Source organism: Xenopus laevis, chromosome 1S (assembly GCF_017654675.1).
Source record: "Xenopus laevis strain J_2021 chromosome 1S, Xenopus_laevis_v10.1, whole genome shotgun sequence".
NCBI classification, from domain to species: domain Eukaryota; kingdom Metazoa; phylum Chordata; class Amphibia; order Anura; family Pipidae; genus Xenopus; species Xenopus laevis.
In genome coordinates this window covers 170,097,024-170,338,924 of record NC_054372.1, presented here as the reverse complement: position 1 = coordinate 170,338,924, position 241,901 = coordinate 170,097,024, and the positions used below count along the sequence as shown (strand labels likewise).

The following is a 241,901-nucleotide window of genomic DNA, read 5'->3' as shown; positions in this document are numbered from 1 at the left end:
TATTGGACAAACATAATATCCAAGGCTATAGTGATACTAAACTCTATAGTTAGTGTATGAGTATATATAGCTTGTGAGTGTATGGAGGGTCAGTGGCAGTGTGTGTATGTATGGATGTTGGGTTTCATTTGGAGGGGTTGAACTTGATGGACTTTGGTCTTTTTTTCAATCCAACCTAATTATGTAACTATATTCATTTATATTATAATGGGACTTATGTAAAGAGCGAATAATTCTTGTCTAGCTACAGTGTCTAGAGTAACCCCAGGAATAATGGTCGAGTTTGGTATTGGGGCATTATCTTCTAAGTTCCTTCCAGGTCAAGAACTTGTCAACACCTTTTCAGATTCAGATGCAGAAAGTTCTTCTCACAGAAAAAACAAATATTGCTGAGATCTTTGTGGTGTTTATACAAATGGCCTGTAGATGTCACTGTACACAATAGTTATACTGTGAATATACAATACTGTCTAGACTGCTTAAAAGTGAAAGGAAACTATTGTGTAATGCCTGCATGACTCTGCTAATAAAGCACTGTTATACTCTACTCATCCTCGGCTACCCAAAACATATCAGAGTAAATGTGGTTGCTGGAAGATATAAATTCCGCCAACGTGGAGAACGTAATGGCGAATCCACAGAACAATTTGTAGCAGCTTTGAGAGAGCTGGTTGTTACCTGTGAGTTTGGGACTCTAACAGATGAAATGCTAAGAGACCAAATAGTGGAAAAAACAAACTCACCTCGCATTAGAAAGAGACTGCTCCTAGAGCAGGATTTAACCCTTGCAGAGGCTATTACAGTTGCTAGCCAAATTGAAACAGCAGTGGCTAAAACTCTCAGTCAGGGAACTGCTGGGAATGTACAGATTGTGAATTCAGCACTGTGGCCTAATAATGCACAGTCACAGGCAAAATACAGTGCTAAGGAAAGGGATTCACCTACACTGCAAAACCGTGCAGCAAATACAAATAGAAAAGACTTATTTCACTGGTTCAACACAACACACTGCAAATCATGTTACATGTCCTGAAAAAGCGGTACGGTGCCGCAACTGCACAAAAGTAGGACATTTTGCTAAGATCTGCCGTAGTTCTGCTAAAGATGTTCATGAAGTCACTACTACAAATGTCACAGTAATAAGTGTGGATAAAGCTGGTACATTTATTCCAGACAAGTTTATATGCGCTGTCAGTGTCAGTACTGCTTCTGCTGACAAGGGACACTCCATTAACCTGATGCTTGATACTTTATTTATATATACTAGCAAAGGATATTTTCTTGAAATACTTTGCAAAAGATCTGCTTGTTGCACCTGCCCTGAAACTGGTCAGTTACTTAAAGTATCCAATCCCTGTGCTTGGTTGCTTGCCAGTGACTTTACAATTTAATCAAATCCTGCAAAATGTGACTTTTACATTGTGAATAAGGGTACTGCTATAATTTGAAGGGATCTCTTTGCTGCATTAAACCTACAATTAGTTGATGGTTTCATTTCTACAGCACCAGTGTCTGCCACACAGCCAGTGTCTAAAATTTAGCCACAAAGCAACACTTCACTGGGTTGTGCAAAGAACTTTGTAAACAAAGTTAAGTTGAGACCAGATGTAAAACCAGTACCATTTCCTGATGCAGCATGGGAAAAACTTGCTATTGGTATTGTCGGTCCTTTTACAGATGCTCCTATAGACTGTAGATTTGCTATAACCTTGATGGACTATAACAGTAAATGGCCTGAAATTGCATTTGTTTCTCATATAACATCAGCTACAGTAATAACATTTCTGTCTACAGTCTCAGCAGAGAAGGTAATCCAAAGGAGTTAATATCAGACAATGGACCACAGTCTTATATGAGTTTGAATCCTTTCTGAGAGAGAGGTATATTGTGCATAGGAAATCTTCAGTGTATTACCCACAAGCAAATGGAGAAATCGAGCGATTCAACAGAAGTCTGAAAGAAGCACTACAGACAGCAAATCTTACTGGGAAATCTTGGAAAGTATTTACAACAGAGTTCCTACATAACTACAGAACAACGTGCCATGCAATAACCCAATCATCTCCAGCTGAATTATTACATGGCAGACAAATGCGCACTAAGTTACATGTTGCAGACATAAAACTTCCACAAAACACTGTGCCTACAAAATCATCTACTGCTGACATTGTGAAACATCAACAAGCCAAATGCAAGGATAATACTGACAGAAAACATGGTGCCAGAGAAGTACACTTTCAGCCTGGTTCTTTAGTCAGAATTAAGAAACCAGGAATACTGAAACAAGGACAATCTAAATTTACTACAACAGTTGAACTGTCTGATGGACGCATATGAAATGCAAGTCGTCTTGCTCCTGTTAGATATGAAATTGGAGAAGCTCCATTTGATGAAGGACATTTTCCTGCTCCTGATGTCAACTGCAATAGGCCTGAAGAAAGTGAACCTATAAGGTGTACTGAGAGAATCAGAAAACTAACTGCATGGACCAAGGACTATGTGATGTAAGGAACGTATATTATTGCTTTAAGATGCATTGTTGCTGTTTAGTACATTTGCCAAAATGCTTTCCTACTATAAGGGGAAAATGTGGCGTTTATACAAATGGCCTGTAATTGTCACTGTACACAATAATACTGTGAATACATAATACTGTCTAGACTGCTTAAAAGTGAAAGTGAAAGGTTACTGTTTTTTAATGCCTGCATGACTCTGCTGATAAAGCACTGTTATACTCTACTCATCCTTGGCTACCCAAAACATAAGAATCGTTTTCTGGCTGTCCGAATAGTTCCAAAAAAAATGTTTAAACCCTTGTTTAAAATGAGAACAATGAATATGGCTTGTATTGAACTTAATTTTTTTTACAGTTTAAACCTCAAAAAATATTAACAGGGCAAACTGGAAAAATGAAGCTCCTCCATGTTTGGTCCTTGCAAGTTTAATAATTATGTTATTGCAGAACATTGCAGTCATGTTGAACAAGGGGTATATTGCCTCTCAGCAGCTTAGAGGGGCAGTAAGACATACACTAGCAATCTTTACATGGTGGAGGTATCATGGCTCAGTGTTTTGCTTCATTTCTGTGCCTGGGTCCTATCTGTAAAGGGGTTTGTATGATCTCCTTGGGCTCAGGTGGGTTTTTTGTCATTGCTTTTCTCCCACATTCTAAAAAAAAACATGGAATAACCTAATATAATGTACACTGAGGGACCTATTTATAGTATTTTGAAATGTAATTGAATTTTATTTTCACAGTTTTTACACAGTTCATTCTGTTTTGATGATGTTGTTTCAAATTTTGAATAAGTTGGAGCTAGGGATGGGCGAATATTTTCGTCTTGTTTCACCACGGAAATGACGACCATAGACTTGTATGGCGTTGCGTATTAAAAAAAATTATGCGCGTTAAAAAATTTTTGCCGGCGCCGGCAACATTTCAGCGGCGGCTAATTCTTGGCGAAAACGAAACAGGTCAAATTCGCCCAAGCCTAGTTGGAGCATTTGCTTTCTTTTTTCATTCATCCTGTCAATAGCTTATACTGAAAATTAGAACACATTTCAGCAGAATTTTGATAAATGGGCAGTCATTTTCAAAAAATTTTAAAATAAAATATTAATAAAATATTTTCAATTTTATGTTTTTTTTTCCCTAAAATTATACCAGAAGATACAGCATGTGCTCACAGGTCCTACATAGTAAAATAAAAGCAATATTTTTTGTAAACACATATTAGGTACAATAATATAGCCTTATGAATTTTGTGCTATATTGCACTTAATCATAGGCTAGAAATTGACTCTGCAGAATAGGCAGATAAAGGACCTGTCAAATTTAGGAATACTCTTTAAAATGAATGGTTGCTTCATTTTAAAGGGTAGGTTCAGCATATCTATAACAGGAATGATCCCGGCCTTTAAAGTTGTCACTTGACCTCCCCATTTAGCTGTTGAAAAGCAAATTTTAGGGGTTGTCGCAAATCATCAGACAGATAATGAGGTTTTCCCATCATAGAACCTGATTCCTCGCGGCTGTTATGCAGCATTTCTACTCTACATTTTTGTTAATCTTTAGTTCTCCTTTAAGAAGTGTGAGGGCACTGGTGTAACAGTAAGTATGGTTGGTGGAAAGGATGAATGTAATGCTGACACTTCTTAATCTGTTTCAAAGGAGAAGTTATTGAGGAACATTATGAAATATAGGGAAAATTATAAAAGTGGTGTAAGGGAAATATTTTTCTTGCTTTGATGAAGCTAGAAATATTGTAGTGCAGAAGCGACCAAAAGGTAAATTTTATGAGCAGATCTGGAGCTGTAGCTAACATCAGAAGTGTATTGTCAGCAAACTGCTTTATTCATTGAGAACTTGTCAATATTCAGCTTTTAAAATGGCTTGGAAAATGGGTGTTGTTCATTAAAATCAGGGGCGTAACTACAGAGGAAGCAGACACTGCGGCTGCAGGGGGGCCCAGGAGGTATAGGGGCCCCATGAGGCCCTAATTCATATACAATTTCAATAAATATTGGTAAAACAGGTCAACCTCTAGACATTTGGGGGCCTGAAAAATAATTTGCTGTAGGGCCCAGTAATATCTAGTTACGCCACTGATTAAAATACAGCAATATGTATTTGCTTCATTGTTAAAGCAAAGCAATTGTCATTATCCGTGGCAGTATTTTATTGGAGGTGATAGATGCTGATATGATAACTTCACCAGTGCTGAATTTTAATGTCTATGCTGCCTGGCCTGAAAACCAGGGGACAAAACATATTTAGTTTAGTTTAATTCGCTGGGGCGTACCTAACATTTTGGTGCTCCCCCCCAGTGAATTAGCCTTTCCTTGTTCTTTAAAGGTCAGGCTAAATAAGCAATGGCCTATAGCAAATGTGCCTGACTCAGAAAGATCACCTCATTGTTCAAAGTGCAAGGTACAACTAGTTTGTGAAGTGGGATAATTCTACTGGGGAATACTTTAAATATATGTGTTTATATCTCTCTATATATCTGTATACATACATTTTTATTTTGAGAGCATCTTACTTTTATACAACGTTTATTAGACAACCGTGCCAGGGAATCACAATACAAATAAAAACACTTAAAACCAATAAGTTAAGTAAAAGAAGGGGCCCTCCTATTTTAGTGAAGATGCCACATATGTTGTTTAACTCGGCACATGGATAAAGGGACATCATTTATGCTCCACACTGATTCACTGAGCAATAGCCACCGGGTTCATTACATACCGTGTGGCGGAACATTCACTGAGCTCACACGTTATGCTGCTGATACTGTTTTTACTAATCACCTATAACATCTAATGCTGTCCTCATGAGTACTTTTCAGTCGCCCCCTCATAGACTCTGTCCATCCTAACTTGGCACATTTGATCTTCCCTTGGGTCAGGAAACAGGATCATTACAAGGGATAAAGATATTTAGGCATTCCTAGGATTTTATAAATTAATTACAGGTTATTTTTTACAACCTAAACAACATGGGACACTAACTGCAGTTTGGACCTACGGATACATATGTTGAAATTTTGACACCTCAATTGACAACTTCATGGTCCTTATTAATTTTTTTCTGCATTATAGTACATGTTGATATGCGCATTACTTGAATTAAGCTCTATAGAGTGCTATAATTAAAATAGGAGGGCCCCTTCTTTTACTTAACAGCGTTAATTGGTTTTAAGTGTTTTTATTTGTATTGTGATTCCCTGGCACGGTTGTCTAATAAACATTGCCTTTTTATTCATACACATGTTGATATAAATATTTAAGTAGTACTCAGCTGGTTCTAAGAGTATAAATCCCTTTTCTTGTATATAACTTTTGGTTTGATATACCCTTGTGGTTGTGGAGATACTCTTTTGGCAATTTCCGGCACATATATTATTGGATTGTTGCTCAGTTTACTAATAGAATTTAGAATATTACGGTACTTTTATACAACCTTTAAATGTAAAATGTTATATTCGTATGTTGCAATCTGTGATTGTACTTGTTATGTAGAAATCGTATTCTTATGTTGCTTTCTTGCCTATGGCAAGAATCTATTGAAGAAAGCTACTTATCTAATTTTCAAGAAACAAACAAAAAATCAATAGTTCTTTAATGAAATCCAGTTGTTTTATCTTGTGGCGACTGGCGACTCTCTGCTGTGTGCGCATACAAAGGTCAGAACAGAATTCTACTGAACGTTACCGCTTTCGTCAGAGTTTCTTTGCCACCTCAGACCAGGCGAACTGAGAAGATGAAGCTACATCCTCCTCAATCTTATGTCAGTGACATCATATCCTGTCTGCCGGAATTGTTCAGTGTAAAAATAAAAACTGGGTAAAAAATATTTCTAATGTAGTAAGCTTGTTAGCCAAAAATGTAATGTATAAAGGCTGGAGTGACTGGATGTGTAACATAATAGCCAGAACACTACTTCCTGCTTTTCAGCTCTCTTGGTTTCCACTGAGTGGCTACCAGGCAGTAGCCAATCAGAGACTTGAGGGAGGACCACATGGGTCATAATTGTTGCTTCTGAATCTGAGCTGCATGCTGAGGATCAATTGCAAACTCCCTGAAAAGTTATGTCCTATGTGGCCCCCCTTAAAGTCGCTGACTAACTCAGAGTTAGAGAGCTGCAAAGCAGGAAGTAGTGTTCTGGTTATTATGTTAGACATCCAGTCACGCCAGCCTTAATACATTACATTTTTGACTAACTATATTAGAAACATTTTTTATTTTGCACAGCCCATCTATTTACACAGTTTTTATTTTTACGCTGAACTGTTCCTTTAAAGTTGTAAAAACGCTGGCGACTTGTCCTTTTTTTTTTAAGTGGGATTGCCTGCAAAAGTCCTAACTATTAAACTTTTTTGGGTTAACATTTTTCCCCAGACATTTGACAGGCTTGGAGCATTTGTTTTAGGGTGGGCTCATGTTTAGGGCATTATAGAATCTCTTTTGTCTTTATTCAGGTTCCTTGGACATTTGTAATAATAAGTGGCCACTTCAATCATTTGCACCAACATCTCTAATAAAGACGCCCATACGACTTTAATGTACCCACCCTATTCAAATTGACCTAAGCATAAGAGGATTAACGAAGTTTCGCTAGGCAGAATCGATTGCTCATTTCACTTTGAAACACTCGCACTGCCGAAGTAACGCTAGCAAAAACATGTTGTGTTTACCACTGCCTGGAATAAAAAGATGTTTGCTGGAAGTTCCTCTTCTTTCTCCTATACTTGGATCACTAGCAAAAAGTTGCTAGCATTCAGCGCCCAGGACCCAACTTCGCATTTTAGTGAATTAGCGTAGTGGTAACTTATTTTCGCCTGGCCTTTGTGGCAAAGCGTTCGCTGGTGACAATTTGCCCTTTAGTGAATATGCCCCCTTGTATGAACCATGGGTGTCAGGCTACTGCTGTCTTCTCCATGTTTCCCTTAACCACCAGGTTTGATTATAGTTATTTACTTTTGTATTCATGTCTTTGGATACATTCCATTAACATGCATATGTCTGAGTCTCCCTTCTAAAACGGAATTCATTTTATAATGTATATAGAGCAACTTAATTTTTGGGTGGTGTTGGTCAATATATCCCTCCCTCCCCCAACCCAAAAAAAACTGTGTAAGTCAGAGTTTCTGACTATTTAGTACTTATAATGGACATTTTGTAAATAGTGGATAACTAAGGATGAACTACATTTGCCATGGCCTGTACTATTAATGCCTTGAGTCATGGTCTGCAATATCTTGTACACCGTCTACATATATATCTGTAGAACACTTGGCCAGCTATTTCATATATGGACACCCTTTGTACCGGAGTAGGGGATAAAGATACTTTCTTTATTAACAACATTATTTTTGTGTTAGTCTGTAACTGATCCGATAGCCAGGTCATTTCCTCTACCTCCAGCCCAATTCTCTGATCAGATATGAGCGAAATCAACCAAGAAAAAAAAAACAGTTCATCCCAGGTTGTGTACAAGATGTGTTGGCTTTTTCTTTGCATTACAAATAGAATAGCACGGGCAGAGTTCTGAGGAGATTGTCAGCGTCTATGTGTAAGAACTTTATTGCAGCAGAAGAATTGTTAGTACAGTAGCAATTTCTTGCAAGATATACTGCCACTAAAGGACAAATACTCAGTTTAAAAGCTTTAGATCAGGTTTAACCTTTGTACTGCACAGATATCACTTTGGATAATGTATGTCTTCTTTCCAATGGGCAGGCATGGGACAGTAAAGGCTACATTAATAAAGATTATGGGCCTAACTGCTCTCTAAAGAGGATGCTGTGACATAAAACAAGCACAATACAGTAAGGTTAATGAGGCAAGTCCCCTGGCAGCCTTCAGCTGTTGGTAGTTGCAGTTCAAGTTTTCTCTGTTGTATGTACTTAAAGGGATGCTGTCATGGGGAAAAAAATGTTCAAAATGAATCTGTTAATAGTGCCGATCCAGCAGATTCTGCACTGAAATACATTTCTCAAAAGAGCAAACAGATTTCTTTTATATTCAATTTTGAAATCTGACATGGGGCTAGACATATTGTCAATTTCCCAGCTGCTCCAAGTCATGTGACTTGTGCTCTGATAAACGTCAGTCACTCTTTACTGCTGTATTGCAAGTTGGAGTGATATCAACCTCCTCCCTCCCCCCCCCAACAGCCAAACAAAAGAACAAGGGGAAGGTAACCAGATAGCAGCTCCCTAACACAAGATAACAGCTGCCTGGTAGATCTAAGAACAACACTCAATAGTAAAAACCTATGTCCCACTGAGACTCCTTCAGTTACATTGAGAAGGAAAAACAGCAGCCTGCCAGAAAGCATTTCTCCACTAAAGTGCAGGCACAAGTCACATGACATGGGGCAGCTGGGAAATTAACAAAAGGTCTAGCCCCATGTCAGATTTCATATATATAATCCGAATGCACACCTTTTGCCCATTTTTTGATATGTAAAGGCTTAATAAATCACTTTTTGACACATTTCAAACAAAAGGTGTGCATTTAGAATGATTTTTCTTGTATTGCTCCACTGACCCTTGTGTAAGGGAAGGGTCCTCTGGTTAAACACCCTGTACTTTCAACAAGTGCTAAACTTTTTGGGATCGGGTTGAGCTCTCCAATATTGTGCACTGCTACTTACCTTGCCTTATGGCTAAATCTACACTACCCACTATAAATTCCTGCATTACAGGTCAGGAAACCAGGTGATCCGTGCACCTTGCAAAGGCCAAAATAGCTTAGGACAACAAAAGAAATCATTATAAAATTCTGTCATCCAGGGTTGTTTGTGAGGGAGCCTATAGTTTAAAGGAAGCAGCACATAACTGAAAACTTCAATCTCCTTGATAGCGCAGGTAATTCAGTGACTAATTGATATGCAAGAGCTTGATAACTGCAAGAAAAAGTTGCTTTAGCTAATAATATCTTATAGATAGAATCGTAGTGATCGTAGCAAGGGTGCATATATATATGTGTGTGTGTGTGTGTATATATATATATATATATATATATATATATATATATATATATATATATATGTAGCACTATAATAAATTGTATGATCCTTCTTTGCTACAGTCCTACTTTCAGGACTCTTTCCTCTTTCACAGGAGTAGGTCCTTGCAACAGGGTGGAGGCAGGGTGTAGTGCAACTGTAACAACGTGCTATTTCACAAATATTGGGCGCCAGTGGTTCTTTATGCTTAACCAACGACTGAGTTTATTTAACAGAACAATCCACTTAGGAGTTTATCACATTTGATGTAACATAGACCAAAAACAGAATATTGTATACTCACAGTACTAGACACAGTTGTCCCTGAAGGCACAGGGAACACTTTACTTCTTTTCAGGGGACCAGAAAATAATGGTGTAAAATTGTAGTAAATTGAAAATTGGGAAAGGTATTGTGGATTATATATCTGTGGGGCCACCAAAAAGGGTGTAAAATGCTGGAAAATTTAAAATTAGAGTATGTAACGCTCTCTTGGGCCATCCAGGGTTAATTTACCAGCTAATGCACTAGAGCATTGGTTACACGTGACTCTAACACTTCAGGCTAGGGCCCCCACAGGCAACTGTGCAATAAAACAGGAAAAGAATGGGCGCCAGGAGGTTCTTGCAGTAAAACAGAACAAAAAGTTTTATTTAACATCCACAGGGCTTACTCACATCACAAGTGGTTAGAGAAAAAAGGCACAGACACATCACATGCAACTTTACACATGCTGACACTCCCTTAGTGCAGAGAAATCACGTGCACACTCAGGCCCTTCAAAAGAATACCACTGGTGCCCTAAGCCTAAGGGAGACGGCACTCCCATAGTCCAATATGAAGAAGCAAGAGGCTGGCACACGGAGCAAATTAAACCGGGTCCTAACCCTGGTGTGTTTATTGCGTCAAACAATGTCCTTAGAACAGACTTGCCAGGTATCCCACTTCACCTCTGCAACATATTCCGGTAGTGGTCTCTGAATCAACCTTAGGGCAAATCATCTCTCCTGATTCCCTCCACGCTGGGATCAGGCCCGGATTTGTGGAAAGGCCACCTAGGCCCGGGCCTAGGGCGGCAGGATTTTAGGGGGGCGGCATGCTGCCCAACCACACCCACATTGGTTCAAAAACACTGGGGATGCACTGGAGATACAATAATTCTTTTAATTTTCCATGCACCAATCCCCATTGCTCCTGTCCCCCTGGAGGGGACAGGAGCGACGAACGGTAGTGGGCCTAGGGGCGCCCACTATGTAAATCCGGCCCTGGCTGGGATCCCTATACTACAGGCAATATGGCCTGGGAGAGATACCTCCAATCTATCACTCCTATGTTGGAGCTCAGTACTGCTCTTATTTAGCTCAAACCTGACTATGTTACACTCCGCGTACTAGTACTGGGAGCTACACCTGCCACTTTCTATTCCTCATTCACGGGGCCCTGTACCCCGACTTTACTGGACCCATGCCCAGGCTTAGAACACACATCCACCCTGTTCCTCAGGTGGAAGGCACTATACCATGTGAGGCAGGACGTGGTCACAGTGCCTCCAGGCAAATAGCAGGGGAAATGCAAATCTTTAAACTAGGGACACATTTAACCCTATGGGTCCCTACAAGTATGTAAAACTGAGGTTTCACTGTAATTACATTTTGGAGTGCTTTAATAAAATAAGAAATATTGTTCGATCTGCAATACCTATATCCTATCCCTATATCCTATACTTAGGACCTGTTTCCTCTAGTGGGGAGTGATCCCCAACCAGTAGTGCCTCACATGCAACTTGTTGTTCACTACCCCCTAAGGCGTTGCTCTTTGTGGCCTCAAAGCAAGTGATTATTTTTGTTTTCCAGGCTTAAAGTCAAGCTTTAATTGCATAAAAACTAGGTGTATTGCCAAGTGGAGTCTCCCATATGCTGCCAGTCCACATAGGGACTACCAAATAGCAAATCACAGCCTTTATTCTGCACCCCCCAGGAACTTTTGTGGCTCACTTTAAAAAAGGTTGGGGACCCCTGACCTAGTGCATTGTAATATACAGTGCTGAGAAAACATCTACATTGGACTGCATTGAACTACAGGATTTTCTTACAAAACAAGGCTCCAGATTTTTAGGTGAGACTGTCACTTATTCTACGTGACTATGGGCTGCCAGCTTCTTCCTTTCTTTAGTACAATGGTGGAGTCCTATAAAATGATTGTACACTTGTTATCCCTGTTTCATACATTATTTTATATACAGATTTGTTTTAGGCAATTATAGAGGTGCATCGCCTCCCGCAGTTGGTGTTGCCATCACTATATACAGTCGACCACGGCAAAGAAGGGATAAGGGACATGTTGCTGCTAACCAGGCATCCAAATAGAATTATTAATTGAATGGAAGTTCTTCTTTATGTGACACATTCCATAAACTCATTATGTTACAAGGATAATTACAATCAACAAGGGTATAATGGTAAGATTTTTGTAATCGTAATTGTAAAACAACATATGTATTTTGATTTTCTAGCCAACTTTAGGTATGAAGATCCAAATTACAGAAAGCTCCGTTATCCGGAAAACTCCAGGTCCCGAACATTCTGGATAACAGGTAGGGATGCACCGAATCCCCGAATCCTTGGTGAAAGATTCGGCCGAATACCAAACTGAATCCGAATCCTAATTTGCATATGCAAATTAGGGTCAGCAAAGGAAAAAGTGGAAATAATTCTTATGTTACAAAAAGTCATGTGATTTCCCTACCTGCCCCTAATTTACATATGCAAATTAGGATTTGGTTCTTCCAGGCATAAGGATTTAGCCGAATCCGAATTCTGCTGAAAAAGGCAGAATCCTGGCCGAATCCCGAACCTAATCCTGGATTCGTTGCATCCCTAATAACAGGTCCCATACCTGAACTTACCTTTGAGAAAACATTGATATGGCAAATTATCTTTCTTTAAAATAGCATGGAGGGATATTACATTGATTGTACACATTCTAATCTACTTACTTTTATTGGCAAATAACTAGATCTATTTGTAAGTGAGATGTAAATGCTCTGCTCTCCATCTGACACCAAGTCAAGCTACATCTCACTGTTTCCCTTTCAACACGTTCCTCCTTAGTGTAATTAAAGCTGTGGTACAGCAGTTCTGCCTCTTGGTTAAAAAAATTCCTCATGATGGCTGAGAAAGTAAACATGAAACTGAGGGTTCGTTTTCAGTTAATTAAAGCCATTTAGAACAAGCAGCTTCCCCAGTTTGCATTAATATTTATCTGTGGAACAGAATTATGAAGCATTCAAGCTCAGCAAAGTTAAAGTCTAACCTTGTTGGATGAACGGCCAATGTGCAGTAAAAAGAAGTGATTTGCTCCATTTGTCAGGCACCGATTCTCTAGAGGATCCCATGGAACATTGCATCTGGATATGCAGCTGTGACTTTAGAGCAGTTTGGGGGGTTTTGGCTGAATTGTACCTTAGTAAATAGCCTCCAAGGTCTGTAAATGTCCTGGTGTATATTGCATAGATATTTCAGATGAACCTGTAAGGCACAAAAGTTATAATAGCAGCAATAAACCAAATGAGATCTGAGCAAACATTGGAGGTGGTTTCAGTATCTGTAAATTTGTGGATGTCTGCACACTGTAAGTAAAAATAATGCCATTTATGGGGCTCTTTATTTGTTCTTGTAGAAGAATATGAGCCACACATGATTGTACTGCAACAGGGAAATGATCCCATTTATTGAAATCACAAGTGTGCCATCAGTGTTTCTCTTGCTGTGTGTGGCTCCTAATTATCTAAATTGCTCTCCAATTTATGTTATGTAGTGGGCCAATTATTTTACATGCAGCATGTTGGAGGGTCAGATTATATATGATGATGTCATACAATAAAGTCTATGGAGACCTAAAGCAGACTGGGGGCCATAAAAATGCCACATCTGGCCCACGGCCCTTCATCTGGACAGACCTGCTCTAGATGATTGATCTTTATAACGACCTGGGGAGTATCCAACTTTACTGCAAATCACCACTATTTTAAAGAGTTGTATAGCAGAGTGAGGTGCTACTGACTGGCCAACTGAATCTGATTAGTCTCAGGTGGCAGTACTCCTTAAAACCCAGGCTGATCAGTCTCTGAGGAGCACTACCTGGGAGAGATATTGAGAGAGTGTCTGGAATCTTGACACTAAGGGGCAAATTTACTAAAGGGCGAAGTGACTAACGCTGGCGAAAATTCACCAGCATGACGTAATTTCGGGACTTTGCCGATTAACGGGCGCTGGCATAAATTTGCTAGTGAAGGAGATAGACTGTAGCGCTACTTCGCACTCTAACGCTCTTACGCAAATTCACTAAGATGCAGATTTTACTGAACGTTACCTCTTGTGCCAGACTTGTCATCACCACCTCAGACCAGGCAAAGTGCAATAGAGTAGACAGGAGTTCCTCAAAAAAAATTGAAAATTTTTCTAAGTCCCAAAAAACGCCATTACTATTTAATCCTTTTTTGTAGTTTGCAGCAGGGATAGGGATAGCAGACAAATACATGATGAAAGGAGATTGATGTACCCCTTTTTATTATCTAATAATATTTGCTTTGGCCTTGAATATCAACTAGTGTTTAACTAACTAACCAGGTAGTGGAAGTCAAGTAATGAAGACTAGTTGAAACATTGCTTAGAATGGTTCCATCTGTAACATACAGCACTATAAAGCTTTGCTGCTCTGACCCAGTTTATATTTTGCTCCTTACCAATACTCATTAAAATGAAAGACAACAAAAACTTCAGCTATTTCAAATAAAATGTAAATGCTTTTTAAGATTCAAAAATCGCCCTCAAGCATTCTCGGTTGGTTATTGACTCCCTGTCGGTGAGAAATGGAAATCTATAAATAAAAATGCACCATTGTTGCCATTGTAAGTTACATGCTAGATTTCCATGTGACCAATTGGATACAATTTTTCACTGCAGCGAGTCCCCTCTTAAGGAGCATATTTATTATGCTGTGTAAAATGAAATTCTTGGAAAAAACGGTGTAAAATAAATGGTGAAGGTATGTGTAATTTTACACCATGTGAACGCCATATGTGACGTTGTTGTTTTATGTTGTTTCCGGCGGAAGTCACGTAAGAAAAAATGATGAAAGTTTTACTCTACAAAACAAAACAAGATATATTTTCACATCCCATTCCTATGTGCATGTTAGAATTGTATATTCTCTATATTTTGTGTCTGGGTGACAGGTCCACTTTAAATCACTATTGTTCTCTGTTCAGTAGTGATCAAAAAGACCTGCTTGTCCTGAACCTAAAATTCTAAATCATCACTAAATAAATTACAATGATAAAGTCTGAGTTGTTTTTGTGGGCCATATAGAAATGAATGGAGAGAGGCAGAATTTCACTCTAAAGGACTAAAGGATAAATATACCCCAAAGTGTTTATTTGGAGTGCTTATACATGCAAGCCCCATCCAGATCACCAGGCAGCCATTTAGCACTGGCCTATACACAGAGCACTAGACTTTGCATGTTTTGCAGCATATCCTATAAAAAGCACTTCTGGTGCAAGTGTCATCTCCTGGAAATTAAACCATGAAAAATACATAGGAATGATTTTTTTAAATCTCTCGATTTGCATATTTTATATTATACACAGCCCTTATGGGCAGATCTATCAAAGGTCGAATTTATGTGACTTTTTTTTTTTTAATATACTCACTAGAATAGGTGGTTATTTAAGGAAAAATTCTAACATCAAATATTTGATCGAATAGTCCCGACCCGAAAATTTTAATCTAATTCGAATCGAGTTTTCCAAAAACGTAAATGTCTGGAAGGCAATTAACATGTTCAAATGGTTCAACTGACCTCTGCCATTGACTTGTAAATGAACTCGGCAGGTTTTAGGTGGTGAATTTTCAAATTAAAACTGGTTCCATGGTCGAGGAGTGATAAATCTCCCATTATATTCATATGTGTGATTTTTGACATACCAAAACAATTCGAAAATTTGAATTCAAATTTACTATTCGACCCTTAATAAATCTGCCCCTTAGTATTCCATACGTGATTGGAGCCTTTTCCATGTTCAGAAGTCTTACAGTAGAGTCCTGCAGCGGGTTGGTTACCAGCGGGTTACCCGCAAAAAAAGTGGGCATCCTGCAGAATGAGGTGAGGATCTTTAGGTGCAGGTATAGCCGCGGGTCTGCAGGTCCGCGGGTCGCGGGTCGGGTTGCGGGTCTCATCTTAGGGGCCGATTCACTAACTTCAAGTGAAGGATTCGAAGTAAAAAAACTTCGAATTTCGAAGTGTTTTTTGGGCTACTTCGACCATCGAATGGGCTACTTCGACCTTCGACTACGACTACGACTTCTGCTTCGAATCGAAGGATTCGAACTAAAAATCGTTAGACTATTCGACCATTCGATAGTCGAAGTACTGTCTCTTTAAAAAAACCTTCGCCCTAGTTCGCCATCTAAAACCTACCGAACTCAATGTTAGCCTATGGGGAAGGTCCTAAGCTTTCCTACGTTTTTTTGATCGAAGGATATTCCTTTGATCGTTGGATTAAAATCCTTCAAATCGAACGATTCGAAGGATTTAATCGTTCGATCGAAGGAATAATCCTTCGATCGTTCGATCGTACTATCTGCGCTAAATCCTTCGACTTCGATATTCGAAGGTTTTTAATTCCCAGTCGAATATCGAGGGTTAATTAACCCTCGATATTCGACCCTTAGTGAATCGGCCCCTCAATGTCTTATCTTATGTAATATTGTCTATATTTTACTCCTTTTAAAGTTTTACAAAACTTGTATCTTAAGGTCCCCATAGATGCAAAGATTTCTCTTGCTGAACGACCGATTTTAGTGAAGTCCGACCAATGCTCTGAAATTATCGTGCGGTTAGTGGGATTTGAACGATGGAACATCTTTCAGGAACATCTGATCGAACATCTGTCAGGAAATTGATCGGCCAGGTTAAAAAATCTTTGTCGGTCCCAGTGCAATTTATCTATGTTTGCAGGGCCAAGCAGGCAGCTCCCCTTTGTTTTCCTGGTAAATTGGTCTTTTTAGTTGATGGACAATTTGTATGATCGTTTCGAGTGGGTTACTAGTAACACAAGTAACACACTTAAGAACATTTATTAAATAACCCCCTAAAAGTCTGCAACTTTTGGGATTTGTATGATTTTATGTCAAAATTATTAGAGATTATTTTTTTCTTGTTTCAAAGCTTTTATTTTGCCTGAAACCTACCAAGAGGCCTTTGCATTTGCTTTCTCAAGAACTAAATATTATTACTGACAGTTATTGTGGGAATAACTCTTAACTTTTTCTCGTTATAGGAGCCGACAGCGTGCAACAACCTCAGTACGTAACCTTTTATACAAGATCTCATGGGGGATTGCTGATTGGAGCTACGGGTTAAATGTTGCTAAACTGGCAGATATCCCAGACAGTGTTGTAGCAAAGGCAACTTGTTAATCAAAAGCTCTTGAGGAGTTGGTGGAAATGAAAAGGAAGCCATTATATATAAATATATATTTTATTAGTGACAAAACTGTTTTAAAAACATCTCCGCTTTAAGGAGATCTCAGGATTTCCACAGATACATTATTGAGCCGAAGGGCAAATATAAATGATAAAACAATGCCCCTAAATACAAACCAAGAAACTAATGGAGTGTTATCAGAGCAGCAGCTCCATGTAAGCGCTGTATGGCTATTAAAGTGGTAAGTTTTTCCAGACTTTGTCATGTTATCACTGGTGCAAAATAAAGATGTAGCCTGGGAAATAATATAAATTAACTTTGCAGCCACCATCTATTTGGTCTGTTTGAACCACTTTGTGCCCATTAAATGCGCATGTTACTTTGTACCTGCCAAAAGACCTTTAAAAGGACCCGACCTTTATATTTGTGCAATGGGGACCATGCACAACACGTTCCATTCTTAACACCTAAGTCACAAATATTTTAGGTTGACACTGGGTCAATGCATCACATCAAGTATAAATAATGATGTACTTTCCTTACTGTACTAGTGATTTTTTTTTACCTAATTCTACTTGAGGACCCACAACAACAACAAAGAAGTGGAAGCAACAGGAACACCCACACAAAAACTGCTATAGTATTTAACACACTATGGGGCCTATTTACCAACTAACAAATTTATTTTTGTTTTGTTTTTTCACAAATCTTTTAAAATGTGTGGTTTTACTTAACTTAATATTTATTAAGTGTAAAAAACATAAAAAAAATTCAACAGGTAACAGGTTGTCGAGGTCCTAAAGAAGTCAGGGGGGTTGTGCTGATCCTTTTGGACCTTTTTTAATAATTTCAGGCTTTTATGGTTTTTCTCATATTATTTTGTTAGGAATTATCTGAAAAACACATTTTTAGAGTTATTTATATTTTTTTCGGATTGTTCAGTCGTTTTTTTTTGTGCTTTTTAAATTCGGATCTTTTAATAAACTCCATGGCATTCTTGGTTTTAGAGAAAGTGAGTTTAGTCGTGGTTTTGAAAACCTCTAAAACCACTTCAATTAGACTGTTGATAAAAAGGTATATTTAACAAGCTGGGTGGAAAAAATGGCATTAGAATACAATTTACTTCCCAATGTCACGGAACATTATGTAAAATCAGATGTATTTACAAGGCTGTATAATGACTATATGTAAATGTGTTGTTGAGTACAACATTCTGAGTGCCATGTAGATGATTGTTCACGGCTTATACTTCAGTTACTGTAACACACAGACTGCATTTGTGTGTAGTAAAAGCCCCTAACATTACGTTGCCCCCAGAAAACCAAATCAAATATCCCATTAAGTAATTGGCATCAATGGCTATTAAATGTTCACTTGTAATGGCACAGCCTCCCTGGAGGTAGGACACTCATAAAGCATTGTTGTTTTACCTCTGTCTCAAACCTTGATAGAAACAGATTTATTATGGGATTGCAACCAAGAATTGGGTTACATTTAGTGAAGTATTTTATTGCCATTGTCTGTTGTAAGAGCAATTCACTGTATTTAAAGGTATAAAGCATTGAATAGTGTGAACAATAATCCAAGTTTACTACTTCAAAACTAAAGAGGTAGATAGATAAACAGGTAGATAGATAATGTCTGTTCCCTGCTGGCTGCAGTTCTTACATAGAGTACCATGAGGGAAAAGAATAAAACCTAGTGATATTTTTTTTTTTTTTTTTTTTTTACAAATTTCTGTTGGGTTTGGCTACACGGGCAGATTCGGGGATATCAGTCGCCAGCCAACAAATCTCCTCTTTTTCGTGGCGACTAATCTCCCCGATCTGCCTTTCCCTGCCTTCTGCCGGGTTAATGAAAATTGCCTGGGGGCTTTGTTTTCCGAATGTTGCCCGTAATTGCCTCACGAGGAAACTTCAGGCAACTTCGGAAAGCTAATCGCAAGTGCCTGCCCCCAGGCGATTTTCAATTTAGCCGGCAGAAGGCAGGGGAAGGCAGATCAGGGAGATTAGTCGCAGCAAAGAAGAGATTTAAATTTGTTGCCTGGCGACTAATCTCACAGAATCTGCCTGTGTGGCCAGACTCTAATAGATAGGGGCTGCAATACATTTGCTAACTTCTACTCCAGTGCATGCATGTTTATTTCTATGTTTATTTCTATGTAAGCAACATGCAAACAGCAAACCCACTATACAGTGATGCTTCACTCAATAGAAAGTGTTAAGAAGATGTACATGAATCTAGGAATGTGTGTTTGTGTTGTTGCAATGCCCCATTCTGAGGTCCTATATTTGTTCAGACCTCCCACTTAGCTTATACAAAAGTTATAAATATGTATATATGTGTGAGTTATTCAGCCACAGATCTAAAAGTATCTAGGAGAGCTAATATTATTCTACCATAAAATGAATTGTGGTGAACCTACAAGCTTTAACCAGTATCTAAGAGAGCAAATTCTGTTTCTCCTAGGGTTGCCACCTGTCTGGTTTTCAATTCAATCATTAATTGAGGTTTGTTCAAAATAATAGCAATGTTCAAAATAATAATAGCTTATTCCAAATAATAGCAGTGTGGAGTTCAATTAGTGAGGTCATTCCTCCTGTGAAAAAACAGGTGTTAAAGTGGACCCGTCACCCAGACATAAAAATCTGTATAATAAAAGTCCTTAGGCATAGAGGCGGGGCAAGCAATTACTTTCACTTTCCATTCAGCACTTCCTAGATGTCACCGCTCTCCCTACATTCCCCCAGCTCTCTTAACGATTTAATTGTGTAACCAGGGCATGGGGATAGACATTGGGTCCCTGTCCCCTGGTGCACAAACAAGATTCTGAGATGATACAAGGCTTGTCTTAATAACAATGTCCACAAAATGGCTCCTTCCTGGTTGCTATAATTATGAGTTCCCAGACTGATGGAAACAAGATTCAAATAATTTATACAGTGTAATTAAAGTTCATTTTGCTTGACTAACATGATAAAATAGGATTTGGATAATTTTGTTTGGGTGACGGGTCCCCTTTAATAACGGCCCTTATTTAAGGAAGGAAGAAGCAAATGTTGTATATGCTGGTTATAGTGTATTTCTCTCTGAAAATCTGAGCAAAATGGCTTGTTCCAGACATTGTTCAGAAGACCAGTGTAATTTGATTAAAAAGTTGATATGGGAGGGGAAAATATATAAAGAAGTGCAGAAAATGATAGGTTACTCAGCTAAAATGATCTCAAATGCTTTAAATTAAAGACGTGAAAGAAAACAGAAAACTACCATTTGAATGGATAGAAGAATAGCCAAAATGGCAAAGACTCAGCCAACGATCAGCTCGAGGAAGATCAAAGAAGGTGTAAAGTTACCTGTGATACTGTTACAATTAGAAGACACCTATGTGAAGCCAAACTATCAGCAAGAAGCCCCCCGAAAAATCCCATTGTTGAAAAAAAGACGTGCTGAAGAGCTTACAATTTTGCAAAGAACAAAAAATACTTGAAGAATTCATGTTGCCTTATGCTGAAAAAGAAATGCCTTTGAAATGGGAGTTTCAAGAAAACAATGACAACAAACACACCAATAAACAAGCAACATCATAGTTCCAGACCAACAAGCTTGATGTTATGAAGTGGCCAGCCCAATCCCCCAGACATTAATCCAATAGAAAAACGTGTGAAATAAATAATGCTGTCTCTGAGGCAAAACCAATGAAGAAGAATTGTGGAAGGTTCCAGAAGTTGGTTGATTCCATGCAGCACAAATGTGCAGCAGTTCTCAGAAACAGTTCTCAGAAAGTGGTTATACAATTAAATTTTAGTTCACATTTTTCAGTTTATACAGTGAAAGTTTGAGTTTGTAAAGAAGAATGCAGACACTGCTATTTTTGCAACAGCTTAATATTAGCTTTTCTTCACTTTCTATAAAGGAATAAAATACTATAACCTTATTCAATATGTTGCTAGATGTAATTCTTCTTACAATTTGTTGGAAACAGAAATATGCAGTTAACTTGTATATTTCAGCAACAGAAAACATGCAGCATATTCATGCACATCGATGGTCTATCATGGAAACAGTTATAGGTATACTACAGCCGAGGAAGTGACAAGAGGGAGAAGTGAAAGTGCTGCAAATGCTTGTATATCCATTATCTTGCCAGCAATAGCAATGTTAAAGCATTATATAAGGAAAATCTTGTGTTATCATCCTTTCAGCCAATTTCCAGGGTCTAGCAGAGAATAGTGTTTTCGTTGTTTCAGCATTAGACCCTAGATCAGTGATCCCCAACCAGTAGCTCGTGAGCAACATGTTGCTCTCCAACCCTTTGGATGTTGCTCCCATTGGCCTCAAAGCAGGAGCTTATTTTTGAATTCCAGGCTTGGAGGCAAGTTTTGGTTGTATAAAAACCAGGTGCACTGCCAAACAGAGCCTCAATGTAGGTTGACAATCCTCATAGGGGCTACCAAATGGCCAATCACAGCACTTATTTGGCAGCCCAAGACCATTTTTCATATTTGTGTTGCTCCCCAACTGCTTTTACTTTTGAATGTTGCTCCCGGGTTCAAAAGGTTGGGGATTCCTGCCCTAGATATAAAGTAAAACATTGAGCATCAGAAACAAAAACACGTAGATCAAAATTCTAAGTTCAAGCTGTGGCAATTGTGCTTTATGCGGACCCTGCTTTAGCCATTGAAGATGACAGTGATCATCATAGTGATGATAGTGGTGGAAATGGTAATCCTACCAGTTGTGATGAGTTGTGATAAGAAAATATCACCAAAAGCATTTGTAATAATTTAAAGGAATTGTTTGGTAACAGCAATAATTGTCTAGAAATACTGTTAAAGAAGAAATAAATGCTTTCTATCTAGATCCTGTTGTTGATCGCTCAGAAGATTACACCTGTCCTGTACATGTGACTTCGCAAAAGTGACTATTTTCATATACAGGTATGGGACCTGTTATCCAGAATGCACTGGACCTGGGGTTTTCCAAATAAAAGGATCTTTCAGTAATTTGGATCTTCATACCTTAAGTCTACTAGAAAATAATGTAAACATTAAATAAACCCAATAGGCTGGTTTTGCTTCCAATAAGGATTAATTATATCTTAGTTGGGATCAAGTACAAGCTACTGTTTTATTATTACAGAGAAAAAGGAAATCATTTTTAAAGGGGTGGTTCGCCTTTGTTAACTTTTAGTATGTTTTAGAATGGCTAATTCTTAGCAACTTTTCAATTGGCCTTCATTTTTTCTTATTTATAATTTTGGAATTATTTGCCCTTTTCTTCTGACTCTTTCCAGCTTTCAAATGGGGGTCATCGACCCCTTCTAAAAAAACAAACGCTCTGTAAGGCTACAAATTTATTGTTATTGCTACTTTGTATTACACATCTTTCTATTCAGGTCATCTCCTATTCATATTCCAGTCTCTTATTCAAATCAACGCATGGTTGCTAGGGTAATTTGTATCCTAGCAACCAAATAACTGAAATGGCAAACTGGAAAGCTGCTGAATAAAAAGTGAAAGAACTCAAACACCACAAACCATAAAAAATAAAAAACAAATGCTGACCTATGATGAGCCTTTTCATGGGGACAGACAACAAGCAGTGGGTCTGTACGCTTTTAATTTTATTTCAGTATGTAATAATGTACATTCCCTTGTATTGTGCTACACTGAGATTGTATCATTTACTTTTATTGCTTTTTTAGAATGTCAACTAAGTAAGCAGTACGTACATAGATATATACAGTCTGTGAAGTTGTCTTACTTGTCTTGTTCTCACTTAAAAAATAAAAATTACTTAAAGACCAAGTTCAATATAAACCAGCAGTACCACACCAAATGTCTTTCTGTTTCTTTCATTTTAAAGACTATAAATGAAATGTCAGTTCCATTAGTCACATATACATCACTATTTTAGGAGAACTAACCCCCCCCCAATAAGAAAGCCCCTACCTATACCCTAGGTAGTCCCCCATCCCTGCTCCCCCCTTGTTCTTTATCCTTGAAATTGCCCATAAAAGTTTGCTCACGTATTGGTGCAGAGTAAGCACAGCGGAGCTCATAAGCGCCACCTTCCGGAACTCCCATCTTCTTCTGTAAGTGAGCGCCGTATTGGTGCATGCGCAGTTGGAGCAGTCTTCTGGAGATCCAGAAGATGGCACCCATGAGCTCCACTGCGCTTACTCTGCACCGATACGCGAGCAAACTCTTAGGGGCCCTTTCAGCGGGTAACAAACTATGCTGGGGGGAAGCAGGGAGGGGGACTACCTAGGGTAATAGGTAGGGGCTTTATTTACTGGGGGGGTTTATGTCTCCTTTAAGGCATACTTAAAGCTGTTGACCATGTTTTACAAACATTAAATGAGATCATTAAAGCAGGCATGTCCAAAGTCAGGCCCGGGGGCCAATTGCAGCCCGTTTTCAAATTTACACCGGCCCTCAGCCTCCATCATTAAATGAATAACATTGCGGGCCACCAGCATTGTGCGATCAGGAATTTCATAGCCGTAGCAGTAATATTTGGTGTGTGTAATAAGTGTTAGCAATAGACACATACTGGCACATAGTAATGCGCCGCTTTTGCATACTTCTTTAGGGCTGAAGGTGCAATAGACATTCTGACGTGCCAGTACAGTAAACTAAAGAAGTATGTGAGAGTGGCGTGTCACTATGTGCCAGTATGTGTCTATTACTAACACCTTCAGCACACAGGCAGCAGTATAGACCAAGTGGCAGATCATTTCACTAATGTGCCAAAATATTACTGCTACGGGCACGCAATTCTTGTATTTTAATGTTAATGGTTCAAAGAATGTCGGGCTGAATGGTCGGCCCCCACACATTTTCACCTCACCAAATCTGGCCCTCATTGCAATAAGTTTGGACACTCCTGCATTAAAGGTTTGTTATCTGTTATACCATAGCCCTCTACATACAGTATATTCCCAAATGCTTCTTTAGCTTTGGTAAATGTTTTACTATTTATTCAATAGGATTCAGTTTGTTTTTCGGGCGAACCCTTCATAAAAAATTCCGTATTTTGATGAATTCAAAAATGTTGGATTCAGTGCAACCAAGGAATTTCAACTGAGCATGTGAGAGATTTCAGAGCTGCAGTTGGCTGTGAAGATATAGGTAGGAGGAGCCAGTGAAATCCAAGATGTCTGCCTCAGCTAACTGCAGTGGAGATAGGGGAAATTTTGCAAAAGGTATAATGAGCTGATGATTTACATTATACAAACACTTCTAACTGTTGAACTTTCACATAGTGTCTTTACTTAGTAAATGATTTTAGTTATGACTGGTGCCCTTTAAATGAGAAGTGTAGTATAATCAACAAACTTCTCCTGCATGCACACTGCCTTGGAGAAAGAAGGAGGTGGGATGAAATTTAAAATGAGCGTTCTGAGTGTTTATTACAACAGATACCTTAAAACTATTAATATTTTAATTGGTTATAGGTTATTAAGTTTTATCCAAGTAAAGGGAACAGATTAGAACAGAAACGCAGAATAGGAAAGTGAGTTACAGTAAATGTCAATTTAAAACATAAAAGTCCAGACACGCATTGCTTGTGAATAAACAGACGCAAAGTAAATATAACAGATCTCATGTGAATAACAAATTACTGGCTAGCGTTATTATGTTTTAGATAGGAGCAGCAAGCAGTTCAGTTCCTTTCTAATTTATATATTACCATGGGATTTTGCGAAAGATTTCCAGCTGTTTAAATACAAAAAAGGTAGAATTTACTCAGTTGAACACTGGTGTATGTTAAAAGATTAAAAAGATTTCAGTTCAATTAGTTAATTAAATATCCACCTGGATTTTTTTCTTATCTTTGCGTAATAAAAGACAATTTCATTCTAAGCTACTTTCCTGTACTAATTTTAGAAATTGTAGTTGAAAGCTGTTACTGTCTGTCCGTTGTTATTACCTTCTCAGTTTGCCAGACAACAGACAGACAATAAAGGTCATTTATGGCCGCGAGTGCAGTGAGCAATGTACGATTTTAAGTGCAAGTTGCCATCCTTTTTACCCACAATGCAGTGTTTCCCATAATTCCAGTGTAATTGTGAGGGGGCAATTGCAACCATTATGGTTAAATAATATGCATACTTGCCCATGTGATTCCGTACTGAATATCAGTAGGATGCAGTTCTGCTGAGATTTGGAGGTGGAGGTAGGACAGACTGAGAACTATATGGATATGTAAAGAGCACCTTTTGGCACAAATATGTTTAACGGAGAAGGAAAGTGTTGTTACACTAGGGGGTGCCAAAAGTTAGGCACCCCAAGTGATTGTATTTACTTACCTGACACCCAGGGCCCATGCTCTTATCAGCAGAAGCCTGCAATGGCCAGGGGTTCTTACATAGAGCACCGTAGAGCAATTGCCTTCCCGTTTCTTCTTAATGTTAATGGTTCAGAGAATGTCGGGCTGAATGGTCGGCCCCCACACATTTTCACCTCACCAAAACTGGCCCTCGTTGCAAAAAGTTTGGACACTCCTGCATTAAAGGTTAGTTATCTGTTATACCATAGCCCTCTACATACAGTATATTCCCAATTGCTTCTTTAGCTTTGGTAAATGTTTTACTATTTATTCAATAGGATTCCATTTGTTTTTCGGGCGAATCCTTCATAAAAAATTCCGTATTTTGACGAATTCAAAAATGTTGGATTCAGTGCAACCAAGGAATTTCAACTGAGCCTGTGAGAGATTTCAGAACTGCAGTTGGCTGTGAAGATATAGGTAGGAGGAGCCAGTGAAATCCAAGATGACTGCCTCAGCTAACTGCAGTGGAGATATGGGAGATTTTGTATACTTGCGCATGTGATTCAGTACTGAATGTCAGTAGGATGCAGTTCTGCTGAGATTTGGAGCAGGAGGTAGGACAGACTGAGCGAACTATATGGATGTGCAAAGAGCACCTTTTGGCACAAATATGTTTAACGGAGAAGGAAAGTGTTGTTACACTAGGGGATGCCAAAAGTTAGGCACCCCAAGTGATTGTATTTACTTACCTGACACCCAGGGCCCATGCTCCGGACGATCGTTCCGTGATGCCGGTTGACAGAACCCTAGGCTGGTGCAGGTTTCTGATATTACTTCTCTTTTAAGGAATGGGATTTTTTTTGCTCAACAAATTGCACAAATTGCAAGTTAAATGGACGTCTATGTTGCAGTAAGTACATTACACTACACAAGCCCTGGAAACCTTAATAAAATAATGTTATTATATCGCCCTACACATGAGCCCAGTGTATAGTTTATGTGCCATATGTTAGGAAATGTAGGGGGGGGGTTGTCACTTCGCCCTTTAGCAAATCTTCAACCTTCAAATCTTCAAATCTTAGGGTTGAACTCCACGGTGCGTCTTCATCAGATCTGGCACAATGAGAGGAAGCGGATGCAAGGAGACAGATGCAGCGAATATAAGGTAAGTAATAGAAATGTCGGACCTTGTCGCTGCGTGCATCCGACATAACAGATTGTGGGATGAAGATGCAACTTGTCATGACGGATGTATGCAGCAACAAGGGCTTATATTCGCCGCATCCTTCTCCTCGCATTCCACTTCCTCTCATCGTGTTGGATCTGATGAAGACACGCTGTGGAGTTCAGCCCTTAAGTGGGGAGAGCAGACTAATTATACAGAGTTGTAATAGGAAAGTCAGGGAAAGGAGAGAAGAATTGTAAGAGACAGACAGGAACTTGCCTTCAATTACATTGACAAATAACCTTAAAATATATATTGAAAATACATTATCTTTCAATAACCAACTGAAAACTTGAAGAAAAACTAAGTAATATGCGGAATGTCAGGTGTCCTGCCATGTAATGAAAATACAGTACTACTTTTACTGTAATGTTAGTATTAAACAGTCCAACCCTGCTTTAAAATGCCATAACACCCTCATAAACTCAATTTCCCTTGAAAGAGATATAAATCAGTGAAATATAAATCCCAATAAACCAAATAACCCTAAATAAAATACATGATATGTGAGAAGTAAGAATATGATTTTATACAGAGAAGTCTATTGTTGCACTGCTTTTATAATAAACTAGCAGCTGTGCAACTCATAAGAATATATTCAGAGACCTTGGACTGTGGAAATACTTTCAATATAATCAACTTTACAGCAAAACATATTCTGTTCATTTAGCAGCTAAATATGCTGCGAAGGACTGATTAATTTATTTATTTTCTTTATTCTCGGTGGGGAAAAAATTGTCTTCTGCAAATTAAAATTTTCTCTGTCAGTTTTTCTTGTGTATTCTCACTGGTGTTTTTTTTTTTTATAAATATAGAAACCCAGATCTGCCAAGATGTATTTAAACCGATGGGCGTGGCAGTGTTTATTTGAATAAAATAGCATCACCCATTTACTCGCAAATTCTCAACAGTTGTCAAGAATACGCAAGTTGCTTACCATTAAAGGATAGGTAAACTTTTTAAATACGTGAATGTAAAATTGATGAGGGTGCTATTCTAAGAACTTTTGCAAAGTACATTCATTATTTATTTATTTTTTAATTCTAAGATATTAAAGGAAACATGTACTGTTAACAGAACACTCGATTGGAGCCTGTGTCATGGAGCCTGTGTAATTCCCACTGTTTCCTTCACTATAGAATTTATGACTGCAGCACAGGAACCAGGGAATTACTGCAGATTGCTTCTTATTGATAGCAATTATAGCACTTCCCATTGAAAGAGATTCACAGCAGACATACCTCCCAACTGTCCAATTTTTCCTGGGACAGTCCCGATTTTGACAGCTCAACCCGTAGTCTCGGATTTCTCTTTTATCTCCTGTACTGAACAGCCAGAAAAAGATACAAAGTTTCTAAAACTTATTTGGTTTTGGCAGAGAGCCCAGAATAGTGGCATGTGCACTTAGATACATTTGTTACAATTTAAGATAAGCTAAGAAACAATTGTAACTATATACGATATGCAGGTCTCTTGGGGAAACTGTGACTTGCAGCTTAAAGGGCAATTCACTTTAATTGGCAAAACTGTAAAAACACATAAAACCTGACTCTAAACCCCCCCAGAAATGTGTTTACACTTTCCATAGCCTGCCAAATTTTGTAAAATGGACATGGTGTGGCTGTAATAAAGACGTGGTCAATGGAAGACAAACCCAAAGCACTATAAAAGTCAAATCAACTGGTTTTGCTTTACTACAGCTGATTTTACTTTACTATTGTAGAAATACCATGATCTGGATATATAGGAACCTTCAAAGACCAAGGTTTTAAAATATGCCATTAATTACCCAGTCTGTAAGAACAGATGTAATGCAATGTATTGTTTTACAAGGCCTCTTGCTGTTTAGTTATGTGCGGGTCGGGATTTACCTGACCCTCACCTGACCCTAACCCGCCCTCCCTTGGCCCGCACCTCCCTTGGGTTGCTTTTATAGACCCGCCCCGTTGATGACATCACAATAGGGTCGGGTCGAGCAGGTGCAGCGTCTATAAAAGATGAACCTGGAAGTCGGAAGCCGGCATTTGACGGTGGCAGCGGGGAGAGCAGGAGAAGATCTCAACCCACACCCGCCTGCCACCAGTAAAGAAACGTGCGGGTCCCGTGGCTATCGGGTTGGCCCACACATCACTATTGCTGTTGTATAAATAAAGTGCTACTGATGAACACATATTTCACACCAATTTTTATAGCAATACTTTGTAGCAATTTTAAAATGTATAGCTTACATATTGTAAATTGCAGACTTGTTATATATACAGTAAGTTATTATATATATATATATATATATAATAAATGACGGCTCCTTTATAGGTTACTCACAGATAATACTAACACCACACACTCTATGCATAGTGGTCCACACAACTGATTTTATTAGATATGCTCAGAAAGTGAGCTATACCTGGAACTATTCTCACACTGACAAAGTCCTCATTCAGGGGGTCTCTTTCCTTGATTTCTATTGAGGTGCTCTCCTAATATTAGGGCAGAGGGCAACTGCATTAGTTTCCTTTCTAAGGTTACTTCAAAAAAATGGGTCCTAAAAAATGGTCATTCAGTATTCTCTGTGTAGGGACCTATAGGATCTGCTAGGCTCCTATATCTTTAAATCCCTACCCTTCCTTATTCCCTAGTTACTAGGCAAAAGTCCATGTATCTAGTTTAAGTATCAGTCATTGGCCAAAGGGTGTATGACCACTTCCTGCCACACTTCCATATAGTGTTGGAAAGGAATGGCCTTTTCCTCTTTGGCTGCTGGTGTCCTATCCTACTGGTTGTGCTCATTGAGCCTGGGTACACCAAGGCCCAGTAAAGCCACTGCCCTAAAGGGACCTGTACCTTTAGCGACTAAGTTGGGAACCAGGAAATCCCGTGAATGAGGTTAGCAAGCACAGGTAATACTTTAAATAGATTCTCTAGGAGAGTAAGATAGACAGATTATATAGAAAGAGCAGTTGTGTGCTCCATCAAGGATAATAGCAGGGAGTAGCCTTCCACACGGATAGGGTGTTAGGCTAGACTTCTTCTCCCTAACCACTCAACTGAATGGGATCTGGACCACTTAAAGGTGTATTGCCTGAGGGAATTGATGTACGCTTGACTATTTGACTTATGGGAGTGACATCTGTAATTGCTGTATCATCCTCCTCTATCTACCCTCCTCTGTGACTTGTTACACCTGCCTCATACGTGAGTAAGCCTGTGGTCAATATTGTTGCTCTTGTAAATAAATCCATCTGTTATTTCACTATCAAGAACCTCCTGGTGTCTAATTTATCTATTTTTGCATATAATAGCCTGAGAGGTGTAGTTCTACTACCTCTTAAAGAAAGCTTCCACTTGGAAGGCCCTGATCCTGATGTGTGAGTCCAATGTAACCCATGCTCATTATCATTTAGCTGGACATTAACTATCTGTGGTCTTTATAGCCCAGATTAGCGTTACATCTGTATAATGCAAATCACTGCAGTCGGGACTGTACAACAGTAAATCAAAGTATAATGACCAGTGATTCCTAGGCATCATTTAAATAATTTATTGAAATTGTTGGTTGCTCATATATAATGAGTATATACCTTTATGAAGCATTTCTGAATGCTTTCTGAATTTCCGAATGCTTTCTGAATTCTGAATCTAAGTATCACAAGTATAAAATCTATATTACATTAGAAAGCAAAGCTTGTAAATCCTGACAGCAAGCTTGCCCTTCTGATTCCCTGGGTAAACAAAGTCAACAGATTAAACATGTAGAGAAACGATTTAAAGGTTAAAAAGACTGACCTTATGCCAAAATGAAAAATGGCTTTTCATAAAGTAAGATACAGTATATTCTATTTACGTGTTTATAATTATATTTTTTATAAATATTCACAAAAAAAATCTGAAATAGGCCCTTTTCCTGCAGAGTCGTTTATTTCGGTCAATTCAATAAGTCTGCGTGGGCTAGTCTTGCATACAGGGTAAACCAATCATTTATCACTCATTAATTTACAATCTAGGTTATTAAAGCCTAAGGCACAGGGATGTTAAGTGGCCCAAAGCCAAAAGTCAATGACAAATAAAAAAGTGATTACCACAAACTAACATCATTTATAATGCTAAAAGGTAGGTTTTACATTACATTACACTTCAACAAGAAACAGTATATTTGTACTGTATATAAAACTAACCTAAGCCATTTATTTTAAGAATATTCCTTATTCATGAGCAAGGTGTTCTTTCATTGTGTTTCCTTCACCCCAAAGAACTAAAATGTAATTTTATTCTTTCTAATATACATTCATAAAAAATGTTAATTGAGTTTAAATGTATTTATAAATATAATTGCAATACATGTATTAAACTAAAAACAGTATTTGTGTATCCCTCTCTGTTCTCTGAGTCTCACTTTGAAATGTCTCCTCCAAGTCTGGTATTCAGACAGCTTAGAACAGGGGTGTCCAAACTTTTTCCAACGAGGGCCAGATTTGGTGAGGTGAAAATGCGTGTGGACCGACCATTCAGCCCGACAGTCTTTGAACCATTAACATTAAATTACAAGAATCGCGTAGCCGTAGCAGTAATATTTGATCTGCCACTTGGTCTATACTGCTGCCTGTGTGCTGAAGGTGTTATCAATAGACACGTCCTGGCACATAGTGACGCGCCGCTCTCGATACTTCTTTAGTTTAAAGTACTGGCACGTCAGAATGTCTATTAACAGCTTCAGCCCTAAAGAAGTAGGTGAGAGCGGCGCATCACTATGTGCCAGTATGTGTCTATTGCTAACACTTAACACCAAATATTGCTGCTACGGCTATGCGATTCCTGGTCACACGATGCTGGCGGGCCGCAATATTATTCATTTCATGATGGAGGCTGAGGGCCGGTGTAAATTTGAAAACGGGCCGCAATTGGCCCCCGGGCCTGACTTTGAACATACCTGGTTTAGAACATTGTTTCAGGAGTCATAGCCAGCAGTGCGGAGAATGTAAGCAGAGAGATTTTAATATCAATTAAATTAACAAATAAATTAAAAAAATGTTTCATGAATGTATATTGGAAAGTATCTTAGAATTATTTTTTTCACTATGCAAAAACATTTTTGGACCAAGGAACCTTTAAGTGTAAGGATGGTCTATTAAATGCAAGATGTGCTTTATGATAGTGATAAGTACTTTACCTGCTCTGCTATTTATGGATTGATATATATAGTCCCTACCATTTACTTTAACACATAAGCACCCATATGTGGTCTGTTCCATTTTGTAATCCATTGCCATATTCCTTTTCTACCCAAACAGCATTTTATACCTATTGGGACAGACACAAGTTCAGCAATGCTTTTTCTTGTCTAAATCCTTCCTGTAAATGTTACATCACATTCATGATTAAAGTGAATTTCTCATGCAGATTAACCCATTATATGAGAAAATGGAATAATATCACTATTTGCCTTTCTAAGCTTTACCTTTGTATATTGAATCATCTCCTTTGTCAGATGCTGCTCTAATCCCCTTGAGGCATTTTGGCTGCAAAAAGATGTCTTGCTGTAGTGTAGAAAAGAGTAAATAGTAACCTTAATTTCCTTTTGCCTGAAGACTTTTATAAGAATTAGAAAGACTGGCAATCTGACTTATATACAAAAGGACAGAATCTGGGACATGGACTCATCACGCTTAATTAAAAGAAAACACAAAATCTAGGAGGAACACTAAAATAAGACAGCAAGACAACATGAGATGTGCTCTACAGCCATAAATAAATAAAATAGCTCAACTGTGCCTTATTGTAACTAATGTGAAATCTTTATTTTATTTTGAAAATGTCACCTGAGTGGCCCACGCATTAGGCAATAGTCTGGCATATAGACTGTGATTGTCCAAGCTACTTACTATGTGCACCAAAACAAGACAATACATGCAAAACAGAACCCTACATCAGAAGTAGGGCTCACTTTACCTCCTGTATGTTTCATGTATACACCTTTCACTTGCACAGCTCCATGAAATATGATGGCACTTAATTGTTTTTTAATAATAACTTGAAAAGATTGCCATGGCCTAAAATGTAGCTTAGAAATAGTTTATAACATCAATACAAATACATCTTGACCATAAACCTGTCACTGCCAAATCTCTCACATACAATCAGGAGGAGTCAACCAAGTACCTATCCCCTACTCACATCCCAATGAGGTTTGACATAAGTCAGTGCTGCACAATATGTTGGCACTCTTTTAAACATTTTTATTCATTTTCTTTGACATGAATTTTCAAGAAGGAAATGGCACTTATTTGACTGTATATCAATAGTGAATGCATATATTTATTTAGTGCATCATATAAGTCATTTACTATTAAGCTGTCTTTTTCCATTGGTTGCTAAAATTATCTTTTGTCAGCTGTGCCTTGGTAAGGGGAGGGGGGGTCAGAAGAGGGGAGAGTAACATCTTGGTTGGAAATCAGAGGTATAGAAGGGGGACTGGGGGAGAGTAATAGTCGAGGAAAAGTAAAGGAAGGAAGGAGAGAAAAGCGAAAAGATGCTTTTCCGCTTACTACGTACATCAGCTGAGGAATTAAGTTGCTTTCGAGTTCTGTGTATGGTATTAGCCCCTGCTGCAGGTGATCCAGGTGCTGGGCCCACACATACAACTCCAGTTCCCCCTCATAGCTTCTGTACAGTAGTGTGTCTCTGGTTCCATAGCTCTGGTCCAATTCACCTTAGTAATCAATGTTTGCTTTCCTGGGATTTGTGCTTTTTTCCAATTTGTTGCTAGTAGGGATCTTCCTGCTGTTAGGATGTGTGTGACTAGTTTATGTGAGCTCTGAGAGATTATTGCTCTGATTCTCATGCCTAAGAGGAATGTCTGGGGAGCTGTTTGTATGTTGCATTGGAGAACCTCGGAGTGCAGAGTCACAACTATCCTCCAGATTTCCCGGGCTACCCTACATGTCCACCATGTGTGTATGAAGAGATTCATTTAGTCTCCAGCTTCCCCTCCCCCCTCAATTCGTCCCATTTGGTATAGGTGGTTTCCACCATACCGTGGTCTGACCAGGTGATATTGTGGATTTTGGCGGAGTGAAGCAGTATAGAAGTTTGGCTTTTGTGAAAATAAAGTCAATACGGGAGTAAGTAGCATGCACGTTGGGAGTAATGAGTAGTCTCTATCAAGCATGTCTGCGGGTAGTGTTTTGATAAATATTTGGTGTGAATTTCTTGCTAAAGTGTGTCTCCTGCAACAGCAAGATGTCTACACTGCGTCTGAAATAATCAGCAAATGCCATTGTGCGCTTTTGAGGTGTGAAGCCATTAACATTGTGAAAGCCTACCTTTAGGTCGAATAAAACACTTAGTTGATACATTTAGTTGATACATTTCTCAGCAGCATCTGTGGAATATTAGCAACAATTGTATGAATTCTAACAGCTGCCTTTAATGAAACTCAGAGGGGTATATTTATCAAAGAGTGAAGTTAGAGTTCGCCACAGTCAGCTAAATTAAGATTCCACCACTCTCCATTCATTTCTATAGGATTTTTAAAAGGGTATTAATCAATGGGTGAAAGTGAAAGTTCACCCTTCGATAAATATGCCTTAAAATCTCATAGAAATAAATGGAGGGTGGCGGAATTTCACTTTAGCAGAATGTGGCGATCTCTAACTTCACTCTTTGATAAATATACCCCAGAGATTCTGCTTAGCAGGGGCAAATATAATAAATTTATGAACTAAATGTATCGATTTAGAACAGTTAGGGGCCGATTCACAAAGGGCGAATATCGAGGGTTAATTAACCCTCGATATTCGACTGGGAAATAGATTCCTTCAACTTCGAATATCGAAGTTGAAGGATTTTAGCGCAAATAGTGCGATCGAACGATCGAAGGATTATTCCTTCGATCGAAAGTATTTTAATCCAACGATCGAAGGAATATCCTTCGATCAAAAGAACTTAGGAAAGCCTATGGGGACCTTCCCCATAGGCTAACATTGAGTTCGGTAGCTTTTAGATGGCGAACTAGGGGGTCGAAGTTTTTTCTTAAAGAGACAGTACTTCGACTATCAAATGGTCCAATGGTCGAACGATTTTTAGTTCGAATAGTTCGATTCGAAGTCGTAGTCGTAGCCGAAGGTCGTAGTAGCCCATTCGATGGTCGAAGTAGCCCAAAAAACACTTCGCAATTCGAAGTTTTTTTACTTCGAATCCTTCACTCAAAGTTAGTGAATTGGCCCCTTAAAGTGTCTGCAACCCCCCCCCCCAGCTGCTTTATAGGTGAAGAATGAAACCTCACAAATAGAAAATGGAAAGTAGTTGGAAAAATAATTTATTTCTAGTGAACTATCTGAAAACAACTGAACTGAAAAAAGTTTTGAAGGTGCACAACCCCTTTAATGGAGAAAATGTTAAACGTTGCCTTTCAGCTTTGAAATAAAGTAACATAGTCTGTGAGTTAAACCATGGGACTCTGCCCATATTGTGGCTATAGCTTTCAATAGTTGCATACATTAGTTGGAGTTTGTTACCTATATTTAGTATTTGCATGTACTAGGAATAATCAATTTATCTGAATCTCTTAATAATAATAATTATTATTATTTTTATTTATTTACAGTATATAGCGCCAACATATTTCGAAGCAATACACACGAAGGTAGAAGATTATAAATATAAATCTACCATAACTAGGTAATTTAGAAAATATAATCAGATTGTATGCAATTGAAATTTTCTTGAATTTCAGGCTCTGTGGTTGTGCTTCTTAATAATATTGCTGATATACACACATACAAGTGCATAATTTATAGTAAACTACAACTAACAGTACTAATGGCAGTGCTCTATAGATGTTATTGTGAATTGCTGGAGAACCTGAAAAATATTTCTAACCTATAAATTGTTTTTAAAGGGGAAAAACACATGCAAAATAGGAAAATTTGTCAAATGAACAATTCTTGACTAGGATGGTGCAGGTAACAAAAGGATAACAGTGATGTGAAGAAAGGGAGTAATGCAGTTAAATGTTATTGTCTGTATGCACTTTCAAATTATAAGATTAACTTTGCAGTTATGAGGGATTCACTGATTGCAACTATAGTCTGGATGCTTTCCTAGCAAGGAAACATTTGTAGTTATGATTACTAGATACAAATCAATAGAGACTGACCCACAGTTTTCCTTGTTTGTCTGTTCATCCCTCCCTCTCTCAATAAACACACTAACCTACTGGTATTGAAATAGATGCTCCACAGATTAATGTTAAGCTTCTTAGCTATGTTCCATGACCTTCTTAAGAGTCTGCTCTGTAGTACAAAATCAGACAATATTATGGTTGTTTGCTCTAAACATGTTTAAAATCTGTTATTAAAGGGGTTGTTCACCTTCCAAACACTTTTTTCAATTCAGTTGTTTTTAGATTTTTCCCCAGAAATAAAGACTTATTTCAATTACTTTCCATTATTTATTTTATACTGTTTTTACAAAATCCAAGTTTAAAGGTGAATGTTCGTGTCTCTGGTGTTTGAGTCTGGCAACTCAGTAATTCAGCGCAGACTCTAAACTGTTACAATTTTGCAACATTTAGTTGATACATTTCTCAGCAGCATCTCTGGAGTATTAGCAACAATTGTATCAATTCTAACAGCTGCCTGTAATGAAACCCAGAGATTCTGCTCAGCAGGGACAAAGATAAGAAATGTATCAACTAAATGTATCCATTTAGAACAGTTTACAGGATCGGCGACCCCCCCTCCCAGAGCTGCTTCAGAAGGAGAGAAATGACAATTTACACTTCAATATTAGAAAAACCGTCACACATAGAAAATAGAAAGTCATTGGAAAAAGTCGTTATTTCTGGTGATCTATCTGAAACCAACTAGTTGTTTGAAGGTGAACAACCCCTTTAAAATAAACAAATGAAAACACACAAATATAGATATATATACTTATATATATTGTAGATTTCTCCCATGATGTTAGCATTTAAAAGCTAAGAGGTGCCTCTTTTTCAGCATCAGTCTTTGCATTCTCTAGGCTTTAAACTGTCCAGCTACTGTGCAACTATATAATTTTATCCCTACTCTAAGCACCATAAGATGCTCTGGTGCGGAATAATAAATAGAGCAAAATCGTGCAAAAAGGATGTTTTCATGCACAGGAAATTACTGGTATAGTCTCTGGTGCCAAATGGCCAGTTTATTCCCAGCCCTGGCACCTGTTAACTGCACATTATGGGGCAGATTTAACAAGGGTCAAATTCAAAATTCGATTTTCGAGTTTTTTTTATGGTGAAAACTGTCAAATTTGACTAGAGAGTTATTAAAATGTGATTCAAGTTTTTTTTAAAAAAATTTAATTTGATTTATCATACTCTGGCCCTTTAAGAACTCAAATTACACTATTTGCCACCTAAAACCTGCCGAATTGCTGTTTAGGTCAATGGGAAAGGTCCGGGGATCAATTTTGAGTTGTTTGCTGCCTTCCTGACAAAATGTTTTTTAAATTCTAATCGAATTCGATCGATTCTCGGTCGATTCTATTCATCTAAAGGTGGCCATAGACACACAGATCCGATCGTACGAATCGAGGATTCGTACGATTTTCGGATCATGTGTGGCGTGTGCCGACATCTTTCGCCCGGCGGAGATCGGTCGTTTGGTCGATCGGTCAGGTTTGATTTTGACCCGACCGATCCCGCCGGAGCTCATGGCACATCGTCGTAATCTGTTCGTTCGGCCATACGGCCGAACAATCAGATTACCCCCGATATAGCCATGCCTGTTAATGGCATATCGGGGAAAGATCGTTGGCAACATCGTCAAACGAGCGGATCTTTGCATCTATGGCCACCTTAAGTTCTAGAAATGTGATTTTATTAATACATTTCGATTGGTCAAATTTCGAGTTCATGGGAGTTTATGGGAGTTTTAAAATCACATGAATTCGAAATTCGACCTTTGATAAATGTGCCTCTATATGTTCTCACACCACTATGACCTGTTTCTGGTTGATGTTATTGGTTTCTGTTTTGTTCTTTGTTACCACTATGTGTTTAAGTCTTGCCCCTGTTTTGGCTCCTGTTTTGCTTTATTCTAGTCCTTTTCCTGGTCCCCCTTCTGTCCTTGGTTCCTAGTTATATTCAGTTTTAGCTCATAGTCCTGTTCCTAGCCCCCCTTCTGTCTCTGGCTCCTAGTTATATTCAGTTTCAGCTCCTAGTCCTGTTCCTGGTCCCCCTTCTGTCCATGGCTCCTAGTTATATTCAGTTTCAGCTCCTAGCCCTGTTTCTGTCTGACTGATTCCCCTTCTGTCCCTGGCTCTTAGTTATATTCAGTTTCGGCTCCTGGGCCTGTTTCTAGTCCCCCTTCTGTCCCTGGCTCCTAGTTATATTCAGTTTCAGCTCCTAGTCCTGTTTCTTGTCCCCCTTCTGTCCCTGACTCCTAGTTATATTCAGCCTCAGCTCCTTGTCCTGTTTCTGGTCCCCCTTCTGTCCCTGGCTCCTAGTTAAATTCAGTTTCAGCTCCTATTCCTGTTTCTGGTTCCCCTTTCTGTCCCTGGCTCCTAGCTATATTCAGTTTCAGCTCTTAGTCCTGTTTCTGATTCCCCTTCTGTCCCTGACTCCTTTTATATTGAGGTTCAGCAGCTCCTAGTCCTGTTTCTGACTGACTGATTCCCCTTCTGTCCCTGGCTCTTAGTTATATTCAGTTTCGGCTCCTGGGCCTGTTCCTGGCCCTCCTTCTGTCCCTGGCTCCTAGTTATATTCAGTTGCAGCTGCTAGTCCTGTTCCTGGTCCCCATTCTGTCCATGGCTTCTATTTATATTCAGTTGCAGCTCCTAGTCCTGTTCCCCATTCTGTCCCTGGCTTCTATTTATATTCAGTTTCAGCTCCTAGTCCTGTTCCTGATCCCCCTTCTGTCCCTTTCTCCTAGTTCTATTCAGTTTCACCTCCTAGTCCTGTTTCTGGTCCCCTTTCTGTACCTGGCTCCTAGATATATTCAGCTTCAGCTCCTAGTCCTGTTTCTGGTCCCCCTTATGTTCCTAGCTCCTAGTTATATTCAGTTTCAGCTCCTAGTCCTGTTTCTTGTCCCCCTTCTGTCCCTGGCTCCTAGTTATATTCTGCCTCAGCTCCTTGTCCTGTTTCTGGTCCTCCTTCTGTCCCTGACTCCTAGTTATATTCAGTTTCAACTCTTAGTTCTGTTTTTGATTCCCCTTATGTCCCTGACTCCTTGTTATATTCAGTTTCAGCTCCTGGTCCTGTTTCTGGCTGACTGGTTCCCTTTCTGTCCCTGGCTCTTAGTTATATTAAGTTTCTGCTACTGGGCCTGTTCCTGGCCCTCCTTCTGTCCTTGGCTCCTAGTTATATGCAGTATCAGCTCCTAGTCCTGTTCCTGGTCCCCCTTCTGGCCCTGGCTTCTAGTTATATTCAGTTTCAGCTCCTAGTCCTGTTTGTGGTTCCCCTTCTGTCCCTGGCTCCTCATTCCATTCAGTTTCAGCCCCTTGTCCTGTTTCTTGTCCCCCTTCTGTCCCTGGCTCCTAGTTATATTCAGCCTCAGCTCCTTGTCCTGTTTTTGGTTCCCCTTCTGTCCCTGGCTCCTAGTTATATTCAGTTTCAGCTCTTAGTTCTGTTTCTGATTCCCCGTCTGTCCCTGGCTCCTCGTTCCATTCAGTTTCAGCCCCTTGTCCTGTTTCTTGTCCCCCTTCTGTCCCTGGCTCCTAGTTATATTCAGCCTCAGCTACTTGTCCTGTTTCTGGTCCCCCTTCTGTCCCTGGCTCCTAGTTATATTCAGTTTCAGCTCCTAGTCCTGTTTCTGGTTCCCCTTCTGTCCCTTGCTCCTAGTTATATTCAGTGTCAGCTCTTAGTCCTGTTTCTGATTACCCTTCTGTTCCTGACTCCTAGTACTATTCAGTAGGGATGTAGCGAACGTCGGAAAAAAAGTTCGCGAACATATTCGCGAACTTGCGCAAAAACGCGAGCGGTTCGCGAACGGTTCGCAAACCCCATAGACTTCAATGGGAAGGCGAACATCTAGAAAAGACATTTCTGGCCAGAAAAATGATTTTAAAGTTGTTTAAAGGGTGCAACGACCTGGACAGTGGCATGCCAGAGGGGGATCAAGGGCAAAAATGTATCTGAAAAATCTGCCTGTGTGTGCTTGGAAGAGATAGTGTAGGGGGAGAGCTGTTAGTGATTTCAGGGACAGATGATAGTAAGTTTGCTGGCTAGTAATCTGCTTGATACTGCTCTGTATTGGAGGGACAGAAGTCTGCAGGGATTTGAGGGACATTTTAGCTTAGGTAGCTTTGCTGGCTAGTAATCTACTGTTCTCTTTAAACAACTGCCATACGTTGACCTTGTAGACATTGTTTGCCCAGTTTTTTTGGTTGCAGCCACTGAAGCACAGTTGCCAGAAAAAATATGCCATATAAATGCTGAAAATAGTCATTTTTTGCCATACGTTGACCTTGTAGGCATTGTTTGCCCAGTTTTTTGGTCGCAGCCACTGAAGCACAGTTGCCAGAAAAAATATGCCATATAAATGCTGAAAATAGTCATTTTTTGCCATATACGTTGAGTCAACGTATGGCAAAAAATGACTATTTTCAGCATTTATATGGCATATTTTTTCTGGCCTCTGTGCTTCAGTGGCTGCGGCCAAAAAAACTGGGCAAACAATGCCTACAAGGTCAACGTATACACTACTACAGCGGTGGATACGGATTACGTAAAATATATTATGGCTGCTTGAAAAAAGCCACTCCGGTGTTTTTTCTGGAGACGGTAATATTATGGATATTTAGACAGAATGTGAACAAGGTCACACAGCTAGATGGCGGGTTGAAGAAAACACTGTGCAAATAATGCCTACAGGGCAAATAATGCCTAAAAGGTCAACTTATACACTACTACAGCGGTAGTAAAATAAAAAAAAGTAAAATAAAAAAAAAATGAATATTAAAAAAAAAAAATTAAAGTTGGTGCTGCTGAACTACTAGGAGCAGCAGATTAGCACACCAGTCCCACTCCCCAACACTGCTAGACTAATAGCACTGGGCTCTTATAGTAGTAGTAGTAGTAGTAGTAAAACAACAAAAAAATAAATAAAAGCAGTCCTTACAAGGACTACTGTTATTGCAGCAGTCAGCAGATGAGATCAGAAGCAGGACAGCTGCCCACTGCAGCTACATACAGAGCACTGCAGTAGAAGGTAGATTACTAGCCAGCAAAGCTACCTAAGCTAAAATGTCCCTGAAACCCCTGCAGACTTCTGTCCCTCCAATAACAGAGCAGTATCAAAACGATTACTAGCCAGCAAACTTTCAACTGTCCCTGAAATCACTAACAGGCAGCAGCTCTCTCCCTACACTATCTCTTCAGCACACACAGGCAGAGTGAAAAAACGCTGCAGGGCTTCGGTTTTTATAGGGAAGGGGAGTGGTCCAGGGGAGAGCTTCCTGATTGGCTGCCATGTACCTGCTGGTCTGGGGTGAGAGGGCAAAAAAAAGCGCCAACAATGGCGAACCCAAAATGGCGAACGTCGCGCGACGTTCGCGAACTTCCGGCGAGCGCGAACACCCGATGTTCGCGCGAACAAGTTCGCCGGCGAACAGTTCGCGACATCTCTACTATTCAGTTTCAGATCCTAGTCCTGTTTCTGGTTCCCCTTCTGTCCCTTGCTCCTAGTAATATTCAGTTTTAGTCCTGTTTCTGGCTGACTGGTTCCCCTTCTGTCCCTAGCTCTTAGTGATATTCAGTTTCTGCTCCTGGGCCTGTTCCTGGCCCTCCTTCTGTCCCTGGCTCCTAGTTATATTCAGTTTCAGTTCCTGTTTCTGGTCCCCTTTCTGTCCCTGGCTTCTAGTTATATTCAGTTTCAGCTCCTAGTCCTGTTTGTGGTTCCCCTTCTGTCCCTGGCTCCTCGTTCCATTCAGTTTCAGTCCCTTAGCCCATTTTAGCTTTACTGTTTGTTCCAAATGCCAGTCTTCCTTTTCCTTATGTTCTGCATCCAATGGGTGTAGCCAGTGGGATCCTCCAAAGGAAAAAAAATCTGAGTTTATAGGCAGAAAAGATGCATATGAAAATATTTTATGTGTGGTATTGCATTTTTGCTGTCAGAAACACTGGGAATTTCATTATTAAAGCATAATGTTTATAACCTCCCTAAACTGAGCATCTCGTATACTGCAGGAATATCTACTCAAACACACATTAAGCAGAAACCCAAACAACACGGTTATTTGTAGGTTATCGTCTTTAACAACAGCTCATCAGTCATTTGTGATGGACTTATCTGAGATGATTTTTCAAGACCATTATCATCTCAAAAAGAAAAAACTCCATTTGCAATAGTTCTCTGAATGAAATGACTAGTGATATTTAGTACTTCTGAGCATCTCCTTAGTATTTCCTAGAATTGGTATCTATGTAAAAAAACATAAGTTCTCTGCATGGTAGGCATAGTATTAAGTAAGAGATAATCAGGCAGATTTAACCACAGCCTGAAAATGTGACCCACTCTGTGATTCTATCAGTAACAGCCAGCATGGACAACATTTTTACTGTGTGCCATCAATACTTAGTAACAGCTCCTTTGGCAGAAATTATTTACAGCCTTCAAATATCTCTTATAGTCAGCTTACAGCCTTTCCATTCTTTCTTTAGCATTTTTCTTCCCACTCTTGCATGCTGAATATTTCTATATTCTTAGGGCATCTTGTGAGTGCTGCATGCCGGAGATCAACAAATAGTTTCAAGAATATTGAATGCCATTCCAAAACCATTATCTTTTGTTTGTTTTTTTAACAGGTCCTTGTTGGTTTTATGTTATGCGTAATATCCAGCCTCTTTTGTTCCTGTGGGATATTAGCTTTCAGTATTAGTATATATTTCTTATAATCAATTCTAATTTCTACCCTGCACTCCACAAGAGTTCATCTAGCACTGACTGACATATAACAAAAATTATAATAAATTCACTCCATGCTTTGGCCACATGTTCATTTCTTCATGATTCCTCTTTTTTTTTAACAAATGTACCCTTCTGTATACAAAGAGTAGACATGTTTTAAAACAACTCCAGTTCATATTAGGGTCTGGCCACACGGGCAGATTCGGGATGATTAGTCGCCAGGCGACAAATCTCCTCTTCTTCGCGGCGACTAATTTCCCCGATCTGCCTTTCCCTGCCTTCCGCCGGCTAAAACGTAAATCGCCTGGGGGCAGGCACACGGAACGCATTTTCTGAATCTGCCCATCCCGAATCTGCCCATGTCGCCAGACCCTAAATGTTGTGATGCAGACTGTAGAGGTTAACTTTTAGCATCAGAAAACAGATAAGATTCCCTTCTAATGATGCTTCCATGCAGATAAGGTTTGTGCAATCGCTGCTGCACAATGGACTGGTACACTTGTTCTAATGACAACTACATTTTCTTGCCGGTCCTTTGCACCTTGAGGTTGATGTGACCATAGGTGGCAGGTGATTTTTGTATGTGTGAGGGCTAATTAAAGGCATTTTCTACATAGATCAATTACAATTATTTTAGGGTTAATTCAACATATTATCACCCCCAGAACACTTAAAGGGATACATGTTTTTTTCAAAATGCATCAGTTAATAGTGCTGCTCCAGCAGAATTCTGCACTGAAATCCATTTTTTAAAAGAGCAAACAGATTTTTTTTTATATTCAGTTTTGAAATTTGAATTTTTTATATTCAGTTTTGAAATCTCCCCACATTCCACCAGTTCTCTTTAATTGCCCAGTTAATTCCCCCAGTACATTTAATTATGTAATCAGTGCATGGGGAGGGACATCAAGTCTCCCATTCTGCTGCACAAACAAGATTCTGAGATGATGCAAGACTTACCTTAATAACAGTGTGTAATGGAATCCGAGAACAGTTCCCAAAATGGTGGCCAAGATGGCATCCAAGATGGTGGCTCCCTGGTTCCTCACGGACGCAGCCGGATGATGCCTGCTTCTTCCCGCACTCTGATTGGTCGCCGGCGACGGAACGGACGTCGGCGTCAATAATGTGCGCCGGCGTCGGTCGCTGACGCCAGCGCGTCCGCGCACACGTCATGACGCCGATGCGTCCAAAATTGGCGCCAAATCTAGGCCTATATTAAGGAGCTCTGGAAATTCATCAGTGCCCAATTATAGGTTTTAGCTTGCTACTCCTGGGTGTGATCTTGTGAAACTTTGCTATTGTGTACCGACCTTTTGCCTGAATTCCTCGACCTTGAACCTCTTCTGCCTGGACTGATCTTGTTGCCTGTTTGACCATTCTCTCGTCTCATCCTAATCTGTACTGCGAACTTGGACATTGCTACCTCCTCCTCTGGTCCTCACTACTCCTGAAGCCTTTTGTGGGTGTCCACAAAATGGCTCCTGCTTGCTGTAATTATGAATTCCCAGACTGATGGAAACAAAATTCAAATAATTTATACAGTGTAATTAAAGTTAATTTGGCTTAACTAACATGATAAAGAAGGATTTGGAATAATCTTTTTGGGTGACGGGTCCCCTTTAAGGTGAACAATTTGAAAATAACCGAACTGAAAAAAGTGTTTTGAAGGTCAACATCCCATTTAATGTTGCCACAAAGAAAGTCATGTCACGGCCACAAGTAGATTTTAATAAAGGCTAAGCATTCCCCAAACAAAAACCCATTACATTTCCTACAACAAACAGGGCGGAGGTATTGTCCATGAAGTTGGCTCTAGATGTATGCCTGCCATGTGTTCTGAAGTTATTACACATGAAATTGCCTGTATGTCAGGCCGTGCATTCGGAGGTATTTTTCATGAGCTTTGAACTGTATTTATACTAGGGATGCGCCAAATCCACTATTTTGGATTGGGCCGAACCCGCGAATCCTTCGTGAAAGATTCGGGCGAATACCGAACCGAATCCGAATTTGCATGTGCAAATTATGGTTGGCAAGGGCAAAACATACTGCGGGAAGTTACATTTCAATGGACGTATATGTTGCAGCAAATACATTACATTACATAAGCCCAGGGAACCTTAATAAAATAAAACAGAGTTGTTATAATGCCCTACACATGTGCCATATGTAAGGAAATGTAGGGGGGAAGCTGGGTACCCTAAAAAAAATTAACGATCTTTTGCAGCCTATCACCCTGAAACATTTTCACATTTTTTTTTGAGGAACTCCTATCTACTCTATTGCACTTCAACTGGTCTGAGGTGGCGAAGGCAAGTCTGGCGCAAGAGGTAACGCTCAGTAAAATCCGCATCTTTAGTGAATTTGCTCAGTAATGTCCATTCGCCAGAGCGAAAATTCGCCAGGCGTTAGAGTGCGAAGTAGCGCTAGAGTCTATCTCCTTCGTTAGCGAATTTACGCCAGCGCACGTTAGTAAATCAGCCATGTCCCGAAATGACGAATTTTGCGTCAGTCACTTTGCCCTTTAGTAAATTTGCCCCTAGGAGTGTCAGGTCAGACATCTGTCAGGTCAGACATCTGTAAGGCGTGGCCTCCCTCCCTGGTTACGCATCCTAACCACGCCCCCATGTCAGTATTTAAGTTTCCTCATGGCTGGGTCACTGTAATAGTCATTCATCCTCATAACTCCGTGTGTGAAATAATGTGCCTAATGTACTACACTCTCGAGCGCCGGCTGGTCATTAACAGACCGCCACTGTTGAGCAGACACTGAGAAACACTAGAGCAGGGGAGCTGTGCGCTCATACACAATATACGAAAGCCTATTCGACGGTCACTCTCCCACGTGACCCTAGAGCAACTTTTCTTCCCTGCTGAGACCGCGGACTTGTGACCGGGAGCTTGGCTGTGGGGGGGGGCGGGGCGCAGTGAGTGTGGCCGGCACGTGTGCAGAAGGGAGGGCAGCGCTACAGTAGGACAGTACAGGCTGTTATTAGCGGAGATGCCGTGCCACTTACTGTACTCTGGTATCATAGCAGTATAGAGTGGTGTAATTGAGTCTCAGTGCTGAGGGTGACGGAGAGGCAGCCCCTGTTATGTATGACTACATCGCTGTGATTGCGCACACAGGGACAGAGCAGTGGGAAGAGGCGCTCAGTTGAATGGTCGCAGATCGCTCGTATCGCACAGACAAGTGTCGGACTGGACTCTGGTTTAATGTTTGCGATCCAGCGTGATTATTAGCGCAGTATTAGCGTGTGTGTAACTAGCAGAACCCGTGAAACTGCCCCCTTGCCCCTGGCTGTGCTGTTTTGCCCCGTGTCCTTCCCGGGGGATGATTGGCAGTATGCCCTGAGGCGCACCATGCAGAAGAGTTTGCGCCTGAACGAAGGACACGCTCTGTACCTGGCGCTACTGGCCCGCAAGGAGGGCAACCAGAGGGGCTTCCTCAGCAAGAAGGCCACGGAGACCAGCAGGTGGCACGACAAGTGGTTTGCCCTGTACCAGAATGTCCTCTTCTACTTCGACTCGGAGCAGAGCGGGAGACCCTCGGGGGTTTATTTGCTGGAGGGCTGCAGCTGTGAGAGGGTCATAGCACCCCTAGTGGCCAGCGGGGGCAAAGACACCATGGAGAAGCAGGTACATCGGGCGCTAATTCTTGCGTGTTGTGTGTGTGAGTGTAAAATTTTCTATAGCAGCACCAAACCTGAATGAAGGCGATCTGTTTCACAAATGTAAATTGGTAACAAAATCCCATCTGCCCTCCAGCAGCTTCCACATTGACTGTTCTCTCATCTGTTCCCTTGTGCTTCCTTTATTGTTATGGCTCCATCTGTTGCCTAGAGGTTCAGCTGAACAGCCGCAGAGCTACAGGTGTGAAAAGATCCCTCTCAACAGGTGCAAGTTGATTCACATGTTTTAAGGAACAGTAACATCAAAAACTGAAAGTGTTTCAATGCAATGAAAATATCTTTTAGTGTTGCCCTGCACTGGTAAAACGGCTGCGTTTGCTTCAGAAACACTACTATTGTTTATATAAATAAGCTGCTGTGTAGCAATGGGGGCAGCCATTCAAAGGAGAAAAGGCTCAGGTTACTCTCTGTAGAACTTAATGTTATCTGTTATCCACTATTTATCCTGTGTCATATAGGTTTTTTAAATTTCCGCCATTGCTACTCAGCAGCTTGTTTATATAAACTATAGTAGTGTTTCTAAAGCAAACACATCAGTTTTACCAGTGCATGGAAACACTATATGATATTGTCATTACTTTAAAACACTTTCTTTTTTTGTGTTACTGTTCTTTTAAGTCGGTCTCCTTTTATCCCAGTGTAGATTATACCCGTGGTGCCACAGATCAGTATGTTCATCTGAAAATATTAAGTGTTCCCTCATATGGCTGCATCCTATTCTTGTGTTGCCTGACTTTGGCTTTGGTTTAAAATACAAGTTGAGCTACATTTGCCCCTGAAGCTGGGGAACAACAAATTTGCAGAAGAAAATGATTGTACATTTTATTAAGAAGATGAGTGTCATGAAAACCTACCATCATGTACAGAGGCTCATTCGGGGCTCATTATGATGTGGTTTGTTGGGTACTGAATGTTGATGGAATTCTTTTGATAGTGAGCAAAAAACTGTCAAAGTATCATTTTCTTTGTCCAGCACAGGTACCCGCAGTTAATTGTGGCAGTATTCAGAGTATTCCATCGCCACTAATTATTGGATAATAATAAGCACTACATGTTGGCTATGGGTTTGGACTCTAACCTGTGCTTGTCCTGGCTGATGTCTCACAGAATGATATGTAGTTGCTACTTGTAGCTCCATACGTATGTATTGCAGTTAACTCCCCTAGCAAACAATGACATTCATTGACAGTTACAAGCAGCACATTGGTAGAAGGAAAAACACATGTTCAGATGTGACAAAGACCTTAAAGGGTTGTTCACTTTGTTAACTCTTAGGGGGTTATTTACTAAACTCTGAATGCAAAAACCACGAAAAATGTGTGATATTCTTTTTTTTATAAAATCTGACTTTTAAAAAATCACGAATTTTTCATAATTTATTAAACCCTGAGGAAGAAAAGTCCAAATCAGAGGTCAGAGAACCTGTCGAGGTTGCATTTAAGTGAATGGGAGAAGACCCAATGATTTTTTGATGTGCGCTGGGTTTTGTGAAATCCCCTGAAGTTTTCGGGTGAAAAATCTGAAAAAATCATGAAATTCGGATAAAAAATCTGAAAAAATCGTGAAAATCTGATAGAGATTCCAAAAAAATCATGAAAATCTGTTTTTTTTTCCTGGAAAGCAAATTTTTTGGAAAATTTAATAAATAAGCGTAAAAAAATCGTAAAAAAAAAAGTGTATTTGAATGGAGTTTGTAGCAGAAAATATTGAGATAAATTCGAACTTTGATAAATAACCCCCTTAGTATGGTGTAGAGAAGGATATTCTGGGACAATTTGCAATTGGTTTTAATTTGGTATCATTAATCTTTTTTATTCAGCAGCTCTCCAGTTTACAATTTCAGCAATCTGGTTGTTAGCGTTCACATCACCCTAGCAACAATGCATTGATTTGAATAAGGGACTGCAATATGAATAAGAGATGACCTGAATAGGAAGAGGAGTAATAAAAAGTAGCAGCAATAACAATACATTTGTAGCCTTACAGGACATTTCATTAGATGGGGTCAGTGGCCCCTATTTAAAAGCTGAATAGAGTCAGAAGAAAAAGGAACTAATTAAACAACTATAAAAATAGATAATGAAGACCAATTGAAAAGTCGCATAGAATTTGGCATTCTATAACATACTAAATGATTACTCTGGTGAACAACCCCTTTAACACTGATTGTGGTTACTGCCAATAGGGACCAGATGTCAGACTGTGCATCACATGTGCCACTAGTGCTGGAGCAAAGGTGCAGGCAGGTAACAGAGTTGTAGTTGACACACAAGCTAGGGAATACTGTACGTTGAGTTACACAATTTTTTTGTCACCCAGAGTACATTGAATTGTAGTTGTCTGTTGCTGTCCTATGGCTTTCTCTGGATCTCAAACAAATGAGTGATAAACTACAGGAAATGGATCCATCATCCGAATAACTACAAATTATGGGAAGGCCAGCCCCCATAAATAAATAATCACATTTTTAAAACTGATTCAGTTTTTCTCTGTAATAATAAAACAGTGCCCTGTACTTGATTCCAACTAAGATATCCTTATTGGAAAACAGTCCTATTGGGTTCAATTAATGCTTAATGGAGATCCAAATTTCAGGAAGATCCCTTATTTGGAAAACCCCAGTTTGCAAGAATTCTGTATTAAAGGTCAAATACCTGTACACTACAATGTGTCAGCGAGCTTCCGTTTTGGCATGCCACCGCTACTCACCTGCTCTCTGTAAGGGATGTTTACCATGTTGTCCTCCATCCATTGTTGCATTACTAGTTCCTTTTTCTACTTTATGCGTATAGACTTCATATATTCAAACAAAGAATTTTGCTGTAGTTATTTTCTGACACAAGTCATGTTTTATTACTAGGAAAGAGATAGGAACAATTTCTTTTAGACAATGTGACATTCATAACTACAGATCGTTCATAGAGATGCTTGCAGCGTATATTACTTTCATTCACAAATCTCACCAGGCCTAGGCAGGTATGAATGTCAAGCTGCGCACATTCCGTGGAGAAATACTTAAAATTGTGAATGTGATTGTTGGAGGCAGGGGGCACAGAGACTCCAAACAATTTCTGCAGCTCATGCAGCACTGCTTTCAGATATTCTTTTCAATTGCTTATTTATTTGCCCACTTTTGATGCTGGTTTGGTGCTGAACTAATGAATCTACTGTATGCTGGGATTAGCATTTTAATATCTCTGGGGATATTGTTTTTCAGCTTCAAAGAACTACAAAAGAGATTCATATTTTATGGGCCAGGACCCAAAAGTGGGCCCCCAATTGCTGTTTAAGATGGGTCACCATGATCCTATTTAACATAGTAAAATATCCTTTGCTATAAAAAACTGTAATTAAAATTAGGTGTGTACCTAATTCTAAGTCAATTCCCTGCTTTAATGTTGCTTCCCTGAAAATAGGAAGCACAAAAATAGGCTTTCAAACACCAGACAGAACAACGTTTTTATAATTTAAGTGCATCTGATTATTATTCCTTTTCCTTGCCTTCTTTCATTTTCTTACTCTTTCATTGCTAAGTCAGCTATATGCACAGTATTCCAAGCAACAGTGTAGTGGATGTTAAATGGGACTAAACCAAAAATTATATTGATGTACACTTACATTTATTTTCAATTATAACTGTTTCTGAGATATTTGCACTTTTAGACTGCTAATAGAAGGCTTTTGGAATATACTTAATTAAGAAGGGAGATACTTTGAGTGAAAAACAAGGCTGTATAAGTTTATTATAATAAAATATATTATAATATTTTAAATATACAGTAGAAGGTGTGCTTAAAAAAGTCTTGTTTCAGGCTGATTTATTGAATATTTCTGCAAAAAACCCTACTGATCCTGCCCATCTCCTTCACTTCCCACTGCCTCCTTTCCCAGGCTGTGCAGGGGAGCTGGTGGCACTCAGCACACTGCACTGTAGGATAGCAACCAATCAGCAGCTAGGCTGACCTGATAGGGAACTGAAGCCTGCCTTTGCTTGTGTGACTGCAGGGCTGTGATTGGCGGTCCCCTCCTACTGGACATGCCCACTCTTCATTTGAAACTTGGACAGGGACCATAGCAAATCTAAAGGGAGCTCCAATAAAGGGGGGGGGGTTGAAGATAATATTAATTTTTTTAAAAAAACTAGCACTTTGTATTGTTCATTATTGTCTAATGATGTATTTACAAAATTGTCTACAAAATTTATGGATTACATATCCTATAAAATGTAAAATAGATCTTTTCTGTTGTGCCAGAAAGGAAAAAGGAATAGTCAGATGAGTAGAAGGATTCCCCCATGCAAGTGGCAAAAACCTTTCAAGCAGCAAAGGAGACATATGAACATGATTGTTATGGCTATGAAGGTTATGCACCCACCCCGCAGTCCCCCGCAGGAACAGGCCAATCTCTTTGCACCTGAATTAAAGTTAACCTATGCCAGCCAAAAGCATTAAGGTAGTGCCCAAATATCCTCTGAAAGGGTCAGTAATGAACCATGGTAGGGCTGTGGAATAGCAAAGGCACACTCAAAATATAAAACTTCTGTTGCCGTCTCTTGTAAAGTAAGCATCCCCCCCAAAACACATTGTTTTCAGTGAATAGTTAACAGTTGACAAAAACACTCCTTTAAAGTTAATGTCACACACAGCACTTTTTTCACTCTCTTGAATAAAAAATGCAGCGACGTGCAGGCAATAAAAATAGCAGGGTTACATCAAATCTACTATTTTGGGATTTGGTAGAGTCCTGAATATTTGGCCAGGCAATTGGATTTTGCCAAACCCTGCTCTAAAAGACCAAATTCCAAACCAAAGTCTGGATTTGGTGCATCCCTTCTTAATAAAATAGAACCTGGATAACACTGAACTGGGAACTAGCACTTATATGACAGTGTAAGAAACTGTAACCTGCAGCACTTAAATACCCCTCTGAATTGTGTCTGTATGTTTTCCTTCCATTTAGACTGTAAGCCCGATGGGGTAGGGTCCTCTAGCCTTTTGTCTCCTTGACACTGAGCACTTAAGCTGTATTGTAATTATATTTTATATTTACGTGAGTTGTATTTCTAGTAATGCACTTATTGTTACTTTTTATTTCAATGACGCCTTGTTGTTACTAGTAATTTATGTTTTGCTGTACAGTGCTTTGCCCTCTAGAAGCACTATACAAATAAAAATATACATACATACATACAATAGAAAGTCTAATTTGTAATTATCCAATACAAAGGCAAATAGCACTCGATACAGGTTCAGCAGTGCTATAAGATCTCACAAACAATGCACTTTTAAATATAGAAAGGAAAGGAAAAGAAAAAACACTACATCTGTATTAAAGGACTACAACTATGTGTCTCATTAATACATCGAGTAAAGCAATTATGTTTCATTTAATTATATAGTATCATTCCTCATTAAGCATCAAAGATAATTGTGTTTACTGAATTGTGCTTAATACACAGGCACATCTGACAAAGTCAAAGTAAACTTTATTGTCATCTCAGCAGTATACGTATACACAGTGTATCTGTATAGTAACTTTACATTTCTTGCCTTGAGCCACCATTTCGTGATGGTCTGTGTACTGCCTCAGAGATCACCTGACCAGAAATACTGCAGCTCTAACTGTAACAGGAAGAAGTGTGGAACATACCGAACATATGCTTTGTTTGTTTGGTTTGTGTCCACTGTGAATCGTAGTATTCCAGGGGATGGCTCTTAGTTCTTCTATTTATGATTACCAAATGGCACATACTACTAGGGATGGGTGAATTTGACCCGTTTCGCCAAAAATTTGCCGCTAGCGAAATGTTGCCGACGACCATAAAAGTCTATGGGCGTCAAAAAATTTTACTCACATGGCAAAATTTTTTTGAAGGCACATCTTATATTTTTGGAACTCACGAATGCATACAAGTCTATGGGCGTCATTTTTGTGGCAAAACAAGGCGAAAAAATGTGCCCATCCCTACATACTACTAAAAAAGTATATTATTATATAAGTGGTTTATTTACATGAAGCAGGGTGTTTTAAGCAATATATTTTTAAAGAGACCTACATTGTTCAGGGGTATAGTTTTTCTTTAAACATGTTTTCACAGCTCCTCAATACAGATTTTTAGACATAGCATAGTTTTACATTTCTGGATAAAAATGTTTAGTTTTTTTATCTCTATGATCAATATAGGAAGATTAAATCAGACACAATGATTGTGACCTGTGACATATGGCTGCCTTATTTTATTTCAGTGCTTAATATTTCAAGCACCAACCTTTGCATTTATTACATAACAAAGCGGAAATACGTTTTTGTGCTCTCATGTGTGACTGTATCTGTTTCATACACTTTGGGGGCCAAAACACTGCAGAAGAGCAATCTGTTACTGGATTCCCAGTAAAATTATTTATTCTCCTTATATTCTGTTTCAGTGTTCCTAACTTCAGTCACAGAGTCTTCATCAGTTAATGAACAGTGTCCATAAACCAGGGATAACATTCATCTCCTGAAATCTAGCACCCTTGTTGTGAAATACAGATGTACAAAACACACGATAGTGATTAATTATGTGACTTACATGCAAATAAGTGTTGCTAGACACTGTGATGCATATAGGGCTGCTTCAGTCTTCATATAGGTAGGCATCCAAAGCACTTCTAACGGCGACTTCCCATAGTGTCAGTCATATTATCACTAGTGATGGGCGAATTTAATCGTCAGGCATGGATTCACAGTTGATTTCCATTAAAAAAAATTGTTGCACGTCAAAACTTCCACATGGATTATTATTCGGATGCCCATTGACTTTAATACATTTGGACAAAATCACGCTTATAAAAATTTTGCATCTATAAAATTTGTCGCTCTTGTCAAAATAATTTTGACTTCAAAGCATTTCACAAATTTATTACTTCTTTTCAAATTTTTCAGTGTGTCGCAATTTTTTTTACATGTATTCTCTATCAATAACTGATAGAAGAGGCATAATGAAATGAGAGATTATTGAGTATATCCTCAGATACATATAATAATTATGTTAAAATTTGGTCTCCTTGGATTGCATATATCAGTATCCAACATTGATAGGCTAAAAGGGCTGTTCAATATCTTTATACATAAAAGGAAATATAGGGCGAACCGAGTATTTCCCTAAAATAATGAGGGAGCTTTGAGACCTTGACATTATAAATATATTTTCTTTTAAGAAACCCTAAGAAAATGAAAATTGTTATCTTGAGAGAAAACAATGACTAAATACAAAGGAAAACAAGGAGATAGACAATATGGTTTAAATGTTACATTTTTATTGCAAAATAAATAATAATCTTGTACTCTATTGTTAGTTGTATAAACATAATATGGAACATTGTACAAATATTTTGTGCATATACAGTGTATCTGTTTGTACTGAAAACGCTCTCCTCTGAGTAGGTGGGCATATATCTGAAAGAAAAAGTAAATTTATGTGTGATTAGAAATAATTACTGTATGTATGATCAATAAAAAGTTTGAAAAGAAGAGGCATAATGATATTTCCTTGTATTCTTATTGTTTTAGAAATTCACAGAATTGATATTACAGATGGAATGTTCATATTTCAGTTATAAAAGAATGTTATGTCAATATATTGAGTGCCTTTGCACTGCTGAGCTAGGAGTAGCAGAACATTCATGACATCCTTGTCAGGGAGCCAAAGAAAATGTTGTGTGAAAGACTGGAAATGTATTTTTGGTTGCACTTTGCGGTGTACCAGAGAGATATTCTTGTACATTTTACAGGTAGTGACAAAAAGACACAAGTGAACATGCTGTTTTCATAAACAACATCGGATTGTTTTATGAACTATCCAATTGTGCAGTTTGTTGTGTTGATTTAGAAATCACATGCTTTTCATTAACTGAAACAATCATTTTATTTCAGACCAAAGCAACCAACAAAGTTAGTTTTATAGAAAGGTCAAAACCTAAATGCCAGTCAGTTTTTGCTTATTTTTCCTGCTGAAAGGTTGAATAACATTAAGAAGGTGAATGTGCAACATAGTTTTATGCATTATGTACAACAGGGGTTTTGAGCACCTAGTGTGTCTGTAACAGCTGGGGATAAAGGGATAAAGGTTTGCCTTTCCTGATACAAATTATATGATCTCAGATAAAAGGAACCGTCTTCTAGCCTCACATTTCTGTACAGTGTGACTATGAGTACCTCTTTTTGTTTGTAACCTTCTTTGTACTGATGTGGGTGCACATCTGTGCATTCAAGTGTTTCATATAAAGACATTAGCTATAGACATTAGAGGGGCCATCAATCAAATTCTTTGCATCATGTGCTATAGCACTAAGAGGTGTGGAATTGTTACTCTTGATGACTATTTATAGAGCACTTGCATTCCTGGATGTGAGAGCACCTTGCTTGAAATGGACGGCAATGTAGTCACAAGCCCTATACATACACCTCCAATATGGCAGGTTTTAAGTACAGGGCTCAGTTGTATCCTGTGACCACCAGCTAGTTGGGCTGCAGGTACTCTTTGGGTTGTGGGTTGTATTTTCAAGTGCGGGTATAGATTCTGGTCTGTGGGTCGCTGGTTGGTTGGGTCTTATAGATATTTCTTGATATGTTATCTATATTATTTATATTTTACACATTTAAACTTTTTTAAAAATGTTTTCTGCCCCAACCCATGTCTGATGATGTTGCTTGCAGCAACAGCACTTCCTATTTAATGGTAGTCAGCGGGTTGCGGATTGGGATGCAGATAAGGCAGTTGCAGGTTTGGGTTGGGTCCGGGTTTCAAAAATTGGTTCTACGAAGGACTCCACCATCATTCCCTAACTTGCCTGTGACTGATGCATAGGTTAGGGGACAGGATTGGGTACGTTTATGTTTTATGTTTATGTGTTGCGCCAAGCTGCGTTTCATGATAAACGTTTTGCTGAAAGCAGGTAGCAATGTATTCATGTGAGAGGAACAAGTGCAGGGCAGGGTGTAAAATGGTAAAAGTATGACGACATTGGGTAAATTAGGTAGGAGAGCTTTTGCAGGTACACAAAGTTGGTTACAGAAGTAACACATTTACTATTATCATTGTAAAATTGATGAAATTACTCACTTTGAAGTCAAAGTAATGTGCTTAGGAAATGAAAAGCGCTTAGAAATTATTATTATTAAAGGAAAAAATATTTATTCTTATTATAAATATATACAGATAATATTGTGTATGTATATACAGTATATATATATATATATATATATATATATATATATATATATATATATATATATATATATCAGTTGTTCAGGCTGATAAATTAGATAGCTTTAAGAAGGGGTTGGATTGCTTTTTAGCAAGTGAGGGAATACAGGGTTATGGAAGATAGCTCATAGTACAAGTTGATCCAGGGACTGGTCTGATTGTCATCTTGGAGTCAGGAAGGAATTTTTCCCCCCTCTGAGGCAAATTGGAGAGGCTTCAGATGGGTTTTTTGCCTTCCTCTGGATCAACTGGCAGTTAGGCAGGTTGGAGTTAAAAGGTTGAACTTGATGGACGTGTGACTTTTTTTCAACCAAACTTACTATGTTACTTTGTTACTATGTTAGATGAAAGTATTCTTGTTCCAATAAATCAGATTTTTTTATAGATCGAACTGGCGAACTAGAAGGTTTGCAGAAGTTTGATCTGCTGTATTTTGCTTTGTATTAAAACCAGACAGTCAGTACTGTTATTAAAGAACCAGTAACATAATTTTTTTTTTTTAAAAATTGTTTCTACGTTAAATTCGCAAAGTCTTTATTAAGAAATAACTTACCGATTCTCTGCTTGCGCTCCTCTTCAGAAACAGCAACAGGGCGACGATCCATTGTGGGGCGCTCAATCGAATTGGACTGCAAATTTAAAGTTTAAAGTGTCTTGGTGTTTTTTGTTTGTTAAGTAGAAGCAATTTTTAAAAAAATTTTTTTATGTTGCTGATCCTTTAACAAATATACGTAATTATCAAAGCTGATACCTGCAAGCTGTTGAATGCCATTGTGCCCTATAAAGTGGTATCACTCAATAGCACTGAGCACTATTATCTGTCTGTTTTTTGCTATTCACTACAAGTTGGAAATGATTATTGAGTGAGGGAGGAAAGCAGAGCTCCCTGAAAAGCTCAAACAAACATGGAAAACATATAAGGTCTCATTTACAATGCCCCGCTCAATGTACAAAGTGCAAAATAAGCTTGCTTTGCATGTGGCATGTGAGGGATGAGCTCAGGCCTCTGCAATCCTTTTAAAACCACATAGAGCTGTGGCATGTCTTGAGGATGGAGCACTGACTGCATTAGTTAGCACTCCAGCAGCACCAGTGCCACCAGTGTTCTGTAAGTGAGCGCTAAGGGGTGTACTCTTTCACTCGTTAGTGCTGTTGTACTTGTGCCCCCAATGGAAGTAAATGACCCCTATACATTTGTTGCAGGAGCTGCCACAGGGCATAGGACCCCACTTTTAAAAGGCAGTCGTGCAATTTTGTTTTCCCTTGTATGGCTGTTTACCTGTGTCTCCCCGTGTATTTGCACAAACAGTATAAAGGTCCCCATAGAAGCAAAGATTTTTCTTTGGTGAACGACCAATTTTAGTGCAATCCAACTAATCCGTAAAAGTATAGTGAGGTTAGTGGGAATCGAATGATCGCACATCTAACGATTTTTCGTCCAACATCTGTCAGAAAATTGATTGGCCAGGTTAAAAAATTTTCATTCATCGGTCACAGTGAAATATTTATGTTTGCAAGGCCAAGCAGGTAGCTACCCTCAGTGTTCCTGGCTTCAACTAGACAACATTGCTTGAAATTGATTTTTTAGTTGATGGACAAATCGTACATTTAAATGATCGTTTCAAGATAAGCTTGGTCTAACGATAACGAAAGATCTTTTAAAAATCTTTACATCTATGGCCAGCTTTAGTCTTGCTTGTAATTGCTCTTATTTATACTTGCTGCTTCCACTTATTCTTTTGGTGTTCAGCCCTTAATATTTCTCTAAAGCTGGCCATAGACGCAAAGATCTGATCGTACGAATCAACGTACGATCGGACTTTCCCATCTCCCGACCTTCCACTAACCATTCAGATCAAAGTCTTTACCATTCCGATCAAATAAGAACAGATCACCCAATGTTCTGCCCCTGACAGCAATCGTACGATACTTATGTCTGACAACACTAGTGACAGTCTCCCTCTGAAAATCGTACGATCGGCAATACACGCAGAGATATTATCGGCAGGCGACAGAAATTTTCTAACCTGTCCGATCGACCAAACGACCGATCTCCGACGGACGAAAAATGTCGGGACTCTCCACACACGGTCCGAAAATCGTACGAATCCACGATTCGTACGATCGGATCTTTGCGTCTATGGCCAGCTTTAGATGAATAAAAAGGATGTGTAGTTAAGCACTGTCCCTTGTTCTGGAAAACTGTCCTACCTACAACACCCAGGTAATTGCTGATGTGTAGAGACTGAGTTAGGTGGACTAGATTCACAGATGTATTAGAATAGCATTGTCCTGCAGAATATCCAGTATTTAGTTTAGATAAGCACAGAGTTCCATAGAAGCAGATTAAAGACTTGTGATACAGCATCAGTGCTGCTTAAATCTCAGAGGCCAGCAATCTGTCACAACCTGAGGATTATATCACAGGGATATGGTTAGCATTTACTAGGTTTACAGTAAAGGCAGAGCATGGGATCAGCCACAAACACTCCCTTCTAACGAGGACAAAATATATTTACAGCTGTAGAAATCATACTTTGTATATCATTTGAATATTTCCTTCCTCATTTTGACAACTTGCAAACAAACTCTAAGTGAGGGTGAATACAGCTGCTTGTGCATTAAGACTTGCTTAGGATTGCTGGGCTATAAAAGTATAGCATCTAGCAAAGACAACGCTTTATTGCTGAACACTGGCTAACTACTATTAAAAGGAATAACAAAAGAAAACGCCAAAGAATAGAAGATCCAAAGTATTTCACATGCTACATTTTGGAGTACTATGACTTTATTTATATAAAAAGGCACTAAGTTTGCCCAGGAGCAGTAACTCATAGCAACCAATCAGCAGGCAGCATTTACAGGTCACGTTTTTAAAAACAAACTTCATTCGTTTCTATGGGTTACTGCACCTGGGCAAATCTAGTGCCTTTTATTAAGTATGGATCTAGAATATTATCTGATCCATTCTTGGCACTTTAGGGCCAATGCCCAAACCTTTGTACATTTTTACATTCTATTTTTTCCTGTATGTTATCCACAAATTTAGATTGTAATCTCTATAGACCTATCTATTTTATCTTTTACCACATGTTACTTAATATATACAGTACTTTTTTATTATTTGTTATAAGGCTTGTACTCCCAGTCCCAATGTGTACTTTTTTATAACATAAAATTTGATAGTGCTGTGTATCCTACTAGTGCTATATATATATAATATATATATATATAATAGTATAGTAGAACCGGCACTCACCCTCAAAACATCAAGCCCCGGGTGCTACTTCAAGGGTTTGCATATTGGATCATTTAAGAGCACTCACGGGTGTTGTGATAAATACTTTTTTATTGGAGTGTTACAATCTACCCCACATCAACGCGTTTCGGTTCTCTCTGAACTGACGACGGTTCAGAGAGAACCGAAACGCGTTGATGTGGGGTAGATTGTAACACTCCAATAAAAAAGTATTTATCACAACACCCGTGAGTGCTCTTAAATGATCCAATATATATATATATATATATATATATATATATATATATATATATATATATATATATATATACATATTTTTTAGCAAATAAAACACAGAGGGAGATTTATCCTTTAATATAACAAGACAAACTAAAAGGTTAATGAACATGAGTGGGGAAGTCAAAGATGTATAAAAACACATTGCTTCACCACTGCCTCTCCATGTAAAGAATACACCTCCCAGGACAACCCACCCGGAATACATATTAAGAGCAGTTCTTAGTTCATACTCATGTCTATGTAGCGTTAATGGGAGGAGGTCAACCTGCTTTGACTGTAGAGTCTCATCATAATATGAGCCTCCAGCCATGACAGCTAGTAAAGTCTGCCTGGCTATTTTTTACATTTTCCAACATTTGCAATTTCCTTGTCATTATACAATTTAATATAAACCTGTCATTGGAAGACAATAATAAAGACTGATGTTCACATTATCTGTGCACTCTGAAGAATGCAGAAACAATGAGGAGGAGAAAGATGAATGTTAGGTTATTTCATTTATCTTTAGAAAAAATTCCACTGTGATTAATTAAAGATTGTCCTGCTGGGATACTGATGACAGACATCGGACAAACCTTTATGTCCGTCACAGGCCAGATACCGAATACTGAAATACAAATGTCAGGGTAACTGTGATAACATTATATTGAATGTCTCTATTTGCATATTTTTAAGAGAATAGGACCACTAAATAGCGAGTTTGTCATTTTTTATCTTTAAGCTCTCCATACGTAGTATTGGAGATCACCAGTCAGTTACAGGAGGTTTTCTTTGCATGCTGCAGAAAATAAAATTTTATGGTCATTATGCATGTGTTATAATTTGTAAGAGTGAAACCAGAAATGTATTTTCTTTATTTGAAGAAAGGTTAGAAAGTATTCCTATACAATAATTTAAAAATGCTTATTTTCAGTTATGAAAGGGACAGTATATCCCCTTGTTCAACATCAGTTCAGTTAATAGAATTTGCTCAAAATATGCTTTTTGTCTGCTTTTTTAATTACATTTTACCTGCATTTTTTAATTAAATGAGTGGTTTTTGGTATTTCTTGCAATAAAAAGGGCAAAGCATGAAATGAAAACAACTTAGTTTTTTGTCCTTGTGAGGAAGATAATTACACCAATGGTAAAATAAAATTTGCAGTGGAAAAAACCCTCCTCCGCTGCTGCCTCCAGATATTTGCTAATTATTTCTGGTTTCAGATGGGGGTGGGAGATGGGGTACCCAAATGTTGGTGCGTGCACAGTATGGCACCCGGGGAAGCTCTGTATAAAACAACATCCCTTTACTAAATGTTTTGTGACTATGGGGAATAATCTGTACACTAGTAATCTAAGTATCCACCTTGCAAGGACTAAACATAGAGTAGCTACAGTTACACTGTTTGCCCTGTTTAGTGACTATAGGCAAAAGCTATGTGTTAAACAAGAGTGTATACTGCCTCTTTAAGCGTTACAAATTACCTTTCCATAATTAATTGCCATTATCTATATGATTTACTAGTCAGACTTACAAGGGCTCTTTTAAAACCATGTTCACTAAAGGTAAAATAGCAAAAAGTGTCTCTTTCACTCCTTAAGTGGCTCTTTCAATCCTTATTTCCTTCTGTTGAGTGCTGCTGTGCCCATTGACGTAGGGGCACCCTGGGGTTACTTCCAACTCCAGACCATGTGGTAGCTCCAGGGTTCCCTCAGCGCCCTGCCCCAATTGCTGCAGTTCAGTTATGATGAAAGAATAGGGCGCATACATCATTTGCACTGCAAACACCAGAAATTATGCAAGAGAACACTGGTAATTGCACCAGGCAGACTTAGTAAAAAAACCAATGCAACTGGACAGTGGGGTGAAAAGGGCCCAAACTAGGGGTAGATGGTAGACAAGGTATGTGCCTAGTACCCCACCTCTTGGTAGCGCCCCGGGACTCTTCTGCCTACCCTTAGTTCCGGCTCTGCCATTTTGGATCTGGCTACATCACAGGTTCCCCTAGCTTGTGCCTTCTACGCATGCGCACAACATTCTTACTTTCTGACGTCACCATGTCTTGAGCTGTGCAATGCTGCCACATTGCAGAACATATGGTAGGTGTAATCTGGGGTGTTTATTCATTCCACAGATATTAAAATTTAAAGACTTGTTAACATTTGTTTAATTCTGTGAGCTGCCCACTATATACAAACTAATACTAAATAGCAGAAGAGCAGCTGATCCACACATTACTTGGTTTGCCTTGGTTACTTAGACTTATCCAATGGGTGGAATGATTTCAGATGGTGGGCATTCCTGGGTCATTGATGCTCGTCAACGGAAGCTACTAAGTACTAGTATTCATAGAAAAGGTTCAGACTATATTTATGGTGCCTGTTTGAATGATAAAATGTTGTGTCTGGGACTTTTCTCATCTTTCAATGGGACATTAATTGATTCTGTTACTTTTAGATGGTCACAGGCAAATACAATTTTTCATATTTCAGTTGGAGTATACAAAACATCAGCATAATGCACGTGTAATTATGTTTTCAGTTACAGTAGACTCAGTTTAACAAAACCTGTTGTTTATAACCTGCCTGTGTACAGAGCTTAGGGATGACAGCATTATTATAGTCTCACAATGTTGATTTATGATCCTTAAATTACACCAGTTTGAGTATATTTTTGTATGTTCATAGTAAACATATGAAAGGGACAGTATATCCCCTTGTTCAACATCAGTTCAGTTAATAGAATTTGCTCAAAATATGCTTTTTGTCTGCTTTTTTAATTACATTTTACCTGCATTTTTTAATTAAATGAGTGGTTTTTGGTATTTCTTGCAATAAAAAGGGCAAAGCATGAAATGAAAACAACTTAGTTTTTTGTCCTTGTGAGGAAGATAATTACACCAATGGTAAAATAAAATTTGCAGTGGAAAAAACCCTCCTCCGCTGCTGCCTCCAGATATTTGCTAATTATTTCTGGTTTCAGATGGGGGTGGGAGATGGGGTACCCAAATGTTGGTGCGTGCACAGTATGGCACCCGGGGAAGCTCTGTATAAAACAACATCCCTTTACTAAATGTTTTGTGACTATGGGGAATAATCTGTACACTAGTAATCTAAGTATCCACCTTGCAAGGACTAAACATAGAGTAGCTACAGTTACACTGTTTGCCCTGTTTAGTGACTATAGGCAAAAGCTATGTGTTAAACAAGAGTGTATACTGCCTCTTTAAGCGTTACAAATTACCTTTCCATAATTAATTGCCATTATCTATATGATTTACTAGTCAGACTTACAAGGGCTCTTTTAAAACCATGTTCACTAAAGGTAAAATAGCAAAAAGTGTCTCTTTCACTCCTTAAGTGGCTCTTTCAATCCTTATTTCCTTCTGTTGAGTGCTGCTGTGCCCATTGACGTAGGGGCACCCTGGGGTTACTTCCAACTCCAGACCATGTGGTAGCTCCAGGGTTCCCTCAGCGCCCTGCCCCAATTGCTGCAGTTCAGTTATGATGAAAGAATAGGGCGCATACATCATTTGCACTGCAAACACCAGAAATTATGCAAGAGAACACTGGTAATTGCACCAGGCAGACTTAGTAAAAAACCAATGCAACTGGACAGTGGGGTGAAAAGGGCCCAAACTAGGGGTAGATGGTAGACAAGGTATGTGCCTAGTACCCCACCTCTTGGTAGCGCCCCGGGACTCTTCTGCCTACCCTTAGTTCCGGCTCTGCCATTTTGGATCTGGCTACATCACAGGTTCCCCTAGCTTGTGCCTTCTACGCATGCGCACAACATTCTTACTTTCTGACGTCACCATGTCTTGAGCTGTGCAATGCTGCCACATTGCAGAACATATGGTAGGTGTAATCTGGGGTGTTTATTCATTCCACAGATATTAAAATTTAAAGACTTGTTAACATTTGTTTAATTCTGTGAGCTGCCCACTATATACAAACTAATACTAAATAGCAGAAGAGCAGCTGATCCACACATTACTTGGTTTGCCTTGGTTACTTAGACTTATCCAATGGGTGGAATGATTTCAGATGGTGGGCATTCCTGGGTCATTGATGCTCGTCAACGGAAGCTACTAAGTACTAGTATTCATAGAAAAGGTTCAGACTATATTTATGGTGCCTGTTTGAATGATAAAATGTTGTGTCTGGGACTTTTCTCATCTTTCAATGGGACATTAATTGATTCTGTTACTTTTAGATGGTCACAGGCAAATACAATTTTTCATATTTCAGTTGGAGTATACAAAACATCAGCATAATGCACGTGTAATTATGTTTTCAGTTACAGTAGACTCAGTTTAACAAAACCTGTTGTTTATAACCTGCCTGTGTACAGAGCTTAGGGATGACAGCATTATTATAGTCTCACAATGTTGATTTATGATCCTTAAATTACACCAGTTTGAGTATATTTTTGTATGTTCATAGTAAACAGGCAAAATAAGTGGTTATTCCAATGGTTATTCATCTTTACAAAAAAGGTTAATTCAGGACACAAACTTGTACAGGTTAATTTGTATATGAATGTGTGTTTGGGTTTTGCAGAATTGGTTTTTATGGGGTTTTATGTTTTGGCTCAATTGATGTTTAGCTTACCTGATATTAGTACATCACAAGTTAATATTAGGGATTACTGTTTTCCTATAGTTTATTGGGAACCAATGTTCCTTCTCATCTGTGTGCTCATGTGCGCGCATGCAAATTTTGAGGGTGCGCACAAAGAATTATGTGTGAAAACACAACATTTTTTATTCCCCTTCCACCATTTTTAAAAATACGCACACGCGTTTAAAATGTGCACACAAAAGCTATTGTATGTACTGTATTTTACTTCCTCTTAAATGAATATGCTTTCCATGTACAGGAGATTTGCTCTGTAAAGGCTCAAAGCCACAATTTTTTGGACATTAGACTCATCAGATCCACTAAGAAGAAAAGAAGCAGGAGGAGTGAAAGCCGTTGGCTTTAGAAGAGGTAATGAAAGGAAACAGGAATGTGCAGACAGGGAGGTAAATTCAGCATAAAAGCTACTGGTCTTACAACTTGGAGAATTGTAAATCAACAACTTCAAAAAAGTAGTCTAATTAAGCTTGAAATTCTATATTGTAGACAAATCAGACCTATAGCAGTGAAGATCTGAGTGACCCTAGTAATTCCACCAGAGTTTAGGGACTGATTTAAAAGATGTTCTATATACAATACAAAATGTTTTGAAATTACTATCAATAATTTTTACTAATCAAGAAACTTCCTAGTGCATTAAACAAGAATAAAACATAAAAAATAAAACTATGTAATTTCAATGATTGGTTTAACACAGTAGCAGTTCTCTTATGGACACAGAATCTGGAGATATACACATGGTAGGTTGTTGAAAGCATCATGAGGAATTTGCCACAGATCCACTGCACTCAATGAATTTGGGAGTGATGACACAAGAGTTTGGACGGCACATATGGAACCATCTGTCTACAGTAAAATTTCTGCTTTAATGAGATCTTGGTGTTGCTGGATGACTACCTGGTATCTATGCTATACTCACTTTTACATTGCGCTCTATAATAGTAATAATCCAAAATTGTCACAGAAAAGAAAAGGAGAAAAGACAAAGTATACACAGAAGATAACAGATAAGCTCTGTAATAAACAATGGGATTCAACAGTGTGTATCAGCTATCTACTGTGAATCCTGTGCTTGAATGGCTGCCCCATGGCTAAACAGGAGCTTGTTTATATAAACAATAGTTGGATTTCTAAAGCAAACATGAAAGTTTTCCAGTGCAGGGCAACAGTACCTTATATTGTCATTCCTTTAAAAAAACTTAAATTTTTGTTGGCGTTACTGATCCTTTAAGCTTTAGTTCCTCTTTGCTAATTCATGTTACAGAAAGGCCCCCTATCTGACTCCAAGTATTCCAGATTCCCCATTCCTATATTAAAAAAGAGGACTTTTCCCCATTAAATATCAAACTTCTTAATAATCTTACTTAGTTAGACAGACTGTATTGATGCAACTACACATCGATTTTCATCAATCACCCTTTTGCATTACAATTATTTTCAGTCTTTCATATTTTCCATAAAATGTATTCTCTAATAACCATTGCCATGGAAACAAAAATGTCAGATATAATGAAAAGTTGATTTCTGACTTAAATACAAAGTGTTCAGTAATTCTCATATGACGTGCCCATTTGGATTCTAAAAAGAGTCATTGTACTGGGTAAAATTTAATGGTGTTTGAGAAATACCATACAAAAATACAATGGGTCAGATTTATCAAAGGTCCAGTTGTTTTCCTTGCTAAAATTTTGCATTTTCCACAAAAACTATTTGAATTATTTTTACATTTAGGAAAACTTTTCATGTTCTCACCCATCCCCCCAAAAAAAACAATAAAGGGAATTTTTTTCTCAGCCATTGTAGTAACCAGACACTCCTTATATCACATAAAACACTTAGGGGCAGATTTATCAAGGGTCGCATTTCGAATTGAAAAAAACTTTGAAATTCGACCATCGAATAGGCTAGTCCGACATTCGAAGTCGAAGTCAAATGATTTTTAAGATCGCACAATCGTACTACGATCATACTTCGAATCGAACGATTCGAATGATTTAATCGTACAAAAAATCCTTTGACTTCTCAAAACTTAGCAAAATACTAGCTATAGGTTCTAGGAGGTCCCAATAGGCTAACATAGCAAACATAGCAATTCGGCAGGTTTAAGATGGTCAAAGGACCCAAAAATTACTTCGAAATTCAAAGTTTTTCAATTCTAAAATTCACTTCAACCCTTAGTAAATGTGCCCTTTAGGGGCAGATTTATCAAAGTGTGAATTTAGAACTCACCCCAATAAAACTCACCCATATTCTATGCAATCCTATGGAATTTTTAGAATTGTATTTATTATTTTTTTTATATCCGAGGATTGAATAGAAATGAGTGTGTTTTATTGTGGTGAGTTCTAAATTCACACTTTGATAATTCTGCCCCTTAATCTTCAAGTTTCTGGAAGCAACATTAGCACAAGAGCTGTTCACATGGGGTATGTTTTCTGGAGGGAGGAGCCTAACATCTAGGGTTGCCACCTTTTGTAACTTACAATACCAATGAGGGCAGGTGATTGACTGACTTAAGGGGGTAATGATACAAATGGAACAGAGCTATGGTGTCACTGGCCAGATTGAAAGGCAATCTTGTGAGTTGAGCATAGTCTGTGGGGTAGAGGGGGAGTTCAGAGAAGAGGTTTGGGCACGTTGCGGCAGATTGGAGGCATGCCTTAGGTAGAGGCGTGCCGTAGGTAGGTACCTGCCTGTAAGTATGGTACTGTTGAGTAGAAATAATGGACTGGCATGTTTTTATTGCTTTAGCAAGGGCCCCTGGTTCTAGTAAAAAGGGAACCTAGAAGTGTGAAATCAAATTCTTGAAAATAGTATAAGGAAAGCCTTTTCTTGTCACTAGTAAACTCTGTACACAATTCATTTCTAGGATTGCAATGAAAAAACTTGACTGACCTGAGCAGCAACCTTTACAAACCTCACTGATGCTCTTGTTGGACACAGTTCCCGCTACCAATATCACAGCATCTAATTTAAAACTCAAAACCCAGAAGAGTAGAGACCTCTGTAGCTGCAGAGGTCAGATCAACCTCATATTAATACTCTTGGCTTCTGAATGAAATGTTGGACAGGCAGGTGCTATCATGGATGACCTAGATCAGGTGTCCCCAACCTTTTTAAACCGTGAGCCACATTCAAATGTAAAAAGAGTTGGGGAGCAACACAAGCATGAAAAAGTCCATTGGGGTGCCAAATAAGGGCTGTGATTGGCTATTTGGTAGCCCCTATGTGGAGTGGTAGCCTACAAGAGGCTCTACTTGTCACTATACTTCGTTTTTATGCAATTAAAACTTGCTTTCGAGCTTGGAATTCAAAAATAAGCAACTGCTTTGAGGACCCTGAGAGCAACATCCAAGGGTTTGTAGAGCAACATGTTGCTCACGAGCTACTGGTTGGGGATCCCTGACCTAGATAATTCCCCATAGGAGAATTTTGGGGGTCTACCATGTAGGTGTAATAAAGCGTTTTCCTATTATTGTCTGTTTTGGAAAGCAGTGCTGTTATTGCTAATGATATCTTGCCAATACTTCAGTTGCAGAGAGTTTTAGTATTGTGTTGTTTACACTTGCCTTCATTTTCTTCTTACATAGAAGGTCACTCAGTAGTAATTTGGTTTAGCTTATACTGTATATTTGAACCTTAAATATATATATAAAAGAAAGGACATATTAGAATTATAGTAGTGAGCATTTTTAGGTTTTGTAGGAAATAAGAAAATATATATTATATTGTTAGTTCTGTTGCATAATCAGGTAATAAAGTAATATTTTGGGTCACCGGGGTGTCACTAGGTATTAATTGATGCAACAGAGGAACGTACTGTACATAAATGGATAATAATTGTGTAATAATTTTGTCAGTGCAACAGATCTCCCACCAGACCAGCACTACACTGGACTGTACAGTAGAACATTGCTTCTCATTCAACAAGATTTACAGAGACTTCTCTAGCCCACTAAGCTCTAAAGTGTCGGCATATTGTTCAGCAAAACATAACAATATGTAACTCAAGACCTTATTATTCAGCCTCTTTTACTTCTGGGGAACAAAGTCGTTAATAAACGCTTAAAACCCATGCACAGAGTAGAGGAACATAGGTGGGGAAGTACCAGAAATGCATAATGCCATATGACCCTTGCCTACAGTATGTACTCACATTTCTTAAAAAAAATAATATAATAAAAGGAAGGATAGGCCTTTTACTACAAATAAATACAAAGAAGTATAATATAAAAATGTTTACATAATTCTTAAAATTATGTCTAGGCTAATCTTCATTCTTCATTATTATTACAGAGAAAAGGGAAATGTTTAATTTGGATTATTTGGATACAATGGAGTCTATGGGAGATAGCCTTTCTGTAATTCAGAACTTTCTGGATAACGGGTTTCCGAATAACAGATCCCATACCTATATATTGCTAAAGGAATCTAGCCATAGAGAAATTAAGTCTAAAATAGCATATATTATTCTGTGTACAGGATATCAGTTTGATTGCTACACTAAAATATATGTTTTTTTAGTTTTGTTTTTTAAAGTTTTTATTGGTGATAATCAGTTACGTTGCAAGACTTAGTGGTAAAGACAGGATCTTGCACTTTTCTACATAAGCATAATAATAAACATACATTGATTTAAATATTTTCTATGTCTAATGTTTCATTTTTAAGCTAGGAAATGTAAAATTGGAATGGAAGCAGTAGCAGCCAGGGTCTCTTTCAGATGTCTGGCCTGCAATTTGCATGGTTTCTAGTCTGAGACTGTGTTACATTACCAAAGGGAGCATTCTGTGGTAATTGAAGATAAGAATTTTCCCAGTTGTGCATTGTTTGTTTGCTCCGTTAGATCAGAAAACCATTGAAGTAGGATGCAAGATCATTAGAAAAGAAACATTTCAAAATCAGATCTTAATTATTATAACAAACATAACAAACATAACAAACATTCAATGTAGTGCCTCCTTTAATTGCTCTCCGGTTCACAGGGTTTCCTTAACCTATAGGGAGACAGGAAAGAGAACCTCTCTATAACATTAATTGTTGTTCTTCCAATGGTTTTTGGAACCTTCCATATTTATTCATTTAAATGGGGAGGATAGTCTAGGTATTATATTTTACCCATGGGTCCCATATTTTTTGGAACTGACTTTGTCATTCAGTATGCTAGTCAATTTCTCATTGATCAGAATCCAGTTCAGTTTATTTTTAAGTAGTCGTATGGGCAATAATGGGGACTTCCACGATCTGGCTATAGTTAATTTAGCCGCTGTGAAGATATGGGTAATCAAAGTTCTCAAGCTTTTGTTTATAGTCGGTATTTTATTCCCCAGTAGAGCTTGATCTGGTAATTTATGGAGGTTAATCCCAGTAACAGAATATATCATTTCAAATACCCATGTCCAAAATCTTTGTACCTTAGGGCATTGCAACCATATATGGTAAACTGTGCCCTCTCCTCCACATCTTCTGAAGCATCGGGGATCATAGTGATTGTTTACCTTGTGTAGTCTGTTTGGGACTAAGTACCAGCGTAGTAAAACTTTATACCCTGCTCAAGTAGGGAGGTGTTGATTGAACTGTGGGCTACTGAGTCCCATATTTTAAGACATTCTTGCTTCTCTATTGGTCTGCCCAGTCGCCCTCCCAGGCTCGAGCATATGGTAGTTGTGGTGGGGTATTGGCCTCTTTCAGTATTTGGTATAAGCGGGATAATACCCCTCTAGAATATGGGTAGGTAGTGCATATCGTTTCTAGGTACAATGAGGGAGGAGTATTCGTTCCGCTGTCCTTAGTTGTCATGTAATGCTGTATTTGTAGGAAGTGGAACCGTTCCTCTGGTGATGGAGAGTGTAGTTGCTGTATTCTTTCCCATTGTAACGGTCCAGTCAGACCATAAAACTGTTTTAGAACTGTAAGTATTCTAACTGGCATAGAGGAGTGGCAGACAATATTTGATTGACAGCTGAGATTTTTAAATGAGCTTACACCAGTTATGAATGCTTTAATAAAAAATAGAAATTGGATTTCATGTTTAGTTTGAAATGGACTTTTATTATACAGATTTTTGTGTCTGGGTGACAGGTCCACTTTAAAATGAAAGTGTTCTAGAAATGTGCATGCAAATGATTAATTGCTTTGAGATATACTGAATGTCATATACCATGATAATTTATGGCCCTTTTCAAATTAAGTAGATTACAACAAGCATCAGTTTATCTTCCTAGATCCATCAATCAGCTCTAACATTTACTGTACCCTTTCTACATCACGGTTAACTGCTGTCACCTCTCACATTAGTACATGATGCCCCAGTTTCTAGACAACTGCTGACTTCTTTGTTTAATGAAGTTCTTCAGTATTTTGACCTTAAAAGCCAATAATGTCCTAATGATAAAAATAGCCAGTGCCCTATGCCTTTATTTCACAGTGTGATTAAATGAAATGTAACATGCTTAGATATTTGTATTACACATTGCATCTAACACTCTGAGCTCAATTGCAAAGCTCTGAAAGAAAGTTTAAGGGGAATATATCATGCATAAAATACAGGGTTTATCTTCTATTTGTTTTTCAGCAAATACACAGCAAATATAGCAGTGATAGGATTTTAACCTTTCACAAACAATGGCTTCAAGTGCTCACATCAACCAGTTATAACCTACTTGAAACATTACTATCAATTTGTAAATGCAATTTAGTACATAAAAAATATTTTTTACACCCCCCATAAGACAGAATCATAATTCTATTTTTTACGTAGGATCTAGCAAGCAGTTGTTAAATGTTGGCTAGCAAAATGCACCTATATCTATATTGTAGAAATCTGGGATCATAAATATATTTAATCTTAAGCATTACAGTACATTTTAGGGGCACTATAATTTAGGTACTTGATTTACACATATATTATATTATTTAAAAAAAATTGATTTATGTATCATTATTATTTAGCACTATTACCATCAGGTTCTGTGTTATGTTTTTACTGACCTGCTGTTCTTATAGTTCATGGCAAAATCTGATAGTTTTAGCCAAGTATAAGGCTCTGAATAGCTAAAGTTAGGAAACTTGCAATAGTTATGTTGCCCTTTGTGATGTATTATTGCTTACCGTATATACTCGAGTATAAGCCGATCCGAGTATAAGCCGAGGTACCTAATTTTACCTACGAAAACTGGGAAAACTTATTGACTCTAGTATAAGCCTAGACACAACTACAGCCCTGTCTCCCAGCAGCGCACCTTCCGCCAAAGAGACTCCCCCAGCGATCGACCGGACTTCTTTGCAAAGTTGATGGTGACAGAGAATTGTGCAGAGAGTGCTGTGTGTCATAAAACCATCACTGATCTTTCGTATAACCAACAGATGGCGCTGTGTGATATTGCCATCACTGTTAATCCTTTATTCAACCAACAGATGGCGCTGTGTGATATTGCCATCACTGTTAATCCTTTATTCAACCAACAGATGGCGCTGTGTGATATTGCAGTTACTGTTATTCTTTGATATAACCAACAGATGGTGCTGTGTGATATTGCAGTCACTGTTATTCTTTGATACAACCAACAGATGGTGCTGTGTGATATTGCAGTTACTGTTATTCTTTGATATAACCAACAGATGGCACTGTGTGATATTGCAGTCACTGTTATTCTTTGATACAACCAACAGATGGCGCTGTGTGATATTGCAGTCACTGTTATTCTTTGATACAACCAACAGATGGCGCTGTGTGATATTGCAGTTAGTTATTCTTTGATACAACCAACAGATGGCGCTGTGTGATATTGCAGTCACTGTTATTCTTTGATACAACCAACAGATGGCGCTGTGTGATATTGCAGTCACTGTTATTCTTTGATATAACCAACAGAGGGCGCACTGTTATTCTTTCATAAAACCAACAGAGGGCATTGTGGGATATTGCAGTCTCTCCCTAAGTGTACTGTTGGTATAGAAATGATTAAAAGTGACTGCAATCTCGGCTGCTGCCCGCTGACCCGAGTATAAGCCGAGGTAGACTTTTTCAGCACATTTTGGATGCTGAAAAACTCGGCTTATACTCGAGTATATACGGTATATCAATAGAAAGTCCAAGTCCAATGCCTTTTGGACACTACTGAATATAACAACATTTACTCCTTACCACTGAAGCTAAAGGGAGGCACTGGTGGTAGCTTTGACTTGTGAGTATTGCTCCCCATTGAAAATGATATCTACTGTCCTGGCTTGTTCCCAGCATTCTCTTTTGATCTCCATAGGAATAAAACAGTGTTGTAGAGAATTATTATTTGTACAAACTGCAGAGAAGAAGGAAATCAACATACAGACGGAACCTTCCTGTACAGGAAGTGTGGACTTTGTATCTAGGCTATCTGTCCAAAGTCACTGATAAGGTTTCCCATTCATATTTCTAGTGTTATGTGTTCATTTTCCCAGGCTGCTGGCTGGTTGATACGTTGATTGGTTGATCATTTGTGTGTAGTACACTGTAAACCAAAATCAGGGACAAAGTTATTTGTTGAGAAATAAGCAGAAACCAAATTGTTCATAGTTTTACATAGTGCCCCCCCCATCTCTTAAAATGGCCAAGGATAACATGCAAATAAATTATAAACTCATTTAAGTGTGGCTTGCTCCACTGATGACCAAACTCTACTTTCATAAGTGATCTAGGTTAGTATGAGAACTTCTGGAATAGCTGTGCATGAGCTTGAACAGTATATCAGGGCTAACTAAGACCTGTAATTTTATCTGCAGATCTGCCTAGTTAAAACCAGTGCAGATAGAAAGTCTGCCATTTCCATAGAGTATTGTTTAAGGATAGAAAAATGGAAAATGGGAGAAGGACAAATATAAGTACAGAGTTTGACCGCTTTATCTAATATAGCAATATAAAGAACCTCGATTTTCCCCTTTGTATGTGTGTAATGGAAATACTAAGATGCTCAAAAATAACTTTTTCTTCGGTATGTCTTACTTGCAGGTCTTATCTTACCTTAAGTTGCCAATGTTTTATGCAAGTTTTTAAGTGGTGGGGATGCTATACCTGTACCCATTACCCTCAGTGTGCACTGGATCCTACCCCAACCTTCCACTTCAGCTACATCCAGGGTTCATCCTGCCGCCCCAAGCTGGTACTCAACTACACTTCTCAATATACTTAGACAAAACTCACTACATGCTTTGCCTGTCTGAGAACTATAGAAGATAAAAGGGAAAATGTAAGCCATCCCATGTTTGGTCCTTGCAAGGGAGATAATTAGATTCTCATTTTTTTCTTTGTTGTCAGTGTTTTCAAAGTAGCAGTCTATCATGCCACTAGCCAGAGGTGAAGACATTCCATTCCATGGCATTTTGTTAATTTACTGCTAGGTATTAATAGAGGGTCATCATTAAAACTTTTTTTCTCACCAACCTGCTCAGATAATGAATTATAGAGTGCTAGCTATAAGGGACCTCATTGCAAGTAATTACTCTTTCTTCAATGACATGCTCTGGGTTTACGAGACAGCATCAAATGTCTTGGCAAGTAAGGGGGTTAAGTAGCCTCCCCAAACACAAAAGTCACCCTCCACCATGGTCACAATTTTACTTATAGCCTTTCAAAGGGCCACACCTAAAGGGCTATGATCAGGAGAGACCTCAAGGCGTGGCTGTCCAAAAGCGGGAGTAGCCTCTGCATTTTTTCATAACCTTTACAGAAATGAAACATAAAAATATATTTGCATTGCCTTTACTAAACCAAAAGGGAAATGTAAAGGGACAGTGACTTCTAAAAGAACTAAGACAACAATAGCCTCCTATAATCCTATGCAAAGTGTGTATGTCATAGGCAAATTGAGATGTCTTGCATTGTAAAACTTGTCTTACTATTCAGACAAGGAAAGCCTGTGGAAGTGAGTCTTTAAAAACAACTACTCTAATTTTAGTAAAATGGAAGGTTCTCAAATGATATATTATTATATAATACAGCATATGGTCACAATGATTGTAGTACATCGGTGAAGTGGGTATTCATGTTGCTATGCTAGGGTTGCTACCTGCCTGGTATCCATTCCCCTCCAGTTCAGAAGGTATCAACCCTAAACATGCGCCCTATAGCCCCATTCATTCTAAATGGCTGCTAACATGGCTAAAGGGTGCTCATTTATATTAACCACAGTAGTATTTCTGAAGTAAGCACACATTTTTCCTCACTGCAAGGCATTACATTATGTTTATATGCCCATAAATCCCTTTAATTATTTAGTGACACTAGACCTTCAAAGCCCAAATGGCTTCAAGGCCATAGGGAACATCTGTCAGACTTTCTGGGTGACTTTCTGGATTCTGAATGAATTTATGGCACATCTAAATTCAAATGATTATAATTTACAGTATACAGAAGCATTGTCCACTGTTTTTGTACCTTTGTTTTGACATGAGACAACTGTGAAAATGATGTATTCATTTGATATCACGACTATGCTTTATTACACGGATAATGTGTAATGTATAATGTGAAAAACTAATAAACTTTCTAAATAAAGAAATCACAGTTTACTAGTGAGTCAGACCCAATATCCATTAATTATTTGCACTTGGTCTTCATGTCTAAATACAACCTAAAAGTGACTGACTTCTATAGGAAACCAACAGACCACAATTCACTATTACACTCGAAAAGAGATTATGACAGAAAGTGGATTCAAAATGGTCCCATATAATATCCCATTTGAACAGTTTTTCAGGGCTATTAGAAACTGCTCAAGAACAAGTGAACCTATTGAGGTCCCGCTATCTAGAGAAAGAATACCGTCCAGTTGTGATATCTATAGCTGTAGAAAAAGCCAATAAGATACACTGTTACAAACAAAACAGAAACCATCTGCACAAAACAAAATGTAACTAAGGTTCCATTTGTTATTAAATTTAATATATTGTCAAATAAGATTAGTGACATTATACAGACCCACTGCCATGTTGTTTTGACTGATCTGGTATTGAAGGCTTAACTGGAACATCTTTTATATATATATATATATATATATATATATATATATATATATATATATATATATATATATTTACAGTATATGCTGTGAAAGTCAAATCACATCAGGAAATTCCTTTAGACACCCCCACACTGGAAAGGAAATACGCATTCGCATTACATGCACAACAACCCACGTAATTTACATCATGCCCTTGCGGCTTAACATATGTTGGGAAGACCCAAAACACTTTACTTGAGAGAATGGGTAACCATAGATCTTCAATTAAAAAGGCCATAGAAACCGGTAAATCCGATCTACCATTACCTAAACATTTCATATTAAAGGGACACGGTCATCCTACCTTAAAATTTATGGGCATAGATTTGGTACCTGAACCCAATAGGGGAGGTGACTGGGACTGGTTGCTACTTCAAAAAGAGGTTTATTGGATTAGAACATTAGATACTGTAGCTCCACGTGGTTTAAACGAATATTGTTCCTTTTCCCCTTTTTTGGATAAGAGATAAGAGATTCAGGTTTAACTTGAATATTAATAAGATTCAGTATTAAATATTTTCTGCATTCAGTTCATTACCATTCTTTGTTTTTATATTTAACATAAAAAAACTTTTTTAACTGAATTTTTATGAGGTTTTAATATATATTATTCAGCACTTTCTGCATATTTATACGTTATAACCTTTTAGCACTTAGGGTATTATACATTTTGTCTTTCAGATTGCATCTGGTATGAAATCTAGCCACACTCAAGAAAATGTTCACTAATTGATTATTTAGTCCACCTGCATTGTGGGTGCGTTTGGGTGGTGGGTGTTAGCTGGGTGAGTCTTTCAATAGCTTTCACTTGTGTAAGTTTGTATCTTGATAAAGGCTCCATGCAAGGGCCGAAACGTTGATGTAATAAAAGCTTTATCTTTTTGAAGAAAATTCTGGTGTGCTTCAGCTTTTTCTGCCTATATATATATATATATATATATATATATATATATATATATATATATATATATATATACAATCGAACTTCAATTTTACATCCCCTGATTTTAAGTTTCCCCTCATTTTACATTGTTGTTTTGTGGTCCCATCTATATATTATGCAGAATACATTTGACTAATTTTACAGTTTCCTGGATTTTACACCATTTTTTTCTGGTCTACGTAGTATGTTGTCACCTTCTACCACTTTTAAATGTTTTAACAAACGTTATAAATCATGTTAGTATGTCATTTCACAAAATTTTGTATATGACAAATTTGGAATACCTCCCCCACAATCATTTTTTAACTGTAGCACTGTTACTGATATATATGGGCTTACATGCAGTTGAGACTTATTATATATATATATATATATATATATATATATATAGTGAATAAAGTACCCCCTCTTGTAAAATATAAGGATATTATAAGTTACCGAGGAGTTTCATAACCATATAAAAACACGAGGCTGAAGGCCGAGTGTTTATATACAGGTCACGGAACTCCGAGGTAACTTCTAATATCCTAATATTTTACAACTGGGGGTACTTTATTTATTATAATACACAAATTTTAGTGAGTCATGTGACAGAAATGACATCACTACTCACCGTTTATAACTGATGACATCACTACTCACCGTTTATAAGGATATAATTTACAGGATATTCATGGCTTTTGTGTATTATATATATATATATAGGACACACTAATAGAGCTTTAGAGACACGTATATTGGAAGATGTTAATAATATCCTTAATATCCTGAATTTATCTCAATATCGGATGCTACAAACTCCGATCCAAGCTGCTCAGGTTTTTAATGCTTATTTATTATTAAATTTTTCCGAAAATTACCTTTGCGGGAAAAGCTCACGTTTTCACGATTTTTTCATGAATTTTCACCCAAAAGCTCAGAAAACATCGTAAAAATTGTCGAAACCCCCTGACACAACTAAAAATCAACGGGACTGTTCCCATTTACTTTTATGCAGCCTCAACCGGTTTGAGATGCCAGATGAACAGTCATTATTCCGCAAATTCATCAAAAGTGCAAACTTTACAATACGTTACCCTTTTCAACAGAGTCTGTTATAATTCTCACACCAAAGGATGTTCACTGACAAAAGTACGCTAGCATTCGTTCGCTGAGGCGTAGTTACATATTTTCGTGAATAAGTGTAGTTGTAGTGAATTTGCGTCTGACGAAGTTGCGCAAAGTATGGCGAAGTGTTCCATAGCGAAAATATGACCCATCCTAATGTATCTCTACAAGTTATCTCTATCTGTCAGTAACTTCCTAATTTATTGCCCACGAATATTTTCAATGATCTAACAGTATATATAGTATATGTGCATTTTCAGCTTTTATTTGTATTTTGCCTGACAAAGTGTTCGTGGTGTTCCAAAAGCTTGCAATGTATTTTTGTTGCTAGCCAATATATGTATCACTTCTACAATACTTTTGTGTTTGTTTTTTTATTTGTTATAATTGTGCTTGTGTAAGTTAATAGTACTGACAATTTTTTTTTAAGAGACGTTGTAAGATGTTTTAATTGGTATAAGTTTTAATGGTTGCTATGGTAAAAATTACTGTTTTCATTTGTGTGAATTAACAAAAGCTTCAGATTATTGCATGAAACGCATTGCAGATCTGGATATCTTCAGGACTTCTCCCATTGACTTGGCAGGTCTAAGATTTTAGACTTTTTTCATCCTCGGGGTATAATAAATCCCGAAAAAGTGTGAGTTTTTTTCCCCACTAAAAATTCAGATTTTATAGGGAATTTTTTTTTTTTTTACAATTTTTGGCATTTGGACTTTAATAAATAACCCCCTATATGTGCACTTTTTCCTATTACAGATCAGCCTTTCTACCCTGAATGAGATCTGATTTCTAGGGCTTGGTCATTGATAACTAAAGAAACATGGATCTCCCAAAGGTACATCTTGAGCCCCCAGTGCATTTCTAAACACGGCTGCAACAATCCACTTTTTGAATACTTGAAAAGAACTATGTTGCAATCTAACCACTGAAGATCATGTTTTTAAAACCAAATGCAGCCAAATATATGCTTGAACAAAGTGATTACATCAGAGAACCAGAACAGCGTATTACTGTGGATTTTATTTCGGAATTTATTAAACCCCGAGGGCTAAAAACACTGCATCTCAAACCGATCGAGGTTGCATAAAAGTCAATGGGAACAGTCCTATTGATTTTTGGTTGTGTCGGGGGTTTTGGGCAATTCCACAATGTTTTCGGAGCTTTCGGTTTAAAACTCCAAAAAATTCTGAGTTTTCAGGGCAAATTTCCTGAAAAAATTGTGAAAATCTGAGCTTTTCCCACAAAAATAATTTTCGGCAAAATTTTATAATAAATAAGCATTAAAAACCCGAGCAGCTTAGATCGGAGTTTGTAGCAGCCCATATTGAGAAAAAATTATAAATAACCCCCTTGGTGTTTATTTAAAGACCTGCTTGGTGATATTTTTTGCCACAAAATAAAATTTTCCATTCAGACATTTTGTCATATATACACTGCAGATTGGTGCTGTATGTGGGGAATGAGTTATAATTTTTGCAGGTATTCCAAATTCATAAAGGAAGGATTTTTGTACAAAAGATATATTGTTTACATTTGTATATTATTTTCAATTAAACACTTGTATTACATTCCTCTTATATTATCAACGTTAGATCAAATTGATGAATATTTAGTGAAGAGGACCAAGGAATAACTCACCATCGCTAACTGCAAGGCTTTAAATGTAAAAAAAAATATGGTGACAATTTTTATTGTATTGATTCCTGATTAATAATAAATGGGGTTGGTGGGCATAGTGAATACCAATAATAATACCAATAGTAAATACCAATCTCCACACCTAAAATGCAGTGCACAATTTTAAAATGGATATGCAAATTTTCAGTCGAATATAGTCGAATATAGTTCAGTTATTTCTAGATTTTCCACCTAAATTGAGAGAACGTGTTCTGTTTAGTATTTTAAGACATGGCTGCATGTACAGTATGGGGCACATTTACTTAGGGTCGAATATCGAGGGTTAATTAACCCTCGATATTTGACCGTCGAAGTTAAATCCTTCGACTTCGAATATCGAAGTCGAAGGATTTAGTGCTATTCGTTCGATCGAATGATCAAAGGAATAATAAAGGATTTTAATCCATCGATTTTCCTTTGATCACAAATTGGCTAGAAAGCCTATGGGAACTTAGTTTTAGGTGGTCGAAGTTTTTTTTAAAGAGACAGTACTTCGACAATCGAATAGTCGAACGATTTTTTGTTCGAATCGTTCAAGTCGTAGTCGAAGGTCAATGTAGCCAATTCAATGTTCGAAGTAGCCAAAAAAATACTTGGAAGTATTTTTTATTCTAATCCTTCACTCGAGCTAAGTAAATGTGCCCCTATGTGTCTATCCCAATTTCCTTGGATGGAGGTATTTTAGATGTTTCACCATTGCTCCAAATTACCTCTATGTACTTAGTTCTGCCAATTCTGACCCTTATGGCCTTATTGTGGTTCATTAAGGTTCAAATGTATAGCCCAGTCATCCTGGCATTATAATTGGATAACAGGCATTTCAGTGCTATTTTCATAGAGGCAGATTTACTAAAGGGCGAAGTGGCCGTCGCTAGCGAAAATTTGGCAGAAATACTATCCGCAGGGACATCGGCAATTTACTAACAGGCATAGAGGACAATTCGCTAATGAGAGAGAGGCTGCCGCTGGAGCAGTTTCACACCCTTTCGCCAGGCGAATTTTCAGCTGGGGCGAATGATTGTACAAATTTTACAGAAACTTCGCTAGCATTCGCAATGAGATGCAACTTCACATTTTATTTAATTAGCGTAGTGGTAGCAAATTTGCACCTGGCGAAGTGTGGTGAAGCCTTTGCAGGCGAAAATTTGCCCTTTAGAGAATTTGCACCATTGACAACAATTTTTTCATGGAAAGAAACCCTCAAATTTTTCAAGATTTATTATACTCCAAGGCCAAATGAAAAATAATCCATCTCAAACATGCCGAGGTCATGTAGAAGTCAATGGCAGATGTCACTTTTACAATTGGAAGATATCATGATCTGCGCTGGGTCTCACACGATAATCTGAAAAATTTGTGGTTTTTGGTCGATAATCCAAGAAAGTTTGAGTTTTCAAGTGTCAAATCCAAAAAAAATCGTATAATTATAATTTTTCAAACTATTACTATAATTTTGTAAGGAAAAGATATTGCAAAGATAGCCATTTTAGCATTCATTCAACACTGGCAGGAGCCCCCCAAACATTTTGGTGCATGACCTTCATGTTCCTAAAAATATGATCAAATTTCCTGGCACCCATTCTCAGATGTGAGGTAAAACCAGTAAAGCAAATTGAAAGCTCTCCTTTTATTGGTTGAAGGTCTCCTCAGATCTCCTCTAAGATCTGAGGAGACCTCCAACTCATGTGCTGACTTGCAGTATAGTTTCTATTAATATACTGTTAGGGGCAGATTTACTAAGGTTCAAATGGTAAATTCAAATTTTCTAAAGTTTTTTTTTTTTTATCAAAACTCACCATTTCAAATTTAAAACCACCAACTTGAATTTGAATTAGAATGTGAGATTTATCACACCTCGACCCTGGAAACAGTTCTAATTCGATACTTCGCCACCTAAAACCTGCCGAGTTCATGTAGAAGTTGAACGATATGAAGATGTTAAAAGCCTTCCTGTCATTTTGTGGAGGAAAACTTGATTCAAATTTTCGGGTCATTCCTATTCGATTGATAATAGAGTGTGAGTTTTGTACCTTTTTAGTTTCATTTAATGGGGCAATTCACATTACCTTGTAATATGGTTGTATGATAAGACTTGCAGTTGGACTTTATTTTTTGTGGTTTATAAAATACCTTTTTTGTATTGTATTGATTCTCTCCAGCCTGAAACTGAAAATGCTACCTGGTTGCCAGGATCATTGGCCTGTCAGCAAGAAAACAGGTGTTTAATGTTATTAACGTGTTTATTTCACCACTTATCGGTGCCTTCTATTCATCTTCCAGACCGCCATTCAAATCTTAGCAACCAGATAACATGATAAATTCCAAACTGCAGAGCTACAGAACAATAAATATATTCAAAATGGAAGTAGGAAAGCAAAGGGTAATGATAGACTGGGAGATTTATTGCCCATGGTTAAATCTTTGCTATTGCAAGCAACATATCTTCTAAAAATGCTTTCCCACCAGCAATAATGTAAATCGTCAGTGGGAATGCAATTCTTTGTTCTTCAATGTCACCCAAAGTTTCCTTGTGAAGGAACTTTGGAAAGCCAAAACAACTTGTAAGAAGAAAAAAGAAAATAAAAGACTTTGCTGCTATGCTCATACACAGCACTATGTATGTCTGGAATTTAGAGGTGTAGACCTCTAGATGTGTATCAAGTACATACCCAAAATTGCTTCTGACTCCACAGCTCTGCTAAAATGGATGAGCATTGTTCTATTTAAAATATTTCACATCGTTCTGTCAAAATTTCTTTATGAGTTTGTTGTGTGCAGGATATGGAGAGTATAACACAGATGTGCTACGAACAATAATGGTGTACATTTTTGTTTTTTTTACCCATAGCATTTCCAACTACAAATGGATAGGATTTCCAGTGGGTTGTGACAAAATCCCATGTGTGAGACCTACCTGTGTTTCATCACAATGTTGATAAATAGTGCATTCTGTGCACATTGGTGTGACCTGCATTTGATGATTCAGTAGCATAATTTTCTTAGACAGAAGGGTTTTACTGTATCATAGCGTAATTTGATCACACACATATATGGATGTCACTAGAGTGCTTCCACTTTACCAAGGTCAGTGACCTCTGATTTGGCTGACTGAGAGCATCAGCAAATAGATTATTCGTTTTAGAGTTGATAGGGCACCTGCCTCTATTTTTGGAATAGATTGGGGAGCAATTCCAGTAAATGCTTATTGCGGTTTTTGTTGCCAAACCTAGTTAATAGAAAACAGTGCCATATACAGTTAGGTCCATAAATCTTTGGACGGAGACAACTTTTTTTTCTAATTTTGGTTCTGTACATTACCACAATGAATTTTAAATGAAGCAACTCAGATGCAGTTGAACTGCAGACTTTCAGCTTTAATTCAGTGGGTTGAACATAAAGATTGCATAAAAATGTGAGGAACTAAAGCCTGAAGGCTTATTTACTGAAGGTTGAATTGTCGTGGTTTTAGAAACCACAACTAAACTCACAAACTATAAAACAACAAGGGGCAGATATATCAAGGGTCGAATTGAAAATTCGAATTTTTTAATAAATTTCGATTGGTAGTTGTTTTTCGAATTTCCGAGTTTAAGGGAGTTTTTAGAAACTCCCATAAACTCGAAATTTCAACCCTTGATAATTCTGCCCCTAAATGTCATTGAATTTATTTAAAGATTTGAAAATAAAAAGTGTGACCGAAAAAAGAACAAGGTGCCCTAAAAAAATACAAATATCCCTAAAATCTGTAAAAATGTTCGTTTTTTGGACAATTCCTAGTGAAATTGATTAAAAGCAGTCCAATAGGATCAGTGCAGCTTCCGCTGACTTCTATAGAACCTGAGAACTTTGTATTAGAGGTTTGTGTGTTTTTTTTACACTTACTAGATTTCAAGCTTTTAGAGCTTTTAAGAAATATAGGAAAAAAAATTAATTTGATTGTTAGTAAATAGGCCCCAAATGGGCATATATATATAGCAAAATTCATGCAATCTATGAAAAATATATTGTGCACGTATGTATAATAAAACTTAATTACAAATTGTGGCATAAAATGCAAATCACACATTGACTGAAAGCGTGTTGAGTGAAAGAAAGGAATACAGTTGAAACTAGGATTTACGTACCCAGCCAGATATTACATTTTCCCAGAAACACAGAATTACAGGAAGGCCGTCTCCCATAGACTCTATTTTATTCAAATAATTTTAAAAATGTAAAATTATTTCCTTTTTTTCTTTAAAAAATAAAACAGTACCTTGTACTTGTACATGTATTGTGATCCAAATTATGGAAAGATCCTGAAAACCCCAGATCCCAAGCATACTGGATAACAGGTCCCACACCTATATTGTGTGTATATTTGAATTATTTTTGAATTAAATTATTGTCAAAAAATTATTTCAAAATATGTAATTTGGCCAGGAGTGCCCAAAGTTTTTCCTTTATTCAAATTTTTCATGGTATGTAAGTACAGTGATGGAACAATTAAACTGAGCAGGTTAATGGTTTAATATGTTAAATTAAATTTAAAAATGTAAGACTTTTTATTTGGTAGATATTTGCATATTTAATGGCAGGGGATCATAAAAGTCAAGGGGAAAGAGAAATGAGAGGTCAGTTTGTTTTTCATATTTAATAACTGTTAGAAAAATCAAAGAGAAATATCAATGCAGAAGAATTTTCATTTCATAAGAATACATTCTCTAATTTTTTGTAATGGTTTTTGTTAATTATACTTACTTTGCAGAGCAATATAACAATGCCACGGCTGCCTGGATAGTTGCCGCAGTGCAGATAGTCTGTCAGAAAATAAATATAAGAAGAGATTGCAGCTTTTCTTGCGGATTCATAAATAAACTGCAATCATAGTAATTAACTTACAATCATTTTCCAGTTGATACCAAGCCTTATATGCTCTGATGGGTATGATCTAATGACTGGTTTCAAAGTACTTCTATGGCTGACATCCTAGATATTCCCAGACACAGGAACCAGAAGAATGCACATAGGAGTCAGGGAAACCAAGGCTTACCCATCACATGGAGATGAATATCCAGAACAGTTGAGGGATTTATATATGTAGCAGTAGATGAACAGCAGTATAATCAAGCGTTATTCCATATAAATATAAAGAGGCTAAGCTGTTCATGTAATCAACAGATAATGTATAATAAAGATTCTAGGAAAGCTTTGTAGGACAATGTCATTGGCATTCCACAAAAGTGTGTACAAGTAGATGACTGAGATGTTTGCAGCTTCACTATAGCACATTAATGGATTTGATTCTACCCTTGGGCATTTAATTTTCAAGGTTAGACATGATAAAGAGTTTTTAATATATGTATGCCAGTTGCACAAATTAAATGAGTTTTCCTCCTTAGCATATTCAAAACACATTTCAAAACCAATAAATGGCTTTAAACAGATGCAGCATAAAGCTTGACTGGTAGGTTATAGTGGATTATAGTGGGTTTGGGAATGGTGAAAGATGGGACATTACGGAGGTTTGTAGTGGAAGATATATAGTACAGGTAAAGGATCTCTTATCTGGAAACCCGATATCCAGAAAGCTCCGAATTACGGAATGTCTCCCATAGACTCCATTTTATCCAAATAATACAAATTTTTTAAAATGATTTCCTTTTTCTGTGTAATAATAAAACAGTAGCTTGTACTTGATCCCAACTAAGATATAATTAATCCTTATTGGAAGGAAAACCAGCCTATTGGCTTTATTTAATGTTTAAATTAATTTCTAGTAGACTTAAGGCATGAAGACCCAAATTACAGAAAGATCCGTTATCCGGAAAACCCCAGGTCCCGAGCATTCTGGATAACAAGTCCCATACCTGTAGTTTGATTGTGTCGGTGTTTAACAAGCTTAAGCTTGATAATGAAGTCAAGCATGAACACACACTTTTTGGTGGGAGAACATTAACTTAACAGGATTTTTATTGCTGATAGTAGGACAACAGTCGTAGTTGGTTAGACTTTGTCTAAAGACAGCCATAGACTTTTGGAGATAGTAGAATAGATCCAATACCTGTTAGCTTATTGGAAAATTGGATGCAAATTGTAGCCCACACTAATTAGCATGGCACTACAGTTACACTAAAGTTTTAATTATAAACATTCATAAATAAACCTTTTGTCATTGTGTGTATACTGATCTCTGATTAGTAATGATTGATTGTAAAGACCAGTAATGTAATTAGCATTGATAAATGAGTATGAAGACCTCTAAATGTATAAGTATACCTCAACTGCATTGATATGTGTGTTATTATTGTCTCCAATGTAACTGCAGGGAATTTCAGTTCAAAGAGAGAAACAAAGGCGGTTTAGGTTAGCCTATAAAACAGTTGCTTGAGGAAGAAAAGTATTACATTGATTTTGACAGAAGAATAGTGGTATGATAAAAAGTTGCAAAACTCATTCTGTTGTCACTATATATAGTGAATAAAGTACCCCCTCTTGTAAAATATAAGGATATTATTAGTTACCGAGGAGTTTCATGACCATATAAAAACACGAGGCCGAAGGCCGAGTGTTTTTATACAGGTCATGGAACTCCGAGGTAACTTCTAATATCCTCATATTTTACAACTGGGGGTACTTTATTTATTATAATACACAAATTTTAGTGAGTCATGTGACAGAAATGACATCACTACTCACCGTTTATAACTGATGACATCACTACTCACCGTTTATAAGGATATAATTTACAAGATATTCATGGCTTTTGTGTATTATAAATAACTAATGTTAGAGTCAGTTAATAGTGTTTCTTTTGTATAACGTAAATGCATATAGTTTTGCTTATTAAAAAAAAATGATATTTCAGCAATTGCTGTTAAAGTTGCATGTTTAGATGGATATTTTTGTGACTTGCAGTGTGTGTCAGCCTTGATTTGCGGATGTTAAAAAAGAAACTTTACATCAGCTTCACCAGTTCCTACAAGTGATGCTTTTTCCCCTGCAATCATTTTTTACAGATGCAGTACATCTGCTTGTGTTACAATGCTGACAATCTTGGTTAGTAAGTAAGCTTTCATCAGCCAATATGCATTACTTGAATTGCCCATTGTGAAGCTGTAATGTTGCCTAGTATCCATTCATAATTGTGATAAAAATGGGAGCCTAAGTACTTATCTGAAATCACAGATGGTTTCTATAGATACATTCAGATGTAGCTGTACTCTACAATTAGTCTCTAATGAGGACGCCTTCCAAATAGGAACAGTACAGTACAGAATGCTGGCTAAGATAAAACCACGCCTGAAAACTTGACCAGATTACAAACAGAAATTGTAAGCAACCATTTGCCAAGACATCAACTAATAGTATATACATATATAATCTACAGTCTGGTCATTTCCCTATGGGACCAGACTGTAAATTATATCCTTATAAATGGTGAGTTCTGACGTCAGAACGCGCCGTTTATAACAGGGGTCCCCGGCCACCGAATTTGACGCCGCGCATCCAAATTGGATGCCGGCTCATTCAAATTAAATCCCGGCGCGCCCAAATTGGACACCGGCGACCAGAATTGGATGGCAACCCTCTCCACTCCCCTCCCAACATTTCACACAAAATGTAGATTATAATGCATAATGTACCCCCTACTGAAATTTATAAAGATATTAGAAGTCACTTCGGAGTTATGTGACCTGTATAAAAGCACTCGGCCTTCGGCCTCGTGCATTTATATGATCACATAACTCCTCTGTGACATAATATCTTTATAAATTACAGGAGGGCGTACATTATCCACTATATAAACATATATATTCATAGTTTGTCCTGATAACAAATGGTCATGAGTGTATCAACCACAAGATTGTGTAGGGAAGAAGCACACCAACTTTTTCTGGCAAATGCCTTTCATTTATCTATTTTTATTGCATTTGCATTTATTTTATCAGCCATAAGTACACTAGGTGGACAAAAGTATCTGGGCACCCCTTATTGGGATTGGCCATGCTCATCTTTGCTAACAGAAATGCTACTATATAAATCACATTCTTGAGAATTCCGTGCTTAATAGTTTATGGCAAAAGTTTGTAGAAGTTTGGGAAAGGCCCTTTTTTCAGCAGAATAATAACTCAATGCACAAAGTAATGTCCATTGAATGGGCTTGCTGAGATGGGAATGGAAGAACTTGACCTGCACAGATTCCTGATTTCAACCCAACTAAATACCTATGGGATCAATTGGAACACTCTTGTGAACCATGTCTGGTTGCCCAACTGCACTTCTTACATATAAAATTAAGCATATCCCATAAGCAATATTCAAACATTCAAAAAGCAGCAAAGAAAGGACCAGCTTCATAGTAATACCCTTGATTTGGGAATGAGATTTGGATAAGCAGGCATCTGAAACATTTTGGTCATAGGGTGCAAACAGAGCTCACAAGATATAAAAAATATTGTCTAGCCTAAATTTATCCTGCAGTGTGTTCTAGGGTTATTTTGGCATTTTGGAAGCATTATTCGTTATTCTGGGGGCATTATTATCACAATTCACTAAAGTAAATTAATCAGTGTAAGGCCTGTCCATGTTCTGTCCACTGTAGATAAAAATAGCAATAAATAGACATAAATAATTGTATAAATTATTCCTGAACTTGTTTACTCCTGCAAGTGCAAGTACGATCCCTGCAATTTCCCTGCAGTCAGTTGTAAATAAAACCACTCTCGTCATGTGCTTCTTGCATGTCTGTATTGTTGTGCTCCGTGCAGTTCAGTCCTTTGTGCCTTCTGTTCCAAAGTGAGCACTGCTGCACCTATTGACACAAGGGAATCCTGGAGCTACCCCCTTTTCCTGACCAGGCGATCGCTTCAGAGTTCCCTTCACACCCAGTGTCAATAGGTGCAGCATAATTGCACCTAAAGAATTATATATTTCCAAAGTAGGGGCACTCACACAAAAATATTTTGTCGTCCTGGGTGCTGATACAAATGCAGTATATTGCTTTTAAAAAGGTCACAGTCGGTGATTGCTTTTGATTGCACCTGAGCTTTACTTTACAGGACATTAAGTTCTGGATTTGTTTGTTTAGTTTTAAATGAATTATTATACTGTAATTCAGATTATATTTTTATTATGCTTTATGTTATATACAGTATTGGATTTCATATCTGCAGTTAGAAAGGACATTGCATACCCAATACAATAAATCGGCAATCTGTCTAAGAATTAGTTTGTGCACCGATTCACTAACGGGCGAATTTTCACCGTCAGCCTCCCACCCTTGGCACTACTTCGTCAGGCGCAAATGCGCTACAAATACACTAATTCACTAAAAAGCAAACCTTCGCCCCAGGCATTGAACGTTGGCGACTTTTTGCTAGCGTTACTTTGGCTGTGCGAGCTTTTTATAGCGAAGATGTGCTAGTGTTCATTTTTGCCTAGCGAAAATTCGCTAGTGATCTTGCACTTAGGTCAATTTGCATACGCCAGGTAATTTAAAGTTGTATGGACTTCTTTATTATAAATGTTTTTGCAAATGCTTGAAGTTACCTCTTTTTCTTGTCCAGGGAACCTTAATAAAGACAAGAGAGTTAAATGAATGAATGTTCCATATGTTAGGAAATGTCTGGAAAAAAACAGTTACCCAAAACTAGTTTAAGTCAGCCAAAAAAAGTTCAAGACAGGACTTTTGCAGGCAATTCTGCTTCAAAAAAGGAAAAGTCACCAGCTTTTTTGGAACTTTAATGCATTTTCGCCACAGAGGATATGATGTAAGTGACAGAAGATTGAGGAAGATCTTGCTTCTTTTAAGCACTTCGCCTGGTCTGAGGTAGTGAAGTCAACTCTGGTGAGAGAGGTAACGTTCAGTAAAATCTGCACTAGTTAATTTGCGTAGTAACGTTCGTTTGCCAGAGCGAAAAGTCGCCTGGCAAATTCCTGTATAAAATAAAACCATACTGGCACAAATGGAGCAAGGTTAAAAATCCATTGCCCATTCTTAAAAATATATTTAAGCACATTTTCACTGCAAACATTAATTATATGGATGGTGCTGAACATACAGTAGGTGTGTATTATCATTTGAACAGCTGTTCAGATTTAATTTCAATGTTTAACCAAGATTCCCTTGGAGCCAAAGCTTGTCCACAATGCTGAGGGTATAATTGCAGATGAAGGCTGAAGATGTGCTGAAAAGAACCAGGACTGGCACTGTTATGTGTTTTCATTTTAAAGTCAGTAAGAAGGGACAGGGAGCAATACCAAGAATTTTTCCTCTGGTTATATGCGCCCCATGCACATCAGCCTAAGGCCTGTGACAGACAGGGACTTCTGACCACTGCAAAGCAGTTAAAATGCAATTGTCAATCAATCATATTTATATAAACATATATATTGAGTCTGTACTGAAGACAAGATGTGACATGGATGTAATTGTCATTTATTGCAGTCATTCAGAAGTTTGTTATTGGAAGATATTGGAAGGTAACCGTATGCACTATGATCACAAAAGATTAATAAATATCCCTGGGCACCCATTTTATTACACACACTTACACTTTCAGCATTCATTACTTATGTTCAGAAGCAAATTCTTTTCTGCAATATTTAATATCCTCTGGGAAATTATAGTGTTTCTTGGAAGGTTTGCATAGAAAAAAAATGAGCTGTATAACACAGAAGCTAGTCTCCCTATCCTTAGGATATTGCTGTGCAAATAGACAAGTAAATGAAATTATAGAACCACACAAATGAAATACAGATAGCTTTGTTGCTGTATGTGTGTGTATATATTATTTGTTAACTAATAAATGAAGTCTAAATGTTCAATGCCAGAGTTGGTACTGTAGAATTTAAAGGGGTCCTCCACCCTTTGACCTTGCACTGTGAAATAAAATGTAATTCTGTCATTTTGGTATACTTTTTCAGGTATTTTTGGGTTTCGGGTTTCCCAACCCCCAGTGAATATAGTCAATTACCTGGGTTGGTGTGGTAGCAGCCCCAGAAATGCCCATGCTCATTCGGCTCAATCTCCTTCTGCTCGTGTCTTCTTTCCTCTGGGCCTGGGTTACTGGGAGTTATTTATTAAAAACTGAATTTTTCTGATTTTTTTTTTAAATAAAAAAAGTCCAACCAAACTAGAATCCAAGATCGGTTGTCGGTTCGGTCAAAAACTCGATAAAACCAAGTAAAAACCCTGAATCGTATGATTTTATGGGAGTTGTTTCTGAATCGCTCTTTTTTTTTTCAGGCTTTTTTTTCTGATTTGACGTTTGGGCTAATTCCAGCGCAGACCACAGAAGCGTCAAAATAGGATAGGGACCTCTGCCATTGACTTATATACAGGTCTGGATTCAGGCTTTTTGATGCACCAGGCTTTAATAAATCTCCAAAAATTCGAGTTTAAAAAAAGTTTGAGTTTTGTCTCAAAAAGCCAAACCGGAGTTTAGTACAGTAAATAACCCACACTGTGTATGTACCTGCCTGGTCCAAAACAAAGAAAGGACAGAAGAAGCCTAGAACATGGTGACGAGGAACTTTTACAGAAATACCCTGGGCCAGTGTTGTTTTTAACAAGCAGAAGCACCAGCTTGGGGTATCAGGTAAGCGATTATAATCACTGAGGGGTGCCTAATATTTTGGCATTTTGTTCTCTTTTACTTAAACATTTTAATGGTTTAATCCAATTGCTATTTAAAGCAATGTCTAACTTTTTACTTTCTCTGCAATCCTGGCCTGACTCCTAAAACCATGTTGCCGGCCAGTCAAATTAATGGTCATTAAAAACGTAGAGGAGAACCTGCTCCTGTTACACTATTTTGAGTCAGTCCAAGAGAACAAACAAATACTCCTTTCTGAAAACCTCAGAAGCAACTTTTAGCTGGCAAATGGCATTGACAATGGCAATTAACTGATGACTTTGCATTTCATTATTGCACTTTGCACCCTCATTTTAAATGACTGCTCTATTGACATTTAACATTCATTTATTTTCATTTTCATTTTTTTGCAGGTCATTACTTCAGCTGCAAACATGGTATTGCTACAAAACAGACTGTTTTTAGAAAAGATTTCTAACTAGAGACTAATGAGCAGATTGTCTGTCATATTTTAAAATCTAATGGTTTCTATAATCATGAAAAAAAGTCAATAATATGTGATTGTTTTTGAGAAAACTCATTAGAGCACTTTTAAATATTGTGACAAGTACTGAACGGGTGCAGTCAGCCGTACTCAAGTAGCTCAGTATTGTCTATCGGGAGTAGAGATGTGTGAATAATTTTTTATCTGTACATAAAAGAATATTGAATAATGATACAACTGGAAAATTTACATTTTGGAAATGAAGACATTTCAATACAATAACCTACCCCCCACAATGTTTAGGGGTGGTTTTAATTTCTAGTGTCACTGGTTAGATTTGGGCTTAGACTGCATGACTCAACATGGCTTGGATATATTTTGAGTACAAGTATATGATCCCTTGGATCTCTTATCTGGAAGTTTTTTATTAAGAAAATTCCAAATTACAAGAAGGCCATCTCTTGTTTTAAGCAAATAATTCAAATTTTTAAAAAACATTTTTTATCTCTATAATAATAAAACGGTACCTTGTACTTGATGTTAAATAAGCTGCATTGATCCACATTGGTGACAAAACAATCCTGTTCATATTTAAATTATTCTAAGCAGACTTAAGTATGGAGATCCAAATTACCCAAAGATTGTTGTAAGGTATATTGTAATTTTGTAACTACCAATGTATATAATAATAAGTATAGTTATAGGTCTAATCTACTTCCATAGTCATCATCACCCAGATAGTTTACTTCCCTGCTTTTATCTCCTCTAGTCCAACTTTTTGTTCTTCCAGCCCTCCTACTTGCTTTCTATTTATCTTTCAGTCTGTTTTCCAGTTAGAAGTGGAAACCTGCACCAGCTGCTCCTGGATGGAAGTCTCAGCAGTACATTAGTAGTACATCTCCAGCAGGATTCCCCAACCTTTTTTTTTTACCCGTGGGCCACATTCAAATGTATAAAAGTTGCAGAGCAACATAATCATACAAAAAGTTCCTGGGCTGTGATTGACTATTGGTAGCTCCTATGTGGACTGAGAGCTTTCTGGATAATGGGTTTCCAAACAACTGATCCCATTCCCATACGTGTACTTTTCTCCAGTCCAGTTGTATAGCTACAACAGGCTTGTGCTGTTTTATTTTTTCCTTTAAAGGATAACTAAACCCTAAAAAATGAATATGGTTAGAAATGCCATATTTAATATACAGTACTTAATGTACCAGCCAAAGGTTTCAGCTTCTCAATAGCAACAATAATTCAGGACTTCAAACTTGTCACAGAGGATCACCATCTTGGTGCTATAGGGCTGTGTAGCAATTACAGGTAGTTGGACCCTGGTCTCACTGGGGAATAGACATTTGTGTACCTTTCCAGACACTCCAAAACAGGGGCACAGACAATTCAGTTCAGCACAAATGGTCTTTTGACAGTTTATTGGAAGCTTTTCAGTGAGACAAAATACAGAAAACAAAAAAAACCTAAGCGTGTCTGGCTATAACTAATACACAGGTACTTCCGTGACTAACCCAGGACAAGGGCCTTGTGCCCCAATCCCTTACAAAGTAACATGCACAAAATAAGTTTTTCCACACTTACATGGCAGATAGCACACGGAACAGCAGCCCCTGCTTTCCCAGAGGTTCTCTCTCTCTCTCTGAAAAACCCCAGCTTCTTTTCATAGGGAGCCAACCCCTGTGCAGCTGCAGCCTAATCACCATGCAGCTACCTGTCTGGGAACCAAATTCACCTGGAGCGGCCTACTGGACTGGAGGATTCACCCACCTTTGTCCATTGACTCCAGGGCTTCTTAAGACAGCTTTTACTTAAGCTGAACAAAAGTAAAATAAAACATTTTATTTTTCCCCATTGCAAAACAGACATTTGCTGAGGTTACCATACATAAGACAGGAATCTAGGGGAAACATACACTGCATCCCCAGTGCTTCTCTTACAGCTGACTATTAAATTCTGTGCTGCCATGTAGTATTTATCTAATCAGCCTGATATTGTGACATTTCTATGTGTACATATATTGTGAGGTGGCCCCTAAGCTCAGTAAGTGACAGCAGCACAGAGCATGTGCAGTGAATCAGCAGAAAATTAGATGGGGAGCTACTCGGGCATCTTCAGAAGCATATATCTTTACTGCTAAAGGGCTGTGGTTGCCTTGGGCTGGTACAGAATACAAACAGTTTCTGGAAACTAGTCCACCCAAATATGCACGGACTACACCCCCCCCCATATATCAATACATTTTCACAAATTTTTATTATGCGGAAAAAGTCACAATAAAATCATTAAAAAATAAATCCTACAATGTTTTTGGATTTTGTGCTCAAAATTTCTTTTGCAAAAGCTTGTTTTTTTTTTGGAAACCCAGCACAAATCTTCCAGTTGTTAACGGGAAATCTGCCATTAACTTCTACATGTTCTTGGTGTGACAACTCACCCTGGTAGTCTAGTGGGGGGACGGCAGGGACGCCTGCCGCCCCCTCTGCGGGGACGCCCGCCGCGTCAATCTTCAGTGCTGCAGGCTCCGGTTCCTTAGGGCGCGCGCACACGCCTCCTTATGATTTAAAGGCGCTGGCTTGATGACGCCAGCGAGCAATGGCACGAAATTTAAAAGGTATTAAAGGTATTAAACTTAGCTTTTGCTATTCTGATCCTGAAACCTGTTATTGACTACCTGTTGTGACCCCTGCCTGTTCTTGACGATTCTACTTTCTTTATCCTGACCCCCCGCCTGATATCCGACGCCGATTCTGCCTTATCCCTCTGATTGACTTCCTGGTTTGACCCATGCCTGCCTGACTTTGTTTGTTCTCTGCCTGCCCCGACCCAGCCTGATCAGATTACAATTTTATCTCACGACCTTGTACTGTGACCTTCAGCCCAAAGACTCTTGCCTTACAGTTGTGCCCCTCTGCTTGTCTAGAACCCCTCACATTGCTCCTCTCGTTTTAAGACCTGGCGGCATCTGAGTAGCTGAGGGCTCCTCCCGAAGCCAAAGGCAGCTGCTACAGACAGAAGCACGAGCAGAGACCAGGGTGCTTGGCATCGGTTCTAGTATTAGGGTGCCAACCGTTACACTTGGCTGGTCTGAGTTGGAGTACTATTTTCATCTGACTTTTAACACCACCAGACTTTAATAAATCCTGCAAAAATGTAGTTGTATTTTTTCCTCCAACCAGAAAAATTTGGAGCTTAATATATAACCCCCCCCCCATAATGTACAACATTTCTAGCCTACTTTTATAGTTACTCTTTAGTTCTCCTTTAAAGGAGAAAGTGAACATTTAAATCACTGGGGAGGGGGTGTCATACACGCACTAAGAAGTAAGTAATCAGGTAAGTGATTATAATTACTGCGTGGTGCATAACATTTGGCTCCCCAAGTGATTTAAAATTACTTCTCCTTTAAATGCACAGCATGTTCTTTTTACTATAAATTAAAACATGCCAATGTTGTTTTCACCAATAATATCAAAGGACTAAGCATCACACACTATAATTAAATAAATGTTTTATGTATCTGTAGTAGATTACATTCCAATAAAAATAAACTATCTAAAATACATTTGGCCACCCTGAGTGATGTGTTTACCACTGGTTATGACTTAAAAGCTAATATTGGGAATAATAAAATTATGCAAAGTGCAATCTAGAAGGGGAATACTGGTAATAGAGCAAATATGCGCAGCTTTGGGAGTCTTTTGTTCTTCTGTGTAATTTTAAGTGGTTTATTTTCTGTAAACAGTTGTCTTTTTCTGTGTAGTAATTATCTAAATATAATTAATGTACAGACATAATTGCCTTCAAAATAGTTTGCATTTGTCCCTAGGGGTATGATGCAATAACGAGCAAAAATGCTGTAAAATGGTGGCAAGCTCAGACGGCATTGGTGCTTTGTCTTGGGCTACTAATGTACATCAAAGTTCTACGTTGACGAGGAGTGCTGCTTAGGCCGCCACGGTGACACTCCCCATGTTAAGTAACAGTTATGGGTACAGGCTCACCCAGGTTTGGGGGGTGGATAGGGTGGGGTTTTTATTTCTGTTAACATACTGGCATTTGTTTCATCGTACTTCATTGAATTGTCTAGGCTACTGGGGTGACTCCCTTGGAGTCGCATACTGTGAATATGCAGTGACTGTTCTTTTCAAAACTTTTTATTAGACAGCAAAACAGTATATACTTTCCACATAACAAAGGTTTTTATGCATTCTTACATGTAGAAAGTGTATATCCTCCTACGCAGAGGGGATTATCTTCATAACATTCAAATGTAGTGAGAGCGAAGGAAAAACATTGGTTTCAGACACTCCACATAATTACACATCGGAAAACAATATGTATCGGCAATAAAGACTATGTATTCAAGAAAATAAAAGAAAAAGAAAAACTGAACAGTAAACTCAAGCAACCGTGTCCGTGGTTATTATACTATTGTCAGCTAGCTCTTGATTCAGAATTTGAAGCTACCTTAAATTCCATCATATAGGTTTCAATTCAGTACGAATCAACAAGCAAACCAGGTATTGAGTGATACAGGGGAATTGTAAAATTGTAAAGCATGCACTAGACAAAAATTAGCGTAGTCTGGCGTAATGCAGCCAGGGGTTCCAGACCTTAGTAAAGTTAGAATGGGTATCAGTAGATATACTCAATACTCTTTCATTTACCATGATCCAGTTCATTTTCATACGAAACATAACCATGGGAATAGAACTTTTCTTCCAAGAGGCGGCAATAGTTTGTTTCGCCGCTATAAAAATAAACTGTATCAATTTGCGATGATATTTGTCTGAAATCGGAATAGCAGTATTGAGCAAGGCTAGCATGCAGTGACTGTTCTAATGCTTTATAATGTAATCAACAATGGGGATAGTTAAATTGTTGTCCTGGAATGTACGAGGACTTAACTCCAAGTTTAAGAGAGCTTTAATTCTCAACCATGTCCATAAATTTAAACCTGATATTGTACTGCTTCAGGAGACCCATTTAACAGGTCAGAAGCTATTAGCCTTAAAGAAATTCTGGGTTGGCCATGTATATCATGCACCGTTCTCATGTTACTCTAGGGGGGTATCTGTCTTGGTCAAAAAATCACTGGCATTTGAATTGATACAGGTCCACATTGACTTTTATGGCCGTTATGTAATAATGCATTGTCTTATCAATAACCAAGCGTTGATTTTGGTACATGTGTATATTCCACCTCCATTCTCTATAGAAGTTTTACACACCATTTTTCAAAAGATAGCTGCATTCCCTCCTGATCCACTGTGTATGATGGGGGATTTTAACGCCACTACCAATCCTACACTGGATAGAACTTCAGCAGTAGATCCAGCAGCCCCGCAGCTAGTTAGATGGATGGAGGCAGTGGGCCTTTCTGACATGTGGAGAGAGAGACACCCCCAGGAAAAGCAATTTTCTTGCTATTCCTCCAGTTATGCAACTTTATCAAGAATAGACCTGGTGTTAGGCTCAGCAGACCTGGCTCATTTGGTCCACAATATTTCCTATCTCCCTAGGACACATTCTGACCACTCCCCAGTGTGGGTGGAACTCCAGTTAGGTTTACCCTCTGGTAGGAAGTTATGGCGCCTCTCCCCGTTATGGCTTTCAGAACAAGCAGTAGCAGAGGCCTGTGTGAAAGACTTTGTAGAGTACTGGGAAACTAATCAAAATTCAGCCTCACCTTTAGTACTGTGGGATGCTGCCAAGGCAGTATCTAGGGGTACATTAATTGCTGCCATACCATCCATACAACAAGAGAGGCTAAAAAGGCTGACATCAAAGCAGCAGAAAAAACATTACAGGAGGCAGAGCAGTCCTATTGTCATACCAAAACCAAAGAAAATCATGATACACTATCCAGGGCTCAAAGGGAACTAGACCTCCTTGTATCAGACAACACAAGGAATAAACTATTATATACCAGACAAAGAGGGTTTGATCTTGGGGATAAAAACAGTAAAACGCTTGCATATATGGCGAAGCTAACGGACCAGATTACAGTTATACCTGGGATTAGGAACCACAGAGGGGACCTAGTTAAGGAACCATTAGCTATGGCCAACGTGTTTGCAGACTACTTTAAGCAGATTTACTTTCCTCAACCAAGTAGCCAGGATACAAATGTTGACCGGTTCTGGGAGGGCATTGAGCTTCCGAAACTATCACCAGACGAAAGACAATTCCTTGATAACCCACTAACAAAGACAGATATCACATCAGCGATCTCAGATCTCCCAGCGAATAAAACACCCGGCCCAGATGGCTTACCGGCGGCTTGGTATAGACTACTAAACAATCAATTATCCCCCAGGCTGCTACATAGATACATTCACCCAAGCAACTCTGAACAGGGAACTTCCCCCCTCGTGTTACGGGGCAATAATAACTCTGATACTTAAAGGGATACTGTCATGGGAAAAAAACATTTTTTCAAAATGAATCAGTTAATAGTGCTGCTCCAGCAGAATTCTGCACTGAAATCCATTTCTCAAAAGAGCAAACAGATTTTTTTATATTAAATTTTGAAATCTGACATGGAGCTAGACATTTTGTCAATATCCCAGCTGCCCCTGGTCATGTGAGAATCGTAAGGACCCATACTCCTGTGAATCATACAGGCCTATATCTCTGATCAATACCGATGCCAAAATACTGGCAAAAATACTGACTAACAGACTAGGAAAAGTCATTACGTCCCTTATACATCCGGACCAAACAGGCTTTATGCCCAATAAAACAACTGCCATTAACCTACGACGTTTGCACACCCACATTCAATTGGCCAGGCAATATCAAAGTACTGGGGTAGTGGCATCATTGGATATTACCAAAGCATTTGACTTTGTCAATTGGTCCTATCTGTGGCAGGTTCTGTAGAAATTTGGTTGTGGTCCCAACTTCATTGCCTGGATCAAATTACTGTATAAAAAACCCACTGCCCAAATCCGGGTTAATACTAGTAGCCTTTTAACTAGGGAAGGGGACCAGACAAGGCTGTCCCTTATCGCCGCTTTTATTTGCCCCTTCTATTTGCTTTAGCATTGAAGCTCTAGCAGCAAAGCTAAGACAGACACCATTAGTCAAGGGAATCACATTAGGCAATATTGAAGAAAAGGTAGCCTTTTATGCAGACGATGTTTTACTTTTCTTGGAAAATACAGGTTCATCACTCTGTGCCGCGTTAGATATACTTGAGAGATTTGGGGGGCTTAGCGGCCTTTTGATCAATAAAACAAAATCAATATTATTTCCTTTAGGAAAGACCAATCTGACAGAAAGGAGCCTTGCTCTCACCCCGGTGAATAGTTTCCGCTATCTAGGCATAATAATTAGTGCAGACCCAACAGCATATATAGCTGAGAACCTAGACCCAATTTTAGTAAAGTTTAAAAACGCAATTCCACATTGGGTTAAACTCCTGCTGACACTATGGGGTAGAGTTAATCTCTTTAAAATGCTATATCTCCCTAGGTTTCTTTACCCACTCTGGAACGCACCGGTTTACATAACCGTCCCATTCTTTAAGAAAGTTAACAGCGAATTACTTTCATTTATTTGGGCCAATAAAGCACCTAGACTATCATGGCTCACACTTACTGCATCTAGGGATAAAGGGGGACTTGCCCTTCCACACTTGCAGAATTATTACTATTCGTCCCAACTATCTTATATTCATAACTGGTTTAACCCAGAAGACAGCAACTCACTAACAAATTTGCATGCAACAATTATGGGTTCTCCGGAAGCTATTCGTAATGCCCCGTATAGAAGGGGGGGGACCGACCTTCACTGCCGGGAGTACTTGCCACTCCTATTAAAGTGTGGACAAAGGTACAAGCTAATAGCGCTATCTCTTATTCTAAATTATCAGAGAAAACACCACTGTGGAGAAATTTGAATCTGCCACACTTGCAACAACTGCCGGATTTTCATTACTGGTCAATTATAGGGATCAGACACTTGGAAGACCTGTTAGTAGGTGGTTTCCTTCCCCTCACTGGAACAGCTAAAAACTAAATTTAACCGGCAGGACATACAACTATTCCGATATTTTCAATTGAGACATGCTTTCTATGCCCAATTCCAAACATACCAGATTTCACCAACGCAGCAGGCGTGGGAGGCCTGACTTTTGGATCCAGCCCCAGCCAAACTGGTATCACAGTTATACAGTATAATCCAGGCCTCCCAACCTGTGCCTTTTGACAAAGCCAAAAGGAAATGGTTGGTTACACTTCCCTCCCTAGATGAGGAACATTGGGAGAAGACTATAGACAACCTTTACTCGTTTTTAATTTCCTTAAGGGATAAAATGATCCAATTTAAGATGCTTCACCAAATATATATCACGCCCCAGAGACTTAAGGTTATGGGTAGAATAGAAGGGGCTAAATGTCCTAAATGCGGCAGAGGCAGGTTTCCTACACTAAATCTGGGACTGTCCCAAAGTAATAACATATTGGAGGGAGATGACTCGATATAGCAATGAACACCTGTCTCTCCCTGGAATCTGTACTCCTGAAGTCTGTATACTAGGTATAATTGATGAAGTGGTACCTTTACAAAAAACTAGAACATTACTATGCTCCATAGTATTTTATGCAAAAAAAACAATTATTATGAAATGGATGAGTCCTAATGCCCCCGCACTCCAGCAGTGGATTGATTTAATAAATGCCACCCTTCCCCTAATCAAGATGACCTATATTGCTCGGGGAACTCCTAACAAATTTGGGAAAATATGGACCCCTTGGTTGGATGTCAATCCCCAGGCTTCATTATCAGATTGCTAAACTCTGACTGCAAGTTGTGCTATTATGTGTTTGTGATGTGTCAGTCACTGTGTTATGATATCACTTGTACCCAGTCTACTCTATAAATGTCAAGTACGATGATTATTATTACTGTTTGTTTTTTTGATTTTCTTTTGTGTTTAAAATGCAAAAATAAAAAACCTTTTAAAAAAAATGGTGGCAAGCAAAAAGATGGTGGCAAGCTATAATGCTTTAAGTTATAGGATGTGACACAGCAAACCTTAACGGAGAATTAACCCCCCCACCCTGAGATTCAACAGCCCCCCTTCAACTGCCCTCAATCTGCCCTTTACCTCTCCCTCCCCGCACATTGCATAATGTAGAAAGATGCCCGTGCCCTGTTCAAAACGCAGAGTAGCGCAGCAGAGTTCCTCTGCATCATTTTCTGCCCACTCTTCTCTTTCACCAATACGGAGCCTGCAGGCGCATGCACAGTTGGGGCTAATCAGGAATCCGCTTCAACTGAGCACGCTCCTCCTTTGGATTAGGAATAAAGTTACCGTATATACTCGAGTATAAGCGGAGTTTTTCAGCATCCAAAATGTGCTGAAAAAGTCTACCTCGGCTTATACTCGAGTCAGTGGGCAGTAGCTGAGATTGCAGTCACCATTAATCATTCCTATACCAACAGTTCGCTTGGGGAGAGACTGCAATATCACACAGCGCCCTCTGTTGGTTATATGAAAGAATAACAGTGCGCCCTCTGTTGGTTATATGAAAGAATAAAAGTGACTGCAATATCACACAGCACCCTCTGTTGGTTATATGAAAGAATAACAGTGCACACTCTGTTGGTTATATGAAAGAATAACAGTGACTGCAATATCATCATCATCATTTATTTATTTATATAGCGCTGTCCAGATACGCAGTGCTTAATGTTGGTTATATGAAAGAATAACAGTGCACCCTCTGTTGGTTATATGAAAGAATAACAGTGACTGCAATATAACACAGTGCCCTCTGTTGGTTATATGAAGGATTAACAGTGATGGCAATATCACACAGCGCCCTCTGTTGGTTATACGAAAGATTAACAGTGATGGCAATATCACACAGCACCCTCTGCACATGGTATTGGGACAGTGGGACAATGCACACAGTAATCTGTGTCACCATCAACTTTGCAAAGAAGTCCGGTTGATCGCTGGGGGGTCGCTTTGGCGGAATGTGCGCTGCTGGGAGACAGGGCTGTAGTTGTGTCTAGGCTTATACTCGAGTTAATACGTTTTCCCAGTTTTCGTAGGTAAAATTAGGTACCTCGGCTTATACTCGGGTCGGCTTATACGGTAGATATGTATGAAAAAAAAAAATTATATATATATATATATATATATATATATATATATATATATATATATATATATATATATATATATATATATATGGTTAACAACATTTAAACAGGGAAGAACTGCTTAGCTATTCAGAACACTTAGAAGACCTTTGCAGTGTGAGACTGGTCTACCAGGATACCAGGAAAAGTTCTGGTGGGCCTCCCTATTCATGGTCATTCCTTTGTTGTACATGGGAACAAAGAGGAGAAATAGATAGAAATAGATAGAAGGATATATTAGTAGTAAACAAAAGAGACTAGAAGAATAGTTGAATTATTTTAATATTTGATCCAATATTGGTCTGATATTCTGACACAACTACAAAAGTTTCAGGCAAAAAATTGAAATAAACCCAAATTAAGTCAAAAATGTCTATATTCCATTTTGAAAAAAAAAAAAAAAACAACTCAAAACGCTGCATTAAAAAAACAAACTGCCACTCTCAGGTGTCCAGGTCTTTAAAGTCACATCATTAGGGGTTTGGGTTGGGTTTAGCCAAAAAAAAAGAAAAAGTTTTGGCCAAATATCAAAAAGATACCTTGATTCAGTGCATACCTATTTGTAATCTGACAAAATGAATTGGGAGTGGAAAAGTAAGACAATGTACTTGGTCTATAGTAAAACAGTGCTTTAGCTATCCTGATAGAAATATGAAAAGGAGTTCTAATTTAGTGATCTCCCTAAACAGGATGTTTTTGTGTCTTTATCCTTGTTACAAAGTTGCTTACTTGCATCCACTCTTCCTTTGGTACTTGGACGCACTTGCTCTACATGTGGTTTGTATGTGTGCATATCCCAGGGGGCGGCCCTTATTTTTTAAAATGGCAATTTTCTATTTATGATCTTTTAATAGAGACCTACATTGTTTGGGTGGTATAGTTTTCCTTTAAATATGAATAAACTCCAGCATTTCGTCTATTTTTATGACTTTTCGGCATACAGGATATGATGTCACTGACATAAGATTGTTGAGGATGTAGCTTCATCTTATCTATTTGGCAGGTATAACCTGATGAAGCTGTGTAATGCACTTCGATGAATTTGCGGAGTAACGTTCATTCACCTGAGCGAAAATTTACCTGGCGAAAGGACGGAAAACGTTGTTATCACTGAGCTCTTTTGCTAGTGAATAGCCCTCTACGTCTGTTAGTAAATTGCCAATGTCCCTGCCAATTGTCGTTTTCACAAATTTTCGCTAGCGACGGCCACTTCGCCCTTTAGTAAATCTGCCCCATAGAGTAATGCATTAGCGTTCCTTTGTGCTAAACCTTTTCTTTAATCCAGCAAGCAGTTTTTCATGTTTGTATTCATTACCTTTTGGCTATTACTGGTGTCCTAACAGTCCCTTTCTGTCTTGAACATGCCAGGTTGTATACCTAGGCACCTATTTGAATACACTGGAAAACAGGATGGATTTCTTACTAGAGATATAGCATTGAATGTTAGATGCTAGAATGGTTTTCTTAAAGCAGTTTTAATGGCAAATTAAAGTCAGGATTTCACAAAAAAATTGCTCACTCAAATCCCGTTGAACTGAGGCCAGCCTGGTTTCCTACTGTGCAGTTTAATGGCCCTTCACATCACAATGATCGCACATCACTTTAACAAGAAAATAATCAACAGAGATTGATTGCACTTGTTTTTTCATTTGTAAAATCCCAGTCTTGCTTAAACATTTGCCAGCAGGTTAAAAATAAAAATCAATTATCTTCGAATTTTGTGATGTCTTTGGCTTTTATATTTTCAGAAACTGACATGTGAAATCATCCAGCAGTGTTCCAATTCAGTAGGATATTGACGTGAAATAATTATTTATTATTAGATATACAAAAAGTGAAACACTACGGGGCACATTTACTTAGCTCGAGTGAAGGAATAGAATAAAAAATACTTCGAATTTCGAAGTATTTTTTTGGCTACTTCAACCATCGAATTGGCTACTTCGACCTTCAACTACGACTTCGACTTTGAATCGAACGATTCGAACTAAAAATCATTCGACTATTCGACCATTCGATAGTCGAAGTACTGTCTCTTTAAAAAAAAACTTGACTTCTAAAAACGTAGCCAAATACTCGCTATAGGCTCTAGGAGGTCCCCATAGGCTAACATAGCAATTCGGCAGGTTTAAGGTGGCGAAGTGTCGAAGACGAAGTTTTTTAAAGAGACAGTACTTCGATTTTCAAATGGTCGAATATACTTCAACCATGGAATAGGACACTACGACTTAGAATTTACTTCGACTTCCATTAGAAGTAAAAATAGTTAGAATATTCGACCATTCGATAATCTAAGTACTGTCTCTTTAAAAAACTTTGACTTCAATACTTTGCCAAATTAAACCTGCAGAAGTGCTATGTTAGCCTATGGGGACCTTCTACAACCATTTTCTAAGTTTTTGAAGTCGAAGTAAAAATCATTTGATTGTACGATAAAATTGTTTGAATTGTTCGAAGGATTTAATCCTTTGATCATTCGATTTTACTTCGACTGCAGAATAGCCACATTAGAGGTGTATTAATTTGTTCCTAAGTTTTTGTAATATCATTGGGAAGTTGAAATGGGGAGCCAACAAAAGTCATGTGAAATGTTGCTGGAGGCAATTGAGCAGGACATAGTATTGAAAGGATATCTTAGTGGTGTCCTGGGTGCATGGTAGAAAAGTATTGGTTTCTGTTTGTAATTTACTAAGGGGATTATTTATCAAAGTCCAAACTTATCTCAATATTTTCTGCTACAAACTCAGATCAAATCCACTTGGTTTCTTACACTTATTTATTATAAAATTCCCGGGAAAATTTGCTTTGTGGGAAAAAAATCAGATTTTCAAGATTTTTTCATCTAATTTTCACGAACCTCACGATTTTTTCGGAATTTTCAACCGAAAACCTCTGGGTGATTTTTGCATTCAGAGTTAAGTAAATAAACCCCTATGTATAAATAATATTTTAGGGATTTGCATGTGTTTCTTATCAGAAATCTAAGCAAAAGGACCATGACATTATTGCTATTAGATGCTCAGCCTGGTACACATTGGGCTCAAATGTGCTTATAAGCTCCAGCAAATTCCACAGCACTATACAATTGGGAAGAACCCAAACCGTATGACAGAGAAGCAAAAAAAGAGGGCCTCGTTCATGAAAGCTTACCTTTCAGTGAATTTCAGGTTCTACTAGTGGTTATTTGGGCTAATATCCGTGCCTTATTTTTAAAGTGCTTGATACATATTAAGCTTCAAGATTTTGTTAATGAATTTTGTGGTTTCCAAATCATAATTTCAGATGTCACACAATCAAATTTTAATTAAAGTCATTACTGAATTTAATTTTTTTCTAGAATTGTAAACTCTTTCATTCTTTTTTGGACAATATCCAGGAAAGCCGCTAACCATTTTGTTCTTTATTATTCCTCCAGCATTACTTCACTGTTAACTTTGGCCATGAAGGGCAGAAACCTCTGGAACTACGCTGTGAAGAGGAATCTGACCAAGATGAATGGGTAGAAGCCATACACCAAGCAAGGTCAGCAGCGGAAATGCACATTTAATTCTCCTTTGCTTTAGCAATTATACAAATGTATGTATGTATATATATTTTTATTTGTAAAGCGCTCCTTGAGGGCAAAGCACTGTACAACAAAACAATAAATTAGTAGTAACAAACAAGGGGTCATTGGAATAAAAAGTAACAATAAGTGCATTATTAGAATACAATTCACATAAATATAAAATATAATTACAATGCAGATTAAGTGCTCAGTGTCAAGGAAACAAAAGGCTAGAGGACCCTACCCCATAGAGCTTACAGTCTAAATAATACTGAATTTCTAAATTGTCTCTTATGTTCAAAGCGGGAGATTGTAGGTTTTTGCTCATTACTCAATAACTCAAAAATGGCAATAAGTCACTGTTACAGTCCTCCTTTCCTTTCAAAACTATGGTTGTAGAATTTATATAAATGTTTTGGCACATCTCTCTCTTTTGACGTTAATTCGATGTACCTTGGAGAAACCTGTATTTTTTTTAGCCTCTAAAGCCCACAGGTCAGCCTGCTCTCACTAGGTGTGTTATTCTTAAAATCTCAGGTCAGTAACCTCCCCCCAGAACGTAGCAGCTTGTCGTTCAACATGTAATCACTGCATATATCTAGTTAGCCGAATTGACTTAGGATGACAAGTGTCACAAAATGGTTTGTCAGATAATTTCATCTGATGTCACTTTAGTTCATACACAGCATACTTGGCTTTGCAGAGCGGTCTTTTCCTTTGTATGCAGCATACAGTACATATTTTGGTGGACTGTATGTACTCATATTGGAAAAGTTACACATGGCAAAAAAATCAGTGAAAATTAGATATTATTTATAGCAAAGTTATTGTTGTATTAAGTAATTGTTTTACCTACTTGTTACTAGTTAACACTATACCGGGCAGCTGAATTTACAAAGACTTATAAAGAAGTGATGTTTTTTTTTATCCTCTTTGCTACAGTATATGAGCCCTGTATTATTGTCACCTTTGGTATCCCGAAACCCAGAACAGACTCCAAGGTTCCGGTCACGGCTCACACTTCTGCCTGTAACAGCCACCTTTCGCTTCAGGAGGCGATTTTTCTTTTTAGGTGTATAGGGTGTTCGGAAAATAGTTAAGTAAAGCAGTTTCCTAATGCTTTAAAAACTCAAGTGTATATCGTTTAGGATCACAGTTATTATTCCATGGAGACCATATTTCTATATGTTTGTCAGTCTGGTTGGTTAATAAAGCAGTTAAAAACAAAAGATTCTGCATTGTACTTATTCTTTCTAATATTCTGCGGTTTGTGATAGAATTTTGTAACCATTGTTTTGCTAAATTAATTCTAGCCTTTGCTAAGGTTTGGGGCATCAATCTATTTTGTGGTTTGTTTGTAGGAAGGCCTAATATAGCTAAGCAAATATCATTCTGTATGGTTTTGTCAAGTATCCTATGTATGTTATAAACATCTTTCCAATATGCATTTGGCATTGGGTATGTCCACCAGGTGTGTAGGAAGCCTCCAACCTCTATGCAGCCCCAAAAACAAGTTTAAATGGATGGAGGAGTCTATTTTATGCTTCCTTTCAGGAGTGATATACCATCTTGTCATCACCATATAAGTTGATTCTTTAATAGCTGTGTTAGGGGATATCCTCAATATAGTGTCCCATATTTGATTCAAACACTTTAGCTATACAAAAAATGGGATCCAATTCCATTGTTTAATGGCTGTTAGAGCCTGCATGCTGCTCACCATCAGACACTTTTGGTCCGGGTGCCTCCCACCCCGGACCCCTCGTTTGAACCTTAGAGTCAGTATAATCCACCTGATCTCCCCACACAGGACATGTATCTAAATAAATACAATACAAGTCTTACCCCAACGTCCTTGTGACCCGGGTGCCACTGCCCCGAGTCACTAAGAAGAACACAATCAGCGCATCAATTGTTTCAGCAGCGCACTCCGGAACCACTTTGAAGAACCCCATACTATATTTGATTCAATTCATTTTGTGGAATCTTTTTTCCCAAATCTCTTTCCCAGTCCACCATGTATTTTAGGGGGGTGTCAGAGTTTTGAGAAAGTAGTAATTTATACAAAAGTGAGCGGCTCTGCCTGCTTGTTGCCAGCACATTTCCAATACAGAAAGTGGATGGTTTTTAAAAGAATGGTTGATTGAGAAAATGGTGCAACCGAGAGAAACTAAAAATTTCCCATCTGGCATATTCTCAAATTGAATGTACTGGATAGATTTAATTCCAGCGGAAAGAAGGAGATCACCTATTTGGGTAATGTTATTTTATACTTTGTTGCATAGTCAATTGGTTATAAGACTATTATGCCATGTATAGATAGTATGAGCTAGCACTGAGTTAGTGGGAGATAGAGATTTTAGTTGTGTCTTATCCATCCACAGATAAACTTTTAAATCTGTTGGATGTGCTAGCAGAATTTTGAAATTGACCCAACTTCCCAACAAATGTTTATGCTTACATGTCTAATACTGTTCGGCTATATGGTTGGGTACAACTAGCTGTTCCACTATTTCTCCACTTCGTACAGCGTTTTGTTTCATCTCAAAGTGAGGATAGATTTTGTCAGCCTCAGAAAATTCCACATTTAACACAAATAATTTTTTTAAACATCTTTAAAAAATCTTTATTTGATCCTTTTATGCAAGTTCATACAGGTTCCCTTCAGTCATTGAAATAGTCTGTACAGAACACACAGGATTTGCAAATAATGAAAGCGGCCTGGCAACTTCACACTCCTTAGGTTCATTGGTTATGGATTTCTCTTTAATCTGAAAGGCACATTTACTTCCACAACACTGCTGTCTGTGAAGGACTGTTAATATTTTAGCTCTGGTGAATTGTAAATTTACTGATTTATTTTAAAGGTAAAATTTATGACAGTACCCTTTTAAATTTGTATGGTTAACCTGATATGAATTGTTTCTGTCTGTAAGGACTAGAGCATAATAATAATACAGATGTGTCTTTTTCTAGTTACTCTGATGTCCTAATCGAGAGAGAAGTATTGATGCAGAAGTATATTCATTTGGTGCAAATTGTAGAAACAGAAAAAATTGCTGCCAATCAACTTCGACAACAGCTTGAAGATCAAGATACTGAAATAGAAAGGCTTAAATCTGAGGTATTTCCAGATTTGTATTATGATTGTGGCTTTACTAATCAAAAGATAAACCATCTGTTTATTTGCCTTCACTGAGAATGCTATGGATGAATCCAAGAAAAATAAAGCTGCAATTTCCTTAAAGGAATTGTTCATTATAAAAATAAAAACTGGGTAAATAGATAGGGTGTGTAAAATAAAAACTGTTTTTAATATAATTAGTTAGCCAAAAATGTAATCTATAAAGGCTGGAGTGACTGGATGTCTAACATAATAGAACATTACTTCCTGCTATGCAGCTTCTTGGTTTTCACTGATTGGTTACCAGGCAGTAAAAAATCTGTGATTTTAGGGGTGGACATGGATAACTGTTTGCTTTTGAATTTGAGCTGCATGCTGATGATCAATTGCAAACTCAGAGTTATGTCCCATGTGCCCCCCCCTTAATGTCGCTGACTAACTCAGAGTTAGAGAGCTGAAAAGCAGGAAGTAGTGTTCTGTTCTTTAATGTTACACATCCGCTCACTCCAGCCTTTATACATTACATTTTTGGCTAACTAACTATATTAGAAACATTTTTTATTTTGCACAGCCTATTTATCAAGTTTTTATTTTTACACTGAACTGTTCCTTTAAATAGGATTGTGTAAGAATTATATTGATTAGGTGCTACTTATAAGCTTTATTTTCTTTATGGAGTTGGTGATCTAAAATACCCAAAACCTATTTTTTTTTCAGGGGTTGATGCTGGTATTATTACAAGCAGTCTTTTCTTGTTACAGGTTATATACAGTAATATGAAAAAGTTTGGGAACCCCTCTCAGCCTGAATAATAATTTATTCCACTTTCAACAAAAAAGATAACAGTGGTATGTCTTTTATTTCCAAGGAACATCTGAGTACTGGGGTGTTTTCTGAACAAAGATTTTTAGTGAAGCAGTATTCAGTTGTATGTAGTTAAATCAAATGTGAAAAACTGGCTGTGCAAAAATGTGGGCACCCTTTTAAGTTTGCTAATTTGAATGCATGTAACTGCTCAATAAGCCTTGCACTTCATAGGCAGGTGTGTCCAATCATGAGAAAAGGAATTTAAGGTGGCCAATTGCAAGTTGTGCTTCTGCTTGACTCTCCTCTGAAGAGTGACAGCATGGGACCCTCAAAGCAACTCTCAAAAGATCTGAAAACAAAGATTGTTCCGTTTTAAACTCAGTTTCCACTGTAAGGAATGTAATCAGGAAATGGAAGGCCACAGGCACAGTTGCTGTAAAACCCAGGTCTGGCAGGCCAAGAAAAATACAGGAGCTGCATATGCGCTATGAGGATTGTGAGAATGGTTAAAGACAACTCAAAGATCACCTGAAAGAACATCTTGCTGCAGATGGTGTATCTGAACATCGTTCTACACTTCAGTGCAATTTGGACAATGACATCTGTATGGCAGGGTGATGAGAAAGAAGCCCTTTCTGCACTCACGCCACAAATAGTCACTTGTTGTATGCAAAGGCTCATTTAGACAAACCACAGTCATTTTGGACAGTTGAGACAAAAATGTAGTTATCTGGTCATAACAAAAAGCGCTTTGCATGGTGGAAGAAGAACACATCATGCTGTGGGGCTGTGTGGCTAGTTTAGGGACTGGGGCCCTTGTTAAAGTCGAGGGTCGGATGAATTCAACCCAATATCAACAAATTCTTCAGGATAATGTTCAAGCATCAGTCACAAAGTTGAAGTTACACAGGGGTTGGAAATTCCAACAAGACAATGACAATAAACACACTTTGAAATCTACAAAGGCATTTATGCAGAGGGAGAAGTACAATATTCTGGAATGGCCGTCACAGTCCCCCGACTTGAATATCATGGAAAAACTATGGGATGATTTGAAGCAGACTGTCCATGCTCGGCAGCCATCAAATTTAACTGAACTGGAGAGATTTTGTATGAACGAATGGTCAAAAAAACGCCATCCAGACACTCGTCAAAGGCTATAGGAGGCGTCTAGAGGCTGATACATTTGCAAAAGGAGGCTCAACTAAGTATTGATGTAATATCTCTGTTGGGGTGCCCAAATTTATGCACCTGCTACATTTTGTTATGCATATTGCATATTTTCTGTTAATCCAATAAACTTTATGTCACTGCTGAAATAGTTTCTGTAAGGCATATTATATATTGAAAGGAAGTTGCTACTTTCAAAGCTCGCCCAAAGATAAACAAATAGATTTAGACCATAGGAAGCATGAATTCTTTGAGGGGGACACGCTTACCGCTTTCCACTGTGGGTCCGTGTGCTCATGCCCCAGACCTTTAGCAAAGGGGAGCAACATACGAAACTTGAATAGTGGGCAGGCACCACTCTGGAAGACCAAAATCAATCACTGATTGATTTTTCACTGATTGATTTTGGTGTTCCGGAGTGGTGCCTGCCCACTATTCAAGTTTCGTGCAATGATAAACAAAACTCCAAAGAATTAAGAGGGGTTCCCAAACTTTTTCATATGACTGTACGTGCTATCCCATAGAGGAGAAAATGTTCTGTCTATAGGATAAGATATTTTTATCCTAGGCGCATTTACATAAAACTTGGTTTTCTGTTGTGATCTTATCTAGATAACTATGATGGATTAAAGAAGTGCTAAGTTTCCTTTTGCAAGGACGAATTGGCATTTATAACTTGAACATAAGTATATATTTATTCAGAATATTACATAACAGTTTAAGGAATCTGATTAGATGTCTCTTGACCTGTGCATTTGGCCTCTCTTTGACCTTAGTAGCCACTAACAGGAATTCTTATTGAAGGCTATTTGCTCAGAATGGAGATATTAACAGATGAAATATTATTCTTTGTGCGAAATGCAAATGAATCTGCCTAGCCAAAGATTTCCACTGTAACTCCAGAACTGCCAGGCACTGGAAAATAGTAATAATTGGTACATAGCCTTCTGTTCATGAATGGCAAGATTAATATGAGCATTTTAAAATATTATTAATGAATTATGATTATTATTATTGTTAATTTTAACAATAATAATAATGTATACATAGACATTTATTCTTTATAGACTTCAAAATGATTTTGTAGGATTTCTAGAAGCTTATCTCTTGGCATTTGCAGTAGGGATGCACTGAATCCAGGATTCAGTTCGGAATTAGGCCAAGATTCAACCTTGACTGAATCCAAGGAGGTTATTTACTAAACTCCAAATGCAAAAATCTTTTAATTTATTAAACCCAGAGGATGAATCAGAAAATCCGGCATCTCAGACCTGTCGAGGTTGCATATACTGTAAGTGAATGGGAGAAGTCCCAATGATTATTTGATGTGCGCTGGGTTTTGTACAAGCATAAGAAATCTGATTTTTCACCCAAAATCTTTGATATCTTATGCTTTTTTGCCCGAAAACTGTGAAAATCTGATCTTTTCCCGCAAAGCAAATTTTCGGGAAAATGTAATAATAAATAAGCGTAAAAAACCTGAGCGGATTTGATCGAAGTTTGTAGCAGAAAATGTTGGACTTTGATAAATAACCCCCAAAGTGTCTGGCCGACTTTTCATCACATAAACATGGAAGTAAAAAATGTTTTACTTTCACCCTCATACAGTATCCCTGATTGCATATGCAAATTAGGATTCGGTTCAGTATTTGTCGAATCTTTCACAAAGTATTCGGGGATTCAGCCAAATCCTAATATAATGGATTCAGTGCATCCATAGCTTGCAGTCAGTTTTTAGCTCCTTCAAACTTAACTCATGTTCCAGATGGTAATGTTGTCTAGTATGTTTTCTGCACCAGATTGTAGCCCTCAATAAAACAAAGGACAGAATGCGTCCCTATCAAATGAATCAAGAGGATGAGGATCCAGACATTAAGAAGATAAAAAAGGTAATTCAAAAGAATCTGAAGGCATGTTTGAAAGTGCACTAATGTACAGTGCACCTGCTTGCAAATAGAAGCACCTGCTGACTGAAGGATTATTTTATCCTGATTTGCTTTATTAGAGGTAAAGTTTTATGCTCCTACCCTATCCAAACCCCTACCCAAACCCCCATCCAAAACCTTCATGACCCATTTACTTATGGAAGCACAATTAATGCAAAAGTCCCATAGGGGCTTCAGATTGTGCCAATAATAGCTTATAGATGCCCATGGGTTGCCCATATTCCTCCTCTTACAAGGTGGGTACAACTCGTGCCCAGATAACCAATATTCAGTACAAATATTTTCTTTCACACAATTGGGAACAAAAATGTGTTGAATGAGACATAAAGCATCAAGGGCAAAAAAGGTAACATTTTAATAAATGAGTCCTTATAGGTACTGTACCTCTATGAATTTAGAAAACAAGATAAATGTATGATGTCATAAACATAAATAATATATGTTCCTCAAAACAAGGTGTTGTATTGAGTTAAGATTAGTGCTGTGGTTTAAACAGTTTTTATCATCTAGAAATTGTATTTTCTTGTAGCTGGAGACTTCATTAATTCTGTTAAAAACAGCCATTTTTTTTGCATCATTACATAACAGTATTGGATCTGTTATCCAAAAAACTCCATATCACAGGAGGGTAATTCCCATAGAATCCATTTTAATCAAATAATTCCAAAACATTTCCCTTTTCCTTGTAAAAAATAGTATCTTGTACCTGATACCGACTACGATATAATTAATCCTTATTGGAGGCAAAACAATCCTATTAATTGAATGTTTAAATGACTTATAGTAGACTTATCTGAAACCCCCAGGTCCCAAGCATTCTGGGTAACAGGCCCCATACCTGTACAGGTAAACAATCTAATGAGTGCTGTCTAAAATACAAGGTACTGTTTTATTACAGAGAAAAGACAAATCTGTCAAAATATTTGGGCAATAGGGGGGATATAAAATGAAGCAAAAAAGTAACATTCAAAGTCTAAATTCTTTACCTATACAGTAATTTAAAAATATGAGATAAGACCAAGATGGGGCATTTTGCATATAGCACCTACTGACTGGTAAAATGGGAGTCTGACTGGTAAAATGGGAGAGCTGGAGCTGCTGGTGATGGAAGGAAAATATGATGTGATTGGTGTGGCAGAAACATGGCTGAATGAGTCGCATGACTGGGCAGTAAATATCAGTGGCTATACTTTGTTTCGGAGGGACAGAGGCAATAGAAAAGGAGGAGGGGTATGTCTGTATGTTAGGCAGGATTTAAAAGCTCATATAAAGGAGGAGGTTATGTTAGAAAATGAGGGGCCAGAAGTCGTATGGGTGGAGTTCTTCACCAATTGTAAAGAATCCAGCAAATTAATTGTAGGAGTATGCTATAGTCCCCCTAATGTAAGTGAGGAGGAAGAGACAAAGCTCCTAATGCAAATAGAAAAGGCTGCTAGTTTAGGTAAAGTAATGATAATGGGGGATTTTAATTACCCAGATATTGACTGGAGCAACGGTACTGCTAGATCAGTTAATGGGAACAAGTTTATAAACTTATTGCACGACAATTTTTTAGCACAGGTTGTTGAGGAGCCTACCAGAAAAAATGCTATTCTTGATTTAGTGATCTCAAATGACCCAGAACTTATAGCAAATGTGCAAGTCATTGAACCCCTGGGTAATAGTGACCATAATGTTTTTTAATGTCTGGTGCAAAAAACAAAAATATACTGGGGCAACAAAAACCATGAATTTTGCCAAAGCTAATTTTAGTGCCTTGAGGGCTGCCCTACAGAGCATTGATTGGGGCATTAGGTTTTCAGCTAAAAACACAGAACAGAAATGGTTGTCCTTTAAAATGATATTAAATCATTACTGTTCTCAATTTATTCCCTTAAGGACTAAACGTAGAAGCTCTAAGAATCATCCTGTGTGGCTTAATACAGAGGTAAAGATGTTAATGGGAAAGAAGAGAAAGGCATTTAAAAACTACAAATCTGTAGGGACAGAAGCTGCATTTAATGAATATAAACACTGTAATAAATGTTGTAAATCAGCAATCCGGAAGGCAAAGAAAGGAAATGAAGAGTTAATTGCGGTGGAGGTGAAAACTAACCCTAAAAAGTTTTTTAAATATATTAATAGTAAAAAGATGCAGGTTGAGAGTGTTGCTCCATTAAATAATGGTACCAGTATGGTTGTAACAGATACAGATAAGGCAAATGTGTTAAATCAGTTCTTTTCTTCAGTGTATACAATAGAGGAGTCTGGGTTCACAGGCTTCAGCTCAATCTAGTCAGTGGCTGACTCAGGATATGATTCAAAAAGCTTTAATACAAATTAATGTAAACAAGGCTCCAGGGCCTGATGGCATACACCCCCGGGTTCTAAGAGAGCTTAGTTCAGTTTTAGACCAGCCCTTATTTCTGATTTTCTCAGATTCATCTGGTATGGTGCCTATGGATTGGAGAAAAGCTGATGTTATTCCAATATTTAAAAAGGGATTACGATCTCAGCCTGGCAATTATAGGCCAGTAAGCTTGACATCTGTGGTGGGCAAATTATTTGAAGGCTTGTTAAGGGATCACATTCAAAATGTTGTCCTAATGAATGGCATTATGAGCAACAATCAGCATGGCTTTATGAAGGATAGGTCATGTCAGACGAATTTGATTACATTTTATGATGTGGTAAGTAAGATTCTGGATAGTGGGGGGGCAGTAGATGTGATCTATTTGGATTTTGCCAAAGCGTTTGATACTGTGCCCCACAAACGACTGCTTTCTAAACTAAGGTCTGTTGGGCTTAATGAAGTCGTTTGCACATGGATAGGAAACTGGCTACAGGATCGGGTACAGAGGGTGGTTGTTAATGGGACATTCTCTACTTGGAGTAAGGTTCTTAGTGGGGTCCCCCAGGGCTCAGTATTGGGTCCACTTTTATTTAACTTGTTCATTAATGACTTAGGGGAGGGTGTTGTAAGTAATGTATCAGTGTTTGCAGATGACACAAAATTATCCAGCCCAATTAATTCCATCCAGGATGTGGCATCCTTGCAACAGGATCTTGACAAACTGGCAATCTGGGCAGCTAAGTGGCAAATGAGATTCAATGTTGATAAATGTAAAGTCATGCACCTGGGATGTAAAAATATCCAAGCCACTTATACCCTTAATGGGACTGCACTAGGCAAATCCATTATGGAAAAGGACCTTGGAGTCCTTGTAGATGATAAACTTGGCTGTAGCAAGCAATGCCAGTCAGCAGCATCAAGGGCAAATAAGGTCTTGAGCTGTATTAAAAGGGGCATAGAGTCACGGGAGGAGGGGGTCATTCTTCCACTGTATAGAGCACTTGTAAGGCCCCATCTAGAATATGCCGTACAGTTTTGGTCTCCATCACTCAAACAGGACATTATTGTATTAGAGAGGGTACAGAGAAGGGCAACTAAGCTGGTAAAAGGTATTGAAAATCTTAGCTATGAGGAAAGACTGGCCAAATTGGGGATGTTCACGCTGGAGAAGAGGCGCTTAAGGGGTGATATGATGACTATGTATAAATATATAAGGGGATCATATAACAATCTCTCTAATGCTTTATTTACCAGTAGGTCTTTCCAGCTGACACAAGGTCACCCATTCCGATTAGAAGAAAAGAGGTTCCGCCTAAATATTCGGAAGGGGTTTTTTACAGTGAGAGCTGTGAAGATGTGGAATTCTCTCCCTGAATCAGTTGTACAGGCTGATACATTAGATAGCTTTAAGAAGGGGTTGGATGGCTTTTTAGCAAGTAAGGGAATACAGGGTTATGGGAAATAGCTCATAGTCCAAGTTGATCCAGGGACTAGTCCGATTGCCATTTTGGAGTCAGGAAGGAATTTTTCCCGCTCTAAGGCAAATTGGAGAGGCTTCAGATGGGTTTTTTGCCTTCCTCTGGATCAACTGGCAGATAGGTAGTTAATAAACAAAAAAAAAAAAAAAGGTTGAACTCGATGGACATGTGTCTTTTTTCAACCTTACTTACTATGTTACTATGTTACTATGTTAAGATACAAAATGCCCTAATATAATATATTATTGGATAAATAAATAAGATAATATTTGAAGTTGTTTCCCCACCCCACTCAAGGGAGCTGTAAGGCCTTGTGTCTTTGCCACTGTTATTATCTACCTTTAGTGGATTCATTATATTGATCATCATGTCATATACTGTATGCTTATTGATAACGGGCTACTCCTTTTTTTTAAGTTGAAGTTAAAGAACACTGAAAGATTAGAAATACATTTATAAACTTAACATGTCATTTTCAAATAAATACTATTTATGTCTAAGATATTATATATGTACAGTACATAAGATGTATTTTAAATTTTGCTTTTCAGGTTCAGAGTTTTATGCGTGGATGGCTTTGCAGGAGAAAATGGAAGACAATTGTACAGGACTATATCTGTTCCCCCCATGCTGAAAGCATGAGAAAGCGGAACCAGATTGTTTTTAACATGGTGGAAGCAGAGGCAGAATATGTGCACCAGCTTTATATACTTATCAACTGCTTCCTCAGGCCCCTCAGAATGGCAGCAAGCTCCAAGAAACCACCAATCAGCCATGATGATGTTAGCAGCATCTTCCTAAACAGGTAATATCTACTTAAAATTGTAGAAAAGTATAGAACACTTTAGCCATTAAAGGGGACCCGTCACCCAAGAAAAATATTCCAAATCCTATTTTATCATGTTAGTCAAGCAAAATTAACTTTAATTACACTGTATACATTATTTGAATCTTGTTTCCATAAGTCTGAGAACTCATAATTATAGCAAGCAGGCAGGAGCCATTTTTTGGACACTGTTATTAGGGAAAGCTTTGCATCAGCTCAGAATCTTGTTTGTGCACCAGAATGGGGAACCATATGTCCAACCCCATGCACTGGCTACACAATTAAACGGTGAAGAGAACCGGGGAATGTGGGGAGAGCAGTGACATCTAGAAAGTGCTGAATGGAAAGTGAAAGTAATTGCTTACCTCTATGCATAGAGGAGGGGCAGCCAATATTTGATTGACTGCTGAGATTTTTAAATGAGTTTACAACAGCTATGAACGCTTTAATAAAAAAAAAAGTATTTGGATTTCATTTTTAATTTGAAAAGGACTTTTATTATACATTATTTAGTGTCTGGGTGACAGGTCCACTTTAAATAGCTATTCCCCATCATCAATGCATCATGCAACCAAGAATTACAGGTCTGTAGGCAGAAGGGGAGAATGTAATAACAAGTGCAAAATTTCCTCCTGTTCTATTAATCCATAGCGATCCATTAGCTCATTAACATGATTTGGAGAATTATGGATAACGGGTTTCTGGATAATGGATCCCATATATGAAATTGGATGGTAGGGCTTACAAATATTTTTACACGTTTCACTTTTCTTGTAACATTTACTTTTGAGCTCATTAAAACTAATTTACAGGAAATCTACCACTGTTATTTCAGATGTCATGCTGGACATGTTCCATCGTTGTCTGGAGAGACTGAAAACCATAGCGCTGGATTTAAAGGGGGGTGCAAGCCTCTGTGCTCTGTTTTGGAGCACAGAGACCTGTGGCAGTATTTCAAGGTGTAGGGCAGGGTACAAAAAATATGGCAGATTGCACCCTTTCAAGGCAGCTTGCTTAGGCAACTGATCCATTGCAGAGATGATTTGTCAATTCACCTAAGGAATGTAGCACCTTTTTATTTTACTCATTTGTCTTTATGATTATTAACTGTTATGTAATAAAATGCCTGTATTCACTCCTGTGTTATTTGGATGTATTTGTGAATTTGCACTGGAGATAGTTAGTTAGTAGATAGATAGTTAGTTTTAGCAATAAGTTTTGAAATCCACCAATGGTTTTAAGATAGGACTTAGGCAGCATTGCTCAAAAACAAAATGCAAATTAGTTTCATATAAACAGGGTTAAGATCAGCTCCTACGATAACTGCATAAAGAGTTGGCAAAATGAATGTGCATTGTCCTATCAGCTGGTGTCTGATGCATAGTTTTCCAGAACGTCACGGACAGCTCTGATGATTACAAATGATAATAGCAGCTGCCTCTGCTTGATTAAATTATACTCTCGTCATTTGAGTTAAGCAGATTTCCAGCTCTGGGAAATTGCCTTGTTAATTAATGAAGCAGCAATGTTGTGTGCTGTCCATATACAGTTGTTAGCTGTCCCTGCTATTGCAAAACTAATCACAATTTCCTAAATTTAAGTTTAAGCTGTTTTCAACATGCTGCCATTAAGAGGGATTGATGCTAGATGCAAGTATTTTTACATTTGAATCCACTGATACACATTCTATTGACATGTGTAGGTAGAAATCACTTTAACAGAACAGTGGGCGTTTTATGCTCATACCTCCAAACATTTTGTAAATGGAAAGAGGGACAAAAAGATTAATTTTAACCACGCCCCTTTTTGCAGCCACACCCCCTAATTACCATGCCCATTTTACAAAATTTGCCAGAAGTGCTTTGAACAACCAGCAATCCTAAATTGCAAAGTTTGTAGCAACAATCTTCAGGGTCCAATATATTCATTTTGCTCAAATGTACATAAATTTTAAGTGCAGAGTCAATTCTTGATGATTTGGATAATATCTATTAACCCAACTAAAAAGGTGTGAATCCATACTCTCAACTGAAGTAAACAGTGGCCTAGAATGTAAGAAGCAATGTGTGTATTGGAGATATAGATGAAGGATGCATAGGAGCAGGCATTGGAAGAGGTACTGGCACAGCTACAAGCAAAGAAAAGACTATGGTCTAGGTGTTTCTCTACCTCAGTAAATAAGCATCTAATGTTAAATTTTTTTAATAGACTTATGGAATGGTGACCAAAATTATGGAAACCCTTGTCTGGAAAAACCCAGGTCCCAGGCAGTCCTGATAACAGATCCCATTCTCATACATGTTTTGGATTTAGGTGCTTGACCACTTTGACAAGTTTATTTTACTAGATGTTGCACAATGACCATCCTTACCACACCTATTCATTTTGTTTATTGTTAATGTAGCCATACTCAGTGCGGTTGACAGATGCGAGGATCTGAGCCAGATTTAGCCAATCACATTCTATGCCCAGATTTGGGGCCTTCAGAGACCGGCTAGAAGAGGACTGCATCAACACACTGATGCCCTGCTTGTCTGACAGAATTTTCCAACCTGCTTGTTTAATTTTTGCCAGATATCATTCGGGCAGAACTGTTGTAGGACCCATACATGGCAGATAGGCTGGCAACTTGGTCTGAAGAGGCCCAATTGGAAGCTTCTATCTGCTTTTGTATTGACATCTCTCAACAGACTTAAAAATGCAAATAATCCTCTTTAGTTTGCCAATGTAAACACATCATTGGCAGCTGTTTCTGTTTTCCAGCCTCTCTGAGATACAATTATACATAAATGAAAAGAAAAGAAAGTAGATGTGAAGTTGGCAAGTTTTAATATTTATCTGTTTTTTATTTTGGTCTGCACAGTGAATATCCTGTTATTTAACAAAAAAACTCACAGCCTAAGGAGGGACCATAGGCTCTCCACAAAAACCCTTGCATTGGACTTTTATGAAAGGTTATAGCTACATTATAGTCATTAGAAGCAATCTGTGATTTGGTATGGCCTTAAAGCAGTGATCCCCAACCAGTAGCTTGCGAGCAACAAGTTACTCACCAACTCCTTGGATGTTGCTCCCAGTGGCCTCAAAGGAGGTGCTTATTTTTGAATTCCCAACTTGGAGGCAAAGTTTTAATTGCATAAAAACCAGGCTAGGCTACCAGTTCACATGGGGCTACCAAATAGCCAATCACAGCCCTTATTTGGCACCAACAAGAACTTTTTTCATGCTTGTGTTGCTCCCCAACTCTTTTTACATTTGAATGTGGCTCATGGTTAAAAAAGGTTGGGGATCCCTGCCTTAAAGAGATCTGGGGGCAGGGGCGATTCTTCACCACACTCTGCCTTCCCAATGCCATCCTCCTGCACTTTAATTTTCTGCTGGGGAAGATGGAGAGCTGCTTTTGCTAGTGCAGAGAGCACAATTGCTCTATATCTAGTACACCACTAGAAGATCTGACATTAAAAACATTCTTTCAAGTTACCAGGGGCAGCTTTATGCATGATTCTGACCTGAGGCAATTTTTTACTTTCCCTTATGACTGGAGTGGCCCTGTCTGAGAGGCAACTGTGGACCAGTTGTTGTGTGTAGGCAGTCAGACGTAACAAATGTCCCGAAATACAGGAATATAGTTACTTGCTTGCAAAATCCTTTGACTTTGCTTCCAAATTTCTCTTCTATTTCTCACATGCCTTTGTAATCTGCGATAGTCTTACATTATAAATCGTATTTACAATTGCAAGTGAAACATGCAAAGTGTGCAGTGTGTTATGTTAACATGGGATTCATGAGGTGCAGTTCCTTTAGGCTCAACACACTAAAGGAACTTGGAATGTTTATCATGCACCCATCGCAACTTGTGTAGATGGAGCAGATGCATTGGGGCTACAATGAGTTGTAAGGAGTGTGTATAGGAGCTGAATAGCTTTGTTAAATGCATCCAAGTGCACAGGTTTGCATATTTTTTTGGCACTTTAGTTATTTATAAATTAGAAATGCATGCTAAAAAAATCTTTTTACATATAAATGTACAAAATAAGAAAATAAAATATTTATAATGCCATTTATTTTAAAATCTGCCAATTATTTGAAACATTTCCACATCATAATACAGACATTCATCCATTCACCTCCTGATTAATTTTTAAAAGTCGCAAGCTGTTCTTGATTTAGTGAAAGGAGACTAATTAATCCTAACCTTTTTGAATAGTAACCTTTGGGTGGACCTCCTCTTTCATTCATGTATTGTTTATGAGTTTCCTCATTTATTCCTTCAAATCCCATGCATTATCTCATACTAAATGAACAATAAAATTAGTCTATTTATTTGATATGAGAATTCAGTAATGATGATTTTTATTTTAATTGGATCTATAAATTAGCTGGGATAGATATGTATCATTAACTGTGTTATCTTGTATAACCTTTGTTTCCTCTAGCGAAACCATAATGTTTCTTCATGAAATATTCCACCAGGGATTGAAAGCAAGAATTAATAATTGGCCTACTTTGATTTTAGGTATGTATATCTTATTTCTATTAAGGTTTTATATATGAGGACTGTCAGATAGAAGGTTATTATAGAAATGGTGGAAATGTGCAGTAGAGATGCTCCATTATGTCTTGTGCCAGCCAGATCATTGAAAATACTGTTGCTCCATTTTTTTTTAGTCAGTATTATCATATATATATAATATATATATATATATATATATATATATATATATATATATATATATATATATATATATATAAAGCACTGCGTATCTTGACAGCGCTATATAAATAAATGATGATGATATATATAATAATGTGGTTCATATGTAATACACAAAAGCCATGAATATCTTGTAAATTATATCCTTATAAAAAGTAAGTTCTAATGTCATCAGTTATAAATGGTGAGTTCTGATGTCATTTCTGTCACATGACTCACTGAAACGTGTGTATTATAATAAATAAAGTACCCCCAGTTGCAAAATATGAGGATATTAGAAGTTACCTCATAGTTCCATGAACTGTATAAAAGCACTCGGCCTTCGGCCTCGTGTTTTTATATGGTCATGAAACTCCTCGGTAACTTATAATATCCTTATAATTTACAAGAGGGGGTATTTTATTCACTATATATATTTTATGTTAGGGGTTATTATTTGCAACTGTATGGGGCATATTTCTCAAAGGTCGAAGTTAAAAAAACTTCGAACTTCGAATTCAAAAAGACCAACCGAATGGTGGTCAAAGTTTTTTGGGGTCAAAGTGGGCTGAATTCGGCCTACTTTGAATCGTACGATCGTACTTCGATTGTACTACGATCTACTTCGATTCAAAGTTTTTTTAACTACGACCTTTGATCTCCCAAACTCCCCCAATTGCCTCCATACAGGTTCTAGGAGGTAGGCTAAAACAGCACTTCGGCAGCTTTTAGGTGGCAAATGTTCGAAGTCGAAGTTTTACAGAGACAGTACTTCAAAAAAATTCGACCTTCGAATTTCGAAGTTTTTTTAAATTCAAATCGAAGTATTCCCTAGTCGAAGTACACAAAAATTAGCTTGAAATTCGAAGTTTTTCAATTTGAAACTTCACCTCGACCTTTGATAAATCTGCCCCTAAAAGTTGTAATCAGGTGTAACCAGAAAGTCTATTAAAGGGGACCCGACACCTGAAAAATGTATTCCATATCCTATTTTATCATGTTAGTCAAGCAAAATGAAATTGAATTGCACTGTATAAATTATTTTAATTTTGAAACATGCAAATAATTCCCCCCCCCCCGAAGCACAACTTTAAATGGGTTTTGTTTCACCAACTCTGGTTTTGCTGGGAAGCTTTCTTTTGGATAAAATATTGCACTTAAATGATGTGGGCTTTTTTTTCAACCGCATCTACTGTGTAGTAAATATTGTTCTGTTTCAGGCATATATGGTGCAAGAGCTGCAAAATACATTACAAGTTTTATCTCCACAGGGTAAACTTGCGCCAATACTATGCGGCCGATATACTAACAATCAAACTGTGATTTTTTTTCCCATGAATCTCGAAAAAGTTGTGGTTTTACTGTAGCTCTAAAATTTTTTAGATTTTATGTGTAAAAACCTCAAAATGCAAAAATTCTCCAAGTAAAAGTTGTGGAGGTCCTATAGAAGTCAATGGGCACTGCTCTGATCTTATTGGACTACTATTAATCAATTTTAGAGGTTTTCAGATTTTTTTTGTTATAGAAATTGACATTCGTACTTTTTGTATTTGGATCTTTCAATAAATTCCATGACTTTCGTAGATTTAGAGAATGTGAGTTTAGTCGTGGTTTCAAAAACATCTAAAACCACAAATGATAATGTTGATAAGCAAGACTATATCGTCCATTCCATTTTTAAATAAGTAAGACCTATGACAGAAATGCTTCCTTACAATGGGATGGACAATGAAAGTATATAATATGTGTCAATAATTAAAGAAATTAAGAACAACTGCAGATTTACAAATGTAATCAATACAATGTGGTTATGTAATGTTAAAGTTAATAAATTAATCACACAAACCAAACATTCTTGTGGATTTTGAATTTATCCAAAAAGAGCTTTAAAATACAAAAGGGTGGAATATTTTATCAGATACATGAAAGGTGCAGTTTGAGGTTCTTGATTGTTCCAGCCTGTATCTAAGGTGTTACAATGGAGAGAGATTTTTTTCACTTGTATGAATGCTTCCAGTCCCGTGATTTAATGCTCCCACAAAGGAAACATTGATAGCAGTCTGAAGTGCCTGACAGATAATCAAAGCCTCACATCAAAGGAAATCTTATTTCAGATTAAAAAAACCATTGATTGTTATGTGGTTTCTCTAGTATTGTCAGTTTTCAATTACTCTTGGATCTAATGTTTATTTTCTGTTTTGTTTGGAAAATGTAAGTATACGACAGTGTTCCTTACAGGAGAACTAAACACGAAAAATGGATATGGCTAAAGATGCCATATTTTATATACTGAACTTATAGAACTAGCCTAAAAGTGCAGCATCTCTATAGTAGTAATGATCCAGGCCTTCAAAGTTGTCCCAGGATTGTCCCATTTTGGATTTATTTAGGAGTGTCAGTGACACGCACATGCTCAGTTTGTTTTGAGCAGGTGTTGAGAAGATAAGTTTAGGGGTTTTTGCAAATCATCAAGCAGAAAACGAGGTGTGCCTGTCATATAACATGAAGCTACAGGACTGATTATTAAATTCTGCTAATTGTGTTGTTTTCTGAGCTGCCATGTACCAATAATCTGCATTATTTACTAATTAGCCTTATATTGTGACATTTATATTATATTTATTCATTATATTGTGCACCAGTCCCTAGTCTCAGTAAGTGACAGCAGCACAAAGCATGTGCAGTGAATTAGCACAAAATAAGATGGGGTAACTTTGGAGACACATCTTCACTGCTAAGCAGCAGTGTTTCACTTGGGCTGGTAAAGAAGGCAACACATAGGGGGTTAGTGATCAAAGTCCGAATTTATCTAATTTTTTTATGAGCAAATCCGCACAGGTTTTTTTGGCTTATTTATTAATACACTTTCCCGAATATTTTGTTTGCAGGAAAAAATCGGGGTATTGCACGAAACCCAGCGCACATTAAAAAAAACCATTGGGACTTCTCCCATTGACTACTTATATGCAACCTTGACAGGTCTGAGATGTCGCATTTTCTGATTCTGACTTTTCCATCCTCTTGGTTTAATAAAGTGATTTTGTTTTTTCACCAAAAATTCAGATTTTATACTAAAAAAAAAACCCTACACATTTTTCGGGTTTTTGGGCAACACACGGGATGGGGGGAGGGTTTTTGCACCGACTAGGTTTCCTTCTCCTTTAAGGGTCATGATGTATATGTTTAATAAGCTCAGTTTGTGGCAAATATACAAAACTAGGGTATAAGCCTCTTGTATGAACAGTTATTTTACTGATTTTGCTATTATATGTATTTCTCAATGATAAACATTTTGTAAAAAGTTTTAATGTCTTTAAATACACAATATTTTTAAACTAGCATAATCATTAATAACTTTTTCTTTTTATAAGGTCCAAAAAATACATTGGCAGGCACCTGGAAAAAGTTGTATTGCAATGCTAATGTCCTGCCATGTTCCATAACCTTTACTCTAGCAAAGGAAAGCCCTCAAACAGGAGTATCATTGCACATTCATATATTCATATTTCCGATAGACCAAGTAGGTAGCAAAAAACAACTAAAACCTTCACTCCTATCTCCCATTTACTGGAAAGAAAAATATATAACAGCATTGGTACTCTTCATCCAGAAAACACAAATTACTGTAGATCATTTTTTTGCTGAAGAACGCCATTTCCAGCATTGTTCTGTTCAAGTGTATGAATGTTAGAGATCGTGGTTTTCTGGCTAAAATCTGCCATTGAAGAATACATTCCTATTTGTATTGTTGGTACCACAAGCATTCCAACTAAAAACTAAGATTTTCAGAAATGGTGAAACAGTATCCCTACTCGCTGTGCTTTGAAATGCAGAATTCTTTTTTTTTAAATAAAATTAAAGGTTTGTCAAGCCGCTTGCAAACTGCTTGCTTGAAAGGTCAAGGGCAATGGGATGGACTGCTTAGTCTGATCTGAAACTAACGTTTTTACACAAAAATGTAACCCCTCCAGTTTGTGCAACAGTTTATATTTTCCATTCATGTGGAATTAAATATTGTGTTGGTGATTGTGTCCAGGCTTTTTTTTTTCTTTTTTTTTACACTTCTTAAACCTTAGCTCTTCTTGGGTTTTTGTCTCTCTATACAGACTTGTGAGAGAGGGAAATAGTTTAAGTTTTAACTACCGTATGCTTTAAGATGGTCGTAATTATACAAAACATATTATGCTGTTAGCCTTTCTCACACTTTCACCCCAGGTTATAAATGATCTGTTAAGTGTTTCTTAAAATACTAGAACGTATATTTACTAACCTACTTACCCTTCTTGACTTGTACTATGAAAGATCACCAGAAATATAATCTTTTGTTACATTTACACAGCTGACTTATTTGATATCCTGCTTCCAATGTTGAACATCTACCAAGAGTTTGTTCGGAACCACCAATACAGCCTGCAAGTGCTGGCGAACTGTAAGCAAAACAGAGATTTTGACAAACTTTTGAAGCAATATGAAACCAATCCAGCTTGTGAAGGGAGAATGCTCGAGACATTCCTTACCTATCCCATGTTTCAGGTATTTCTTTCTATCTCTGTTATATAAATGATGATGATGATGATGATGATTTCCATTGAGCAGTACTTTGCTGTTGAACTAGGGTATACAGTCTGTGTTCTTCCAGTGATTACTGGAAATCCCTGTTGTAAAGATTCATTGGAAACACATGTAGGGATATTCAAAAACATGAAGGGGTCTCAGGAGGTGACTCACCAAGTGTAGGAGGAGGTTCAGGTGCACTGCCCTGAACCTTCAGCTAAGGGAGCGGATCAAAACGGTATATGTAGTTGAGCCGACACTCAAGGACCAATCCTCCACACAGAGGTTGTAGATAAAACAAGGTATTTTATTCAGTATGCATGACATCGCCATACAGGGATACTGTCATTCAAATTACTCATCTGCATAGTAAATCTAAGCTACATGTATTGTCTAAAGTAAGTGGACTCTAGCATCTCATTCCCAGACCAATTAAGTTGGCCCTCTCTTTACTGCTAAAAAAAAGTTTACACTCTTCTAGAAAGAATTTCCACTAGATATTGGAGCATTGTTTGTATTTGCTGCCATTCATACTGTATATAAAAGTTTGGGCAGTTCCAGTGTATCCCACAGATGTTCATATGAGTAGAGTTCATAGTTCTGTGCTGGCCAGTCAAGCTCTCCGACTCCCATCTCTCTAAACCAATTCTTTATGCACCTTACATTGTGTACAGGGTTATTATCAGTAAGGTTATTTCCCAAACATTTGGGAGGTAAAAATGCATAATTAATATAATGTTTCTCTTCCTAAAGATCCCTCGGTACATTATAACTCTCCATGAACTTTTGGCCCACACACCTCATGAGCATATTGAGAGAAAAAGCTTAGACTTTGCACAATCAAAACTGGAAGAGCTGTCTAGGTAAGACTTTCAACAAAATCTAAGTGTTATGCCCATATTTTGTCTACCCCCCCCACCATTTATAGTGAATGGGGATGACTGTGGATGATGAGGATGAGAATTGTGCCTTGTTCTGTCTAGTGCCAAGTGCATATCTCAATACACACTTCAATTGTATGCTTTATTTAAAGGGATAATTTATAGATTATTGTCCCCCTCCCACAAAGTGCCTACCGTATATACTCGAGTATAAGCCGACCCGAGTATAAGCCTCGGTACCTAATTTTACCTATGAAAACTGGGAAAACTTATTGACTCTAGTATAAGCCTAGACACAACTACAGCCCTGTCTCCCAGCAGCACACATTCTGCCAAAGTGACCCCCCAGCGATCAACCGGACTTCTTTGCAAATCTGATGGTGACAGAGAATTGCCAAACGGATTACTGTGTGCATTGTCCCACTGTCCCACTACCATGTGCAGAGGGTGCTGTTTGATATTGCCATCACTGTTAATCTTTCGTATAACCAACAGAGGGCGCTGTGTGATATTGCAGTCACTGTTATTCTTTCATATAACCAACAGAGGGCGCTGTGTGATATTGCAGTCACTGTTAATCTTTCATATAACCAACAGAGGGCACTGTGTGATATTGCAGTCACTGTTATTCTTCCATATAACCAACAGATGGCGCTGTGTGATATTGCAGTCACTGTTATTCTTTCATATAACCAACAGAGGGTGCTGTGTGATATTGCAGTCACTGTTATTCTTTCCTATAACCAACAGAGGGTCGCACTGTTATTCTTTCATATAACCAACAGAGGGTGCTGTGTGATATTGCAGTCCCTGTTATTCTTTAATATAACCAACAGAGGGCGCACTGTTATTCTTTCATACAACCAACAGATGGCGCTGTGTGATATTGCAGTCACTGTTATTCTTTCATACAACCAACAGATGGCGCTGTGTGATATTGCAGTCACTGTTAATCTTTCATATAACCAACAGAGGGCGCACTGTTATTCTTTCATAACCAACTGAGGGCATTGTGGGATATTGCAGTCTCTCCCCAAGTGAACTGTTGGTATAGGAATGATTAAAAGTGACTGCAATCTCAGCTACTCGGGTCGGGTACCGCTGACCCGAGTATAAGCCGAGGTAGACTTTTTCAGCACATTTTGGATGCTGAAAAACTCGGGTATATACGGTAAATACTTGTGCGACTACATTTCCCTTATGCACCATTACCCTTAGAGGCACTAAATGCAAACATTGGCATGCTGAATTTACACAAACCTTGGGGGTTATTTATCAAATTCAGCAGTTGTGCAACATAATGATCATATGTGTGTTTATAGCACTGAATACAAGTGTCTGTGATGATAAATTCAAGCATTCATTGTTTTAGCTTTTAATTATTTTACTTGTAATCAGAATTAGTATTCCTTGTTACAAATCATCCATTGTTCTTTCTAAAAGTGGATAGTAGAACACAATGTGCTGTGATTGGATGAGTCAATAGTAGGAGTAAAGGTGGCCATACACAGGCAGATAAAGCTGCCGATATCGGTCATTTGGACCGATTTGACAGTTTATCTGCCCATATATGGGGGCTTCCGACGGGTCTTCCCGATCGATATCTGCCCATGATATAGATCGGGAAGGTTGGATTTTTAACCGACCGACCCGTCGGAGCCCCTTGGCGCACCGTAATTCGATCGTTCGGCCATACGGCCGAACGTTCGAATTACCCCCGATATAGCCATGCCGTTAGTGGCATATCGGGTAAAGATCCACTCGTTTGGCGATGTCGCCAAACTAGCGGATCTTTGAGTCTATGGCCACCTTAAGGCAGGGAAATTGGAAGAATATTGATAGGGAAACAGAATGTAGATGACGGAGAAATAAATGCAGATACATGTATAAATGTGTAGAGTAATTGAGGGATTTTATATTTAAAATGATATCATGAGTGCCCTTTTGTAATTAAAGGAAAATGATGTCCTCAGAATAAATATTTAAACAACAGATACTCAATATCATTTCAAATGGCCTATTAACCAATCTTACCAAATTGAAATATAGATAGCAGTAAATATTGGACTTTTACATATTCTGCCTTGAGCCCCATTTTATGATATTCTCTGTGTTCCCTTTGAGATCACCTGACCAGAAATACTGCAGCTCTAACTGTAACAGGAAGAAGTGTGGGGACAAGAGACAAAATGTTGCCCATTGATTGGCTTATGTGACCTAACATGTATCTGTGCTTTTGATTTTTTTTTTTGTGTGTGCACCTTGAATCGCATGGTCCCAGGAGGCAGCCCTTAGTTCTTAAAATTTTCTATTTATGATTACCCAATGGCACATACTAGTATAAAAGTATATTTTTATGCAAATGGTTTATTTAGATGAAGCAGGGTTTTATATATGGGTTGTACTCTGTGCAGATTAAACCAGTGTCAGACTTCATTTGGGCGGTCTCCATGGGATTAGCACCTCAGCAATAATTAGGGAGTGCACCCTCCAAATTATAGTCATATTGATTTGAATAAGAAACTGGAATATGAATAGGAGAGGACCTTACTAGAAAGATGAACAATAAAAAGTAGCAGTAATAATAAGGGGCCCATTTACTTAGTGCGAGTGAAGGAATAAAGGAAAAAAAGTTTGAATTTTGAATGGTCGAATATGGCTACTTCGACCATCGAATGGGCTACCTCGACCTTCAACTACGACCTTCGACTTCGAATCGAACGGTTCGAACTAAAAATCGTTCGACTATTCGACCATTCGATAGTCTCAAAAAAGTTTGAATTTTGAATGGTCGAATATGGCTACTTCGACCATCGAATGGGCTACCTCGACCTTCAACTTCGAATCGAACGGTTCGAACTAAAAATCGTTCGACTATTCGACCATTCGATAGTCTCTTTAAAAAATACTTCGACCCCCTAGTTCGCCACCTAAAACCTACCAAGGCCAATGTTAGAATGTCCCCATAGGCTTCCTAACAATTTCCTGATCGAAGGAATATCCTTTGATCGATGGATTAAAATCTTTCGAATCGTTCGATTCGAAGGATTTAATCGTTCGATCGAGCGATTATTCCTTCAATCGTTCGATCGTAGGAATAGCGCAAAATCCTTAGACTTCGATATTCGAAGTCGAAGGATTTTACTCTGACGGTCGAATATCGAGGGTTAATTAACCCTCGATATTCGACCCTTGGTAAATGTGCCCCTAAGTGTGTAAGAAGAATTTCACCGGCACACAGGAGTTGCAGTAGCAGGGCAAGCCCTTGCAATTTTATTATGCAGTAGTGCAACGTTTCGGGGTCACGCCCCTTTGTCAAGCATAGTGTGGACAAGTGCAGACATGATTTAAAGGGTGTTCAATTAACAAATTAGCATATTTAACAAGCTTTGCTGTGAAAAAAGTTTTTTGCATTGAAAAAGATTTTTACATATCAAAATGCCATTTAAAATGCAATGTTAAAGTGAAAGAATATGCATCCAAGTACCAATTAACAATATACTGCTGTAAAGGTTCATAGTGAAAAATACAGTTAAAAAGGATAATGTTAAAAGTTATTGCAGTAAAAACCTGTTTAGTAGAAAAATTTAGTGAAAATATTTTTATCAAAAATGCCCATAAAAAAGAGCATAATATAAGATCCGTTAAAGTCCATAAATATTTGTCCTTTATTTTGACTTCACGTAGTGCTGGAAGTGATGAAATATAGAGGTGAATATCTAAGAGAAAAAAATAAAACAATATGGCAACAAAATGGCCATGAAAAAAGGTTAAAACTGTAACAGCTAGACAAATTCCATTAAAAAAGTAACAAATACTTAAGATAAGTTAACCCTGCATCCTAAAGGGATGGGGGGAAAAAAGGACACTTTACCTGTCCCTGAAGGGATCTCATAACAAAGTTTTTATCTGAAAGGAGAAGGAATAACATTGGTATATATTTCTACCATTCCATAATTTTATAAATAACACAACATATTGTACTCCTCGTTAAGCCCCTTCGGGGCCCTGCTTTGCAATGCCCAGATCCAATAACACTCCCTTTGTAAAGGTGGCCATACACGGGCCGATAAAAGCTGCCGACAGACTGTGTCGGCAGCTTATTGGCCCGTGTATGGGGGCCCCCGACGGGCTTCCCCGATCGAGATCTGGCAGAAAGTCGGCCAGATCTCGATCGGATGGGACAGAAAATCCCGTCGGATCGCGGCCGCATCTGTTCATTGATGCGGTCCCGCGATCCGACCGCCCGTTTGCCGAATGCTAGGATCCGATCGTTGGGCCCTAGGGCCCACGATCGGATCTGCCCGATATTGCCCACCTCAAGGTGGGCATATCGGAGGGAGATCCGCTCGTTTGGCGACATCGCCAAACGAGCGGATCTATCCATGTATGGCCACCTTAAGAGAGATCTTTTGATATCTTGGCCCTGTTTACACATAACTCTTTCCAACACCTGCCAACGGAGCTGCGCCACCCTGTGGCCATGTGTGAAAAAGTGTTTGGCTAGAAGGGTTTCTCGTTTAGTTTTAACCAACTCCTTTTCTTTATCCCTAGTAGCTGCTTGTGTCCCTAAAGTGGTTTGACCAACGGCAGGTGGTTGATAATTCCTGATTGTGGATTTATGTTCATATAATCTTGTTTTAATAAAGATGTTAGTACGATGTTAATTAAGTATTGGGGACTTCTTGGCACTGATCCGAGGTATGGTAAGCTATTTCAGGCTCCACCGCTGTTCTCTTACCGGCGGGGGAAAAATGTGGGTGATTTGGTGAAAACGAAACCTAACTGTAACCTAAACAACCAACAGCCTATGAGATCACACGGCACTTTTCCCTGCAGAAATTGCGGACACTGCAGTGGGATTATCCCTGGGGAGTATGTCACACATCCTTTGCAAGGTTCTAAACATTCGATTAAAGGTTTTTTCACCTGTGACACCAGCAATGTTATCTATTGCCTGAAATGCCCCTGTGGTCTGGCCTATGTGGGCCAGACATCCAGATCTATTAAAACAAGATTATATGAACATAAGTCCACAATCAGGAATTATCAACCACCTGCCGTTGGTCAAACCACTTTAGGGACACAAGCAGCTACTAGGGATAAAGAAAAGGAGTTGGTTAAAACTAAACGAGAAACCCTTCTAGCCAAACACTTTTTCACACATGGCCACAGGGTGGCGCAGCTCCATTGGCAGGTGTTAGAAAGAGTTATGTGTAAACAGGGCCAAAAAGATCTCTCTAAAAAAGGGAGTGTTATTGGATCTGGGCATTGCAAAGCAGGGCCCCGAAGGGGCTTAACGAGGAGTACAATATGTTGTGTTATTTATAAAATTATGGAATGGTAGAAATATATACTAATGTTATTCCTTCTCCTTTCAGATAAAAACTTTGTTATGAGATCCCTTCAGGGACAGGTAAAGTGTCCTTTTTTCCCCCCATCCCTTTAGGATGCAGGGTTATCATATCTTAAGTATTTGTTACTTTTTTAATGGAATTTGTCTAGCTGTTACAGTTTTAACCTTTTTTCATGGCCATTTTGTTGCCATATTGTTTTATTTTTTTCTCTTAGATATTCACCTCTATATTTCATCACTTCCAGCACTACGTGAAGTCAAAATAAAGGACTAATATTTATGGACTTTAACGGATCTTATATTATGCTCTTTTTTATGGGCATTTTTGATAAAAATATTTTCACTAAATTTTTCTACTAAACAGGTTTTTACTGCAATAACTTTTAACATTATCCTTTTTAACTGTATTTTTCACTATGAACCTTTACAGCAGTGTATTGTTAATTGGTACTTGGATGCATATTCTTTCACTTTAACATTGCATTTTAAATGGCATTTTGATATGTAAAAATCTTTTTCAATGCAAAAAACTTTTTTCACAGCAAAGCTTGTTAAATATGCTAATTTGTTAATTGAACACCCTTTAAATCATGTCTGCACTTGTCCACACTATGCTTGACAAAGGGGCGTGACCCCGAAATGTTGCACTACTGCATAATAAAATTGCAAGGGCTTGCCCTGCTACTGCAACTCCTGTGTGCCGGTGAAATTCTTCTTACGCTTGTTGTGAGGCGGCCGATTCCTCTGTCACTGGGCACCAGGATAAGAACCTTTTAGGAGTGTGTGGTGTGCGGCTTCTCCAAAGTTTACTTCCCCTAAGTGTGTAGCCTTACAGAGCATTTGCTTTTAGATGAGTTCAGCGACGCCCATCTGAAAGCTGGAAAGAGTCAGAAGAAAAAGGCATATAATTATAAGACCAATGGAAAAGTTGCTTAGAATTGACCATTCTAATAATACTAAATGTTACTTAAAGGTGAACCACCCCTTTAAATGGAATGGGAAATCATGACATTTTAAGGGGCAGATTTATTAAGTTTCTCATGGTGAATTAAATTTTTTAAATTAAACTCACAAATTTTAATTTTAAACCACCAACTCTAATTTTATTGTGAGATTTATAATACCTTGACCCTGGAAACAGTTCTAATTCGAATATTGCAAAGTTCATGTAGAAGTCAATAACAGAACCATTTGAATATGTTAATTACCTTCCTGACATTTCTGAATGTTAGTGTAGGACTCCACAAGCGATTTTGTCGCGATCCGACGTGCTGCTACAAAACGCATACAACAAAAAATAAGGTAGGAGATAGAATTGTTGCATGGTGTCGCAGCGTTGATCCAGCACGACTGTCGGATGCATCGGACAGTTGTGTCGCGTCGGATCAACGCTGGACACCATGCGTCAATTCTATCTCCTACCTTATTTTTGATCATGACAAAATCGCTTGTGGAGTCCTAACGTTAGACTTTCAAGTTTTTTCTTAAATAGCCTCCCATTTGAGTTGTGAGTACATTTTGAATTTAGTAAGAGTAAAAAAAATTCACATAACTTCGAAATTCAACCTTTGATAAATCTGACCCTAAATGTAAATCTGGTCTTTTCAAATAGTAGAGAATCTGAATAGAAAGGGGGGAATATTAAAAATAAGAATACTAAAATGAAAGCTGCATAGAAGGTTTTCCATCAGCAAACAGTGATTAAGTGACTATGGGTTAAGCCTCACACTATGAGGGGGCATTCACCATATTAATGTTAATAGCATTGGTGGAATTTGCAGAATCCACTGGTGTTGCATAGCATGCCTGGCAGGCCACACATATAACATGATTACATTAATATCTAGGAAATGTAGAATGTTCCTGTAAACTGAATTTATCTTTCTTCTTTAGAAGCATTTTAAAAATTACTGAAAAGCATACACAGGAATGATGAATAGATGCATTATTTTAACTATTTAAATATGACATTCACCTTGTTATTCATTAAATGATTTAATTAAAAAAAATGAGATGCACAAATTAATCATTTTAATGGAATTAGAATACTATAGGAGGTGCTGTATGTCATAATGCATGTACACACAGCATGTGGTAGCACTGGGGGCATGCAACAGTTAACCTAGTCATAAATATGGTAAAGTGTAAAAATACTAGGTACAAAGAAGTACATTTTGTGCCTTGACGTGCTGTCTTCCACTAGGGATCACTGGATGTAAGTAGTAGGGGCAGATTTACCAAAGGTCAAATTGAAAATTTGAATTCTAATTTTCACAATTTTTTATAGTCAAATCTGTCAACTTCGACTAGGGAGTTATTCAAATTATATATATATATATATAAGGGAAAATTTAACTACAATACTTACCGAAATTTTCCTTTCCTGGTTACTATGGGCAGCCTTCACACCTATGAGATTCCCCGCCCTCTTATCAGTGATAGGACAGAATTCACCAATGTAAATCCACCTACCTATATAGTATAACACCTCCCTTTATGCTATGTCTTTGAGTCCGAGCCTAACATAACACATTTTTTCTTAGGGAGGGAAATGGTGTGAAGGCTGCCCATAGTAACCAGGAAAGGAAAATTTCGGTAAGTATTGTAGTTAAATTTTCCCTTTTCCCTGGTCACTATGGCAGCCTCCACACCTATGAAATCATACCCAAGTAATCAGAATGGGTGGGTCCCCTTAAAAGAAAACCAATATAGTCAATTCTGCTACACACAAAAAGCTTTTATTCCTATTATTATTTTATTATTTAGGCAATGCCGCCATTAATACTTTATTTCCAAACTCCTCATGAGATATGGGTTGCACTCCCACATGATAGTGCCTTAAGAACGTTCTTGTTGAACTCCATGATGCTGCCTTGCAAATTCTTTCCATTGGAACTTCTGCCTGCAATGCCCATGAAGTACTCAACGCCCTTGTGGAGTGTGCCTTTACCCCTTTAGGAAATTGTCTTCCTTTGTTCTGATAGGCAATGCGTATACAATTTACTATCCATCTGCTGATGGTAGATACTGAGGCCGCTTGCCCCTTCCTACTGCCACTTGGTATAATGAAAAGTCTATCCGACTTTCTCCAAGTCTCTGTTCTCTTTAGATACACTGATATGCATCTGACTAAATCCAACCTATGACACTTCCTCTTTTCTGAAGTGTCCTCTTGATATATCGCTGGAAAGACTGTTTCCCAGTTTAGATGCTGTAACCTTACCACCTTTGGCAGGTATTCTGGCACTGTCCTCAGCGTTATTTTATTCTCTTGAATAACAGTAAATGGCGGTTTTGATGAGAGGGCTTGTAAGTCACTCACCCTTCTGGCCGATACCACTGCCGTTAAAAAAACCGCTTTCAAGGTAAGTAACATGTCAGTTATGTCTCTAAGAGGTTCGAATGGCTCACCTGTGAGAGCCTGTAGCACCAATGACAAATCCCATACAGCTGAGAGTGTCCTGCTTGGTGGCCTAAGGTGCATTACCCCTGTTACGAATTTTATTACCTTGGAATTTCTTGCCCATTGTTCTCCTGTTAAAGCTGAAATAGCAGAAATCTGCAGCTTTAAAGTTCTCAGGCTTAATCCCTTATCGAAACCCGCCTGCAAGAAGTCCAGAACTTGTGTCACTGACAGTTCTTCAATTGTCAATTCCTTATGCAATAACCAAGGAATAAAAACCTTCCACACTCTTTCATAGGTCTTGTTCGTAGAACTCTTCCTGGCTGCCACAATTGTATCTATTACAGGTTCCGAGAGCCCCTCCTGTCTTAACCTTCGCCTCTCAATCTCCAAGCCTTTAGAGATAACCCCCGCGGGTTTGGATGCAACACTGGTCCCTGACATAACAGGTCCCTCCTGTCTGGTAGACTCCACGGTCTGTCTATCACCAATGACTTGAGAAGTGGGTACCAATGCCTTCTTGGCCAGTCTGGAAGAATTGCGATAACTTCCGCTCTTTCCACCTTTATCTTCCTTAGGACCCTGGAAATTAACGGTATCGGGGGAAATATGTACATCAATTCTCCCTTCCAACTCTGTCTCAATGCATCCGTTGCCATTGCCTCCTGGCATGGAACTCTCGAGCAGAATCTCTTGATTTTGTGATTGTTGAGAGATGCCATTAAGTCTATGTGTGGCCAACCCCACATCTCTACTATCTGAGAAAAGACCTCCTGACATAATTCCCATTCGTGATCCATCACTGTTACTCTGCTTAGGAAATCCGCCCTGACATTCCAAATCCCCGGAAGATGTATCGCTGACAATTGATGGAGATGGGTTTGTGCCCATTGCATAATTGGCTGAAGTTCCTGCATCAAACTCCAACTGCGCGTACCTCCCTGCTTTCGTATGTAGGCCACCGCCGCCAAATTGTCCATCTCCACCATCAGGGAAGTTCCCTTTATCTGATACTTGAATAACTGAATCGCCTTCCAAACTGCTCTTAATTCCAGAACATTCGCTGACAGGCAACTCTCCTCCTGAGACCATCTGCCCTGAACATAATTTTCTCCCACATGGGCTCCCCAACCTCTGGGGCTGGAGTCCGTTGTAAGAATCGTCCACTGTACCTCGGCCAGCTTCTGACCCCTGGACAGATTGGAATTGGACATCCACCACTTCATTCGTGCTTTCACCGCTTGAGGTATTACGATCTTTTGATTCCAATCTTGCCTGTCTCTTTTCCACTGATCCAAAAAACACCATTGCAGTGGTCTTGTGTGCCATCTTGCCCACATCACCATTGGTGCTGTTGAATTTAACAGGCCTAAAATACTGCTTACTTCTCTTGCCCTCATATTCTTCTTTTTCCGTAAGCTGAGAATTGCCACTACTATCTTTCTCTTTTTCTCCTCTGGCAAGGTGACTACTCCCTGCTCCGTCAGAAATCTTGCACCCAAATGAATCAAATCCTGTGTTGGTATTAACTGGCTCTTTTGCAGATTCAATACCCAACCATGCTGACTTAGAAATCTGACTACCAACTCTCTGTGACAAATGAGAATTTCCTTGTTCCTTGCTTTGAGCAGGATATCGTCCAAATAGTGATATATCTGTATATCCTTTTTCCTTAGTTCCGCTATCAGCACTTGCAGTATCTTTGTAAATACCCTTGGTGAGGTTGCTAGGCCAAAGAGCAGACATGTGAACTGATAATGCATGTCTTCTGCTACTGCAAACCTTAGAAACCTTTGATGGGACTCTGCTATGGGTACATGTAGATATGCGTCCTTCAGGTCTATTGACAAAAGCCAATCCCCTGGTTGAATTTCCTTGATTATCGTGAATATCGATTCCATCTTGAAGCTTTTTATTTGCAAAAATGAATTTATTACCCTCAGATCCAAAACCGGACGAAAATCTCCCGTTTTTTTCTTTAACATAAATAGGGTTGAATAGACGCCCCTTCTCCAAAATTCTTGAGGTACTGGTTTTATTGCTCCCTCTACCAGAAGCTGTTGAACATAAGATGCTAAAATCTTCCTTTTCTCCCTCTGCTGAGGAACTTGAGAAAGAATAAAGAGATTCTTTGCCGGCTTCTCCCTGAACTCCAAATAGTATCCTCTTTCTATCGTGTCTAATACCCAATGATCTGTAATGGACCTTGCCCAAACTTCCAAAAACGTTTGAAGTCGCCTGGGTATCATTGAAGTCTGAGCTGCCACACCTTCATAATGACTTCTTTGTGAATCTACAATTCTCTTGTTTAGGCTTTTGCGTTTTAACAAATGTTGACTGACCTCCTCTCCATTGTGGCTGTACACCTTGTCCCGATGCTCTGGACTTCTGCTCACGAAAAAACGGCTTGCCCCGAAAAGGCCTTCTATTCTGAGATGTTCCCGATACTCCTTCAGACCTTCTTTCTTGAGGTAGGAACACGCTTTTACCTCCAGTGACTCTCTTGATGATCTCATCGAGTTTTGGTCCGAAAAGCATCTGGCCTTCAAACGGTAAATTGCACAAATTCATTTTTGAAGCCTTGTCTGCGTTCCATGCTCGCAGCCATAATGCCCTTCTTGCTGACACCGACAACGCCATTGCCCTGGAAGATGATCTTACCAAATCCACTGAAGACTCTGTAATAAAATCCACTGCTAATTTAATCTCTGCGAAGGAATCTAAAATACTCCTTCTACCTACACCCCTCTTTAAGGCTGACTCCATGTTTTGCAACCACATCTGCATCGCTCTAGATACCGAAGTAAGAGCTAATGCCGGTCTACATGTTGCTCCTAATGCAAGGTAAGACTTTTTAAGCGACGCCTCCATCTTCCTATCCATAGGATTCAAGAAGGACACCACATCATCGACTGGCAATAATGTCCGTCTTGACAATCTGGCCACTGCAGCATCCACCCTTGGTGGCTTGTTCCAAATTTGTTCTTCCTCCTCCGGAAATGGATACCCTCTCTGTACCTTTGATGGAATTGGAAACTTTGCATCCGTTTTCTCCCATTCCTTGACAATGATCTCCTTAATTACGTCATGTAATGGAAATGTAGACTTTTCCTTCCTAAGGAATTTAAAGGGGTTAGAGGATGATTGCTGTGTATGAACTTTCTCAGGTAGATCTAGCTGCGCTCTTACAGCCTTAATTAATGGTTCCACCAGTGAAACTTCAAAAGTAGAGAAACTTTCCTCCTCTACTGTTTCCTCCTCAGAAACTTCTATGTCTTCACCCCTTGATGATCCTGTCCTAGACCCATGTCCAGGGCTATCTACCATTTCTTCTCTAGACCTCTTTGCAGACTTCAGTCCCTCTGTCACTGCTTCCTTTATCCAGCGCATGACATCTGCTGTATCTGCCGCAGCATCTCCAGATAATCTTCTTGTGCACCTTTGACACAATTTAGAGTGTTTCATTGCTGGACTGTCACAAGCCACACAATTCTTATGTTTCTCCTTGCTACTCCGTTTTCTAGGGGGAGACACACTGAGGAGAAAAAGAAATCACCTTTAGCACTCTTTTGCCTGCCTAACCACACTACAAAACTTACCATAACTGTGGCTCACCTCCTATTTTCATTTGCAGCATTATCTGGGCTACTAGGCACTTGATCCACAATGTCTACCTAAATAGAAAATAACGCTGTGAGAATAAAAGAAACCACAGCCAAAACTATTTTAAAAGGCAGAAACTTACTGCTCTAGAAGAGGAAAAACGCTCCATTTGCGATACCGTCTCAGCACGCCAGCATACACTCGGTCGCGGAAAAATGACGTCACGGCTCACAACGCCCTCAGCATCAGAAGACCCAGGACGCAGAGCGCAAGAGGGAGCGAACGCGTAAAGACGCCTCTCTCCAGCTGCCTGCTCACGTGACGCGGAAGTAGCTGACACGCATAGGTGGAACGCAACCGCCTTACCTCTCTGCCTAAGTGCCGCCCAATTTACCGGTCTAAGACACGGCATTACCAAAGAGTCCCTGCACTGTAGAAACAGTTATGCTGGGTGGTAAGAAGTGACCCCCGGGCTGCTAATAACGGGGGTCCGACCTGCTGACCTCCTCTAAGAGGAAGTACCCCTGCCAGGCCCTACCAGGGAGAGAGGCTGAACTCCCCGGGTCTGGGATCCCAAACATGGGTCCTTGTGAGCCACAAAAGAAAATACAGAGCTTGAAAAAAACTCCCAAAAATGTTCCCACTGCGAGGACAGAAAAAAAGACATAGCATAAAGGGAGGTGTTATACTATATAGGTAGGTGGATTTACATTGGTGAATTCTGTCCTATCACTGATAAGAGGGCGGGGAATCTCATAGGTGTGGAGGCTGCCATAGTGACCAGGGAAATATATATATATATATATATATATATATATATATATATATACCTATTTATATATAAAAATTAGATTTTATTAATAAATTTCGATTGGCCGAATTTCTAATTCATGGGAGTTTATGGGAGTCTTAAAAAAAACACATGAATTCGAAATTCGACCCTTGATAAATCTGCCCCTTAGGGGCCGATTCACAAAGGGTCGAATATCGAGGGTTAATTAACCCTCGATATTCGATTGGGAATTAAAATCCTTCGACTTCGAATATCGAAGTCGAAGGATTTTAGCGCAAATAGTGCGATCGAACGATCGAAGGATTTTTTTTTTTAGTTCGAATAGTTCGTTTCGAAGTCGTAGTCGAAGGTCGTAGTAGCCCATTCGATGGTCGAAGTAGCCCAAAAAACACTTTGAAATTCGAAGTTTTTTTTACTTCGAATCCTTCACTTGAAGTTAGTGAATCGGCCCCTTAGTGTTGCAAAAAAAGGAGAATAGTTTAAGGCCGAATACTATATAATTGTATTTACAGTATATATTTAAAATATACATTGTGTACTATAGGCGTTAGACCTTATTGGTTGCTGCAAGATTTAAAGGAAAACTATACCTCAAAATGAATACATTTAAGTAAATATTGCACTTCTACATCCCTTGAGCCCCAATTTTATGTTATTCTCTGTGCTTCCATAGAAATCACCTGACCAGAAATACTGCAGCTCTAATTGTAACAGGAAGAAGTGAGCAAAAGACAGAACTCTGTGAATCAATTGGCTCATGTGACCTAACATGTATGTGTGCCTTTGGTTTGTTTGTGTGCACCACGTTGTAGGATCCCAGGGGGCGGCCCTTAGTTCTTAAAATGGCAATTTTCTATTTAGGATTACCCAATGGCACATACAACATATGAGCACTTTTATTTCTTATAGAGACCTTTAACTCCCCCTGAATTATTAAGCCTCAAGTCAATGAGCATTGTGTTAAAATTAATGCAGTACATGTTAAAGGGCAATACCAATTTGAAAAGGTTATTTTCTGTCCTGCAAGGAATAATGGCAGTGCAGAAAAGAGCTTTATGAAAGTAAAGTTATATGTATTTTTTGGCTACTGCTCTCAAGATATAAGAGGTTTGCTGTCTGCGCCAAAAATTATTTTTTCCCATTCAGATTGGCTACATGGCTACAGCTTAAGACGTGTGTACGTTACATTCCACTCAGAGATAATTGGCTAACATGTCACTACCAGCTGGTTACTCTATGACCCACTGAATCACTGTTATATGAATATCATTCAGGTATAGTGATGGGCAGATTTATTTGGCAGGCGCGAATTTGCAGCAAATTTACTTGTTTTGCTGGCGCCAAATGAATTTGTGAATTTTCCACAACAATTCGCCGGTGAAAATTCAGATGCTGGCGACAATTAAACTCACGCCCATTGACTTTAATATGCGTCAAATTGTCGCCGGTGTCAATACGCGTTTCGTTTAGTTTTTTTGCCATTTTGCGGGAAATTAGCAAAACAGGGCACATTCACTATTCAGGAATGTTGGCATCTTGTTCTTGAGCAATACTGTCTTAATGGCATATTTGTTTTTCCAGTGAGAAACCATTTACCATTCAGTAGAAAGAGAGGTACAGTAGAACCCCCATTTTACATCCCCTGATTTTAAGTTTTCCCTCATTTTACATTGTTGTTGTGTGGTCCCACCTATATATTATGCATAGTACATTTCCCTGATTTTACATTTTTCTGGATTTTACACCATTTTTTATGGTCCCCTGAAAATGTGGAAGCAGGGTGTAGTGCAACTGTAACTGGATTCAGGGTGCAAATAATTGGGTGCCAGTGGTTCTTAGAACTTAACGATAGAACAGATTTATTGAACATACAATCCTCATTGGAGTGTACATAAAGAGAACATTTCAGGATCATATATTACAATGGATAGGCAATACTCACAGCACCTTTGGTCAATATAAGTTCCCTCAGGAATGAGAACAATGAATGCAGCCTTGAGGAGGTACACCCAGCTTCCAGCCTTTTCCCTAAGTGGAACCTGAGGGGAATACTCTACCCTAGGTCTGTACACTTAGGGGCACATTTACTATGGGTCGAATATCGAGGGTTAATTAACCCTCGATATTCGACCATCAAAGTTAAATCCTTCGACTTGGAATATCTAAGTCGAATGACTTACCGCAATTCCTCGAACGAACAAATTCGATCGAACGATTAAATCCTTCAAATCTAACGATTCGAAGGATTTTAATCCATCGATCGAACGATTTTCCTTCAATCACAAATTGATAGGAAAGCCTATGGGGACCTTCCCCATAGGCTAACATTGGTGCTCGGTAGGTTTTAGGTGGCGAAGTAGGTGGTCGAAGTTTTTTTTTAAAGAGATAGTACTTCGACTATCGAATGGTCGAATAGTTGACAGATTTTTAGTTTGAATCATTCGATCCGAAGACGAAGGTCGAAGTAGCCAAAAAAAACTTCGAAATTCAAAGTATTTTTCCTTCTAATCCTTCACTTGAGCTAAGTAAATGTGCCCCTTAGTCCCTACTTCTGGGCAATTAGTACCCAGGATCTTTATCCCACTCACAATCCTGGGAAGAACCTCAAGCTGCTCAGCTAAATATCCTGACTGTCTGTCACTCCTAGAGTGACCTTTAAAGGTGAATAGCCTATACTTACTAGACCTGACCTGTCTAGGTTCCACTCGAGCTCTGCCTTCCTGCTCAGGCTAGAGCCAGCACAAGATGGACACTGAAGGCATGGCTTCAGAGCCTTTTGTACTCTAGCACAATGCCATCTACTGGTCACTGTGAGAAACAACAAGGGGCATAGCTTAAAGCAGGAATAGGAAACAGTTACCCCTCCTAACTGTATTTTAGAACCCAGTTAGGTGTCTATAACACTAGGGGACTGCCTGCTAAATAATACTGGGGATGGCTATTTTACACATCCCTACACGTAAAATGGGGGTTCTATTGTAGTTTATGCCGGGATATGGTGTGTTGATTGGAATGGTTATACCTGAGGGCCAGAATGCCAACAGTCATTACAAAGTTTTCTTCCTTGACTGACAAAGGGAAGAGAGCAGCTTGGACTAGTAAAGAAAGAATATGGCTTTGTTTATGAGTTTAATAATATCTATGATATGGTCAGTAAATGACTACGCCCTGAATATAAAGCTAACTTGGCGTGTTTCTACATCATTTATGTAGGATTATGCATGATGAAGTCAGTGACACAGAGAACATCCGCAAGAACCTGTCTATCGAGAGAATGATTGTGGAAGGTTGTGATATTTTATTAGATACAAGCCAGACATTTGTACGCCAAGGTAAGCTTGTTTCTTTGTAGTACTCATGATATTGATGAACTGTTTGATAATGTAGATGCTATTACCCAGGCATATAAAAGAGTGCTCCCTTGCTACATTTGTATATATAAAGAATTATATAAATTACCTTACATGTACTAAAACAGTGGGAACTGAAGGCCACAATAACAATTGACATACTTCGATTATAATTTTATCTACTGTCGTTTCTATTGACGACACAGTGAGATACGTGATGAATAAACAATTATCCTAAGTATATTTTGTATGTTTTCTACAACTTTGCATACATTTCAACACTTTTGGTTGAATCTTCAGTCTTAACCAAGAAAAACAATACAAGTTTGGCTTAACCCTGTACTTCACAGTACTCCTTTTCCCAAAAGTGTTCAGCCTCCTGACTTCCCCCACTTTCCCAACCAGACTCTTGGTCACAATCACTGTCACTGTCATGGGCTCCCTCTGCTTCGTGCAACTGCAGGCACCACCCCCAGCTCCTCTGGGAGTTTCTCACACAGCCAGGCCTCCTACCTGCTATGCCCTGCTCAGAGACCCCTTCCAACATTCTAATTAACTTTAAATACCCTTTCCACGGGACAGGTTTTCTGTGGAAGGTGAGCTCCAATGACCACAGTGGTTTCAGGGAATGGAGTGTCTGGTCACTACAATGCAGAGAATGCATTCATTGTTTATAATTTCCATTCCTGGAGCATATCTCAATACCTGGGGAGAAATCAAAGGCCAAACATACCTTTTTATCGATTTCTGTGGTCACTCAGAATATATATACATATTCACAACCTTTCCCCGCTCTGGGGTTCTCCCCATATAGGGTAGCTTCCACACTCTGGAATATGCTGGGCTTCTCACTAAGCCCTGCTGACTCTCCCCTCTATGGATACTAATTCACCAGCCTCTGTCTCACCTTTTGGCTTTCCTCGGTCACTTTAGACTTTCAGTCACCTGATGACGTCTCTCTGCAGTGGCAAAATGTACCCCCAGTTCCTAACACAGACAATTAACCTTCTTGTTCTTTGCCCTGCTCTGAGAGACCTTCCTAACACTCTTGCTACGATTAAATACAATTCCACAGGACCGTCTTCTTTTGGAAAGTAAGCTGCAACAAGTGAACTGGACCACTGGAATGGATTGTCTGTTCCTTCCTAAGAGGGCCAAACAGAGAAATAATTATCTGTTTAGTAACATCTTCCTTGAAGCTTACATCTACTATTGGGGAGAAATTAAAGGCAAAACACCCTTTTACATATTTCCTTGGGACATATTGTCCAAAGGGACATAAAGGAGTGATTTGCATGTCTCTGCCCATGATGCCTTATGGGAGAATTAAAAAACTCTCATTTTGGATATTTAGGCAGTGCTATGTGTATTGCATGAGACAAGTAAATACCTTCTGATTTCAGAACTCTTCACTTTGCATGTAAATGCGTGGGAAGGGCTTTTTGGCTTCTTTTAGCCCATCTCACCCTAACCAGGTTTGGGTTTTTATTTCGCTACTCTCCAAGTCCTACCCCCTCAGATGCTATGTTCTGATATTTTGCACTGATGAGATCTAACAAGAATGAAACAGGCTGTCTGCAAGTTTGGATATATGGCTCTGAACCACTAGATGCATAGTTGGCCAAAGGGTTGCCAGGGTTAATGAATGAATGCATGAGCTTCAGGTGACTTATTTAGTTTGCTGCACAATTATTTTCACAAACTGTTTTGTGTCCAGGTACTCTCATTCAAGTTCCTTCTGTGGAGAGGGGGAAACTTAGCAAAGTCCGCCTGGGCCCATTGTCTTTGAAAAGAGAAGGGGAGAGACAATGCTTTTTATTCACAAAGCATTTTTTAATTTGCACTAGAAGCTCAGGGGGAAAACTGCATTTACTCAAGGTAAGAAACACGTGTATCAGGAAAAACTGAGTAACAAAACTAGTTAGTGGTCATTTTGACAAACACCCGCAAAACAAGTATATAAAAGGCTCTGGCTTTGCAGTGGGAGCAGCATGACTGATTTCAGGAGATGTAATGATGCTCTAAAGCAGTTCAGAGACCCATCTCACCATGAAAAAGAGCTTCAGAGTCATTTACTGTAGAGCTTCTGCTGTAGTTCACACCACCTGTGGCTCACCAAAAAGGTACAGCAATAAAAATTACAACCTACATCACAAATAACAAAGACTGAGGGAAACTAACATCAGCCATGACAAGGGCAGGGACAAATACCTGACTTTACGTCCCCTTTAAACTAAGTCCTAGAAATAAAAAATCATACACATTTAGTTCCGCTGGAAAATGTTTTGTCACAGCTTTATTAAATAAACTGTAATACAGATTTCTGTAACTCCAAAAGCCTTAGAACATTATAACAATCATTGTTCATTAACATTAACACTTATTAACGAGTAATCCCTATGTCCCTGGCAATGGTCCCAAGTAGGTGTTCATGTAACCGTACCAGCCGCCAGCCGCTTGACCTCCTCCAGCATGGTGGGTACACTGGGTTTCCATGCCCAATCCTAAATAAAGAACTACACCACCTTCCAGATCCCTTTGCTCTTAGAGAGTACTTCTAGCAAGCAGGTACCAGACATCATGTCACCATATCGAACTCTTGCCTTCCGAAGCACTGACTCCATTGCCAGGGACCTGCCAACTCTGCCGTGACAAAATATTCTGAAGTCATCCATATGATCCGATCCAAACTCACCAACAAAGAACTTACCTGTCATGTAACCTGGCCACAATAGTGACAACTAACATCCACTGAGCAAGGTAAAAATAAGGGAAAGTCGGGTGGGACTTGCTCTCTCCTCAAAGCGTATTCTGCCAATCTCCCTCTAGCTCCTCCCCCTTACTTACGCCACCAAACCTCTCTAACTTCTCCTCATTCAAGCCACAATTGTCCCACCTTGTCATGCCCCCTTTTCGCCGTAGCCACTGCTCCAGGGTAACCTTTTCCTATTATACTTGCTTCCTTGACATAAAATGCTTCCTAATATATCCCATGCCCACTCTACGACCCCTAGGGGCGTATTTATCAACACTGGAGAAAAACAACACAGGTAATGTTGCCCATAGCAACCAATCAGATTTTTTCTTTTGTTTTCTAATTTGTAGGTGACTATTCAAAAATAATTACTGTGGGCAACATAACCGATGTCTCCAATTTTAATAAATAAACTCCCTATTGTAATTGGACTGCAACTCCTACCAACTCACTGGTAACTGCATTCTATCAAGGGCTGGGCATGTGGGGGCATATTAAATAAAGTATTATTATAGTTTAATTTTATTTACATATAGGGTAGGACATATGTATGAAGTTTGTTATTCTCTCTGCAATACATTTTGAATGAAATAAAATATCTTTGCCAATGGTACATTATTTTCAATATTTCCATACAAGGAAACTATGAAAAAGCCCCCTATCAAACCATTGGTATAATTTCATGCCCTGATGTAATTATCTCAACCCTTCCTATAAAACATAAAAAAGACTTGTTATTTATTATAGGAAGGGAGTAGTTAAATTCAGTTTTGCCATTATTATTAAAACAACTAGAAATCGGCTAGCCATCTGCTTCACTAGTTTACTACAGCAGATTATCCGCCCCTCTGACGACTCTCAGTGGTGAAGCCTGTTATTAACGCTTGACAGAAAAATTAACAGAAATTAATTAGATCGCACTTCAGGGGAATTTTCATTTATAGACAGTTTACTGTATATGTTGCAGCAGTTTTTCTCTTACTGTTTTTATGCTATCTGGGCTTACATAATTTTGGCTGAGTTTTGGACTACATATGTATATTTGGTTACTGTGCAGAAAAAAATGTCTATCCCATTCCATATAACATGCCTCCCAGGTATTTCTCCCCACCTCTGTACTGCTCTTGGCACTATGCTTGGGGCGATATATGGTTTACAACACTGACCCCAAGCATTTTACAAGATAATTTGATTTCATGGGACATCAACAAATAAGCAGTTGAAAGAAATATGCATAATACACAGTAGCTTATTACATGTGCAGTGGGTAATATTGCTTTATATGTATGAAGTTTGTCTTTTTTTCTGTACAGACAGGGGGAGTCCTGTCGTTGATAGAATGCACATTAATTGAAGAACCAGATATAGGTGAAGATGAATGTAAGTATCTGTTTTTTTCCATAGAGATATACAGTCAGACCACTAACCCCGGGTGTACTAGACACCTAACCTGTTGCCCTGTTATAAGCTGGCAGGCAGCAGACACTTTGAAGGCTATGTAGTAGCATGGCTAAAGTTTTCTTAGATACATAAGTTGGGTAAACATCAACAAATAACCCCTTTTTCGGTATGATGCAGTTAGCAATACTACTCCAATAAATGGGCAAAGAAGGCATTTGCCCAATTGCTACCAGCACAAGGGTGTCTGACATTAATGGGTTTATATAATATAAGGCACTGAGTTTGCCCAGGTGCAGTAACACATAGCAACCAGTCAGCAACTGTTTAAAAGCAAACTTAATCTTATTGGTTGCTATGGGTTACTGCTCCTGGGCAGACTTAGTGCCTTTTATTACATATAGGGGTAATTCAATAACGTTTAAGATTGTAAACTTTTGTTGACAGGGCCCTCTGTTTGGGTTTACTCCGTAATCCTTGTTTGTCAAATTATTGTAGGAGCCCTGTTTGTTATAAACCAATGTAAGGCTCTGCACAATTTGCTGGAGCTATATCAACAAATGATGATAACAACTATGATGATAAAATTAGGGAGAATCTGGAATAACAAACTCTTGATCAAGTATTTATTATTAACATGTATTTATATAGCGCCAGCATATTGCGTAGCACTGTGTAGAAATGTATTGTAAGTTCAGGAGACTACTACATTAATGCAGTGTATATAGAGTGTGCTGGATCCAAGGATCACTGAGTAGAAAGTCGTAAAGGGCAAACTATTATTAAATAAAAACTGATAGACAGCTCCTTTAACAGAAATACAGGCCATCTTTGGGATGCAAATGCAGATCATGGCACCCTTCGAACAAGAAGCCTTGGTGGAGCATTTGTAATTTTTTAATTGCATAAATACACCCTGGAGACTCTGTAGCACCATTCATGAACATGAATTTCTGTGCTTTGACTTGTTTTCCTCATGTCTTATGGCAGTGGGACATTTCATGTACTTTGCCCACCGCATGGACCATTGTGCAAATAGACGCAGCCTGTAGGTACAGATTGCATTCTGAATCAAACACTGCCTGTGTTAGGTCAAACCCTATTCAAAAGGGACAGGCAGGTGGTACCTAAGTGCCACCTCCTGCCTATACCCATCATTCTGAGGCACAAGGTAAGAGCAGCAGGACTTGCAACCCTCATAAGGGCCATATCTTATCTCCTACTGCAAGGCAGGTGGTAAGGAAATGGCTAGCATCCTTATTCTGTGATCATCATGGAGGGCTGGAGTGCAGCACACAAGGGGTGCAAGTGCCTTCCTGAATGAGCAGTAAAGTATTAGCTTTTGTGCCCCTCCCAAATCCGAGAGTGTTTAGGTATTGGAATTGCAGTGAATCTAACAGAATGAGACTAGAATAAAGCTTCTAATAGAAGTAAAATAGAAAAAAGGTGGCCATAGACATAGCAATTACGATCTTTCTTGGAAAATATCTTTCCAAGAAAGATCGTTCGTTTCAACACACGTGTATATCTGAATCATCAGATATACAGGTAGATATACAGGTAGAAACAATAGAATTCTACCTGTATCTGACGATTCAGCACTAATAATGGCCGATGTTTGGGTGTCTTCAAAGGAACCCGATCATAATTTTCTGTCCAGCCCAATCGACGAGCTGATATCCAAGTCTTCTGACGATATCGGTCTGCTCTTTTCCCACCATACACGCACCAAATATCTTACAAAAATTTGTTTCGTACGATATTATCTGTGCATCCATGGCCATCTTAAGAGTAGCAAGGTATAAGGGATTTGGTGGCGGCAAGACATTTTCCATACAAGTATCCAGGTCCGGACTGAGAATTAAAATAGGCCCTGGCATTTCAGGTACACAGAGGCCCAATCAGCCCACATAGAGGCCCAAACAGCCCTCACCAGCCCACTAAATACTGACTTTCTATGGGATCTTATAGCAGCCCCTCTGGCATTTGACAGAACCCACAGTTTGCCAGTCCGGGCCTGCAAGTATCAGTTTTTTGCCTCACATCTACAAAAAAAATGTATTTACGTTATCATTTATGTTTAGGCACTTGCTACAGCTATTGTCACGTTTAACAGACAGAAAGTGCACCTTGCTGCGCAGTCTGCAGTTGCCATTGTTTTTAGTTGAAGTTGGCAAACAAATGATCTATAAAAGCCATGCTGTTTGTCTGTATTTCAGCAGCATTTAATGAGGCTTGTCTGATTTCCCCCATGCCTTATTGGCTGCACTGCACTGAGAATTATGTGGGTATCAGTATAATACAAAGCCCAGTACCTAATTTGTCAGTGCCACTCCATTACTTAGTCAGCAGGAGTTAACTTGACATTTTGCTGTTGCTGTTTTACTTTTTTATGATTTCTTTATTAAAGGGGACTTGTCACCCTAAGAAATAATTCCAAATTATTTTCTCATGTTAGTTGAGCAAAATAAAATTTACGTACACTATATTTATTATTTACGTATGAAAAGTCTCACTTGGGTGAGAGAATTTAGTATGGATCGTTCACTGCAATGAAAATTCGCATGGAAGGGCGAAAGGGCGCAAAACTTCTTTAGCGATGTACTCTTTCGAAAGCAAATTGTCCTCTACACCTGTTAGTAAATTGGCCTGTTGGTAAATTGCAGATTAGATTTCTGGCCACTTCACCCCTTTAATAAATCAATCACAGCAAGCAGGCAGCAGCCATTTTGTGGATACTGTTATCAAGAAAAAAATGTTATCGCTCCAAAATCTTGTGCATGCACCAGAATGGGGGCCTAATGCCCATGCGCAGTGCCCTACACAATTATAGAGCTGAATGGAAAGTGAATGGTTTTGGGTCAGGTAATATATGATTGACAGCTCAGATATTTGAACAGGTATGGATGTTTTAATAAAAATAAGAATTTGACTTCCATGTTTAATTTGCAAACAACTTTTATTAGATAGCTTTTAAAGTGTAGGTGACAGTTCCGCTTCAAAGGAAAGCTAATACATAAAGTGGAACACAATTCTTTGGCTGTACTTATCTGTTAAGTTCTTTATGCTAGGTTACATAAAGGGGCAGATTTACAAAGCTCGAGTGAATAGTTTAAATAAAAAAATATTCGAATATCGAAGTATTTTTTTGGTACTTCGACCATCGAATTGGTCAAATTCGATCTAATCGAATGATTCGAACGATTCGAAGTAAAAATCGTTCGACCATTCGATAATCGAAGTACTGTCTCTTTAAAAAAAAACTTTGACTTCATACTTCGCCAGATTAAAGCTACCGAAGTTCAATGTTAGCCTATGGGGACCTTCCCCATCATTCGATCGAACGATTTTTATTCGATCGCTCGATCGAAGCTTTTGCGCTAAAATCCTTCGAATTCGAAGGATTTTACTTCGAGGGTCGAATTCGAGGGTTTTTTAACCCTCGAAATTCGACCCTTGATAAATCTGCCCTAAAGTGGTTTGTCTCTTGAAGACACTTTCCAGTGTGTTATTGTGTCAGGATACTCACAGATAAAAGACTCACGGCAGTCTGAAACGTTGCTGATTTTTTTTGGGTCAGAGCCCATGTCCTAATAAAGGCGTTTTAATCCAAGAATCTTGTGGCTGGTGCTGTTTGTGAGTATGCTGATCTGAGAGAACAGTGTAAAGTGGACATTGGATGACTTGCACCAGATTAAAGCCAATTCTTGGAGCGTGCTGACTAAACCACTTATTGTACCAGATGTGGCCAGTGCCAGTTACCCTTGAACTTATCGATGGATCACTGTATATTGGAACCCTTCGAACCATGTGACACAAATGCTGGTGGGTTTCATAGATGTCTCTACACTCTTGTCCCTGCTTACAGGTGGTAAGACTTACCAAAGACGGGTCTAATAAATGGTGTACCTGCAAATGGCAGGGTTTTCCTAAGAGAAGTAACTTTTTTACAAGGAAAAATTAAAATAGTACATAACATAACATTTGTATAAGAAGAATATATTTTAATACAATATAGACTGTGAGTCAGTTTATAGTTGGTCTCATTTTTTTAAAAAATTTTTGCTGTCCGAACTACATCTAGGTTGCTAGGCTAAGTAGGACCGTAGCAACAAGATTACAGCTTAAACTCTGAACTAAAAAGCTGCAGAACAAAAGCATATCATTTAAAAATCACAAAGGCCAAATGCAGGCTGTCTCAGAATAGCACTGTTTACATCATTCTAAAATGAATTTCCGTGTTCCCCTTTTAGGCTAGAACTCCACAACGCGTCTAGAGCGCTGCGTTTTCATCCGACAGTCGGATAAATGTAATTCTTACCTGCGATTTCTCCTTTACTACTTCTTCCTTTTCTTTAGAACATCCGACACATCACCTGCGTTTTGTCGCATATCGATGTGTCGGCTTCAGTAGTTCTAGCCATAGTGAGTTAATGATTTTTGTTACTGTACTTGCAGTAATGCCTTCCTCTCTTTTTTTTAGCAAAGGGCACAGGGTATGTTTTTGGACATTTGGATTTCAAGATTGTTGTAGAATCAGTTGATTCCCCTCCATTTACTGTGGTTCTTCTTGCACCTTCACGTCAAGAAAAAGCTGCTTGGACAAGTGATATCAGCCAGGTACATTGCCATGTGGCTTCCCTATAAGATACATTTAGGGGCAGATTTATCAAAAATCAAATGTGATTTTTTCCACGATTCAAATTTTTGCTGCTCCCAAACTAACACATTCGAGTTAAATTTTCAAAAACAATAAGAACAAAAGAAAACAAATGTGAAAATTTGACTGTTAAATTTTTTTTAAAAAACTTGAACTCGATCATTAGAGTTTTCTTCCCAATGCATTTCATTAGACATTCAGATTTTTTCCATATACACGCAAACATTTAAAATTCGAGTTAGGTAGAAAAACCCTCACACAACTCACAATTAGATTCTTGAAAAATATGCCCTGTTATGTGCTGCCATTAAAATAAATAAGTACAAATGTATTTTACAAAAAATCACCCCAAACTTATTGCCTTCCCATTACATTTTCCTGTTAACTCATATACTAGTGAAGTAAGTATATGGTGGATTTTTAAGAAACCTGTTCTAAATGGCAGTTTGTGTCAAAAAGCTTGCAATTATTTCTAAATTCCTCGCTTATATCGGGTTATGCCACTATGCATTTGCTATTCTCCGAATGGAGCTGCAATATTGCTTAAGTTTATAAGCCTTAATAATACACGTTAGAAATATTACTTAGGTTTAGTAATTAGTTGAAAAAAGGCATGGCGTTAGAGATATGAAGAAAATCCCATATTTGCCCATTATTATAGCTAAAGGTTATGTCAGTGGTCCCCAACCAGTGGCTCATGAGCAACATGTTGCTCACCAATCCCTTGGATGTTGCTCCCAGTGGCCTCGAAGTAGGTGCTTCTTTTTTAATTCCTGACTTGGAGACATTTTTTGTCTCATAAAAAAACAGATTTATGGCCAAACTGAACATCTTGGAGGCTGCCAGTCCCCATAGGGCAACCAAATAGCCAAGCATGGCCTTTATTTAGCACCCACTGGAACTTACTTCATGCTTGTGTTGCTCCCCAACTCTTTTTACATATGAATGTGGCTCACGGGTAAAAACGTTGATCACCCAAGAATTATGTAATAAAAGATTTAACGTTTGCCACAGTTCTAGTCGACTAGGTTAGTAGTAAACATTACGCTTTCCATAAGAGGAAAATTCCTTGCATATCATGGCCAAGTGATCAAATCAAAAAAAGTACAGGTATAGGATCTGTTATCTGGAAACCCGTTATACAGAAAGCTCAGAATTACGGGAAGGCCACCTCCTATGGACACCCATTATATAAAATAATTAAATGTTTATAAATGATTTCCTTTTTCACTGTAATAATAAAACAGTACTTAATCCCAACTAAAATATAATTAATTATTTTAGAAGGCAAAACAATCCTATTAGGTTTATTTAATATTTAACGTATTTTATAGTTGACTTTAAGTAAGGTGATTCAAATTATGGAAAGACCCCATATCTGGAAAACCCAAGGTCCCAAGCATACCCATTACAAAAGGGCCACTATCCACATTTGGTAATAGGTTATATAGTCCATCTGTAAATGTTCATTTTATGCAAATGCATACATATTTCTCCATACTAACATAGCATTTACATTTTACACATGCTGTGTAGCTATAGAATGTTGATTTTACTCCTAGTTTGCAGTTTATTCCATTACTATTCTGACTTTTTCTCTAGTGTGTAGAGAACATAAGGTGCAATGGCTTGATGAGCAATGTATTTGAGGAGAACTCCAAAGTTACAGTCCCACACATGATCAGGTAAGTACTGTACTGCACATTTCCTAAGCAAAGATGAGAAGAGAGAGAAGGAAGCTCTAAAAAGGCCCACTCCCATTTTACAAAACAGACAATATCCATTAGTTAGTTAGGGATAACAGCTCAGATTAAAGTTTTAATTATTTTTCATTTCAAGCACAGATTGATTATGGTTTTATGTCAGCCATCATTGTTCACACATATTAAAGGGGAACTATAGCGAAAATGAAAATGTAATATAAGCTTCATCACACTGAAATAAGATAAAAAATACAATCAATTAAATATTTTGCATAGTTTCTGAAAAAATCAAGTTAATATTCACCATCCCTTTTTCTTCATTGTCTCTTCATGCAGCAGTTGGGTGTCAGATAGTCAGTGACAGTTAGATCCAATATATCTTATAAGGAGGCTCCCTTTCCTAGCAGATGTATTAGAGCTCAAATAACTGATTCCAGTACCAACATAATCTAACAAAATAACTGCCTTTTGCACAAATCCTGCATTTAGAGAGACATGATGTCTGGTGATTTTAATAGAGTGAGCTCTAATTTATCTTCTAGGCAAAAGGAGCCCCTCTATAAGATATATTGGATCTAACTGTCAATGAATATATGACACCCAACTCCATGAAGACAGAAAAAAGAGAAACAGATGCTGAGATAGGGATAGTGAAGATAAACTTGATTATTTCAGAAATGATGCAGAATATTTAATTGATTGTATTTAGAAAACTTCTTATTTCAGTATACTGAAGCTTATAAGAAATTTACATTTTCTCAATAGTTCCCCTTTAAATATAAATAATGATCTAGTAGTTATTATGTGTCTGATATTATTCAAGAGGTTTATGTAGGAGAGGCAATTAGACTAAATAATGTCTTCTCATTCCATACTTGCTCTGAAGTTGTAGAGGTGCAGGATTCCATGCAAAACTATTCTTTAACTATATTTTTGTGTATAATTTAGTATACAGGTATACAATCTGTTATCAGGAATCTCGTTATCCAGAAAACTCCTAATTACGGAAAGGCCGTCTCCCATAGACTCAATTTAATCCAACTAATCCAAATTTTTAAAAATGATTTCCTTTTTCTCTGTAATAATAAAACTGTACATTGTACTTGATCCAAACTTAGATATAATTAATCCTTATTGGAAGCAAAACCATTATATTGGTTTAATGTTTACATAATTTTCTTGTAGACTTACAGTATGGAGATCCAAATTATGGAAAGGTCTGTTATCTGAAAAACACCAAGTCCCAAGCATTCTGGAAACAGGTCTAATACCTGTATTTGATACTAAACCCAGCTCTGTATATTACTCCTTTAAAACATGCATATACCTTAAAAGGTAAAGCTGTTTTTTTATCTATAAAAATAGGATTCACTTTGTAACTGGCAGGATAAAATAAGCCATGTTTTTATGGAGCCGACTTAGTGAAAACGGTCTGCATGTATTTTAGATCAGATGCCCGATTACATAAAGATGATGTGGATATCTGCTTTAGTAGAACACTGAACTCATGCAAAGTCCCTCAGATCCGCTATGCAAGTGTGGAACGCCTGTTGGAGAGACTAACTGACTTGCGCTTCCTTAGCATTGATTTTCTCAATACATTCCTGCACACCTATCGTATATTTACTACTGCATTTGTGGTGCTTGAGAAGCTTGCTGATATTTACAAAAGACCCGTCACTTCAATTCCTTTAAGGTAAATAATTTTTTCCATTTTGTGTCCCAAGCACATTAGTGTATATAAGTTGACCCTAGGCATTCCTGGCACTAGCGCTTGGGTATGCTCCTAAGTAAGTGTTACTCTTTCTTGGCCCAAAATGTACTTTACCAGCAAATGAAAGTAGAACATGCATCACCTTCAGTGGAGATGTTCAGGGAGTAATTACTAAACCTGAATATTGTTTGCACTGTGGTCCCTTCACTTTAAACCAGTTATGCCTAAGGGAGAGCTACCTCCAGCTATCAATCCTTATGTGGAGCACAAGTCTGCTCTGTCTAGCTATGCCTTACTTTCCTATAATCAAGAGCATACCCATACATAACCTGACTTTCTCTACAAAATGTTGTCCCTCGACGGCAGAACTCTTATCTGGGCCTTGTTGACACCAGGATCCCCAGCACACGTTCACCTGGTTTACAAGATGGAGGCCAAAGAGGAAAAACTACCCCTTTCCAAACACCATATCAAAGCGTGACAGGAAGTGGTCACTATCTCTATGGCCCATTAATATAGATATATTAATAATATGGCATGGATACTAAGGTGTCTGCCTAGAAACTTGGTAAATAGCACATGTAGGGGATTTCATCAGTCATAAGGACTGTTATCCCTGTGGGTCCCTATATGTATTTTACATATAAACTCACTTTGCCATGCATACACGAGGAACTTTATTTTAATTAGTGTCTTAACAAAATGTAAAATGTCTCACCTTGGTCTTTATAAGCCAATTTACAGGGCAGACTATGAGGCCCATCATTAATATATGGCCTGTAGCCTAATATGTTTAAGTGCAAACATGTACTGCATAAAACAAAGTTTCATTGATGCGAGTCAAACAATTATTATTAAATGATTAAAAAATCTATTAAAGCCTTCCATGTATAGTTTGACAATTTTCTTCTTTCTAAGATCCCTGGAACTGTTTTTTGCTACAACCCAAAACATCAGTGATGGGAAGTCACCACATCTCTGTCGCAAGTTATCCTCACCTCCACCCATGTCTCTTTCAAGAACCTCTTCTCCAATCAGGGCCAGGAAACTATCACTTAATTCTCCACTGAACTTAAGAATTGGAGCTTTGGATTTATCCACTTCATCTAGTACAAGCAGCCCTACCTCTGTATTCAGCCCTGCCACTTCTCCACCTCCCACAACTGCTAAAGTACCTCTTGATCTTAGTAAAGGACTCTCCTCTCCAGAGCAAAGTCCCGGATCCATTGATGAGAATTCTGAAAACCCACGCATTGATTTGTGTAACAAATTGAGAAGAAGTATTCGAAGAGGTATTCAGCTTAAAGTGTTACTAGTAATCCTAAGTAATATAATAAAACAAAATTTATACTCTAAAATAATCTAAAGGGGCATTAGCCCAGGGCCTATCATGACAGGGAGTCTGTTATCAAAAGGTGTAACTTTTTAATGAGGCATGCCCCAGAAATCACAGATCTCTGTTTAAGAACATCTAAATTAATATTATGAGTTATATGTGTAAATTTGCTCAGTGCAAGTCTGGTTTCCTGTGTGGGTACAAGAAAGAGAGAGTAGTGTTTATTGTGGCCGTAAAACATTGCCATATGACTTTGCCCCTATTATTAAAGGTGTCCACCTGGCCCCTAATTAAAGGAGAAGGAAAGCTACGGAGGCATTTTATTGCCAAAAGATAAGCTGCAATAGTGCAAGCTAGAATGCTATATTTATTCTGTAGAATGTTTTACCATACCTGAGTAAAAAGCTCTAGAAGCTCTCTGTTTGTTTAGGATAGCAGTTGCAGTATTAGCTTGGTGTGACATCACTTCCTGCCTGAGTCTCTCCCTGCTCACTTATAGCTCTGGGCTCAGATTACTGCAGAGAAGGGAGGGGGGGGGGGTGAAGAGGAGCAAACTGAGCATGCTCATGCCTGGGGCAAGGAGGTTTAAAGGAAATGTAACACTAAAACATTTTTTATTAAAAAATCCATTCTACCCACACTAATAATAGATCTACCCTGCATAAAGTTTATTAATAGCAATGCTTTATTAAAAAAATACTGTTAGAAAACACTGCTTCCTGTCTACTGGAAAACGGCGATATGGCGACTCACTCTGCAGCTCTGCACTCCGCATCTTCAACGACCAACAATGGGAGGCACAAATCCTTTCTGAGATTCCATCGTGAGGCCGAGCTGTACAGGGAAATCCTAGAGAGTCACGGAGATCTGCTCCTCTTGCTCACTTCTCTTCTGGAGGGGGGTCGGGGGATGATTGGATCCCCCCAGGGAGGACAGATGAGCTGCTGCCCAAGGAGATAATGGGTCAGACAGGGGCTTTAGGCTGCGAGGATCTCACCTATGTAACTGGCCTCAAGTATGTGGGCTCCGGATTCACTTGTCCACAAGGGAACTTTGCGTAACAGGAAGGAGATCGCACTCAAATCTTTGCACAATGAGGGCAACGATGTGACTCGATGCATGCAGCGCTATGGTAACCTCACTGGCTGCCGCACTCTCGCCACTTACAAACTTCACAAGGAGGTCACTCTGCTCCGGACATTGCGCTACTCAGGCATTGTTACGGTAAGAGCATATCAGTTATTTAAAGAGACATTACCAAAGCTGTCACAACAAGAAACTGGCCATTGCCAGATTTAAGGGAAACCGGCATGCCGCAGCTGCATCGCTCATAACTTCCAGTTTTGGCAGAAGTCGGGTTAGGGAGAAGATGCGGAGTGCAGAGCTGCAGAGTGAGTCGCTATATCGCCGTTTTCCAGTAGACAGGAAGCAGTGTTTTCTAACAGTATTTTTTTAATATTTTTTTTTTAGTTTCTATTAATAAACTTTATGCAGGGTAGATCTATTATTAGTGTGGGTAGAATGGATTTTTTAATAAAAAATATTTTTGTGTTACAGTTCCTTTAAGCTGAAGGCAGGAGGTCTGATACCGAAGCCCATTTGTAAACAATAGAAGGAAAGAAATGACAGAGGACTCAGAGCAACATTACTTTGAGGGTTTACTAGTATATTTAGGTGGGCCTATCTGATAAGTCTTACTTAGTTTTAACCTTTCCTTCTCCTTTAAAGTTGTGGTGCAGGGAGAGAAATAGACAGAGCTAGTGGTGTAGCTTTTGTTCCTTACAGAATATGTGAATAATTCTTTGTTCCATAACTGGAGGTATATAAGTTTTTGGTGCTGGTCTAAATCCTCATTCATAGGTGAGACTCCATAGACATTCCTGGATTAGGTAGTGTTGGAGATGTTAATGCTAGTCAGGGCAGGAACTAGGGGTAGGCAGAAGAGGCATGTGCCTTGGGTGCAAAGGTTTGTGTGTGTGGGGGGGTGGGGTTGGGGTTGTGCTAGGCATTTACCTCTTTCATCGCTTACCCCTAGTCCCGACCCTTGTTACGGTGGATGCCCACTCTTCCCGTAGCATGGTTGATATTTGATGGTCGATGTTTGATATCTTCCTCGCTATTCCTTCAGTTTCTCTGCCTTTCCCATGTCTCCTTTCTGCACCTTGTGGTGACACCTATTTAAAGACAAATGAATTTTGTGGTGCACAATGGTATTTTTTTGGTCTCCATAACATTACAATGTACCTTTTTCAATTACAGCTGCGGTTTTAGAATCTGTTTCACTGGATAGGACAATTATTGAGAGCAGCCAGTCTACAGATACAGCAGAAAATTCTCCATCCAGGTCCCCCTCAACTCCTAGACATCTCCGATACCGCCCAACAGGAGGTAGGAAAGTTACAGGATGCAACTTCTGATAGAGTACATGGCAGAAGGAAATGCTCAGAGGTTAATGGGGGAATGTAATATTGGTCGCTAACTCAAAAATTGTTCACAATGCAAAGTGAACAATTTGGGTTTTGCGTACACCTCTCGCGCGACAGTACGATATCGATTGCTAATTTTATCATTTGCGATAGTGTTCAGTGTATGTAATAAAACTTGTTATTGAAAAAGTTGTTACGTTTGCTCCAAAAGTTTACACCTCCTTCAAGCAAGTGTGCAATGTGCAATTAAGATTCACAATGGCATAAAAGCCTAATGAAGAATATTACATTGCAACATGCACATTTTATTCCCAAATTTGTTCTCTTTGTGATTTTTATTACATTTCCCACTAAGCTAGAAACTGAGTTGATCTGATGTTGTTTAATTTATTTAGCCATTTATTAATTTATTTCTACAAGTGCTGCTTCTCGTTAACAGGAAATATACCCCCCTCTTTTGACATGAGCTCAGTCAGGTGGGTTATTTAGAAAAGGCACATAAGAACTATCTGGAATTCTAGATATAAATGTACTGATGATTCTACAGACTGAAGGAAACCAAGGACATCTGCTCATCTTACCCCCACCTGCTAGGCACCAGCCCCACCCTGCAAAACCCTCCACATAGTTGATCCGCTTGCCACCACACCAGTCCTTCTCTTCCTATTCTCCCACCCAATGCACTGTGCTCTCTCAATAGCTCCACAGTTACGGTTGCCACCTGGCCGGTATTTTACAGGCCTGGCCGGTAAAAATGATGGCTGATCCCAATGTTATTAATAGGGGAAAAAGATTAATATATAGGAAGGCTGGTATTTTTTTTCCAGAAAAGGTTGCAACCCTATCCACAGTTTGTGCTGGGTGCACATTACATCCAGGTCCTGAGAAGGCAACAGAGGCATGTGTTTAAGTCCACAACTTCCCCTCGTAGTTTGCCCATTGACACATGCCTTTTTCTCCGTACCACTAGTTCAAGTTCTGAAGCTGTTTCCCAAAATCCCTTATGCTGAGAACATAATGCAATTCTCTCCCTCATCTTGTTCCACGGTGAAGTGATCATTTCTGGGAGTTGCTTTCTGAATTGTATGGTGCACAGATTCTCTGGAAGTCCCAGAACACTCCACTTCACAAGGTAAGGAGCAGTTGCATTATTAGAGTGGGGGGGGGCATGGAACTAGAAAACATACACAGACATGGTTTCCTTTCAATCCGTCGAATTAGGTGTGTAAAAAAACATTATATATTTATTTTTGGAAGCTCAGAGAGTGTTTATGCACATTTTCTACATAAGCCTGACTGAATGAGCTCCTGTCAAAAAGGGGAGTATATTTTCCAGTAAACTTATTTTGATCAAAAAACAATCCATCCACCAGGATTGCAAGTTATCTGTCAATACATCCCCCTTACATGCCCATATGTTTGAGCGGTTTTATTGAAATCTCTAATCTCCCCTAATTCAAGCCTGTGCCGCTAACATCATTTTCATCATCATTGTCAGTCCTACTATACTCACAGCCAAGGAACAAGCTCAATTGTTTCATCAACTAAGGCTACAGCCAGGTGGTAAAAGTATTACATAACGCCCCAGGCAAACAAGAAAACATTTTAACAAGCCCTATTATTCTTATAATAAGTGTTGCACTAACATCATTTAGAGAAGCGGGAGGAGGGCACTGAACAGACACCAACACTCTTCACGTAATGACAACCACTGGTCTTTAAAATAAGTAATATCATCACCAAGCAACTTGCATTAAATGGTACTCTACATGGGGAAACAGAATTTTATCGAATATAACTCATTAGTTAACAGTACCTTCTCCTCCTAAGAACTTATGGCAGCCATATTGTTGCACCCTCTAAAGGACAATTTGTATAAACACACTAAAAAAATACACTAAAAGCTGTCAGCATTGGACTCAGGGCAATAAACAAATATTGACACGTTTCGTGCCCCATTTCCAGGCACTTCCTCAGAGTATTACACAATATTCACAGTACACAGACACAGTAGCAATGTCTGACTATAGTAGACTAGAGATGTTCTCTAATACTATAGATCAGTGATCCCCAACCAGTAGCTTGTGAGCAAAATGTCCAACCCCTTGATTGTTGCTCCCAGTGGCGTCAAAGCAGGAGCTTATTTTTGAATTCCTGGCTTGGAGGCAAGTTTTGGTTGTATAAAAACCAGATGTACTGCCAAACAGAGGCTCAATGTAGGATGACAAGCCACATAGGGGTTACCAAATGGCCAATCACAGCACTTATCTGGCACCCAAGAACATTTTTCATGCTAGTGTTAATCCTCAACTCCTTTTACTTCTGAATGTTGCTCACAGGTTCAAAAGGTTGGGGATCCCTGATCTAGATACTTGATAGTCGTTTTTTGGGCAAAGCAAAACATAAAGAGGGATCTTATTACCTAAATGTTTTGTGAAGTGTTGTTATTGTGATTATTTGCAGGGGCGATTTTGGGGCTGCTGCCGTCTGAGGCAGCAGCCCCTATGCCGCCTCTCTCCTGCTCCATGCTTAAAAAGCAGTATCAGAGGGGCAGCATCTAGCTGAGCATAACTTTCAGGTTAAAACCGGGGAATTTGGCTCTTAAAGTTACAAGAGGTGGCTTTTTGCCGCCCCTTGTAACAGGCCGCTTGCTGCCGCCTGAGGCAAAGTACTCACCTTGCCTCATGGCAGGAGCGGCCCTGATTATTTGTGAATATTGTGTATATATTAAGAGTGTGCATATTTTTAAAGGAATCTTTAGGGGTTATTTAATAAAAAGCACTAAGTTTGCCCAGGTGCAGTAACTTATATCAACCAATCAGCAGGTAGCATTTACTGGTCACCTGTTTAAAAGCAAACATCTTATTGGTGGCAATGGGTTATTGCTCCTGGGCAAACATGGTGCCTTTTATCACATTTAGGGGTCTATGTCTTATGTCTAAACTATTATTAATTGCCCGGTTGCAACTTTTTACTGCTAGAAATTAAAAATGGTAGGGGTGCAGGTTTGAATTTGAATTAGGTGGTCATTTACGGTGGTCTAAACTGGCCAATCGATCTTCCCAAATCTAGGCATGTATGGCCAGCTTTAATCACTACAGAACAGGTAGTCATGGTACATAACCGTCAGAGCAGTGTTACTTGTAATAACTGTAATGGTATAGAGAGAGAATCATTTTAATGGCAATTGCAATGTCTGTGTCTGGTCATATGTAATGCAAGCTTTGTACCCTACTAATGTGTAGCAGGCTGGGACCAAATGCACAGCGCCCACAACTGGAATGACAAAATACAGGTGGATGTGACTTATAAGCATTTAGAACACTGACATTGATAATCTTGTGAACTTCTGTTATGCTATTATACCTCCCAACTGTCCTGTTTTTCATGGGACAGTCCCGATTTTGACAGTTCAACCTGAAGTCCCAGATTGTTAATGATGTCCCGAATTTCTCTTTGATCTCCTGCACTAAACAGCCAGAAAAAGTTTCTAAAGATGAATCGGCTTTTGGCAGAGAGCCCAGAATACGTGGCTGGTGCACTTAGATATATTTGTAACAATTTAAGATAAGCAATAAACAATTGTAACAATTTAAGATAAGCAGGTCTCTTGGGGAAACTGGGACTTGCAGCTTAAAGGACAATTCACTTTCATTAGCAAAATTGTAATAACACATAAAACCCTGACCCTAAAACCCCAGAAATGTGTTCAAACTTTCCATAACCTGCCAAATTTTGTATGGTATTGAAATGGTAATTAGGGGGCGCAGGCAAAATATTTTGCCACGCTGAATGCACCAAATCTTTTTGTCCCTCTTTCTATTTTCAAAATGTTGGGAGGTATGTAATAAGGAAGGATGTGGGAATATATGCAGGTAAATAGTAAACACTCGCACAGGATATAGAACTTCCTTTACAGCTCCATGGTAACTGCAATTCAAGGTGAAAAAAATCCATTCCATCAAATGACTGATAATGAAGCTTATGAGTGTTTCCATGGTAATGTTCAACTGACGATATTGTGCATACAGATATGGCCATGAAAGAGAGAGGAAAAAAAAACCATGTGACATTAGTTATGGCTGTGTCCTATTTAACGTACAGACTTCATGTCTTTCTTGTGTGACAGGTCAACATACTGTATAGTGGTTAACCTTTAGGGAGAGTTAGGCATTTTAACCAGTTGCAGAGGTGGGTAAAGCAGTTGGTATCTGTTTTAGATACCATTAAAGGTGGCCAAACGAGCTGATTTCTCCCCAATATGCCCACATTGAAGTGGGCGATATCGGGCTGATCCGATCGTGGGCCCTAGGGCCGATACGGGTGGTTGGATCGCGGGACCGAATACACACATAGATGTGGCCGCAATCCAAAGGGATTTTCGGCCAGATATCGATCAGGGAAGCCCGTCGGATAGCCCCACACACAGGCCAATAAGATGCTGACTTTTTTTTCTTACTTTAAAGGACTGATATGACATTGTCCACAGTAATTGTAGAAGAGACCTTGCAAAGAGTGGCTTCCTTCTCCTGGATAATTACACTGCCCCCTCGCATATGGCGCCATATCTTTTGTTTCATGTAAAATCTGCATTGTAATTTGTATGGTATATAGCAAACTAGAAGCGTCAAACTAGAGAAGCAACTGGAACTCTCTCCAGAAGGGAATTTATTAAAAAAAAAATAAAAGAATTAGCTTGAAATTGGAGTAAGAGGAAAATGAATCTGTCTGAACAACCATTATAAATATAAAACATTCACTTTTGCATCTCATTATCTACATCACCTCCCCCATGCTAATATTCCACATATGTGATATCTGTCATTCTCTAGAACATTAACCCCATTACAATTTTATGGAAAAAATACACATTGGCTCATTTATAAACACCGGGCAAATTTGCCCCCGGGCAGTAATTCATGGAAACCAATCACATTTTTATTGTCACTGCTCAATGTGCAGCTGGCTGAAAAAAGACAGTCACTGATAGGTTGCTATGGGTTACTGCCCATGTACAAATTTGCCCCAATGTTTATAAATAGGCCAAAGAAGAAAAGAACAGGTCTGTCCTGCACTCAAACAGATCCACAGGACCAGAAAAGTTTTAAGTTAAAAAATATATCTTTATTTTGCAAAGTTAAAAATGTATACTTGCATCTCCATCCGCCCTACGCATTTCGAAACACGTAGGGCGGATGGACATGCAAGTATTAATTTTTAACTTTGTAAAATAAAGATATATTTTTTAACTTAAATTTATTCTGGTCCTGTGGATCCGTTTGAGTGCCGGACAGCCCTGTTCTTTCTTTGATTTTTCTGGCGTGTCGCTCCCTAAAGCTAGGAGTCTGGGGCTGGTGCACCCGGACCACATCTACTAGTCGGTGAGATATTTACAATATATTCTGGGGCACCTTGTCTCTCTAAACTTTATAAATAGGCCCCCACTGAATTTTTGCCAAGACAAAATTCACCACATTTCTCTCGCAGCAGTGATATGTGTTGTGAAATTACACTTGACAAATTGAAGTGAACTTTAGGTCTGGAGAAAATTGACAAATCATATGCACTAAATATACACTATGTACTACATACACTTATCAAAATCCAAATTAATTAATAAAAAAAAATCTGACCAAACTAGAATCCACGATTTATCATTAAAGTAAGGGAAAAAATCAGTCAAAAAACGCAACTTTTTCGGATTGTCGCACAAATAATCCAAAATTTTCTGATTTGACGGGCCGGAAAGTCAAGTTTTTTTGTGAAATCGGTCAAAAAGCCTAAAATGTTCGGATTATCGTACGAAACCCAGCGCAGACAATAACATCCTCAAATTGCAAATAGGACCTCTGCCATTGACTTCTACAGGACCTCAACAGTTCGAAGATGGAGTATTTTCTGATTCTAACTTTTTGCAACCTTGGGGTATAACAAATCTGGAAAAACATATTTTATTTTCTCTATTAAAAGAGTTTTTGGCATTCTGACTTTAATAAATAACCCCCTAAATATGCCCCATTGAGTAATGTGTAATAGTGTAAAGTAGTTTCCTCATTTAGAAAGTTATTTTTGTGCTTGAACAAGATAACTATAATCGAAGTGTTATCTATCCCTGTTCGGTCATGTCTTTATGGCATAACAAAGCGGTCAGAGATTATTGGTCATGATCTCAAGCACACTGTTAACATCCCTGCAGAATACAGAGCCCTTACAAGGATTCATTAAAGATGAGTGACTGGCATAAGAAAGTGTAGAGGTGCACCAGAACCATCTTGCAGATAAAAGTGTCAAGCACTATTTGGAAGCATAAGAAACATGAAACAATAAGTGGAAAATTAGGGGTAAAAGTATCCCTTTGATGTCTTTAGATTCAGTGGCATAACTAGATATCACTATCATGCCCCTGTGTAGATTTATTTCCCATCCCGAGAGCATGGGTGTAAGAGTGTAGGCATGTGTGTATTATTATAAGCAATCTGACATCCAGAATTGCCCCAGCCTTCAAAGATTTGGAACCCAGAAGCATGGCAACTGTGCAAGACTGACTGGTGTAGGTAAAACTACAAATCTATAAAGCCTAAATGTTAAAAAAAAATCCCCATACAGTGCTGGACAGATGTTGAGTGCAGGACTTTCCAGCACCGTACAGCTTCAGCACTGCCTAGCCTGGGATCCCTTACAAGATATGCCCACACAATGCCCACGTACTGGCCCCTCTGCAGCCAGAACTACATACAGAGCAAGGCAACTCTTTGTAAAAACTATTAGAAGCTCATGTCTGTAACATATGCAAAGAAAAAAATGGCACGGAGCGTCAAGCATGGAATTCATGGTTATTATTACTTCCTTTATTGGCTATTTCACCTTTGTGTTAATGCTCATTGCTACTGCTTGTTGGCTGGCCATATGGGGATTTTATTTGCCTTTGCCTAGATAAATATTCTGAAGGGTTGGACAAATGTTTGCATTGTTCTAAACATATTACTATGTACATATGATCAGCAGTGTTAACTCTAGCATTTATCTTATGGTTACAGTGCAGGCATCTGACAACCAGCGTGGCTGTTCTGTGTCACCAGCCTCTGCCTTTGCCATTGCTACAGCTGGAGCTGGTCATGGAAGTCCCCCAGGTGAGGGAAATAAAATCCATCAATGCCTATATCATTAGAAATACATGTGACATTTATGGGCGTAATCACATAATTTGTGTTGTGTATAGTTAGTTGCCACTACTGTAGTCCTGTAACTCAAGAATCTTGTACGACAGATGGCAATTCATAACATTTGTGTTGAAGTCCATTATTTGGAAAGACTGACTGCCCAGCCCACTGTATTTGAGATTACTTTTTCTGAAGTGCCTCCTGCTTTTTATCCTGTAGAATAGGAAATGAATTATGATTTGGAATCTGTAAGTGGCAACTTCTAGCAACAGAAGTTCACCTGGTGAGGCCACTAGCTCCAAAGAGATAAAAGGAGTCACTCAGTCTGCAGAACCGGGCTGCTACTTTTTATTTGAAAGTATTATTTAAAATGACTGATCCATTCAAAAGTAATGTGTGTCTCACATAAAACTATTTTGATAAATCTTGCATAGAGCCTGGATTCATTATGTTATGATCAGTGCATGGATCTTGTTCCTGACTATTGAACTACAACCTTTCAGGTCATTGCTGATACTGAACTATAACTCTCTGCATGTTAAGTTTCTCTCTATTACCCCTTTGGTTATCATCAATTGTTTATTTCAATTAACCATTTATTGTTAACCATGCTTTCTCACTTAAGGAGTTATGTAATAAAAGGCACTAAGTTTGTCCAGGAGCAGTTACCCATAGCAGCCAATTGGCAGGTAGGATTTACTGGTCACCTGTTCAAAAGCAAACATCTTATTGGGTGCGATGGCTTTCTGCTCCTGAACAAAATTAGTGGCCTTTATTATTACATATGGGAGTCAGTATTTGGACGTGGAACTGTTATGCTATCATGGTTGATTTTCAAGTACTTAAGTGAACTGTAGTGAAAGTCTTTGTGCCACCACTGAGTCTTCTGTAAGATAATGTTCTCCCTAGTTTGCTTCTGCTGGCTTAAAGGGGAACTCCGCACCAACATAACTTAAGCTTTTTGTAAAGTAAACATAATTTAAAGCAACTTTGCATTATACATCAATTAAAAAAATATGCAGAATTTTCAAGATATTTAATGGTTTGGAACAGTTCCCTAAGCCTAGACCCCTGCTCTCCTGCTGATCTGTCTGACTACTTTGCTGAGCTGGCTGATTACTGTTACTTTGTATCAACAGCCATCTGTCCTCAACCTGCATCCTCCAAACCCCACAATTCCCTGCACATGTGATTTTAATAAGGAAAGGAACATCACAGTGCAATGCATTGTGGGTTATGTAGTTCCTGCATGCTGTCTGTAAGCTGTGGAGTAGTTGTTACAATTTGTAACATCAGTGTTTAGTCCCTCCTTCCCTGCCACGATTTCAAATGATGCAGAAAGAGAAGAACTGTTAAACAGCTGGATTTCAGCATAGAAAATGGCATTTATTCATACTTTTTGAAGAAACAGGTAACTGTGATGGTATATTAGGGGTTTCTGTGTTATGTGGGCCTCTTTATCAAATTTTGGTTTGAAAGAGTTCCCCTTTAATGATTGCTGGGATTTTGTACCTGCCTTTTATTTTTGGTCTTCAAACAAGGATTGGCACACCAAAGATCCCTGGCGGGGGTCTTTTCTTGGATATTGACCACTTTTGTTATCTTTCCACCAACTTGAGTGCATGTTATGTGGAGGTGGTGGTTCAATCTCTATTGGCATGCCATAACAATTACACAAATACTATAATCTGCCTGATTATGTCCTGCATGGACACGGCACCCATACTTGAGACACCTTTGCACTCTGCCACATACCCTCGTATTGAAGGTTTGTGCCTTGTTTATCTAGGGGCTAATAAAGTGCTCAGACTGCTATGCCAATAGTAATGATGACTACCAGTCTTTATGTATCTTTCTGTCTAGGCGCTCCAAGTATACTTAAAGCTGTACTGTTCAGTGCTGCCCACACTATATATTCGAGTGGCCTGCGACAATAGAGCCATGTGCATATTAAGGGGCAGATTTATCAAGAGTCTATTCAAATTAGACTACGGAGTTATTCAAATTCTATTCGAGTTTGTAAAAAAAAAAAAACGATTTTGGACATTTATCATACTCTGGCCCTTTAAGAGAGGTCCAGGGATCAATTTGGAGACATTTTTGGGTCGTTTCATTTCGTCCTAGTTTAAAAGATTCTATTTCAATGATAGTTGAGGTACTGGGTAAATAGGCTTTGCAAAAGAAAAAATGTTTCTTATATTGTTAGTTAGGTAAAAATGTAATGTATAAAGGCTGGATGTCTAACATAACAGAACAGAACACTACTAGTTAGTCAGTGACTTTAAGAGGGGCCACATGGGACATAACTGTTCAGTGAGTTTGCAATTGATCCTCAGCATTCAGCTCAGATTCAAAAGTAACAGTTATGTCCCATGTGCCCCCCTCCTCCCTCAAGTCACTGATTGGTTACTGCCTGGTAACCAATCAGTGAAAACCAAGAAGCTACAAAGCAGGAAGTAGTGTTCTGGCTATTATGTTAGACATCCAGTCACTCCAGCCTTTATATATTACATTTTTACCCAGTTTTTATTTTTATACTGAACATTTCCTTTAAGCACATTGAACAGGCAGAATAATGGCAACTGGCCCATTATATAGAGCAGTAAATATTAGTTTCCCATCACATTATACAGGTACAACAGCAGTTAGGAAGCAGATTTATTAGCTGAGTGCAGGCATCGGGCCATAGTGAGTGCTTTATATCAATATACTTTGTGAAGCTTCCATAGGACTACACCATAACAGCATTATGGACTTCCATTGCTTTTTTTGTAGTTGTTTGTCTTCTTTAGGACATTGCTATTGTCTTGTGATTTCTCTTTCTGGAACCCACAGCCGTGGCAACAGATCCGTGTGTTTGCAGCAGTTGCATATACAATAGAGCACTGGTGATTTTGTAGAGGAACCGCTATAGAAATGTCATCATAATTACATAGCAGAGCTACAGAAATATAATTGTGCCTGCATCGTCCTACACTGCAATTAAGAGAATTGCAGGGGAAATGCAGACATACATTGTCAGGGATTTGTTTATATACACTTCTTCAAAAGAGTAACATTGTAAAGTAGCAGTCATTAAATATGCTCAGGTGAAAGGATGCATAATCTCTGTCAGCCTCTGGCAAAGGTGATAACATCATGCGTGGCCACATAATTGCAGCTTCCATTGCAGCATCGCTGTCTAATTTACATTTCAGAAGTTGCATTTGTGTTCAGTTTTGAACTTAAATCATTGTTGCAGATACAGTATCACTGACTCTCGGAGTATATTATGTTAATGATTTTTTTTTTGTTTGAGACCATGGCTGGATGCTTACATTTGGATACTCTAGGGCAGTGATCCCCAACCAGTAGCTCACGAGCAACCTGTTGCTCTCCAACCCCTTGGATGTTGCTCCCAGTGGCCTCAAAGCAGGTGATTATTTTTGAATTCCAGGCTTGGGGGTATAAAAACCAGGTGTACTGCCAAACAGAGCCTCAATGTAGGTTGATAATCCACATAGGGGCTACTAAATGGCCAATCACAGCCCTTATTTGGCACCCCAAGACATTTTTCATGCTAGTGTTGCTCCCCAGCTCGTTTTACTTCTGAATGTTGCTCACAGGTTCAAAAGGTTGGAGATCCCTGCTCTAGGGGGTATCAGTTTCTAAACCTCAGGGGGTTGAAGGATAAACCCTTCTGTAATATATGAGTATATAATGCTTCTGTTCCTGGTTGTTTTACAAGAAAGCCATACTAAACACCCCTTATACACTATGTACTACTGTATATGTATATAAAGTGCATGCGGAACGCATATCCATACGTCCTATAGAAATAAATATAAATGCAAAAACGGCATCACACCAAGGAATTTTTGTAACAAGGTTTTGTGTCAAGCAAAAAAGAGTTCTGTTTTCCCTGATGAAAGTTCCAGTATGGAACTGAGAATGTCAGAATTAATAAACCTCTTTTTTGCTTGACACAAAACCTTGTTAAAAAAATTCCTTGGTGTGCCGCTGTTTTTGCATATATATATATATATTTGTTGCAAAGACCCACACACCAATGTTCATTTCATCAAAACAGTGATTTTATTCAGTACATTAACGAATAAAATCACTGTTTTGATGAAATGAACATTGGTGTGCAGGTCTTTGCAACAAATCTATATATGAACATTCTGACCCTGCACCCACAAACACTGGGAAAAGTCCGGTCTCCAGAGTGCGGTCGCTTGCTACAGATTATATTTATATATATATATATATATATATATATATATATATATATATATATATATATATATATATATATATAGAGCAACAATGGAATATTGGCACTCTCGAAAAACAAAGTCCTTGAACGCCTGGGTGCTGGTTTCAGAAAAATTCAAATTGCAGATCGAGGAAAAAAACGCACTGCTCAGGGCTTATAAAAATTAAATAGATATTTATTGGCACATACTGATGTTACGGGTACTACTGCAGCCTTTCTCAAGGGCATGGTGGATGCATTTGCTTTTTGTTCTTTGTGAAAGGCTGCAGTAGTACCCGAAACATCAGTATGTGCCAATAAATATCTATTTAATTTTTATAAGTCCTGAGCAGTGCAGTTTTTTCCTCAATCTACTATATATATATATATATATATATATATATATATATATATATATATATATATATATATATATATATATATATATATATATATATAGAAAGGCATAGGGAGCGCACAACCACGTGTCCATATTCGCCCTGGGTGCCAGTCAAGGTATATGTAATAAGAATTGCAGCAAGCGACGGCACTCCTAGGAATTTCACCAAAACAACTGTGATATGAATCAAAAGTGAGGTTTAATAAATCCTACGTTTCGGTTCCTAACCGGAACCTTCGTCAGGGAAACAAAAGCCGTCGCTTGCTGCAATTCTTATATATATATATATATATATATGTGTGTGTGTGTGTGTGTATAATACACAACAGCCATGAATATCTTAAAATATATCCTTATAAACGGTGACTAGTGATGTCATCAGTTATAAACGATGAGTAGTGATGTAATTTTTGTCACATGACTGACTAAAACTTGTGTATTATAATAAATAAAGTACCCCTTGTTGGAAAATATGAGGATATTAGAAGTAACCTCGGAGTTGCATGACCTGTATAAAAGCACTCGGCCTCTGAGTTCCATGACCTGTATAAAAGCACTCGATCTTGAGCCTCGTGCTTTTATATGGTCATGGAACTCCTCTGTGACTTATAATATCCTTTTATTTTACAATATGGGGTACTTTATTCACTACATATATAGGTATTGCGAAAAATTCAGTGCCAATAGGGACCTTTCTCAGGATTTAGCATCATGTGGAATATGTGTGTGTGTGTGTGTTTGTTTGTGTATCTTGGAGGGGCAAAAGAAGAAAGAGGGAATATTTGATTGTGATATTAACCCTTGTGTCTTTTGAGTTTGAACTGAGTAGTATAAGAAATATATAACCTTGATAGCATGACTAATTTTATTTCCTGCACAGAATGTATTAGCACTAAAACCACTTCCTTCCTGTGTGATTTTTTTTTACCCCACAAAGGCTTTAATAACATGGAGCGATTGTGCGACAAGGAGTTTATAATCCGCAGAGCTGCAACAAACCGAGTATTGAATGTTCTTCGTCACTGGGTCTCTAAGCACGCACAGGTATTTATGAAATGTCACGGCCAGATCTCTGTCATTCGTTTATCAAGTTGCTGAATGCCATAAGAGAGACATATCCCTGCAGAAGGTGGTCACTCACAATGTGCTTCCTATATAGACTCTATGTAAGCATTTTATGGAAAGATACTTCAGATATTAGAGAAAGTGTTGCTTTCACATGAAAAAGGGACACATAGTTGCTCCAAAACACCAGCTATTCAATACAATGGTTTACTTTCAAACAATATATAAAATCCTAAAGTGTCCTGGAATTTTTGCAAGGTTGGATGCATGAGATTTATGAGATCTTAGTCCATTGAGCACCAGATCATATTGTTTGTTTGAGTGCAAGCACATGGGGATCTTATAGCACAATGGTGCCAGTACACAATTTCATGTGACAGTTGTGGCTTCTAAGCTATTCGTGGAGCTTTCTTTGACCAGTACGAAGTGATCCTCCTGTGGTTTGGTCACCATTATCCATAGCATCATCGTTTAACTCTTAGGGCCTAATTTAGGAATGGAAGCCAAGGTATTTGAAGGAAGAAACCACGCGAGAGTTTAGAAACTCTTGCATGGTTTTTGTACCTGAAGGCTCTAGCATTCTTAAATTGGGCCCTGTTTATGATAACCATCAGTTTTCTTAAAAGGAACACTACAAAATGTAGCTCAGTCTTTAACATGGGGTAAATTTTCACCTGTAGAGTAACCCATGGCAACCAATGTACTTTTTTGCTTTAATTTTTTTACTTGCAGCTTCAAGCACTGAGTAATGAAAAAAGGAGTATCTTCCAGCTCGCTACTTTTGTTGTGTATCAATCCCAATTAAATGCGTACTACTCACCTCGAATAAGCTGCCATAGATTGTAGAAAGGAGAGCACTTGATCAAGCAGAAAACTGCTAAAGTGAGGTTTATTTCAGACTTGCTTAGACAACATGTTTCAGGCCCAGAGCGGTGCCCTTTCTCAAGTGTGCCCTTCAGAAACTGCACCGCTCTGGGCCTGGAGCATTTTGTGTCAGCAAATCTGAAATAAACCTCTCCTTTCTACAATCTATGACAACCACTGAGTAGTAGTTGCATTGTTTTTTTGAAGGAAATTTGGTACATGTTATTACATTATCCCTTTTGTTCTAGTACTTGGATGCAATGGAGGGAATGGGAAAAGAAAGGAGAATAGTTGTAAAGCAAGTAATCCGAAATACTGCAAATTAACAATTCAGATCTGCTGTCTCATGAGAAAAGATACATCCGTGTTCTATTATTAAATCAATATATTCAATAATACAATGTTATAAAATTCACTTTAAGGAGAACTAAAGCCTAAAAATGTATATTGCTAAAAATTACATATTTTATATACTGAACTTATTGCAATAGCCTAAAGTTTCAGAATCTCAATATCAGCAATGTTCCAGGACGTCAAACTTGTCACAGTGTGTCACAATCTTGGAAAGTTAGACACGTGTTCAGTGGGCTCTGTTGTCCTGTAATATAAGCTGATGCTACAGGGTTGATTGTTAAATTCTGATGCTAATTGCACTGGTTTCTGTGCTGCCATGCAATAATTATCTGTATTAATTACTAATCAGCCTTATATTGTGACATTTATATTCTATGTGTACTGTATATTGTGAGTGGGTCCCCAAGCTCAGTAAGTGACAGCAGCACAGAGCATGTGCAGTGAATCAGCAGAAAAGAAGATGGAGAGCTACTGGGGCATCTTTGGAGACACAGATCTTTGCTGCTAAAGGGCTGTGGTTGCCTTGGGCTGGTACAGAAGCCCAAAAGATGTTTAGCCTACTTCTTTAGTTAAGCTTAATTAAGTTTAAGGGGTTGGTCACTGTATGTTGTAGATAGCAGCGGAATTACAGGACACTTTTGTTTATCTTCATTTTTATGGACATTTTTAATTATTTATTTATATAGAATTATCAAATTTGATGTAAAACTGAACTCCACCTGAAAAAAACTGCAAACAGAAGTACCCAGACAAGGTAGCCCAGGTATGATGCATTTATGTACAGTAATTTGCAGTCAGTTTGCCTAAAGGCAAAGTACAGCAACTCTGTACATTTGTTGTACAGGGATGTGACCTGTTAACCAGAATACTCAGGACCTGGGATTTTCCAGATAACGGATATTTCGTAATTTGGATCTTCGTACCTTAAGACTACTAGAAAATTCTGTAAACCTTAAATAAACCCAATAGGTTGGTTTTGCTTCCAATAAAAAATAGTACAAGGTACTGTTTTATTACTACAGGGAAAAAGGAAACCTTTTTAAAAATGTGTATTATTTGAACAAAATGGAGTCTATAGGAGAAGGCCTTTCCATAATTCAGACCTTTGTGGATTACAGAACCGATATCTGTATACATTTATACAGCATTAACAGTTCACATTCAGCACCCTAATTCCAGAATCAGTGCTAGGCTCCCTGGTCTCGGCTCTTGCTTCTGCCTAAAACAGCCGCATTTCACTTGGGAGGAGCCCTTCGCTAATTGGATGCCGCCAGGTCTTAATAAGAGAGGAGCAAAGCAAAAGGTCAAGGGCACAATTGTTTTACCAAGGATACTGGATGGAAGACAATGCAGCTCAGAAGACAGGCCAGACAGACAAGCGTGATCAGACAGACTGGGCCAGCGCAAGCAGAAAACAAGAATAGTCAGACAGGCCGGGTTGGTGCAGGCAGAGTACAAGGAATGGTCAGACAGGCTGGGTACTGGATTGGAGAGCGTAGAGTAGTCAGACGGGCACGGGTCAGTTTGGAGAAGACAGAGTAGTAAACAACTGGCAGGCAAGGGTCAAACCAGGATAATCAGAAAGGATTCACTAGAAATATGCAGGCAGAAACCAACCCAGTTGAACCTAACAACGGGCAATGTCTACTAGCCCGAATCTCCTTTTTATACTTTTGAATTTCGCGTGGCAGTGCGCACCATAGGAGAACCGGCGCCAAAGGAACAGAGAGGAACCACGCGGCGGGCGTCCCTGCCGGAGGCACTAGACCTCCAGGGTAAGGGATCGTTACACAGTGCAACTGTGTTTTATTCTAAAAGTTGGCCTGAGCTAAGATGATTCATAATGCAGAGAATCACCATTGATTTTATTGGCTTGTTGTTATGTTTTGGAATCTAGCACTAACAATGAGCAGGGTTCCACAGCCATCAGTGTTAGGGAGATATGGGCCTAGTTGGTAACCCAGAACTGTGCTCGATAATTTAGCTTTTGAACATTTAGATAAAAGACCACCCTATGTTCTGTTATTTAAGTAAATAAGAAAAAGTTCTCTCTCTTTTGAAGTTGGCTATTATTCTGGAATTTTGTTTTTCCATGTGGTTTAAAAAAAACAGCCTTATATGTGCCATGCTCTGAGCTAATGTTTGTGTCCTCAAGGTGTCGGTGTTGTGTATGTTTGGAGCTGTCTCTTCTGTGCCAAGGAAAGTCTTTCCTCCACTAATCTGTTTTCAAGCCCAGGGGCAAAGTAATACATTTACTGGTTAAACAATCTGAAACACTTATTGCATGCTGAGAAAAATATACATTGAATGGGCAAAGTAGGTAATTTTTAAATTAGCAACCCATAGTATTATCTTTTCTGTTGTTTAAAAAAACTTACAAAGCAGTATATTATTGTAGCAACAAGATCACATAGGCTTATCCATTGGTAACAAACTCTGTGTGATAAATCCTGGTTTTGTTAGTTATTTTATATCTATTTATTGCTTAAGCTGATGTAGATATTCACAATTTGACCAAAATAGTTAATGAAACTATAAGGGCTGAAGTATGGCAGAAGAGGCTCCAGCATTGAAGGCAATGCCTTCCAATCTGCCCTAATCTGCAGTTAACAGTACAAACCCTTACAGAACCATCAGATGGTTGTGATAACCACCAATTACACATCATTCTTGCAAAAGTTAAAAAAAAAATAGTTTGAATTCAAGACCAAGCATGGATTACCACTTTTCACAAAATGTAATTATTAGAGATGTCGCGAACTGTTCGCCGGCGAACTTGTTCGCGCGAACATCGGGTGTTCGCGCTCGCCGGAAGTTCGCGAACGTCGCGCGACGTTCGCCATTTTGGGTTCGCCATTGTTGGCGCTTTTTTTTGCCCTCTCACCCCAGACCAGCAGGTACATGGCAGCCAATCAGGAAGCTCTCCCCTGGACCACTCCCCTTCCCTATAAAAACCGAAGCCCTGCAGCGTTTTTTCACTCTGCCTGTGTGTGCTGAAGAGATAGTGTAGGGAGAGAGCTGCTGCCTGTTAGTGATTTCAGGGACAGTTGAAAGTTTGCTGGCTAGTAATCGTTTTGATACTGCTCTGTTATTGGAGGGACAGAAGTCTGCAGGGGTTTGAGGGACATTTAAGCTTAGGTAGCTTTGCTGGCTAGTAATCTACCTTCTACTGCAGTGCTCTGTATGTAGCTGCAGTGGGCAGCTGTCCTGCTTCTGATCTCATCTGCTGACTGCTGCAATAACAGTAGTCCTTGTAAGGACTGCTTTTATTTATTTTTTTGTTGTTTTACTACTACTACTACTACTACTACTATAAGAGCCCAGTGCTATTAGTCTAGCAGTGTTGGGGAGTGGGACTGGTGTGCTAATCTGCTGCTCCTAGTAGTTCAGCAGCACCAACTTTAATTTTTTTTTTTTAATATTCATTTTTTTTTTATTTTACTTTTTTTTATTTTACTACCGCTGTAGTAGTGTATAAGTTGACCTTTTAGGCATTATTTGCCCTGTAGGCATTATTTGCACACTGTTTTCTTCAACCCGCCATCGAGCTGTGTGACCTTGTTCCCATTCTGTCTAAATATCCATAATATTACCGTCTCCAGAAAAAACACCGGAGTCACTTTTTTCAAGCAGCCATAATATATTTTACGTAATGGCGAAAAATGACTATTTTCAGCATTTATATGGCATATTTTTTCTGGCAACTGTGCTTCAGTGGCTGCGTCCAAAAAAACTGGGCAAACAATGCCTACAAGGTCAACGTATGGCAGTTGTTTAAAGAGAACAGTAGATTACTAGCCAGCAAAGCTACCTAAGCTAAAATGTCCCTCAAATCCCTGCAGACTTCTGTCCCTCCAATACAGAGCAGTATCAAGCAGATTACTAGCCAGCAAACTTACTATCATCTGTCCCTGAAATCACTAACAGCTCTCCCCCTACACTATCTCTTCCAAGCACACACAGGCAGATTTTTCAGATACATTTTTGCCCTTGATCCCCCTCTGGCATGCCACTGTCCAGGTCGTTGCACCCTTTAAACAACTTTAAAATCATTTTTCTGGCCAGAAATGTCTTTTCTAGATGTTAAAGTTCGCCTTCCCATTGAAGTCTATGGGGTTCGCGAACCGTTCGCGAACCGCTCGCGTTTTTGCGCAAGTTCGCGAATATGTTCGCGAACTTTTTTTCCGACGTTCGCTACATCCCTAGTAATTATGATGTATATCAGCTTGTGCCTCTATGCAGGAGCAAGTACATATATGAACACTAGTAAATACATATAGCTACCATTTTTTTCCACGGATGTAACCCATTAGCACCAAGTGATTAGAGCACCTGGGCTGCGATGTGCATTGGCTCTCCAAAAGTGGCACAATGTTCCAAAAGGTTGCTAAACTGCAGAAAAAAATGCACAGGTATTTATGAAATGCCATAGCCAGATCTCTTTCATCCGTTTATCAAGTTGCTGAATGCCATAAGAGAGACATATTCCTGCAGAAGGGCACTCACATGGATACATGAGATTGATGAGATCTTAGTCCATTGAGCACCAGCTCATGTTGATTGTTTCAGCTGAGTGCCGTGCTTCTACAAGCTAATGGGGATCTTAGCACAATGGTGCCAGTGGAAATGCTTTTGTGTAATGACCCGTGGGAGGTACTCAGCACAGAGAGACCAGAAAACAATCCTGAGGATTGGGATAGAAGAAACAGACAAGCTAAAGCAGTTATAAGCCTACTGGTGGAAGATGATCAACTGATTCACATCAAGAAAGAATCTACAGCAAAAGGTATGTGGAATGCACTGCAGGCACTCCATGAAAGATCAAACTTAAACAGTAAACTGTACCTGCTGCGTAAGCTATACAGCATGAGACTGCAGAAAAATCAGGAAATGCAGGAACATTTAAATGCAACTTTAGAAATTGCAGCTCAGCTCAGAGGAATTGGAGAGGGAATTAAAGGGGTTGTTCACCTTCAAACAACTAGTTGTTATCAGATAGATCACCAGAAATAACGACTTTTTCCAATGACTTTCGATTTTCTATGTGTCACGGTTTTTCTAATATTGAAGTATAAAGTGTCATTTCTCTCCTTCTGAAGCAGCTGTGGGAGGGGGGGTCGCCGATCCTGTAAACTGTTCTAAATTGATACATTTAGTTGATACATTTCTTATCTTTGTCCCTGCTGAGCAGAATCTCTGGGTTTCATTACAGGCAGCTGTTAGAATTGATACAATAGTTGCTAATACTCCAGAGATGCTGCTGAGAAATGGATCAACTAAATGTTGCAAAATTGTAACAGTTCAGAATCTGCACCTGGATTACTGAGCTGCCAGACTCAAACACCAGAGACAGGAACATTCAACTTTAAACTTAGATTTTGGAAAAAACGTAAAAAATAAATAATGGAAAGTAATTGGAAAAAGTCATTATTTCTAGGGAACAATCTAAAAACAACTAAATTGAAAAAAGTGTTTGGAAGGTGAACAACCCCTTTAAAGACAGGCATTTAGCAGCTCTCCTTCTATGCAGCCTTCCTGAATCATATAGCCCTCTTATAAATGCCATTGCAGTCAGAGTCGGAAATAACTCTAGAATATGCCAAAGGCAAGTTAATTGATAAATAGAATCGCAGAAAGGAAAACAGAGCTGTGAAATAAACGATAGCACCAGAAACAGCTCTTAAAGCTGGAATAATTGCAAAAGGAGATGCACAGAGCAAAGTGTGTTTTCTCTGTAAAAAGCCAGGCCATTTAAATAAAGACTGCTTTATATGGAAAAATGAACAAAAACATGCAATGGCAAAGACAGCAAAAGAAATTGCAAAGGGTGTTGTACATAAAAGTCCAGATAGTATAGATACACAGTGGATTGGATGTTTCAAGCTTACTCAAGATAACTGCTCATCAAACTGGTGTATTGTGAGCAACGAGTCACATGACAAGTGATAAGCATTTCTTTGATCAAATAGACTGTGATACAAAAGAGAAAGTGTTCCTTGCAAATGGGGACAATATCACTGTGAAAGGAATAGGTCAAGGCTATGAACTGTGTCACAAGCACAGGACAAAAACATAATATACTTGTGAAGGATGTACTGTATGTTCCAGAATTAGAGGGGAGCCTCCTATCAGTGCAATATTTAACAAATGCAGGGTGCTCTGTTCATTTTAAAGGTAAAGTATGCATAATTCAGAATGGTTCCGAAATTATAGCTGAGGGAACAGCAGACACCTGCATGAGGTCAAATGTGGAGAAAACAAGGCTAAAATTGCCACTCAATGGCCTCATCAGAAATGCATTCCTACATGGCACAAATGTCTGGAACACCGACATGCAGATGCAATACATGAACTGTTAAACAAAAATATGACTTCTGATATGGATATCTCACCTTGCAATACAATCATGAAATGCATTTGCTGTATCAAAGCAAAGGCAGCAAGGTTACCACTACCAAAAACAAGTCAGAGCAGGGCAAGTCAACTCTAAAGGTGGCCATAGACTCAAAGATCCACTCGTTTGGCGACATCGCCAAACGAGCGGATCTTTCCCCGATATATTTCACTAAACTGCGTGGCTATATCGGGGGTATTCGAGCGTTCGGCCGTATGGCCGAACGATCGAATTACGATGCGCCAAGCGGCTCCGACGGGTCGGTCGGGTAAAAATCCAACCTTCCCGATCGTTATCGTGCCCAGATATTGATCGGGAAGACCCGTCGGAAGCCCCCATACACGGGCAGATAAGCTGTCATATCAGTCCAAACGACCGATATCAGCAGCTTTATCTGCCCGTGTATGGCCACCTTTAGAGTTGATCCACAGTGATGTGTGTGGACCAATAAGACCACAGACCCCAGCTGGAAACAAGTATTTTGTGACTTTCATAGATGATTACTCCAGATACACAAAAGTATATCTAATGAAGCGCAAAAGTGAAACACTGGATAAACTCAAGGAGTATATAGCAGAATCCACAAACAGATTCCAGTGCAATCCTGTGACACTACGATCTGACAATGGAGGGGAGTACACAAGCATGAAGCTAAAGCATATCTAAAGGAACAAGGCATTCAATATCAAACAAGTGCTCCATACACTCCAGAACAGAATGGTGTAGCAGAAAGAAAGAATTGCACACTTGTAGAGATGACAAGGTTACATAGTTAAATCGGGTTGAAAAAAGACAAAGTCCATCAAGTTCAACCCCTCCAAATGAAAACTCAGCATCCATACATACACCCCTCCCTACTTTTAATTAAATTCTATATACCCATATCTATACTAACTATAGAGCTTAGTATCACAATAGCCTTTGATATTATGTCTGTCCAAGAAATCATCCAAGTCATTCTTAAAGGCATTAACTGAATCAGCATCACAACATCACCCGGCAGTGCATCCCACAACCTCACTGTCCTGACCGTGAAGAACCCCCTACGTTGCTTTAAATGAAAGTTCTTTTCTTCTAGTCTAAAGGGGTGGCCTCTGGTACGGTGATCCTCTTTATGGGTAAAAAGGTCCCCTGCTATTTGTCTATAATGTCCTCTAATGTACTTGTAAAGTGTAATCATGTCCCCTCGCAAGCGCCTTTTTTCCAGAGAAAACGACCCCAACCTTGACAGTCTACCCTCATAATTTAAGTCTTCCATCCCTCTAACCAGTTTAGTTGCACTTAGTCTCTGCACTCTCTCCAGCTCATTTATATCCCTCTTAAGAACTGGAGTCCAAAACTGCACTGCATACTCCAGATGAGGCCTTACCAGGGACCTATAAAGAGGTGTATGCTAAATGATGCCAACATCCCGAACAAATTCTGAGGAGAAGCAATAACCACAGCAACATACCTACAAAACCGTCTACCAATAAAATCTATAGCAGCTGCCCCTTACGAGCTGTGGAGTGGTAAGAAACCTAGTGTAAATCACATGCGAACATTTGGTTTCAAGGCATATGTGCACATTACAAGTGAAAAATGCCACAAACTGGGAGACAGAGCTACAGAAGGTGTATTGGTTGGATACAGTGAGCAAAGTAAAGTTTATAGAGTTCTAAATCCTAAAACCTGCAAAGTGACAGTAAGCCACAGCGTATCTTTTGACGAGTCTTCCTTATCAAAAACCATGATACCTGAATCCTCTGAAGAGACAACAACAGTGTCTGTGACAGGAGGGGTAGAAACACTTGCTAAAACAGGTGACTCTATGAAGCACATGATGGAAAAGTACACCTCAACAACCAAATGTCACAGAGGAAACTAAACTGCGAAGGTCAAGCCGCCCCACAAAAGGGATACCAGCTCCCAGATACTCTTACAAAGCTTACACACAAGAAATGTTTGAACCAAACTCCTGGGAAGAGATCAACCAGCTACCAAAAAGTGAAGCGAAAAAATGGCAAGTTTCAGAACAAGAGGAAATTGATTCCTTGAACAAAAATGAAACATGGACTTTTACTCAGTTACCTCAGGGTCGCAAAGCAATAGGTTGTAAGTGGATATTTAAAGTGAAATACAATGCAATGAGCGTTACAAGGCAAGATTAGTCGCCAAATTTGGTCAGGACTATGATGAAACTTCTGCTCCAGTAGTGAAACATATAACTTATGTATGGCAGCCAGCAAAGGTATGCAAGTAAGACACCTAGAGGTGAAAACTGCATTTCTTTATGGTGAAATTGATGAAGACCTATACATGGAAAAACCACCTGGTTTTGTGAATCCAGAAACCATAGATTTGGTATGCAATCTTCAGAAGGGCCTATATGGACTTAAACAAGCTGCCAGAGCCTTGGATGAGAAAATAAATCAAATCCTTTTACATGGAAGATTTTCCAGAAGCAAGGCAGATCCATGTCTTTACAGTAAGAAAGAAACCAACAGATGTTTATAAGTATTGATCTATGTGGATGATGTACTAGTCTGTTATGAGCAAGAAGGGGACAGTGATGATATTGTTCAAAGACTAAAGGCAAACTTTTAAATGAAGGATTTGGGAAATGTCACATATTACCTTGGAATACAAATTGAGAGAGATGAGGATGGAAGTTTCCTACTTAATCAGAAAAATAGAATTCAAGAACTGATAACCTATTGTGGAATGGAGGAAGCAAGGAAAGTTAAAACGCCAATGGAAGTTAAATATCTGAAAGGAGAGAATGGTGAGTGATTGTTGACAGACAACCACCAATATAGAAAAGTTATTGGCAAATTGTTGTTTATAGCGACAGTGACAAGACCAGATATTGCAGCAGCAGTAGGAATACTTTGCAGAAAGGTTTCAGCTCCATCACATTGTGATTGGAATGCGGTAAAGCGTATATAGTGAATAAAGTACCCCCTTTTGTAAAATATAAGGATATTATAAGTTACCGAGGAGTTTCATGACCATATAAAAACACGAGGCCGAAGGCCGAGTGTTTTTATACAGGTCATGGAACTCCGAGGTAACTTCTAATATCCTCATATTTTACAACTGGGGGTACTTTATTTATTATAATACACAAATTTCAATGAGTCATGTGACAGAAATGACATCACTACTCACCGTTTATAACTGATGACATCAGAACTCACCGTTTATAAGGATATAATTTACAGGATATTCATGGCTTTTGTGTATTATAATAAAATACCTGAAAGGGACTATCAATAAGAAGTTGAAATTGCCAGCAGTACACATAGCAAAGTTAACTGGTTATGTAGACGCAGACTGGAAAGGTGATGTAAAATATCGCAAGTCAACGACAGGATTTTTGTTTCAACTTGGAAAAGGCACCATATGTTTGACCAGTAGAAAACAAGCCACAGTAGCCTTATCATCAACAGAAGAAAATGTTGCCACAGCACAAGCTTGTCAAGAGGTTATCAACTCTTGATGGACTTGGGCATGGACATAAATGAACCAACCCTACTATTGGAAGACAACCAAGGATGTATTAAATTGTCACAAACAGAAAAGGCGAACCAGCGTACTAAACACATTGATGTGAAATATCAACTTTTGAGGGACTCTGAAGATCAGGGCATCAGAGACTATGGTAGACACATTCACCAAAGCATTACCCAAGGATCATTTTGAGAAGCTGATTGAAAGAATGAATCTTGTGAAATAATCGTCATACTTTTGAGAAGGGGTGTTGGAAAACATCAGACAGAGATTGTTCCAGTGCATTTTACTTCATGCAGGGAGGATCTATTGTTGCTTAGCAATGTGGTTTGACCTGTAACCCTGTGTGATTTTCTTCTTCCTGTGTATGCTCTCTATGAAAAGTTCCTGTTGTCGACATGTTATGCTGAAGTGTTTATGCTGAGTTCTATAAAGCAACCAAGTTACAGAAGTTGTTGTGTCTGTCCTCACTTACAGAGAAGCTGCACATGCAATGATCCAGGATGACTCGCAAATTATCAAGCAGAAAATTATTTTTTTCTGTAATATAAACTGATGCTACAGGACTTTTATTAAATTAAATTCTGATGCTAGTTGCCCTGGTTTCTGTGCTGCCATGTAGTAATTATCTGTATTAATTACGAATCAGCCTTATATTGTGACATTTCTATTCTATGTGTACTGTATATTGTGAGTGGGTCCCTAAGCTTAGTAAGTGACAGCAGCACAGAGCATGTGCAGTGAATCAGCAGAAAAGAAGATGGGGAGCTACTGGGGCATCTTTAGAGACACAGATCTTTACTGCTAAAGGGCTGTGGTTGCCTACTTCTTTAGTTAAGCTTTAGTTCTTCTTTAAGGGTTGGTCACTGGATGTTGTAGATTTTTATGGATGTTTTTAATTATTTACATATATAAAATTATCAAATTTGATGTAAAACTGAACTTCCCCTGAAAAAACTACTTTTTGGAGAAGTATGCAGACGAGTGGAATATTAGTGAGTGTGTTTAGCCCAGGTATGATGCATTTATGTACAATATTTTGCAACTCTGTACATTTGTTGTACAGGGATGTGACATGTTAACCAGAATGCTCAGAGCCTGGGTTTTTCCTGATAAATGATATTTCTGTAATTTGGATCTTCATACCTTAAGTCTACTAGAAAATTCTGTAAACCTTAAATAAACCCAATAGGCTGATTTTGCTTCCAAAAAAAATTTATTTACTACAGGTTAAAAGGAAATCCTTTTTAAAAATTTGGATTATTTGGATAAAATGGTGAAGGCTTTTCCGTAATTCAGAGCTTTCTGGATAACAGATCCCATATCTGTATATATTTATACAGCACTAATAATGTGCAACTGTGTTTTCTTCTAAAAGTTGGCCTACGCTTAGATGATTCATGATGCAGAGAATCACCATTGATTTCATTGTGATGTTTTGGAATCTAGCATTAAGGATAGGGAGGACCACATGTCATATGTTCAATATGGTGCCAGTATTAAATGTATGTTTGCAAATGCAAGAAGTCTGACTGGTAAAATGGGAGAGCTGGAGCTGCTGGTGATGGAAGGAAAATATGATGTGATTGGTGTGGCCGAAACATGGCTGAATGAGTCGCATGACTGGGCAGTAAATATCAGTGGCTATTCTTTGTTTCGGAGGGACAGAGGCAATAGAAAAGGAGGAGGGGTATGTCTGTTTGTTAGGCAGGATTTAAAAGCTCATATAAAGGAGGAGGTTATGTTAGAAAATGAGGGGCCAGAAGTCGTATGGGTGGAGTTCTTCACCAATTGTAAAGAATCCAGCAAATTAATTGTAGGAGTATGCTATAGACCCCCTAATGTAAGTGAGGAGGAAGAGACAAAGCTCCTAATGCAAATAGAAAAGGCTGCTAGTTTAGGTAAAGTAATGATAATGGGGGATTTTAATTACCCAGATATTGACTGGAGCAACAGTACTGCCAGATCAGTTAATGGGAACAAGTTTATAAACTTATTGCACTACAGTTTTTTAGCACAGGTTGTTGAGGAGCCTACCAGAAAAAATGCTATTCTTGATTTAGTGACCCAGAACTTATAGCAAATGTGCAAGTCATTGAACCCCTGGGTAATAGTGACCATAATGTTATATCATTTAATGTCTGGTGCAAAAAACAAAAATATACTGGGGCAACAAAAACCATGAATTTTGCAAAAGCTAATTTTAGTGCCTTGAGGGCTGCCCTACAGAGCATTGATTGGGGCATTAGTGGTTGTCCTTTAAAATGATATTAAATCATTACTGTTCTCAATTTATTCCCTTAAGGACTAAACGTAGAAGCTCTAAGAATCATCCTGTGTGGCTTAATACAGAAGTAAAGAAGTTAATGGGAAAGAAGAGAAAGGCATTTAAAAACTACAAATCTGTAGGGACAGAAGCTGCATTTAATGAATATAAACACTGTAATAAATGTTGTAAATCAGCAATCCGGAAGGCTAAGAAAATAAATGAAGAGTTAATTGCGGTGGAGGTGAAAACTAACCCTAAAAAGTTTTTTAAATATATTAATAGTAAAAAGATGCAGGTTGAGAGTGTTGCTCCATTAAATAATGGTACCAGTATGGTTGTAACAGATACAGATAAGGCAAATGTGTTAAATCAGTTCTTTTCTTCAGTGTATACAATAGAGGAGTCTGGGTTCACAGGCTCACTTAATAACTGCACGAATGGTTCAGCTCAATCTAGTCTGTGGCTGACTCAGGATATGATTCAAAAAGCTTTAATACAAATTAATGTAAACAAGGCTCCAGGGCCTGATGGCATACACCCCCGGGTTCTAAGAGAGCTTAGTTCAGTTTTAGACCAGCCCTTATTTCTGATTTTCTCAGATTCACTGTCATCTGGTATGGTGCCTATGGATTGGAGAAAAGATGATGTTATTCCAATATTTAAAAAGGGATTACGATCTCAGCCTGGCAATTATAGGCCAGTAAGCTTGACATCTGTGGTGGGCAAATTATTTGAAGGCTTGTTAAGGGATCACAAAATTTTGTCCTAATGAATGGCATTATGAGCAACAATCAGCATGGCTTTATGAAGGATAGGTCATGTCAGACGAATTTGATTGCATTTTATGGTGTGGTAAGTAAGATTCTGGATAGTGGGGGGGCAGTAGATGTCTATTTGGATTTTGCCAAAGCGTTTGATACTGTGCCCCACAAACGACTGCTTTCTAAACTAAGGTCTGTTGGGCTTAATGAAGTCGTTTGCACGTGGATAGGAAACTGGCTACAGGATCGGGTACAGAGGGTGGTTGTTAATGGGACATTCTCTACTTGGAGTAAGGTTCTTAGTGGGGGCCCCCAGGGCTCAGTATTGGGTCCACTTTTATTTAACTTGTTCATTAAAGGAGAAGGAAAGGTTAAAACTAAGTAAGCTTTATCAGAAAGGTCCATCTAAATATACCAGTAAACCCCCAAAGTAATGTTGCTCTGAGTCCCCTGTGAAAAGAAATACTGCATTTCTTTCCTTCTATGGTGTACACATGGGCTTCTGTATCAGACTTCCTGCTTTCAGCTTAAACCTCATTGCCCTGGGCAAGAGCATGCTCAGTTTGCTCCTCTCCCCCACCCCTCCCTTCTCTACTGTAATCTGAGCCCAGAGCAGGGAGAGACTCAGGCAGGAAGTGATGTCACACCACATTAATACTGCAGCTCCTATTCTAAACAAACAGAGAGTTTCTAGAGCTTTTTACTCAGGTATGGTGAAACATTCTACAGAATAAATATAGCATTCTAGCTTTCACAATTGCAGCTAATCTATTGGCAATAAAATGCCTCCGTAGCTTTCCTTCTCCTTTAATGACTTAGGGGAGGGTGTTGTAAGTAATGTATCAGTGTTTGCAGATGACACAAAATTATCCAGCCCAATTAATTCCATCCAGGATGTGGCATCCTTGTAACAGGATCTTAACAAACTGGTAATCTGGGCAGCTAAGTGGCAAATGAGATTCAATGTTGATAAATGTAAAGTCATGCACCTGGGATGTAAAAATATCCAAGCCACTTATACCCTTAATGGGACTGCACTAGGCAAATCCATTATGGAAAAGGACCTTGGAGTCCTTGTAGATGATAAACTTGGCTGTAGCAAGCAATGCCAGTCAGCAGCATCAAGGGCAAATAAGGTCTTGAGCTGTATTAAAAGGGGCATAGAGTCACGGGAGGAGAGGGTCATTCTTCCACTGTATAGAGCACTTGTAAGGCCCCATCTAGAATATGCCGTACAGTTTTGGTCTCCATCACTCAAACAGGACATTATTGTATTAGAGAGGGTACAGAGAAGGGCAACTAAGCTGGTAAAAGGTATTGAAAATCTTAGCTATGAGGAAAGACTGGCCAAATTGGAGATGTTCACGCCGGAGAAGAGGCGTTTAAGGGGTGATATGATGACTATGTATAAATATATAAGGGGATCATATAATAATCTCTCTAATGCTTTATTTACCAGTAGGTCTTTCCAGCTGACACGAGGTCACCCATTCCAATTAGAAGAAAAGAGGTTCCGCCTAAATATTCGGAAGGGGTTTTTTACAGTGAGAGCTGTGAAGATGTGGAATTCTCTCCCTGAATCAGTTGTACAGGCTGATACATTAGATAGCTTTAAGAAGGGGTTGGATGGTGTTTAGCAAGTAAGGGAATACAGGGTTATGGGAGATAGCTCAAAGTCCAAGTTGATCCAGGGACTAGTCCGATTGCCATTTTGGAGTCAGGAAGGAATTTTTCCCCCTCTAAGGCAAATTGGAGAGGCTTCAGATGGGTTTTTTTGCCTTCCTCTGGATCAACTGGCAGATAGGTAGTTAATAAAAAAAAAAGAAAAAATTGAACTCGATGGACATGTGTCTTTTTTCAACCTTACTTACTATGTATTAACAATGAGCAGGGTTTCACAGCCATCAATTTTAGGGAGATATGGGCCTAATTGGTGACCCAGAACTGTGCTGGATTATCTAGCTTTTGGCTCTTGAACATTTAGATAAAAGACCATTGGCACTCTAGAATGCTCTGTTATTTGAGTAATTAAGACAAAGTTCTCTCTCTTTTGAGAGAAGTTGGCTATTATTCTGGAATTTTGTTTTTCCATGTGATTTACAAAAAACAGCCTTATATGTGCCAAGCCCTGAGCTAATGTTTTGTTCCCCTTGAGCTGTCTGTGTTGTGTATGTTAGGAAGTGTCTCTTCACTGCCAAGGGAAGTCTTTCTTCCACTAATGTGTTTTCAAGACCATGTGCAGATTTTCTGGTTACACAATCTCAAACACTTATTACATGCTGAGAAAAATATACATTCAATGGGCATTTCTAAATTAGCAACCCATAGAATTTCATGTTCTGTTGTTTAAAACAATTACAAAGCAGTTCATTTTTTGTAGCAACAAGATCACAGCATCTTATCCATTGGTAACAGAAACTCTGTGTGATAAATCCTGGTTTTGTTAGTTATTTTATATCTATTTATTGCTTAAGCTGGTGGATATGTTCACAAATTTACCAAAATAGTTAATGAAACTATAAGGTCTGGAACTATGGAAGAAGAGGCTCCAGGCAATGAAGGCAATGCCTTCCACTCTGCCCATTGTAACCCATTAGCACCAAGTGATCAGAGTGCATGGGCTGCCATGTGCGTTCGCTCTCCAAAAATGACACAATCCACAGTGTTTTAAAAGGTTGCTGTAGCTTAGCCCAGTTTCCTCAAATTGCTAAACCGCAGACAAAATCTTGCATTGTTGGTAAAAACAAGGCAGCCAAAAAGTTCATATTGCACTTCTTTCCTACAGTGTAGGACTGTTGAGCAATAATAGGTACTGTCGGGATTAGTGCTATACTAATACTGAACTATTGTTCACCACTTTTAAGAAGCATGTCCACTCACTACTGGTGGCTGTGGAATATTGAGGAATGTGACTATAGAATATCGATTAATGTGAACTCACAATACAATACAAATGCTTTTCTGATATTTGTATATATATATATATATTGTGAAGTTTGGGGGGATCACAGCGGGATTGTTAGCATAAATGCAGGCCACTCCAAGGTGAAAAGAAAAACAGTCCGTTTATTTTGAAAACAAAGAGCTTCCAGCAGCAGTAAAAATGTAACAGAAAGAAAACAGCTTCATTCAGCAACACAAAGTCCAGCAATAAACAAAATAGCTTACTTCAGCGTTTTTAAGTTTCCAGTACCCCCAAGGTACTATCCAGCCTTGGTCTGTGGGGAAAACACCAGGAAAATATCCACCTGGCTATCAGGCCCCACAGGTCTCTGAAAATACAGCCATTCCAACCCAACAGCCCAGCCCTCCTGTGCAGCTCCTTCTCTCACACCCTGCACACCTGCTGCTGATTCCCTTAAACACCCCTTGGCTGTCCAGCCCACCTTCTGGCTGCTTAACCCTCTGGTGTTTCTTAAAGGGAACATTCTTAAATGGATGGCTCAGAACCTAAAAACCGGGGATACATATCTGCCATCCACTATAAATCCCGTCCGGCTTGTACATATCCCCCCCCTCTGCCTCAACCCAGGGGAGGTGGAGGCACTAGTAGAGCCTAGACAATGGACTCGGGACAGAGCATCCGCATTCATATGCTGTTTCCCGGGTCTGTGCTCTACAGTATATTTGAACTCCTGGAGTGCCAGGAACCATCGGGTTACCCTGGCGTTTGCCCCTTTCTTCTGTTTCATCCAGGTGAGTGGGGCATGATCAGAGATCAGACGGAATCTCCTACCTAAAAGGTAATAACGGAGGGAGTCCAAGGCCCATTTAATGGCTAGGCATTCTCGCTCAACTATTGCATAGTTTTTCTCCGCTGCAGTCAGCTTTCTACTGAGAAACACTACGGGATGCTCTTCCCCATTAATGACCTGTGATAGGACAGCTCCCAGACCTACGTCTGAAGCATCCGTCTGAACAATAAATTCCTTTGAGAAATCTGGTGCCACCAAAATGGGGTGCTGACAAAGAGCGGACTTGAGTTCGAGGAATGCCTTTTCAGCATCCATGTTCCACTCAACTATGACTGACTTTCGACCTTTGGTCAGGTCAGTCAATGGGGTTGCTACTGTGGCAAAGTTGGGGACAAACCTACGGTAGTACCCAATCATTCCCAGGAATGCTCGTACCTGTTTCTTTGTTTTAGGGCGGGGCCAGTTCTGGACAGCATCTACCTTATTTAGCTGGGGTTTTACTAGCCCTCTACCTACAATGTACCCAAGGTATCTTGCCTCTTCCATCCCTATGGCACACTTTTCAGGATTCACTGTGAACCCACCATTTCTCAGGGAGTCAAGAACTGCCTGGACTTTAGGTAAATGGGACTCCCAGTCCCTACTAAAGATGACAATGTCATCCAGGTAAACGGATGTGTACCTCTGATGGGACCTCAAAAGCTTGTCCATTGCCCTTTGAAACGTAGCTGGGGCAGTTTGTAAACCAAAGGGCATTCTTTTATATTGAAAATGGCCATCTGGAGTGGAGAATGCTGTTTTCTCTTTTGCCGTCTGGGTTAGGGGTATTTGCCAGTACCCCTTGGTGAGGTCTAAAGTGGTAATATAACGGGCAGGACCTAACCTCTCTATAAGTTCATCTACCCGGGGCATAGGATAGGCATCAAATTTGGAAATTTCATTGAGTTTTCTGAAATCATTGCAGAATCGCAGAGTACCGTTGGGCTTGGGTACCAACACAATGGGGCTTGACCATTCACTCTGTGATTCTTCAATAACCCCTAACTCCAGCATTTTTTTTACCTCCTCTGAGACAGCCTTCCGGCGAGCTTCTGGAATGCGGTAAGGTTTGAGACACACCTTTACTCCCGGCTCTGTAATTACGTCATGCTCTATGACATTAGCGATCCCAGGCAAATCAGAGAAAATATCTTTGTTTCTCTGCAGAAACTCCCTAACTTGCTGGGTCTGGGCTTTTGACAATGCTGTAGCTACCAGGACATTGTCAGCACCTACCTGAGACTCAAGTTTCCCACTAGCCAGTGCTGAAACTGGTTCTCTATCCTTCCAATGCTTTAACAAATTGATGTGATAGATTTGGTAGGGCTTTCTCTTACCAGGTTGGTGAACCTTATAGTTTACCTCACTCACTTTTTCTACAATTTCAAATGGGCCCTGCCATCTGGCCAAGAATTTGCTCTCTACAGTGGGGATTAACACTGCTACTCTATCTCCCACCTGAAATTGCCTCACCTTAGCGGACCGGTTGTATACCCGGCGCTGAGCTTCTTGGGCACTTTGCAAGTGTTCCTTAACCAGTGGCATCACTCCAGCGATCCTTTCCCTCATTTTAGAGATATACTCCAAAACACTTTTGTGGGGTGTAGCTTCACTCTACCAAGCCTCCTTTACAGTATCAAGCAGTCCCCTTGGCCTGCGCCCGTACACTAACTCAAAGGGAGAGAACCCTGTGGATGCCTGAGGCACCTCCCGAATTGCGAATAAAAGAGCAGGTAACAGACAATCCCAATCCTTACCATCTTTTTGTACCACTCGCTTAAGCATGGTTTTTAAGGTCTTATTAAACCGTTCCACTAAGCCATCTGTCTGAGGATGGTAGACAGACGTACGTAACTGCTTTATCTGGAACAATTTGCACACACCTGACATCACCTTTGACATAAATGGGGTACCCTGGTCAGTAAGTATCTCCTTGGGAAACCCTGTCCTTGAAAACATCAGAAACAGCTCATGGGCAATGGCTTTAGATGTGGCATTCCTTAAGGGAATAGCTTCCGGGTATCGGGTGGCATAATCAAGGATTACCAAGATATACTGATGCCCTCGGGAAGATTTTACCAGGGGGCCTACCAAGTCCATTGCTATACGTTCGAATGGTACTTCAATAATGGGTAAAGGCACCAAGGGGCTGCGAAAATGAGAAGCCGGAGCCGTTAACTGGCAGGTGGGACAGGATGCACAGTAAGTTTTTACCTCGGATTTTAAACCTGGCCAGAAAAAACGGTCTGTGATTCTTGCTTCGGTCTTCTCTGCCCCCAAGTGTCCACCCAGTGCATCATCATGCGCCAGGTCAAGTACCATTCGTCTGTATGGCTTTGGAACTAACAGTTGTTCCACCACCTCCTCACGGACCTTGGTGACTCTATAGAGTAGATCGCCATTTACAGCGAAGTGCGGCCAACGCTTCTCTGCACCTGGTTCTTGGGAAACCCCATTTATCACAACCACTTGTTCTCGGGCATTAACCAAGGTAGGATCCTGCATCTGGGCAGTGCTAAAGGCTCCCCTTGACACATCTATATCAGGAGATACGGGGCTTAATGAATCATCCTCATCATCCTCCCCAAGCATTACCTGTAATGGGAAGAAATCCCCCCCCTCAGAGGACGGCTCGGGCCTCTGGCCAGGATCCTCAATTACCTTATTACCCTTTTCCAGAGTTTGGGGCTGTGACACAATATCATTTTTACATTCATGCATTATATCATTTTCAGAACCCCTTGGGTTTTGGGAACCCACCCTCAAGTCAGTGGTTTTCTTCTCCATACTGTCCCATAATTCCCAGAACTTTGGAAAGTCACGCCCCACAATAACGGGGTGTAGCAGTTTACTCACCACTGCCACCTCATGCACCACGGATTCCCCATCAACAGTGATGGTCACTGGGACTAGCGGGTAAGACCGGGTATCTCCGTGAATGCAAATTACCCGGAGTGACTTGGACACTGGTTCAAATTTGCCAATAACACTGTCCAATACCAGGGTCACCATGCTCCCCGAATCCAAGAGAGCCTTGACTGGAACCTGATTAATGTAGACAGTGCACTCAAACTGCCCCTCAACTGAGTCAGGGCATGCAGTGCAAACTTTGTGGGCATAACAGGACAGTTGCTGGAGAGCCCCACACTCCATGGGCTCATCCTTCAATGGGCATTGTGCTCTAGTGTGGCCCCAGGTTTGACACCTCCAACATTGCACATTCCCCCCCTTCCAGGGTGAAGAGGTATCTGTGGGTACCCCTTGTCGGGCAGGGGGTGAAACGTCTCCACTTTCTTTCACACTGAGCCCAGGACTCTGCGGGGAACTTTTCCGGGCTGGCGTAGATTTCTCTGGACGTGAGCTGGTGAACGGTCGATGACCGGTGGGAGCAAGTAGTTCCTCGGTAGCCGTGTACCTCTCAACCATTTTGACCAGCTGATCCGCAGTTATGGGGTCCCCATGACTCACCCAACGCTGCAGGTCAACAGGGAGGGACCGAAGATAACGATCTGTCACAACCCGCTCCACAATTTGGGGTCCATTCAGATCCTCGGGTTGCAGCCACTTGGTAACCAAATGGATAAGGTCATGCATCTGTGATCTAGGCGGTAGTTTAGTTTGATACTTCCACTTGTGTACCCTCTGAGCTCTTACTGCAGTGGTTACCCCTAGGCGGGCCAGGATCTCTGCTTTTAGCCGATCATAATTCATGGCGTCATCTGGGTTAAGATCGTAATACGCCTTTTGTGGATCGCCAGACAGAAATGGAGCTATTAGGCCGGCCCATTTATCTCGGGGCCACCCTTCTCGCTCTGCAGTCCTCTCAAAGGTGGTAAGAAAGGCCTCCACATCATCCGTGGGACTCAGCTTTTGGAGAAAATGACTTGCCCGGGTGGTTACCGGGTTCCCCTGGGCCATGACAATGGACTCCCGTCCAGGAGCAAACTGCTGGACAGCCTCAGCCAACACCTTGGCTTGATTAATTGTAGCCTCTTGTAAGGCAGTTGCCTGTGAAGTTGCAGACTCTCGCAACGCCAATAATTGAGCATCTGTGGAGTGCTGGTGGTTAATGGTAGCTTCGTGTAAGGCAGTTACTTGTAAATTTACAGACTCTCGCAAAGCCAATACTTGAGCCTCCAGGCTCTTTTGCTGGGCCTCTATAGCCTGCTGCTACACCTCTGTAGCCTGTTGCTGCACCTCTGTAGCCTGTTGCTGCACGACCATGCTCTGCTGAAGCTGCACTGTAGCGCGAGACATTTGCTGCAACAGTTCCTCCATCTTTAGCAAAAATAGGTTACTGTCTCTTTAAATGTCAGTTTTCAGAAAAAAAAACGTTTCCTTTTTTTTTTTTTCTTTGGTAGTGCCTGCCCGCATCCGAGCACCAGTTGTGAAGTTTGGGGGGATCACAGCGGGATTGTTAGCATAAATGCAGGCCACTCCAAGGTGAAAAGAAAAACAGTCCGTTTATTTTGAAAACAAAGAGCTTCCAGCAGCAGTAAAAATGTAACAGAAAGAAAACAGCTTCATTCAGCAACACAAAGTCCAGCAATAAACAAAATAGCTTACTTCAGCGTTTTTAAGTTTCCAGTACCCCCAAGGTACTATCCAGCCTTGGTCTGTGGGGAAAACACCAGGAAAATATCCACCTGGCTATCAGGCCCCACAGGTCTCTGAAAATACAGCCATTCCAACCCAACAGCCCAGCCCTCCTGTGCAGCTCCTTCTCTCACACCCTGCACACCTGCTGCTGATTCCCTTAAACACCCCTTGGCTGTCCAGCCCACCTTCTGGCTGCTTAACCCTCTGGTGTTTCTTAAAGGGAACATTCTTAAATGGATGGCTCAGAACCTAAAAACCGGGGATACATATCTGCCATCCACTATAAATCCCGTCCGGCTTGTACAATATATATATATATATATATATATATAGATGTAGATATATGTAGCTATAGATGTAGATATATGTAGATATAGATGTAGATATATGTAGATATAGATATATGGATATAGATGTAGATATATATAGAGATAGAGAGAGATATAGATATATATAGATCTATTCTTGAAAATGCTTAAGGCTAGCTTGACAACCCCCGAAGCTGCTGTAGAAAAAACCACAAGGTTATATTTACTACAGACCGTTATAACAGCTATTCCTGCTTAATCTTCTGTCACCATATATGTCTATGTTTCAGTGTCATATGTTTGTGTTAGGATATATAAACCCTTTGGGGGAGACAATAAAGCTGAAGCAAGTGTGACCTGTAACTGTTACTGTGTCCTTATTGCTTCCCGAGATCTTGTTTCCTGGCTAAAGTGCTCCCATTTATTCCACACTCAGACACCAGCAGTGCGGTCAGAACCCCTGACTGTTCTTACTGTGGCATTACTGATGCATCACTATTGTAGCATTTCTCAAACTGTCAGGACAATTCCTGTATTTTATGCACTGAAATGAGACACATCTCCTCCCCCACCATTATATCTATAATGCAACACTAATCTCCGGCCACTTTTTGTTGTGATCTCCTCTTTATGAATGAACTGCTTTGTGTGGATTCACATATGCTGACCATAAAGCATGAGGTACACAGATGAATAAATCATAGCAAAAACATTGCATTCTCATGTAGAACAACACTAACATCACAGACGAAAAATAACAGTTCAGAATCTCTGCTTTTTCTCTGTTCTCATTAACCAGCTGACCCCCCTCTGATATTAAGGAGGAGGAACTAAGGTAAAAAAGGCAATGCTGCATATTTATGTTTAATTTTAGGCTGGCACAAAGCAGACTTCACTCCAAAATATGATGCAGATAAAAAGTAGTTTGTTTAACAAAAAAGAACATCTAAAAAAATAGCTTTATGTGTTTTGTGGGCTTGTAATGACAGGCAAAGGGTATTTTGTACAGACAGTGATATTTAAATGGAAGCAAACCATCCAGAAACGTGCTTTGGACAGCTAATGAGAAAGGTTAGTACATATATTATTGGGTTGTCCAGGAATACAGGGGTATAAATTGAGTACAAACGTTAAAAGCTTAAAAATACATATTTCTACAAAATAGAGAAATTCTTATATTTAAATGTTTGTATATTAATAGTATTATGGTCAAGGTGACAGTTTTAGTATTAATTATTCAAGGGTTTAAAGTATTAGGAATATTTTTAAACAAATACTCAAACATTTTTTAGACAAAACAGGATACATTGATACATTGTATTCTAAGTTCATTACTGAGGGCTGTCTAGTTAATAGGAAAAAAATCCATTTTGCTTCTTTAAGAAGTCTATCCAATGTATTTCCACCTCTAATGTGTAACAAGACCTTTTCTTTGGCAATTACCGAAAAACAGTTAAGGGACCTATTTGTACAGTTAGCAAAATATGTAGCCACTGTAGTTGAGCTGTTTTCATTGTTAATGTTAAGTACATGTTCCCTTACTCTCTCTTTTAAGGTATGACTGGTTTGGCAGGCATATTGTTGAGAGCATTTTTTGCGAGTAATCAGATACACCACATTTTTAGAGTTGAAATTGATATATTGTTTTATATTATAATTTTTTCCAGAAACAGAAGAAGAGAAGGTAGTTGTCCCATTGACATAAGTGCATGTGATACATCTCAAAGCTCCACATTTATACATACCTACTGTAGTTAGCCAAGTACTATGTACAGTTTTTTTATCCTCTATGAGGCTTGGAGAAAGGAGGTTTCCAATGGTTTTAGATTGTCTTGAGACAAACCAACAATTGGGCCCTAGGATTTTATCAAGTAAAGGGTACCCCCTGGTTGCCGCTCCTGGTAGTTAAGAGCCGAATTTCCATATTTCAACCCGGAAATTCGGCTCTTCTAGTGCAGAGAGCACAAATGCGCTCTCTGCACTAGCGACGTGGACCGCCCCTGACCCCCTCCGGCGCTGAAAAGGTGAGTGCCGTGGGGAGGGGGCGGCAAAAGAAAGGCCGCCTTCGGTGGCAAAATCCCCAGGATCGCCCCATGCCAGGTATAACCTGGTGAAACAGACTCTGGTGAAAAAGGTAACGTATTGGAAAGTTTGCTCTTTGATGAATTTGCAGAGTAACGATCGTTTGCCTTAGCGAGAATTCACCTGGTTAAAGGGCGCAAAGCTTCACTAACGCTGAGCTCTTTCGCTAGCAAATTGTCCTCTAAGCCTCTTAGTGAATTGGTGATGTCCCTGCGAATTGTGTTTTTGGTCAATTTTCGCTAGCGGAGCCCACTTCGCCCTTTAGTAGATCTGGCCCAATGTATAATTTTTTTAGTGGCGCCATCTAGTGTCACTCCTGGGATATACATCTTTTATATACAGTAAATGTATTATTAGATACACTTTTTTAAATTCAAAAGCAAAAAAGGATTAAAAACTGTGTCCCTGTGATATTATAAAAAGAGTAATTGTTTAGTGGCAGCGTCCATATCATCCATATAATACATAGCTAACTGTGAAACATCATCGTTGTTCCTTGTTACATACCTCAGCACATACAGTTTTGCACTCTGACTTTACAAGAAATGTGGTATGAGTCCCCTTCCCTTCATATACACAATATTTTTAGAAGAACAGACAAAAGATTTGTGTCCTTTTTCACAGCTGCTATAAGTGTGGGTTTGCCTCAGATTGGACAAAGACTGTTATTTAATTCCAAATATGACATTTCAGTCATTCCACTTCTTTAACAACGAAATTGCTTTCTAAGATGTGTTTTCTAAATGGAATCCTCAGAGCTTGTTTTTCTAATGCTTGTTGCTTTTTCCCCTTATAGGATTTTGAGTTAAACCATGTAATAAAAATGAATGTTGTGAATTTGTTGGAAGATGTACTACGTGACCATGACCTGCTACCCCAAGAGAGAAAAGCAGCTACTAACATTTTAAGGTAAAAAGAGGCTTTCCTCCAGCTTATCTCTGACAAATCCCACTGGTGTACAGGCCATAATGAGAGGATGCAGCTTTGTGATTTCTGTGACATGGAAAGCATCAAACCAGACGATTTTCTACAAGTATGTTCACTGAACTGACAGTGGCCATTTTTTGCAAATTCCTTGTCTCCAGCATCATTCATGAATTCTATTATTTGCTCTGACATTCTCTCTTTTAAATGTATTTTAGTTATATGGATTGGGTCTTGCAGAGACTGGTCGATCAACAATGTGGACTTGTGGTTATTTCCTGAGTCTGATGGGGGGCAGGTAGATTTCTAGAGTCTAGTAGACTGCTCTGCTGCACTCCATACGGGGGTAAAACTATAAATCCAGGTGCTAAAATTTGATCACAGATAATGCAATTTTTTTTGTCAATTTTGAATATGTAAATTATGGTAAATTCAGCAATGCTGCCCTGCTCTGTAATAGTGGAAAATGTATATCTCTGCCAAAAGCCAGCATGGAAACAAGGCAAGTGGGAGGGAAATTATGTTGCCATTTCTTATGCATAGTAGATGAAGAAAAGTACATGGTTGTGTTTAGATTTAGTTTGTAGATTTAGTAAATTATCCTTTTTTTAGCCAATACCACAAAATTACCTTTTTTTCCTTTAGTGCCCTATCTCAGGAGGAACAAGATGACTGCCACCTGGTCCTGGAGGACATTATAAATATGGTAACCATGGTCATTTATTCATATTTTGCTTTCTAGTTTTGTCATCCACTGTCATGTCATTTCTCATTACCGTGTATCTTAAGCTACACTAGTGTGAAGGTGGCCATACACGGAGACCTCACCAAACGAGCTGGTCTCTCCCCGATATGCCCACCACCGATTGTGGGCAATATCGGGCTGATCCGATCGTTGGGCCCTCCTAACAATGGGTAACGGGCGGTCGGATCGCGGGACCGCATCAACGAACATATGCGGCCGCGATCCGACGGGATTTTTAGTCCCGCCCGATCGACATCTGGCTGACTTTCGGCCAGATATCGATCGGGGAAGCCTGTCGGAGGGCCCCAATAAGCTGCTACACGGGCAATATGCTGCCGACTCGGTTTGTTGGCAGCTTTTATCGGCCCTTGTATGGCCACCATAAGTCTATACACATACAAATCAAAATCATATGTAGATCCCATGGAAACCAGTCTCAGGAGGACAACATTCTGACAAAGTCCACCTAATAACTGCCCATTTATGACCAAATTCTATTAAAAAAAAAATTAAAAAGGCAAATGTATCAGTTTGCTCGAGTACACTGCCTGAGTTAAAATCTTATTTCAATTTCATATCTAAAATCAGAATTTTGCAATAAAGGTTTTGTGGAGTAAACCTACTCTTGATATAATAACCTTTGTGATTGACAGCAAACAGCGCTTCAGTTCACTATCTTTGCATTATTACTGAAGCGATTTGTCCTTTATTTTGCAGTCAGAGAGTCCCAGCTCAGAGTGCCTGGAAACCCTCTCTGCTATGGAACTGGCGGAGCAGATAAGCCTCTTAGATCACATCGTGTTTAGAAGCATACCATACCAGTGAGTACTTCCAGAGAGGAATTCCTTTATTGATAAGATTGATGATGCACAAAAATGTTGTATCATAAAATAATTTGAAGAGAAACTGTAGCAGTGATTATAAATACAGTGGATCATCTATGAATGTACATTATTAAGGGATCTCCATTCTATGTCTACACATTGATTTACAGGGATGATGGTGTTCAGTGGATATCCTAAACACAGTAAAGACGATCCATAGAGGACTCCAATAATATGTATAAACAATGTCCAAATTGACCTTATTTAAACCTGCCATTACTACCAGACACAAACAGTTGCACTAACCCATCTGCATGATGTGATAAAAGGCCAGTCCATCCTCAAAATATTTGCGAGAGCACTGAGTATAGACTCTGTATGTACAAAGTGGTGCATTAAAAATATGTAAACCTTAAAAAAATACATACCGTATATACTCGAGTATAAGCCGAGGTATCTAATTTTACCTCCAAAAACTGGGAAAGCTTATTGACTCGAGTATAAGCCGAGGGTGAGAAATGCAGCAGCTTCTGGTAAGTTTTAATCAAAAAATTGAGGGTTTCTGCTCCCATTGGAGGTGTTTTTGGATGCAGGCGACCATTCTTGGACGCCGGCAAATATTCTTGGAGACTATTCTTGGACGCCGGCGACTATTCTTGGACGCCGGCGACTATTCTTGGACGCCGGCGACTATTCTTGGACGCCGGCGACTATTCTTAGGCGCTGGCGACTATTCTTAGGCGTTTTTACGCTTGACCCGAGCATAAGCCGAGGTAGAGTTTTTCAGCATATTTTGGGGGCTGAAAAGCTCGGCTTATACTCGATTGTATAAGGTGATTGTTTAGGGAACTCTTCTAAGCACTTTTGCTATTTATAAACTGCAATTATAACACATATTGTAACAACCTCACCACCTGCTGGTTAGTTTTTCAACAGTGAAAACGTGTTCAGAAGGAAAACAGAAAACTTCGGATTTTGCTTTGCTTAGAAAATACATGAGAAAGGCCATTTGAGGTTTCTAATCTCTTTTCTGAGTAGAGCAACATCAGCAGTTTCCTGTTTTCCTTCTAAACATATTCTAATTAACTGTTGGAAAACTGGCCAGGTGGCTGTTACAAATATTATTATATTTGCAGTTCAGCTTTAAATCAGAAAAAAAAGAGTAAATTGCAAAAAAGCAAAAAAAATTTTATGAAAAATATGCATTCATTTATTTTTAAGGTTTACTTATACATATACAAGACAAACAGCCACTACTTACTTTTTATTCATAGGTGATATTAAAACTACAATTAATTTACCACTTAAAACATACAGTGTTTTACACCCTATCACCAGATTTTAGAGAACGTTACCTTTTTTTGCCAGAGTTTCCTTTGCCACCTTAGACCTGGCGACCTGATAAGATGAATCCTGTATACTGGAAAGTCATAAGAGTTGTAAAAAACCGCTGGCGTTTTTCATATATTAAAGCGGGATTGCCTTCAAAAGTCCTAACTATTAAAAATGTTTTTTTTTTACCAATTTGAGGGGCATGCGATATTTGTTTAAGATTGGGCTTATGTGTAGGACATTAGAGGATCTCTTTTGTCTTTATTTTGCTTCCTTGGACATTTGTAATAATAAGTGGTCACGTTAAGCATTTGCACCAACATCTCTAATAAAGATGTCTATACGACCTATTTGTACCCACCCTATTCAAATAGACCTAAGCGTAAGAGAACTAACAAATTTCGATGGACAGAATTGAACGCTAGCGAAAGTCTGCTATCAAATGCTCCTGCTGATGAATTAACACTAGCGAAACTTTGCCAGCATTCGGCTACAGAGACAACTTCATTTTAGTGAATAAGTGTAGTGGCAACGAATTTATTCCTGGCACGAAGTGTGGCGAAGCCTTCACGGGTGAAAATATCCCCTTTAGTGAATTTGCTCCTATGCATGCAATTGCATTTAATTCATCTAAGGTTCAGTGGGCCCATTGGCACTAGTCACAAGTTACTAGAAGAAATTATGGGCACAAGTACCTTTGTGAATAGTGTAAATGCAGGCTCCGTTTTTTTCTTTTTTTTGGCTCTGTGTTTATTGTGCTCTATCAGAAATTAATTTTGCGCAAATATAGAAGCAGCTGGGGATATGTACAGCGGAATTGGTTGATGATCACCGCTTTCACAATTTCCTGTAGGCAGATAAACTATTTTGATCATCTATGCTTGTATTGAATGTTATAACAAATACAAACCATGATATTTCTTTCAGAGAGTTTCTTGGTCAAGGTTGGATGAAACCAGACAAATCTGAGAGGACACCGTATATAATGAAAACTAGTCAACATTTTAATGATGTAAGTATAGTTGCTATGACAAAGGTTAGTATAGTGCTTAAAGGGGATGTAAAGTCAAAAATTAAAATCCCCCTTTGCCCCTGGGGAACCAATATAAGCCTTTTTCTAATTGCAATCAATTATTTTTCATTTGCACTTCAGTTTAAAGTTGAGCGCCTGCCTCTTCTGCTGTTCCCGCCCCCCTACCAATGAAAAACATGTAGCCAGTCAAGCAACGGTGGGAGTGACGGTGACATTCTGCAAACAAGACTTCCTACTCGTTCTTCATTGGTAGGGGGGCTGGAACAGCAGAAGAGGCAGGCGGGTCAAACAGCAGAGACGGCCATGGGCTGTGAAGGTTTTGCTCGCAGCTGAAAGAGCAGGTATGGGGGGGGAACGGACTGCGCTCAACTTTAAACTGAAGTGCAAATGAAAAATAATTGATTGCAATTCGAAAAAGGCTTATATCGGTTCCCCAAGGGCAAAGGGGGATTTTAATTTTTGACTTTACATCCCCTTTAAGCCTGCCTGTAAAATGCTACTTGAACATCAGTGTGTCAAATTGTCTCCACTGATAAATACACATACTGTACTAAACAAATTCAACATGGTAGGGATTTTTGGAAGTTTTTCTGACATTTACGCAGAGGTGTAGAGTATGGCGGCTATTCTGAGACCTGATAGACAGGAGCATTGCTGTAAACAGTATCCCCAACCTATTGTCAAAGCTGCAGCAGACATAGCAATGGAGATGCTGACCCCTTTAATGAGTAAGGTTATGAGGGTCTGGGAGAAGGTAAGGGTTTAGTTCTAAGTTGAAGCATATTTTTAGTTTGCATATGGGGAACTTTGCACTAATAGCTTTTGTCCACAATTTATTCCCCCTCTTTTTATTGTCAGGGAACAATGTGCAGAAATACATTTCGTACCTATACAATGTCAAAGTGGAACGGAATGACTCATACTGCATTGTTGGACTTTTATTTATCAGATGTGCAGAAATACATTTCGTACCTATACAATGTCCAAGTGGAAAGGAATGACTCATAGTGCATTGTTGGACTTTTATTTATCAGATGAGTAACCTTGTTGCCTCAGAAATCATGAAACATCCCGATGTCCCATCCAGAGCTAGCTCCATTGAGAAGTGGGTGGTGGTAGCGGAAATATGCCGTTGTATGCACAATTACAATGGAGTGCTGGAAATCACATCAGCCTTGAACAGAAGTGCTGTCTACAGACTCAAGAAAACTTGGGCTAAAGTTTCTAAACAGGTGGGTATAGACTTAGACTTGAGCACAAGGGGTTCTACAGACCATGTATGGACCAGGGTCAGTCTGTTCTTCAGCCTTCTCCAATGAATCATATCAATCTGCACTTACTGATTCAAGGGAACCCTATATTTACTGTTAGTCTGGATCCAACGGCAATTCCAGAATTCCTTAAGTGGGTAGCATGAAATTTACAGTAAAAAAAATGACAATTTAAATACAAATGTTGCACTTTGCAGATTTGCAGTGCATTTGTAATTGTGCCTTCTAAACATAAAATAGTAAAAGAATAAAATTATTGCACTCATTAACAGATTAAGATCTTTTACAGTAAGCATAGGCATATACAAATATATATAGGACTCAAAATTAGAAGAAGTTACAGTTTATTGAGATGAAATCAGCGCTTATCTAATTTTTCCCGCTCAGGCACACATATTTTATAAGTGCATTAATTTAAAGGGCAGGGTTGAGACGTCTTTCATTAAAACCTGAAGATCTACAGTATATAATACAAATCCCGTTTCTGCATCGCTTATTAGCACCCTGGGCTCCCACTGAGTAAAACTGAAATCAGTGAAATAACATGCCCTTCTAATGCTAATTCGTTCCTCCAATACAAGTGTCCTACCCGGGTTAATGTATAGATGTGTTGGTTCTAAAATGAAAAATGCTTTTCATCTCATAGCCCTTTGTGCTCCACTATTCTGTTCTAGACCTCCCAACCTCTCCTCTATTACTTCCATATACTCCTCTTCTTATTCATCCCCCCACTGCAATATCTTTTGTTTTCTCTATGTATCCCTACTAATGTGTACCCCTCTGCCCTTCCTTTTAGTTTTAATCTCTTTCCAGGTTTTACAAATGTAATAAATAAGTGATACATTACATTTTATGTTACTTCTTTTCTTCATTTGCAGACAAAGGCTCTAATGGATAAGCTTCAAAAGACTGTATCGTCTGAAGGAAGATTTAAAAATCTCAGAGAAACCCTCAAAAAGTATGTATTTATTATGACAAACAATGAGTATGATATCTTTTTTCAGATTAATCAGCCAGCCAATATGGAAAGTCATTAGTCAGTTGAGAACTGCGTGGGACCCACAATTCAACAGAGTGATCCACTCATGCGGCCATTCCATTTGGCTATCCACTGTGTGGATTCAATTCATCAGTATGCTCATTTTGCTCTGCACTGGATACAATCCTATGTTTGGCCAGCATAAAGAAGCCTAACAGTGGGGCACAATGGCATTTTTGGAGCCCCTTTTTTTGGGTCAAAATTTGCACCCAAGGCCATGCTGTTTGCCATTCCATTTCCCCACAAGTTTCCTAAATTCAGAAACTTTATCCACTCACACCCCTTAAAGGGTATGTAAAGGCAAATAAATAAAATCCAATTTTTACTTTCTTTAATGAAAAAGAAACCTATCTCCAATATACTTTAATTAAAACATGTTTAATTAAAGAAACCTGATTGTTTGCAGTGAAATTCTCCCTTCATTTACTGCTGTGGATAGGAATTGTCAGACGGCCCCTAACTGCTGAGCAGGGAAACAATCATACTTATGAACAGCAGGGGGAGCCCCCGCCTTACTTCCCAGTCATGCAGAACTCAAGCAGCTTTGTTTATTGCTTTGTTTTTTGCCTTCCTCTGGATCAACTGGCAGATAGGTAGTTAAAAAAAAAAAAAAAAAAAAAGGTTGAACTCGATGGACATGTGTCTTTTTTCAACCTTACTTACTATGTTACTATGTTTATGACGATCCTTAGTCTTGCAAAGATGTTTAACAAATTTACAAGATGGTGACCCCCTGTAGCAAACTTTGAAAGCATAAATGATTTGTTTGATTAGGCTTGTGGTGCAGTAAGTCCATGTATATATTTAGTATACAAAATACAGCATTTCTAGCCTTATTCCATTTAGACTTTACATGCCCAGGAAGAGGAACATGGGGAGAGGTTAAAAATGAGAAATCTGAGCTACCCATGGGTAACATATCTTCCAAAAAATGCTTTTCATTTTCTTACATGTGGCTCACCATATGTAACACTTTAAATCCAGAGATCCATCATTATTGCTGGTTAATGTCTTCTTCCACATTTTTTTTTAGACAGCTTCAAATTTATGTGGCAGAGGCTGCTTCCTATGGTGCATGTTACAAACAGCCTACTTTTTTGTCATTTATGTTTGGCAGCTGTAACCCACCTTCAGTGCCCTACCTTGGAATGTATTTGACCGACCTTGCATTTATAGAAGAGGGTACCCCAAACTTCACTGAGGAAGGCCTTGTCAATTTTTCCAAAATGCGAATGGTAAATATAGTTTTCCTTTCCTTTATTAGCAACTAAAGTGATTGTAAGGGGCACATGTACTTAGCTCGAGTGAATGAATAGAAGAAAAAATACTTCGAATTTCGAACTTTTTTTTGGCTACTTCGACCATCAAATTGGCTACTTCGACCACGACTTCGATTTGAATGATTCGAACTAAAAATTGTTTGACTATTCGACCATTAGATAGTCGAAGTACTGTCTCTTTAAAAAAAACTTTGATCTCCTACTTCACCACCTAAAATCTACCGAGGAGCAATGTTAGCCTATGGGGGAAGATCCCCATAGGCTTTCTAACAATTTTTTGGTCGAAGAAAAATAGAAAAAGGAGGATCACTACTCAGCATTGGGTTACTGACACTTCAGAACTAATGGCAGCAATGGGCTCCTGACATATAATAGGTTAAGCATTTACAATATCCAAAATGTTTTTTAGGCTCACATTAATGTCTTCAGCTCCATCTAGTTTCTGTCCTTCAGGGTGTTAGGCTGGATGTAACAAGTACATTTGTGAATTTTGTTTTTCTATTTTAGGTCACAAATATATTCTTGTAACAAATGTTTTCCAGCACAAAATGCCAACATTCTTAACATTTCAGGCATTGTTGGCCATGCAGCCATGTTGTTGTGCTTTTTCCTGCCAGACGCCACACTACAACAGATGGTGACTATACTGTGGAAAATGGTCCTAGGTATATGCTGGAGCAATTCAGTAATTGTGCTGCTCATGATATTGTGCTATTATTTAGTAATAATAATAGCATATGTCTGATTCACGTTTTGTCATTGTTTGGGCTGAATTTAGCTGATTACAAGACACTTACCGTATATACTCGAGTATAAGCCGAGTTTTTCAGCATCCAAAATGTGCTGAAAATGTCTACCTCGGCTTATACTCGAGTCAGCGGGCAGTAGCTGAGATTGCACACAGTAATCCGTTTGGCAATTCTCTGTCACCATCAACTTTGCAAAGAAGTCCGGTTGATTGCTGGGGAGGGTCGCTTTGGCAGAATGTGCGCTGCTGGGAGACAGGGCTGTAGTTGTGTCTAGGCTTATACTAGAGTCAATACGTTTTCCCAGTTTTCGTAGGTAAAATTAGGTACCTCGGCTTATACTCAGGTTGGCTTATACTCGAGTATATACGGTAATTTAAAGTTGCATTTATATTGCATCAGAAAGGCATGGGGTGGAATTGAGGAAAACACAGAATGGGATTCTGGCGCTGCTTGACCTAAAGTCACAGGAAAGAAATGGCATCATAAAAGCCAACCAGAGACTAGGAATGAATTACACAGCAGCCAAGGCCAAAAAACATACTCCAAGACTTCAGAAGTTCTTACAGTTGGACATTAAACACATCATCCAACATCACTAAGGAATTACAGGACACATGTGAGTGCACAAAAAGTGGAAGAATTTGCCAAGGTGCATAATGAACTATAAAATACTTGTACCAAGCTTTAAAGAGAGGTCAGGAGACTGTGAATAAATACATTGTGTTGGACAAATCCAAGGCAGTAGACTTTGACTGTAATTTTTTGTATTGTGGAGTTAATACACACAACATGTTTCGGGCTAGTGTCACACTTGATAAAGTGCCTAGCCCAAAACATGTTGTGTGTATTCACTCCCCAATAAAGAAAATTATAGTCAATGACTATTGCCTTGGATTTGTCCTACACAATGTATTTATTCACAGACTGGCCTGATTGGGATATCAGCTCAGGATAACCCGTGTGACAAGCCGCTAAGAGCAATTGGTGAGCTACACTTATTTTCTAAAAAAGGTCAGGAGACTCACCAACTAAGTGGTGGACCTGGAATCTCACTCACGCTGGAACAGTTGTTGCGAGACCTGCAGAACTATACTGTGCAATTTACTAAGAGCGATCGTTCCAAATGCAGCACAGACACAACTGGACTGAATTGATAGGGTCTTTTCACCAAGAACATCAAATGAAGCAGCCCCTAGGGATTTACTTACCAAACAGCAATTCAGTCTACTAAGTGAAATGCATAAAAAAGAAGAGAGACCAGCAACAATCCTGACATAAGCAAGAAATTGAACTTATGAAAGTAACCCCAATAAAATGTTTGCCAGTAATAACCATCCCTACTAATATTATGGATTAATCTTCTGAACATGCTTACTACACAAAAAGTAATCAAGCAAATCCACCTCTAACTTTATAGAGGCAAACAAGGAACCTATACAGCCAGACAGTGGCAGGAGGCCCATCAACAACAGCAGAAACCAGCAAATGCACCAACCATTTTGAATCATTCAAAAAAAACTGCTACACCAGTGGCAAAACAACAAACATCTCAACAACCTATGCAGCCTTATGCTGGAGGAACCACTATACACTTGTAAAGAATATCCAACACATCTGTTAAATTATCATTTAACATATTCACTGCATGGCATTATAGTTTTTTAAGAATTAATGTTTGTATCTTGTCATCTACAAGGAAACTATTTCTTGACAACCAATGTCCTGTCTGAGCGGACAGAGGTTTTCATGTTGCAGGAGCCATAAATGCCATTGACTCCTGTTTATCTTCTTTATAAAAAGTAGAACTAGTAGAACAGAACTATCATCTGTTATCGGCTGTAATTGTGTGTGTGGTACTACTGGATGACTACACATCAGTAGTGATGGGCGAATTTATTTGGCAGACGTCTTCAAAGTTTGTACGACGTCGAAATCGTCACTGGCGGCAATTAACGGACGCCCATAGACTTTAATGCGCGTCAAATGTCGCCGGCATTGGAATTGTTGCCGCATTTGTGGATTTCATGGCAAATCGGGACAAATTCTGATATCAACTGTAGTATTGTGTTTCTCTCAAACACAGGCTCACACTACACTGTATATACAGTAAATGTATACATAACTCAGACTTTTTGGTGACACTGGTCAGCTGGATTCCAAAACATGACACGTGGTATAAAATATTCCCCCATAAAAGTGCCTGAACAGAGCAAGACATGACTTCTCCATCTCTGCTATCCCATCAGAACAGCTGAAGCCAGTAACTTGAAGACAGCCTTCCCTCTTGCCTATAAGGAATCCTTCACCAAAAAGACAACAGAATTGGAACAGAAGAAATGGCTGCACAGAAAGAAAAGACAAATGAAAACCTATAATCAAAAATATGCTATTTGGACAATATACTGAGACTTTATGAAGACCCAACCAGAACCACTACAGCCAAATACAACAATAGCTGTGATCCCACATTCATCTGAAACTTAGCAAAGGTCCCTCTTCTTATACTTCTCTCTTTCTCTATTTCTGTCATTCAGATGTGTCTGGAAATGTTCCAAAGATGGAGTGGAGTTAAATATTTTCATTGTGTTTATAGTGTTTGTTTTTTTTTTTTTAACAGATATCACATATAATTAGAGAAATACGGCAATTCCAGCAGACCCCTTACCGCATAGAGCACCAGCCTAAGGTAATTCTGACAGTTGTATTGTGGCATAATAACATTGTATTAATCAATTGCCTTTTCTTTAGTTCTTATTCTCCCTTAGTTCCAAGGTATCCTGCTCTATCACCCCCACCCCAACACAGACATACTCATGTCACATGACCAGTATTTCTTGCTGTGTCATAATCAAGTGAAATAGGCAAAACAATCATTCAAGGTCAAGTCTTTAAAGGGCACGTAAAGGCAAAAAAATAAAATCCCATTTTTCTTTAATGAAAAAGAAACCTATGTCCAATATACTTTAATTAAAAAATGTGTACCGTTTTTATAAGAAACCTGACTGTATGCAGTGAAATTCTCCCTTCATTTACTGCTGTGGATAGGAATTGTCAGATGGTCCCTAACTGCTGAGCAGGGAAACAATCATACTTATGAACAGCAGGGGGAGCCCCCGCCTTATCTCTTTTCTTGGATCCCTAAGCATCCCAGACCACACTGAGCATGTGCAAAGTCTTAGTCTTGCAAAGATGTTTAGGAAAGTTACAAGATGGTGACCCCCTGTAGCCAACTTTGAAAGCATAAATTATTTGTTTGATTAGGCTTGTGGTGCAGTAAGTTCATGTTTATATTTAGTATACAAAATACAGCATTTCTAGCCTTATTCTATTTTAGACTTTACATGCCCTTTAAACATCCCCAAGCAACTTGAATTGAAATGTATTTAAGGGGCATACATTTGTAGCCTTACAGAGCATTTGTTTTTAGATGGGCTCAATGGCCCCCATCAGTAGAGTCAGTAGAAAGAAGAAGGCAAATAAGTCAAAAACTATAAAAAAAAAAGAAAAAATGAAGGCCAAATGGAAAGTTGCTTAGAATTAGCCATTCTATAACATACTAAAAGTTAACCACCCCTTTAAAAACATATTATTGTATCAGCCCCAGTGAGAGGCCTACAGAGCTGTCCCCGGGGCTATTCTTCTGTTCAGCAATGGTACCACTTAACTGTGCAGGGATGGGTGAGTTTGTATAGCAGGTAACTGGCTCGCTAGTCAGACGTGTATATGAAGTCTAAATTAAAGGAAAAATTAGGGAACAGACTTAAACGTTACATGTTTCTGCAATTTTTAAACCAATAAAAATAAACTGCATGTAACACACACAAATCACAGCCTCCAAATGTTTCAAAGATTTTTTTTGCAGAACTATGGAGGTTTGCCTTTTGCTGACCAGCCCTGTTTTTTTCGGTATTCCAGACTTTGTTCCTCTTTCCATTTCCTAATGAAATTTCTAATAGCAGAAATTGCAATTGATCCCACCCCCCTGTTTTTTGTAAGAGTCAGTTCTCTTTCATTTTAGATCCTGACTTGGCTGCTTGCAGTCCCTTTGGTTTCTGTGTGTAAGAAAAACCCCCTAGAGCTTGTCAGGGAATTTATTAAGCCCTAGAATTGGCTTTGGCCTGACCTGTAGGAGTGGGAGAAGTCATGAGTCAATTAAGTGCAGAGATAATAACAAAACAATAATGTTATTAGCGGATAAGTGGAAAGGGTCTGAGCATTTCTGCCAACATATTTCACATATGTCTTCGAATCTGATAAATACAGCAAATATATGGGAAATCTGCTGATGCACGGCATATTTAACCCTTTCATTGTCAGCATTTTGCTCAGTTATGGATCGATGGAGGCATTTTTACCTCATTATGATACAGGTATGGGACCTGTTATCCAGAATGCTCGGGACCTGGGGTTTTCCGGATAACGGATCTATCCGTAATTTGGGTCTTCATGCCTTATGTCAACTAGAAATTCATGTAAACATTAAATAAACCCAATAGGCTGGTTCTGCTTCCAATAAGGATTAATTCTATCTTAGTTGGGATCAAGTACAAGGTACTGTTTTATTATTACAGAGAAAAAGGAAATCATTTTTAAAAATTTGGATTATTTGGATAAAATGGAGTCTATGGGAGACAGCCATTCAGTAATTCGGAGCTTTCTGGATATCGGGTTTCCGGATAAGGGATCCTATACCTGCACTGCATCCCAAGACCCCATTTAGGAAGCAGAATGTTTCTACCTGTCCTGCATTATGTACCATGGGCACAGGTTTTGCTCTCCAGAATGTGCTCATTAACCATAGAACTTGGGAATGTAAATCTGGTATTATAATAATAATGATATAATTAATTATTATTATTATTAATAATAATAAATATTGCTTGACACAAAGCAATCTTACTAGCAGTGCAAAGAAACGTCTTTAATTCATTTCCATCTCCCTTGCCATGAGATCATAGGGACCAACTACTTAATGGAAGGCAAAGTGCAAGTTGACCGTTTTTGTGCACATTTTTTTCCGCAGTTGCGGAATTGCTGCAGATCTCTTTGCTCAGTTTTGAAGCAGAGAGACCTGTGACTTCAGCCACTGAAGGAAATATTGGCTTCTGATCATCATAGTTAACTGTAACTTTCTGTCTTTCATAGGTCACTCAATTTCTTCTGAACAAGTCTTGCATTCTGGATGAAGATAATCTATATGAATTGTCCTTGAGGATTGAACCACGTCTCCCAGCATGAAGAGAATTTAATTGTGTGTTCCCTGTGCAACGCTGCTTTCAACTCACCATTGGAACTGTGCCCAGCAGAGCACGAGAAGGGCAGAAGGTGAAGCTCAACCCTCAGTGGAAAGCAGCTGCCAGTGGGCATCTTATTCCATCTTGAATCCATGTGGAAAGTTAGGATCTACAGAAAATGAGCATTAAGGCTGTGGACTTTGATTTTGTGACCATAGGAAACAACTGGCAGAACATTAAGGTGGCCACTCTGTGGCAGGTTTAGAAGTAATATGTGACTTTGATGTGCATATGGGCCAAACCAAGGATGGTTTCTTAGGGATGTTCTGCAAGGGAAACAACATTGGTTGTGCACTGTGGATATGCCTTGTTACAATTAGCAGAACACGTGTGGGGAGAGAGCTGTGCTGGTTAGACTTTCACAGAGGGAACAGCTGGTACCACCTTCATGAACGTTCAAGGAAAAAGTCCAGGAGAAACAGAGAAATGTGTTATTTTCATAGGTCAACATTTATTCAATGACATTTAAACTGATGTAAATTGTATATTGTGCTTGGCCATTCATGCTGTTCCGTGTCCCAGAACACTGTGAGTGTAGGACCAGCTGGGGAAGGGAATGAATTGATTTTATTAATTTTCTATGTCCCTTTTTTTCTCGTGTCTCTGATTTTTTTTTACTGTAATATCTTTGTCAGGTTTACACTTGTCACAGTACATTGATATTCCTCTGTTTTACACAAAGAGCTACCGTTGTTTTATGTCTTATGTTTGTGCCTTTATCATCCAGATTTTAAATATCTGAATTAACCTTCAGCTTGCAGTTTCATCCTCAATCGTGTGCCTCCTTTACTTCTTGCAGCCCCTGCTACAGTTTCTCCATTTTAGACCCTAGCAGACCCTTTTTTGCATTATTCCCCCTTTACTCTGATGTATCACAGAGAAACTAGAGAAATGGGCTGAGAACTGGGACACAACAGTCGGATATTTGTGGCATCAACTTGAGACAAAATCTACTGTTGCACGGCTGCTGTCTAAAAGCTAAAGCTTTGTCTAAAAAGTAACTATAGTTTCATTTGTTGCAGATGTTTATGATATGCCTCCATGGACCATGCTTTTCACTCTTCTTTTCTTACTCTTGAAACATTGCCATGATTTGCATGCACTGTGTAATGGATACAGATGAAATTTAATTTAAAGGTCAAGATAAAATCTATTGTGGATAATCCAGCTGCTTTGCATGGCAACAATGACTCCTACATGCATTGCATTTATGGTACCATATAATAATGAATGTATTAAGGAGCACTCTCTGCTTATATTTTTTTACTAATATAGTAGAGGGTTGTGTGTGTGTTTAAGCAGCGAGTAGATCACTGTAGCTTTTGTAAAGCAAGAGCCCCACAAATCCCATACATATGAATGCTCTCCTTCTCTTTATTATGACATATTACTTTAAGCATTTTAGGGATAACTGATTTGAGCAAAGTGGTCCATAATCAAATGCAAAATGGGAAACAAATTCTGCTTTTGTTAATTTCACCTATAATACAAATGATACAGAAAATGACATTATAAAAAGGCTGAATTGATCACATGACCTTTTGCCGAAAGACTCAAGTCAAATGGGATTTGGTCTGGGGGCCAAAGGGATGTACGAAGCTAAGGAACTGCTTGGAAAGTGACGGATACAATGCAATATAGATTGGATGGATGTATCTGCCCATTTGAAGCTCACAGACCATTCTTACATCCTTATAATTATATACTTGCCTCGTGCTTTATACAGTATATATAAAAGAACCACAATGGTTTATTTTGAAAGGACGCCAAGTTAGTTCATGTTAAACATTGCCCCGTGCGTAGCTGTGCAAACATAAGAAAGAACAGAGCATCAGGAAAAATGTTATATGTATAAAAATTCACACAGAAACTCAATACAATTGCCACAATATATAATCTTCATCGCAGGAATCTCTTAATATATAGAATCTAGATAAATAAAACACCCATAGCACAATAGTCAGGGCAAACTGCATAATATTCAAATAGCAGGAATAAGAAAATATTAACCCACTAGTCTAAATGTTTAACAAAAACACAAGATTTCCCATTTTCTATTTATACCTCCTACAGAATCTGTGGTTTCAAGCTGATAAATCCACAAGGCTTCTTTCTTTAAAAGTCTCCTATCATAGTCCCCCTTCCTGATTTGGAAACTTGGCTCATCAATAATCTGACTATAAGTCTATACATGTTTTCCCTTCACGTGACTCCATTGCCTGCGTAGCTATTGCTCACAGTATCTTCTCTCTATCGCTGCTATATGTTCTAATAACGGGTCCCCACATTACTTATAGTCATATTGGGAGCCACAGATACAGGTGGCTAGATAAACAGTTGTAATATTGTTTGATCACATACGATTTCTCTGTATTAGTCCCAAAGAACTACTCTCCGAACCTTCAAATATCAGTAGGCTTTAGACCTGCTCCTTCCACAACCATAATTCCCCTTATATCTCAAGCAGGTCTTATATGCAGTACTGTTCCCTGTATGTTATACACTCCTAGAAAGCCAAGAAGCCAGATCCCAGATGGGCGAATTTATTCATCAGGCCTGGATTTGCAGCAAATTTCGCCACCTACAAATTTTTTTGCAAAACTGCTACAGAAATGAAATTTAATTGTATTTCCCTGAACAGCAGTGGTGTTTGAATGCGCAGTCAGCATGTTGCTACAGAAAGACATTTTCTTTGCCTTTCTCTTTGTTCTGAGAGATGTATGTATATTTATTAAAGTCTGATGAATTTTATATTCGAATTTTTTTGTGCTGGGACTGGGGCAAGTGTGTTTGTTCTGGGGCTGGGGAGAGTGAGTGTGTTCTGAGGGGCTGATAAATATCTTAGTTGCTCTGGGTTACTGCTCCTGGGTAAACGTTATTATGTGAAAGATAGGCTCCCAGCTACTCAGTGCAAGATAAACTGCACTTTGGTTTTATGGCATTAGTGTTATACTTTTCTACAGCATTATTTTACATTTCAGTGTATCTCTATTATTTATATGGATGGAACAAGAAACCTTTCTGGGTGATGGGTTGATGGACAGAGGAGAGGAGAAGATGAGCATGTGAGACGGGAAGAGGCTGAACAATGAAGATTTTCAATCCAGTGCAAGGAGTAAAAAACAGCTTTTCCCAGGGCAAAATGCTTCTAGAATGAGAACAATCTTGTACCCCATAGTGCTCTTGCACATGCACCCAAGGTAACAGAACATGAACTCTCATGTGATATTTGAATTAACTCTTGTAGCGCTATAGTAAAATGAGTGCACCATTCTCTAACTATGAGCTCCACTCCCAATACTGTGCTCCGGATGAGACCTTAAATTTTAGGGGGTGAGCCCTCGCAAACGGTGCGGAGGCAGGGTGTAATGTAACTGTAACTAGATGCAAGGTGCAATAATTGGGCACCAGTGGTTCTTATAACTTAACCAATGAACATATTTATTGTACAATACAATCCTCAATGGAGTGTACATAAGAGCAGAACAGGATCATAGAGAACAGTGGATAGGCATATACTCACAGCACCTTTGGTCAGTATTAGTCCCCACAGGGAAAAAACATATACAGCAGCAATGAAGGTACACCCAGCTTTCAGCCTTTTCCCTAAGTGGAACAAATGGAAATTACTACATCCATAAGTCAATGCAATTAGTCCCTACTTCTGGGCAATTAGTACCCAGGATCTTAATCCCTCTGACTCTCCTCGCCGGAACCTTGAGCTGCTCAGCTAAAAAGCCCCTCTGTCTGTCACTTCTAGAGTGACCTCTTAGGTGAGTAGCCTATTCTTACTAGACCTGACCTGTCTAGGTTCCACTCGAGCTCTGCCTGCCTGCTCAGCACAAGATGGACCCTGAGAGCATGGCTACAAAGGGTTTTATACTTTAGCACGGTCACTATTGAGAACAGCAGGGGCATAGCATAAGGCAGAATAATGAAATAGGTCCACTGCTAGGACCCATGTAGGCGTCTATACCATTGGGGATTTGCCTGCCAATATTATTAGGGATGTCTAATTTACCAGACCCCTACACTCTTCTTTAGTTTCCCCAATCTTTTTAAGACTCTGACCCATGTTGGTTGAATATCTAGACTGGAGGTAACAAAATTGCAACCTCCCAACTAATGTGTAAGATTTGAGGGTCACTTACAGAGCACACGCAGTGTCCAAAGTGCAAAAAAAGGCCACAATCAACTATTTTGCACTTGCCCCCTAGGAAAGTATTGCTCTGCTCCTGACACCAGTTCAATTATCTGCCCAAAATCATAGGCATGCAAGTTAGTGGAAATGTAGGGGGTGGGAGAAGAGGCAACTATGTGCCTCACCAATATAGCACTGACTAATTCAGCCAACACTGTACCAGTGTAGCAGTGTGCCCACGGACCAATACCTTGCCTTTTGGTTTTCAAGGGTTGTTTCTTATGAAAGATAATTCCTGGCAAGACTGCTTGTTATGTAATCATTCCTGTATGCACATTAACTAGGATCTGCTTGGCTCCAGCAATCAATGGGCTAGTCCCTATGAACAGGCAATAACCATGCCTACAGTATAAAGAGTGAAACCTGGACACTGAAGTGCAGTTATTTGATTGGCATCTGCAAGAGATATCAGTATGAAAGCTTATGGGGTGTCAGCGTCAGCTCTACTCTGCCTCTGTGTTTGTGCTGCAACTAAGGAGGTAAGAACAAAACAACACAATGCTGTCCATGGTCGAGAGAATTTTTTTTTGGGGGGGGGGCAAGGAAGAAAACTTACTACACAAATTACTTGTACCAATATTTTGGTTTCCACACAAACTTAACACCAGCATTTCTATTCTATAAATATATAAAGTAGCAAGTGTTGCACATGTATATCATTGGACAATAGTATAGTTCATACATGTACGTATATCATTGTCATTCTATTGACACAAACTGCTTGTTTGCCAGGACAGCACTTGGTCTTTTCTACTTTTACACAATTACAATTAATAGCCAGTGGTTTGCAGAATGTTATTCCGTCTAGATTGTAGTTACAGCTGGTCCATTTTATATACCCTCATTTTAAGTTCTTTCATATGTTATACCATTTTTGTGCTCCCACCAATATAGAATGCATTTTCCTGATTTTACATCATTTTTTATGGTCCCCTGAAAAATGCAAAATGGGGGGGTTCTACTGTACAGAAAGTAGAGTAACAAGAAGATAAGAGTAAAGAGGTGGATACAGAACAGGAGCAGGAGGGGGGGTGAGGTGCAAAAAATATATATTATAACATTAAAGATATTTCTATCTATACAGATATATAGAGTGAGGCAGAGGGTTATTAGTGATGGAGAGGTGAGTGTGGGAGTAACTCAGCAGAATGAGAAGGGAAAGGGTAAAAGAAGACTGTGAATAGAGTGAGGCCATGGATAGGTGGGGGATACAATGAAGCAGCAGGGAAAGGAGCTGTAGAGGTTAATGTGCTTTGTGGTTGTAGACAAAACCCACAGCCAACCTGTACCTAAAACATTCAATAATGAATGTAGTTACACCAAACCTCCCAACTGTCCCGTCCTGTCCAATTTTGACAGCTCAGCCCACAGTCCTGGGTTATATAACTGCAATATCCCGAATTACTCTTTAATCTCCCGCACTGACACCAGAAAAATATACAAAGTTTCTGAGACGTTATTAAAATGAGATGGTTTTTGGCAGAGAGCCCAGAATACTCATCAGCTACATTTGTAACAAGTCTCTGGGGGAGAACTGTGACTCCCAGCTTAAAGGGCAATTTCACCTTCATTAGCAAACACATAAAACATGGCCCTAAAACTCCCAAAAATGTGTGCAACCTTTCATAACCTGCCAAATTTAGTAAAATGGACATCGTGATTAGGGGGTGTGACCAAAAATGTTCCCGTGGCACAGGTTGGTTTTTCAAATGTTGGGCGGTATGGTTACACAGCTATACACAGGTTCATTATAGTTTCTATAACTCACACACAGGCCTTGTAAAGGCAAAAAAATAAAATCACATTTTTACTTTCTTTAATGAAAAAGAAAGATTTCCAATATGCTTTAACTAAAAAATGTGTAGTGTTTTTATAAGAAACCTGACTGTATGCAGTGAAATTCTCCCTTCATTTACTGCTGTGGATAGGAATTGTCAGATGGTCCCTAACTGCTGAGCAGGGAAACAATCATACTTATGAACAGCAGGGGGAGCCCCCGCCTTACTTCCCAGCCATGCAGAACTCAAGCAGCTTTGTTTATGATGATCCCTAAGCAGCCCAGACCACACTGAGCATGTGCACAGTCTTAGTCTTGCAAAGATGTTTAACAAAGTTACAAGATGGTGACCCCCTGTATCCGACTTTGAAAGCATAAATTATTTGTTTGATTAGGCTTGTGGTGCAGTAAGTTCATGTTTATATTTGTAAGGGCCCGAAGGCGCAGTAGGAGTGTGGACCAAGGAGGAGGCAGGTAGCCAGCCGATAACGAAGTACACAGGGATGAGAAAAGAGAATGGTCGAAGTCCAGGCAAAGTTCAGTTCAGGCAGCGAAGGTTCAATCCAGGAAAACAGGCAGAAGTCGGTACACAAGAATCAATAAGCAGAAATCACACCCAGGAATACACGAAGTAAGACCTATACTTGGGCAATGATGGTAATGTCCTGTGGGTTAATATAGGCAGATTTTGGCGCCAATTTGGACGCGATGGCGTCATCACGCTGGTTCCGGCGTCAAGACGTCTTGACGCCGACGCACGTTCTGACGCCGGCGACCATTCCGTCGCCGGCGACCAATCGGCAGACAGGAAGAAGCGGGCGTCATCAAGCGGCGACCAGCAGGATCCACATGGTGAGGGCGGGGGTCGCCATTTTGGACGCCGTCACCATCTTGGACGCCGTCGCCATCTTGGATTCCATCCATATCTCTTACAGTACCCCCTTCCTCAGGGGGGGCCTCAGGACCGCCATGACTGGGACTGGAAGGAAATTGCTTATGAAATTTCCGGATCAGATAAGGAGCATGCACATCGGAATCCTTCACCCAGGAGCACTCCTCCGGACCGAAGCCTTTCCATTCAATGAGATACTGCAGCTTTGAAGTTGCAGGTTTGAGGAGGGAAACATGGAATACATTGGGAACTCGCATCTCTGGAGGAAGTTGAAGATGCACCGCCACAGGATTAATAATTTCGATAACAGGAAAGGGACCGATGAATTTCGGACCGAGCTTGGGAGTGGGTACTTTGAGATGAATGTTTTGTGTGGATAACCAAACTTTATCACCAATGCTATACAGAGGAGATGAGATCCTTCTTCTATCAGCGAATTTCTTTTGTGACAGGGAGCTTTTCTCTAAATTGACTTTGGTGGAGAGCCAAATAGCGAGCATGTGAGCAGCTTGATCGTTGGCAGCAGGTACGTTAGTAAGAAGAAGGTCCTGAGGAAATGCAACGGGATTCAGACCATATACACAAAAGAATGGGGACTTCTCAGAGGAAGCATGCATGGAGTTATTATGAAAGAATTCTGCCCATGGGAGTAGATCCGCCCAGTCATCTTGACATAAGGAGACATGTCAGCGAAGAAATTGTTCCAGTGCCTGATTCACCCTTTCTGCAGCTCCATTAGATTGGGGGTGGTAGGCGGAAGAAAATTGAAGAGAAATGTGCAGAGCTTTGCATAACGATCTCCAGAACTTAGAGACAAATTGGGAACCTCTGTCGGATACTATTTCAGCCTGAAGTCCATGAAGACGAAAGATATGTTGGATAAATAGTTTGGAGAGTTCTTGAGCAGTAGGCAATTTGCGTAGAGGAATGAAATGGGCCATTTTACTGAACCTGTCGATCACGACCCAGATGACTGTATGCCCCAAGGAGACAGGAAGATCCACAATGAAATCCATCGCCAGATGAGTCCAGGGACGAGATGGAATGGGTAACGGCAGCAGAAGACCTTTAGGAGGGGAGCGACTGGGCTTGGAGGTAGCACAAATGGAGCAGGCAGAAACAAAGTTCTTAACATCTTGCCGGAGAGAGGGCCACCAAACCAGACGAGACAGAAGTTCAGTGGTTTTCTTGATCCCAGGATGACCAGCCTGTTTGGAGCAATGGGTTTGAGACAAGATGGAGTGGCGAAGTTCTGGAGGGACGAATACGAGTCCCAAAGGGGTATCGTCAAGAGCAGAGGTTTGAGCCGAAAGTAACTGGGAAGCTATGGTGGGAAGTAAAGCGGCAATAATTTTAGTAGAAGGCACAATGCGTTCGTGATCTTCAGAACACATACCTTCAGGAAGAAAGCTTCTAGACAGGGCGTCGGCTTTCTTGTTCCGGGAACCCGGGCGGAAAGAAATAACAAAATTGAACTTGGAGAAGAAGAGCGCCCACCTAGCTTGTCTGGGATTTAGACGTTTGAGGGACTGTATGTATTCTAGGTTCTTGTGGTCAGTGAAGATAGAGACAGGAATAGTAGAGCCTTCCAACAGATGCCTCCATTCTTCTAATGCCAATTTGACGGCCAACAACTCTCGATTTCCCACATCATAGTTTTGTTCAGATGAAGAAAACTTTTTAGAAAAGAAGGCACAGGGATGCAATTTTCCATCCTGTGAGGATCTCTGAGATAAAACAGCCCCGGCACCGATGTCGGAAGCATCAACCTCAATGAAGAAGGGTAGTAGAGGATCTGGATGTCTGAGGATAGGGGCAGAAGAAAAAGAGTCCTTGAGGGTTTTGAAAGCTTCTAAGGCTTCAGGGGACCAACATCGCGGCTTCCCCCCTTTCCGAATAAGGGACAAAATGGGGGAGATCTTGGAAGAGAATCCTCTGATAAATTGCCTATAATAATTGGCGAAACCAATAAACCTCTGAATTGCTTTGGTGCAGGTGGGGAGAGGCCAGTCTTGAATTGCAGAAACCTTTGCTGGATCCATCTTGAAACCTTGTTGGGAGATTATATACCCCAGGAAGGGGATAGAGGAAACTTCGAAAGAGCACTTTTCAAGCTTAGCAAAAAGGTTATTCTTTCTCAATCGGGATAAGACTTCCCGCACCTGGAGTCGATGTTCGAAGAGGTTTGAAGAAAAGACGAGAATATCGTCCAGGTAGACGACAACACTAAGGCCCAACAAGTCTCGGAAGATGTCGTTGACCAGCTCTTGGAAGACTGCAGGAGCGTTACAAAGTCCAAAGGGCATCACGAGGTACTCGTAATGCCCATCGCGAGTATTAAATGCAGTCTTCCATTCATCCCCTTCCCGAATCCGGATAAGATTGTAAGCCCCACGAAGATCTAATTTGGTGAAAATGCTGGCACCCTTCAGTTGGTCAAACAATTCGGAAATGAGAGGTAAAGGGTAGCGATTCTTTATAGTGATCTTGTTCAGACCTCGGTAATCAATGCAGGGTCGCAGACTGCCATCTTTTTTTTCAACGAAGAAGAACCCTGCACCAGCAGGGGAGGAAGAAGGACGAATGAAGCCTCGTAGGAGGTTTTCTTGGATGTATTCTTTCATCGCTGCTGTTTCGGATGGAGAGAGCGGATAGGTACGCCCCCGGGGGGGCATGGTGCCAGGAAGGAGGTCGATAGGGCAGTCATACGACCGGTGAGGAGGAAGTGTTTCAGCAGATTTTTTATTGAAGACATCAGTGAAGTCTTGGTAAGCAGGAGGAATGGAGGGTTTAGGGACCACAGAAGAAACCTTGACAAGAGGCTGAGCCGGCAGGCAGTTGTGTCGACAAAAGGAGCTCCAACGACAGATTTGAGTTGCGGACCAGTCAATGACCGGATTATGAATACGCAACCAGGGGAGTCCTAGAACCACTGGAGTAGACGGGCAGTCAATCAGTAGAAAAGAAAGTCTCTCAGAGTGCAGAGTGCCCAACTTGAAGGACAGTTCTTGTGAGGACTTGAAAATGAACGCAGAAGAGAGGGGTTGATCATCAATGGCTAAGACTCGGAGAGGTACAGCCAGGGTTTGCAGAGGAATAGAATGACGTTCTGCGAAGACTTTATCCAGGAAATTCCCAGCTGCGCCGGAATCAAGGAAGGCGTGGGTAGATATGACTTTGGAATCAAGCTGGATCTGTACAGGAAGAAGGAATCGATGAGCAGAGGATTGGGAAGATTGAACGATTCCGCCCAGGTAAGTTTCCCCAAACTTACCTAGGCGTTGGCGTTTCCCGACTTCACAGGACATTCGTGGGCGAAATGGGCTTTGCCTCCACAATATAAACAAAGTCCTGCAGCCCTTCTCCGCAACTTTTCCTGTTCGGAAAGACGAGCACGACCAATCTGCATGGGCTCTTCAGCGGGAGCAGGAGAAGGAACCATAGTCGAAGAAGAGGACGCCACGGAGCTTGGAAGAAATGGCCTCTGGAAACGGGGAGCCAAAGGAGGTTGAGCCTTCCTCACGTGATCCTTGACAGCTTGGTGTTCCCTCTGTCGTGTATCCACTTTGACTGCCAGGGCAACGAGATCCTCCCAACGCGAGGGTATTTCACGGGAGACTAGATCGTCCTTAATGCGCATAGACAGCCCATTATAGAAGGCAGCATGGTAACTGTCATTATTCCAGCTGGTTTCAGCGACCAATGTGCGGAATTCAATTGCGTATTCAGGAACGGAACGTGTCCCCTGGTGAATCTGGAATAGGTGTGAGGAAACTGACGCTGCCCGACCAGGAGCATCAAAAACCGTGCGAAATTCACGGAAAAAGGCCTTGGAGTCATCGATTAGGAGGTCCTCCTTCTCCCATAGCGGTGATGCCCATTCCAATGCTTTTCCCGTGAGGCGAGTAATGATGTACCCCACCTTTGCGCGTTCAGAGACAAACTGATGGGGAAGCAAAGTAAATTGGATCTCACACTGATTTATAAAACCTCTGCAGGCCTCAGAGTCACCGCTGAAGAGGGGTGGAGCCGGAATGCGAGGTTCAGAGACATGGATCGGGGCCACAGGAATCATAGCCGAGGCATCAGCCGGAGCCTGGATCGTGGGGGAGAGAGCCGACAGCTTCTCCAAAATGGCTTCAAGGGCCTGACCGAAGTGAGACTGCCGGGCTTCGTAGGCCTCCATGCGAGAGGCGATTCCTCGAAAAGCTCTCCCGAAGTTAGGCTGAGCAGGGGCCTCCTCAGACGGGTCCATGGGCCAAGTATACTGTAAGGGCCCGAAGGCGCAGTAGGAGTGTGGACCAAGGAGGAGGTAGGTAGCCAGCCGATAACGAAGTACACAGGGATGAGACAAGAGAATGGTCGAAGTCCAGGCAAAGTTCAGTTCAGGCAGCGAAGGTTCAATCCAGGAAAACAGGCAGAAGTCGGTACACAAGAATCAATAAGCAGAAATCACACCCAGGAATACACGAAGTAAGACCTATACTTGGGCAATGATGGTAATGTCCTGTGGGTTAATATAGGCAGAGGGAAGGGGCGGAGCCAGGGTCAGAGCGTGCACTATGTTTTGCTGCGACCGGCCACAAAAGGGAGACCGCAACAACAAGAATCCTGCAAATCTGGGTGTGGATGTGGGCAGGCGGGCCCACAGTCCGATACTGGGCGGAGCTTAACCAGACTGCTGCTCTGAGCAGTAGAATAGGCATTGGGATGGTCCATTATCTGAAGGGGTGCTGACCATAATGGTTCTTAATGACACACACACATACACATATATATATATATGGTAAGGGAATAACCTTTATCATGAAGTACAAGTCCCCCTTGCCCCTATATGTGGACGCCCATGATCCTATTGCCTTGAATGATGAATGTTAAAATGATATTTTAGTAGAATTAAGGTATGGAGATCCAAGTTATGAAAAGATCCCTTATCCGGAAAACCCGCAGGCCCTGAGCATTTTGGATAACAGGTCCTATACATGTACTATTAATGCAATAAAGACTTTGATAGGCTTTTATTTTACTTTAGGCGCTATTTAAATATTTCCATATATACATCATGAAGGGAGAGTATATTCTATAATTATAAATATAGATGCGGTTTCATGACATAATAGTAAAGATCATGTTGTCTTTTTTCAGTGCAACTTACAGGGGCAATGGAGGAACAATTTAGGATCCAATTTGACAGTAAACAGTGTGACTAAGGGTGGAAGATTCACTGGTGCCTACATGACCGCCGTATCTTCAGTCGACGCGAAAATTGTGGAATCGGCTCTCACCGGCTTCTGGAAACCCTCTGAGCAGCCCATTTTTGGCTTTGCAGTAAAATGGGCATTTTCAGGTAACAGATATTCCTGCATGTTACATTCTAGCTATCCTTCAATTGCACACAATTATATGGCTATAATGAGCATCTGTGCAAATTAAATCAATGCATGGTTGCTAGGGTAATTTGGACCCTAGCAGAAAGATTGCTGAAACTGTAAACTGGAGATCTGCTGAATAAAAAGGCTAAATAACTCAGAAGCTGCAAATAATTAAAAAAATGAAGACCAACTAAAAGTGAATTTAAAGGTGAACAACCCTTTTAAAGGGCATGTAATGGCAAAAAAAATAAAATCCCATTTTTACTTTCTTTAATGAAAAAGAAACCTATCTCCAATATACTTTAATTAAAAAATGTGTACCGTTTTTATAAGAAACCTGACTGTATGCAGTGAAATTCTCCCTTCATTTACTGCTGTGGATAGGAATTGTCATACGGTCCCTAACTGCTGAGCAGGGAAACAATCATACTTATGAACAGCAGGGGGAGCCCCCGCCTAACTTCCCAGCCATGCAGAATTCAAGCAGCTTTGTTTATGACGATCCCTAAGCAGCTCAGACCACACTGAGCATGTGCACAGTCTTAGTCTTGCAAAGATGTTTAACAAAGTTACATGATGGTGACCCTCTGTAGCCGACTTTGAAAGCATAAATTATTTGTTTGATTAGACTTGTGGTGCAGTGAGTTCATGTTTATATTTAGTATACAAAATACAGCATTTCTAGCCTTATTCTATTTTAGACTTTACATGCCCTTTAAGTGTAAATGTTCTTCTGGCAGATTCACTGACAGTCTGGGCAGGGCAGTGCTTCTTGAATGATCAGAAAGAAGAGATTCTACACACAACATGGCTACTTAGATCCAAGCAGGACAATGAGCAGGACAACTGGAAAGCAACAAGGTAACTGTGATTCGATGGGGACTTATTGTTTGAACAAAATAAGAATTACTTCATATAAAAACAGCACATAAAAAAGGCAAATGAAGACAACTAGGCACCAAAAAGATACCTCCAGGTTCCCCTCATTATATAATGGTCTCTTCCTGTCTGTAAAAGGTTCATAGGTAGGGGTAAAGAAGTTTGATAGGATGCCTCAATGGAGGGCAACACCAAAAGAGACAGAGATAGTAATAGTATGTCATTAAAGGGATACTGTCATGGAAAAACATGTTTTTTTCCAAAACACATCAGTTAATAGTGCTGCTTCAGCAGAATTCTGCACTGAAATACATTTCTCAAAAGAGCAAACAGATTTGTTTAAATTTAATTTTGAAATCTGACATGGGGCTAGACATATTGTCAGTTTCTCAGCTGCCCCAGTCATGTGACTTGTGCCTGCACAAGAACTACTTTCTGGCAGGCTGTTATTTCTCCTACTTAATGTAACTGAATCAGTCTCAGTGGGACTTGGCTCTTTCTATTAAGTGCTGTTCTTAGATCTTCCAGGGAGCTGTTATCTTGTGTTAAGCTGGCCACAGACGCAAAGATCTGATCGTACGAATCAATGTACGAGTGGACTTCCCATCTCCCGACCTGCCACTAACCATAAAGATCAAAGTCTTACCATTCAGATCAAATATAAAGTTGTAAGAACAGATCAGCCGATGTTCTGCCCCTGACAGCAATCGTACGATAGTTAAAGCCAGTGACAGTCTCCCTCTGAAAATCGTATTATCGGCAATACACGCAGAGATATTACCCGCAGCCAACAGAAATTTTCTAACCTGTCCAATCGACCAAACGACCAATCTCCACCGGACGAAAAATGTCGGGACTCTCCACACACGGTCCGAATATCGTATGAATCGAGGAGTCTATGGTCAGCTTTAGGGAGCTGCTATCTCGTTACTTTTCCATTGTTCTGTTGTTAGGCTGCTGGGGGAAAAGGGAGGGGGTGAGATCACTCCAACTTGCAGTACAGCAGTAAAGAGTGATTGAAGTTTATCAGAGCACAAGTCACATGATTAGGGGCACCTGGGAAACTGACAATATGTCTAGCCCCATGTCAGATATATTACAAAATCGGTTTGCTCTTTTGAGAAATGGATTTCTGTGCAGAATTCTGCTGGAGCAGCACTATTAACTGATTCATTTTGAAAAAAACATGTTTTCCCATGACAGTATCCCTTTAAATTAACTGATATGGCTGGGGAAGAGTGTTCCCCATAATTATTTTTAAAAGAAAGATGTTTAAAATTAAAAATGTAAGGATTCCAGTATTCTATTGCCTTCCCTAGGTAAAATGTACATACGTATAGATGAAATCCACCAAGAAGTGTCAGGGGTATCTCAGATATATGATTTTATGTAGAACAGCAACAACAGAAACATATAACATCAATCATGAAGGACACTATCTACTTACTTCAAGCGATTCAAAATTGAAATTGGTGGGCTTGAGATTTTTTGCGACTTTAGATGTCAACATTCTTTATACAGGCATGGGACCTGTTATCCAGAATGCTCGGGACCTTTTCAAAACTTGTCTTATTCTTTTTAGAATCGGTGTTGATGTATTCACTCGACTGAAGTAAAAAGCAAAAGGAAGAGACCTTCTATATACATCTGCCTTTATTAGGCTTCAGTTACTGCAGCGACATCAAAAAAATCAACTCTCACTGTTGCATAAGACCTGTGCCTTATTGAAGACAAACGGAATCTTTCCAGTATAATCGAGGATCCGTAGATCAGATATTTTGCTCAAGTTGATGAACGAAACAAGTGATAATTTCCTGTTAGAGTAAATGATATTAGATTTTTCTGCTTCGTGCTCCTGGCTTTGGCATTCTTCAAAAATCCAAAAATAAAGAAGCAAAACAAAAATGTGTTTGTGATGTGTAAGAGTCCGCTGCTCTTCATGTTGCAGTAAAATGTTGTAATTAAGACATAATGGTGTATAATGCTCATGTGCCGATCCACAGATCTGAAATTGGAGTCACAGCACCATCCACGAATATAATTTTAAAAGCCTTTTTTTTTTTTTTTCAAATAAAACAACAGCCTTGCTTAGGCCTGAAACGTTGTTTGTTGTCTGAGAATTGAGCCATGATACCAATAAAGGCTTTTTAAATTACATCCGTCAATTTCCAGTGTACAAGCCAGTTGAAGTGGACAACTCTACACCTGGTTATTCTTTTTTCACCAGTTTGATGAGTGCTGAACAATTGCAATTTTTCGTTTTACTTTCCATAGATCACAGATGACACTTCTTACGTTTAAAGGGCATGTATAGTCTAAAATAGAATAAGGCTTAGAAATGCTGTATTTTGTATACTAAATATAAACATGAACTTAGTGCACCACAAGCCTAATCAAACAAATCATTTATGCTTTCAAAGTCGGCTACAGGGGGTCACCATCTTGTAACTTTGTTAAACATCTTTGCAAGACTAAGACTGTGCACATGCTCAGTGGGGTCTGGGCTGCTTAGGGATCGTCATAAACAAAGCTGCTTGAGTTCTGCATGGCTGGGAAGTAAGGCGGGGGCTCCCCCTGCTGTTCATAAGTATGATTGCTTCCCTGCTCAGCAGTTAGGGACCATCTGACAATTCCTATCCACAGCAGTAAATGAAGGGAGAATTTCACTGCATACAGTCTGGTTTCTTATAAAAACGGTACACGTTTTTTAATTAATGTAAAGGGGGAAAAAAAAAATCCATTTTTACTTTCTTTAATGAAAAAGAAACCTATCTCCAATATACTTTAAATAAAAAATGTGTATCGTTTTTATAAGAAACCTGACTGTATGCAGTGAAATTGTCCCTTCATTTACTGCTGAGGATAGGAATAGTTCAATAACATATTAAGAGTAAACTTAAGGTGAACTTCCACTGCACTACTTTAGCGATTGAAGAATGTAGTTGTTGCTCACTCTGTATGCATGCATGAGAAAGGGTTGTAAACCCAAATAAATAACGCTGCATAATGAAACAAAAGTAATTGTCAGCCACTATCCAATATACATTACTTACAGCTCTTGAATGAAATATGCAAGGCATTGTGGGAAAATAAATCTTGGCTTGAGGAGAGCTGAAAACGGTAAATGTAGTCATAACCAGTTGTGCAGAGGGCAGGCAGATACTGCTTAATAGAAATGATATTAATAAATAACTTGAAATGATTGAAGTTTTGTAATATGGAAAGTTGCTTAGAATAATTAACTTTTGTTATGCGCAAAGTTTTGTTTGGCTTTATATCCCCTTTATGTATGTTTTCCAGTACACATGCAAGTAAATGATTGGCCTGAATTCTGATGCTCTGGCCAGTCCCGCTGGAAGTGTTCTACACAACCACAAATCTGACAGCTTCCCCCTGTAAGGACAGACTACTGGTAACTATACAGTACAAAGCCAATGTCCCAAGACTTCCAAAATGGAAGAAATTGAGATATAACTTACACAGTATTATGTTCTGAATTAAAAAGCCACATTTAAGTGTAGCACACCCTTGAGTGTACTTTTGCTGTGTATTAAGGCTGTGTGTGACCAGGCTAAAACTGCTTGTAGTGTACCCCAGACCCCGCGCTACTCCCTGCAACTCCCGGTACCTGGTGTAGGTCAATGCAGCAGGATAATCAGTCAGACACAGTCCTTTGCAGCAAACTTCAACTGATTTATTAACTGACAGAGTAGTAGATCATGCATTAGTCCCTCGAGGGGGATAGTAAGAGTTTCAGGGTACTCATACACAGTATAGAATGACTGAACAGCGATTAATCACAGTTTCACAGGATACTTACCCTCTCACTAGGTAAGACATCCAATATTATTGAAGAGCACTAGGTCTTGGGAATCCCAACCTGGGGTCTTGTGTCTTGGTGCCCGATATGGTCCTCACCTCACCCTTCGGGGTCTGGGGTCTTGGGTCTTGGCTCCTTATCTAGTCCTCAACTCACCCTTGAATCCCTGATCTAGTGGCCCAAACACTACGGGGTCCTAGCCCCACTAGTCCTCCTCGTTGGAGCCACGGCTGCTCACTAAATATCCTGAGCTTCCTTTCACTCCTAGAGCGACTATCACAGGATTAACTACTACTTCTGTTCAATGCCTGATCTTGCAGGAACCAGAGCCCTGGTCCTGTGGCCCTTCACTGTGAGGCACAGCCCCAGGGGGAAGAACCCTTAGCACATGTCCCCTTTACTATTCATATCGTTACAAACTGCCCATTAGTGATGGCCTACTCCTGAGGAGAATATACAGGACCACTTTAGGTGGTCACACCTGAGTAAATAACCTGAACTTCAGGGTCCCTACATAAGTTTAAAGAAATACGAAATATCAAGGTTAAGGTAAGTGTAATGAAGCACAAAATGATAAGATGCCCAGCAAAAAAAGGGGTTCAGCTCCAGAGTTTTATATTAATACTGTTTTACTGGTAAGTAAAGAGGAGCACTGAAAAGTACCATTAATGTCCGCAAGGGGTCACTGTTAAAAGCAGAGTTTAGCTATAAAAGGTATCAAAATAAACACATACTGTACCTTGGACATCCAGTCGTCCGTTACGGTTATCAGGACAGGACCGTGACAAATGCCCCATTTCACCGCATATGAAACAGGAAATTCTCCTGAAAGAATAAGGAAAAGGGTTAGTATTTTAGAGCTGGGGCGTCAAGTCTGAAAATGTTGGGTTATTTGAACGTCAGATCGGAAAAAGTCTCGGTCTTCGGGAGTCAGATCCCAAAATATCGTGGTATTCAAATGTCAGATCCCAAAAAGTCACGGTATTCAAATTTTTCATGATTTTATTGAGTTTTTTTCCCGTGCAATACATTTTCGGGAAAATTTATTGATAAATAGGGGGGGAAAAAAATCTGTGCAGATTTGGTCATAGTAGTTTTCAGAAAATTGTGAGAACTTTTTTGGATTTTGATAAATAACCCCCTTAATGTGAACAGTTGCTAAACAGGCTTACCATCAGATTCCTGCCTATAAGTCAGCCCCACACCATATGTCAGTAAGCTTAGTACAATCATACTGAACTGTAATAAAAGGTACAAATGTTGCTCCTGGAGTGGTCACATAATGTAACCCATTGGCAGACAGTATTTACTGGACAGCTATTTGAAAGCACACAACTGATGAGTTGCTATGGGTTACTAGACCTAATCAAACTTAGACCCCTTTACTACATTATCCTAAAGAGAACAGTTTCTATTTAATATAATTAATTTTGTAACAACAGCACCTCCTGCTGGTCAATTCTTCTTACTGCACAGTTAGAGACATATACATTCAAAAGAAAAACAGAGACATGTTCTGATGCTGCTCTGCTCATGAAGGAGATGGGAAATGTATTTTGAGGCTAAAAAAGAAAGTCTGAACACACTGTGGAAAGAGCTAAAGAGAAATGTAATGCTGGCTGTTCCACGTATCTGATCCGTAGTCATAGGACTTGTGATGGGAAGGAGCTGTGACAGATACCCCTTTATTAACCTTGGACTCTGCGATTATACTATATGACTATAAAACATGCCTTATATCTTAATCTCTGCACTATTCGTCTTTCCAAGAAAGTCCTTATCATTCTGTGATAGAACGTAAATCCAGGCATTCTATCTGACATGTACCCAGGGCAGGGTCCACTTTAGCTCTGCATTTGGTAACGTCATGCTCTGTAGAGCAACAATGAAAACGGATTCCCGTGCCAGACTCCTGATATCGTAGTCCTTCAGTACAATCGGCCATGCCATGACCCAGCTTCCGACAAATCTAGAAATAGAAAGTGATCAAGTTAGAGAGGGACCGTGTCCAACACATGCCGCAGTCAGAGCTCCAAGCCATTCAATTGGTGTCAGACCAAAGATTTAGCTTTAACTCCAATTGTGAAGTAGAAAAAACATTGTTGAGGGTCCCTGGGTGCAGATGAGCAGCATAGGCTTAGCACCTAGGACGCTCACAACTACAATTCCCAAAATCCTCTGTTGAACTCAGGAGCTGTAATTAGAGGGTAAAGATCCTTGGCAGGAAGGCTGTGGCTTCCACATTGTAATTTACAAAACCAGGGTGGGTCTGGGGATGCCCAGTGGGGAATGGTCCTGTTCATTGCTGCTGCCACTCCTCACCATCCTGTCCTTCTTATGTGCCCGTCTCTTCAACCTCCTCTCCTCCCTGTGCTGCTCCTTCCATCCTGGGACTCTCGACACCGCCCTGCTCTGCTTGGTACTGTCCGAACTCATTTACATCCTGGTTTACATATACGGAACGCATTTTAGGACATCCTCCGGAAAATTCCTGTCCTCCATGCGATGTCCTACGGCTTAGGAATGCTGCATTGGGTGCTTTTACTGTCACTCATCCTCCAAATCTGCAGTCACACCTCCGTCCTCTACCCTCCCTTCTCAGCCTTCAGCCATATGAACTCCGCCCTCAGCCCTCCGTCTTCCTCCCTTATTCTTCCACCCTCTTCCCTCCGCCCTCAGCCCTCCACCCTCCCTGCTCAGCCCTCTACCCTCTTTCCTCAGCACTCAGCCTTTTGCTTTACCTGTTAATCTCTCCGCACTTTGCCCTCCGCTCTCCCCCCTCAGAACTCATCCGTCCCTATTATTCATAATACTCAAATCCTATGCAACCACAGTTCCAAAAAGTTAACCAAATAAATAAATTGCTATGGTTGCTATGGCTGATTGGTTGCTATGGGAAACTGCCCTGGTAACAAGTTGACATTGTGAATTCAGTAAGAGGAAGACACAGACGTGGCAGAGACCAGTCCCCAGGCTGTGTATGAGAAAGTCTGCACACTGCACTTCACTCCTCAGGTACTCGGCGGTTGGTGGGTGCGATGCCAGAGAGAGCGATCTCGTTGCTATCATATACGGGCCAGATCTGTAGGAAAATAAAAGAACATCATGTTCTAGTTTAATCCGCTACTAATCAGTGAAAAAAAATTAATTCTAATAAATTCAGCAGGCGTGAATTTGCAGCGAATTTTTGCGTTTCACTGCCAGAAAATCTGCTGCATCAAAAAAAAAAAATTGGTCACGCGTCAGAATAGTCGCGCATATAAAAATTTTGCGCATCAACATTATTCGGACACCCATTGATGCATTTGGACAATTGTCATGATAATCAAAATTAAGGCGCGTCAAAATAATTTTCATGCTCATTGACTTCAATGCTATTCGCGAGTTTCAATGGGAATTCGCTAATTTTTCGGTGAACTGAAACGGGACAAATTTGGCCATTACAAATTCTAAATCATTTACACAAATTAATATACAAAGACATCAACTAACAACTCTACACGGGTTTGATTATCCAGTCTGGTCCAGCCTCACCCACTACACTTTTCCCAAATTAACTGTTCCCCCATTAATCCTCCATATCATGATGTCAGTGACCATACCAACTAAATAAACTGAAGACTTACCCTTGCTTGATTGTATACCTTTGAGACATCAAGATCCCAAAATCCCTGGACTTGCTCAGCTTCATACGCGGGCTGGTAATGTGAAATATTTTATCATCCTCTCCGGCTGTTTCTATGACCTCACAGCTCCTGTAATAAGCAGTACGAGGTATTAGTATTGTAGTAAACTCTAGTAATATAATGGAAATTGCAAAGCTATAGTTATGGAATTGCGTGTTCTGTTTGGAGAGCTCTAGTGATATAATGGTTTTTCTCTCCCTATGCTATTTAAAGGAAAGTTGAATGCTCTAGAAATGGAGGAGTATGGAAAGGGGCTACTTTGACAGACTTACGTTTTGATGAATGAAGGGTTTTTTCCCCTCCCTATATTGTACAATGAAAATTTAAAATAGGTAGTAATAGAAAGGATTTGAAACTTCTGCTTAATAACATGTAACACTTTATGAAAAGAAAAACATTGTATCGCCATCTTGTGGACGCAAATAAAATGACATAAAATAATAAAATGATCCCACAGAAATAGTAAACATATTCTGCAGTGCTGTACAATAAATGGCTGCATACACTGAATACGCAGATAACATTCAAATAGATACAAGAGGGTCCTGTCCAAAATCAAGAACTTGCCATCAGAAACAGTTAAAGCAACAATAGTGTATTTTGACATGGGGGAGGGGGGGCTTCACTACCCAACCTAGTGGTGTCTGTTTAGTAGGGATGCACCGAATCCAGGATTCAGTTCGGGATTCGGCCGGGATTAGGCCATTTTCAGCAGGATTAGGATTCGGCCGAATCCTTCTGCCCGGCCGAACCGAATCCGAATCCTAATTTGCATATGCAAATTAGGGGCAGAGAGGGAAATTGCTTGACTTTTTGTCAGAAAACAAGGAAGTAAAAGATGTTTTCCCCTTCCCACCCCTAATTTGCATATGTAAATTAGGGTTCGGATTTGGTTCGGTATTCGGCCGAATCCTTTGTGAAGGATTCGGGGGTTCGGCCGAATCCAAAAAAGTGGATTCGGTGCATCCCTACTGTTTAGAGAGGCAACCACAGTGGTGGAGTTGCCTTGGCTTTATATGAGGACACTTCTGCTGTTAGGGTTGAACTGGGTCAAATCCCAGTGAGTATTTGTGGAAGGGGTTCCATTGTGTGCCAATAGCAGTGCAGCTGGAGGTATGTGCATGGGGGAGGATGTTATGCAGTGGGATGTGTAGGGGCCTCGGCAGTGGGTTTGTGATGGACGTAGGGGATCCTTGTCAAACCCTCATCCAACACAGCCTGCTGTCTCTTTATTAGGGCTCCAGGAGTCCAGCCACAATTGAACAAACACACAATTACAGGCCATTTAAGGAGACATATAGCATTACCAAACTGCCCAATCTTGTAGGCATAATAAATACTATATGATTCAGGTTTCAATTTTTTCTAAAAATATTGTATCTTTATTGGAGCTGCCCATAGAGCTGCGGTGGATCCTGTTTGTGTTTCAAATGAGGAGTAGGTGTGTCCTAATGGTACCTGCCAGGAGAACAGTAGTAGGGGGATTGCCAATTACAGCTCTGCATTGAGAGGCCTCGGTTCACTAGCTGTGGATTGCTTACATCGTTTTGTTGGGTTAAAAAAAAAAACAAAGTCCATCAAGTTCAACCCCTCAAAATGAACTCCAGTGCATGCATGTATAAACATAGTAAACCTGATCCCCCCATACATTCACATATATTAACTATATATACACCAATATATATATTCATCTATTTATTGTAGATCTACAGTAGCCTTTGATATTATGTCTGTCCAAGAAATCATCCAAGCCATTCTTATAGTCATTAACTGAATCAGCATCACAACACCCGGCAGTGCATTCCACAACCTCACTGTCCTGACTGTGAAGAACCCCCTACGTTGCTTCAAATGAAAGTTCTTTTCTTCTAGTCTAAAGGGGCGGCCTCTGGTACGGTGATCTTTTCTGTAAGAAACCGATACCCTGATTTAGGAATAACAAGACCATCCTAAGTAACGGATACCTCAGATGAAGTCCTGCAATGCCATTAAACAAAATACAGTGAAAACAAGTATTGAACACGTCAACATTTTTCTCAGTATACATATTTCTAATGGGGCTATTGACACCAGATGTCAGTAACAACCCAAGTAATCCACACGTACAAATATTCAAAACAAATGAATCCAATAATTAAGTTATGTGTAGTAAAGTGAAATAACACAGGGAATAAGTATTGAACACAAGAAGAAACAAGTTGCAAAAGGCCATGGAAAGCCAAGAAACCTGCTGAAATCTTTCAGTATTTAGAAAGCAATCCTGACCCTTATCAGTGCAAATGAATATCAGCTGGTTTAGTCCTAATCGATGGCCTATAAATAGGTTTCTCATAATCAAGGTATCACACAAGAAGTGTCTCATGATGGGTAATAGCGCTCACCATGTTTGATGGGGAAATGACACATCACTGTACTGTATATGGTATGGTGTATTTGGGGTGAAGTTTGGAGGTGGGAACATCATGGTATGAGGTTTGTTTTTAGCATATTGTACTGGCAGACTTCATATAATGGAAGGAAGGATGAATAGAGAAATGTCATCTTGATAAGAATCTGCTGTCATCTACCAGGATGCTGAAGATGAAACGAGAGTGGACATTTCAGCAAGACAATGATTCCAAACACACAGGAAATTGGTCATTAAATTGGTGTTAAAAAAAGGCTTTAGTTCCTCACATTTTTATGCAATGTTTTTGTTCAACCCACTGAATTAAAGCTGAAAGTCTGCAGTTCAACTGCATCTGAGTTGTTTCATACAAAATTCATTGTGGTAATGTACAGAACCAAAATTAGAAAAAAAACCCTGACTGTCCAAATATTTATGGGCCTCACTGTATGTTTAGTGACGTCATCAGTTCTAACCATTTGATCAATAGACAGGGCACACATCTGGCAGCACTGCCTTTTATAACTGTCCTGCCCTGTATACATTCCTGGTGGAGGTTAAACAGCTGATTTAGGGAATCTCTATTGGCCAGAGGAAGATGCAGCAGCGGAGAAGAGAAGGAAACGTAAGGCGGAGACAGAAGTCAATGGTTCACAGTTGCACTTCCCTTTATGGAATAGGGCAGGGGTGTGTATGTGCCACTTGCCTTACTCAGTCTTATTCCAAATCTACTATAAATGTGTAAAAGATCAAGTGTGGCCAACACTGGTGTCTAATTGTGTGCACATGTATCTTGTACAGAGCAAACAGTCCAGTGCATCATGGTATCCTGATACCTCTCTGTCTGATAAGTGGCTGATGCCTGGGCCACGCTACAGGATGAAGGATAGAGATGTAGAATGGCTCACCACTGGGGTGGATAGGGGGCCTTTGGGAGGCGAATGCTAATATGTACAAAACGTATATTAGGACATTGTCAGGGGAAATTGTTGCCCTGCATGCGCTGTCCTAAGCAAGAGGAATGCAATGTCATGCTTTTTTACTCACCCATCCTCCGAGGCTGATGTCACACCTCGCTCCTCCCTCCTCAGCCGTCAGTTCTTGCTCCTCACTTCTCCCTCGTCAGCCATCTGTCCTGGGTCCTTGTTCCTCACTCCTCCCTCCTCAGCCATCCTTCCTGGGTCCTAGCTTCTCCCTGCTCATTCGTCAGCTCTTGCTCCTCACTCCTCAGGGTGCACATATTCAGCCCTGCACCCTGAGTATTCTTACTTGTTCTTGCCATTTGTTTCAGCCAATAGGCGTTTTAGGTTTTTTAATTGCAGCAGTCAAATTCCAGCTACAGCTGACAGCTGAGGAGGGAGAAGCTAGGACCCAGGTCAGATGGCTGAGGAGGGAGGAGTGAGGAGCTGGACCTGACAGCTGAGAAGGGAGGAGCGAGGTGTGACGTCTGCTTTGAGGAGGGGTGAGTGAAAAAGCAGGCGACGTTGCATTCCTCTAGCATAGTAGGTCGCATACAGGAGATGGATTTCCCCTGACAATGTCCTAATATGCGTTCGGTAAATATGCACTTGAAAAAACCCTTGTGAAGAAGACACAGGACTGAGCCCTGCCAACTGCATGAGTTAGAGGTGTCTCTGGTCACCTTATTACTGGGTGTCTATTCCCATTGCAGCAGGGATAAAGAAGGTGGTGCAGTTGTTGCCTTACCTGCCAGGCAGTTCCCCCCAGTGGTTGGAGTGCCAGGGATACAGTGTGACACATCTGCACCTCTCCTTTCTCATACCCTGAGCTCAGGCTTGAGCATTCTCTCCAAGGCCCCCCCAGCCAATCCCGCCCCATGCGGGGGGCTCCCCCAGACAGCAGCATGCGAGGCGGGAGATAAGACTATATGCGCACCAGAGCGCCAGTGTTAATGTGGTTTGGTTTGGCCGTGGTGATAAGTAATGAGGCAGCAGGTGCCTCCGAATCACACTCACATCTGCTGTAAGTCGGCGGAGGGACCATCAGTTTTGAGTCACATGAAGAGGACTAAAGGCTAGCAGCTCTCCCATGTGGCACCCACCTCCCACACACTCATTGCTCTCCCAGACCCAGGAACAGCCTCATAAGCACCAGCATCACGTGACCCAGTCTGGACTCGGGCAGGTTCGGGTGGATCCGTGTCAGACTCACCTGCGCCCGAAGCTGAGGGAGGAGCTCCATCCCAGGGTTGCCCTGTCTGATTTTTAAAACCAGCCATAATCAGCTACAAATCTAGCCCAAAACTAGCCAAGAGTCACTTCAAAAGTAGCCCAAAATAGCACATGTGCAGTGAAAAAAAAGTCTTAAAGATAAATGAATATGTTAACTGTTTTCTCAAATTTTTCCATGAAACAAAATGGGACAGATTTGCCCATCACAGGGGTGTAACTACAGAGGGGGCCCGGGAGGTATAGGGGGCCCATAGACATTTTGGTGGCCAGCAGATTTTTGCCCCAATATTGTCTGAAATTCACCAGGAAAGGAAAGTCACCAGAAAATGCCCAAAATCTGGTAACTCTACACAAGTCAATCCCATTGCATGCTGGGTAATGTAGTCTTACATTAAACTTGACAGTTGGCAAATTGTTAAGCAAAAACTACATTACCCAACATGCATTGGGAGACGCAGGCATATTAGGGCAAGAAAAAAACTTTGGCTGGTTTCCAAAGTCCAAACAACCAAAGGCCCAAAAAGTAGCCCAAATCTGTACCTTGGCTAGTTTGTACTTTCAAAACCAGCCTGGGCTTTAAATAAGTAGCCCAATTTGGCTGGAAACCCGCCAACCTGGCAACCCTGGAGGGGCTCCATCTTGATGAACAGCAGAGCACAGGGGGGACAATGATAAAAGAATTAGAGAATCTCCAGCCCCTTCCCATATGGGAATATCTTCTGTTTTGCCGTTAGGCCCCCATACACGGACAGATAAAAGCTGCCGACAGACTGCAGAGAGTCGGCAGCTTATTGGCCCGTGTGTGGGGCCATTTCCCAGATCGATATCTGGCCCTCGATCAGACAGGTTAAAAAATCGGATTGTGCCCGTATCTATGCATGTTTGCAGTCCCGCTATCTAAACGATCAGCCTGATATCGCCCACGTCTATGTGGCATATCGGGGAGAGTCACCAAACAAGCGAATCTCTACGTCTACGGCCACCTTTAGCTGAGCTGTCTTATCTCTCTGCATCTCACAGTCAGACTATTCCAAATGTATAAATAAAGGGCCTTTTCTCGTCAGTTATCTTTTGCTTCCTGTCTTCTGATACTTGGGGGGGTTATTTATCAAAGGTCGAATTTTAGAGTAATGTGAATTTTTTTAAACTCTAATAAATTCGATTTTATTCAAAATTTGAACTGTATGTTATTTATGAAAAAAATCAAAAGTATAAAATTTGATCAAATAGTCCTGACCCGAAAACTCGAATTGAATTACAATCAAGTATTCCTCTGCAAAAAATATAAAAAAACTTGACTTTTGCTCATCAAATTTTTTTTGATGCGCAACATTTTTTTTTCTCCCATTGGAGTCTATTAGGCATCATCTTCAAAGCGAAACTTGCCAAAAATATGGCTCATCACGGCTATTCACATCTTTAAATAGTTCAAGGGACCTCTGCCATTGACTCTACGGGGCCGATTCACTAAGGGTCGAATATCGAGGGTTAATTAACCCTCGATATTCGACTAGGAATTAATATCCTTCGACTTCGAATATCGAAGTCGAAGGATTTAGCGCAGATAGTACGAACGATCGAAGGATAATTCCTTCGATCGAACGATAAAATCCTTTGAATCGAACGATTCGAAGGATTTTAATCCAACGATCGAAGGAATAGCCTTCAAAAAAAGTTAGCCAAGCCTATGGGGACCTTCCCCATAGGCTAACATTGACTTCGGTAGCTTTTAGATGGCGAACTAGGGGGGTCGAAGTCTTTTTTAAAGAGACAGTACTTCGACTATTGAATGGTCGAATAGTCGAACGATTTTTAGTTCGAATCCTTCGATTCGAAGTTGTAGTCGAAGGTCGTAGTAGCCCATTCGATGGTCGAAGTAGCCCAAAAAAAACTTCGAAATTCAAAGTTTTTTTACTTCGAATCCTTCACTCAAAGTTAGTGAATCGGCCCCTACATGAACTCGGCAGGTTTTAGGCTGAGAATAGTCAAATTAGAACTGTTTCCAGGGTCGAGATGTGATAAATCTCACATTCTCATTCAAATTCAAGTTGGTCGTTTTAAATTCGAATTTGTGAGAAAATCAAAAATTGAAATTCACCATTCCAATATTAAATGAATCTGCCCCTAAGTGTACAGCTACAATATTCCTTTCTATAAAGCAAGAAGAGTCTGCTGTACTTTGCCAGAATGGAAATAGAAAAAGAGAACTTCTACCATGTAACACATTCCACAGGAAACACATGGGGGTTATTTATTAAGGTCCGAATATCAGAACCTCGAATAATTCGTAGTTTTCGGAAGAAAAAAAAACGAATAATTTTTTGATTAAAGTCCGATGGTCTAAAAACTCTGAATCCGAAACCCCGGCATCTAAAAGCTCTCGAGATCCTGTATAAGTCAATGGGGAAGGTTCTAGTGTCTGCGCTGATGTCCGTACCGATATACGATGAGTTTGTGGTTTCTGCGAAAAAAAACCTCTGAAAACTACAAAAAAAATTGTAGTTTTGCGCAAAACTCCGAAATTTGAAGCTTTCAGGGAAAGTTCTGAAGTTTGCCACGACCCTATTTTTTCGGCTTTTTTATTCATTAATAAGGTCCATTCAAGCAATCGGAGTTGCTCGGATTTCTAACCTAGAAATACGGAGATAAATTCGGACCTTGATAAATAACCCCCAGAAAGTCACTACAACTGTGGTGTCCAACAGCTGCCCCCATGGCATTTGGCACAGTCCACAGTTTGCCGGATATATTCCAAAAGTGACACCAAATGACCTAATATCACAAACATAACAAAAAAAATATTTGGTTAAATCTTCTGCCATAGATATAAAAAAAAACATTCTGTTGTCTGTCATCAAGCCCATGGGCCTCCTGTTGGTTGACACAGTGTTAGAATGAATAGAATAACACATGGGACTTAAAAGGAGTAAAGCAATTTATCAGTAAAAAAAAAAAAATCAGCCAACTGCACCATCTAGTGTCTTTAATGCAAACTGCACCGTGCTGCAAATACAGAAATCCCAGCACAAGCTTTTCTCTGGATGGTGGATCTTATTTCGGGTCACACATATTGACATCACAGAATGATGCGCCACTGAAGTTTGCTTTTATATATAACACCATGAGCCAAAATACACTTGGTGCTTGTGATCCTAAATAAATGGCCTACTATTCAGTTCATTATTTAATAAACCCTTTTTTAAGACTGTGCAGTTCTCTGTTAAAGGAGAAGGAAAGTCGTTTAGCACTTGGGGGTAGTGTTGCCACCTGGCCGGTATTTTACCGGCCTAGCCGGTAAAACACCAGCAAAGGCCGGGGCCGGTATTACAAATTTACCGGCAATGTAGCTGCCAGTAAATTCGTAATACATCAAACAAATGCCCATAGCCTGCACCCAGCCCAGTAAAAACTTACCTTTTTGCTGCTGGCTTGAGTCCAAACGTGCGCTGTGTCCCCGCCCCCTTTGACATCACGACTGGCCCAGCCAATCACGTGCCATGGATCCACCCCCTTAACTGTCACAACCCGCCCCTTTGCAGCCAGGGCCCGCCCTTTTATTCCCGCCCCCTCCACCAGCCGGTAGAGATTTTTTTTAAAAGGTGGCAACCCTACTTGGGGGTGGCAAATGTTAGGCACCCCCAAGTGATTGTATTGACTTGCCTGAAATCCAGGGCCGGTGCTCCGATCAGCAGAAAACTGCAACGGCCTGGGGTTATACCAGTGAGCACCACGGAGTGATCTTTTTCTGGCTTCCAGCTTATTTATTATATAAATGAGCTGCTGTGAGAAAAGGCTCAGGTTACACAGCAGATAAGCTCTGTAGAACACAATGGTGTTATCTGTTATCCACTATTTAACCTGTACCATTTAGCTCTATAGAGAAAGCTGACCCCTTGGTTATGTGGGGCTAACAGGAGGGTTAACAGGAGGTTTGGCTTCCTCTATATCATGAATACCCCCCCCCCACCGCTCTTTTTTTAAATAATTGCACACTCTCCAGGTGTGATTTTTAAGCAGGGGAGGGGTTGCAATGAAGGGGGGTGGCAACGAGTGGGGAGTTGCAACGATGGAGGGGGTTGTGCGCAGGAGCAGCAATGTGCACTGGGCCTCTTCAAAGATTTTTTTTGCGGGGGGGGGGTGGAGTTTGCTCTTGTAATACAGCTGAATGTCTCCCCCATGGCCACAGTAGAAGTAGAGGGGTTTACTATTACTCTAGTAACATAAGTGGCCTATTTATAAAAATTTCAATTTTTTTTCCACCAGGTCTAAAGCCACATTTTAAAAAAAGCATACAAATATGGAACAGACCCCGAATAAGAATACAAAAACCTTGAAAATCCTGGAAGATTTTTTGTATAATTACAAATGAAAAAAAACCAAATAAAGATCTTACCATTTGCCAATGATCCATTGGCTACATGACCTCGGCAGCTTTTAGATGGAGAATTTTTGTATTAGAATTTTTGGTGGTTTTTACACTTTATAAATAATTATTTTTTTCCAGTTCAGCTAAACACACAACACAAAGTCCTCCTATTTTGTGTTCCCTAAAGAACGTGGGGGGATATTAGCAGTCACTGCAGAAAGCCGCCATATGCAGCTTCGAGATCAGCCCTTTCCTAATCCTAACCCCCACCCTTTCTTACTTTCTGGGTTCCTTCATTGCAGCCCATTAGGTTTATTATTAGGTTTATTATATTATTTATTGCTTTGGACAACGGTCAGATTAGACCCGCTCTCTGCATTGCCACTGTTTCCAACCTCCTTACTTTGAACCCGGCAAGGCCACAAGAAAAAGGAAGGTATGTGTGCGGGGGGGGGGGGGTGTCAGAGGGGGCTCTGCGGCAGACAGGTCTCAAATTTGTTTTTATGGTCAAAACTGTCAAATTTCTCTAGGGAATTATCGAAACTTGATTTTCGAGATTTATCATACTCTGACCCTTTTAGAATTCGACCTTTTTCGCCAAGTAAAACCTGCCGAATTACTGTTTAAGTCAACGGACAGCTGGAAAAAAACAGAAGATAAAGGCAAATACTTGAAAAACTATGAAAAAATAAATAATGAAGACCAAATATAAAGTTTCTTAGAAATGGCTATTCTGCAACATACTAAAAGTTAAAGGTGAACTACCCCTTTAAAGGAGAAGGAAACCCTATAGAAAAAATCTCTGTACCCCCCCCACGACATAGACCCCCCTCCCTCCTGGCTACTTGCCCCCTGGGGAAATGCCCCATACTTTATACTTACCCCTACTTACTTGTATATTCTGGCAGCGGACTTCACGGCATCCATCTTCCGGGTCCTCGGTAAGCTGAACTGGGAGATCAGTATGTCGGCACATGCGCAGTTGGAGCAGTTTACCGGTTTGCCGACATACCGATCTCCCAGTCAGTTTAGTGAGGAACAGAAGTGTAAAGGGTCAGATCCCACAGCATATTGTGTCAGAGTACAGGAGGTGGCAAATGTAACGGCAGGGACTAGACTAGACAAAAGGTGAAAACAACCAAACAGCATGCAGATACCTAGATTATAAATTACTTTTCAAAAGGGAAGGTCCAGCACAAAAGCATTTCACTGCTCCACGAGACAACACTTCTATTATTATGGTCCCTTCTTATTGCTCCCATTTCCTCTGTTCATCTTCCAGTCATTCAATTCACTGGCTGATTGCTAGAGTAATATTGGTTTTATCCAAATTTGCGATGTACCGAATCCACTATTTTGCATTCGGCAGAAACCTTTGTGAAAGATTCGGCCGCATACCGAACCAAATCCTAATTTGCAGGATTAGAACCAAAGTCCTAATTTGCATATGCAAATAGGAGGTGGGAAGTGGGAAAACATTTTTTACTTCCTTGTTTTGTGAAAAAAAGTCACACAATTTCCCTCCCTGCCCCTAATTTGCACATACAAATTAGGACTCCGGTTCGGTCGGGCAGAAGGATTCAGCCGAATCTGAATCCTGCTGAAAAAAGGTTGAATCCTGGCCAAATCCCGAACCGAATCCTGGATTTAGTGCGTCCCTATCCAAAATGTACACATTTCTTACCAGTTCTGTGCAAGTCCTGTGGCACTGCCCTTTGCATGAACACATTGCAGATTTTCTGTCTCATCTATTGAAAGCTGTATCAGATCTCCAGTGCTGC

The 241,901-nt window shown here is 39.3% G+C and overlaps 2 protein-coding genes across 3 annotated transcripts; both read left to right on the top strand.

Annotated features, from left to right (window-relative positions):
* Positions 1-45,316: 45,316 nt before the first annotated feature.
* On the top strand, positions 45,317-211,702 carry LOC108707246 (ras-specific guanine nucleotide-releasing factor 2-like). 2 transcript variants are annotated; one of them, XM_041580488.1, is made up of 27 exons: positions 45,317-46,030; positions 103,900-104,006; positions 107,008-107,155; positions 110,932-111,021; positions 115,440-115,693; positions 120,151-120,230; positions 124,747-124,940; positions 125,715-125,824; positions 142,211-142,329; positions 144,065-144,225; positions 146,416-146,482; positions 150,984-151,120; positions 152,763-152,845; positions 154,311-154,559; positions 155,496-155,869; positions 158,173-158,301; positions 165,377-165,469; positions 171,074-171,180; positions 196,855-196,967; positions 197,628-197,688; positions 198,445-198,548; positions 200,811-200,895; positions 201,951-202,148; positions 203,066-203,145; positions 204,344-204,461; positions 207,873-207,941; positions 210,401-211,702. In XM_041580488.1, the coding sequence occupies exons 1-27, from the start codon at positions 45,755-45,757 to the stop codon at positions 210,491-210,493; spliced, it is 3,699 nt and encodes a 1,232-aa protein (XP_041436422.1). In that variant the 5' UTR covers positions 45,317-45,754; the 3' UTR covers positions 210,494-211,702. The 2 variants fall into 2 exon arrangements, with proteins under 2 accessions (XP_041436422.1, XP_041436423.1); XM_041580489.1 differs by lacking the exon at positions 165,377-165,469.
* Positions 211,703-215,122: 3,420 nt separating this feature from the next.
* LOC108706449 (avidin) lies at positions 215,123-225,575 on the top strand. The gene is made up of 4 exons (XM_018242907.2): positions 215,123-215,229; positions 222,565-222,766; positions 223,532-223,652; positions 225,253-225,575. The coding sequence occupies exons 1-4, from the start codon at positions 215,164-215,166 to the stop codon at positions 225,284-225,286; spliced, it is 423 nt and encodes a 140-aa protein (XP_018098396.1). The 5' UTR covers positions 215,123-215,163; the 3' UTR covers positions 225,287-225,575.
* Positions 225,576-241,901: the final 16,326 nt, after the last annotated feature.

Coding starts and splice junctions, on each gene's coding strand:
- LOC108707246 (XM_041580488.1), top strand. CDS start 45,755: ATGCAGAAGAGTTTGCGCCTGAACGAAGGACACGCTCTGTACCTGGCG. Junction 107,156..110,931: donor TAGAAAGGCTTAAATCTGAG/GTATTTCCAGAT, acceptor TTTCTGCACCAG/ATTGTAGCCCTCAATAAAAC. Junction 154,560..155,495: donor GTCACTTCAATTCCTTTAAG/GTAAATAATTTT, acceptor CTTCTTTCTAAG/ATCCCTGGAACTGTTTTTTG.
- LOC108706449 (XM_018242907.2), top strand. CDS start 215,164: ATGAAAGCTTATGGGGTGTCAGCGTCAGCTCTACTCTGCCTCTGTGTT. Junction 222,767..223,531: donor AGTAAAATGGGCATTTTCAG/GTAACAGATATT, acceptor TTCTTCTGGCAG/ATTCACTGACAGTCTGGGCA. Junction 223,653..225,252: donor GACAACTGGAAAGCAACAAG/GTAACTGTGATT, acceptor TATTCTTTTTAG/AATCGGTGTTGATGTATTCA.